The sequence below is a fragment of the Bacillus rossius genome, chromosome 3 (assembly GCF_032445375.1).
Source record: "Bacillus rossius redtenbacheri isolate Brsri chromosome 3, Brsri_v3, whole genome shotgun sequence".
Lineage (NCBI taxonomy): Eukaryota > Metazoa > Arthropoda > Insecta > Phasmatodea > Bacillidae > Bacillus > Bacillus rossius.
Window position 1 is genome coordinate 43,768,666 of NC_086332.1, and position 273,696 is coordinate 44,042,361.

Sequence of the window (273,696 nt, forward strand, 5' to 3'; positions counted from 1 at the left end):
ACGTCCACTCCGCACACTCTGTGCGCGACGTGTAAACGATAGTGCAAAACCGTGTACGTTATTTGCAAACCTCCCCAATCCAGTTACGGATCAGCATCCTATGCTGTGTAGGGCCAGTGATACAGCAGGCATTAGGGACCCCTAACATCACGACCACCGCCGCCGTTCCTAGTGGGCCACGCAGGGGCCTTCGAACCTCACGACCCAACTCGTGGCTAACCACCGCGTTAGCCTGGCGCCCTTCCGGACATGTCTTTTCGCAAGAAAACAGCCTTCCTGCTAGGAACCCCGCCGAGTCTCGAACACGAGAACCCAGGCGACGGCAAGCATTGTAGTCAGTGGAAGGGGGCATTGATAAATAAAAAAAAAAAGGATTTTTGACCGTGAAAACTGAAGCCCCTCTGTGGCTTGCTCCATAAATCCATTCCACCCTGTAATCGACTGTTTGTGGAGCGACTTCCCATACAATCATATTAGGTCAGGAGCCGAGGTCAAAAACTCACCATCAATTTCATATGTTCCTTGCAAATCGTCAACCATGATTGCTGCCAATCCACAGTTTTTTTTAAACATTGCTCTTTTTGATTTGTACTTCACTGCTGGAGGTCCCATTTTGAGCAGAAACATAGTTCTGTATACGTGGGATGTTTTTGTCTTGCATTACTGCTCTCAAGGGGATCACACACATAATGCCTCCCATCTAATGAAATGTGTTAGCACCATCCAGCGTGTTAACTTTCACATCCACATTGTCATAGATGAATTGGTTAAAAGCTCCTTTTCCTTTTGGTGGTGAGGATTGATCTCGTAAGATCGCCGAAGTTTCAAGCTGCACAGTTGCTGAATAAGAACAGGAGAACCCCAGCACAGCGCACATATTTACCAGATGTTTGGATCCATATTTTCGGTAAATGTAGGTACCAATTCCAATCAAAAGGGAGAAACAAAAGATCGAGGTCGTACAGCAGCTATCAGAGCATGACAAAATGACACACACTTCTTCTTCCATTCTTCCAGGAAGACACGCTTGTTTTTGAGAACAACAGTCTCAAAAAATAGCTGTACTGACTCAGGGATGACAGAATCAACATTTTTGAAGAAATCGTCCGAGGGGGGATACTGTCTGGTGTCATACACTTGTGTGAGGATATCTTCCACGATGATTTCTGCTGCTGCCTTCACAACTCTCAACCGCTCTTTCTGCACATTGCTTTATTGTTCGATGTACCAATGATCATATAAAATCTTATGGACGGTGTTTTTGAAGCAGACGAATGTCTCTTTGTTGGAGCCCATTTCCACTATGACTATGTCATTGCCATAACACTTTTGGAGGTGAGTTTTCGCTGATCTGACATCAGGGATACAATCACCCTTAATTCGCTGCAGAAGGTGTGATAAAGAAAATTGGCATTCATCACTGTTTTCCAATAGGTAATCGTACACACACTCCATCGCTTCTTCAGTGTTATTGGCTGGACGATACCCTCTATTATTCCCAGTAGCAGGTGGTAATCTAAACAGGCTCCTGTAGCACAATCTGTGGTACATCCCATCTGCAGCAACCAGGTCGTCAATTGCGAGGAGGCGCTCCTCAATGGCCCTTCCCCAATTGTCACCTCGGCATTTAGCTGCATCTAAACAGTTTGCCTCATGCCCAGATTCTCAACTGTTTGTATCACTTTCCTTCTTATCATTTGCAGTTTGCTTTGTTTCGGAAGAAATACTTCAGTAATAGCATCACCACACAAAAAGCAAATCCCTCTCAAGGTAGCAGCCAGTTTACTTGATAATCTAGTCGATGAAGTCTTCGGTACAGAAGCAGAATCCCCTCCTCGATGAATTCAGACTTCAACGTTACACACAGCTGTATATCTTTTCCTGCATGCATCATGAACACTGACTTGGTTGCAAATTTGGAGGAAATTTTTATTTTCTGTGAGACCATGTTTTTGACTCACTTCAATTATTGTTCGAATCCCTTGTTCTTTGATGATCACAACAGGGCCTGTGTCGAGGCCCTCACGACACACGAAGCACACGTCCGGAGGGATATACATACCGCAACACACTGAGGTCTGTCCTGGAAGGGCCGGGTGCGGGTATGGTGTTCAAGGGAGGGGACAACGAAAACACTCGGGTTTATCTCCTCTCTCTGTCACCTGTCTGTCTTTCGCACACCCGTACGAACGATTAGGACTCCTAAAATAGCCTTCCTTTTACAAGATTAGCAGATCTTCACGATCCAAGAAGAATGTTATTGCCATGGGGACCTTCATCTGTCTGAAACTCTTCCCAATTGTTCCTGAAACAAAAAAAAAATATGTAAAATTAGTCTACACATTAGGTCTCAAATAAATATTTTTAACAATAACTAAAATAAATAAATTTTAAATACTTAATAAATAAAACCATAAAAATACGTGAGAACAGTTTTATATGTATTTCCCCCCGAAAAACCACATATGACATTTTTTGGTAAACTGTCGTTTTTGAGAGAACTGCTGAGCCTACAGGTACCATCTTGGTCTCAAATGAAAGATAATTAAATTTACTACAAATTCGATTGGTATAATCTATGAGGGGGGATGCGTATTTTAGAAGATATTTCACAAAAAAAGTGACCATTTTGAAACAATTTCACCTTTTTGGAAAAAATGGCCTCTTTTCGAAGAACTGTATCTTAGGAACCAACGGCTGTAGAGAGCTTGCTCTTGTCTCAAATTGTAGAAAATTTAGTCTACTTTAAAACTTTGTGGAATGGCTATACCGATCAGACCCTTCCTTCAATGAGATATTGTGAAAAAACTGAAAAAAGACCGAAAATTTCATGGTTTTTTGGGTACACTGCCACTCGCACTGCACTTTGGAAATTGAAAATCTGGTTTTTTAATTTTTTGTTTTAGGTCCTAACAACATATAAAGAATTCAGAATTACCTGACCTTTTGCAAGCACAGATGTACATCTTGACTGGACTAAAACATCTCTTGAGAACCCAGTATCAAGTTGCAGCTAGTAGCAAGTATACAGTAGGGCAGCGACAACAAGTTCAGCGTAATATCTCACTGAAAACAGTCTTGGCTACACTATTAAAGCGCTAAACAAATAATTTAGTCGTCATATTTATACTAAGGGTAATATTACATAACTTTACACAAACTGATGCCGTCCTCTCTACCTCCTTTGATTTGTACATGAATTTTATATGGTTCGTGATCTCAGGGAGGGTTCGGCCTGTGGCCAGAGGTAGGGGTTAACGCAGTAGGGCCCCCGAGCTGTTATGGCCACTTGGGACCCCTGAAGAAGAACACAAAGTTACTGGTTGATGCCTGATTTATTTATTACGGCACAGCCCTATACATAGTGCTGCCCGTTCTGGCCGTAACGGTTGTCCCGAATCGAATAGTCACACGCGCAACCCACATCCTCAGTGGCGGCTCACGATTTTACTGCGCGTGAAGGACGTACTCTTGCACACGATGCAGCGGTTACAAAATAAGCTCTAACATGACAAATTATACCTTGACGAATAAAACACTTCACTATTACACAATACGTATTACACTGGGCTAATGAAACGTAGGCCCGTATCTCCGGCGACTCTACGTGACTCTTAGACGTGTCCCAGAGACTGGATTGTTAGTAAGTTTGGTGGCACGATACCGTGCGGCGGTTACAAATAAACTCTAACATGACTTAATAAACCCTGACGACAAAAAACACTTCACTACTACATATTACGTATTACACTGGGCTAATGACACGTAGGCCCGAAACTGTGGTGACTCTACGTGACTATTAGACGTGTCCCAAAGACTGACTCGTTAATAAGTTTGGTGGCACGTGTCTCCTACTGGCTGCCCCGTGCGGGCTGAAACTAATTAGCCGGTAAGCTAGGTTGTTGCGTGAAGTGCCGACGTAATAACTCGTAGACTTCCCACAGTACTTACGTAATATGCTGAACACTCATCTTGGAGCACTGATTTATTTAAGGGAAATACCTCATGGTAAATTGAGGCCGACTACGGAACTGTACGTAAAAAATTAAGAAAAGATTATAACTATTGAAGCTACATGTCGGTGAAAGCAAGAGTTGATGGTTCCGCATTGCGCGAAGGCTGCCGGCCTATCCGAGCTCCTAAAGGACCCTGACTCTTTCACCGCGCGCGCCCCTCCTCACCCCCGCCAGCCCTCCTGTGGAAATGTTTGATTTTCGCGTGAAACTGAACCGGCCAGGTTCGGGACAAGGCGTATAGTGAAACATAATTTTGAAAGGACTGAAATATTAAATGATGAAAATAATGTCTAATAAAAACCTGTGGAAAAATATACATAATTGCATTTGTTGTAGTTTGGCGGAGGGATATGCCACACCTGGCTGGATCCTTCCGCCGACGTAGCACTCGTTGCTTGGCGTTCGCCTCGGTTCCCGAACTACACTTTGTTGCGCGCACGAGCGCGTTCTGTGCACACGCCTTTGCGAGACATTGACGAGGCATAGCGGTCTATGCTACATAGAGGAGCATTGGCGGTCGGCGTCAAAACCTTTAACTTGAAAATATAATTTTACACAATTGGCTGTAATCGTAGGCACCTAGTATTCAACGTCTTTCCCCCCATCATTCCTTCTCTCTGTCAACCAAAGACGCCTTTGAAAATCCTACACATGAACATTAGCGGTCAAGTCAATGTTAAATTTAAACTATACAATTTTATTATGGTATGCCATAATGAGATTTAACAGAACAGTGTGTGTGATGTTTGTATGAAAGACGACAGCAATATTTTGTTTTCATACTTTTTTGTGTACGGTATATGCCTGAATAAATTAGAACTTCTCGTACCAGAAAGTACCCGAATGTACCATATGTGTATACTCGAATTGTGTGTGCTATGGCTGTGGCTGGCAAAAATGCCAACGATAAAAATCTGTCTGATCAGTGGTCTGATACGAGACACAATACTTTCACAATACCTTTATGTGTGTCCTTTTCTCCAAGAAAACACAAAGAAAATTATTATTTAGTTTTACTTCGTTAGCATCAGAGACAAGCTAGATAATACTATATTCAGACTCTCCGAATGCCGAGCTTAGAGGTATTAATACAACGGGTAATTTCTAAATGGCATAATAGCTGTCACCAACGACGAACGACGTCTGTCACTCCTATATGGGATTCACCAAATAGTCACTACTGCGATAGTTGGTTTCACCACGAATTTTGTAATTCAGTGATTCAAAAATTTAATACAGTAATAACATAGTCTTTACTAAGAAATTCTCTTTATCATTATGCTTGATTATACGATTTAATTTTTAATAGGATGAACTTATTTATTTTATATTTTTGAAAGGGAATTTTTGATTTATTTGTTGGCTGTCCTGTGTGTAGATCGTGGTGGCGCCTTCTGTTTAGGAATATCTAGCGAGCTAGGTTTTGATTGTTTCTTTTGTGTAAAGGAATGGATCACTTCATTATCTGCTGAAGGTTAAGGCCTAAAAGCAAGTATTACAATAGCTTTAGTTATTTTGTAATAAATCATTGTAAAGCTTTATGTACGTTAGATTATCTTTAGTTAGTAAGAGGTTGTGCCAACTAAGTATTCACGTTTTTATTTTTGAGTATTTTTTTATATTGTAGTTTATTTTAATTTTTAAGATTCAGTAATTATTAATCTTTGATTATAAATGTTCTTTGTGGTTATCTACCCACATTTAACCACGTGCTTTCGTAACTTCATCGGTAGGTTATTTTTATTTCGGAGACCGAATATCTTTTATGCAGTGTAATTAGGCTTGATTTCAGCCCCCACGTTATTGTATTAACTGTATTGGAATTAGAATTTACTGTTTTCCGCTCCACATTGATGGGTCGTCTGTAATTAAATTTATATTAATTTTTTTGTTTTGTTTTTGAATGGGTGGTATCTAGTATCAGGTCAACGTGAAGGAATATCATACGGGATTATAAATTTACCACATTTAAATTCATCATAGTTTATTAAGTAATATTATAGAAAATAAGAAAAAAAAATAACTTTGATAACTCAAAATTTTATACAAATTTTCGGTAAATATTTACAATCGCGGTAGATGCCAAAAAAAATGCTAAAAATCTGAAAATACTTTTATTCTGTGCCCTTTCACTTCCTCTTTTCAAAACAACCGGCGGAGGTAAGAAATTCCAAATACTTTAGGAGATATCGAATTTTTTAATTTCATCATATGTAGAGTCGCGGTATATGCCAAAAAAAAATGCTAAACATCTGAAAATACCTTTATTATATGCTCTTCAACTTCCTCTTTTCATTAAAAGCGGCGGAGATTAGAAATTCCAAATACTTTAGGAGATATCAAATTTTTAAATTTCAGCACAAAACCAGCGCATTCCTGTGGCGTGCGTGCACAATTGTTTCTTGTTTACGTACGGGTATCTATTTTTTTATTGGATAATGATGTCACGTGATTGTTCGTGATAGGCCAGAATTCAAATGAACTAATACGTGATTATTTAGTTCAATTATTGTTTAAAACGGTGTTTAATTACCGCCTCCAACTTACGTGAGTTTTTTACGTTTCTAATTTTAAAGTCTTATTTGTTATTTTGATATTGTTGCGCAAGTAATAAGTAACAAAAAAAATTTACGTGAGTTGTTACTGTACATCCTTTGTTACGGGTTTGTTAGGTAAGGTCAGTTACATTATAAATAATTTAAAACTAAAGAATAATTAAAATTAATTCACATTATTTTTAATATCACCTTAGTTTTAAAGTATTTATAATGTAACTGACCTGACCTAATCGACCATTTTAGTTTACTGTTCACCCTCTGTCCGGGTTTGTTTGGTCAGGTCAGTTACATTATAAATATTTTAAAACTAAACATCCATTAAAATTAATTCACAAAATAATTTTTAATGTCGGCTAAGTTTGAAAGTATTAATAATGTAACTGACCGGACCTAATCAACCATTTTATTAATTACGCATTCACGATTCATGTATTCACGAACACACGGCAAAATAACAAAAATGGCGCCGCTCGAATGGTTCCACAGGTCTTGTATTGCAAAATTAAAAAATTCGATATCTCCTAAAGTATTTGGAATTTCTTATCTCCGCCGCTTTTAATAAAAAGAGGAAGTTGAAGAGCATATGATAAAGGTATTTTAGGATTTTTTACATTTTTTTTGGCATCTACCGCGACTCTACATATGATGAACTTAAAAAATTCGATATCTCCTAAAGTATTTGGAATTTCTTATCTCCGCCGGTTGATTTGAAAAGAGGAAGTGAAAGAGCATAGAATAAAAGTATTTTCGGATTTTTAGCATTTTTTTTGGCATCTACCGCGATTGTAAATATTTACCAAATTTTCCTAGCACGCGACGACCCATTGATACCAATATCTAATTCCAGTAATTTTCAGGGTTAAATTGAATTGCATGAGCCTCTAGCTAATAAATAAGTTTTAAGTAAGAAAATCCGGTAAATATGTAGAGTAACGGTATATGCGAAAAAAAATGCTAAAAATCCGAAAATACTTCTATTATATGCTCTTTCACTTCCTCTTTTCGGTAAATATTTACAATCGCGGTAGATGCCAAAAAAAATGCTAAAAAACCGAAAATACTTTTATTCTATGCTCTTTCACTTCCTCTTTTCAAATCAACCGGCGGAGATAAGAAATTCCAAATACGTTAGGAGATATCGAATTTTTTAATTTCATGATATGTAGAGTTGCGGTAGATGCCAAAAAAAAATGCTAAAAATCCGAAAATACTTTTATTCTATGCTCTTTCACTTCTTATTTTCAAATCAACCGGCGGAGATAAGAAATTCCAAATACTTTAGGAGATATCGAATTTTTTAATTTAGCAATACAACGCCCGTTTAACCCTTCGAACGTCGCCATTTTTTATTTTGACGTGTGTTAGTGAATGCGTAATAAATAAAATGGTCGATTAGGTCAGGTCAGTTACATTATAAATACTTTCAAACTAAGCGAACATTAAAAATAATGTGAATTTAATTTAATGGTTCTTTAGTTTTAAATTATTTATAATGTAACTGACCTGACCTAACAAAACCCGGACAAATGATGAATATCAACAACTCACGTAATTTTTTTTTTACTTATTACTTGCGCAACAATATCAAAAAAAAAAAAACTTTAAAATTAGAAACGTTAAAAACTCACCTAAGTTGGAGGCGGGTACATTTCCTTTGTCACTATAAGGAAATGATGTAGTCGTTCACGGCAGAAGTTGACCGATTAATTAAACATCGTATTGAACAATAAATGAATAAATAATCACGTATTGGTTCATTTGAATACTGACCAATCACGGAATAAATAATCACATATTGGTTCATTTGAATACTGGCCAATCACGGAACAGTCACGTGACAAAATTGTCCAATAAGAAACATGATACTCGTAAACAAGAAACCTTATTATCTATGACAAGAAACAATGGTCATCGCAGCATACTACGCAGGTATTGTGATGAAAATTAAAAAATTCGATATCTCCTAAAGTATTTGGAATTTCTTACCTCCGCCGGTTGTTTTGAAAAGTGGAAGTGAAAGAGCACAGAATAAAAGTATTTTCAGATTTTTAGCATTTTTTTTTGGCATCTACCGCGACTCTACATATAATGAAATTAAAAAATTCGATATCTCCTAAAGTATTTGGAATTTCTTACCTCCGCCGGTTGTTTTGAAAAGAGGAAGTGAAAGGGCACAGAATAAAAGTATTTTCAGATTTTTAGCATTTTTTTTGGCATCTACCGCGATTGTAAATATTTACCCTCTTTTCTAAACACCTGGTGGAGATAATAAATTCCAAATACTTTAGGAGATATAATATTTATAATGTAACTGACCTGACCAAACAAACCGGTGACAAAGGATGAACAGTAGGAACTAAAATGGTTGATTAGGTCAGGTCAGTAACATTAAAAATACTTTCAAACTAAGCGGGCATTAAAAATAATTTGAATTCATTTCAATGGTTGTTTATTTTAAAGTATTTATAATGTAACTGACCTGACCAGACAAACCGGGAGAAAGGATGAACAGTAGGAACTCACGTAATTTTTTTTTTTTACTTATTACTTGCGCAACAAATCCAAATAAAAAATAAAACATTAAAATTTGAAACGTTAAAAACTCACCTAAGTTAGAGGCGGGTACAATTCCTTTGCCATTAGTAGAAAATGATGTAGTCGTTCACCTACGTCGTGAAAAAAAAAAATCATACACGTTAACAAGAAACAATGATGGCCGCATGAATGCAAGGTATTGTGATGAAAATTTAAAAATTCATTATCTTAAGTATTTAGAATTTCTTATCTCCGCCAGGTTTAATGAAAAGAGGAAGTTAAAGAGCATACAATAAAAGTATTTTCGAAATTTTTAAATTTTTTTTAACAAATATCGCCGAACTATGAAAATTAAAAAATTCGACATCACCTAAAGTATTTGGAATTTCTTATCTCCGCCAATTGTTTTGAAAAGAGGAAGTGAAAGAGCATATAATAAAAGTATTTTCGGTTTTTTAGCTTTTTTTTTCCCGCATATACAGCTACTCTACACATTTACCAATAATCCAGCTTAGTTCAGGGGAGGGCAGTTTCACCAATGTTTCTACTTTCTTCCTCCTTTGCAGTGTGTACCACCCCAGCTCTTTCATCATCACAGATGGCCTATGTGTCTCCCCCATTTCCCCTTTCCTTTTCCTACACATACTCATCGCCCATCTAGCCGCTCTGGGTTGTACCCTTTCCGGAATTATTTTCCTTCCCTAGATATTGATCCCAGCTTGCTGCAGCATATTCCATCGGCCTCACTAACGTGGAATATGCCTTATCTTTGTTGGTACTTGTTGTATAGTGTGGTATTTTATTAATAATAAAAATAGTTTAGTACATAATCTAACAGTGTTTTTTGTGGTTGCAACTATGAAGACAGGTTAATTTCCAATTCAATAATTTAAATTTTTGCCAGTGCAATATCATGGGTGCTGCATTGCTAGAGTCCCTTCCTTATAAACGGCTTGCCTCGATGACAGGGACTTTAAAATCGGATACTATTGCGTAGCGACAGGTATTGATAGTGATTCAATAAGAGATAATCAAACAAAGTAAATTAATTTTTCTGATCTGTGCACATTGGTACAAACTTCATTTGGAGATAGTCATTCCTTGAATTCCAGACATTTACAAGAATAAGTAATTATTTTTATTTGAATTAAGTTTTGGTTAAATCTGCTTAATTTCATAATTTAACTTGTAATTAGGTGCTTCATGGTGTATTAACTTATATTTTGGTGTTGTAAATTGTATTATGTTTTTCGGTTTTAATGCAATTACCATTACATAATCTTGTCCCTAGTAATAATAAGGCATATACTGAATTAATGTTATGTGTTGATTCTTCTTTCTGTGTCTTATTAAAGATGCAGTTGTTGGCATTGCTTCGATTTTAGTTTTCTGGTCAGCGATAACTGGTTCAATGCCCTAAACTACTATAAGCAATCTTGAAATCTTGTTTTTAATCTTTTTGTGTTATCTATGCTGAAGAAACCAAGTTTGCCTACTGTATTGTATTTTTTTTTTTTTTTGTAGATTAGAGATGGCACAAAGGTACGGGGAGCCAGGGTGAGTACTTGTACCTTGTAGTTTTATGTAGTTTAATATGCTTAAGAGGTATTATTCATTTACTCATTGCATTTCTCAGTGTGTACCCCTTACCTTGAGAGTACACTTTGAGAATTGGTTACAGGTTTTTTGAATTTCTTAATCTATACACATTATGTAACTGTTAGAAGATATTTTATGGTACTTATAGTTTTTTTTAACAATGGAAGTGAAATTCCTCAAATATATTCATATTTGAAGGATTATAATAAACATAAATGATTGAGTCACTTAGTTAGCATGCTGATTATCATGCATGTTCAGGGTGTCCACTGTACGGGAAAATACGGGAAGTACTGGGTATTTTTTAAATACGGGAATGTACGGGAAAGTCATTGTTTTGTACTGGAATGTCATGAGGGAAGGTAAAATGATCAAGAAAAGTTGGTGCATTTGCAACTCAAATTAAAGGTAATACGAATTTGCACGGAACATGAATTACGCCACGCTGCGAACCGAAATTCAATGAATGAAAATGTCAAACTGTTGGCTTGCCTTGCCAGTGTGTGTTGTGAGCATGGAGGTAAGAAGTTAGGGAGTAGTTTGGCTTGGATGCTGAAGTCATTTTGCTTTTTGGGACACGCCCACTAATGCGACCAAAACAAACTGCGAATACAAGTTTGAAATGGTGTTTTTAATGAAATAAAACAATGTTGTGTTGTGCTTATGGTTGTACAAATAGGCTAGCGAAAAAGCAGTCTGGAATCACATTTCACAAGTAAGTTTATAATTAGATCGTGTTATCTGCATGAAACCATAATATATTTTCTATTGATTTTTGTTGTCCAAATTATATGAATTTACGTAATGTCTTATTTGTTAATAAATATTAGTTTTTACTTCAGTAGGTACGTCTTGTTTTGTAGTTGATTTCGCATAATTTCACCCGATTTTAAATTTGCAACACATTTCTTAATACATGTGCTACCAGCTTGCTTGTACCAAAGCCCAGTACGTAATGTACCAATTTTATCGTCAACGATTATAAGACTTAACTTAAAAGAAATGGTGAGGAAATTGATGAGGAGAAGTGATTTAATCTGTAAAAAATTTCATTTTTTGTTTTATGCAGTGTGGTTTAGTATCATTTTGTTCTAAAATTCCCTCGGCATAACGTTTCCGTAATTAAAGTAATAACAATCAATTTCGAAAATTTTTCTTTCGAAGTTAAACCCAGCTGATTTTGACTTCACCATGGCTAGTCGCGTGTACATGGTAGAGATGCAAAACCAAAATTAAACACTTGATTAGGTGTTGAGTAGATTATTGCAGGGTTCATACTAATTACTTCGTAAGCAAACATTTAAATTTATTCTCACACATAAAAAAAAGGATAAATAATAATACACGTAATACTGACAAGTGGCATTTTAGACATAAAAATTACAATCCTTACGTGATGCCACACCTAAGCTTACACACCGTCCCAACCCAACTTCTTCTTCCACCAATAATAAATTAAAGTTTTACTTACAATAATTCTCGCCGTGTAGTAGAAATTTACCAAAACTGTAGAGCACGCGGTGCCTCCGGGTACCCGGGGTGTAAACTTGGCATAGGTGACACATGTAGCTCAGTCAAATGGCAGCGGTGTTCGCACTTCGGGGTGAGTTCCATTAACACTTGCGACTCACGAGAAGTTTAAGATCGCTTACGGTAAATACGTTGCTGTTCCTTCCAAATTATATATAAAAAAAATTAACTAGCTGATGCAGGCCGCGACAACGATGGCACCGCGTAGCACTTTCCATGATTACCAGTTAACAACGACCGTGTGGGTCGCGTCCCTACTCCCGTGCACGGAGCTACACCGACACCCCATATTCATGGCTCTCCGCTCCCGTTCAGGAACTACCAGCTGTTCCGTCGTCTGTCAACGCCCGCAAGCCACTGTCTCCCCTAGAGTCCAAACAGTCTCTCCCCTGCATGTGTCACACACCTGTGACGTCATCCACCTCCCTCCGCTAATTGCCCTCTTTCATACGTGGACAAGTCCATTCAACAGAGGTAAATGGCCGCACGGAAAACCAAAGTCTTTGATTAATTTTAACCGAGACCTTTGAAGACGTAAATAGAAATAAATATGAAAGCATTAACTAAAAAAATTATGTTAACATTAAAATTACACATAATTAAACATTAAGCATAATAACATGAGACACCAAAAGTGACATTGTACACCATCCTGCATCTTCTGTGGAGATATGTTTGTAAACAAAAAATGTTTTTACATATTTTCTGGATTTTTGGCGTGTTATTTGGTTAAGTTGTGGCTGGTAATTAATCAATGAGCTGTGATAACTTTGTCAAGTATATAAATATTGTTTGCTGGCTTTACGGGAAACTCCAAGTTATCTTGCAGATGAGAGAAGAGAAAAATAGTGTCAAGTGTAGTGTTACGACCTCGGTCATTGCGACTCTTTGTTTTGAAGTCTCGTTCGCTGCTTATGTAGTGATATTTCTCTATTTTTAAATTGTATGAATATTCACTTGATGTGATAAGGGTCGGAGTTATTATTTTATTACTTGTTTTATTTTTTGTAATAAATCTGTGCGTCATGTTCTGTGCGCAACACGTAAAAATAAAGTAAAATTCTAAATGGGATCAAGAGTTTTCGTGGCTATTGCTTGATGCTAATGATGTGTACAAAGCTAAATGCAAACTATGTGCCAGAAATTTCGCTGTGGATTCTATGGGAAGGAGTGAGATTGTTTCGCATAACAATGGGAAGGAATGAAAATTCAGCTCTCTACACCACCTCTAAAATATTCATTTTCAACTGCATGTCTATCAACTGATTCATTATCAATTGCATCAGCTTCGTCAGTTGTATCTGTTTCATCAAATCAAGGAAGTTGTAAGGAAGATGGCTTGGGACAAGAGAAGTCGATTGGTGAGTTGTCAGGTCGTTTGCTTGTTGCGGGAACTTCACATGCAAATGAAGGTGTTGGTATCAAAAGAATGTTGACAAAAGACAGTGTAACCAGGGCAGAAGTGTATTGGTGTCTATCAACAGTACTGAACCATTCTTCCCTGCAAACAGCAGAAAAAAACTACCCTGTTTAAGAAAATGTTCCCGATGTGCAAAATAGCCAACAGCATGCAACTACACAGGACTAAAATTGCATATTCGGTTGTTTATGGTCTAGCACCGTACTTCACAAATGAATTAGAAAGTCTGCTGAAATATTGTAACAAAATTACTGTAGGCTTTGACGAATCACTCAACAAAGTAGCTCATTGTCAGCAAATGGATGTGGCTGTGCGGTTCTGGGATGTTGATGCTACTTGACAAGTTCTTTGTTCCAATGTTGCAGAAGTAATGAAAGTTTCATCTTTTTTCTTTCTTCTATTTTAGTATATCGGATTTGGTTACGGTAATTTTTATAACTTGATAAACACATGCTCATGATAATAGGTAACCTAGAACTGGTTGAACTAACTATGCCTGTTAACTTGACAATATTGACAACTTATATTTTGAGTAAGAAATACATAATCCTACACAGTAGTTTAATGTAAATGGATTTACATAGTGAAGGTATGCATAGTGTCACAAGTTTGAGATCTCTCGTATGTTCACTCAAAGCTGAGTATCAAGGGAAAAAAAAGGAGTTTATATTAAAGAAATTCCAAGAAATTTAGAAAATTTTGAGGAATTTGAAAAACAAGATAACTTGCAAAGATAAAGTTCGAGGTCAATTTTAGGTGTTGCACAATTTCATGGCTCCAGTGCCTGACACCAGCTTAAAGACCTGTGGAATAAGTCTACAACTCTAGAAGGCAAAGTGCCATTGATGAGATGCAGATTAAAGGGATTGTTGGCTTATCCACTCACCTACCATACAACTACTATACAATTCACTAGTTATGACATATTTTTTAGCATAATACATCTATATAATCTTGCAAAATTGATTTAGAATAGAAAAAAAATGGTTTGGTCAGGGAAACTCAGGGAAGTTGTCTAGAGTAAGAGTAGAGGAACGGTGGTTGCTATTCAACAAATAAAGTTAATTATTTTCAGCTTTATTTGATGACAGTTATAGCCAGGCAACTTAGTAATTGACCTTGTACGGTTCTGTTCCGGGCAGCTCCTCCCTCCCTAACTTCCACCCCTCCTACCCCTCCGAATCATCTGCAGGTAGGGGAGGCCCACTCCTCCCTCAAGGACAACTTACACGAACACACTTCACTCGCTTCGCGATGAGGCTGAAAGGTATTCGCACTAACAAAATATTTGTTGCGTTTGACGCAGCATTATGGGGGTCATTTGGTTGACGCAATAATGAAATCTACATCCGATATCGGTAATCGAGGGGGAAAAGACTCCTGAAACGTATTTTGGAAACCCTCAAAATTACAAAAACTACATATTCATTCCCACTTCTATATCTAGATGAACATATTGATCAGATGCATGGGCACATCTATAGAAGCATGCACTTAACTTTTCTAAATATATCCCATTAGTGAAATGTCACTGTCACCGATGAAAGTCTCATAGGGCATTGGAACCTCTGAGAAACAACTGCATGTCTATTTAGGGCATTGGACATAAAAACTATACATTACATGCACCTGGCAATCGTAAAGTGTCAATTAAATGTAAACAAAATTGACAACCAAGTTGAGTCAAAACGTTTGCTGTCATGTATTAGTACACCATTCCCCTTAATAAGTAATATTAATATTTCAAGCCAATAGAACATTAATTCGCATAGGCTATGCAACCTGCATAGTTATCACATACAGCTGCAAAAGAACCATTAGAAAGATTAATTAATAATTTGAATAACCAAAGGAAATATTATACTTACCTAGTCAGTCGAATTCCGAGTTGAAGCTATGTGCAGTATCTGTTCCACTTGAATTTTCATCAGATGATGATTGAAGGGTTACAATAATTTTGTCGATTTCAATGTCCATGATTCAATCACTTCTGAAATATTCAGCTTCAATACCTTTAACATGTTTGCAGCACTTTTTCCACTGTTCGACGGAGTACGAAGCAAACAATTTCTCACATAGTTTTCTTTTTCGTCCAACGAGTTACCTATTTCCTCAGAGACCTTCCTCTTGATGTCCCCCCACACTAGCTCGATCGGATTTAGATCCGGGTGGTAGGGGGGCAATCGAATCATGTCATGGCCATATTTGTTTATGATTTCGTCTACCTTGAATATTTTAGGGGAAGGATGCTGTTTCACCAAACACAACAAATCTGCTTTGTTCATGTCAGGAGAAAACTGGATGCTATTTTCCCTAAGCCAATCTTGAATGTCATGTTTAAGAGTAGCTAATAAAGGTTTTCTATTAGTTTGAACATTGTGGTAACTAGCATTGTCTAAAACAATGACACTGCGTTGGCAAATTTGGTAGTAACTTTTGTTCTAGCCACAACGAAAAATTTGCATAGTTCATATCATCGTGATAGTCACCGGATTTTTGTTTTTATTTAAAAATCAATAACACATTCTGGACAAAGCCTTGTTTGCCACCAGCATGCACAATTATCAATCATTGCCTTTTACCGATAGATTCTGTGACCCCCAGTTCAGTGCTGGATTGCCAGCAAGAACTTACACTGTAAGTAGCGTGTAGATATGTTTCATCAATATATACTATATTTCGCCCTGCATTTCGGTACGCACGAATGTCTTGTAAATATTTTCCTCTCCATGCGGTAATTTAAGGTTTCTCTATCAAAAGTTTTCTTCTAGACTGACATTTTTCCCATCGAAAAATGAGACGTTTCAACAGTTTGCGCAAGTATTCTTTGCTGCAGTTCACAATACCATCATCTTGTAAGGACTTTGTCAAATTCTTTAATGTCGGCACTGTTTTTCTAACGGTATAAAATTCATGAATTTTCCTACGAATCGCACATTCGGAAAAGTCATCAACTTCAATTCTTTTCTTTCGGTCTTTGTTCTTACCCGTGGGTGTGGAAAATGATAAACTACTTTTACTTTTAATTTTACCTTCCGCAATGATACTTTTAATGTTTGATTGCGAAACACCTGTCGCCGCACTTGCTGATTCTGTGACGTAATTTAATTTATATAAACGTTTCTGTTCTTTTAAATGTGTTACAACATTGTAAACGATTTTCCTTGCTTGTCCACGTAATGGTGTATCGGCTGAAATGCGTGACTTAATTCCTGAAGTTGAAGCCATAACACAAACCGTATGGTGTAAACCGACCTGCGAAGCACTATCTCGGGAGCGGCGTATCCAGGAAGCACAACCGTCAACTGATCCCCACCACTCCACTCCGCTAGAGAATCACGTGACCGCCGCCTGACACTGGGGTCTGCGCAGGTCGAAAACAAAGTTGCCGGATTATAATGTTCTGTACACAAAGATAAATATTGGCTATCTGGCTTTTTGGGTTAGCCATTCTATATTTTATAACTTAACTGTTAGCTAGTTTAGCTATTTTGAACTACCAGAACATCCAGATATCCTATCTAGGTGTGTATACTTTTTGCTTTAAAATTTGTCATGCTTTGTCACTGAAAAGTGTTTTTTTCTGTCCTAACTCTAGAAGATATACGTATTATATTTAAGTAAACATCTTATAATCATGTATTTATTCAATTTTAAGTAGAGATGCCTTAATTTGTTATCATTATCTTAATGGTAGTTTTAATTTTGTTTGTATTTTTTCAAATTAAGTATTTGTTTTTTTTTTTAGGTTCTCCGATGGAGTCAAGCTTTATGTTAAGTTCCTACCTTTGGAATGTAACGAAGTAAGTACCTGTGTAACGAGTGATGTGAAATGGTATTCCAGTAAACTGTATAATTTCAATTGGCATATTTCAGGCTGCACAAATTAATCTCTCTTCTGTGGTGTTGCTCTGTATGACTTATATTGATTTAAACTATTTTATGGACATAATGCCTTGCAGTGGCATATTTCATTAAAAATGTTTTCAATCAACCTTCCCAGTTGCAAGAATCATTCAAAGAACATATGGCTTATTGTATGAACCATGAAATGAAGTTCAAGTAGTTACTGACCTAGTGTATATTCAGATTAACCTTCTGATTTACTTTGCATGGAATAATGTCTGATTCAAACTCTTATTCTTTATTACCAGATAATGTGTTTAATAAAGTAATGATTTTCCTAAATATTATTATTAATTTAAATTGCTTTTGAATGTGTGTTTAATGTTATTTACTTAATCATGTGTAATTTTTTTGTGTGAAAGCGAAGGGTTGGTACCAGTAATTCATTGACAAGTTCACAGGGGGGGGGGGGGGGGGGGGAGGATATGGGGGTGATGCATCCCTCCTCCCCCGAAATTCTAAAAAGTCTTGTCCTTCCCACCAACAAATGGAAAGGATTCCAAAGCAAACATCGGGGAAAATGGTAATATCCTCTTCCCTCCCAAAATTAAATTATGAGTACGCTTGGTAGAAAGGCACTACCATATAAAAGGACGAACCAACCCAGCTGAGGCATACTCAGTATGTGATGTTGCCCATGTGGGAAACGAGACTTGTTTGACCCCTTGTAACACTAATGCAGAAAAGACTGACCCACTGTATATCTGGTACGTTGTTATAGAACCTGTGGGCTTGTAAGGCATTCCTCACGCCTTGCTTCGTACTCACTTTCCCATGTGGTAACGTAAAAAAACAATGTCGCAGAAAAACATTTTTATTGACATGGTGTGTTCTACACATTCATACCAATAAATAACAACACAGCTGATAAAGGGTCTATATGTTCGAACAAGAACTGTTGTATTGGTTTCGAAGAATTGCGTGCAGACAAAAAATAATTAAATTAAACATTTCACCCCTCAAGGTAGGCCTTGAGGATAAGATGATATTTTACATTAAGATTTAAATTGTGAGAATGAATGATTTCAGTGATCAGCAAAGTTGATTGTAGGTTGTAGGCAGTGGACTACCTCTGCTGGCCTTATCAGGAGACTGGGGTTTAGGCAGTGTCCTACCTCAGGTGGCCTTCTCAGGAGACTAGGGTGTTGGCAGTTTCCTACCTTGGGGAGCGTTCAAGTATTACGTATCACAATTTTTGAAGATTTTTGACCCTCCATCCCTCCCATGTAACGCGCAGTAACATTTTTCTGAACCCCCTCGCCCTCCTTAAACGTTATGTAACACCCAAGTGACTATTTTTACCTAAAAGTCATAATGTTGCGCAAAGTACCGGAAAGTCGCTAAAATACCTTTGTTATTGTTTTATTTGTGTTTTTGGTAATAATAAATAAAACAAGCAATTTCTAACTCGAAATACAAGCGTATATTGTTTATTTTATTTATTTGTAGTTATTTAATAACAAAAAATGACGTACAATATAATCAAGGGATTCCCCGTAAAACATAAACGAAAAGGGTTGCAAACTTGGGAAATTTTAACTGCCTAGTTTTTTATTTAAATAAAAAAAAATTACGTAACACGTTCGAACCCCCACCCTGCCCTTGTTACACATCGTAACATTTTACAAGACCCCCTCCCCCCAAATTGCGTTACGTAATACTTGAATGCCCCCTTGGGTGGCCTTCTCAGGAGACTGGGGTGTAGGCAGTGGTCTTCTCAGGAGACTGGTGTATTCAGTGTCCTACCTTAGGTGGCTGTCTCAGGAGACTGTGATGAGGGATGTATTGAATAGTGCTAGGACAGCATTGACTTGTGCTACATGATGACCTTTGGTGCCATTTTAATTTAGTTCTTGAGGTAATAAAAAGTAATTTACATTTTTTAAATTATGTTAGTTGACATGATACAGTAACAAACTCTTAATTAATAAAATAAACAATATTACATTAAATAAAATATACCAGCCTTGGGTGCCCACGGCTACCCTGTAGTAATTTTGTGTCTGTTTGTTATTGTAATGAATCTATAAAAAACTTTTTAATGTGATTTTGAGTGTCTGTTGGAAACAAACATCACTCTAGGAACCAACTTAAGAATTGAATTAGATTTAATCAGGGATGGGCCAAAAATCCGTAAATACCATACGATTCGGTTTTTCAAATTTTAATATTTTAGGAAATGGACTCAGAAGAATTTTGGAGGACCTGTAGTATATTCAAAGATTTTAAACAGACAATTCATTGGTCCCCAAAATATTGTTTACATTTAAAGGGTGTTACTGGCCTTGTGTAGTTAAAGAAAAACTGTATATAAATTTATTTATAAAAGTTTCTGGAAGCTGCCTTATGGGCTACACAGTAACAACGGTATAATCAGAGGACACAAGGGAGAAACATTTAAAATTTAATTAGTTCTCACAATAGGAACTAGGAAAGTGGATCATAATCGAAGTAAAAAAACATCTTGGTTGCTTATCTACTTACTACCTGTTTTATTGTTAATTAAGATTTGTTATATTTAGTTGATTTAAGACTTTAGTTCTAATAGGTGCTGGAGTTTATATTCACAATATTCCACGGAGGACTGTTCTCTGGCTCAGAATAACTAGAAGATTATGGCATTCATCAATTTACGAGTGACCGGTGTAAATTTTGAAGATAAAATTTTGAAAAGTTTTGAAAGATTGACCTGGTTCTTGCATCCCACTGGAACCAAAAAAAGTGTCAAGTGGTCAATAATCCAAATAAACAGAAAAGTTAGGGCAAAAGATTAAATGGGGAGGCAAATATAGCCAAAAGGACATTGAATTTTCCACTTACCAGTCTGGGCTTGGAGTGAAGTGAGTCACTCCGTCAGGAGAGGCGGCGCGTGTGGTCGTGGCGAACCGTCGTGAGACATCGTAAGCACTAGCTACTTGGCTGAACTAAAGTGACTAGCCATGTAGATAAAGAAAAATTAGGGAAAACTCCCAAACTTAAGAGATTACATCTCTTAATTTAGTTGCGGCCGAAAATGTCAAAGTCGCGGGCGATGAAGCTCCGGCGTGAGATGTGATCGCGGTGACTGCAGCAGGACGAATCTTTCTATCTCCCAGGTGACATGTGGTTAAATTTGGGGCGAGAGGCCCAGAGTCCTAGGGAGAGGGAGAAATGGCCTCTGGCTGGAATAATCCCGTGAAGTACTTGCTCCGCCCACCAAGAAAAAAAAATATGAAGAAGGCTAACTGCCTAACTTAAAAGGGGCCTCAGGGGTGCAAAGCAGAGCACTCTGTCGGGGACAACCGGAACTGACTCGGTGTTGGTACGCCAGAGTGCCGCGAGGGGAGACTAGCGAAAACTAGGTCTATATGGAGCCCACTGGTGCGAGCTCTGTCGGGGTGGAATGAACAGAGTTTGTTGTGGTAGCGGCCGGCAGAGGTCTCGCTCCAACGCCTAACTAAAGGTAAGTTAGTTTGCTTTGCCACCCGGAGATGGCGCAAGCTGTCCGTTCGCTGGCCAGTGGTCTGTTCTAGAAGCCAAAAGGTTGTTGATCTGGGTGAAAGTTCCTGGAATGGATGGAGGGATGGGGAGAGGTGTTTTTTTGTGGGAAATATCTTGTGTCGGGTGCCGATACGTGCCTGACAGCACTGAAATATTAGGAAGAGGGTGTGTCTAGTCGTTGCCTATGTAAGCTGGGCTCTTGGAACTGGCCTGCTGTGGGCAGCAGTAGAGATGCATCCTCCTGTCACGGAGTTGGACACTGTTACTGGTCGAGTTCGTGACTCGAGGCGGGGAGAAAAGTGAGGCGAATTACTAGTATAGGCGAAATTACATCTGGGTGTAGGTTGAAGCGTTGGGAAAGTGTCACGGGACTCTTTTAGGAAAGATTTGATCAGTATGCACGAAGGTCTAACAAAGTTTATGTTGGGAATTTGGATGAAAAAAATTTGTGCCAAATGCTTCAAATTTACAGCACAAGGGCTAAATGTTTAAACACCAACTAATGTTATTCAAGGGAACATTGCAATGGCTTGTCTGTCCCCCTTAGGCAGACTGTTCAAAACTGACTTGGGGTGTTTGAAAACTTATTGGGGAGCTGCAGTGAGCTCCCACGAGTGGCTGAGTCCCTGGACTATGTATATGGTTAAACCCAATGTTTGAATTTTTGTGTTTACTTACTTTATTATTATTATTATTATTATTATTATTATTATTATTATTATTATTATTTCCAGGATGATTTGTATGAGTTGTTCAGTCAATATGGAGAGGTTTCATCTGCTAAAATTCCACAGAAATCTTACACGATGGGCGGAAAATACTTGTATGGATATGTGACTTATTCATCCAAAAGGTAAATATTAATAATGTACTATATCACCTGTTATTGATAGTGTTTTTATATTTATTTGCATATCGAAATTTTAAAGGTATTTTTGTGAAATTGTTATATTTAATAGTTTTTGTTTAGTTGTACTATGCATACATATTTATGGTAACTTTTCTTTATTTAAAATTTTGCTATGATGAATATGTAATGCTTGTAACTTTCATATAAAGTTAACTGTTCCATGTTCTATAATGCACTCTAGAAACATTACGAGATTTAAATAGAACACCGGTCCACTGCATTCAGTCATTTAGATGTACAGATTATTGGCTTAAGTAATAACTCTTAGCATTGCCAATTATAATAGCAATAGCAAGGAATCACATTTTTTTCAAGTTTTTCACATTTGTTTGGTATTTATTTGGTCCAGTTTTACTTCACCCAAGTGACTGTTACCTCTTGAATCTTTGGCATTGGAACTTAGTTTATTATTCAAATCTGGCATAAATTAAATGTTTTTAATGTTGGTACAGTTGCACGTGGGAAAAACAGGCCTGGAAATGATAGCCCAATTAAATACAGTTTTTTTGTTACCTAATATGTAGTACTATTTATTAAGTTATAATAATTGGCTTGTCCACAAATTAATCACTCTTGCATTAAGTCCACAATCTATTCTTCCCACTGGAGCTGGACTCGAAAGTGGCTCTCTACTGCTCGTCTCGTACCGGGCACATGTCTCAACACACTGCCTGCACTACTCACACTTCCGCCGCACATACAACACCCGGATGCTTCATTCCCCGAAACACCTATCTTCGCACACAAAGTCCAAAGCCTGTCGCTCGTCATCTAATTTCGCTTACCAAGGGATCACTTGTCCTCTTCACTTCACTGCCTCAGCAGGTCGCTCCCTTAATCCACCGGTATAACCACCAGTCTCAAGCACACACTTCCGGTGTGTCGCCACCAACCCCTCTCATTCCCACCCTGCTCTCCGCTGGTCAGCCTCCATCTTAAATGCCTACCATTTTCCGACCTGGAAAGGTCTTTTAGCCCTCCAAAGTGTTGTGTCCTCAGAATTCCTGACTTAACACTGCAAGCTCTGAGAACAATGGCATAATAGTTATGTCACCACTCACCACTAGGGTTCTTGAGGCCGGAAAAAAACCAGGAAAAATTGGGGAAAAAACACCGAAAACATGGTTTTTTTCATCAGTACACAAATTTTATGGAAAAATTGGAAAAAATTAAAATTTACATAAATAAATAGATAGATATAAAAACCCTTTACTTTCACATTGATGAAAATGATTTATAGCAACATGGTTACATAGTGCTCAGCATTTTTTCTTAATATATCATAAGTACACTTTTAAAGACTGAATATATAAATGAACATGTACATACAATTCCTGGAGTAGGCACTCAAGACAGTAGGTAGGTTAGGCCCTACGCATTATATCACCTGTGGCTGTAACTCTAGATCCAATTCTGATGACCCTGAGTCTGACTCTGAAATGTTTGATTCCTCCTCCTGACTTTGTCCATCTGCAACATGTTCTGGTTGACAGGCACATGACGAATGACAATGTACATTAGGACAAGACCTCCGCCTAGGAGTATTTTCTTTAAATTGTAAGTTACTTCTGATATACACTAGCTTCTGTACCTTATCTGCAGTCAGGCGATTTCTAGTTTTAGAATGAATTGCAGCAAACTGAGACCAATTTCGTTCACAGGCTGCAGATGAAGGTGGTAAGGACAATAATCGTGCTGCCATGTGAGAGAGGTTGTGTAGTGCATAAACCCTGCCACCATATGACTGGTGTAACATGTTTTTCTGTGCTCCATATAGCATCTCTTGACCAAAATCCTGTTGATGTCCTGAATTCAGCAAGATTTGATAATGAAGTTACATCTAGTCCAACATTCGGTGTTAGTTTGGTGATGAAATCTATGGCGGACAGCACTTCACCATCTAGCATAACTCCTTTGTATCTTGGATCGAGCAAGTTTGCAGCACAGTGTATAGGCTTCAGAATGAAATCTTTGCGTTTTTGCAGTACTTTCACAACTTTGGCTTCTTTGCTTTTCGTCAAGGGTGATGCTTACATAACTCAGAGATGAAATGTGGAACATCAGACAGAAGTGCACTGTCTGATTCAGACTTTGTTAGAGCTGTCACAATTGGTTTTAGGAGGGACAAACTTGTTGTAATTTGTTTCCAAAATATATCATTATCAATTAAAAATATTTAAAATACAAATGTATACTGTAATGTCTGTAATGTACATACATCTTTTAATTTCCAAACAGAAAGTAAACAATCTTGCTGCTGTAGGCCCAACACTTACAACACTGTCTCAACTCTCACAAGTGATTATCTTATAAAGAAGTTTGGCCAACTGCCAACAAACAAAACTCAAAACTACTAAATTTCCTTTAATATAAACATAATAGCCTACTTAAATATTTATAACAATAAAAGTAGATTCAATAATTAATAATATTTAGTAAGTTATATTTGAATTTATAATTTTTTCCAATTTTTCCAATTTTTCGGAAAAATTGGTTTTTTTTCTTAGTTTTTTATCTGTTTTTTTTTTTCCTGAATTAAATTTTTCCGGAAATTTTAGAACCCTAGTCACCATACAGATGGGGCTCTGGGAAAGTGCTGAACCTCGAGAGAAAGGGAGAGAGGTGCCACTCCAGATCTGATTAGTACATAGAGACGGGCACTACCTGACAGGGAGGTAGGCCTTTCCTGGACTCCCTGCTGAACTAGCCGTCACACCAGGCTGTCAGGCTTGCCTCATTGTCTCGCTTCTAGTATCCTCGTAAATGTAACATATTCTGGCAATCCTTACGACTAAAATAAATATAAAATATGCATACACACACTTTTAGAATGTTCACCTAGAGTCTGTTGGGTCATAACATCTCGAGGCTGACGATGATACCGATACCACTCTGGCATTCGCTCCCCCAGCACGCGCCCAGGGAGTGCTGAAGAATCACAAATGTACACTTTGGAGCAAGGGAAGTGCTGGTAGGAAAAGTGACAGTTATTGTTCACTGTGGCTGCCCAGTGTAGGGCAGGAGGGTGGGGAAACCAACTATCCATGCACTCAGGGCAAAACAGGCTGCCCCATGGTACGTAACAGTAGGTTTTTTACTATAATGCAAAATAAGCTTCCTATTTTTTTTTTATCCTTGAAAGAATTTGCGACTTGCATCTGATTGTACTTTTGTTTCAGTGATGCAATGGACGCAATCCTAGAATTGAATGATACGCCACCCTATTACTTGACAGTTGAAGTGTCCAGGTGTGAATCTGCTGAACTGTTAAGAGAACATATCCAGACAATACCCAGGTAAGACAGTTTTCCTAAAAATTGTCAACATTATAGTTATTTGAATAGGCAAATAATATGTTTTTAAAATTAATATAAAATATATTGCCTCAGGAAAACTGCAGGCAAAATTTTTTTTTCTCATTAGCACTTACACTGATGGTTTAAGTTAATGAACTTTGAAGTTTTAGTTGGAGTACTCAGAAATGGAAATATTTAAGTTTTATTCTTATAGAAATTGGAAATAAAAATACATATTTAAAATGAATTTGTTCATTAGCAACTGAAATTTAAATTGTTTATGAAAGATAACTACAAACTTCTCATTAAAGAAAGTAATTATTAAGTAACATGATTTCAGTTCTTTAAATCCAGTTCTTTCTTTTTGTCCTACAACGAATTTAGTATTCTTTAAACGTGAACTTTGTGTTTGGTAACACTTAACACTGCTTTTCTTCAGTTTTAGCAGTCAATGCAGTATTAACGCTTTGGAAAGCAAACAAAAATTCAGCCTAAGTTTTTTTTAATATATTATTAATACTTAATATGAGTATTAAAATGCTATTTTCAATTTTTTTCCAGAATTCTTGGACAGTTAATGAGTAGGTAAGTTTAAAAATGTATATAACAAATTGATTTGCTTATGGAACTAGCTGAAAGACTTTACATCCTAATTCTTTTGCTGTTTCTAGCAGTTTCTATTATTTCAGATCCTAAAACTTAGTGTACACCAGTTTTTACTAATAAGTAAAATTATGAACAAAAATTATATATTGTTAAGTTTTACCGCGGGAGTTCGTAAAGGATAGCCCAATTAAAGATTTTTATCAAACACACAGTTTTATTTATTACCACTACTTGTCACTTACAATTAATCTTCTAAGATGGCAAATAATTAACTACACTTAAAGAAATGTCTATTCCCCAGTCACTCGTTCCACACACCTCGCTGGGCCGAACCTCTGGTGCAACTCTCGCCGCAGCACCCCTCGTGGGTCTCCGCCGCGGGACTCCGTCGCCACACTCCGCCGCCGCCAAGACTCACTTCCTCTTCACCGAGATCCCACTCTACTCCTCGCTCGCAACTTTGTTCGGGACTCCGCCGCACCCGCGACTCTATCGCCCAGAAACTCCGCCGCGTGAAAACTCCCGACCCCACAACTCACTCACTCCCTGCCCTGGAACCTTCGTCCAAGGACTTCACCACTCTGCCGCACCCGCGGCACTATCGCCCGGATCTCCGCTGCGGGTGAACTCACTCAGTCTCCGACTGACTGACTCGAATGTCGGCCCAACCTCCTTATATAGCCCTTGGGTTCCCGTCCAGAACAATCGGGAATGTCTCCGAGATATAGCGCCACCTTCGCCGTCGAAAATCCCAGAAACGGGCCGTGAATCCTGTCGAAGGACGGGGCGGCTGCTCAAAGAACACCGATAAACGCAACAAGCATCGGGTTCCCACAAAACACGCCGATAAACATGTCTGAGTCCTTTTATGCCGCAGTGCTGCCTCTTTTACGTAACTCGATCTGAGGCAGGTGCGCGCTGCGACGGTCAGGATGTCACGAGATAGTATGACACGAGATACCAGGGAGAGGATGCGGGTGGAAGGGGGCGCAGACAGGCCGAACGAGTGCGGCGACGCCAAGCACTGCAGCCAAGCGCGATCGTTACATTATATATATAACATACATACATACACACAGATACATACACATACATACACACATTGGCGTAGCTGTGTTCATAAAGTTGGGGGGGACAAATATTGATTTTGATGTCAGGTAAACTCATTCCCCTGTTACGCTTTTTAAGCAGTTTTTGTATCCAACCATTGGATACATCGATGTTAAAATTATTAGTGTTTCTTTAAGATAAATTTTGATGAGTGAAGAAATTACAAATAAAGTTGGGCAGAATAATATTATAAAATAAAAATATCACGGTCTAGAAAGTTGGGGGGGGGGGGGACAGTCCCCGCCACCCAAAAAGTTCAGGGGGACACGTCCCCCCTGTCCACCCCAGTTCCTACGCCGCTGCATACACATAGATACACATACATACACATACATACACATAGATACACAAACATACATACACACACACACATACACATACATACATACATACATACATAAGTATAAGTCTTCATTTCAAGAGAAAAAGTATATAGTCTATTGTGAAAAATTTATTTTCAGTTATGTTTGAAAATTGTTTAAGCAATTTGTGCCATATAGCTGCAGTTTTCATTTTTAACATTAAAACATTAAATTTTTAAGGTAAAAGCTAGGAAAAAAAAATACTAGTGCCTTAGAAGATTAAACTGTATTGCCTTTCATCAGAGAAAGTTCTAATAATCACATTGACACAGGAAACACATTGTAAATTTAACGTCATTGGGGGGGGGGGGGGGGGGGGGGTAGGGGGAAATCATCACCTTTGTCTAATTTAAATTAATACCATTTAAACATTTCTGAAAGACAATTATGTTTCGTCAGAAAAATTGGAGTAAAGAAAGAAAAAGGCTTTTTTTTCTTATTGTCAATAGTAGCACAATAATATACATTTTATCAATGGTAAAAATCTTTATGATGTTAATTTTTTATATTTTGTGAAATCGTCTTAACCATTTAGTAATGTGAAATCACTTATATCATTGTAATTTTTTTTTTTTAAATATGTGTATACGTACTTATATCCAGGTGTGCATTTTTACTCAGTAAATGGAGGAAAAATATGCTTAAATAATTTAAGAGCTTTGGTGGAATTTGACAAGTTTTGATACAAAGTGTTATTAATAATGACTAAATGTGTACCATCTCATAATCAGGTTTAGCAGCTTGTTCAGCATCAAGGAAAACTAGGTATTATTGGAGGATGTTGAATCTATGGAAAGAATATTGGAATTATCAATTACATATCGCGGGTGCGCGGGAAAAAGGGGATAAGTCAAAATTACTTAAATTAAGATATTAAACATTTAAAGTTCTTCCAAGTATGCAAGATCATTAAATAATCATTTGGGGTTTTTGATTGAATTTACTATTTGATTAGAATTGTAAGGAAACGTACAACATACATGAACTGTACAATATTAATTCTAACATTTCTAATGTATCATTAATGTAGCTAATGTGTGAACACACTCGACATATCCCTTTTGGGGCAGTTGATAATTTGACTTACCCCTTTTTGAGTTAAAGTACATTGAGTATTCACTGTATAATAATAATTATTTATCTAAGAAATTTAACCATATAATCATTATTTAGAATACCACATATAATATTCTATCATCGCACGACAGTTTCCACATCTACCTGTTGTATAAAAAAAGCACACAATAAAAATTGATAATGAATGGACATTAACTGTCAAAATGTTAATACAAGTGTCAGTGAGGTAATTCTCTCCTTCATATTTGCACAATCTCACACATCATGATCCTCCTCAATTGAATCCGGAAAGATATCGGGGTTGTTGTTCGTTTTTAACGATTGATAGAAATGATGAAAAGCTGGATTGATAAAGGGCAACAGGTCAAGAAGGTCTTTCTTCTTTGCAGCTGAAATACTCTGTGGCCCATCATATCGCTTGTGTGGTGTCAGGTTAGGTCTTGCTTTCCCTCTTCGTACTAAAGAAACTTCTCGAAATGTGGCATCCTCATCCAAAGTAGTCTTGAAAAAAAGTCTTGTTATGTTCTTCTCATAATGAAGCCACTTAACTTGACGCCAATTCATTTTATTTCCTTCGGTATCTTCTTTTCGCAGCTGGAGTGTAGTTTTCAACAGTCCAGCATAGTCGAGAAACTCTTCCAAAGTGAGCTCTGAAACAATCATTGGCTTTTTATTTCCACACTGACGAATGAGTTGAGCCCAATCATGTGGATGCTGAATGGGAATGGCAAATTTGGCCCTTTTTTTCTCGATGATACTGTGGTCAGTGTCACTTTCCATGTGGGTATGTCCTGGAGTGAGAAATTTGTGGTCAATGGTCTTTAATGTTGTGGAGTTCTGCAAGGCCACCAAACACATTGCAGACATATGACTGTTCTTGTTCTGACCCCCACATGTATCAGAGTACATGGTTATGTGAGTGATGCATGGATCCAAACTGAGAAGATATTTGTAGAGACAAGAACTTACTTCATTGGCACCTCTTCCCGCAATCGATTCATCCCATACAAAACAGTGAGCTTGGTGTTCATCGCAATCATGGACAGTGAAATTAAAGGTCCACAACTGACGCTTATAGAATGCAATGGAAGTGCTCACTAAGGGTGTCGGAAGACATTGCTGCATATCAAACGTTATTGTTTTCAGTGTAGGATTACCTTTTGATATTTGCTTATCTCTGTCTTTGGCATTGTAAGCTACATTAGCTTCAATGTGATGTTCTTCAAGTTCTTGCTTGAGGATAGTTTTGTCTTCTGAACATTGTATTAATGTGTTCAGTCGATCACACTTCTGACAAGTATCTTTATTTGGCCTCTTTATCGACAGATTTAAATTGTGAAACTGTGATTCGTAGTACTTTCTGTTGACTTGTTTGTCTGGATTTTTTTTCTTGTAGTCTTCATAAAGTGCAGCCAAGGTCCAGTGTTGCGGCAGATATTTTTTCCTAGAATCCCGTCGTGTGTAATGGCTCTCATAACTTGGTATGGATAGCAGATGATTGGTAACCACTTGTTTCACTTCTTCAGTTATTTTATTTTTGGGACTTTGCTTTCCACGACAATCCTCTGCAGGTAATCCGGGTTGGTCCGCACCTTTCTTATTTACCACAATTTCCACAAACTTGTTTGTTTCTCCCAATGTTTTAAGGAAACATCCTTTGCACACTGTAACATTAGTGCCATCCACTATTAAATGGTACTGAATTGTAATTTGTCAATAATGAGATTTGTCTGCATCTTTAGATCTTGGTCTTGATGTCTTCTTTGGACATATTTGTAGTAAACTTGCAACATAGGTCACTCTTTTTTCATAATTACCTAAGCCCCAGTAACATCCAAAAATTGACTTTCGCTGATCTTCCGTCATACGTTCATTGCATTTCATTCTGCACTGGTTTAGTGGCATCATTCTTCTTGGATGTATTATTTTTCCTTTAGCGGTTACATATTCTTCTCCCTTATTTCTTTTCGTTTTCCGTTCTTCCTTTTCTTGTCTAGTAGATTTAAATTTACGTTTTTTCCCTCTATGTTGGCGTAAACGTTTATTTGAACAACTTGGCGATTCTTCTGTTGTACTGTCTAATGTGTCAGCACAGTCTTTCCATTGTTCAGAAATTAAGGTTAGGTTTCCTTTCTCTTGTGGCAGTTCAGTCATATGCTGATACACTTTTGTACATCCCGTTGGCTTTATAGAGTTTGGTTTGTTTTTTTTCACTGCTGTCAGTCCTATGCTCACTGTTACATCTCTTTTTATATTGATCTTTATGCTTTGAACATAGAGTATAAACCTTGGATGAACACTCGATTGAGGAATCTGAAGATGACCCAGGCTGAAAATCTGGGTCGTGATCACTGTCATCAGAATCATTAACATATGCTTCAATAAGTTCACGACATGCTGGAGGGACAGTAGATTCATTTGGCTTAGAAGACAGAGCAACATCTTTGCAGGTTCTGTAAATATGAATGTAATACACTCATTACATTCTGTATTTGCATAGGCAATACACATGTTTACATTATAAGAATCACATACATTATTATTGAAAAATAAGTACAAATTAGATATGTTCAAATGCTCCATCAACTTATATTTATATAGAATGGCATGTTCTATTATATAGAACGACTTTGTTACTACCATTATCAAATTGTTTATTTTTTAACATTATTCCCTGCATTTTAATTTTAAAAGTAAGGTTAAAATTTTAGCTTTGATGTACAAACATTATTGTATCTCCAGCAGAACGAACTATACAGTACCGATTGTTTGTATATATATTTATACATAACCTAAAAACGTGTTTGTGTCTGTAGATAATAAACTATACAGCACATATTATCATTAAAACAGCAAAATTATTGCATTGATATGTATCCATTGATCACTTTATTCATAAATGTACTTCTGTGACATTTGTGTCAGGTTTAAATCAAATACAACATGCACAAGACTACAGATTAAAATTAAGGGCTGATATTACGCATGATTCTTACCTTTATTTACACTTTCTAATACTAACGACACGAGCTTCTTCCCTCTGGAGTTCATTTTGCCACGCCTTCAAGAATATTAATACTTTACTCTCATTTTATTACATGTTTCACTGTCTCAATATCGTGGTGTTGAATCTAAATAACCTAACAACAATAGCAGCCTGTTTAAGATGTGCCAACATGTCACCGAACTATAAGATTTCCCTGTCTAGAACTGAAAAACCCATTAATATTATTCTTGCTAAATTCCCAGAATTTCCAACAATAAAAACAGAGCAAAGTGAGAAAAATTTTATTGGTGAAAACTACCTGACAAAAAGGAAGCATGAAACAGTCAGAATAATAAGCACCTAATAGTGGTCATGTGCTGTATCAGATTTTTGTGATATATCATTTTATTCACCAAAAATATTTTGCGATAAAATAAGGACTTATTAAGGTTAATGACATATCCCCTTTTTCACACACTTTACATATCACCGAAGATCTGGTGTTTAAAAGGGGTTAAGTCATTGTGAATGACTTATCCCCTTTTTCACGCACGAAAACTGTCAGTTTGTGATGTAACTCCAAAAGTTCAGTGCCATAAAATAGTACCCAAGGGTGCTATACTTAACCCATTTGGACCATTTTGTAGAGTTTTTTCTTCTTTATTTCATGCCGTAAAAAACCCATTTTTGCCAATATTTGACTTATCCCCTTATTCCCGCGCACCCGCAATATGTTAGTTCGAGGAATTAAAATGAAATGATTAGAGGCTGTTCATGTATTACTAACCCATTAACTGAGTATTTGGGTTCATTCTGTGTTGTAATGCTGGTGTAGTTTTAGCAAAATTGTCTTCTGTGGTATTCAAGGCTGAATTTCATATGTGATGGTGCCTCTATCTTATTTCAGTTTTCAAGATATTTTTTACTGTGTAAACTGTTTTGTTATGTCGTTTAAAAATCTTTTGTATGTTGTGACCATGGCAGTGTTAAAGAACTGCACAAAAATATTTGTGTTTAGTTTTATTTAGTTTAGGGCTGGGCTGATACCACTTTTCACTGATTCCACCGATAGCAATTCTTATGGGCCGATACTGCCGATACTCGATGCCGATACTAACCAAAGAAATGTTTATGTTATGATAGGATATTTTATTTATAAAGTATATTTTTAATTTCATATTATAATGACAGTACCATCAAACGGTCAAAACACTTACTAACATGTATCTTACAATAATAATAAAACACACACAAATAGTACTTTTTTTTCAGACATACGCCATTGCTAAGAACTTTTTCTGTTGAAGAAAAACTAATAAATAAAATAAATAAATAAAAATAAAAATACTCAAAAAAAGATACAAAAAACACACAAAATTAAGCAAACAATTGCTGTTGTCAACAAAGATATGAACACCACAAAATATTCCGAAACAGGAATATGGTCAGCAAACAAAGAAAAAACAAAGAAAAATGTACTAAGAGAACGAAAAAATCCCCACAAATGATGACAACACAAAAATATTGAAACCCAAAATAATTCAGCACAACAGTTGAAGCGAGACAAAAAACATGACAAAACGAAAAAACAAACAAATACAATAGTTTTACCTAAACAGAAACAAGCGACGTTTCGGGAACTGCTATCTGCTCCCGTCCTCAGGCAGAGACGCACATGGTACGGAAACACAGGTGCGCACCTGTGTTTCCGTACCATGTGCGTCTCTGCCTGAGGACGGGAGCAGATAGCAGTTCCCGAAACGTCGCTTGTTTCTGTTTAGGTAAAACTATTGTATTTGTTTGTTTTTTCGTTTTGTCATGTTTTTTGTCTCGCTTCAACTGTTGTGCTGAATTATTTTGGGTTTCAATATTTTTGTGTTGTCATCATTTGTGGGGATTTTTTCGTTCTCTTAGTACATTTTTCTTTGTTTTTTCTTTGTTTGCTGACCATATTCCTGTTTCGGAATATTTTGTGGTGTTCATATCTTTGTTGACAACAGCAATTGTTTGCTTAATTTTGTGTGTTTTTTGTATCTTTTTTTGAGTATTTTTATTTTTATTTATTTATTTTATTTATTAGTTTTTCTTCAACAGAAAAAGTTCTTAGCAATGGCGTATGTCCAAAAACTTACATCAAGTCATGCACTCCCATTGCACAAATCTTTTAAAGATAACACTTTTTTTTCAGCCCACATGTTTAAGCATTGCCCCACCTCGTGATATTTTTACATGGCAGAAAGCGCATGTAGCCTTGGTATCTTTATTTGATTGAAGAGTGAAGTATTTCCAAACTTCACTTCTCTTCCCAGCCATATCATCACTCTCAGAAAAATCCTTAAAATATTACTTTAGGTTTAGATTTTAACAATTCAAGCTAACGTAAGTACTAAATTGTAAATGAACACTACATAACACCAGCAAAGCCATAGATATATAAATAACATGGAGATGGGGCAAGCTACTCGGATGTTCTTCAGCAACTGTTTCTATGATCGCGAGTGCTGTAAACAAGATCACGAGTGCAATTTACTTTATCGCGAGCACTGGTAAAACTGTAGCGCTGTGGGAAGAAAACTTAGGGTAATAGTGCATAAAATACAAAAATAGGCAATTATTTTAAAAATTAGTTTTGACTTAAAAAAAAACAGTTGCATGAAATACTATTCCTTAGTGATTTTTTTCTAACAAAAACAATATAACACAGTTTAAGAACTTGGACTGAGGTATCGGCGCGAAGTATCTGCAAATATTTTACAGATGCTGCCAATGCCGATACTCTGAATATCGACCGATACTTAGGAATCGGAATCGGCATCGGCCCAGCCCTTATTTAGTTACATTATACAGGTTTTGGTTTGTGAAAAAATTAAGACTTGGATAAATGAAGGATATTCTGGGTTTTGCTGGACATCCAGTTTAAAATTAATGAAAAATATAATGAAATCTGTAAACAAAATTTAATGTAACACTAGTATATTCCCTAAATTTTGCATGATATCTAGGTACTTTACCTTGCTTTCATCCCTGTTTTAATCTTTAATCTTTTGTTGTCTATCTTATTCTTCCTACTTATGTTATTTCTATGTGCATGCTTTTTTTTTTTTAGAATGTTTCCAGATGAAACATTTTTCTTGGAATTGGCATGCATGGACAGTATCATGTTCAGAGTTTTTTTTATAGTGGTCTACAGTACGTGGAACATACGGCTCCGGTCCCCCGCAGACATTCAACCATGGCCCACAATTACAAGTTAACTTCAACTCTAGATGGCAGACGGACAATACGTGGTCTTCCCAGGTATGTCCCAGTTGATTGTTTTTCAAGAAATAAGTATTTGTAGTAAAACAAGAGTAGTTACGACCCCAATTATTACAACCAATTTTATGTTGTGACCCCATTTATTACAAAAATTTTCTATTACGACCACTTTTGGAGAAACTGTAAATAATTATTGTTAAAATGTCAAACTTTAAAGGAAATCTGCTGAAAATTTGTTTTAAGCACGTTGTGCTGTGTTTCTTTTGGCCAGAGCTGTACCACATGTGGCACCCTCCACCTACTTGATCCTCCCTATCCTCCTAGCTCGGACAATGGTTCTGGGGTGGTAGCCATGCTTTCCGCCCGGCCATCTGACTTCGAAGTTAAAATGTAACTTTCTTTCTTTTTTGAAGTTATACTTTGTTAGTTGTGTTATGAAAAAATGATGGCTTGCGCACCATGCAATGAAATTTTCGAAAGATTAAAAAAAAAAAACTACATACAATAAAAAATTATTTACGATATGTACTTATACTGTAGTGATAGAAATTGTGTTTATAAACTTTTTCAAGTGTATTTATAAAAGTGAGGTTTTGTTTCCATTGGATGTGTAACAATTGTCAGGTTGCATGTAAGCTGCTTCCATTGTCGCTGGCAGAGAGTGTCTGTGGAAGGTGTAGTAGTCTCCTGGCCGTTTTCATGGGGTATCATGATGGGTCGTAACAGTGGGACTTTATTTATAAAACTGAGGCTGAATTTGTCACATGAAGAATATCTATGCAGAAACTTGGTAGCATAATCAAAGGGAGTGTAGTGCTTTCATTTTCCTCGTGTCATGACTGCAAGTTTGCCTAAGAGTGAGGTGTGTTATGTTGTGGTACTGTTGCACACAAATAGATTTTTTTTACCCTCAACAGAGTTTTCAGTCAAGGTTTGGAATATTAAAATATTCTATTGTTTGTGTAGGAAAATGTTGGTTACATACTGGCTTTCATAAAAGAGTACTCATTCATGGCACAAAAAATATCTTAAAAATTTGGTGGAATAAAAATCTCAGAAATGCTTCCTTTTGACTGGACTCCTGAAGAAAAAAACCTTTGACCCTTGTTCAGCAAGTTAGGATAATATTTTCTTCTGGTATTGAAAAGTTTTTTATTGCATGTTTTTTTGTTTGCATTTTAAACACCCAAAAAATATATTTATTTCACTAGTGAATTTGATAGTTGCTAAGATGTATAAATTGACATCAGGGGCGATGTAACACCATATAACTTACAGTACATATCACACACCGAGAATAATAGGGCCACATCTCAAAAAAACATTCTACTTAAAGATATAAAATATATATACTAGATATAAGATATAAAGATGTAAGATATAAAAAAAGGTTGATTAGTTTTATGGAAACAGTACCAACATTATGCACTTCCTAATGGCTGAGGATAAGAATGAACTTTCAATTATTCACTCTCCTGTAATATTCCTGTAAAACTTAGTTTTTTTGAGATGTGGCCCTATTATTCTCGGTGTACGATATTAGCTTATTTGCATCATTGATATATGAGAACACAAATTGTGAGTCTCAAACTGAGCAACTTAATTTGAAAGTTAATTTGCTGCAGATATGCTCATAACTTTGCGAAACTAGGAATGTATGAAATACATTTACGTGGCTACTAGGGGTCTGAGAGTATTAAAAAAATATTAATATTTATGAATAATTTTATATCTGGTTCAACATGTCAGATTGAATATATTGTTAATTAATCGTTAACCAGTAGATACAAGTGGTACTCGATGACAAAAATTAAACTGAAATAAAAAGTAACATGTATGAAGCTAGGATGATTTATTGAGAAATTTAGATTTGTTTCCTGCTACAATACACGCACACACACACACACACACACAAACACCCCCCCCCCACCCCACCCCATCCCACCCCACCGCCCTCCCGTGTTTTCTTGTATAATCGTCGCACATTTTATTCTAAAATCAAGTTTGAAAAGTAGGGGTGCGATGATTGTGCGGTAAAAATTTTTTTGTTAGGTAAAGTTATTCATAAAAACAAAACCCGTTCATGGAAAGTACGTTTATTTAAAAAAAGGTGGAGTATACAAGAGCACGCCAATCAATCTATATTAATAATTCCTTAAACAAAAATCTTTCTTCAACTTTAAATAGAAAAACCAAAACTCTAACGCGAACGCAAGCCACTTGAATCTGACGTGAACTAACCTGTCGTAGTACACACTTGCCACGAAAGAATGCGGGCTATCAAATGTAGTTAACTCGGCACCTGACAGAAAGCGCGTGTTGCATCCAATCGGCGAGATATCGATATTCGACTACGTGCGCGCGCTCTATAGGGGAAGCAACATAACCAAACATGAATGATGCGCTGGCTACATTTTTATAAGCGGCACGCCGCGTTAACGCAGCAAATCAGATAAAGGAAATACAGTTTAAAAACATCTTTAAAAGAAAATTTACACGTCAAACAACTTCGTATTTTTCCGTTAATTTATTAAGTAAGTGGTAATGACCGAATAAATATTAGATTTCTACTTTAAAAACATTGTTTTATACGGAAAAGGTACCTACACAAAGCGCTTGGCATCTACTAGCGGGACCAAAAACATCATGCAACGTTTACACGAGAAGTTTTTTTATCCCAATTTTGACAGCCTAAAATATGGTTGCGACGATTACGCACGCGCGATCATTATGCGATAAAACACAGTATGTGTATATATATATATATATATATATATACACACACACACACACACACACACACCATATTTTTATTATGATCAATATTATTAATAATACTCTATTTTTATGTATATAATTGGATCGATCAACAAAATGTTAAAACTTAAAATTTTACTATTTTAAGAAACTGCATTCCCGAGATTTTTTCTTTTATTTTACACATTCCTATTAGTGTTCCATAGGATATTTCTCGCATTTTCATTTTACTGTTTTTATTTTAACAATTTTTCTTGCACTTCTGTAATTTGTGAAAAAAAGTTTTGCTGTATGTTAAACTTTGCTGAAAAACATTTGATATTCGTAAAACTTTTGATATTTGATTCAAATAAAAATAGCTGTATTCACAGAAGCCTAGAGGTCAAAAGAAATAACCAACATGCATAAATATTTCGGGTGTAAAATACAAATAAGAACATTGTAATAATTGAAGCTTCTTACACTTACTGCAAGATGCCTTGATGTTAATCACAACTTTTAAAATTGGTTTTACTCCCTGCGTACAGAATTTATTCCCATCAAATGTAGCAAGTACTCTAGACAGTTGTCAAAAAAGTTTCTAACGGTTGCAAGGCAAGTGAAGTTGCAAACCTTTTATAATGAATTTGTTTTGTAGTAAAGGGGTTCAGTTCCTTTGGTAGATATCACATGTAAGAAAAAATAAAATTCTGTTTCATATGGTAGGTATGTTTCATAATTTACTCTTTATCCTCTTAATCCTCCTATACAAAATGTGAAAATAGGTCTTCATATTTTTATAAAATTTGTACGATACCTGGTAACAATTTTGAAGTTGAAAGTTATCTCCTTGCTGTGTGACCAACTGTAAATAATTATTGTTGCGTTCTCATGGGGTTCTTGGCGCCTACCCTCGTTGCAGTAAATACCAGGACCGCTACTGCTGGATGGTCTGCCCAGACTGATAGTCCAGCTAGCACGTCACTGCCCTGGGTTACTGTATGGAGAGTAATTATAAAAAGGAAATTTAGTGGTGTTACGTGAATAGTGGAAATTTGCATATAAATGAAATAATAATAATTGAAAAACATATGATTTTAATGGTTCTTAAATATTGGTGTGAAGTTACGTTTAAAATGAGGTTAATTGAGAAACAACCAAGGTGTCAAATCTAGGTGTCGGAAATTAGATGCAAATGACGTCACTAGAACACGTCGAATATACTGCCGGGTCTAGCTATACGTTGTCGGAGGCTTGAGGCTCTCTTCACAGGACCTCCAGGTGGTCTGCTGCTACACTGGAACTCTGGATGCTGTAATTCTGTAATTAGCGAACTACAGAGGTGCTGAGGTCGCCGGGTATCAGCTGAAGACTCGACATCCCTCTCGTCCTGGAAAGTCTAGTTGAATTCTGAATTGGTCTCACCAATCTTCGTGGTCGAATCTCAGCTGGCGCTGCCCTCAGATGTCTGGAACCACTACGAGACGAAAACGGGACCGACGCGGAAGTTGGCACTCGTAGTCGCCGATACTCCCTATCTAGGATTTATTTAATCCAGATACAATTCTCTCTACTCGTAGAGAGGAGAATTCTAAGCAGGACACGATCGCGGATGACGCGAAATCTTCTATTTCTCGGGCGGCAACCAAGGCTTTGGTTCGCCCCAGCCCGAGAAACGTCTTCTTTCCGCCAGATGGCGATGGCGTCTCCCTTCTTCTTCCTAATATCTATTTACTGACCGTCCCTAGCAACCAAGGAGCTATCGATATCAGCAAACAGAATAAGTTGCATAGTGAAATAAAAACGTGGATGTTGGAGTGTAAAAGAATCGAAGTAAGACCAAATGAGTAAAGTTTCCAAGGAATAATTCTTAGAAGACCCTGAAGTTGAAAGTGTGTCGTCTATGGTAATAAGATGTGTCATATTTGTTATGCCTTGGTTGTCCTCTTTACAATCAAAACAATTAAATACATAATATTCCCTCGTGGAATATACAATTAATATTACAATCATAATAAAAATAATAATATATAACTGTAAACAGTTGTACTGGTTACAAAGTGTTCATTATTTTTTTTTTTTGTTGCAGTGTGGAGCAAAGACGATCACTGCCATTTAGTAAAGGATGTGGTAGAGAGGTAAATGTATGCGTTAGTTTATGTAACTATAAATTTAGTCTCTTTCTGAATGTAAATGTGTGATTCAGTTACACGAAGGCTAGCTAATGGCTTTATTGATATACTAGAGAAAAAAATGGTTTTGAAGTGGTTGGAAGTAGAATTAAAAAATTTGAGAAGTGGGGTTTTTGTTTTAATGTTTAGACAAGCATAATTTCACACCATTATCTCCTAAAAAAACGTTAACGTTTGTTGGAAGACTTTGATAAAATAATGTTAACAGGTTAATATGTACTTAGACCAGTCAATTTAAGGCATGTAAATAATATATTATAATAAATGGTTTTAAACAGTTGTTTTGATGAACAATGTTTGGTTCTTCCCACAGTCATAGCGGGAATTAAAAATCATATGTAACATGAATGCCATAATTTGTAAATTTTATATAGTAGTGTGCACTGCAGGTTACTCTCTTATGGGGAGAAGCTAACATCTGTTAAGAGGAAAACTATGCGAGTGATAAAACCTTACATGCAATCAATTTCAATGGCTAGGATGGCAAATAGATGTTTGCTTAGTTCGTAACTTCAAAAATAGTTCTGCAATGCAATTATAACTTCTCCTGTGCAATTTTTTTGTGCACAAGCATAAATTTTTAACAAACACAATTTGGATGTGCCTTTATTAATGCTTGTATGGTAGTTGCGATGGCTTGTGAATAAGCCAGGCAAGTAATCTTGACTATGAAAATATGAAAGTGAGCTCAATTTCCAAGATGAGAAACTTACTTCAGACAAATTATTCGTATCTGCTCCACTGTATTTGTGTGTAATTTCCCAATTTATTGAGATTTCAGAAAAGGTTAAAAACACGTTTAAATCATATGTTAACCTAGCCAACAATTTAAAGTAATAATCATTAATCAAAGTTTTTTACAATATACAATATACATTCATGGCACTAAAATATTTGAGTGTTATAATCCAAATTAACTATAACCTCAAATTTTTAAACAAGCTAACCAACAGTTATGTATTAACAAAAACCAAATAAGTGCTTTAGTTTCATTAAATAGCATTATTCTGTTAAAAATATTTAAAGTTCAGAGGTTATGCAATTCCACGATGTTAATGTAAACACCAAAATACATTATTTTTTGTGAATGTCGGTATGTTTTTGTATTGTCATTATACTTTAAAGCACTGTAATTAAATTATAATATATTCACTGTACCAGATGAGAAACCATGATGAATTGGAAATTTTTTAATAAATTGTATATTCCCTTACTAATTGAACAAATCCTTATTGAAAAAACATAATTTATTTATGAAAACCTTTCTTTTATTGAATAAACTCCTTTAAACAGAACCATAATCTATTGACACAAAATGCAGTGCAATGTCACAATGTGCAAATGCTGATTACTGATTAGTTGATAACCAGATTTATTAGTTCTACTTATGTACAGGATGTCAATAAAAGAATGTCCCAGTTTCAATGTTATATTATATAAGTTTAATTTAGACTACTTATTTACAACAAATCATACATCAAATTGAAGGTAAACTTACCTAGTTTTTCTCACAAATGTTCAATATGTGCACCGTTAGTTATACTGCACACGTCCAACCTAAAGTCCAATTCTTCCCACACTTTGGTTAACACGTCCGGGGTAATGGAGTAGCCTCTTCAATTATGTGTCAACTCCGGAAAATCTTTAAGTAGTTATTTTATTAAGCCCCAAAGGTAAAAATCGCAAGGCGTTATGTCAGATGAACATGGAGCCAGTGAAAAAGAGTTCTGTCGTTTTGACCATCATGGTCAATCCAACAGTAAGGGACTTTGACGTTCAATCACTTTCATACAAAGAGATTCCGATGGGGAGGTGCTCCATCCTGTTGTTAAATAAAGTTTACAGTTTCACCCTCTTGAGTCATTCCATATCAAATCAACCAATGAAAAATTAATTTAGAAACTTCATGTTTCAGATTTATATGATTTTTTGTATTTTTATAATAAGAACTTAATATATTATATCTTTTTTTTTTTTAAATTTTTATCTTGAGTAGTTTTTTCGTATTAAATTTTTGAAAAATGCCAAATAGCCAATTTTAGCAATATTTTGTATCACACAAATACCTGTATATTTCCAACGAATGGTGCTTCAAGGCTGTTAGACAGCTCATTTTAAATGTCATTGAATGGGCTTCGATTTGATGTGTAACTTGACCAACTTCAGAAAAACAATTGTTTTCATTGTTTTCATAATTTTTAATATTGAATATCTAAAAAAAAACACCATTTTTGATATTTAAAAAAAAGTATGTTATTTATACATATATTGGTTAGATTTGTGCCAAATTTCAAGGTGATGAATCAATGGGATCATGAGTAAATAAAAATGAGAAGTTTAGTAGATGCTTAAGGCATGGTAGATAAATAAATGCCATTGGATTCTGAATCCGTGTAAGGATACATATAAAGAACTATATAAATTAAATACACATACTAGTATAATTAATAATATGTACACACTTTTAAATAACAAAATGCTTTAAGATAAGACTTAAAAGATGAGTTAACTATTTTCATAATAAACATTAAATATCGAATTTAGGTACAGGATCCGCTTGAAGACGACGATGTTCCTGCTCCTGGACAGAAACAAAAGTTCCCATGCTTCAAGTGTGGCAATCTCACTTTCCGCAAGTGTGTGTGCGGTGGAGCTTACTACTGTAAGGATGAGTGCAGGTTGAGTGATTGGCCGGAACACAAGCCAGTTTGCCTTAAAAAATTGTGAGTACGGTGTGTTCGTATTTAACATTATTTTATAAGTCGCAACTTGATATACCTTGTCATTTTCATAAGTGTTTATTGTTTCACTGTCTAGGGCCTCATTACATAATAGTCATAGAATTATTATTAAAGAATGAAGTTTGAGATGACGGGGATGTAACCAGAAATTTGTTTAGAAAGGTTTGGTTGTGGTAAGGATTAGTGTGCAGCCCTTAATGTATATATACTTAACATGAAAAAAGTATTTTAAGCAATAGTTCTTAAGATAAAAAGAAGGGTATTTTTTTAGGAGAGCCTGAGTACTCAAAATGTCTAGTTTTAAGTACAGTCAAACCTCCATCTATCGAACTCGCATGTATCGATTGTCCGTGTTTATCGTATACTTTCTACGGTCCCGGCAAAATTGCCATACAACTAAGGTTAAAAAAGTCCGCTTGTACCGATGTTCGAATTATCGTTTTGTCTGCATTCATCGTACAAAATATGTGGTCCCGTCACTATAAATTATAATAGATGATCGTTTAACCTTAGATTTTGCAGAAATAACCATTTCTTATAAAGAAACCGTCATAAAAACAGTAACGATAGTATACAATGGTAAATATCACCTTGAATCTGCAGCCAAGTAATGGAGCACGTAAATATGAAGAAAAGACAAATGAACAACTTACGAAGAAATATGGATGATGTACCATAACTACAGTACAAACCCAATTGTTATCCTAAGATAATTACCATAAAAGGAACTAAAGATTCTTTGTCTATACCATAATTACTACAGAAGCACGATAGCTACCACATTTGCACTACAGTTACCGTAACAACCGAGATGTCTATTTACCGTGACGGTGATGTATTTATTTATGACATATTAAAATTAAAGAACATTATTGAAAAAAGGGATGTTAAATTTAAATATGTACGTTTGGCACATGTTGCGAAGAAATAATGCGATCTGAAAGAATGCAGTACTACTACGAAAACTGAAAAGGGTACTCGTGGATTTTTAGGTTATGGCAGTCTCTCTCGTTTTTCAGTAATATCGGCCGAAAATTAACAAGCGTATCGGAAGTCGGCAGAAATGCTGATTCAATTAAATATTGGCAAAATCGGCTTCTTCAGTACAGCTCTACATTTGATGACATGAGTAAACATATTTCAGACTTCAGGATATTGAAAATGACTAATTTCCATGTAGATTTATTGTGTTTATGTTTTTTTTTTGCAAGTGTAAATTGAATTAAGTAAAATACCTCCATTTTTATTTATTTTTCAACTGATTTAACTTTAAAGACAAGTAACTGATATATTTCTGACACTAATTTTGAGGTTGAAATATTTTTTAAAAATTCTTAGGTTGAAGTCCACATCTATTGAATGTCCGCATCTACTGAATTTTTTTGTTGGTCCCCTGAAAAACGATAGATAGAGGTTTGACTGTACTCAACTGGAGCCTAATTTTAAAGCTTGAAAAATTCTGTTAGTTTACTGTTTGGTCCAGGAAAATAATAAAATGCTATTGAAACATCACTAATACAAACCAGGAGTATTCTAGAATTATATACATACCAAGGAATTGTGAAATTTGTACAATTCAGTACAGCAGGAAATGTGATTGGTTGATGCAGAACTGGTTACAAAGGTATTTGTTACTATTAAGGTACATCAACATGTGACACTCTTATTTTCCTGCAGTTTCATTATTATTAACAATTTTGTTTAAATTTGCTAGCAATGGTTGCTGATTGTACATAATTGCATACTCTATTTATGATTTTCGTTTTTGTATGGACGTATTTGTGGTCATTAGCACGTCATCATCATAATTTTGTTTATGTTAACCTGTACTACAAGCACTAAAAATATAATTTCTGTGCAAGTGCTTTACACAAAATATTGTAGAATTTGTTGCAGTAACAGCTGTTTCTTAAAATGGGCTTCGAGTATCTTTTTCCACATAATTATTATTTCTACTGGGGCATCATTGAAAAGAAATAAACAAACAAAATAAATGTTTATTTTACTGTTATTTAGCTGAAAATAATAATGGCACAAATGAACAATTGATGAATAAACACGGACGAAGCACCATAGTTATCCAACACAATAGTTACCATAACAACAACTGCAGTTATACAGAAGCACATTGACTACTACAGTTGCACCATAGTTACCATAAATAAATTGCAAATTAAATGTTACGGCCTTGCTACTTCGCCCACAGAGCATAAGCACAATAATATTGTACAAACACCCTGAATATTCTTGTATAGGCCGTATAATGAATAGGGCAATAACAAACTTTAATATTTAAAATAGCAGTAAAATGATAGTGTTGGAAAATTACTTTCATTATGATGTTACAAATTAACATCCTAAATTTAAAGTCTTCCAACTGCAGTGCAACTGGACAAACATATTTTAGTATCTTATGCTTTATAATATAATCAGAAAAAGATAATTCTATATATTTTTTTATTAGTACGTACTAATTGCATAAAAAGGTTTTGAAGAAAAAATCAAATAGCTAAATTACATGAAAATGTACAGTTGTATAATTCTTTCGTAAATCTAAATATTGTAGTTATGGTCTGTAGTTTATGCAGTTAGCACTATGATAGTGAGTGAATAACAATGTACTTTTGTGCCTTTATTTCCTGTTGTTGAACTTAAAGGAAAATGACTAAAAAAAAGTTATGCTGACTACTCGATGTTAAAATATGCTAGTTTTGCACCCCTAGTGCTTTTTGGCTATGATGTTTGCCAGTTAGACGAGCCTAATTGAAAATAACACTTGTTTAAAAATTTTGTTCATTGGTATCAATAAATCTTTTATATTTCTATTTTTAATAATTTTTAAAATGTTTGAGTGTTGACAATATTTACGGATTTGCGTTTTGAACCAAATTTTTAATTTATAATGTAACAATGCTCATTTCCTTTCTCATAGGTTATCTATTTTAGTTTGAAATTGTGGTCTTATTTTTGATAGTAAATAAATTTGCTAGCTTTTAATAAACTATTAGTTTTGGGCCGCTTCCTAAAATATACAGATTCTGATTCCATTTTCGATTCTTAAATTAAAGTGTCGATTCTTCGAATCCAATTTCCTTAATTTTTATCTGACAATGTTCAACAGAGTAATAGACTGAGAAAAAAAGGTTGTTTATGATTTTAAAAATGTAATTGCATTGTGTTTCATTTTCTGTGCAGAAATTAACATTATATACAGCTTGTGTAATGTTAAAAAGCATGTTCATTACCACCAAGTTACGCTACCTTGAATTTCTAGCACAATTTGGCCTTTTAACCTTGCATATAGTTAGACGAAACACGTGTTCAAACACTGCCAATAATCAAAGATGTCTTATGACGTAAATTGTAAATAATATTATAACTTAACCAATTTTAGATACCTTACATTATCAACTCAATTAAGTTATTGTAAAAAAAGAGGGTTTGTACGGTTAGGTTAAGAATTTTATTTTCAAGCACAACTAAATAATGATCCAAATAAAATGACAATATAACCTTGTTTTTACATATTTCAAGGGACCAGGGCGAAAAAAAATAAAAAGAGGGAAATGTAAAAATAAAACTTTATTATCTCATTATGATGGAAACAAATATGCACCACACTAAAATAAAATGTCAGAGATGCTTACTTTTTAATATATTAACTAGAACTTAATTATCTCACTTGGTGAAAAGAATAAATCCATCCAGTCTTGCAGTTCTTAACAACCGTAAAGAGAAATTTTTTTTCTGTTCTTGAGTAAGAATGATCTGTGCATGTTTAAGCATCTCAAAATTTCCGCATTTTATGGTGAGATTTTCTTACACAAAATATTTAAACTCTTCAAATAATCGCGCGTTAACATTAATTCATTTCAGAAATTTATCGGAAAAAATTCTGTTAAATTAACACAACTACTTTCAAAATATTGTTTATGGTTAGTAATAAAAATTTACGAACGTTTCAGCAGCAATGTTTGGAAATTCAGAATTGCCAACTGCCTTTCCAAAATATTTCTAATGTAAAACGAGCATCGCTAAACACGCACAAGAAAGCCGATTTACAGCAATTTGGTTATGTTGCTTTTAAACTTATTTTAATACGGTCGTAGTAATCCACTGTAAATTTTGGTAAAATTGCTTTAAAAATTATTTTATTTATAATTCTTTAAAGTTTAAAGAGCAGAGATGTGAAATATCTTATTTTTCACGTTCACGTCATCAAATATTTGGTTCATGGCCGTATTGTTTACCATGGCAGGTAGCACAAACAAAAAATTAGATTGTTTACAATGGCAAACGTATCTGCCATGATCAAATAGTTAATGTTTAGTAAATAGAATTTACATGATTTTCTTTAAGCATTGATGGTTTTGTCTAATTAGTTTTGAAGATTTACTATTAAATGCAGTGCTGCTGCTACGTAATTTCCGAAAAATGCTTTCGCTTAAAGCGGGAAAGTAGATACTGCATTTGTACTGTAGGGAAAATGGCGGTGCAAGTAAATAAATACGTTAATCACCGAAATTCGTAAGTCTCAGTTCCGTAAAAAAGATTTTATAATGTTGTTTAAAAATTATAATTGCATACATTTTAATATTTTCTTACGTTGCGTAGGAGATGTATTTTGCAAACTTACAAAAACAATGCAGGAATCGGTCATGGTCGATTCCAAAACCATTGTATTCTGAATCCCGTGATTATAGTGGGATCGGTGGAACCGAAGGATTCCGGAATCGGAATCGACCCATCACCATAAACTATACTTGTTAGGTAGGTTAAGATGGATGTGTCTTGACTGTTAGTTAAGTTGTGGGGACTGTTTGTTGTGTGTTCTCCTTGCCTCCATAAAATGCAAAAGGCAGTGGCAAGCAACCGTAAAATCACCCTATATGAAAATATCAGGTCTTCGTGGGGTCACCATGCTTGGAATTGAGAAATAATAACTTTGTTTTTAATAGTATGTAATTTCCTTGTGAGTAACAGTCTTTGCAGTTGTACTGTTAGTTTTAATTAATAGAGACAAGTTTTTATGGTTTTATTTTTAGTCCTTTTTCATTTTTTAAAACAGAGGATTTTGGTGTTATTTATGTGCTCCATTTTTTCAATAAAATAATCTATAATGATTAATTCAGAACAATAAAAATAAATTTGTGAGTTTTTGTGTTTTAAAAGTGATTCAATAAGAGATGCACAATAAAACAAATTGACTAAATGTTGGTGATCCATGTACACTACTACATTTTTTTAATCCAGATATAAAGGCATTCTATCAATTTAAAACATTTTAAGATTAGATAAATTTTTTATAATTTTCATTAAATTTAGGTTAAATGCTACTAATTACATGATAGAACTTGCATTTTGGTGCTAAATGGTGTTTTGACATGCTTTACAGTGTTATTTTGGTTATATTGCAATACACATAATATTGTCCCTATTAATTAAATACAATTTTTAATTTAGATAATAAAAAAATTAATTAATTAGAAGTTATTGTTTGTTCCAAGTGATATGATTATAGTTATGTAGTTATTTGACTGTTTCTGATTCAGGGAGAGCCAGCCTGAGTTTCAGGCAGAAACAGCAAGTTGTTCTCTGACCAGTCCCGAGAAGGGTTCGGCAAGAAGCCAGCTGGGCTTCAGGAAGGGACAGATTGAGAATGGCATACAGTCACAGCAGAATGTAAATCTTAGCCCCAGGCAGTCAAGATTCCCTGCTTTGGATGATTTTGCTAGCACACAAACAACTAGGAGCAGCAGGCTTTCAAATGTCCCTGCAAGAAACGACTTGGACAGCGTGCAGGATTATAAGTTTTCGGATATGAAAGAAAGCTCAGCTAACCAATACCCAAATGATGGTAGTATGAGTAATGAGCATGGTGATTTCACTAACAAACAGAATCGAAGTAGGAAAAATAATTGGGATAATAACGAAATGAGGATTGACAGCCATCCAAGCGGAGGCCAGAATCGGAGGGGAATGGATGGTGGGGACAATTGGAAGGAGGCTGATGTGAAAAACAATCATATTTTGGGGCAAAACCTAAAGTATATTCAAGGTGATTCTGACCGTAGTAATGATAATTTATTCAAACGTGGTGGTGGTAAAAAAAATGTTAGCCAACGTGATGTTGATATTGGAAGAAATTCAAACCAGGATGATAGTGGAAGAAATGTAAACCAGTACAGTGGGGTTAAAAGTAATTTTAGTCAACTTAATGATGATAGAAAGAGAATTGTCGGTCAAGATAATGGTGACAATAGGATAAATTATGGTCAGGGTGATGGTGACAATCGAAGAGATTTCTGTCAGGGCAGTGGTGACAGAAAAAATTTCAATCAGGGCAGTGGTGACAGGAGAAATTTGAGCCAGGGCAGTGGTGACAATAGAAGAAATTTCTGTCACCGTGATGGTGTTAAAAAGAATTTCAGTCAAGATGGTGAAAATAGGCGAAATTTTGGTCAGCATGATGGTGATAAGAACAAATTTGGTGATAGGAGTAATGCACGAAATGATAGTTCGGGCAGGAGAACATTTGGTTCTCGTGACAACAAGCCATTCTCCGGTGGAATGAATGAAAAGAAAGGTAATGTTTGGAATGGAAAACATTCAGAAGGTGCTGCCCATACAAACTTGGAAGAAAATGATGAATCATGGGATGAACCGATAGAGGTAAGCCATGTAATGTTTATTATTAATAAGTAGGGACCCCAAAAAATGGTGAACTGTGAAATTCGCGAAAAATGACCAAATTCAGCCATTTTTAAAATTATGGGAAATTCCAAAATTTTTGTGGAAGCATGAATTTTGGCGTGAAATACAGCTTTTTCACTAGTTGAACACCACCATTTTCAAAATTCTTGTTGACCGTCATAGATTTTTTAAACAAGAAACAAATTTCAATAATTAAGTATTTTGATCTCTCGAACATAGTAATTATTTCTACTACAGCGCCAATTGATATTAAATGATTATGGATGCCTCAAATACGATGCTTTGCTCTTTATGCTGTGCGTACAACACAAAATATTGCATCTTGTGTATTGATATCTTGGGTTGTGTAGCAGGATGGTCTTGTGTACAAAAGAAACTACTATGCATTTTATATTTATACTTTGTCACGTTAACTTTGTTTGCCGGGAAACTTCTGAACATATGTGAAAAATAATGTGAGAATAACCTATGTTCTCATTTGTGTGCACTCTTTATTCTATAAAATTTTTTGGAGTGTTGATAGATTTTTTCTCAAAAATAATGGTTGAATTTATTCTCTGTTCAAAATATGTAATACTTCTGTAAATTGAGTTTGACGTCGAACTAAGTGCCTACGTAGCTCCCTACAGGCCGTTATGACGAGGCAACGCCCCTCCTGCCTGCCAGTTATGCGTGTGTGGTGCAGTGTAGCTAAGGCGGGAGAGGGGGGGGGGTGTAGGGGCCAGTTAGGCGCAGTGGTACCAACAAGTACGACAGTACTTCCCCGCGACGAGGGTGATGTGTTTTCTTTTTCAGCAGACAATTTATGTATCGCAGAAGAGAGACTGAATTTGTATATATTTTTTTACTTTTATTTGAAGGGTCTTGTTCTGATTGTGCACTGGGTGACTTAGGTTCCGCCCCGCCTGCGACACGTCACGAGCTCCGTGGGAGACGGTGAGGGGAGGGGGAGACGTGTCAGGAGGGGTAGCGCCGCGCGCGGGTGGCGCCAGTCGCGAGCGAGTCACGGGCCCGGTCGGTCATGGGAGTGGAGAGGTCGTGGTTTATTTCCCAGCGCGGGTAAGCATAGTCATTCAGCGTCGCTGGTCAGGACGAGGATAGGCCTTTTTCTAGACGCGCGGAACTACGTAGCATCGCCAGTAAAATCTCGGCTGTCATAATTAATTTTGTATACAAATATAGGTTGTGAGAAATTGCGATCGGCCCTCGTGGCGTGGGCGTCCTAACAGACAGTCACGAGTCAGACGCGAGAGACACGCCTCGCAACCCACAGAGATTTGCAGCATATCCTGAACATCGTGTAGCCAGTAGACTTCGTGTCAGAGCCAGTAGCGCATTGATTTGCAGTGCGGCACTGATCGGCATGGCACAGCTCACGGAGCCGGGCTTCCCCCTAAGACATGCACAGGCGGGGACGGGGTCAGCCCCATGTATCAGGGTCGGTGTGTCAATAAACCAGCAGTCGCCCATTGAACTTGGACATTGTGATTACGAGCACCAGTTTAGCTTCCCCCAGAGGCCATGAGGCCTGAACCCCCCTCTACCTCGAGCAGTCGGGCAGCTGCACCTTTCCTGGGGAATAGCCTGGACGACGACAAGTTGATATATTTTTTTTTTACTTTGCTTGTGCTCGGTGCACACATAATTATACAGTTTTTCCATAATTTTCCTTTAAATAACTAGAGTAATTTTTTTCTTTGTCTAGTGACTTTCATATACAGAATAGCTGCTGAAGTTTTGAGAGGGTCTATTTCAATTGTTAAGTGTAAGCAACAGGTTAAAATGGTCTTATTAATGTATGTGTTAGTTCTTTCACTGACCATATTTCAGATCTGGGAGCACATTTGCTAACTGGTTGGCCCCAGAGGCTGAGGTTTGATCACACATCTCCCACTGAGGTGAATGTGGTTATAATTCCTGGTGGTGTCAAATTGCTAGTTTGTCTCTAGAGAGAAACATGGTGGACATTTCCACAAACTGAGGGTTTTCTTGGGGTACTCCCATTTCCCTTTCAAATGCATATCATCGTTGCTAACTCTCACAATTTTGCTTGTCATCTGTCTCCAATGACTTGAATGTAAAGGATGCATTTAAAATTAATTTATGCATTCAATTTAATCTGTATACCAAATAGCCAAGCTGGTTGTAAATTCATTTAATCTTTTTTAATCATTTTGTAATATGTGAAAATAAGTTTTTTGGCACAAATTTTTTAAGGATTTAACTCTGTAGAAAATACCTAAATAGTTTTAAAAAATATGTCAGATCGATTTAAATGTTTACCTAACAGAAAATTGGCTTGTAATTATTTTTTTTTTTTTGCACAGGGACTATTTACTACAAATAAGAGCAGTGACAGTCCCCCAGTTGTGCTAGTCTAGCCTGAGTGTCTAGGAGGTTCACAAGCACACTTTCTCATAGAAAAGAGAGGGAGGGATAGAAAGGCCACTCTCTGAATAACGGCTAGAACGCTATTTGCAGCGCTGTTGTGGCTGTGCACAATACTAACCATATAAACATTGGTGGAAGAATGACCTAAGTAGCTATTTATGCTAAAACCACCTATGTCACAAGCTAGCATTTTCGTACACGTGGCGGCATATTTTACTTAATACGTAATTTTATACTCAAATTAACAATGTACCTCAATGAAAATATGGCCACTAAATAATTGAATAAATAAACGCCAGATATTTTCCAGTTTTCCACCTACGAAGCAATAAGCAAGTAGCACGCTAATAACCTAAAGTCCTAAACAAAAATACGAAAGAAAAATTGCCGCCATTACAAATTAGCCTTGGCAACGAATCGTAAACAAACATTGAGCAGTGAGCACACAAGCGCTCTTACGGCCGTGCACAAAAATAAAACCAGGGTGGCCACCAAACCGGGAAAACGGGAAAAACCGGGAATATGTCGGGAATTTGAAAGGGCCCGGGTAAAACCGGGAAACTGTCTGGAATTTTATTTATTTCCTGGGCAAATGCTGCGGTGTAAATGCGCACAACTTATATAAGACGTACATCGCGGCGTCTGATAATCACGCGGCAAATCTGTACAGTGTCATGTTGGCAGCGACTGTAGTGTTCCCAGGCGTGTCATGTTTCTTCTTTCCTCATAGACGCAATACGTCACTAAGAGGCGGAGGGGAAGGGGGAATTTGAACCGCACTACGGCGTGCAACACGGGGTGTTGTTATAATTTGTTCTGTTCAGTACAAGTCTTCGAGCGGTTTTAGTCTTACGCTGTGCAGTTTGTTAGGAAGCTATTGCGGCAATGTCTACTAGGTATTCCTGTCGTTATGAGTCTTGAGGTTCCATGGGCTACTGAGGATGCGAAAGACAGAACTTGTGCGAGATACAAGATATGCAATAAAAGTTTCAAGATCGATACGATGGGTAGGGGAGCATTTACAAGCCATGCCAAATCTAAGAATTACAATAGAGTTATAAATAACCAATCAAGAAACCTGCAAGTTACAGAATTTTGTTTCCACTCAACCTGCTCAGGATGAAGCCCACGCTTCCTGTAACAAAGTTTTATTAGTACAGTAGAACCTCGATGATACGTTCCCGTTTCATACATTTTCCCGTGTCATACGCCGATTAATATCGGTCCCGCCGAAAGTACTATATTTACAATGGTTTACTTTCCCGGAACATACACTTATAAAACCATTAATTTCCCGTTTCATACGTTTTTACGAAGCGGAAAAGTCCTAAAATTCGCAAATTTTTTTTATATTCCTCCTTATAAACTCCGTTTTAATGCTTTTATTTTGAAAAACGATCATTGTTTACATTTGCAAACTTAAGAAAATAACTTTATTGCACCATAGATATGGATAGTATCAGGAAGACTGTGCACTTCGCTAGTAGCATCTATGGCCAGCACCAAGCGAGACTAGTGGTGCAAACAAGAAATGATCATGAAAATGGTGCACGTGCTTTACCAAGGCACGGATCTCATATTTTGTGCAGTCATTTATCTTTGAACTGAATATACCCGTTTGTTATTGTTTTTTTACGATTGGATTGTTTTGTATTTTACGTTTCTCAAGTTAAAATTTTATTGAAAATTGTTCTGTTGCATAAAGTTGTTTGTAAAATGTAATAAACAAGCAAAAATTTCTGATTTTTTTTTACAATAACCTAATTTTTTTAATTTCTAATTTAGGCTTGGTGACTTTTCCCCCCTCCAAGAAAGGACTTCATAACATTTTTTAAGGCCACTGTTTCTCATGTCAGCTTTACTTGATTATGGACTGTATTTTACATTTCTGGTGGTTTTATTATATGTATAATATAATGATGAATTCATATCTTTCATTAATGTAATGCAATTATTTACACATATGTATTTATGTTTAATCTGGCATTGTGCTGGTATGCTAGATTGGAAAAAAAATTCATTATTGCCATTCCCTTTTCATACACTTTCCCGCATCATACACCATTTTTGTGCCCTCCGTTGAAAAGTGTATGACAGGGGTTCTACTGTACTTTAATTTATACTAGTAGCTTCCAACGGTTTAGCGGTGTTATAAACTACGACGTCTTGTAATCCATCGCTTATCAATAAACTGTCAAATATGTCCAGTAACTAACGACACTGCACGTTTTTTTATGAATATTCGCAGCGTGTTGAGGCCGGCTGATAAACCTTCCGCATTAACTTACCTTTAACGTCGGTAATGCTATGTTCACTTAAAATTTGTAAAATAATAATACTAAACATATAATTATTATGTACACCAGAACCCCGATCTCACGAACACCGGATTTAACGAAGCAGTGATTTTACGAGTACATTCTCGGGAACCGTAAAAAAATTGGAAATTTTGACCAAAATGTGAAAAACAGAAAAAAAATATTTAAAAAAAAAAAAACGCAATGAAAGATCATATGTACCGAATAAAAGCATGTTGGACCTCCTGCGGTCACCAGCAAAGCATAAACACGACCCAATGCGTGGTGCAACTGCTACATCGCTTCGTTATTGCTCGCGCGAGAGGCGGGACGTGGTATGTTAGCAGAATGGAAGGGGGATATGCGGGGGATGACAAGACAGCAGCCAGTGTGTTTCCTGCGTGGGGAATAAGTGGCGTAGCTCCTTTTTTTATGCTGTGTGAAGCGACCTTTTTCTATCAACTCACGGGAAAAGATAATTGCTTGAGCTGTCAAAATAAACATTGCTGCGACAGTTAAAACAAGACGCGGGCGAGCATCCGGTAGGTCGATGTGTATATCTACTCGAAAAACATATCTCAATTCATGACACTAATAATATTCCTTATAACTTACACGTATAGCCTGATGTTTTCAGCCTGATCCATGCAAGTTCTTTAGCCACGTTTTGAATGAAAACAACCACCAACCGGCCGGTGTTGTGCCCTGTTTAATACGCACAAAATATACCAAATATATTTGGTTAAAAAAAAAAAACCGAAAAGAACCTCAGGGAACTTAAGGCAAAAAAAGTCAAAATAATGAGTGATGCCTTAAAACAGACCGCTCTCATAGACGAAGAAATTTTAAACACAAAAAAGGTTAAAGTTATGTGGCAAATATATATTTAGTAAACTGCCACCTGTTTTTTTAGTTGGGTATGTATCACATTTTGTGCATTTTTGTTTTATATTTAGTACTATACAGTTCCGTGTTTTAAAATGTGTGCTTTGTATCATGTATTACATAAATAAAAACATGTCATTTTGTATATATATTGCAAAACCTGGAAAATCTTGAAAATACCTGGAAAAACCTGGAAAAAACCTGGAATTTTTTATCACAAATATAGTGGCCACCCTGTAAAACGTTGTTCAAGCATCTCTAATGAGTGCACATCCCGTGCACTTACTTGAATGAAGTGTAGCTATAAGTTAATTATGAAATAAAATTGCAAAGAGATTATAATTCAATCATCCTTTTCAACTCCAGAGTAATCATAGTTATGTTTTGTAAATAAAATATATAAATTTAGTCAGAAGATTTTCATGGTTTAAAATTGTTCCTTGTCCCTCAGAAAAAGGTTGAAGATGGACAGTGTGTTCCTCACAAAAAGATTGTTGATGCACAAAGTTTCCCTCAGGAAAAGGTTGAGGGTATACAACTTGTCTCTGTGGAAAAACTTCAGAAGATACATGTGACAGCTACTCTTGATAGCAAAATACCACCATTGGGTGCATTTACAAGTAAAGATTTGCCAGCAGAAGTAGCTCAGGTAAGATATTAGCAGTATAGATGGTGGTGGTTGACTCTTAGTTAAAATTTTTTTTTTGTAAGAAAACATTATTGGAGGCTACACAAGATACAGGTATTTGTTTTTTCAGAACTCTAGATTGTATGACTCTTTGTTTCCTGGCAAAAGAGTCATTATTGGAATTTGGACTGATCCTATCCATCCCCACTTCAACAACCCAAAAAAAAAAAAAAAAAAAAAAAAAAAAAAAAAAAAAAAAAAAAAAAAAAATATATATATATATATATTTCTTTTTATTTATAGTTCATGTTCACCTTTGTTCAGAAAGTTTTATGAGATTGATTTATTTTATTAAATAAAACAGTTTGAAAAAAAAAATCACAAAGCTGAACTCTTAATTTATGATAGAGAAAAAAGAAAGACGCTACACCTGATCAGAGAAAGTTTGCAAACAAGCATTGTGAAAACTTGTGTGAATAGGACTTGCTAAGAGAGGGAACAGGTAAGACTTTGGTAGGGATAAATATATGGATGGTTCTCATATATTGTTACTATTTACAGGATATTAAATATTTTTTTTAAATTCAATTAAAAAAAAATTTCAGTTCCTACTAACTCAAACTAAAAATTCTTATGTACTTTTAATTTTTGATATTGTCTGCATAATTTTTCTTGCAATGGTTGCAACACTCAAGCTCAATGCAATTACGGTCGACAAAACAGATGCAAGTAAAGGCTACCTCGAAAGAATGCATTGACATCGACCGGGGCTACGCCCCCTAGAGCCTGATATGTTACCACCCTCCTACCCCTCTTTCTTCTGCCGTCCATTCGAATCTCCCGCGGCCGACGTATGCGTTAGTGCGAGTGTGAACGCCCTGCAAGAGGCAGAATCAAGCCAGTGCCTCGTTCCCTCCTAATTTATATTTAATTATCATTATTGTATTTCTTTAATTAGGTATCCCTAGCGTTGTGTATGTAAGTATCAGGGCATAATACTTTATTTAATTTGTTTTCCTTTCTGCAGAAATGCTAAAGTGCCGCTACAGACTCACTTGCCGAAGGCCCTCCAGTTACTGTAACTTTATTTAATGATTACGTGGTTGCGGTTCATGAACCGCCAGGGTGAAATGTTAAAGGGTGTTTGTTGACTTAATTGGTTTTATTAAATATGCCACGGCGCTATACGGTTCAGAATAACGGTATTATCCATCTTGGCGCGCAACGCCATTGTCCTGCCACCCCGGCGGCCATCGCTCGTCCCAGTCTCTTCACATCTCCACCCGAGGTAGGACGTGCTCTGCACTCAGAGGACTTCAACTTCGCTATGCTGACCGGTAATTCTGTTCTGTGTAATTCTACGTAATAGTTTTCACTAGCCTCGGAGCCTACCTCGGGGGTCGGCTGTTTCATTAATTACCTTGTAATATGTAAGGAGTTCAGAAATCACCACGAACGTAACGTCCAACCACGTGGTGGCCGGACAGCCTGTAAACCGATTGTGTCGCATGGCTTTTAAACAGTGTTACCATATTTTAAGTTATTTCTGTAAACCGCTCTAGTGGGAATTGTACTGTGTAGTCTACAATAACTCACAGTGTTATAAAACTTGTCTTTTTTCGTTTAACCATGTGTGCACTCCAGGTTGGCGTGTGGGATGCCATAAGAGCCCACTACGTTAATACATAGTGTGCCTGTCGCTGAGAGCGGGTCCAGGTCAATTATTCTGTAGGCAGTGTACAGGGGTCGAGTCATGTCCCCACACGGGCGACATCACACCCAGAGTTGAGTCTCATCCGGGTCCGTGCCCCCTAGACACGGTGGCACCCTTCTTATTTAACATTTCTGTAACGCCCCGGCGACCCCCGGCGACATCAGCATGTAGATGAATTTTGCAATACATGCTTGTGTACTCACTCACGTTGTATGGAGAAGCATTCTTTCAAGTCACTTGTAGCACAGATGATCATCTTCCCACGTAACTTTTACTGATGCTACTTAAAAATCATCCATGTGTGTTGAAACATCTGTATTGATGAATTGGGGTCAGAGTGAAATTTTGGTATTTATTTACATTTTGTTTCAAATAGTTTTATAATTTGTAGTCTTAAGATCTAAAGTTTATTTTTATGACTTGGTAGATGATTATTTGTATTATAAAAAATAAAGTTGCTACTCTCTTAGCATGCAAAGGATATCAGCTTGTAAAAAGGCAATTCTTTTCTGTATTCCTGTTTACGAATTACTTTAGACATACAAAATACTAGAGTGTAGTATTATAAGTTTTTTTGAAGGAAAACATGTAGCTGTGTGCACACAGGCTAGTATTTTTTTGTTAATTACTTTTGAGAAGCAAGAGACTGTGGTCATTGTGATAGACATGTTAGCATCTAAATAAAGGAAAAGAAAAATTAATCAATATTAAAGTGAATAAAGTTATGTAGGGCCTTTATGTTTCACTATGCAAAGAATATCAATATAATAAATTTTTAAGAACCTGTATTACCGATGTGTTTCGATGAAAATATTATTTATACTGTTATACATCTGACAAAATTACACAATTACAACCTACCTACCACTTTGTCTATTTGTACACTGGAGTGGACAATTTATATTTCAATGATACGTGGAGTCTTTCAAACCTTGAATGTGTGGGTTAAGTAAGGTGTACTTTCATTCTAGTGGACATCATACTTTATGGCCATGAAATAAATAAATTTTATTTTACTTTTATTAATTACTATTGATAATTATGTATGAATATTATAATTATAACATAATATTAATACCACAAAAAAATCCAAAAATTAGGTTACAATAAAAAATTTAAATTAAATATAGCTAAGGAATCGACAGTTTGACGGAAAGGGTTAAAATAAATAGAACATGTAGACCTTTTGTTTAAAGATTTTTTCAAAAGTCAAAGAAGCAATCTTACTCAAGTTGTTAGCATTTTGATTTGCACGTGTGATCTATATTAATAGAACACAGTGTTGTGACCTATAATTGTGAAATATGGTACATTTAGAACATTTTAAAATTTCAGCTCTTAAATAATTTAAATTGGGTTAAGGTTAAAATGTAGTTATCTTGATTTTCAACTTTTTTTGGTTACTTGATAATTGGGATCTTGTACAAAAGTACGTTTGAGTGAGACCATGCTAACATTGTTATTGCTTACGACAGTATGGCCTCAATTCTAATATGGGCTAACAATGAAATAAAAAACCCACACTCTCGGGAACTCGGCCCAGCCCGAGCAGGGATTGCCACTGTTCTGGACCCCCTCGTCACCCGGCTCTACCACAATAGTCAAGGGATCAAAAGTATCGCAGCAGAGACTCCCCCTAAACCCCGCAGATTGGCCGCATTCCACAGGGCCGGGGCGGGCTGTGCTCTCTAAAACTGCTGGCTGCACCTGCCTGTAACTCCTACAGCCGAAACCAGGGGCCTCGGCCAGTACGTCCCTAAGCCACACATGCCATAGGTAAATCAGGCGCTGCACCTCAATACCGCAGCTGCCACACCTGCCACAGCTACCCAAGGTTAGGCAAGGCGTGCCTAATAAGCGTAAATAGCCTATTCGCATCCTTGCAGGTCCACAGGCCGGAGGAACTGGCTTAGTGTCTAGTCACCAACCTGGCTGAGCCTATGCAGACCAGATAAAGGCCCAGGGAGCCACCAGACGGGCAGGAGCAGGGGCAGGGGCAGAAGCAGGAGCAGGAGCATTAGGGCGGGGCGAGACTCCCCCTCCCCCTCTCCTCTCCCCCTCCCCCCTTCCCCCTGATAAAAGCTCACCAAGTCACATATGACCCAAAGACACAGCAAAATGGCCACACTGGCACCACGATGCACCCACACAAATTACCAAAAGTACTGCCCACGAGAGAGGCCGCTGATACGACCTCCGATGGGTTGAAACTGCCCAGAGGGCCCGTACTGATAACGCCTGTGGTCCTGGCACACCACAAAAAGGAATCCCAGGGGCACCCAGTCTCCTTGTACACATCTCCACCAAATATGAACAGTCGCACTATCACACACAGATGTGATGGGTGGCATCCTGCGGCCTGGGTACTCTTCTCGAGTCGCTCAGTTCGCTGCCGGTGCAAACCAGACGGACAGAGCGACTCTCACAGGCTACGATGATATCTCAGTTGGCAACGCACATGTTGTTCACTGTGATGTCAGCATAAGCAACTGATCTGAGCCACTGACTAATCTCCGTACATCTAGATACAAAGGGTTTAAATAGCTAACCTAAGGTACAAGGTTTATCATAGGTCATAAGCAGCAGTAAGAAAGGATATATCACACCTTTCATGTATGAGCAATTCAAGTGTCTTCTGCCTTTAGACTTGTGAAGCTAGATTACATCAGATAGTAGTTTATATGGGTAGACCAATTCATATTGCCTGATTACTAATATTTAAAAATATATATATTTTTTAATATAAGTGCAAAAACTTCACAAACATGTTTGTATTTCTTTTGTCCTATTAGGTTTTGATTGTAATGGCTGAAGGACCACAGACATTTTTTGTCCAGCGGTTGTCTAATGGTGAATCACTGAAATTGATTTGTGAAGAAGTGGTGAAAAGTCCGTCCTTACCTCTTGCAAAGCCTGAGATAGGCATGCTGTGTGCTGCTATGTTTGAAGGGGAATGGTGAGTGATGACATCTATCAAACAGTAGGACTACTGCACCTGGTGCTGTCTATTTGTTCAACGAAGGGTCATTAATCTGGCATTGTGTGGTTTGTTACATTCTGTAATCTGACACCAATCAAGAATTTTTCACGTGGATTCTGGCCATCGACCTTACCATTAGGTTGCATTTATGCCCTGCTGACATTTTTAGTTCGTTCAGTTATCATTATTGTCTGTTTTTATTTCACCATAGTTTTTTCCTGTTTCTTAGTACAGTAGAGTCTCGCTAATCCGGACGCCGCCAATCCGGTTAATCCGGACAGATCTAAAAAAAAAAATACATATGATGAAAAAGAATGTTGTGACAAAGGAAAATAAGAAAATACATTTCTAAGAGAGGGTTCTCTTGCCCTCAGTTGCTGGGAGTCTTACAGCTAGTTTTCCGCTCATCGTCTGTTTTCCAAGAATGACTCGTTCTATACCTGCGAGTGGTTTTATTTTGTTCCCTTTAGTCGATGGTTACTCGTGCTGGTTATAGGTGCTCGTGACAGTTATTTTTATTCAGTACGAGTGTTGTATTGTGTGCACTTAAGAGCAACGTTATGGCTCCTAAACGTAAGAAAGTGACTAACAATGGAGCAGAAACACCAAGCCTTATTTCGTATTGATGCGGGTGAATCATTAACTAGAATCGCGCAAGATTTGGTAGTGGGAAAACAAACTTGTTCTGATTGGAAAAAAATCGGAAAGAAATTGAAGATTTTTGTGCCAAAATGGTGAGTAAGGACAGTCTGGGTAACATAGCACGTTAAAAAAAAAAAAATAATACTTTAGATGAGGCTTTGTACATTTGGTTTTGCCAACGTGAACAAGGCGTTCCGCTGTCTTAAGTACTTTATAGTAAAATACAGTTGATTTTTAAGCATAAAGATTTTTCTTTAGCCTATAAAACTTTTTTTTGATACATTTTATAGTTGATTAAGGTTAATCCGGACTTTCGGTGATCCGGACAGGGTTGGTCTGGATTAGCGAGACTCTACTGTAGATAGCATTTCATGGTACATTTCTGTAGTGATATCTTAAATACACTTTTTTTTTCTTTTCTTTTTTACAGAATTCAATTCCATTTTTTTTGTGTGTGTGTGTGTGTGTGTGTGTGGACTTAGGATATCAACCGAGGACTTGCGCATGATATTTCAGCGTGGATCCGAGGACCTTTGGCAATCCGAGGACCTCCCCCAGGTCCTCGGATTAAAAGACCTCGGATTCACGCTGTTCTGTCAACCTAGTGTGTGAAAACATGATTTTTAAATTTTTTTTTGAGGTCCTCGGATAGACCGTAGAGAATCAAGTATGTAGTGTGTGTGTGTTACCACCACGTCGCGCTAGTATCGTTGTCACTTACACTCCTTTACACACGGTGTGTATCCCATGTTTCTCAACGCTCCAAACGAGGACATTTCGCTCGAGTTTACACACATCTAATACACATCTCCGTAGTGTCTAACGCTGGTTGCGAGGACGTGGTGGACGTCTCTCATTTCACACATTACGAAGCCACAGACGCATGATCCGAGGACCTTAACTGGGTGCCATTTCAGGCGTATACATGTAAGCTGTGCTACATGAACAATTAATTCTTTATTACGCGTTACTTTACAGCCTTTATCTTACATTCAAATCATAAACTTCTTAGTAGGAATATGTATTATTAGAAATAGGATCTATGTATTTTTAATTTTATTTGGAAGTCATAATTACCCTAAGCCTTTGAACATGAACATTAAAACATAAAAATAATATTTTTAAAAAAACCGAACGGACCTAAAAAAACACAACAAAATACTATAGGTACTAGAAATCGAAAAATAAATAATTACAATTATAATATTTTATTAAAATTATAGGTAATATGTTTGGATACGAATTTTCACATTGTAATTGTATAAACAATAAAATTATATAAACAATACAATAAATTTCAATGTGACAGTTCTTGTCCAAACATAATTATTACCTATAATTTTAATAAAATATTATAATTGGTAGGTGCTACCTACTAATCGGTTTAAAGTCGGTGCCAAACCAAATATTTATATATATGTATATATATGTATATTTATATATGTATATATATATAAATATATATATATATATGTACCCATGTGAAATGCGGACCTATAACTTCAAACACACAAAGGCATTTACACTGTAATCAGAAGACCTTGCATTTTCTGGTGTTAAACGAAGAACTTGCAAGTATAGTGTGTTAGATGATATAAATGTACCCATATGAAAAGAGGACCTATGGCTTCAAACACACGTTGGTATTTAAACTGCAATCAGAAGACCTTGCATATTCTGGTGTTAAACGAGGACTTGTAGGCACAGTGTGTTAATATGATATAAATATACCCATATGAAGTGCGGACCTATGGCTTCAAACACACGTTGGTATTTACACTGCAATCGGAGGACCTTGCATATTCTGGTGTTAAACGAGGACTTGTAGGCACAGTGTGTTAATATGATATAAATATACCCATATGAAGTGCGGACCTATAGCTTCACACACACGTTGGTATTTACACTGCTATCAGAGGGCCTTGCATTTTCTGGTGGTAAACGAGGACTTGTACGTTGTACGAACAGTGATTTTATATGTTATACATATGTATATATATATATATGTATGTGTGTGTACGTATATATACACCCAAATGGTGTGTGGACGTTTTAAGCTTGTTCAATTTAGCCTACTGGATGCGGTTAAACATAAAAGTTGCAACCATTTGAATACAAGAGCTGAAATTTGCGTTTTCCTGGAATGTATAAAACGCTGTTTTACAAACGAATTTTGCCTTCTTAGTTGTTATTTCAGATTCGTGTAGTGCAGTCCATACACGAATATTTTCGGACATTCACTGCAACCGTCTATACACGTTTACTTTATCGCCGATGTCAGTAAGTAAAAAGTCAGGGGCATCAAATAAAGTCTATTTTTATGCTTCTGAACGCTTTGACTTAACCAATGTTTTTTAATACTTCTGGCAATTTGCTTCCTCCCCCCCTCCACCATCATACTGCTCATCCCTAGAAAATAAATAAAAATAATTTACGTAACCTACGTTGTTTCATTAAACAAATATATTTTTTGGGAAAAAAGTTTATTATTGACCACTATATTTCTTAAGATTAATTTACCGCCCCGAAAATATTTTACTGTGTGTTTCATTACGTTCATGGGAATTTGATTATAAACATGTATTTTTACGAGAAAACGTACAACACTACTTGCAATAGTTTTATAATGATGACAAATTATAATTTTTATGAAACTTGCAAATGGTATTTCAGTGAATATTGTTGCTATCGTTTCTCACAGTGATGTTCAAACGCAGTCTGTTTTATCACGGCTCGGGAACACCGTAAGGATCACAAAGTATTCTTCCGCCTTAGCGTTGTGTCACAAGTGGCCATACGTAGCGAAAACACAATATGGCCGCCTTTGAGATAATAAATGTATATGTAAGGATAAATAAACAGTTATTCAGTTATTCTTGAGAAATTCTCACTTTCACGCCTTGGTAAAATAAACAGAATAACTTTGACATAGACAACGCTGTGTAGTTCTGCAAAATTACACCTATAGATACTTGTGTTTGCGTATCATAATAATATGAACTCAAATATATAACTAAGTAACTTCCATGAACGTTTGTAGGACTTGAACTAAACACATTTTTGCCGTCCTCTTTACGTATTTTATAGCAAAAGACCATTCGGGAGATGGTTTGTGACGTACTTGACGTAAGTTAGATGAGATCAGTTTTTAAAACGTTCCCATTTTATGTTCCCGGCATCAAGTGGTGAAGTGATTGATATCAACAATTGTATTAACTTTGGTTTTAACAGAACAGCACGTGTATTAAAGTAGGTTATTTATTTTGAGATATGTAGTATTTAATCACATAAAGTAACTCTTTAAAGGAGATAATAATTAATGGCTTTATGGTTATTTCAACTGTCAATAATGACACCGCATGGCTAACATCATCACTGCTTTCAGCCTGTGGCTGGGTCCAGAAAACATGGATGCCAATCCTAAAATATAATGTTTAACAGCTCCCGCACTAGACGGCCAAGTTGCCGTGGCCAGTTCGCCGCGACCTGAGAGTGCGTGGCAACTACTGAGAGAGCACACACTTGTCCGCGGCGGCCAGGCTCAGGCGTGTCGCTACGACTTGAAGGTGGATGCAGACCATGTCATTTGTGTGATTAGTCGCCTAGTGTGCGGGAGCTGTAAGGATGAATGACGAGAATATAAAAACAAATAACTTACCCGTGCGAATAAAACATTTTATCTTGATCAGACATCGAATGGTAATATAATAATGGGGTAGTATGTAAATGCAAGTATTTATTAATGCAAAGTATTGAAAATATAGTACCAACAGATTTTGGCCGTATCGAATATTTATTTTTACACTTCTTACAGTTAAAATCTTCTTCAATAACAATGTTAGAAGTTATAATGTGATAATCGTTTACTTTTTGGCTGTATGTGCCTGACACAAACATAAAAAGGCCTACCATTGAATATACGAACTCGTGAAAAAACCATGTGGTAAAGAGGTTCTGGTAAATATAAACCTGCCCTTTAAAGCGTCTGACCTTGTGCTTTATTAATGGTTATTGTTATGCCTACTTTTCTTGGGAATTATTTCCTCATCATTTGTAAATACATTCCTCATCATTTGGAAATACAAAGTTGTATAATAAATTGTGAGTATAATGCGGAGTCTATGAGCAAAGTTGCTGTGTAAATGCAAATCATTCATTTTGATGAAGTACAATGGGAGATTTAGCGTAACGGCAAAGAAACACCCATGAGAAATAATATATAGCCTAACAGCAGACAGAATATCAGTGTTATTGGGGTTTAGATAAATATAAAGTAACATTGCAAACTCTATATAAATAAGTAATGAAAAAATTAAATAAGTTATGTTACAAATTAAGTTATAAAAGTATGTGGAACTTACTTCGGTTAATTCGCTTCAACAGCTGTCATGCATGTAAGATTATTTATATAGCTATGGCAATCTCAAAAATGGCGTAGACTTGTGACCAAAATAAGGCTTTTATAAACATGTTTTTATAATAATTTAATTCAAAACATTAATTTTTGTAAATTGTCTGTATACGTTATTAAATCATTAATTTTGAAGTTGTAAGGAAGGTATGGCGAACTGACCAAAAACATCTTTGAGAAAATATCTATCTATCTATCTATCTATCTTATCTATCTACCTATCTATCTATATATATAATCTGGGCGACTAGATCTTTTCATTATGGAGACCTGGATTTCCTGAAATAATAGTGTATTGTTATTTTTAGTCGAATTTTTTTAAAATAAAATAATGGCTTGTGAAACCCTAGAAAAAAATACAATCTATGAAATAAACATAACTGTAAAATTATTGAAATCATAAAAGAAAAAGCAATATAATTACTAAATATTTTAACAAAATAATAATTTTAAATTATTTTCACATTAATTTAAAAATTGAAAACGAAAATAGTTATGAATTTCTTTCTTTTATTTGGTTATTGTAGAGGTTTAACTTGACTGATTTTTATAACTTTACAATCAATTTTTTTTTCCATATAATTTTATTTTAAAGCCCATTTTTTATGAAGAAAGTTAAAAATTTTAAAACTAAATATTGTCTTTTTTTACTTTCTCTGTACTTCAGGTCACCATAATGAAAATATTTAGACGACATAACAAACCCCGTTGTATTCTTTGAGGTCGCTCAAATTCTATTTTTGTATTTATATTTTCGTGAGTCATGCACTTTGCTACTTTTCCTATCCTCTTAAGAAGATTTCGAAGTCGCATGGTTGAATCATTCGAATCCAGACCGGCTGCCGGACAGGTATCCATATGCAAAATAAATCTTCGCACCGTTATCACCATTGTGATTAAAAAAACTGAGAGTTTCAAGAGCTTTGTAGAGGAATGGCGTAAATATTTATTTTATATTTAAAAATGAAGAATTTCCAAATAGTATAGGTTCCAGACTAGTCATTTAATCAACTTAACAGTCAAAACACAGAATAAACACAGCAAGCACATTTCTAATGGAGACATAGAGGGCCCGAGGCTCCAGCACGCGTCTGGGCGCAGTCTCAGCAGGAGAGGAGGCGTAGGCAGGCTGCGTTGCTAACTCCTTCCTGTAATGTTACCAACCCTTTCGCAAGGTCATCCTCTCACGTCTTCTTCTAACGCGTTGCGCGCGTGGTGCAAAACTAAGACTTTCCGAATAACATGCATGTTTGAGAAATGTGTTTCACTTACACATTTAAATTTTCTGCTGTAGTTCTTAGGAATGTATTTTAAAATTATTATTTACCTCTCTTTAAGTTATTTTATTAATAATAATTGTTTAGAAACAAATTTTAATTCATAACATGATAATGGAATGTTGTCTATAAATTACTTATTTGTTATTATAATCGCTCTTGTTTATAGCCAGCAAAGGCACACGAAATATACCAATCGTAAATAATGTAAGAAACTTATCTACTTAAAAGCCATTAAAAAATTTAAACCACTAAACCTATTTGTTGTTGAAATTTATGTTTTTAACTTCTCACTAGATAATGTTGTGGTACACGGACGTGAACGAAAGAAAATATTTATTACATGTGTTGATATTATCTATAATAGGTAATATTTTCCTAAGCCATATTAATTATTTTTATTTTTTATTTGTAATGTATGACTGTTATTATATTCTTCTTTATATGTAGGAAGCTGAGATACCATGGAGAAAATCTCATTTAGTAACCAACCTATGTAAGTGTTTTATTGTTGGAGACTATTGCTGGTGTATTCAAGGAAATTTTGCTTCGTTGACATAAGTACGTCTATTAATAGAGAAAGGATTTAAGATCATGGATATATGTGCCGTTAGTGGAATGAAGAAGAACTTATGCTATCCAGTATGAGTAAGAATTCAAAAAAACTTCGGCTGAAGGTTTATCACGAAAAAATAACCCATAAATGTACAACTGATGGTTATTAGTGCTTTCCAAATATGATATACGCCTTTAAGTTGGAGATGAACAAATCGTTTATTGCAAATAATAGATCAAGTATTAAGGATAAATGCGTTTATTGTCTGCATAAAGTTTAATTTCAAAAATTCTGCAGTCATAACAAAACTCGTCGCTGTCAACAGGACGTATTCATAAAGGTATCTTCATAACTAAATGCTGGTCTCTTATTACAGATGCCAGGTTAATTTATGTTACAAATTTCTGTAGAGATTTTTGTCATTTTTAATTTAAAGTAGAATCCCGGCGGACTCGCAGAAAAACTAATCTAATTTCTCCGACTAAGCACCTGGGGATTGGTCATTAAATGTAAAGATCAAGGCTTGCTGCGTCCTACAGCGCAAATCAAGTGCACAGCCGAAGAGTTCGTGGCGCTTCTGCCGCGTGCCGTATCTAATTGCTGTTGGTTCGGCCGGTCGCACAGTCAGGAGCGAAGTAAAACCACGGCTAGACTATGTGTGCCTATCTTGCTACTGGGTAGGTAGCTGGTGACAGCTTACAAACCCCTCCACTCCCCTCCCCCAACCAACACAATAAACTTATATTTCAGAAAAACAACAGGACCCGTCTTAACTCCACTACCTGTGATCTTGAAGCCAAGCCGAGCCCGACCTGCGTATGTTGATGACTTCATTTTTACGACATTTCTCTACTATAAATGCTATTTCTGTAGATTTTATCTTTAGAACTCTCTTGCATTTGTAGTTCTCCTACAACAAAATGAATGTAGACAGTTGCGAAACTGCTAATAATTAACACTTACGCAACATTTTACGCCCGTTATATTACACTTTATAAATATCAGTTACACATATCTGTGACAGAACAACACACGCAAAATAAATATTATATTCAATTAGTAGTACTACCATTCAATGGTACTACCTATTAACCAATACTTATTGAGAGAAAATGAAAAATAAGCAAGGGGTGGGGGATGGGGAAGAATTAATATAGCGTGTAAGCCTGAGCCTGGCGATAGTGGGCTTTGAATCACTTGTGTGACTTGTGTGCCGACTCGGTGCTGTGAGGAGTGAAGTCTCTCTTGGGGGATCGGTTCGAGCATCGCAAGCCAGAACATCACCAGTGACTTGTGCAATCTGTGGTGTGTTCACCATGGCAGAGCTGCCAACCATTACGGATTTTCCGTAATTATTACGGATTTTAACCCCGAATTACGGAATTACGGAACATCGATGGTTTATTACGGAAACGAGGGTTTGTGCTGCATGGTAACGGAGAAAATTCCGTTTCTGCTGTGCTTGTTTCGTGAACGCAGTTTGAATACATCGCTTGGTTGCACAAATAACGGAACTAGTAAGAGTGCGCATGTACGATGTACTGTCGAAATAAGTAAATTAATTCTCGTGTTTTCAAATAATAATGGGATGGTATTACGTCCGTTGTACGATACAACTAGTACATATTCTCGGACTTATCGTTTGAAGGCTACTTAAATCACGATAATTTTTGTACGGTACTTTGGCTAACCTGTGTTGTGTTAATTTATTTCTTGAAAGCCATTTTTTCCATATTAGTGTTTTTGTCGTGTCTACAGACGTGGATTTTTTTTATGTTTTTCGATAGTGATGTGTTCTTCAGTGCCGGTTTTAGAAATGAAGCGTGTGACAGAATAATATGTATCTGGAAAAAAAAAACACGCAAGTCTTCGGAACTTTCGACTTAAATATTCAAAAGAATGGCCATGCTTGTCGTTTTCAAATGTTTGGAACGCCACGGTTTTGTAATGTATGCACGTGTGACTTTTCGATTGTATATGGTGGAAGGGATGACTGTAGACGGCATATTGAATCAAAGAAACATGCAGAACATTTTAAAGCCGTGACGAGCAATAAATCTATATCTTCGTTTTTTCGCTACATCTGAAGAAACGAAAGTAACGAACGCAGTTACTGTTTACAAGTCCTTGTGTTTGTCTTGCTGTTTGTTTACATGACATTTCTTATTCAACCAGGATAAAAAAAAAGCAAATAAAAAGACAGTTGCTTTAAAGTTTAACTTTGAATACTTTGAATTGAAGATTCAAAATATCCAGTAAAATTATTAATATTTCTTACATATTCAGATGATTGTATTGTTCTAATAGATTTTTTTTATTCATTAATATGCATTGTATTCATATTTTTCTTTTTCTATTGCATATTATTGTCCTTGTTTTATCTTGAGAGTGTGTTATAATGCCCCAGGAAAAATTTATCGTGCATGATTTACGCGTACTTTTTTCATATACCTAATTGCCATTACTGATGGGTGTGATTTGAGGTTGGCAGCTCTGCCATGGAATGCAGTTGTTTTGATCCGCGGGAGGAAAAGAAGGGTGGGGATGAGAGCGACAGATTGTTTTTCTGGAAGTCCCTCGTGAAAGCCGCGTAGTGCTTGCTGTATGTAATAAATAGCGACAAAAGTTTTATTATCTTTTTAAAATATATTTTCCTCAAGGGGTGATCAAACACGAGAGAGCCCCAAGTAAACCCACCGAGCGTCGGCTACATTCACCACATTTCTTAGTTAGGAAAATTAATAATTTTTATCCAGTCCGTGCTTCATCAAACCAAATTTTTTTTAAATACTAAAACCTGTGAAATGAAATGCAAGTACACGGGTTGGACGAATGTTAACTTTAATTTTATACTAGGTCTATAATGTACACGGACGCAAATGAATAAGTTTGCTGTTAGTCTGTAATACATTGTGAGTGGGAATCGCAAACACATATTTTACCCCGTTGAAGGAAAGCCCTAGATCCGTCCTGGGCATGGGTTGGATTCCTCGTCAATAGAGTGGGATTTTGTATTATGCCTCTGTTTAAATAGGTTGGGATGAATTATGGATTATAGCTATTAATTTGTAAGGGATTGTGTGTAATCTTTGAAGCACAAAAATCAAACTTTCTTTTTCAAGTTTTTCACATAAATTTCACGACGTTATGTGACAGTGTCACATGAAAACGCTCTTATCTTTGTGTTAATATTTATGAAAGTTTGCAAGTCATCTAAAAATATAATATAAGTTACATTTTAAGAATTTTTCATTATTTAAAATTTTTTTAGCGACTCTGATTTTTATGAACTTCGTAAGTAACTGTCACCAAAACTACGTAGCACACGCGTTATATGTAGGTATTTAGTTAAATTTGTAAATAAAATAAATATTATTTACGAGTTTTTATTTTACGTAACAATATAAAATAAATAAACAAATGAAAATTGTAAACTATTCATACTGTGCAGTTTAAATTGGTTGAAATAAAATGAACAAAATATTCTTGGTGTTATAAATTACTTCCAAAATCTGTTACAATAAATTGAAAGGATTCCAATACTATTCATGTTACTGTGGACGAAGTGTGCGTATGTGTGTTATGTATGTAGTGTTATGAAGTGTGTTATGTTTTGTATGTACAGACGGTTGGAAAAAGCTAAATTATTAGTCATGCAATAGACCTTTTGTAATATTTGAAGTTTAAGAATATACTTAACAAAATTATGAAACATGTATTCTATGAAAAGGCTCCATTGCTTAGCATATTATTATTTTTTCCATGTTACAATGGTAGTGTTATTCTGCAGCTGTCACTAAAATAGTTTTATTTTTATATGATAATTTAGTCCTAGTTTCAAATCTAAGTAAACTATCTGATGATAATTTATTTATTATTTAGACTTATTATGTTATTGTTACTGGAAAATTGTTGGATATGTTTATTATTAGATTATTTTTAAACATGACTTGGTTAAAACGTCAAACAGAATTTTTCACAGCGTGTGAATTTTACAACCAGTAACAAGTTGACTTTTATCTAAACAAATGTTTTTCATGTACAATCTTCAGGTCATAGAAAATAGGAATGAGATAAGCTCATAATAATAAAACAACACTTATTTATTTTAAAGCAGACGGAAAGCTAGTTTTGTTAAGTTAACTATCGACTGACTTCAGTCAAAAATGAAACTAAGGCCGGCTACATTTTTATCTCACGCGTAGGTATAAATTTTGTGTGACCTATTGCTCAAAGGGGCTGAAATTATTTGTAATGAATTGTTTCAAACCCATTGTCTATACATTTAAAAAATCAAGTATTGTATAAAATATATTTTTATAAAAATGTTGAACTTTTTAACTGGCAAATATTTTTTTCTAAAGATAGCTATGAACTGTATTATCGAGCGAGCCTGCTTTTCAGTCTAAATGCCATGTATTTAATTATTAGATGCAAGCTTGGTTATGTAGCTGTGGCAGTAGGCCCTAATATATACTTAGCACTGGAAATTAGAACTTCTATGGCAATAAAGGTTAATGAAAATTTTAAATAAATACTATCCTTGCATTTACTGTAAACTAAAGAAGCTTATCTAATATGAGTAGTATCATTAAAAATGATTATTAATTTCAAAATTTTATTCTCAATGATAACTAAGAAATAATATCATATACCTGAAACTGATTTGAAACTTCACGTTTAAAGTGTTTAAGAAGGCGTTGGTGATGCTTAGGTATTTAACCATTTTTGTCAAAAAAATAATTTATATCGGCATGAAGGTTGGAAAATCTAAAGCGAAAGGTTTTAAGTTTTTTTAAAATAATTCGTTAAATAAAGGTAGAACAAAAAAAGTGTCCTGGAGCACAAGTCAGAATCGCAGAAAGTCTCCATCTAACACCGTGTGGGCCGCGCTAAGGGCGTTAGGGCCATAACTGCCCCGGCGCAGCGGAGTAACGGGAACATGGTTGGAAGTCGTGACGTCACGGGGAAGCCCAGGGGGTCGTCACAAGATAGGTCTCACGATGTGCTTATTTAACACTAACGATTCGTCTGTACTAATATCAAAATGCCATTCACATTCAGAGTTAAATTATATATATATTACACCCAAGAAAATAAAGTTTACTATTCAAGCTTTAAGGAAACCATTTAACAAATGGTTTTAAATAAAAAAAAGTAAATCAACAAATGTTACACGGTCAGGGTGAAGTCCTTGTATTTTTTTTAATCGAGCTCAAGAAAATATCGTTTTATTTGGCAAACGTCTGGCTTATGAATTAAATAAAAAATAAACAGGATGCATAGATGTTAAATAATGGGAATTGCATCAAATATAAATGAGCAGCGTTACCTCGACAAAAGTTTGTATTTCAATACAGACATGTATATTAATATTTTTGTGCCCATGTGTATATTAATGTAACAAACGAGTGTTTGAAGGCACTAATTTTAAATTCCTATTTGCATTTTTACGATATTTATAACAACTTCTGTCAATAATGTATTTCAATATATGGGAATTTATGTAAATTAATAAAGTTATTTTAGAACCCAAAGATGTTAATGGAGTGTGAATCAAGTATTTTATAATCTAAACACATTTAATCTGTAATAAAACATTAAACAAAGACTTAACTTTTTTGACATGAATATCAAGACAAGGAAATACAACGTAAGACTTTTTTATTTAAACGTATATGTGTATTAAAATACCAAATCCTGTACTGGATGAATTCCGAATAAAACCTAGAATTTAATATATTTTGGGTCAAAATTAAATCATTTGGTTTTATGCTGTGTTAGTAGCGTCAGAATCATTTATAGCCGATAGTAGCAGAAGGAGGAGGTGGGGGGGGGACAGAAATCATGTTTATTCTAAGGGTGAAATCTCTGTCTACTTTTATATTCCTTGGGCTGGTTTTTAGCAACATGCGGTCAGACAACACGTGCCTTCCTGCTAAATTACTGTTGTTTTGGAAATCTTTGAGTTTTTATAGAAGCTTTAGTAAAATAATTATTTTACCGTTAGCAGCTGCTCTCTTGAGAGATTTTGTGTTTTCAATTGCTATCGTGTCAACAAGAGAGCGCTTTACAGTTCTCTCGTTGGATGAAACAAAAGGTGATGCTAGAATGTGTTACAATCAAAAGGAAGACAAAGCAAGTAATAGGCACAATTACAAACTCCGGATTTGAAAATTTAAAGAGAATGGAAAAATCTGGGTTTCAAGTCTGCTGTTGTGTTAGGGTATGATGACATCAAAGATAGTGGAAAAACCGTAAAAATTTATCCACAGTAACCTTAACACTTTAGCAGACAAACATCGTGTGATTAGAAAAAAGTGTACCTAAAACATACATAATGTTTTTGAAAATATATATATTTACACCAATTTAGATATTCGTGGCGGAGTGAAAGAGTGTGTTGGGTCATGGCTTAGTAACTTAAACCAATCACGTTTTGTAAGTTGAAATCTATCTTAATTCAATATTTATTTGTTTCCAACTTACACAGATTTAATTTTTATTCTAACATTTACACAGATTTAATTTTTATTCTAACATTTACAGACTAAACATATTTTTTAAGTAAAACCTAATTATTTAATAGTCACCCTCGGGACCGGTCCTATGACGGATAATTTAATAGACGGACAATATAAATTCAATTTCAAACGTGAACAGTTACATTTAAATATAAGTAAATAAGTAGTATGAGATTTTAAATTATTTGGGGAAAAAAGTAAGCCATTTTTAATTAGATAACATATATAGTAGTTTTATTTACCAATTTAGTATAACATAGTTTAATGTGCAATGTTGTACAATGTGTACATATGTACGGACTTTGGAGAATTTCTTTAAGTTAAATTGTTTACATCCTAATAAAAAGAAGTCATTTTCTTCTGTTTATTTGCAGCTCGAGCTTTATTCAAGCAATGTTCTGTTTTTTTTTTTACGGAAACAGCATGAATAACGCTTCATAAAAAATCGCATACAAGTAGTGACGGATAACAGAGATAGTTAGTTAAAGTAGTTTTACTTATTTAGAATTGTTAAATTTTAACCTTGCCTTGCTTTATAAACATACCTACATAAATATTTTTAGTGATATAATTTTCGTACTTAATATTCAATTAATATTTTAAAAACATACATTATTAAATATTATTTGTTATTTTTAAATGTACTAAAAATAAGGGCCGAGTTGGCATCCATTTGGTTAGGATTCCACTCTAATAATTATGTTGCAATTCCTGCTGTCATCAACACTATAATAAGATAACCGTGCAACGAAAGTATTATTTAAGGGAATTTTCTTGATAATGTATAGCCTGCTAATTTAAATTATGCACGTCTTTTTACGTATAAATATTTTGTATAATTATTTTTTTGTAATATCAATAAATTATTAGATATAACTTTATGCGAAGATATGGGAATTGGTTTTGCACAAGTTCTCGTAGTCAATATCATGTAAGTAACGATAATAAAAACTGGATAGGGTAGATTTTTTTTTATGAAAATTAGTTCTCACAAAGTGAATTTGTGTCATCGAAACCAAACTTGCGCCCATATGCAAATGCAAGTTATTGCGTTCTTACATATGTACATTATATTATCTACTTAAGTCTTTAACATGCAGTTTTAAAACGATAATCGCAAAAGGTAGGTATCACAATTAAATTTTAATGCACTTTTACAGACAACCGTTAAGTCATTTCTGTAGACATATATCAAAAATATAATAAAATATCATCTCTAGTTACCTGTACTATGAAAAATACCCTATTCCAGTTCTACTATCAGTTTTTCTTTCATTCGATGCCATTTTCTGTGACTATAAATAAATGCTGGTTTTAAGAATTGACCATTCTGTCGGGAAAATAGAATTTGAGTTGTGAATTAACACTTTTACAAGTTGGGGTTTTCGAGGTAGTTTGTTTTATATTTGTTGAGCTTTACTCAGAGTCATCCATTTCGGTACCTGAGTAAGTAAATAAATACAAAAGTGTTTGAAAAAACATTTTTGATTTTAATGCGTAGATGTGCGTTTCTTTATGAATCTATAAATACGAACAAACATATTATTTATTTATCGCTATCATGTTTTCACGCGTCGTATGTCATGTTCATTCCAACTCTTCATTATAGATGTATTAAAACAAGGGGGACAAAATTAATTATCATTGCGAGTAAACAGTATTTTAGTAACAGTTAATCTTTTTTCCCTTTCTAATTTCTCTTACTTTACAAGCTCACATACAAGATATCTCTTCTGTTGTTGGTGTGTGTATTGATACCAGTTTCAGGCAACGTTGGAAAAATGCAAGTGAGCTATCCCACACACAGCTACTGCGCTAATTTGGCAACGTTGCACTTGGTTAAGAATGGGTTGAGAGTACCTCATTACCTCCCTCCCTGCCTGCCAGCCTGCCTCCCTCCCACTCTCCCAACCTCCCACCCTCCTTCACCCCTTCCAACGTCCTACTCCAACGCTTGAAATGTTTACGCTGTTTCAACACTTTGATTGGACATAAACACGTTTCAAGGAAACTAAATATATATTGTCTCACCTGATATACATTTTTCCTGACTAGCCACGAAAAATGCTACTTTCATTAAGGGTTCTTGGAAGTAAGAACTTAAAATTTGTTTGTGGTAGGCAGTTTTCACTGATAAACTGAGCGCTTCATGTAAATATTTTTACAGAAATGACATCACAAAATACGTAATTTACCTATATTTACATCATAGGTATTTCAGTATTTAGGATCGGCACTTTTTTTTTTTTTCACTTTTCCGGTGCCGAAAGTTTGCCCGATTTGTACCTTATCTTTTGTTGTAATGCAATATGATAAAATATTTTTTTATCTGTATATAAATAAATAACATTTATACACAATGTTCCACTCACTTCTCCCCAACCCACACAATGTGACAAGCCACCTGAACTAATGCCCCTTTGCCCAACCTCCTTAAATATATCCGGCTATGATATGCAAAACATTTAAACTAACGTTCTCCAACCCCATCTTCATTACTTATTTAAAACAGCGGCATGCTAATCAAATAAGAAAACATAAGGGCATACATGGTGATAATCACATAGTTTTTATAAAACTTTATTATTGTTTTTAACACTTTCAAGTTTATATTCTTTATATGTTTCGAATATTTCATTTGTACATTTCACTCCCATAGAATTATACAACTTTCATGAAGTACTATAAGAACATAAAAACCATTATCGGAATGTATCTCGTCCTTAAAAGTTTTCGATCAAAGCAGAAACAAAAGTTATTCGAAGAATAACCTTAGCCTAAACTTACTGTACAGGTGCATTAAAGATGTATAAATACAAAAATTTTCTACTGTATAATCAGTTTCGTAAGTGTTCTCTATATTTAAACATATGAACATACATTTTTCTTTTCAAGACTGAACAGTGTCCAGTTGGTATTGAAGAAATTGACGTATCTATCTATCAATCTCTAGTTTCATCTACATGATAACAGATCTTTTAAAGTGTTGTCTGTGATTTGTTAGTATTTTGTAGGAGAATAGATTATTCTATGGAGTAAATTTAAAAATCGCAGACCATAATTTTTTTCATTTAGGAGATTCAAATGGAAAATGCACAAAAAACCATAACATTCTCAATTAAAAAAATAAAGGTTCAACCTTTTGAAGCAAGAGAAATTTCTAAATTAATAAAATTATGGCGACAAAAATACAATTTGGTATGTGATTATTATAAAAATTTCACATGTAAAAATTTAATTTATGTATGCTAATGACGAGGACTTTGTTTATAAGTACATTTTATTCCAATATTTATTTGGTATTTTTAGAAATTGGTACATTAGGAATCTAGGCATTTCAAAATAGAAAGGTTAGGGGAATGTATGAGTTTTTGTGGTAAGTTGGCGCACATTGGAAGGCCAAGTTTGGAAATAAATATCTGTTCACTGAGATGATTAGGACCAGGTAACGTTTTATGATTTTTCTCTACTTCGCATTGAAAGAAAAAAAACTGTCGAAAAACTGAAGTGTGAAAAAATATAATAGGCTTCCTGCCGCATCTGACCTTTAGAATTTGGTTCAATATTTCAATTTAATACTTTTTAATTTTTTTGTGATACTTGTTTATCTAATTTATGTTTACGTGACGTCATACATGTGTTCAAATAGCCCCTTGAGAAGCTGTTAGTTTTCGAAATTTTCGGACGCACAATTAAAGTAGGAGGTACTGGGTCATCGGTCCCTCCCAATATTTGAAGCTGGATCCGCCACTGAGTGACGAATAAGTTGTCAGCACTGGAGAGAAGACACACGTGTTGAGCTGATTTTGTGTAGAGTCGCACGTTTCCACGAACTGCAAGTTGCGATGGAGCATGTTGACGAGCGGGCAGGGTGGAGTGAGGATGGAGGGGTGGAGGGGGACGGGAGACGGGAGTGGCGCCAGAAACACAAAAACACCACCACCCTGGAAACTGTGTAAAGGTCCTTAGATTGAGTGGTACAATACACAGTCCTCGGTTAAGTATTTAGTTTAAACCGGTGTGTAAATTTAACCAAATGGTCGTCTTATTAAACATATAATAGTATATCAAACTGTGTAAAGGTCCTTATATTGAGTGGTACAATACACAGTCCTTGGTTTAGTATTGAGTTTAAACTGATGTGCAAATATAACCATGCAGTCCTCTTATTAAACATGGAACAGCATATAAACTTTGTAAAAGTCCTTATATTGAGTGATAAACGACAAAATACTCGGTAAAATACTGAGTTTTTACTGGTGTGTAAATATAACCACGCGGTCCTCTTATTAAACATGGAACAGTATATCAAACTGTGTAAAGGTCCTTAGATTGAGTGGTACAATACACAGTCCTTGGTTTAGTATTGAGTTTAAACTGATGTGCAAATATAACCATGCGGTCCTCTTATTAAACATGGAACAGCATATAAACTTTGTAAAGGTCCTTATATTGAGTGATAAAAGACAAAATACTCGGTAAAATACTGAGTTTTTACTGGTGTGTAAATATAACCACGCGGTCCTCTTATTAATCATGGAACAGTATATCAAACTGTGTAAAGGTCCTTAGATTGAGTGGTACAATACACAGTCCTCGGTTAAGTATTGAGTTTAAACTGGTGTGTAAATGACCATGTGGTCCTCTTATTAAACATGGAACAGTATATAAAACTGTGTAACAGACCTTAGGTTGAGTGGTACAGTACACAGTCCTCGTTTAAGTATTGAGCTTAAACTGATGTGTAAATGACCACGCGGTACTCTTATTTAACATGAAATAGTATATATCAAACTGTGTAAAAGTCCTTAGATTGATTGGTGCAGTACAAAGTCTTCGGTTAAGAATTGATTTTAAGCTGGTGTGTAAATATAACCATGCGGTCTAAATATTAAACATGAAACAATATTCTAAACTATTTAATGTCCATTGTTTTTCGTAGAATATAGTTCTTATTTAAAGTTCGTAATTCAGTTTTTTCGTGAAACTAATAACATTCGTTTGGACAAGAATTTCGTAAAGTTTTATTCTCTTACCAAAAACTAATTATACTTTAATTTTTTTAATTTTTATAAAATGTAACTGAATACATTTTTGTAATTGTATCACACTTATTATTGGTTGCACTGTTGTTTAAACATTTCGTTGAGAATTTATTTGTTGGTTTTTAAATATTTTATATGTTGAGATTTCTATGTTAATATGTATGAAAATTAAATTTTTCCTTTAATACGATAAGTAGGATATAGTTCTGACTTCTTATTCTTAAATCACTAGTTTTATCTAGTTTATTATTTAGGTTGGTTGAAACCTTCGTTCAATACAAGCAGAATTGATGTCTTCAAATAAAACATTAATTATTTTTTTATATCAGGAATTGGAACATATAGAACTGAAAAACGGGGTTCTACGGGTTCTCTTACAAATATTGAATTGTAATTCATAGTTCAAAATCTCAATTAATAGAAAAATTAATCATCATAACAATTTTTTCGTGAATAACATTTAAATAAATGAAGTTTTTGGAGCGAAATTTATGTTTTAATTCAGTTAAAAAATATTTTTTTTTTTGTATGTATACACAAATTCTGATAAGTGGTTTTATCAAAAAAAAACTTTTACGGAAATTATAACATTTAGGTATTTAGTAACGATGAAGCGAAGTCAAATGTAAATGGAGCAGCAGCGGGATTATAGAGGGAAGAAAACGGAAGAACCCCGAGAATCGACTCCGTATCACCTTAGCAATGACCACTGGTTCGACTACACGACTACCAGGAACCCTGTCTTGTTGAAACATTTATACTGATTTTGCTAGTCCTGCAGTTAACTGTAAAACTTAACAGTCCTCGGATAAAGCGCCAGACACACTTTGTGTGAAGGTCCTCAGTCTGACAGGTCCTCTGATATGCTTGCTAAAGTAATAGTCCTCGGAAGCTACGTTAGTGTTTGTGTATTCCCGTCCTCTATTTAAGGGTAAAAAATGGGGTCCTCGAATAGGGGCCTAAACACGTATAGGTGTGTGTGTGTGTGTGTGTGTGTGTGTGTATTAAAGATTTCTGTTAACGATATTGGTGTCTGATTATCAGTTCAGTTGCTACTGCGACATGATCTAGGTACCCAACGTGCTGGATTAAAGATCTTTCAGTGTATTGGTCGTAAAACGTATAGTAGAATCCCTCTCAACTGGCCTATGTTTTAACTGTTCTGTTCTTTAACCGCTTCCACTTTAACTGGCCATCACAAATTTAAGATAATTATTCGCAGACCAGTTGTGACGTGTGTCTAGCTTTTTTTGAATGTTTCTTGCAGTCATTGCTGTTTGCACTGTATGTCTTAGAGAAATCTCAAAAATGGACAATAAAAGATGAATATGTAATCACTCAACCAATTAAGCTGATGTCTAAAAGTTAAATGCATAGACAGCACAGATGAACATAGTGGGATGGTGACAGGATAGTTGCAATAAGAACAATAAAGAGACAACAAACCATTTTCGATGACACAGAGAGAGACACTCAAGCTGCTAGCCTATTCAGTTCAGTTGAGCTGCTTGTTTACTTTGTTAGTGACCATTTAAAAGGTGGCCATTTAATATGCAGTCCACTGTACAACTTAAAGGCAAAATAGCCATCTTAATGTCATGTCAGTTTGTCTATATTATCTATTTGACCAATCAATATTAATTATTGTATTGTAATACGTTATGCATTGTAATATTGTAATGCTTTAATATGCAAGATTATTATGTAGTTGTTGTGCTAACTCATCCAATAAATTTTTATTTTGTATACTATATCTAATATCTAATTTTAAATTGTTAAAAATGTGGATGTTCTTGAACATGTGCATTCTGTTATCTTTGTTAAACTTAGCATAGTTTGTTATTGTTGTGCATGCCTTGTTTGTTGCTGTAATAGTAATTGCAGTGAAATCTTAGGAGTACGAATTGCACGTGATGTTGACGACTGATTGCTTATGAGACTGACTTAAGAGACTTGTACTATTATTACTGTAGTGTATCTTAGTGCCATAGGATGGTAGTGAAAGATGAATTTAATAATGGTGCACTGAAGTAGTTAGGTATTTGGCCAGACTATCACTCCTCTAAGTCTTGATGGTGGTTAGGGATTAAAAAATGATGTGTCCACAAACTAAGAAAATTGAGCGAAAATATACTGAAAGTTCAAATCTTTAAAATTATTGAAATATAAAGTCTTAATTGGGCAAAAATGTTGATGAAGAAACCCCTCCAATTCACATTGCACATACTTAATCCAATATCTAGCCCCACAACCTGTGATGAGGTCTTTATTTTATGTTAATTTGGCACAAAGTGATAACACGGCCCACATGTTGAGGTCATTTCCCATTTCTGCTGTTTTTCCCAATTAAATTTTCCAAAATTTAAATTTGTTGGCTGTGCCTGTTCCGACACACAAAATAAAATATTATTAGCTAGATGCAGCTCGCCATAAATCTGCTCTTGGCAACATGTCTAGTGCTCTGTGATGCTACAAAAAGTGTTGGCGACAGGGCGCCTCACTCAGTGAGGCCCACCATCTCACCCACTCCAAACCTATTATCCAGTTGCCAGCATGCCACTGCACTTGCCTGATGTCGAACAGCCAATCAGAAATGAACATTGCTTCTGCTCCCCCTCAGTGATTTACCTCCGTTGATGCTGTTTCAAGCCTATTAAAAGATGGGACTCTGCAAAGTAAATCAGTGCTGTTCCTTGCTATTTTAACAATGTTATTCTAAATGGAATTTTAATGTGATAATAGGATAGTCTCTGGGGTAATAGGTAACGTCACATTTAGGTGTTTTTGTTTTATTTTAAAAGAAATATAATCAAAGAATATGTCAGTAATAATACCTAACATTTTTTAAAGGTTGTCATTATCAGTACTGCACTAATATTAAAGTTTAAATATTATATGAATACATAAGTAAATTAATTGAGTTATTTTGTTTCGTCCTGTTAATGACTAATATTGACTTATTTCCTTTCACCCAGAGACTGGCTAATTGTGTTAGGAATATTGCTTCTCGCACTCAAAAAAAAAAATTATACAAATCTTTGATTTCTTGCAATGAGGAATTTTTTTTTTGGACATAAACATTTCTGGTTGCAATGTATGTCATAGAGAAACTTCAAAAATGGCAAAAGGATAAATATGAAGTCACCTATTGTATTGAAGATAAAGGTTAAATAGGAAATAAAATATCCTCTAAAGAATATGGGTTGAGGCCTAAAGCAATTTATTTATTGTTACTAAAATAAATATAAATGTAGAAAGGAGTTTTCCGATACAAATCAACAGAGTAGGCCCCATGGCCAAAAGTAGAAAATACACTTTACACTGTAACGATGAACAGCATCTCAGATTGGCAGAAGGGATTGTGTGTCTGTCCCATTACAATACGTGTAGTGGTGGTGAGGGATAACTTGTCCATTTTCTCCCAAGCTTGCAAATACAGTAATAAAATGTATAGGCATAGATTATTTGGGCAATTTTTTTTAAACACAAATTATAAAACTAGGTAACTTTACAGTTTACTGTGACTACCATTACTGAGCAAGTTGTGATACGAATGTTTTTAACAATTGGGTTATTACAACAACTCTTAATAATATTTTTTTGAAGATAATTATGAATTTGTAATATTTTCCAGGTACCGTGCATGTGTATTGAGTGTGACCCCTCAGCTGACTGTTAAGTATGTTGACTACGGCAATGTCGACATTTGTGATCCGTCAGAACTCCACCAGCTCCCGGCATCAATTGTGGACTTGCCTCCTGTGGTGAGTTGTTACTGTGTATTGGTTTTGTGAGATCTATGCTTCCTCTACCGAAGTAATTTTTGTACAATTTTAATTGCTGTAAATCATTAAAAGTGAACTTAATGTAATTTGTTTGTTTTTGTAATTTATATATCAAACTATAATTTATTGGTTCAATATAAAGGTAATAGTAGCTCTTTTTTTTAATTATACATTTAATTGCTTGTAAGGTTTTGAAAAATCCTGTAACTTTTGCAAAAGTAGTTGGGGATATGAATAAAGAAAATTAGTGTTTAGTATTAGAGTTAAATAGATTAAGTTTTATGGAACTTGGTGACACAGTGGTAAGACACTGGACTTTTATTCTGCAGGACTCGGGTTCAAATCCTGGTCGGGCTTTCTTCATTTCAGGTTATCACTGTCTCCTAAAATCACTTCAGACAAATACTGGATAGGTTCCTTGCCATACACAACGGCCGATTCCTTTCCTGGAATACCAGGTCTGTGTTGTGTTTTTGCAGTCTCTTATGACTTCGTTGTTCTTGGGATCTTAAATATGATCTAAAATATGACTTTAAACTGAAAAATAATTGGTCGCAATTGGTAAAACTAGGAGGTTTTGAAAATGTAATTTAATGATATAGCTTGAAAGAATGCACTGAAATATGGCTGCTTTTTTCTTAAAGTAAAGTTAAAAAAAAAATTACCAGTAAAATGTAATGAAAAATTATGTTAGTTTTGTAATAATTGAATTCAGTGGACACCCTCTTCATCTGTCACCTTTTAATTGACCGCCATGATCTTGAGATGACTCCCTGACCTGTTGCGGGGTCTTTCAAGCCGCTGCCTAGTCCATTGAATTCAGTTGATGTGCTGATATACTGTAGTGTTGACCGGTTAAGAGGGAGTCCACTGTAATATGATTATTTAAGTTAATTTGTAATAATTATGCTCCAGGGAAGTTCAGAGCATGAATGATAAATAAGATTTCAATCGTAAGGGCTGAGTAGTTCATTATTATATCAGCAGATCTGTTCTAACTTTTAAATAGCCTATCAAACAAATTATCAAAAATCCTGTAACACAGGAAAAAAAAAAAACCAGCTACATTGAGCTTGTAACAAGATGTATTTTTTTTTTACACTTTTTTATGTTTTATTTTACAGGCAGAGAAAATAGAAGTGGTTGATGCATCTCCTGGGCAGTGTTTAAAATTGTCAGAAGGGGCTGTAATTTCAATAAAGCCAATAGAAAAAGTAAGTGGTGTAAAAGGTTTGAGTAGCAAAATTTGGTACAGTGAAAAGTCTTTTTTAATCAGCACATTTATTTGGGACCATGGCATGCCGGATTGTCGAACGTCATTATTGTTTGAACGGTATTAAAAAATATAATTAAGATGCAGTAAAATTGTTTATAAAATAAGTTGTTGTAAGCTGTGCTATAAAAAGATAATACCCTATACAGATGAGCTTTCATTTTCTTCAAAAAAAATCGTTATGGAAATGTATCAGTGATAGATAAAATGTTACTTAATAGAAAACAGGTAACACTGTACTGAAATGAAAACCAACAGTAAAAAACTTTTTATCAGCACATTTACATGATTTAATGGGGAAGGTCAACTGCTCTAATTCACCAGAAAAAGTTTAAAATGTAGCTCGAAATTGGTTCCTGATTGCAGAATGTGTTGGATTATAAACCTTTAACTGGATCACTTTGAATATAAGCTGTTATTGCATTATTACGAAACAAAATTAAATAAAAATAGCTTTATAAGAGATTTATACTTATTCATAATTTGCCCCTTAACTTTATGTAACAGTAATTCTAAAAAAAATAAAATAAAACTAAGATTAACCTGTGGTTGCTTGACATTCCTTAAGTTTCCTGATGAATAGGGGTCACTGGCATAAAATTATTTTGGGGTTTCCTTTTAAGAATGATCCAGGCAAATGAGAAAAGCTATTGGCCCTGACTTACTGAAAGTTCCTTGGTGGTGTCAGGGGAAACAGGTGAATAATCTCGAATGTGCATTCTGAGCGAGGGATCCCATGTAGGTAGCTGTTGGGTGCTCTCGTGGATCTGGGATACCCTACGGCTCTGCTGTGGTAGTCTTCTGGTCGCCTCCTGTAGGCTAGGGGTGGCTGATTATATATGGGTGCGGGGAAGAAGGTTGAGGTTAGGTGAGGGATATCCACAGTCGGTCTTCGCTCTGCTGCAGTGCTGTTTAGAACTTTCTCGTGGAACCATGGGTCCTTGTCTGGGGAGTTCCCCTCTGCAGGGGTGAGCCTCAGGAATGTTGGAGGCTGACTGCCGATGAAGGTTCCATAGTGGGCCAAGTTAGTGTCTTGCCCCTGTTTCAGTGTGTGAATGGCATTGGTATACAAATACTCACTCGGACTGTCGCCTCGTGAGACTGGTGCAGGTGTAGATGTCTTACAGGATAGGTTTTCCAGTCATCTTTTGGTCCCATGTACACTTAAGAGTTAGTTAATTCACAGGATGCACAGGTGTGAGGTGACAGCATTCCCTTACACACGGGTCTGGAACCAACACATTTCCCCTACTTATGATTGCTGCCAGGTCCTAGGTCTGACTGTATTCTCTCGTTTCTACTCGAAACTCTCCACTGACTCGGCTGCGGGAGCTGGGAGGGCACGGTTAGCTATCTCTTCTGAAATGTGGTATCTTTCAAACACCAACTGACTCCGGTCTGATATGTTATTTCTGTGGGGTAGCAGATGACGTAGGAAAGGGTAGGTTTCTTGGAAGCTCTGGCCGCTTCTGGGAATTCCTGGCCACTGATGCCATGCGCACTCAGCTTGCTTGTTGGGAGAAGGGTTGGCCGGTGGTTGCAGCCGGTTGGGTGGTCTATGACTCTTAGGGCCTCGGCACTATTGACCAGGGCAACTGGTTTTGCAGGAATGGTTGCCCTGATGAGAGTGACGCAATGACGGTGCTGGCTAGCTCGTGCTCATATTCAAGAAGACATGGGCGGATGGCATGTTGTCCAAAAACATGTTGTGTTAATCTTCTGATTCCGTACTTTCCACCTATAAATTTTTTCTTGATCCATGAAATATTTTTCCTCTTAGACCTAAAAATTTAAAAAACTTTTTGTTCTTTTCAGGCAAAAAATGGCATTCTGAAAGTTACGATCATTGATGGGAAGAGTGCCACAATGACCAAAATTGATGCTAAAACTGAATCCTCACAAGGAAATGCCATTGCACAGGAAGTAAGTATTTTTTATTTCATTCTGAAAATTAAAAATATTATTTGTGTAAGTAGCAATAATCATATTATTTGAGAAAGTATATTATTTTTGAATTCCATCACGTTGTCTACTAAAATGCATTTTACATTTGTTCCTGTTCGAATTGTAACTCGTCAGTGGGTTTATTGCCCACGAAATCAGTTTGAAAACCCAGTATCATAAAAAAAATGTTTGGTTGCCATTGCAGATTGTAGTTTATGCCAATAACGTAAGTAATACAGATAATTACACGAATTTCTTTTAGGTTTATTTTTGCTTAGCTGCAAATATGTGTGTATTTAATATGTTTATTTTAATTTGCTTTGTGAACTTGTCCAGTTGGTCACAAGTTAATGTGTTTACATTGTTGTTTGATTTTAATTTTTTTCATTTATTAATTTTTACCTGACTTATTTTTGGCTACTGATGATGTAATTTGTTCAGATGGTGTACAAACATGAGCTATGGCAAGTTAAATTGAAGCTATGGAGTGTAAAGGACCAAATGTTTTTATGTCTGCGCGTATGCTTCCGTGCCGTACCATTGTCGCCTGTCCGCAAACCCGGCCGGGAACCTAGTCTAGCCAATGGCAAGGAATTCACTCAAAACAGAAGCAACGTTTGCCCATTCAGCTGCCGGTAACTGTATGTGCTTGATCACTCATAATGCATCGTGTTCAAGTATTTTAGACAAAACTAGAAGTATTACGGCACGCAGATTGTCATGAAGGTCACACTTATGTTGGTCACACTTTAATTTTAAGCAAGTCATCTGCGCATAATCGTACGAAATAAGGTCTCTTGCCAAAAGTTTATATAAGTCTGATGCTGTTGGTTGTACTAACGGGAATATATTTGACATTAGATACCGGAACAGAAATGAACAGGTGATTCACGTGGAAAAGGTTGTTAAATGAATGTTGCAATTAAAAAAAAAAAATATTTGGCCTGACAGGATTGGTGCGAACCAGGTGGTTCTACGCGAATAAGCACTTTAATTTTTGAAAAATTAAAATGTAATCATCCGGACAGTAATATCGGTTTCACTGTCAGTAAAGGATGGTTTGGAAAGATACGCGACGTGTGTTGAAGGTCACACCTGGGTGGGCAAGTCAGCCAGCCGACTGACGAGAAAGTACATAAGCACGTATCTCCCATTACGCGGTGTCGTATTTGTCATAAAATGTGCGATGGGATGCATATAAAGATAATAGTGTGACATATTTATAGTTAAGTGTTATTCAACGCATTTATTTCACGTAGAGTATGTTTTCTTACACAATTTTGGAACACATTAAATAAATTAGCTATGCTACCTATTTATGGGAACTAATGCTTCAGAATACGCGATTTCGAATAACACAAGCATTTTTAGGAACGAATTAGTCATGCTAAGTGAGGGATAGGTGTACTGTTGAGCCTGTATAGAATTTAATATGGTAATTTTATAAAAAAAATTACAGCATTTAATGAAAAAATAACACACCTTTAGCTAATCCATATCTCTACACATTTCTTATATATCCATTTTGTTTTTTCAATAGGTTTGTGCACGTAGGGTTCCAAACATATAGTGATTCTGCAACATTTGTTCCAGTTTTAGTTAGAAATTAAAGTGCCATTAAGACAGTCACATAATGCAGAAATATACTTCTCACGCCTAGATTTCCTATTTTCTGATTATTTTCAATCATTAATGGTTTTTGCAGCAACCTCAGATCATAACTGCAAACCCTTAATACCATTGCAAATCAATTTTCTCACTCACACACACACTCTCTCTCTCTTTCTCTCTCTCTCTTTCTCTCTCTCTCTTTCTCTCTCTCTCTCTCTCTCTCTCTTTTTTTTTCTCTTTCAAACCATGTGAAAGAAGCAGGTATAGCAGGTTAACAAATCTTGGAGCTTGATGAAACATTTTTTTTCAAATCTTATAAAATTGTGCCCTGTTTATTTTTGGGTAACTATGCATGGTTTCTACAGGACTAGAAAACTGGGAAAAGTCAGGGAATTTTGAATTCCAAGCTTGTAGCAACCATTTTTAGAACTAAGCCAAAAGGACATGAAACATCTGTAAGTACAGTAGAACTCCAATTATTCGAACTCCGTCTATCCGAATTGCTGATTATCCTAATCGCTTTTAGGATTCCAGATAAGATGGAAACGTAGGAACGTGGGAACGTAGGAACTTTATTGGGATGATGAGTCACAGTCTCATAGTTCTATTATTGGCTGTCGTACATTGCCAGGTGGCCGGCCTGGCCCATCTTTCACTGTTAATTTTGATGAGTCAGTCAATACATGTCATTTACCTGCTACTGTGACTGTACTCTTTCGCGCCGGTGCGTTGTTTTGTTTATGAATGTGTTTTGTCGTTCACAATGGCTTCTAAAAGAAAATGTGTTTTGTTATTGTTAGCGTATAAACTAAAAATGATAGAGCAATCACGTTAAGGAGTTACGGGTAAACAGTTGGCTGAGATGTACGGTGTTGGACAATAAATGATTTCAGACAATAAAAGGAGTAAACCTACACTTTTAAACTTTGTGTCAGTGCTTGAAAACTAAGATGGAAGTTCAAGAAAATCAATCAAGGCAGCAACCAACAAACATTTAGAAATTTGCGCTTCTCAAGTGGTTTTTACAGCAACATTCTTTGGGAAACCCAATTTCAGGCCCAATTCTTTGTGAAAAACCTAAGATCTTAGCTGAGAAGCTTGGTTTTTCATCCTTTAAGGCAAGTAACGGCTGGCTAAGAAATTTCAAGTCTTGGCACGGTATCCGTGAATTAGATTTAAGTAGCGAGAAGTTATCAGCAAACTCCAAAGCTGCAGAAGATTTTATTGAAAAATTTAAAGTTGTAGCAGACTTCTACAGTCCTGAGTTTTTGTACAACGCTGATGAAACAGGTCTTATTTGGAAAGGTCTGCCTAAAACCACTTTATCTACTAAAAAGGTGTGTAGTGCTCCAGGACAGTAAAGACCATGTTACGGTGCTCAACTGTGCGAACTTTACAGGAAGCCATAAAATACCCCTTCTTTTGATAGGGTAGTCAGAAAGCCCAAAGGCATTTAAAAATGTGAAAAAGCTTCCCCTCTGTTATAAAAAAACCAACCCAAGGTTTGGATGACTCAACATTGTTTACCGAGTGGTACGACAAATTTTCATTTCTGAAGTGAAAAAACACCAAAAATTTCCTTGGAAAAGAAGGTATGTAGTAAAGTGCTTTTGATTGTTGAAAATGCACGAACTCATCCCACCACAGAATTGTTGGAAAAAGGGAATGGCCAGTTTAAAGCAATTTTTTTTACCGTCAAAACGTCACAAGCTTGTTGCAACCAATGGACCGGTCTGTTATCGAAACCATGAAACGCCATTACAGAAGGCAACTTTTAAGGAAACTTTTGTTAGAGGGCGAAGACGAAGAGGGTGTGTGAGAAAACCACAAAAAAATAAATTTGAAAGATTGTGCTTACATGGTGGCGGAAGCTTGGAGCTTGGTTAAGCAAGTCATATTAAGACGTGCGTGGAACAAGTTGAAAGGCATAGAAGCTCAAGAAAAGGGAAGGGAAGGGACAGGAGAAGATGAGGATGACATGTCACTTGAGGGATTCAGAAAATTTCTTTTGAAAATTCCTGGATGTTCAGATGTTAGTGCTGAAGATATAGGAGAATGGATGGTGTGTGATTCGTCAGACCCTGGGTTTCAAATTCTAAATGATGATGAACTTGTTGAAAGTGTGAGAGAAGAAAGTGTCTAGGAAGAAGATGACCTTAACGTCGAAGTTGAAGCAGACCATCAGCTATTGAATCATTTGCCGGCCTTGAAACTGCGTTGCAGTGGATGGAGCGTCAGCCCGATTGTGACCACATGCAACTTCTCACTGTCAAGCGGATGCGCGACTTGGCTGCCCGAAAACGGATGAAGACACTCAAACAGCTTACTTTGACTGAGCTGTTCAACAAGCAATGACTATTTTACGGTACAGTACGTACATGCATATTGTATGTATATACATACATACGTACTATGTAATTTACAGCACTTGTAAGTATTTACATATGTATGTAATGTACATAGTATGCTTAACACGTAAATGTATTTCATTTTAATCTAATTAATTAAAAGCTCTTCTTTAAAAAAATAGTTTTTTCCTCCCGTTTTAACATAGTACAACATACATACGACAATAATTAATTAAAATTACCCTTTTTTTTTTCTGTAAAAATCCACATTTCCGAATTTTTGACTATCCGAATGGCATCCGGTCCCAATTTATTCGAATAATTTGAGTTCTACTGTATAAGCATACATGAAATAAGTTTTGATTATAATTGTATATATATGTACTTTATGTATATATATGTGTGTGTGTGTGTGTGTATATATATATATATATATATATATATATATATATATATACATACATACATAAATTGGTGCTTTGCATAGTCCTCTGTTCTTAAGCTTTTTTTTTTTCAGGTCCAGCTGACAACTGATCCTTTACCAACTGAAGAAACATCACATCCCACAGCATCAGTAGCATCGATTCCAGCATCACCACACATAACTAACTCGATTGTCTCTCCTTCGCAAGAAGAAACTCTTCCCCAAGTTGCTTCTCTACAACAAGCAGAAAGTGTCTTATCTACTACTATTAATTCGACTAAAGATGAGTTTATGAAGGTATGGTTCAGTTAAAGATTACTCCAACAATTTATACCGTATAAATCAGAGTAGAAGTAGATGTTTATATTAACTAAAACCACTCACAAAAGCAGGGGTTGGCCTGAAATAGTGTCCCAAGGAAAGTTCAAGTGACTTAAAAAAAAGCATAAAATTGTAAATACACTTGACTGTCATTAAAACAGCATTACAATAATTTCTTACATTGTGTTACCACATGTCTTAATAACTTTTATGTAATATATTACAGTAATTGAAGGGGGGGGGGGGGGGGAAGAGTTAAAACACAGTATTTGGGTGCGGGATATAACCAACCTGTAAAGATAATATGGAAAGGTGTGTGTTCCATTGCCCTGCAAGTCTGAAAAATTAAAAACAATGCCTGCAAGTTTTCGTCTATGTTGGCTAAAGAAATGCATCCTGTGGATTTTTATTTCTCATGTTAGTGTGTTTGTTCAAACTCCGAAGTATATTTCTTATTTCGTTAACCTATATTGTATAGTAGACATGCTGCACAAAATTGAATTTTACGTTTTTTTTTTTTTTTTTTCGCAATTTACAATCATCTACGTGTTACTTGTGATGTGTCAAGAAAAATGTTATACATGTCTACACCTCAGTTTCCAAAACAAGGAAGAAAATACCTCTAACAGTAATTATAAACTCTAAATTGTACACTATGGTCAAATGAACACCAGCTTTGCAACAGAATACCAATTGAGGTTGCAAGAATAATTGGCGGTAGCGAAGGATGTAGAAAAAGGTTTAAAATCACACAGAAATTATATTTTTTACATCACTCGATGCCTATTAAAACTATTTTCATCATAATTAAATACCGTACTAGACACAGGTAGTGGTAAAACATTTTGAAGAATTAGGAAAAATTGCTGGAAAAGTGTTAGAAGGAGAAAAATAAATTGTATGTTTAAATTTTACAAGATTATAATGACTTAGCTGATTTAAAATGCAAGAAAGTCCATAATTACAGTAAAGCCAACTTGAGAGAATCCCAAATCTAACAAAATATCTTGCTGTATTTTTTCCTGTTTATTAGTCTAAATTCATAAGTACCTTAAAAATGTTTTAACAGGTTTTTACTCGGCTGTGTTGTTCCTTGGGGTGGGGGGGGGGGGGAGGGGAATTGACAAGTAGTTTCCCACCTGAGGGAGGGTATGGATAGGTAGGTTCTGCATGGATGGAATGAGGCTGACACTCATAGGAGCCGGCTGCCCTAACCAAGGGTCAGATCTGTCATCTGTCATTCCGTCCGGCCTTGAGTGTTAGGATATGGAGTAGCGATGGAATGAATTGGGGAAATCATTACTACCCCCAGAAAACCCACCGGCCACAAATAACCACATTTCCTACCTGCGAAAATCCGGGTTTAACCCCGCCAGAAATCCAACCCCAGTCGCCTCAGTGGGAGGCGGTCACTGTGGCTCTTTAGGGATTTACTGTATTGTTAATCATTATTTTTTACTCAAGTTACCTTTCCTTTATGCAATGAATTCTCCCCCACCCCTTTCCTTGTTTCCAGGCCAAGATAACTGTTTTCAACGATAAGACTGACTACTGGGTCACATGGGAAAGCGATTGTGAAAAATTGGACAGCATAATTATGAAGACACATGAAAATGTCACATCTGTGCCACTAGCTAGTCCCAAAGAAGGGCAAGTATGTTGTGCAAAATATGATGGTATATGGTGAGTAGACTCCATTTGCTATTTGTTTGTAAACATCAGTTGCTTTTGGAAGTTTTTGGCAATAAGAAGTTACAAATTGTAAGAATTTAGATGATCCGAATTGCTGTGAGCATTATGCATTTCTTTTGAGTATTAAGGTGGAAGGTAAAAATAGAAAGGTACATATTGAAGCTTTTTCAAGAAATTGAATACCGAACAAAAATATTATATAATTATTCTAATCATATACTGTTTCATAATTAACTACTTTTACAGTACAGTCAAACCTCTATCTATCGAACTCGCATGTATCGATTGTCCGTGTTTATCGTATACTTTCTACGGTCCCGGCAATATTGCCATACAACTAAGGTTAAAAAAGTCCGCTTGTACCGATGTTGGAATTATCGTTTTGTCCGCATTGATCGTACAAAATATGTGGTCCCGTCACTATAAATTATAATAGATGATCGTTTAACCATAAAGATTTTGCAGAAATAACAATTTCTTAGAAAGAAACCGCCATAAAAACAGTAACGATAGTATACAGTAGTAAAAATCACCTTAAATCTGCAGCCAAGTAATGGAGCACGTAAATATGAAGAAAAGACAAATGAACAACACCTTACGAAGAAATATGGATGATGTACCATAACTAGAGTACAAACCCAATTGTTATCCTAAGATAATTACCATAAAAAGAACTAAAGATTCTTTGTCGATACCATAATTACTACAGAAGCACGATAGCTACCACATTTGCACTACAGTTACCGTAACAACCGAGAAGTATATTTACCGTGACGGTAATGTATTTATTTATGACATTAAAATTAAAGAACATTATTGAAAAAAAGGATGTTAAATTTTTATATGTACGTTTGGCACATGTTACGAAGAAATAATGCGATCTGAAAGAATGCAGTACTACTACGAAAAGTGAAAAGGATACTCGTGGATTTTTAGGTTATGGCAGTCTCTCGTTTTTCAGTAATATCGGCCGAAAATTAACAAGCGTATCGGAAGTCGGCAGAAATGCCGATTCAACTAAATATTGGCAAAATCGGCTTCTTCAGTACAGCTCTGCATTTGATGACATGAGTAAACATATTTCAGACTTCAGGATATTGAAAAAGACTTTAATTGCCATGTAGATTTATTGTGTGTATGTTTTTTTTTGGAAGTGTAAATTGAATTAAGTAAAAAATACTTTCATTTGTATTTATTTTTCAACTGATTTAACTTTAAAGACAAGTAACTGATATATTTCTGACACTAATTTTGAGGTTGGAATATTATTTTTTTAAAAATTCTTAGAGTGAAGTCCACATCTATTGAATGTCCGCATCTACTGAATTTTTTTGTTGGTCCCCTGAAAAACGATAGATAGAGGTTTGACTGTATATGGATGCATAACCTTTGTCAGAACAGTTCTTCGTACAAGTTTCTAAATTTAATATATAAATTTTAAGTCTGAATGTACAAATGGTGTTCTCTATTCTAGTTTATGATTGATGTTAGTCTTGCTTATGTTTTTTCATTATTTGAGCTGAAAGATAATTCAATTTTTTTTACATATGAATTCTACAGCTTATTGGCTATTAAGTATTTGTTTGGACTTGGGTAGCCAGCCATTTATCATGAAACATTATTTGGGCTACTTTGATTTTATAAAATGAAATCTTCTTGTGATTATTTTTTGTGAAGTTCTAGTCATTTAACAATATGTTACACTCCAAAGACCCCCGGACTAGCTCAGATATTTCATGTTTTGGTCTTTGAAGGATAACTTACAGGATACACTTGCATGCTCAGATGCTGAAAAAGTGAGGTTATGTTTCCCTCAGAATATTAGTTATGTTGAATTTCAATGATGTGTCTCGTACACAGAAATGTTTTTCACTGTTTATTTATTTATTCCTTACGAATTCACAAGACATTTGCCGCAATCTTGGGACCACAACATTTACAAGTTGAAACAGTATTTGCCTTAATCACAACGAATAAGCTTCATTAATTTGAATCACACACTGACTGGCCGATAATTGAATATTAAAAACAGTTCGAAGTTAAGTCCGTCAGTTGCACTAAACTTTTCGGTACAATGCCGAAGGACAATGTCCTTGGAAACAATGACAAAATTGTACTAAGTCATGTTTTGGGCGATTACCGACAACTGTAGTCACTAAATTCTAATTTATGTCCAAAGAAACAAAAATAAGGTTGATTATAAACCGGTGACGCCCGGACCAAAGCCGTGAAATTGACTCCTAAAATCTTCATAATATCATAATGTTTTGAGCCACCTACTCAACTACCCACTTCCTCAGCCGCTGTGCAGTAGATGACAAAAAAACCAAAACGACACACTGGTCTCAGGAGAGACCAAGGATTGCCCCATGACGTAACTTTTGGTCAATCACAGCACAGTATCAAACAGTCCCTCCAACACCAGCCAATCACAGAAAAAATTACAATACATGAAAAAAAAAAAAAAAAACTGTACACACATAACCTGAGACTTCCCTTGATCTGTCTCTTTTCAAATCCACTTCAAAATCGGGGACTCCCAAAATATTCTCTCACGCTAGTTGCTCTGTCTCTGCCTTACACTGGATGCATCATCAAATTATCATTTATCACCTCGGCGTCACTGTGTCGATGCACGCCTTTCTTTCTTATTCTAACTGCCACGCAACTGGCTCACATGATTGCATCATCCCACAGACAAAATTACAAAAGAAAAATATGTTACAGAGCATTTGCACATATAAACAAAATATTTAAAGCTTAAAAACCATTTAAAAACACATAAAAAGGTAATTATTTAGGTAGAATTCAGTAAATTTACAGTTACATGGCTGTTTCATAATCAAGCAAATAGGCTTAAACAATACACAAATATTAGAAACGGTAATTAATTGAGATTTTACATTCATAAATCTTAAGCAAACATAAATATTAACCTGGAAAACAATAATAAAGGGTAAAATATTATCATCAAAGTTAATTGAAAATATCAATTGTAAGTTTCGATGATTTACCACATGTATCACAGTTAGGTTATGATGCCTGAAAATTATTTAAACAACTTTCATATTATTGTATTAACTATTAAAACATTTTATTCATAAAAACGTAAAGAAAAATTGGGGAAGGCACTGTCCTGCAATGCTACAAATTTACCTGAAGATGCTAATAATTGTAATTTGGTTAGTTACTGTTTCATTAAATTTAAAATATAGCTGTGAGGTAATGGATATTTCACTTTAGAAAAAGTTTTGAATGGGAATTAATAAATTATTATATGAATTGGGATGAGAACGTGAAAATAATTTAGTGAAATAAAAACTAAAAATACTTATCAGTTCTGTAGAATCAAGATATTTCCTAATTTCTGTCCTTGAAAACGTTAAAAAAATGTGTTTTAGTTAGGCCATTAATATGTGTGTTCCATACTAAAAAAACAAACACAAATAATGCTATTGTGATGGGCAAAATGCCAAACAAATGAAAAACAAATGGAAGAATAAACTAGGACCGCTTCCCTTGTAAATTGCAGCACAACATGCAGTAGACATGTCAAGATGCCATGCTTGCTTTGTCCATAACTTGACTGTAGCTTCCACTTCAGAGAAATACCAACAGTAAAATGTGTACCAAGTTACCAACATCCTGAAACACAAATAAGGCAGGAGATTTAAACTTACACTAAACATTAACGTAAATTGGTTGTTGTCACAGTGCAACCCGATCACCTAGTGTGGTGTGTTCTGATAGCACAGATATTAGTTATATATTCGAACTGTTAAGATGTGTTATATTCCATTATATATTAGTCTTCCCTAAATTTACGTTGCCATATGTAGTGGTAAATGTAATTATCACAAATTTTTCCCCAATTTATTATTATTTCCCAGCACAGCCCTAATTCATATTTAAAGTCAGCTTCTCACACTACTGTAATTTGAGTCTTTCATCCAATTATATTTGCAATATTAACTGTTGTGCTTTACTACACATCCATCGTTAATCATGAACTGACACTTTCTGCTTTGGCTTCTTAACACCTCAGTTTTCACCTTTGGAAATGTTGTCTTTGCCAAATGGAAAATGTTGCTGCCTAAGTGATGTTCTCAATCTTGTTAAAATTCTTTTTGTCACACTTTGCTAGTGTCAAAATGAAATTTTTTTGCCGGTCTGCTAAATAAGATTTATGTCTGTTGGCTCAGATATGATTGATCATTGATGATTGATCATGGGTGAATAATAATGGATTATTGATGATTATTATGGATGATCATGGGTTATTGATCATGCAGCATCTAAATTAAAATGAGAAAAATTCACTCTGGTTTCCTAATTGGAAATCTAAATATTGGGTTACCACATTCTGGAAAGTCATGGAAGTTGGAATTGGTGAAGGAATTAAATTGGAATACTGGAAAAGTCATGGAAATTACCCTGTGATAGTAATTTGAAAAGAAAATGTCAGGCTATAGTTTGCCATCACAGATTGAAAGTATTTTTTTCCTATGATTTTTTTTGGCAGCTATACCTCATGTACAAACAATAAAATGGTTTATGCAAGGCTTTGTGTGAACTAGGCCAGCCATGAGGGTTGTGGAAGTTGGAATTTTTTTATTTATTTCAAAAAATTGTAACAAAAAAAAACTTAAATAATAATTAATTTAAAATAAAACCAATTTAAGCAAAATTTGAAATTTTGGTTATAGTCAAGGAAATATTTTTACATGTTAGGCATTCAATATATTATATTAATCAAATCTCAATTTTCTTGTTAATAAATCATTATACTGTAAATAACCTGATGTAATTTTTCATTTAATAAAAACTGAGATAATTTATTTTCATTTTTACACATTTATTATTACTCTTGTTTGGAGTTCCCAGAATAACGCTTTTAGCAAAGAGTCAATAGCGATATTCTATATATTTTATATTTTGTGGTCAATGCAATTGTATGGAAATTCAGTCAGGTTATTCTTCAAAATATGTGAGAATTATTTTTCAACTTCATACAATAGTGTTATTGGAGCACAATTTTTTTTTAATTTTTTTAGTTTTTTCTTGTTTCATGACAAATAATTATTTTTCCTTAGGTTTAGAGCCAAAATTACAAAAACTGAACCAGAGGTTGAAGTCCACTATTTTGACTATGGAAATTCTGAAATATGTCCTATAAATGATTTACGAGAACTGCCGGAAGCTGTAAAGGATTTCCCACCAATGGTACTGTGATATTATGATTATTATTATTGGTATTTTTATTTCATTTTATAAAGATGTTTTGGTGATAAGTTACAATTTTATTGTGTGTATGTTAAGTTTTTATTATCTTTATCTATTTAATGTTTTTCTTTATATAATCTTTTGGTAAAAGTGTTACAGTAACATCACATAAAAATGAAGAAATTTTTAATGAAATGTGCATTCCAAGCAAATTTGACCTCCTAATAGAAGTTACATAATAATGCAATTTGATTAGTAACATGTAAACACGATAAGTCATGGAAATTCTAAGTGATAATTTGAGGGTAAAATGTCATGCTCTAGTATGCCATCATTCAGACGTAAAAGCTTTTTTTTTTCTCCGGTGGTCTTTTTGTTGTATAGTTATACTTTATACACAATATTAAGTTGCAACACCCTGGACAAGAGCTTAGAATTATACGCATATAAGCTCACCGGACAAAAAGTTAGTCACACCCGAAGAAATCATTACAAGCATCATTTAATACTGTGTAACTCCACCTCTAAACTTGATAGCCGCCTGAATTTGGTTAGGAAGTGAGTCCACAAGGTTGTGTAGGTACATCGCATCCAGGTTAAGCCACTCGCTGAGGATTTGATCAGGCAGTTCCACCAAATTGCGGGGTTGCTGGTGCCAGCATTTTACCCGCTGTTCCAACATATCCCAGAAATTTTCAATGCGGCTTAAGTCAAGAGATTTTGCAGGCCATACGAGATGTAATAGGGTGTGGGAGTGTTTATAAAACCAGTCTCATATACGTCCAGCCCAATAAACTTTGCCGTTGTCATCTTGAAAAATCGGGGTATACTCATCATGCGGATGTTGATGAAAGCAGGGTGTCTACTGACCCTGGAAAACCTGGAAAACCTGGAAAAATCAGGGAATATTGTAATCAGGGAATAATCAGGGAAAAATCAGGGAATTTTTTCAAAACTCAGGGAATTTTTGTTTGGTAGGTTGTAGTTGGCAATACTTTTTTGTTTATTGATCAGCTTGCATTGACGTAGCATCAAGTGTATCCCCTCCCATTTTTATTTTTGAATGGCAAATAACGAACAGTTCCCACGTCCATTTTCTTTTATTTACCATCGGATTCGGAAGTTATGTTAAATCACGTGATACAAACTTGTTGAAGCTGGTCTTTCATCCTGCTGACGTATGTGCTGCGGCATGTGCTTCCTGCGCTCGGATTACACCGACAGATGCATTTAATTTTAAGTAATTATGGATGCCCCCAACGTAAACTGGGCATTTTTGTTAGCTTTGAAAATACATTTCACAGACACTTTTGGTGAAGATTCACCATCGTTGCTAGAAATTGGTAGCTGTGGGCTTCATACGGTCCATGGTGCTTTCAAAACTGGAATTTCTGCTACACAATGGAACGTTGTTAGTTTTTTGAGGCACAGTTACTTTTTGTTTAAGCATTTACCTGCAAGGAGGGCAGATTACCTACGCTACATTAGAATAACTAGATCAGAGCTTTTTCCAAGAAATTTTGTGCAATCAGATGGTTAGAAAATACTGCAGTTGCTGAGCGTGCCATGAAAATGTTACCCCACCTAAAGAAATTTGTTAGTGAAGTTTTTATTTCATCTGTCTTTCAATGTAGTGAAAAGTGCTCTTGAAGATAATCTTCTAGAAGTAAAATTTACATTTTTCCACTCTTTGGCATCAGAGCTGGAATTGTTTCTTACAATGTTCCAAAGAAATTTGTTAGTGAAGTTTCTATTTCATCTGTCTTTCAATGTAGTGAAAAGTGCTCTTGAAGATAATCATCTAGAAGTAAAATTTACATTCTTCCACTCTTTGGCATCAGAGCTGGAATTGTTTCTTACAATGTTCCAAAGTGAAGCACCCATGGCACCTTTTCTGTATGATACACTGGTAGACATTTTATTAGCTTTGGCAGGAAAGTTTGTGAAACCAGAGGTACTGAAGAGCTTTAGGGAAAAATGGAATGTATCTCGATTGGATGTAGATAACCAGGAAAATCTATTGACTGCTAACAATATCAAGTTGGGTTATGCAGTATGCCATGCCATCAAGAAAGAGAAAGTACCAGAAAAGTCTGTCCTGTTACTGAAAAAATGATGTTAGGACTTGTCCAAAAGTTATGGTAAAAAAACTTCAAGACAAAAGTCCACTAAAGTACAAACTTACCAAAGGAATTTCCTGCTTATGTCCGTCTATGGCTTTAAATTTGGGTGTGAGGAAACAGCGTGTGAAGTACAGTTTAGAATTTTGTCTTCGAAACAGGTGGCTATCAGGACAAGAAGCTGATAACATTGAGTGATCATATCAGTTGGTATGTTCCTCGCAATATTCTGAAGCACTGTTCTCGTCTTTTTCTCGATCACTTGTGGATGCTCATTCTTAAGGCACATACAGTAGTTGCCAAAACAGGCCTTCTAAAGTTTGTGAGGATGATGATGGAAATGCATCATTGGAAAGAGGATTTTCAGTGAGTTCTAATCTGCTGACTGAAAACTTGCAGGAAGAAACACTGATTGCACAAAGACAAGTGTATGACTTTGTTCATTGTTATGGAGATGTAGAGCATGTTGATATCAAGTCCATGTTACAGTATGTAAGAAATGCTAGTTGTAGGCGTAAGAAAGTCCTGCAAACAAAACAAAAAGAAAAGGAAGCTACAGACAGAAGAAGGCAGAAAAAAGAAGAGTTGAAGAGTAGATCAAGGCATTGCAGTTTAAGAAGGCTCGAGTGTTGGATTTGGCTTGTTCTGAAGCAAGTGCTATAGACGCAAAAGTTGAGTCACTGCGAAATTGACGGGAGCTTCCTTTTACTAATGTTTTTTGCAAAAGTAAGTGTGTGAAATATTTGTAGCAGCATGTTTTATTTGCCATCAATTGAGTCACTTTGGCCACATCTAGAAGAAGGTAATATTTTTACTAATTTAAGTAAGTTGATATACTTTGAAACCCATCAATGTATTGTTATGCAGTTTTTTCAGTTTCGTGGAATGTCGTAATTGTGTTAAAGAAAACCTGGAAAAATTCAGTTTTAGACCTGGAAAACCTGGAAAAATCAGGGAATTTCATTTACTAGATCTGGTAGACACCCTGTGAAAGGCAACACCTGATCATCCATTGTGTTAAATAAACATGCTGGTTCTTGTTAGTTGTCACCGCGTTAAGTGGGCCCAATCCATGATACAAGAAACACCCCCAAAACTTCACAGACCCACCTTCGGCTTGAACCTGGCCTTGCACACATCTAGAAAGAAAGCTGAATTTGGCCTTCGGTGCACTCGATGACGTGCATAATTGGAATACTGGGAAAAACCTGATTCGTCAGACCACTTTATGTTTTGCCATTTTGCTACTGTCCACGTTCGATGATTTCTAGCCCAATGAAGATGCACAGTTTTATGTGCGTGTATGAACAATGGCCTCTTGGAGGGTGACAAACTCTAAAAGTTCATTGCTTGCAGTTCCCGTTGCAATGTTCTCTCGTTAACAGGTTTGGATGGATCTTCATTCACTGACTGCAGCAATTCCTGTCTGGTTTGGAAGCGATTTTGATTCACAGCCACGAAACGCATCTCCGGTTCCTCTCAGGATCTTTTTCTGACCACTTCGTATTTCGTGGCCACGTGTAGTACACCACTGCTGGTAGACATGTTGAACAATCTGCTGTAAAACTCCAAATAATTCAGCAACTTCATGCACTGTATGGCCATGGGCATGGCCAAACAAGATTGCCCCTTTTTGCCGCTCTCACATCCTTACATTTACACTGTCTGCTTGAAACATCAATTTATCACTGATCACTACTGCCTTATGCTCACGAAGAGGCAAGGCGCATGCGATTGAGCACGGGATGCCATCTGTACTAGCTTAACGATCCATCTGTGCATGTGCATTAAGGTGACTAATTTTTGTTCGGTAAGTTTATTATGAAAATTATCTAGTTAATGAAATATATAATTTTTGTTTAGGAAATTGCTCTATTTTTTGATTTTAAATAAATATGTTATAACATGACAGTTAAATAAAATATTTTTTCTTGTATAATTGTTTTTTCTTAGTTTAAACTATCAAAACTGATTGTAAATTTTTTTTGTAAAAATTTCAAGTAAACAGCAAAATTCATACAAATTTATGTGTACATTATACAACCATCAAAAAGCTTGAGATGAATAGATTCATTATTCCCCCTTCAGAAATGAAATAATTCATATTAATTTGCACTTATGTTTTAGGCTTTCAGAGTAAAGTTAGCTGATGGAACACCACCAGAATACCATGACATGTTTCCTGATTCGGTGCTGAGCATTAAGATTGTTGGACAGGTATGTAAATTATTTCATTAGCAAGCAGTTTTAGTGTTATCCTGCAATAACTGGTCAAATGCTACTTTTTTGGTTTATAATTTTTTATAAATATTTTTGGGTGTTATATATAAATAAATTGTTTTTTTTTTATTTGTCAGTTAAACAAGCATCCTGTGTGAAAACCATTTATAATTGTCTTTATTTTTAAAATATTAAATTTAAAGAAAATGTAAACAAGTTGTCAAAATGCTAAACAAAAGTTTTTCATTTAACTGTAAAATAAACTTATAATTAAAAAAAAACTAGCAAACCCGCTTTTATCGTTGAATCAACTTGAAAAAAAAAATTAATTTTATGTCCATCAACCAAATAATGCACCAGAACTCTGTATAACTTAAAGAATTGGGTGGTCTGTTCTTTCATTTTCGTTATGACTATATCCTAAAATTAGTGATAGAAAATTTAAGACAAATAATATCCAGCAACGCATTACTATTCTTAAGTTCATTATTGTTATTAAGTTCATAGTCATTTTTGTAATGATTATATTCTAAATTTTTTGAAATGACTGTATCATAACTTTTTTGTATTGACTATATCTTAAAATTAGTGATAGACAATCTATAACAAATTGCATATTTATTACTGATAGAAAATTAAAGACAAATGATATCAAGCACCCTGCGCTTTTAGTTATACAGAGTTGGGGTGGATTATTTAGTTGTTGGACAAAAAATTTAATTTAAATTTAATTTTGTAATTTTTATTTTAATCAATTATAAAATCAGGGCTTTTTTTTTAGTTTTTTATTCTGATTAATCTCAAAATTAAATAATAATATTGAATATGAGAAATTGAAACACATTAAAAATACTAAATATGTGTGATTAAAATTTTTATTTTTTACATTAACTTAAAATTAGTCATTAATGTTCACTACCACAGAACTGTAGACATTCATTAATTAATAAAAATTAAGAGAAAGGTTTAAGCTTGCCAGTTAAAAATTACTATGAAATTAAATAATTTTTTTTAATGGTTTTCAAAAACTAATTAAAAGAAAGACTGATTTAAATATGTGAATTCTGGGTTAAATGAAAGCTTTTGACCATCTTTCAAGTATATGACTACATACTAAACACGACAGGGTTGTTCTTTATATTACATACATGTTAAATGAGCATGGGGTTTTCTTAAAATCAGCCTTCTCGGCAGGTTACAGGATCGTTAAAGATCTTGGGGCTTAAACCCTTCTTCCGGAACATTTTCTACCTTGTAAATTATGTCCTCTTCTTCGGTGTGTAAAGCACCAAGTTGTGGTAGCCCTTCTGTTACTATATTTCTATTATTATTGCCTCTTCTTATTCTTAACTTCCTTTTGTGTGTTGCTCCTACACTGCTACCACCTCGATAATTCTATTCAACATAAAAAAAAATGATTTTTCTAGGGTTGTTAAATTTAAATACCAGGTGACAAAATACTTCCAACAACATAACACATATAAACAAAACCCATCAAATTACATCCTTACATACAATCTTCTCATACATAAAATATTAATTAATTATGTTGAACCAAAACCTAACTCAAAACAGTACTTGTAATAAAAATAAACTATTAAAGTAGCTATAAGATAGTCAGCTTTAAAATTGGATGAGTTTAATGTTTTCATACTGGAATATAATCATGACTGCTAACTTTCATGGTACTCAACAGTTTGAACGAAAAATCATTTAACAGTTTAGATTTCCCAAAACTAGCTTCACTCGGTCACACTGAAATTCTCACCCCTACCTCTGGGTTTTGTCTACAAAGTTTAATTTTGTTTGTTGTAGAGTTCAACATATCAGTTTAATCTGTGTCAAATGGTAATACGTTACGATGCTCGGAAAAATTAAGGTATTTCAGGCTTACCTTTAATCTTTTACAGAATCTAGTCTGAGGCCTTACAAATCCTTTTTGTAAATGGCCAAACCAAGCCAAAATCAAACCTGATTAATACAAATTATCTTTCCACTGGTAGCAAAACATCACACGATTTTCCTCAATTATAAATCTTGATGAATTAAGGCCATTTCCTGATGTTAAAACCCATTTTAGTAGACATCAATCCTCGCTCAGGTCATACTTAAACAATGGCTTCCAAAGACTCTTTTCCTTCTATCGCTTTCCTGAACTCCATACAAAATTCATTTATCTAATTGTTACAAAATTTAAACATTCAGTTTTAGCCTAAATCAAACTTATTACAATATGGCCGAAAATACATTAAAGGATATTCAATATACGATGAAAATTACGTTAATACATAACCAAAATATTGCAAACTGACTAATTTTAAAAATAAAAATTATGTAAATACCTGCCTTATACATTAACATTCAAAACAAAAAATATTTGTAAACATGTGCACAGAAAGAAAATTAAATTAACATATAGCCAACATGAACAAAAATAAACTTCAGAGTCCAATGAGTAATAAATAATTGTCAATGGATGTAACACAAGAATAAAAATCTGAAACACTCATAACTATGTATAGAAATTAAATATTGTTTTGAGGCAAGACTCTGTATGTGGTTACGCGTACAACCTTAACCCGATATATTGGATCGGAAACACTCCAAATCAAAAAAGAATACCTTTTTAAAATTTTCAATATTTAGGATTATTAACCCCTCCTCCCTCCGAGGGGTGAAAGTCAAACCCCGGGCACATTTTACACCATATACCGACCTCTGAAACATTATAAATCAAAAAAGAATATCATTCCTCTCCTCTCTCCCCTCTAGGGACACAGTCGATCCCAATGCACCATGCCCTGACCTCAAGGATACACAAAAAGCATGGTTATTACTCATAGCTCAAAATTAGTGTTGTTTTTTTTTTACCCTTAAGGTCTTAAGTTATTAAAATACAGTAGAACCCCGATTATCCGCGACTCGATCATCCGATTCGCGGATTAACCGCGATTTATGTCCATAAAGTTCAATTTTTTAGTTACATATAACCAATGATTCAAAATGTATGTAAATGTTAAAATACTTTGCAAAATGTATGTTGCTCAAAGTACTTTGACTCAGTTGCGTTTATATACACAGAAAGTTTTAAAAAAAATACTAGTACATACATACATACGTATGTACATAATATTTTTGTGTTCCATGTTACGTGAATAGATTATACACTGGTGCGCGATTCCACGTCCGCATGACCGGACTGTACACTCCCGCGCGCAGCACGGCGCCGTGCCACAGAGATTACCCGGCGCATGGAGACAGTCAATTCCATTAGTGTACGTTGTTGAAGCGTGAAGGTGGTGATAATTTTATGTATTGTAACAGTGATCTGCATTCCGACGGATTATACCGTTGTGTTGTGCGGAAGTGTTGAGCGCAACATTTCATCATGACATGAAATGAACAGAAAAGAAAGCGAGTGGTACTGTCCATCGACAGCAAAACAAAAACTATAGAAAGATTTCAGAGTGGAGGAACGATTGCAAACTTGCGACTGAGTTTGATGTCGGTATCACAACAGTGCGCGACATCATAAAAAATCGCGAAAAAATCCTTCAGTTTGCTTCACAGGCTGACACTTCAAGTGGATTAAATAAACGCAAGACGATGAAAGAATCCACATTTAGCAGCTTGGACGCTTGTTTGTTTGAATGGTTTCAACAGAAAAAGTCGGAGGGTGTACGATTAAGTGGCGTAATTTTATCACAGCAGACGCAAATTTTTTTAAAAAACTAGGCTTGACAGAAGAACCATTTTCCTGTTATATTACTTCGTTATTTTATGAGCACCGACTGTACGGAAGTGTGTGTGTTGCAACTAGTGCTTGGCACGCAAGATAAATTCAGCCTATCACTTGCTGACGCGGCGCAGTGATACGACGGTGTTTGTTTATTTCAAAACTCAGCTAAGAGTGAACGGAGAATAGATATAACGACCCCTCACGGTTCCCGAGATTAGGGTCGTTATAGAGAGGTGGTCGTTATAAGATTTCCGACCCATCTGCAACACTAAGTCATAATAGGTCGTTTTTGCACTAAGTACACGTTCAGCAAGCTAAAAATAAAAAATCTAACATTTAAAATTCATATAAATAAAGGGGGATAAAAACACCGTGAATTATACGAGACAGAGACACCGTTTCAAAACCATGAAATCAAGTCTCAATGCACTGGTATGAAAAATCTTATCTCGAAAAGAATTTTGAAGGCAGTCGTTCTGTAAAACAATAACCAGCCCGATGGTGTTACTGACAACAGAGCAATGAGCTAAGTGTGGCAGCGTCGCTTACGGGCGATGAAAAGAATGCGTGACCTTGGCAGCTATCAGCTGTCTTGGGCCCTCGGACTGGCGGGCGGCTAGTCACACACCTCGGTGCAACGACGACTCGCGTGCCCACGTCTCCGCACACGAAAGACTTAAAAACCACTGCTGCCCAGCACTAAGCAGTCCGCTTCTATGTCAACAACGCACACGCACACAAAGCATGTGTATATATGTAATCTCCGAATGTCCACAGATGGCTGTCTGTGGGCTAATGACCTTTGAGGCAAGCATGACTCGGTTAACCGCGATTTTCGATTATCCGACTCACTCGTCCCCTTCATTAACACGGATAATCGGGGTTCTACTGTATTGTATTGTCAAAGGTTTTTATGTATGCAAAGTTTCAACACGTTTGGACGTCGAAAAGTGAGTAAAAATTGAATGGAAGGATTCTATTACATAGTACATTCATACATATATACAGGTCAAGCTAATATAAGTGTGGTGAAAATTACATAGGTATGCAGAAGAGAAAATAATGGTTTTTTTATAGTCATTTTCTCATGTCTTTTCAATACTGCATTGTTTTCGCCATTTTTTGGAACTTAATTCACAAATCTTTGCAGTTGGTGTATTGCGAGTAGCACTATGGTGGAACAAACATGGAACTCAACATTTACCGCACAGTATGCAGAAACTATACAGACTTAGAAAATTTTCAAATTCTTAACTTTTATGAGCACTAAAACTATGCAGACACTATCTATGTAAACACTATCTGAGATGTGCTTTATGTTGCATGCAAATGTAGATTGTAAAGAAACAATGTCTTAGTAATTTTTTTGCACAAAAACATAAATATTATAACAAACATATTTATTTTTATATGTGTGCAAATGTAAGGACTGGAAAATAACCACATGCAATTGGGTTTTACTATCAAGCAGAGGTTTGACAGATTGATTGTAGAAGTGAGCTCGCAAAAATGTATCACTAAAAATAGGTTTTAATGAATTGTGTGACTTTTTTATGATAGAAAATTTAGACTAGTTTTAAATCAAATAATATTCCAAAAGTATAGATATACACAATAATAATTATAAATTTTAATAAAAAAATGTTTGTCAAATGGCCTGTCTTGCTACTCCAGACAGAAATTAAGTAGTTTACAATGAAACCTGTTAATATTTTACCATATAGAGGCATGTTGGTGTATAATATTAAGACAAAATAGCAAAGAGATTTCTGCTTTTGACCAGCAGAAGACAAAATGCACATTGTTGAGCATCATTTCAAATATTGTATTTAGATTATCCTATTATATGTTAGTGAAATGTTTCATATGTGCTATACAGTATGCATGTAGTAGTTGCTTAAGAAAAATCATTTTACCTGAAAATTACCATTAATAGCATATTAATATATATTTTTATATATTTTTTAATTATTTTGGTCTGTTGTGTAGTAGTAATGTTTTTTTATTATTTTGTTTTAAAAAATGTAGTTTTAACTTTGTGCTTGTTGCATGAAAAAAATTTTGAGTTGATAAATGCATTTGTACAACCAGTGGCGTAGCCAGGATTTGTGTATGGGGGGTGTTAAGAAGCATGCCCCCCCCCCCCCCCCCCGGGAAAATTTGGATTTTAAGGTGTAAAATAGAGCTATTTTAGCAGTTTTCGGTACTTAATTTTAAATATTGTAATGGTAAATTTTTTTTATTAATTTTAATATGAAATTTGTTTGGGTGATGAATAACAAATTAATTAAAGATTTGGTGCCAAGGGGGGGGGGGGGGGGTTTGAACCCCTAAAACTCCCCCCCCCCCCCCCCCCATCCCCGTAGGCTACGCCCCTGTGTACAATGGTAGGTGTTTCCAACATCAGCTCATTTTTCAGGATGACAATGGAGTAAAGAGGGTGCAAGTGGAAGGTGTGAAGTACGCTGACATCTTACCTATTTCTCAGTCTGCCCTTATCAAGTCTGTTCCAAGTAATCGGGTAAGTGTGAGAGTCTTGCAACATTACATTACGGAGCCTGTTTGATTGGAGGCTGCTTGAATCGGGTTTGGAAAAATAAACAGGATTTTTATAAAATCAAATAACTTTTTTTTGTTGTTGTTTAAACCTGGTGTTTTTGATTACAAAAGTTATTTTGTTTTTCACCATGTTCAAATGAAAGTTATACAATATCCTGCTTTCTGCCACACTTCTTGAACCAGAAAAGTTATAACATCAAGGAACTGAAGTCCAGTAAATCTGCACATTGACTGGGTCTTAACCACAGAAAGGGTATTACATATTTCCCCACAGGAGGAGGATTATCCATAGAACTGGTTTTTCTCACATAATAAGGTTTTACAGTTTGGTCAGGGATTTCCTACAGAATAGGAATTAACTATTTAATATTTTTAATTTTAGAGGAGTGTTTAACTGGGCATGATTTACTAATTCAGTTTATTTATATAAGATCTTGATTAGTATTAACATAATTTGTTTTTCCTGTGAATCACAAGAAACATTAATGACTTTTGTTGTTATTAGAGTGATATTAGAAATTTTATATTAAAAATTTGAAGGTATTCTATTATATTCCTTTTTTTTTTTATTAAAACCACTTGGTTTAAACCTTGTTTTAAACCATTGTGGTTTAAATTAGCCAACGCTGGCTTGAATTGGCTCTTTAATTTAAAATTAATTGTCAAAATATGATGCATGACATGCTCTGAAAGTTATTTGTAGATCTCAGTTAATTCATTATTTCCCCTCTTTCTCTTCCTTTCTACATCCTCTTCTTCGAGGCTGTGTTACCAGCCACCCATCTCCATTAGCACCCGGTTGGTGCTGCTGGTGTCCCCTGGCTCCATGTCGCTGTTGTGACTTAAGTGAGTCTTTGTTTATGTGTGACTTCCCTTCCTTTCCCCCTCTGCTCAACATGAGAGATCCTTGTGGTAAATGATTGTAGAACTTTGCTAATTTGTAAGTAGGTAGTTTCATTACATTACATAGGTAGGTTCATTACATTTTTGTTTCAGGTATCTTCACCACAACAAAATATGGCAAGTAATCTTTCAAAGCCAAGTACAATGTCCACAGATTGTGAACCAACTGCAAATCCAGCTGCTAGTGAAGATGTGAATAAATTAAATGTTCTTTCTAAGGTCTATGATGTAAGTTGGTTGGAATAATATTTAGTTCTTTAATAATTTTGTGTTAATACCTTTATACGGTTTTTTATATGCTTTGGTTCCGTTTTTTATATGCTTTGGTTCCGTTTTTTATATGCTTTGGTTCCGTTTTTATATGCTTTGACGCTGTTTTTTGTAATCTAAATTATTGGAATGTGTCCGAGAACATTTGTTAGCATTATGTATAGAACTAAATCCTTGTGAATGATATGAAAGTATTGTTTTATAGTATACCTAAATATATTTATTACTTTGATTTAAGAATGACCCAAATTCACACTACAATTGTTTGTGTCACAAACAAGAATATCGCAGTTAAGGTTTTCGAAAGTCACTTCCTTTTATCCTTCAAATGACTCACCATGTTATTCTAGATTTTTTTTTTGGTCAATTTAACACACCTTCACTCATGTTGTTGTGATGCACTCTGCACTCCTAGGACTTCAACTTCGCTACACTAACCCGGTAATTCTGTTCTGTGTAATTCTTCTTAATCCTTTTTGCTAGTCTTGTAGCCTACCTCGGAGGTCGGCTGTTTCATTAATTACCTTGTAATCCGTAAGGTGTTCAGAAATCACCACTAATGTAACGTCCAACCACGTGGTGGCCAGGCAGCCCGTAAACCGATTGCGTCGCATGACTTAAACAGTGTTACCCTATTTTAAGTTCTTTCTGTAATGCGCTCAAGTGGGAATTGTATCGTGTAGTCTACAATAAATAACAGCTTTATAAAACTTGTCTTTTTTCGTTCAACCACGTGTGCATTCGAGGATGGTGTGTGGGACGCCATAAGAGCTCATTACGTTAATGCAGAGGGTGCCCGTCGCTGAGAGCGGGTCCAGGTCAATTCTTTAGGCAGTGTACAGGGGTCGAGTCATGTCCCCACACGGGCGACATCACACCCAGAGTTAAGTCTCATCCAGGTCCGTGCCCCCTAGACATGGTGGCACCCTTATTTAACGTCTCTTAATGTTCCAACCACCCCCGGCGACATCAGCATGGAGATAAATTTTGTAATACATGCTTGTGTACTTGCTTACCTTGGAGAATCATTCTTTCATGTCACTTGTAGCACAGATGATCATCTTCCCACGTAACTTTTACTGATGCTACTTACAAATAATCCATGTGTGTTGAAACATCTGTATTGATGAATTGGGGTCAGAGTGAAATTTTGGTATTTATTTACATTTATCTTCAAATAGTTTTATAATCTGTAGTCTTAAGATCTAAAGCATTATTTTTATGACTTGGTAGATGATTATTTTTATTATAAAAAATAAAGTTGCTACTCTTAGCATGCAAAGGATATCAGCTTGTAAAAAGGCAATTTTTTTCATTGTATTCCTGTTTAAGAATTACTTTAGACATACAAACTACTAGTGTAACATTATAAGTTTTTTTTTTAAGTAGGTGTACTTTCATTCTAGTGGCCATCATCATACTTTATGCCCATGAAATAAATAAATTTTGTTTTACTTTTATTAATTCCTATAAAATAATTATGTAAAATATTATAATTATAACAAGGTTATTACCACAAAAATAATTCCAAAAATTAGGTTACGATAAAAAATTAAAATAAATGGAACATATTGATCTTTTGTTTATATATTTTTATCAAAAGTCAAAGAAGCAATCTTACTCAAGTAGTTAGCATTTTATTTGCACGTGTCATCTATAATAATAGAACAGTGTTGTGACCTATAATTGTGAAATATGTTACATTTAGAACATTTTAAAATTTCAGCTCTTAAATAATTTTAATTGGGTTAATGTTAAAATGTAGTTATCTTGATTTTCAACTTTTTTCGGTTACTTGATAATTGGAATCTTGTATAAAGGTACAGTTTGAGATTATGTTAACAATGACATATTGCTTATGACAATATGGCCTCAGGTCTAATATGGGCTAACAATGAATTACAAAACCCACACTCTCGGGAATTCGGCCCAGCCCGAGCAGGGATTGCCACTGTTCTGGACCCCCTCGTCACCCGGCTCTACCACATTAGTCTTAGGGATCAAATGTGTCGCGGCAGAGGCTCTCCAGTAACGCCGCAGATTGGCCGTGTGCCACATGGGCCAGGGCGGGTTGTGCTCTCTAAAACTGCTGGCTGCACCTGCCTGTAACTCCTACAGCCGAAACTAGGAGCCTCGGCCAGTACGTCCCTAAGCCACACATGCCATAGGTGGATCAGGCGCTGCACCTCAATACTGCAGCTGCCACACCTGCTCCCGGCTACCCAAGGTTAGGCAAGGCGTGCCTAATGACCGTAAATAGCCTACGCACATCCTTGCAGGTCCACAGGCCGTAGGGACTGGCTGAGTGTCCAGCCACCAACATGGCTGAGCATATGCAGACCAGATATAGTAGATAAAGGCCCAGGGAGCCACCAGGAGCTGGCACTCCCAAATGAATGCATGCTGCAGGGGCAGTGGGGTGGGTTGAGCCTGCCCTACCCCTCCCCCCTGTGCCCTCCCGAGAAAAGCTCACCAAGTCACATATGACCCAATGACCCAGCAAAGCAGCCACACTGCCACCACGATGCACCCACACATATTGCCAAAAGTACTGCCCAAGAGAAAGGCAGCCGAGATGACCTCCGATGTGCCGAAACGTCCCGGGGGCCCATACAGATTCGTGCTGTTGTCCTGGCACACCACATGAAGCATCCTGGGGGCACCCAGTCTCCTCGTACACACCTCTGCCAAATATGAAGTGTCTCAGTATCACACATAGGGGTGATGGGTGGCATCCCGCGGCCTGGTACTCTTCTCGAGTCGCTCAGTTCACTGCCGGTACAAGCCAGGTGGGCTGAGCAGCTCTCACAGGCTACGATGATGTCGATGACTGTGATGTCAGCATAAGCAACTGATCTAAGCCACTGACTAATCTCCGTACATCTAGAGGCAAGGGGTTAAATTGCTGACATAGGTACAGGGTTTATCATAGGTCATAAGCAGCAGTAGCTAGTAGTTTATATGAGAAGACCAATTCATATTGCCTGATTACTAATATTTAAAAATATATATATATATATATATTTTAATATAAGTGCAAAAATTCACAAACATGTTTGTATTTCTTTTGTTGTATAGGTGTTGATTGTATTGGCTGAAGGACCACGGACATTTTTTGTCCAGCGGTTGTCTAATGGTGAATCACTGAAATTTATTTGTGAAGAAGTGGTGAAAAGTCCGTCCTTACCTCTTGCAAAACCAGAGATAGGCATGCTGTGTGCTGCAATGTTTGAAGGGGAATGGTGAGTGACATCTATCAAACAGTAGGACTACTGCACCTGGTGCTATCTATTTGTTCAAGGAAGGGTCATTAATCTGGCATTGTGTTGTTTGTTATATTCTGTAATCTGACACCAATCAAGGTGCTGACATCTAGAATTTTTCACGTGGATTCTGGCCATCAACCTTACCATTAGGTTGCATTTATGCCCTGCTGAAATTTTTAGTTCGCTCAGTTATCATTACTGTCTGTTTTTATTTCACCGTAGTTTTTTCCTGTTTCCTAGTACAGTATGTAGAGTCTCGCTAATCCGGACCCCACTAGTCCGGATATCCGGTTGATCCGGACAGATCTAAAAAAAAAATATGATGAAAAAGAATGTTATAACAAAGGAAAATAAGAAAATACATTTCTGAGAGGGGTCTCTTGCCCTCAGTTGCTGCTGGGAGTCTTTCCGCTCATCGTTTGTTTTCCAAGAAGTGACTCACTCTATACCTGTGAATTGTTTTATTTTGTTCCCTTTAGTCGATGGTTACTCGTGCTGGTGTAAGGTGCTCGTGACAGTTATTTTTATTCAGTACGAGTGTTGTATTGTGTGCACTTAAGAGCAACGCAGTGGCTCCTAAATGTAAGAAAGTGACTGTAACAATGGAGCAGAAGCACGAAGCCTTATTTCATATTGATGCGGGTGAATCATTAACTAGAATCGCGCAAGATTTAGTATTGGGAAAACAAACTGTTTCTAATTGGAAAAAAAATCTGAAAGAAATTGAAGATTTTTGTGCCAAAATGGTGAGTAAGGACAGTCTTGGTAACAAAGCACATTAAAAAAAAAAAATTAAACCTTAGATGAGGCTTTGTACATTTGGTTTTGTCAACAACGTGAACAAGGTGTTCTGCTGTTTTAAGCACTTTATAATAAAACACAGTTGATTTTTAAGCATAAAGATTTTTCTTTAGCCTATAAAACTTGCTTTATATACATTTTTAAGTTGATTATGGTTAATCGGGACTTTTGGTGATTCGGACGGTACGGTCCGGACAACTCCGGATTAGCGAGACACTACTGTAGATAGCATTTCATGATACATTTCTCATTTCTGTAGTTATATCTTGAATACAAACACTTGTCTGTATTTTTCTTTCTACAGAATTCAATTCCATTGTTGTGTGTGTGTGTGTGTGTGTGTATTAAAGATTTCTGTTAATGATATTGGTGTCTGATTATCAGTTCAGTTGCTACTGCGACATGATCATGGTACCGAACGTGCTGGATTAAAGATCTTTCACTGTATTGATCGTAAAAAGTATAGTAGACTCCCTCTCGACTGGCCTATGTTTTAACTGTTCTGTTCTTTAACCGCTTCCACTTTAACTGGCCGCCACAAATTTAAGATGATATTGCAGAACAGTTGCAACGTGTGTCTACCTTTTTTTGAATGATTCTTGCAGTCATTGCTGGTTGCACTGTATGTCTTAGAGAAATCTCAATAATGGACAAAAAAATAATATTCAATCACTCAACCAGTTAAGCTGATATCTAAAAGTTAAATGCATAGACAGCACAGATGAACATAGTGGGATGGTGACAGGATAGTTGCAACAAGAACAATAAAGAGACAACAAACCATTTTCGACGAGACAGAGAGAGAGACTCAAGCTGCTAGCCTATTCAGTTCAGTTGAGCTGCTTGTTTACTTTGTTGGTGACCATTTAAAAGGTGGCCATTTAAGATGGAGTCCACTGTACAACGTAAAGGCAAAATAGCCATCTTAATGTCATGTCAGTTTGTCTATATTATCTATTTGACCAATCAATATTAATTATTGTATTGTAATACGTTATGCATTGTAATATTGTAATGCTTTAATATGCAAGATTATTATGTAGTTGTTGTGCTAACTCATCCAATAAATTTTTATTTTGTATGCTATATCTAATGTCTAATTTTAAATTGCAATAAATTTTTTTTTTTAGCAAAATGTGGATGTTCCTTAAAGAACATGTGCATTCTGTTATCTTTGTTACACTTAGCATAGTTTGTTATTGTTGTGCATGCCTTGTTTGTTGCTGTAATAGTAATTGCAGTGAAATCTTAGGAGTACGAATTGCACGTGATGTTGACGACTGATTGCTTATGAGACTGACTTAAGAGACTTATGAGACTTGTACTATTATTAATAGTGCTGAGCCGATACTGTTTTGTACCGATACCGATACAAACTGATAGTGATGGGTCGAGACTCGAAAAATCGAGAGAGTCGAGTCGAGCCGGCGAAACTAAACTCGACTCGAAAACCGAGTTGATTAAGATCGTGTCCTCGAGTCTCGTCAAAGTTTAGTTTTTGGCTCGACCATAATGCACATTTTCCAATCGTGAAGGTACTTATCTGAAACCATGGACTTTAAAATAAAATAAAATGTATTATTTAGGCCTACCTAGTGGAAAACCTCTGATCCAACACTGAAAACCTTGAAAATAAGGTCGGAATATTATTTATTTTCGATCGTGTATAACCGCAAACAGTGCATCCCATCATTCAATATGCACTTAATATTTCTAATTCCAACAAAATACCTTTATTTAACTATAACGGAATTAAAAAATGTTCTCTAGATTCAGTCATGAACAAGACCGCGAACATCGTTAATATTTGGGCAGCTTTGGAAGTAAATAATATTTACTACTAAACACTAGATAGCCACCATTTTAACTCTGGGCCAATGGCCTACGTAAGTCATCTTACAGCCAGGGAATGTTGCCACTTTGACAAATCGATATCAACAATAATTGAAATCTCCAACCAGTTTTCCATGGCCGAACGGAAAATTGAGGCTGTTGATGTTTATGTTTAAACTTGAAAGTAATGTTTGCGTCGCCGGCGTCGTATTAATCATAAACGGTTTAGTATTAGTGGAATGGATATGTTTGTACGGCTTGGGACGTTACAAAGTGACCAACAGAAATCAAGAGCAGAGATTTGGGAATTTTTTGAAAAAATTGATCATCAGACAGCTAGATTCAAGTGCTGCAAAAAAATTTACAACACTCCGTCATCAACAACTTCAAGTCTGATTCGTCACTTGGATGTGCATTTTTACTTAAGTGTCAGTATGAAGATAAAAAAAAAAGACAAAAAATCAAAATGTGTAGTGCAACCTTCAATAATTATATTATATTGAGAAATATTTAACTTATATTTATTTCGCTCATCATTCTGCCACTTGAACCTCGATAAATTTCCATGAGTTTGGCTCGAGTTCAACTCGAAGACAAATTTCTATGAGTTCGACTCGAGCTCGACTCGAAGATAAATTTCTTTGTTTAACTCGAACTCGACTCGATGCTGAAATAGGGTGACTCGACCCATCACTACAAACTGATATCCCCTGCTGATACACCCGATATGCCGATACCGATACATACTTCAGAAAGCACATACTGTATAATGTTTTTAAGATATTTATTGATAGTACAATAACAAACACATACAAAATCTTACAGTTTGCTTTCAAATCAAAGCGAAAATGACTTAGGCCTAGTAAAATAAACACACAGTTTTTAGGAAGCAATAGGGAAATTAAATAATATATAATAATATTCAACTAGTTTACTACAACTTTTATGTTTGTACACAGAGCACCTCTCAGATGCCACACTACCAAGCTAATGTGGTTTTTAGGTAGCAGCTCTATAAATATTTTGAATTTTTGTTCAAAAAACCAACTTTCGCAACTTTTGAGGGCTCATGGAGCTCCTTTTGTTTGTGCACAGAGCACCAGCTGTACTAAACAGTCTCTCTGATGCCACACTACCACAAGGTGTTGACAAATATTTCTGAGTAAGTTTTTTGAGTGATTGGTGAGGAGATGTTTTCCAGTACATAAGTGTTGGCTTGTATTAATGACACAGATTGCTTCCTCAAGGTACCTAGTAAGTTCTTGTGTAGGTGATAAAGATGTACTAGCTCCAACACTACTACTACTACTGGAAATTAGATTTGTGTACAAATAATGTATGGAATGACAAGTGTCACTGGAACTTGTAGCGCTATTGTAAAGGGCAGGTGAATGAAGTTCTGGGGTCTGTAACAAACTCAGCTGTTCAAGAGTGGACTTTGCAGAAGTTACATCTTCGTCACTGGAAAAAAACAAATTGTTTGAAGTATGGATCAAGCAGAGTACTTAAACTATAATGAACATTTTTTTCCATATATGCATAGTGAGTATTTAGGTTGCGAATCATGTTACTGTAGGCAGACTACGACTTATTTCCTGGCTTTCAAGTAGACAGAAGTTTCATCAAACCATTAACAAGGGGGCTAACTTCTGAAATACTAATGGTTTAGGTGGACATGAAGAAAAATTTCAGCAATTTCACAATTTCTCCTACCAATTCCTAGTCAGCATTTGTTAGTTCCACGTTCAAATTGAGATCTGGACCAAGATATGATTTGACACGTCTCTGCTCCAAAAACCTCTCCAACATAATATAGGTACTGTTCCATCTGGTTGGTTCATCGTGTTTCAGTTTGTGGCATGGCATTTTGTTAGCTTCTTGGAATTCAGTCAAACGTTTGTTCACTGAAATAGAGTGCCTGAAATGCCCTACCACACGCCGAACTTTGCTACATGCATCAGAGACATTTTTATGGTTCAGTAACGACTCCTTGATGACAAGTTGTAAAGTATGAGCAGCACAACCAACACACGGAATTTGTAATAATTTGCAAGCCCGAACCATGTTAGCAGCATTATCTCTTACAATAAGATGCACCTTACCCTTTATAACCCAGTCATCTAGATACTGTGTGATAAAATCACACACACACACACACACACACACACACACACTTACTCCCTCTCTCTCTCTCTCTCAAAATCAGGAGAAATGAAATGACAAGACAGTGACAGAAAGTCATCATTTGCCATTGATGACACCATATGTCAGTTGTACAGCTGTTATGGTCTGCAGCCTCCAAAATGTCTTTTCCTTTCCGGGAAACCACATCATACAGCTCAGGAATTACGCTGCGAGAAAAGTTTGTCCTGTGTGGTATTTTGTACCTCGCCTCGAGGTATCTCATCAGATAGTTGAAACCTGAAATAAAAAAACATAGGGATTTTAATCACATATTATTCTGTAACTTAAGTCTATAAACAGCAATTTTTAAAGTATAGCCTACATTAGGACTAACATAACACATCATCCCTGCAAGTTAAGACACAGAGTTACTAAGTTTAAACGTGTTAGGCCTAAATTAAAATGTTTCTTACCTTCTGCCTCCACAATACAAAAAGGCAAAAAGTCTGTGCAAATCATATTTGACCTCAGTGATGTTATTTCTGTTGCCCTTTTGTGAATAGGAGGATAAGGTACGTTCCCTTTAAACATTTCCAAAATATCTTCTTGTTTACTGCTGTCTTTTCGACATAATATATCTTCTGAGTTAACAAATTTAATGATTATACCATTTAAGCCTACATTGTTGCCTACGATGGCCTACGATGTTGCGGCAGTTTCAACAAACGATGTCGCAGCAGTTTCAGACGATGACTGCAATGTAGACGCCTGTGTAACATCTAACTTTAGTAATTTATTATTTACAGATGGATGCGATCTTTCCATGTGACGCTTCAAATTAGTAGTAGTGTAAGATCGCGTGTCCTTTCCACCACGAGAAACAAAGCAGTGACAGTTATTGCACTAAGTCTTTTGGTCATTGCTTTTACTAACAGAAAAGAAACTCCATGCGTCACTCTTGCGATTCATTTCTGTAATATTATATTTTGTTGATGAAAGCAGCACCCTGTAAAATACAAATAAACGGAAAAGAAAATAATGCTGTTTGACGAAATCACTGAAATAGTAAACATGCAAAGGTATCGCTAACAACAATCGTGACGTAGTAGCGATCTTACTTCGAGACAATCGCAAACGTCATTCTCGCATGCGAAATGACGACTGCGGAGCCATCAATCGTTGTTGTTACTTTCGCGCGTTTTGCAATATCGTTGAACAAGTGACGGTTTAATGTTTAGGCCTAGGTTAGAAAATACTTGGCGGCGCTTTATGTTAAAAAATGTGGTTTTCTGTGAATAAAATATATTGTTTTAAATCCTGTGCTTTTTTATATGGACAGCAGATTGTGTTGGCATTTTAATAAATGTTTATCCTAAATTAAGAAGCACAATATCGTAAGGTATGGAATTTATAGTTTTTTTTACGGACGTATTAAGAAACGTTTTCCTGTGTAAATAAATACAAATTTTGTGACTATTGGCAAAAAAAATATCTGTCCAGACGATTCTGATACGTTAATACCGTCCGAAATTTAGTATCAGTTATCGGAATCTGCTCAGTTCTAATTATTAATGTAGTGTATCTTAGTGGCATAAAATGGTAGTGAATGATGATTCTAATGATGGTGCACTAAAGTAGTTAGATATTTGGCCAGAGTATCACTTCATTAAGTCTTGATGGTGGTTAGGGATTAAAAAATTATGTGTCCACAAACAAAGAAAATTGAGCGAAAATATACTGAATGCTCAAATCTTTAAAATTATCGAAATATAAAGTCTTAATTGGACAAAAATGTTAATGAAGAAACCCTTCAAATTCTTATTCTTATTGCACATACTTAATCCAATATCTGGCTCCACAACCTATGATGTTATTATTTTACGTTAATTTGGCACAAAGAGATAACACGGCCCACGTGTTGAGGTCATTTCCCATTTCTGCTGTTTTTCCAGATGAATTTTTCCAAAATTAAAATTTTGTTGGCTGTGCCTGTTCCCGACATACAAAATAAAATATTATTAGCTAGATGCAGCTCGCCATAAATCTTCTCTTGGCAACATGTCTAGTGCTCTGTGATGCTACAAAAAAAGTGTTGGCGATAGCGCGCCTCACTCAGTGAGGCCCACCATCGCATCCACTCCAAACCTTTTATCCAATTGCCAGCATGCCACTTCACTTGCCTGACTCAACCAGCCAATCAAAAATGAACATTGCTTCTGCTCCCCCTCAGTGATTTTACTCTGCTGTTGCTGTTTCAAGCCTACGGAAAACATTAAAAAATTAAAAGATATGGGACTCTGCAAAGTAAATTTGCTATTTTAACAATGATATTCTAAATGGAATTTTAAAGTGATAATAGGATAGTCTCTGGGGTAAAAGGTAACATCACATTTACGTGTTTTTGTTTTATCTTAAAAAAAAATTAAAGAATATGTCATTAATAATACCTATAATTTTTTAAACTGTGTCATTATCAGTACTGCAAAAATATTCAGCTTTAAATATTTTATCAATACATAAGTAAATTAATTGAATTATTTTGTTTCTCCTGTTATGTGAGTAATATTGACTTATTTATTTTCACCCAGAGACTGGCCAATTGTGTTATTAAATTTTGCCTCTCGCATTCAAAAAAATATATATACAATTATTTGAATTCTTGCAATGGGAATTTTTTTTTGACATAAACATTTCTGGTTGCAATGTATGACATAGAGAAACTTCAAAAATGGACAAAAGGATGAATATGAAATCACACATTGTATTGAAGATATAAAGATTAATTAGGAATAAAATATCATATAAATGAATTGGGTTGAGGCCTTAGGCAATCTATTTATTATTATTATTATTATTACTACTACTACTACTAATAATAATAATAATAAAAAAATATAAATGTAGAAAGGAGTTTTCCGATACAAATCAACAGAGTAGGCCCCATGGCCAAACGTAGTAAATACACTTTACACTGTAACAATGAACAGCGTCTCAGATTGGCAGAAGGGATTGTGTGTCTGTCCCATTACAATGCATATAGTGGTGGTGAGGGATAACTTGTCCATTTTCTCCCAAACTTGCAAATAGTAATACAAGATATAGTCATAGATTATTTAGGGAATTTTTTTTTAACATGAGGTATTATCTAGGTAAATTTACAGTTAATATTTTTACTGTGACTACCATTATTGAGCAAGTTTTGATTCAAATGTTTTTAACAATTTGGTTACTACAACTGTTTACAATATTTTTTTTGAAGATAATTATGAGAATGTGTAATATTTTCCAGGTACCGTGCATGTGTTTTGAGTGTTACCCCTCAGCTGACTGTTCAGTATGTTGACTACGGCAATGTCGACATTTGTGATCCGTCAGAACTCCACCAGCTCCCGACATCAATTGTGGACTTGCCTCCTGTGGTGAGTCGTTACTGTGTATTGGTTTTGTGAGATCTATGCTTCCTCTACCGAAGTACTGTTTGTACAATTTTAATTGCTGTAAATCATTAAAAGTAAATTTAATGTAATTTGTTTGTTTTTGTAATTTATATATCAAACTATAATTTATTGGTTCAATATAAAGGTAATAGTAGCTCTTTTTTTTTAAATTATACATTTACTTGCTTGTAAGGTTTTGAAAAATCCTGTGACTTTTGAAAAAGTAGTTGGGCATGTGAATGAAGAAAATTAGTATTTAATATTAGAGTTAAATAGATTAGGTTTTATGGAACTTGGTGACACTGTGGTAAAACACTGGACTTTCATTCTGCAGAACTCGGGTTCAAATCCCGGTCGGGCTTTCTTCATTTCAGGTTATCACTGTCTCCTAAAATCACTTCAGACAAATGCTGGACAGGTTCCTTTCCAAACACAATGGCCGATTCCTTTCCTGGAATACCAGGTCTGTGTTGTGTTTTTGCAGTCTCTTATGACTTCGTTGTTCATGGGATCTTAAATATGATCTAAAATATGACTTTCAAACTGAAAAATAATGGGTCAAAATTGGTAAAACTAGGAGGTTTTGAAAATGTAATTTAATGATATTATTTGAAACAATGCACTTAACTATGGTTGCTTTTTGCTTAAAGTAAAGTTGAAAAAAAATTTTACCAGTGAAGTGTAATAAAATACTATATTAGTTTTGTAATAATGGAATTAGGGGACACCCTCTTCATCGGCCACCTTTTAATCGACCGCCATGAGCTTGATATGATGACTCCCTGACCTGTTGCGGGGTCTTTCAAGCCGCTGTCTAGTCCATTCAGTTCAGTTGATGTGCTGATATACTGTGCTGTTGACCGGTTAAGAGGGTGTCCACTGTAATATGATTAATTAATTTATGATTATTTAAGTTAATTTGTAATAATTATGCTCCAGGGAAGTTCAGAAAACTTACTTTGTTTATGCATGAATGGTAAATAAGATTTCAATCGTAAGGTGTGAGAAGTTCATTATTTTATCAGCAGATCTGTTTTAATTTTTAAATAGCCTATTTACCAAATTTACAATAATCCTTTAAAACCGCAAAAAAAAACCTTGTGCTTTTAACAAAATGTATTTTTTTAAAACTTTTTTATGTTTTATTTTACAGGCAGAGAAAATAGAAGTGGTTGATGCATCTCCTGGGCAGTGTTTAAAATTGTCAGAAGGGGCTGTAATTTCAATAAAGCCAATAGAAAAAGTAAGTGGTGGAAAAGGTTTGAGTAGGGAAATTTGGTACAGTGAAAAGTCTTTTTTAATCAGCACATTTATTTGGGACCATGGCATGCTGGATTGTCGAACGACATTATTGTTTTAATGGTATTAAAAAACATAATTAAAATGCAGTAAAATTGTATATAAAATAAGTTGTAGTAAGCTGAGCTATAAAAGATAAAATACAGATGAGCTTTGATCTTCTTCAAAAAAACTCGTTATGAAAATGTATCAGTGATATATGAAATGTTACTTAACAGAAAACAGGTAACACTGTACTGAAATGAAAACCGACAGTAAAATACTTTGAGCAGCACATTTACATGATTTAATGGGGAAGGTCAACTGCTCTAATTCACCAGAAAAAGTTTGAAGCTGTAGCTCGAAATTGGTTCCTGATTGCAGAATGTGTTAGATTATAAACCTTTCACTGGATCACTTTGAATATAAGCTGTTATTGCATTATTATGAAACAAAATTAAATAATAATAGCTTTATAATAGATATATACTTATTCATAATTTGCCCCTTAACTTTATGTAACAGTAATTCTAAAAAAAAAAAAACTAAGATTAACCTGTGGTTGCTTGACATTCCTTAAGTTTCCTGATGAATAGGGGTCACTGGCGTAAAATTAAATTGGGGTTTCCTTTTAAGAATGATCCAGGCAAATGAGAAAAGCTATTGGCCCTGACTTACTGAATGTTCCTTGGTGGTGTCAGGGGAAATAGGTGAATAATCTCGAATGTGCATTCTGAGCGAGGGATCCCATGTAGGTAGCTGTTGGGTGCTCTCGTGGATCTGGGATACCCTACGGCTTTGCTGTGGTAGTCTTCTGGTCGCCTCCTGTAGGCTAGGGGTGGCTGACTATATATGGGTGCGGGGAAGAAGGTTGAGGTTAGGCGAGGGATATCCACAGTCTGTCTTCGCTCTGCTGCAGTGCTGTTTCGGACTTTCTCGTGGAACCATGGGTCCTTTTCTGGGGAATTCCCCTCTGGAGGGGTGAGCCTCACGAATGTTGGAGGTTGAATGCTGATGAAGGTTCCAGAGTGGGCCAAGTTTGTATCTTGCCCCTGTTTCAGTGTGTGAATGGCATTTTTATGCGAATACTCACTCGCCCTGTCGGCTCGTGAGACTGGTGCAGGTGCAGATGTCTTACAGGGTAGGGTTTCCAGTCATCTTTCCGGTCCCATGTACACTTAAGAGTTAGTTTATTCATAGGATGCACAGGTGTAAGATGACAGCATTCCCTTACACACGGGTCTGGAAACAACACATATCCCCTACTAATGTCTTGCTGCTAGGTCCTAGGTCTGACTGTATTCTCTCGTTTCTACTCAAAACTCTCCACTGACTCGGCTGCGGGAGCTGGGAAGGCACAGTGAGCTATCTCTGCTGAAATGTGGTATCTTTCAAACACCAACTGACTCCGGTCTGATATGTTATTTCTGTGGGGTAGCAGATGACGTAGGAAAGGGTAGGTTTCTTGGAAGCTCTGGCCGCTTTTGGGAATTCCTGGCCACTGATGCCATGCGCACTCAGTTTTCTTGTTGGGAGAAGGGTTGGCCGGTGGTTGCAACCGGTTGGGTGGTCTAGGGGTCCCTCTTCGGCCCTCGGCACTGTTGCCCAGGGCAACCAGTTTTGTAGGAATGGTTGCCCTGATGAGAGTGACGCAATGACGGTGCTGGCTATATCGCGCTCATATTCAAGAAGACAGTGGCGGATGGTATGTTGACCAAAAACGTGTTGTGTTAATCTTCTGATTCCGTACTTTCCACCTATAAATTTTTTCTTGAACCATGAAGTATTTTTCCTTTTAGACCTAAAAATTTATAAACTTTTTGTTCTTTTCAGGCAAAAAATGGCATTCTGAAAGTTACTATAATTGATGGAAAGTGTGCCACAATAACCAAAATTGATGGCAAAACTGAATCCTCACAAGGAAGTGCCATTGCAGAGGAAGTAAGTATTTTTTATTTCATTCTGAAAATTTAAAATATTATTTGTATAAGTAGAAATAATCATATTATTTGGAAAAAAATATTATATTTTAATTCCATCACTTTGTCTACTAAAATGCATTGTAAATTTGTTCATGGTCTAAGTGTAACTCGTCCGTGGGTTTATTGCCCACGAGATCAGTTTGAAAATCCAGTATCAAAAAAAATGTTGGTTGCCATTGCTGATAATAGTTTATGCCAATAATATAAGTAATGTGGATACTTACAGGGATTTCTTTAATTTTTATTTTTGCTTTGTGAACTTGCCCAGATCGTTACAGTTAGTGTGTTTACGTTGTGTGAGTTTTAGTTTTTCAAATTTTATAAATTTCTTATTTAACTTTAATTTTCGTCTACTGTTGGTGGAATTCCTTCAGATATTTTTTTAATTTATTCTGTATTAACTCAGTTTTAGATATACCACTCGTATTAGCATGATAGTGTCCTATCTGTTTGCTGTTTGGTTTAGCTTAGAGTTAAAAATGATTATTACGAGAGGAGGGTGAGTTGAGTAATGGCGTTCTTCCAGACTGGTCCACTAAGTGCAAGCGGGCATTCCCACACATAGTGGAAAAGTTTACAGTGAATGAGATGACTGGGGTCAGCTACAATTTTGCTGAGTTCGCTGTGATATTTCTCAGTTTGAGTATAGGGAGGTCGGCATATGCTTGGGATCTTGCATGTTTGGGCCAATATCGTTAGATACATGATATGTCTGCTTATTCTCCTCAGCAAGTGGAAGTGGATAGCATAGCTTCATTTGCCTTTGCTACAAGTCTTTAATTTTAAACAATCATTTTTGAACATCCTACATAATTTTTAATCAGTTGTCTATGTTTGGGAATTTTGTTATGGTTACAAACATTGTGTGGTCGGTTTCTCAATATGGCGGATAGGTAATGGTCGTATCGCACGTGGTCCTCCTGAAATTTTGTTTTTGGAAAGTGAATGTGTGTAATTTAGAGTATTCTTTAATCAACATACGGGGAAACAATATCTCAGCTTGAGTATGCAAAGCTTTAATCTCTGCCACTATTACAGTTGCAAAAACTAAGTATTTTATTTGAGATTTTCAGTTATCTTTTAGAGATGAGTTACTACATTTAAAATAAAAAATGTTAATTAAAAAATTTTACTGGTTGTGTATTAAACGTATATGATAGGAAACAAATTGTTGCTCTGTTGCTGAGCATGGCGTTATTTCAGCAGACCCGGCCCATAGTTGCAACTTCTCTCCAGGCTGAAAGTCTATGTGCGGTCCCCGTGTCACCATCAGAGGTGAACGCTGCATCTGTTGCCCCATCGTCATGTACTGAGGGAGTTCCACCTGTTGCCTCGGCCATGCAGGCAGAACGCACTTCACCTACTGCGATCAAGGTGAGACTCATGGTGCTCTGTTTGGTTGGTCTGCAGTGCAGTATTGTTACAATTCCTTGAAGTTAACACTCCTCTCACATGTTCAGTTAGCACATTGCGCAGTATGCTGCAGTAAGTGCTGGCATCTTCCAGGTACAGCACCATTTCAGGTTTTGCACATCTTCAGTGGTAGAGTTTCAAGATTCATTGAGTCTCATGCCAGTTTAATGCATGAAATTGTCCCAAAAAAAAATTTGGTAGAAAGTTTTTGTATCCTAATCTCAAATTCCCGTTTTTAATTCCAATTGAAATAAGCATAAAAAAGTAGAACCCTGTAACATAAGAAGGAAAATTTTTAAGCAGAAAACAACAATTTAGCAGTGTCAAAATTGCTGATGAGTTTAAGCTATGTTTGAATTTATTTAAACAAAGCCAACAATTTTCTTTTAACTTCATGAAGCTTTCTATTTTCTTTGTCTTTACATACACACTGCCACATTTCTGTAAAATTGTTTCACAAGTAACGATAGCATTATAGTGGAAATTTTTATGTCCTTTGCCATTTGTACATTTAATTTCTGTTGATTTCTATCTACGAATGAAATAAATTCAACTCTTTAAACAACATAAAAAGCTTTTTTTTTGTGCCATTGTGGAACAGTTAATAAACTAAAATATTGTAGAACTAAGTACAGTAGAAAACCGGTACAACATACCTCACTATAACGTATTTTTCACTTTATAAAATCATATATTTTCAATGCAAATTTTTTTTTCAAAACAAACGTTTGCGCACACTACCATAGATTAACATACTTAATATGCGACGTGAACAACACAACACCATTTGATACATCAAAACACTGAAGTTTGAGAGGAAAGTGTATTAATTCAGAGGAAAGTGTCACGCTAATGTATTGTTGAAGTCTGTGCCATGATTGTTATTGTTTTTAATTTATTTTCATGTTAAGTTTTTTTTAGACACCTCATTGTATTTGTGCTACAAAAATGAGTGATATTTTGGACATAACAAGAAACTAAAGCAATTCATGCTTAAGGGAAAAGTGTAAATGCTCGGAAAACTGGATAAAAGGAAAAAGCAGGTTGCAGTTGCGAAGACAACGGCATTGCAGCGATGAACATATGTCAAATTTTCAAAAATCAGGCAAAAATTAAAAAAAACAAAAAGTATGAAGAATCTTTTAGTTGTGACTGCAAAAGACTTGGTTCCGATCACCAAGGTCTGGAAGATGCTTTGATTAAATGGTTGGTGAGAAGTATGATCAAAAATTGTTCCAGTAACTGGCCCAATGTTACAAGCTAAAGCAAAACAATTTGCATTGCTTATGGACTTCGAAGATTTCCAAGCCAGTTCAGGGTAGTTGCACCGCTTCTGGGAAAGACATGGTATATCATAGAAGGTTGTGGGGAGGATATAAATGCAGACACATAGGCAGCAAACCAGTGGAAGGAAGAAAAGCTGGAGCGTATTTTTTAGTCGTACTCTTTAGACAATATTTTCAATGCTGATGAAACTGCCTTTTTTTTTACATGCTTCTGCCTAACAGGACAATGACATATGAAGGTGAAAAATGCATTGGAGTAAAAAAAGCAAAGGTAAGGTTGTCTGTTGTTTTGTTGCATTGCCACAGGAACAAAAAGTTTGAGGCCATTAATTTTGTAAACACAGACTCCCAGGTGCTTCAAGGAGTTTCTTGTCTTCCTGTGGATTATGCTAGTAACACACATTAATGGATGACGAGAGAACTCTTCTCAAATTGGCTGGTGAAAACCAATAAGGATATGAAAATAGAAGGAAGAAAAATTCTTTTGTTAATAAACAACTGCGCAGTACACAGTGTTTATGTTTGACTGGAAAACATCAAACTGTAGTTTCTGCCACCGAATTGCACATCTCAGTTGCAGCTCCTTGATCAAGGCATTATTGAGAATGCCAAGGTACATTTTCGAAAATGCCTTGTTCAGAGGTTGCTCATCAACATGAGGTAGAAAGTGCCCACCAAAATCAATGTTCGTCAGACAATTGAAATGATCACAGGTGGGTGGTGAAATGTTCAACAAGAAACTATTGCCAACTGCTGGAGAAAGTATTGGCATTGTAAACTGTAACGCTGACAAGCTCACTGCAACTTCATCATACCAGGATGTATGCCACATTTTAGCACAAACATGCGAAAGCAATGACATTGACCCTGAAGTATGGCAAGAAGTGTCAGCCTCCATGCAGTTTGATGCTGTTTCATTCACAGGCTGTGTGTATGTGGATAATGAAATAGAAACAACACCAGTGTTGACTGATGGCAACATCATAGTCTTCAAAATCTGAATCATCCGATGATTCTGACTGTGAGGAGCCGCCTGTGATAGGTGACGGAAGCTATTTGGAGCTTAGAAAAACAACAAATTCATCTCTAAACACGAAAAGGTTTCAGAAGAGATCAGGAAATCTTTCTACAACAGAAAATTTTGTTCAACGGAGCAATATTCAAACTCAAAAACAAACTGAAATAACAGATTAAAAAAAAATAAACTTAAGTTATGCAGAATCACCAATATTTAAACTGATACCAGGTGTTCGCTAAATATCTTGTAATAGTGCTTTTGTTTTTATTTATTTTATGATTTTTCTTATTGTAATGGTAATATGTATGTATTTTTTCAGTATTAAGTACAAAAACTTGAAGTCCTTGTAAGTATTTAGTAATGAGGTGCTACTGTCTGTACATCTGAAAACACATCAGAATGGCAAAGAATGAAAGGATTTGTTATTTGGTTTTCCAGGATGGTGTGAACAGTCATACAGCTGAAAACATAATACGGGGTAATTATAAAGTCTGTGAAACATTTCATAAAATCAGTACAGCGAAATGGAAAATAATAACCGTAACAAATTATATACTGCGTGAATGAACAACTCTCAAAGTTATTTTTGAATGTAGCGCCAAAAAGCTATTTTAAAAACAACCGACAGGGGCGCTAGTGCATGTAGTTGCTGAAAATGGCTGCGAACCAGGCAGAGAAAGTCTTTTGTGTGCTTGAATACGCCCGTAGCGAATCCGTGGTGAGTGTCCAAAGAGCTTTTCGTGGCAAGTTTAACAAAACACCACCAGTTTACAATAGCATAATGAAGTGGTACAAGAAATTACCACAATGTGGTACGAGATTATCTGAATGAGACATTGCCACATCGCTGAATGGGCCGTGGGACGGCCGCTGACTAAGTGCTACTCCCGTGGCCACCACGATCACTGGACTTGACACCTTGCAATTTTTTCTTGTGGGGATACATTAAGGATAGTGTTTATGTTCCACCTCTACCACAGAACCTTGACGAATTGAGACACCCGCATCGTAGCAGCTGCTCTTACCATCACTCCTGATATTCTGGGTCGGGTATAGGCAGAATTGGACTATCAATTAGATGTGTGTCGTGTGACGCAAGGTGGACACATAGAACATTTATAACTAGTGAAAAAAAACTGAGAGTTTTTCTTTCACGTGGTATATAATTTGTTACATAATTCTTAGCCATTTCACTGTACCGATTTTTTGAAATGATTCACGGACTTTATAATTACCCTGTATAGAATACACAGAGGTTTCCATTTTTTTTTTATTTCTTGAATCGTATAAAACAAACATTACAGAAATGCATAATTTGTGAAATATTATACATAGGAATTAAATACATTGTACTTATGGAGAAAATGTTGTGATTGAAAATATAACGTTATAATCAGGAAAACATCATAGGCAGAATCATTACAACAGGGTTCTACTGTACTGTCAACAAATACTTGTAAAAAGATTTTACAGGTATACCTTTGTATACTTCGTCTAGTATGAATCATGGAATCAGCTAGTTACTACCTATTTAAGGTGTTGTCAACGTCTTGGTCATTAGAGACTGAGATGAGAGTAGAGAATTAATGGAATGAATGAGTTGGGAAAATAACAGAACTGAGAAAACCCACATACTCACAGCAGCATCTGCCACTTTCCTACTTATGCAATATCTGGATTTAACCCTGCTGGGAATCAAAGCAGGATCACTTTGTGGGGATGCTGGTGATTGGACACCACTGTGGCCCTCGAGAATAAGAATATTTGTAATGAAATGTATGAAAGTGCAAAATTTATGGGAGGAAAGGGGATTCTGCTGAATTAATTTTTAAGATTGAATATGTACTTGAAAATAGAGATTTTTTTTAAAATTAAATTAGTATGTTCCATGCTATACATTGTAGTACTAATATTTTCTCTTTTATCACCAGGTGGCAGTAGTGATGAAAGAAAAATCAAATGCATATTTTGTGCAGCGTGTTGCAAACAATGATACGTTAAGAATGATTTGTGAAGAAGTGGTCAAAAGTCCATCATTGCCACTGATAGAACCTGAAGTGGGAAAGCTGTGTGCTTCCATGTTTGAAGGCGAATGGTGAGTAATACAGAGGACCTCACTATGTAAAATATTGACGTATGCAAGGCTAGAGGTCTCTTGTGACATAGGTTTATGATAAATAATTATAAACATCTTTGAAATAATAGAAATTGTGGAAGACATACCAGTTTGTAATAAACTTTTTAGGTCAGAAATCACCAGAGGTCAACCACAGACACGCACTTATATTTAAATTCTATACAGGCTCAACAGTACACTTATCCCTCACTTAGCATGACTAATTTGTTCCTAAAAATACTCGTGTTATTCGAAATCGCGTATTCTGAAGCATTAGTTCCCATAAATAGCATAGCTAATTTATTTAATGTGTTCCAAAATTGTGTAGGAATATAAACTTTACGTAAATTAAATGCGTTGAATAACACTTAACTATAAATATGTCACACCATTTATCTTTATATGCCGCCCATCGCACATTGTATGACAAATATGACACCGCGTAATGGGAGATACGTGCTTATGTACTTTCTCGTCAGTCGGCTGGCTGACTTGCCCGCCCAGGTGTGACCTTCAACACACGTCGCGTATCTTTCCAAACCATCCTTTACTGACAGTGAAACCGATATTACTGTCCGGATGATTACATTTTAATTTTTCAAAAATTAAAGTGCTTATTCGCATAGAACCACCTGGTTCGCACCAATCCTGTCAGGCCAAATATTTTTTTTTTTTAATTGCAACATTCATTTAACAACCTTTTCCACGTTAATCACCTGTTAATTTGTTCCGGTATCTAATGTCTAATATATTCCCGTTAGTACAACCAACAGCATCAGACTTATATAAACTTTTGGCAAGAGTCCTTATTTCGTACGATTATGCGCACAGATGACTTGCTTAAAATTAAAGTGTGACCAACATAAGTGTGGCCTTCCTGAAAATCTGCGTGCCGTAATACTTCTAGTTTTGTCTAAAATACTTGAACACGATGCATTATGAGTGATCAAGCACATACAGTTACCGGCAGCTGAATGGGCAAACGTTCCTTCTGTTTTGAGTGAATTCCCTGGTATTGGCTAGACTAGGTTCACGGCCGGGTTTTTAGGCCAGGCGACAACGGTATGGCACGGAAGCACACGGACGTTAAAACATTTGGTCCTTCACACTCCATAGCCACAATTTAACTTGCCATAGCTGATGTTTGTACACCAGCCGATAGCGTAGACAGACCTACGCGCGCATCTCTTCCCCCCTTGTTTGGCTAACTGTATCCCACGGTGTTGTTTACAGAAGTTGAAACAGACTTCGTGGCATCGTGCTAGACTTTTTTTTGTTTCCTGTCGAGATTTTGTGCTAACTGAAATTTACAGACTTGCCATTCAAGACTGGGGCAGTAAAATTCACATCGTGCTAAATGAATCCGTGCAATCTGAAGGCGTGCTCAATGAGGTATAGGTGTACTGTCTATATAGCATGGATCGTTATCACTAACAGGTTTTTAAAAGGAAAAAGTTAGTGTTTCTTTTCATCTTAATTATTATTGTTAGCTTTTCTTTTGTTTTTGGATAAGAAACACTTAGAAACCATTATAAGATTAATAGATATAACAAGGCAAATGGGAAAATGTTTCCGAACATAAAATGAATACATTTTTGAGTTTGTTTAAGTTATAAAGATAGCATGAACTTCAAATATTTTAGCAATTGATATTTAGTTGTTTGTTTATTTATTTATTTATTTATTTATTTATTTATTTATTTATTTAATATTTGTTGCATGCCCACCTACAGCTTATGGCCTTGGGTGTTAGGCACAATACAAACAACACAGATACATGCAGACAGAATAAAACAATACAAAATACAAGACAACAAAATAAAAACAATACACACAACATGCAACATTTAACAATTAGTAAATAATTTCTTTACAATTTTATAATGTAGAAAATAAGAAAATTAAGTTAGGTATAGTTGTATTTTTTTTTTAAATTTTATTTTGCTATCTAATACAGGAAAGAACCTTGCATATTTATTGTAATTTTTAGTGATTCTGAATTATAGATCATTTGTTTTACTTAACGTACAAATTAAAGATTGCTTAAAACTATTGAAAGTAGGTATTCTTATTCCAGTATTGTGAAGAAAATAATTACAATTAATTGTATTTTTGTAACAATTTTGTACAAATAATGCATCTAATATTTCTCTTCTAAATACCTAATAAGGAACCAAGATGGGAGTGTAAATCTACATTTAGATAAATGTTACTTTTTAGGTTTATAATTTTGATCAGTTTGAATTGTATTTTATCCAATTTGTTACTATGTGATTTATTAATGTTATTCCAAATCACAGAACCATATTCAAATTTAGATCTCACCAAATATATATAAAGACTAAGTGTTGAATCTAAATTAGATGCATTAAATGTGATTTATTTAATCAATGCTAATAATTTATTAGCATTTGATCTAAGTGTTTCAATATGATTGTGAAAGAATAATTTTGAATCTAGCAAGATACCTAAGTCTCTGACACAATTTGATTTGGCAATAGTATGATTGTCTAGTTTATATTCAAATACAATAGGATGATATTTTCTTGAAAATTTTATAGTGGTGGTTTTACCGTAGTTAAGTTCAACGAGATTAGTCTTACACCATGCAACAACAGAAGAGATGTCGTGTTGAAGTAAGTTAGTCATGTAATGAAGTATTTTTTCTATATATTTTTAGGTCATCTGCAAATATCAGACCAACAGAATAATTTAGTGCTTTGGTTATATCATCAATAAAAATTTGGAAAAGAAGGGGGGAAAGGGTACCACCACTTTGAGGTACTCCAGAGTTTGCCATATGAAAATCAGATTTAGTTTTATTAATAGAAACAAAGTAATTCCTATCTTTCAAATAGCTGCCAAACCATTTGATATATTTGTCACTCAATCCCATAATGGATAATTTGCTGAGTAATATCTGATGGTTTACTGTTTCAAAAGCCTTTGCTAAATCAAAATAGCAAGCATCCACTTGGCCTCGGGTTATCACTTCAGAATAAATTGTATTTATGAAAGTTATCAGATTTGTAGTAGTAGATTTGCCAATTCTGAAACTATGCTGACAGTCCGATAGTTTATTTTTGAGATTGAAATCAAGGTCCTTAAATATTATTTTGTCAAAAACTAAAGCAAATCCATTTAAAAGAGAAATAGGCCTATAATTCGTGACATTAAATTTGCTACCTTTTTTATGTATAGGAATGACCTAGGCAGTTTTCCATATATTGGGGTAGATGCTGTTTTTAATACTGCTATTGAAGATAAACTGAAGGATAGGAACAAGAACCAGAGAGCATCCTTTTATTATGAAATTAGGAATACCATCTGGACCTGTTGACATAGTAGATTTCAAAGATTTGATTCCCCAAAGTACAAGACTCTCAGTAATAGTGGACATAGGAATGGAGCAAGCAGTATTATCAGATATTAAAGGAGTGCTGTTATTGGCTGGAGTTACATATACGCTAGAAAAATAGTTCGCAAAACTGTTTGCAATACAAAATGTGTCGTTAGTAACAGTATCATTGACCTTGATAGAGAATGGCTGATCGTATCCTTCTTTCATGATTTTTATTTAACAACAATTTTTTTTTTTTGGATTTTCTTTGATTTTGTTGTTTAGAGTTTGTAACCAAAAATTTTTGTCTCTTGAAATGAGATATTTAGCCTCTTTACGTTTCTGTGAAAATAGAGAATAGTAATAAGGATTCATGTTTAAAGGTTTGTAGGTCTGAAATTGGTTGCTCTAGCACAGGCATTATCTTGTTAAGAAGGCAATATGGAGCAGGCTTACATTCCTTTTTGTCTCATCTGTCATGCGCCTGCTGTGAAGATGGTCATTTGGGGATGCCGAAACAATGTACTTCAGAGGCCGTTAGTGAAGCACCTGGGAGCAGGAAGATCTCCGGATAGACTGGGGCCGGAAGACAGGGCCGGAAGTAGCCATCTGGGCAGCAAAATCAAGCAGTGTTAAAAATTAATAGAACAAAGACACAATCTAGTAGGGTTGACATTTTATGGGAGGGCCAATTCAGGTAGTAGAGTCCCACTTACCGCTTGATGGTGGGAAGGAATATCTCTTAGCTAAATCCATGCAGAAATGACTTAAGTTATGTCCAAAAAAGCATAGGCCAAGAGACACTACATTATCACACGAAACGAAGGAAGAGACTTTAGGAATAAAATTCCCAAATTAACGTGACTACATTCATTAGTTAAGGATCCGATACAGGACTTGATCCAGAAGTTAGAAGAGTCTCCAGTAGTAATCCCAATACAACTGCTGTAAGGTTGGTTTAGTACTGAGCATAATTAATGTCCCCCCCCCCAGGGTATAAAAGGATGAAAAGGGGGGGGGGGGGGTGGAATAGAGGTATCTTTGAAGCTGTCTCAGGAGGGAGTGCTCTGATTGGCAAACATTAGACTGGAGAAGGGAGTCCAATAGGATGGCCTAGAGGTAAAATGCTGGGGGTACTGAGAGGAGAAAGTTCTTGGCTAGTGGCACTGCCTGAAGGGTGCACTGAGCAACTACAGAGTACTTTAATTTAGTTTCTAAGGTGTCGGAGAGGTGTCCCGCAGGGCAGCGTGACGTGCGCTGGCATAGGGTTTGGGGGGGGGGGGGAAGGGGGGTTTCTGGTGACAAAATGGCAGGTGACTCTTGGGCCCGGGGGAAGATGAAGGAAATCATGCCGATGTGATGGAAAGAAAAGGTTAGGTTGGTGGGAAGGGGGAGAAAATTCCAGAGTAGCTGGGAACCATGCTTATGCAGGCTGGATGCACTACGCTGTGCGTGCCTGGCACGACGAAAGATGCAGCGATGGCAGTCTGGAGAAATCCAAAACGCTGCTAACATGGCGCTACCAGCCGCATAGCGCAGTAGCACTAGCAGCCAGCGAACCGACTGTCTAATGCTTAAATAATAAGGGTCACATTGGATTTAAAAATTAAATGTAAACCTCTGAACACTGATCAGAAGTACAAATAAATAAAAACATGAGATGGTGCCGAGAAAATCGCTAATTTTCGTCACACTCTCTTTTCAACACACAATATTTGCTTGTGGCAATGTTGTTTCAGCATGCAATGTTGCAAGTTATCAGAATAAAGTTCTGAATCTAGCATTTAGGATTCCATATTCTAAGTGTGTATTTTTTAAATACTTTGCAGGCGGCCCTTCAAATTATTTGATTCCAAGCCAAACCATAAATTGTGTTAAATGCAATACGTATTATGAATTTTGGTTTTGTTTGAATTGTCTTAAGTCCAGTACACGTAGGCATCTATGTTGATCCAAAAGCAAACATAATAGAAATAGAAAGTTGAAACTAATTCTCATTTTTGCAAGAATGCAAGAAAGACTTAGATAGTGAGGTATTATTTAAATGAAAATTTCTCAAATGAACTATATCTTTAGAAAGATTTGACATTTAAGTTTGAGTGGTTTTAAATTTAGTCAGATAGTGATATACCTCTAGACAATGCTATATGTGTTTACTATCAATGAAAAAAAATTACAATTTTTTTTCATTCTATATATATTTTTTACATAATTTCGTGATTGCAAAATGTTATGTTGACCAGGTACCGTGCAAAGATACTGATGTTGGATCCTAACCTGGCTGTTCAATATATTGACTATGGAAATGTTGATATTTGTGATCCTACAACATTGCACGAGTTATCACCGTCAATTCTAAGCTTACCACCAATGGTAAGTTATTTTTATAATTACATTGTGTAATGATTTCATGAGATGAAAATTTTTTCTTAGAATTTCTGTCTTAATAATTTCCAGTACATTTAATGAATGTTCTAAGTGAAACTTTTTAGGTACTTCATATCACTTGAACAGGTTTGTTAAATTTATTAGTGTTTGGTGTTTATTATTATTATTATTATTATTATTATTATTATTATTATTATTATTATTATTATTATTATTATTAGATATTACAAGCACTCTGATGATATTCATGGTTAATATCAAAAACTAAACTGTTTTAGTACTCCAATAATTTATTTATATGTAGGCCTGTGTGGATATAAGGCAAGCTCCTTAAGCCGAGGCCACCCAGAAAGCTATGCTATGTTCACGATAGTCGCTATGTTTGCCGCACCATATGGCCAGACAGATCAGTCTAGTTCGCAACGTTCGAGAGACGCATCCCGGGATTCAAGTTATAATTCTGACAATAATATTCTGCTGGCTCTCTCAGTAATAAATAAAAAAAAAGTAATAATTAAGGTAACATAGAGACAAAAAGAATTTGATAAATTTCATAATTTGATGAAACTGTTGCTTGTGGAGACGAAACCAAATTTATGGATTGTTTCAGTAAATACAACTCAGTTTGATAGCATTCCTTTGAAATCAAATCCCAAGCATTGTTCTGTGTATCCTGACTTATATATTCTTCCATCAATTTATTCCACAAACATGGATGGATATTTATGTAATTTTTTAATCAACTTTGCCGTCGACATGACTATTAAAAGTACATTACTGAGAAAAAATGAACTTCATAAAAAGCAAACACAGAAGTACGGTATAGTTCCGCGCTAACACATGTTTTTGCTTATCTACGCATGCGTAAAGTCAGCAAAGTTTAGAAAAATAGCCGAGAACCAGTCACCAGCGACATTACCAGGATCACCAACAAAGCGAACATAGCATCGTATGGCCAGTGACACCTAATGCAGCTGGCTCTATTTTGCTCGCATAGCATACATAGAGAACATGGCGGGCATAGCGCCCTGTGTGGCTGTAGCTTTAAGCCTCTGTGTGATGTAAAACCCTTAAACACACAGTAACCAATTTTTATAAGCAAGCATCCAACAAATAGGCATTTTATGCTACCGCTTGCATTTCTTTCTGAGAGAATACCTTGAGAAACCTGATGCCACACAATGTCTGCGAATCCAGAACTACTACACTCTACTGGTTCCTGTCAAAGAATTTGATAAATTTGTATTCCTTGGATGTTAATAAATTGTCCTTTTTTGTTTACAGGCAGAAAAGATTGAGTTTGTGGATGAAATACCTGTATTGTCAGATGATGCGATTATTTCCATAATACGAACAGGAGAAGTAAGTACTAAGTAGCAATTAGATATTTACTTGGAATGCTTGTACATACTTCAACTAAATAGAAGTGTTGGCTGATGGGTCGAAACATAATTTTATTCTATCCAATTCTCTAATTAATTTCTGAAGAATGCCTCGAATCCAAAACCACGTGTCAAAGAAACAGTAATGAATAAAAACACAGAAATTATATTTTGAAGAATCTAACATAGTAATTTACCTAATCCTTAAAATGACAGGAGCTACTTAAAATTATGATAACTTTTTTTATTTAATGTTCCAATTCTAAGTGCAAGCACTCTGTGTGGTAGCTGGTGGCAGGTACAAACGTTTTTTTAAAAACTTCTGAAGATGTAAATAACATAAGTCCTTGTCAACTACATATGTACTAGTTTTAATTTCTAAATTTACTTTCCTTAAGGCTCATACTCACATGCCTTGTTTCTTATTATTTTTTTTGCAATCATTGAGTATTTATATTGAAGGCTTATTTCTAAAAATTTTACTCTGTTACATTTGTAGTTCTGCCACAAATATATTTTCAACATACAGTGTAAACTCTTTATAACGTCACTCAATTTAACGACTAACTCCTTAAAATGTCGAAATTGCTTCAGTTTGGTTGGTTTACCTTGTTTTCTAGACAATAATACACTCTATATAGCGTCATGCTCACTCTATTTAACGACAACAATACAGCATTATAAATCATTAAGTAGTACTTTCTATGTTGCAGAAGTTAAGAACTGCAGCTGTGTACGTTCTTTTGTTTGCTGTTTTGTTGTTGTATTATCTAGCATATGTTTACTTTGAATGACGTACCGGAGATTCTAAGAAATCTTGTCTTTTGTTTTTGTATGATGAACTTGCACATGTTTACCTCGACACTAGACTTTAGTCAAGTTGTTACACGTTATCATTATAGCAGTAGCTTACAGACTTTTGAACTGTAAACATGGTGAGTAAACAAAAATCTTTGTGTATTGATGAAAAAGTTTTATTAATACGCTAAATATAGGCAGGAAAAAGATCAGTGATGTTGGAAGACACTTTGGATTTAGCCGTTGTACCGTGTCTAAAATATGGAAAAACAAAGAAAAAATTCTGCAAGCAGAGGAGGATGGAAAATCTGCAAAGAAATTAAAGAAACCTCAATACGAAGATCTGGATCAAGCAATGCTATTATGATTTTATAGACAACGCCGGAATAATATGCCTGTCTCTGGGCCGATCGTGAAAGCTAAGGCGGAAAAGTTTGCCGAAGAACTAGGATTAACTGCTTTCAAAGCATCAGAAGGATGGCTCAGGAAATTCAAAGAACGTCACCATATCAACTATGGTAAAATTAATGGAGAAGCACAAAGTGTTGATACGAATGTAACTCACGAGTGTGGCGCAAATTGAAAATATAGAATAGTAAAATGATATATTTTATTTCTCTCCATTTAACAACCACTCTCTATAACGCCGAAAAATGCTCATTCCGTTAAGTGTTGTTATGTAGAGTTTACACTGCATATTATTCACTTAGTGTAATATCATGGGTGTAAAAAGGTGGACGAATCTGTAGTTATCGTGACTTGCACCTTTTTACACCTATGATATTACACTAAGTGAATATCTGTTGTAAATGTTTGTGGCAGAATAATAAATAAAAAGAATGTATTGAGTTAAAAATTTAAAAAATAGCCCTTAAAAAATTAATTACGAAACATAAATTAAAAAATCAACATCCGTACGAGTTAAGAGCTTGAAATATTTTTCCTAAATAATTATCCTCAAACATCAAATCTTTCTGATGGTAATGATTTGATGGTATTTGAGGATTGTATTCGTATTTCGCTAGTCAAATCCCAATTTTCTCGGATATAAATCTCAAATTCGAATCGCTAAGTACCTCGATCTGAATCTAGGTCATGAGACTCAAAAATGAATTAATATTAATGAAATATAAAATGTTAACTGTGACGTCGTCCAGGGCTACGCCCCTCCTAAGCCCGATGTGACCCGTCCACGGCAGCACCCCTCTCCCCCCACCAGCACCCTCTATTTCAAACGTCCCGCCGACGGCGAGCGTGTGTAGGTGAGTGTGTGTGTTGCGGCCATACAAGAGGCCAGTAATTAGAGTCGGTGCGGCTTCCCCGTAAATCCTAATTATTAAATAAGAATTGTCAACCTTTATTTTATCTTTTAATTCCCAAGGGTCGTATGTTTGCAGGTCCATTTTTCTAAACAGACGTTACAGCGCCACAAGCGACCGCTAAGAGAACTACCAAATTAACTTTTCATTATTGTAATTCTTTTATTTAGCTTTGTTAATTAGGTGGAAGGAGCAGAGGCAGTAACTTAATTAATACTGGTTTACTAAATGTTTATTCATATTTCATTGTAAGTAAAAACGTAAATTGAACAGCTAACGGTAACGGGAGCGGAAGGAGGCGCCATGACATCCCCTAGCCAGGTAGTCTAATCTTGGAACCGCCCGGAGTAGGACGCGTGCTGTACCTCGTCGCCTTCAATACTTGGTAAGAACTGATCATTTAGCATCCGGCCGTGTAATAATTTTTCTGAATCGCTTTTAACCGCTTCGAGGCCTACTCCGGGTGGAAGACTCTTTAACGTAAATATTTTTTCCGCTCAGACGGACTTTTGAATTCGACTGCGTTGCGAATCGTAGGTCAGGCCACGAGGTGACCTGGCCCTCCTCTAAGCTGATTCATGCCGTTGGCTTTTTAACCGCTTAATAAGTAAATATGTAAGAGGAAGGAGTGAATAAAACTCGGGCGCATTGAAGTCTCCATCTTTTCATTCTAACCACGTGTGTCCTTAAGGAGTGTATGGCGTGTGGGACGCCTAGAGCCCACTTGGGATAATTGTTTCATGGTGATAGCGTACACGACGCTGAGAGCGGGTGTTAGGGCCACCGTAGGTGAATAGGGTTGCGTGTCTCGCCCCACACGGGCGACGTCACGACCAGGAGAAAGAGTCTCGCCGGGTCCACGTGCCCACGAACCACGTGGTGGCGCCCACAACATAACATCTTTATAATTCAGCAACCCAGTGCGATAGCAACTGTTATGCTGAAACATCCAACCATTTAAATATTCCTTTCACAACCTCATTTTCGGAACTAATGTACATGTATATCATAATTTTATTTTCATAATTACTTATTAAAAATACAATACCAGGGGGGGGGGGGAGGAAGATATGAATAAAACTCTAATAGGTCTAATAACCTTCAGAGTTATTAGTGTTAGATTTTAAAATTGACTTTATTCTCTCCATTTTTTGTTATTTTATTTTCTTCAGATCTTAAATCTTTTTTATGCTAGATTTGATGGAGTCGAGGGTTCTAATGATTGGACCAACCCATAACTACTAAATATTCCTTTCTCTTACAAAATACCTAAAATGTTTGAGATTGAATTGCTGGCCAACTTCATAGTTCAGATGGGGAAAAAAGGAGAAAAAAATTTATTTGATTATGAAATGAAAGGTAAGTTTATTCAGCAAGAGCATTAATTGTGATGCACAATAAAAAAGTGAGTCTTTCAGTACCTACTTGCTAGTGATGTAGAAACATCTAATCTCAGTAACGAGTAAATTCAATGTGTTCTCATGTTGCAAATAAACTTAAAATATGAAGTTCGGACACACAATTTAAGTTATAATTGTTTTTAAAAAATGCTGAGAGAGATAAATATACAAAAAGTATTAATTTTAGGAGAAAATAGTATAAATTTTTCCCCTTTTTAAAACCTAACTATAATTCTATTTAACAAGATGGTAATATAACTAGCTGAACAACAGGCGTACCGAACGAGTCGCATGTAAATGCCTCAACGCCGAACCTGTGACATTTTCCCGTAGACCGGAATTATTGCCTGTTTTTCTGAGGTTATACTTCTTTAGGTGTGTTGAGGGTGAAATTTTATAGTGAGCCAGAAATGCAATGAAATAAGTGAGCATTAACAATGTTAATTTAACATGTGGGAACTCCAGTACACATGCATGTAGAAACTGCTATAGCCACGAGTTGAAGTTGTCAAGATAGCAGACAGTCGTGTAGAAACATGCACCCTTTAATATTAACTTTAGTAAATATTGGCTATGCTTAGCATATTGGTGTGCTAAAGTAAACTTTGTATTGAAACAATCCTGAAATGAAATACATTTCATTAACTTCAGTAGTCATAATTTGATAAAATAATAACAACTTTAAAAATACCTATTACTTATTAGCCAGGAATATTGTATTGGAACAAACATGTTGTCAGAGAAACTTAAATGTTTTGTTGGTCTCTAAAGCATTATGAACGTGGTGCTCTCTTTAAAATATTTTTCAAACTAAAAGTTCCAGTCCAATTGATACATAAACAAAATTAATCTGAAATACTTTAAAACATACACTAGAGTCCCGTTATAGCGAGGTGTCACGGTTCCGGGTTTGATCCTCGCTATAACCGAATTGGACAGATTTTGGCCCCCAAAAAATAAAAATTAACCAAAAATAGTATAAACATTGGGTTTAAACCTGTATTATTGGAAGATAACAGGTTATATTAACGAAATCTTAATTTCTGTGAGCAGATGTGTGAATTCTCTTTAAAACGATACCCCACAAGTACAGATGCGATCACCGATTGCGTCAAAATAACCAGAATACCCTAACACGCCACATAAGTATATAGCATCTCAGCCCGCAATCGACTACTCGACTTGGCCCGCGACCGACGCAGCATTGTCCTGCTATCTGTTGTCTATGCGGGCTGTCTGCTGGCGGCCATGTAGGTTCGGGATGTAGCTAACAGGCGGCGCTAGTGTAGCGCGACGATTTAATTCCTTACAAAAAAGTAGAGGTGTAAAAGTAACGAAAAAAACCGTACCCGTATGTATTCGTTACTATAACAATTAGTACTCGTTACTATTGTATCGTTACGTTACTCGTTACTTCTGATACCGCATAACATGCTATGTTATGTTGCAGCAACGAATCAAGTCGTATTGCGTACGCGTACAGTATGACGTCGCGTAAATAATAATAGAATATAAACAATTAACAATATTTGATAATTAACCAAGAAACAATTAAATCTCATTAGAGCGGTTTTATTATATTATCTCGTTTAAGATAAAAACAAAAAACCGTGAAAATACGCGATAATAAAAAACCAAAACATACATATTTGTAATTTGTAAAAAATACTTTCTTATAAACAGAAAAAAACTTGGACGACGAATTTCTAAATTATACTTTACTTAATAAACAAACATCGTTCTTTGCAACGTAGATTCATTGAATATGCGCGCGCATACGTAAAACATACGAAAAATGCGAGTAACGAAATCTAGCCGTGTGTAACGTTTTGTTACTCGTTTGCTACAGCTCTAGACGTAGTCAGAAACGAAACAAAGGGACTGCACTCTGTGTGGCCTAGCGGTTGCATTACACACGCACATATCCCCAGCACGTTCAGCATTTGTTATACTGAGTTCACAGGAATAGAATAATATTAATGAACAGACAACTAACGGAAGTTTGATAAAAGAAAGGACGGGATTCTATTTTTAAAGCCACGCACTTAGGTGGCGACTGCGAGGCTGAAGAATGTGACAGGTGTCAACGGCAAGATGTCTAGTGGCGAGCGAGAGGGGTGGATATAAAGCAGACAAACAACCAAAGCGCGCTTGACGCGATCACGCCGTAAATTCCTCAAAAAGACCTCGTTATAGCCGTGTTCTCGCTATTTCCGTGCTCGCTATGAGATTCTAGTGTATTATAAAAGTATATGCATTTATATTTGTTTTGGTTTAAATGACAAATCAGTCATTAAATGCTTCCTACAAACATACCTAAACCTTATTGACATGATTCAACATTTAAGACTTAACAGTAAAAATTTCATCAAGAAATTTATCATTCAACATGGCATTGAATATATGTAAGCTAACAATTTCTTGTGTGCCTACAGTATGACGAATGCTGTGTTCTCTTTACATTTCAATGTTAACTAAGAATTTTTCAAGTTATCATTTCTTTTTATGACTGTATATTATAACATAAAGTATTTAAGGATGATTGTACTATTACAAAGTTTAGTTTGGCACACCAATATGCTTAGTACATCCCCCCCCCCCCCCTTTTTTTTGTTCCCGAAAGTTAATTTTAACAGAGGTTATAAACGTCGCCATCTTTTCAAGATTTCTAAGAATTCACAGCAGCACTATGTTCAAGGATACATTTCCGTTTCAATCTACTTCCGTACCATTCACGAAATTACTCCTACCAAATGCTGTATATCGTGAGCGAAGATGTTGACTCCTCAAGACATTGTAAAAAAAAGGTGGAAAATTTTGTTTTAGTCCAGTTGTGAGTAGTTAGGAGGCAAGAAATTTAATAATGGTAAAAATAAGTAAAAGTGCATTAGTGGTTGATTACTGTTATCTGTGTATAATTTACATTTTAATTAGAAAAGAAATGATTTTGGAAAACAGCTATGGGTTTCAAATGAAGGTTAAGATTTTATCAACTCTTTTTTTAACAGTAACATTTTCAACATCATTGTCACAGTTGGGCTCGGACTGGCCTGAGGGCCGACTGGCAAACCAGTGTTTGCCTCCTCCTTGGTGACAAAAAACATTTGCACTGTTAAAAATAAATTTCTACATATTTAAGGCAAAGGAACTGCAATCTCATGCAAAATGAAATTAGACATTTTTGTAAGAAATGCTTAGTGTTGGTAATCAACATTGCTGCGACATCATGGTCTTGGATTATTCAGCTTAATGCAAAGTACTTGCCTGTTGTTACCATGTATTCTTTATAGTATGTATGTCCAAAAAAATTTTTATGTTAAAGATTGATTTCTTTAAAAAAATTTTAATTGTAGTTTGAAATGATGATTGTTGTCTTCTTTTCAGACTGAGAAAGGTGTTATGAAAGTGAGGCTTGATGGTGGGAAGAAAGCAGCTGTGTCAATAGTTGCCACTGCAGATGAGTCTTTGCAAGGCAATGCTGCTGCTAAAGATGTACGTTGCATATTGGTTCCTTAAATCACTTGCATAAACTCACACTTCCTGATTCAGTTATGTTATACAACTTCCTTGAGAGTAAATATGGTGGTTTTTATCGATAAATTAGTTATTAAAAGATGCTATAGTATATACCTTAAAAATTTGTGATTGTATTTAACTCTAAAATAACACATTTTCTGATGCTTTAGAATTAAAACATGGTTTTCTTTTTTAAAAAAATTAATTTTTATGCAAATTCTGACACGTTGAAAATTTAATAAGGTTTCTAATAATTTTTTTGTATCCAACCATTTTCATTTTATTGGCAAACCTCCATATGCTCTGCTGTGCTGATTATTTACTTCTTCCGCTGCTAGCTACAGGAACACGCTCTGCCCTTAAACTGTGTCCCTTATACGTACCACTTTGGGTTCCTGAACAGGTACAGGTGTGAAAGATGACATGCTAACATTTTGGAATGGGAGAGAGAGTGTGCTAATGGACTTTCTTGCAGAGTCCCTCCTACTTTCTTCCTTGCTTCTTTCCATTTTTCTGAGGGAAAGGATTTTACCCCTATTATTTTCACTCCAAGGTATCCTTGACTATCACTACATTCTTTATATATATTTTTTATACAGTTTATTTCTGAATGGTAGCTTTTCTTCTGCAGTGCAAAACTCAATTTTTATTTTATTCTATCTCCAGCTTCCTGATTTAAAAGAAGCCGTGTACAGGGTTTGTACGCCTCCTTAACATCCTTAAAAATTCCTTAATTTTTCTTAAATTTATTAAGGGCCCTTAAAAGTCCTTAAATTTCACCAACAATCCTTAAAAACTCATTAATAAAGACTGATAACTTTCAAGTAATGCATAAATGTGGGTGTTTTAATATTCTTTTTTTTTTCGACTTGCAGCATACAATGTCTTGTGCATGCCCAGCACAATTGGCAAATTTCGGGCCACGTGATTTGATTTTATATACAAAAATATTTTGAATTTGTTTTTCATAGTTTGTTATCTTACCTTTAAACTAAAAAAAAGTTTGTTTCATTGTCATACTTTGAAATTTAAATATTATTAGTGATCATATTAAATAGTTGGGGTATAAAATTCAGATACTCTTCTTGGGTTAGATGTGTTGCAGATATAATTCTGGATGAATTGAACCAACCAACTAAATTATTTTTTTGTGTACAATATGTATAACATTGTTATTTTCTTTGGGTATATTCTATATTAGTGATATTACAAATTGTTTTCTATCTTTTGATAGTGATGAAGGCAATGAAGTAAAGGGGCCCTTAAAAACTCCTTAATATTGGATATTTTAAGTGAATATGAACCAGGGTGTAAATTGCTCATACTGAAGAAAGTGGCTCCAGAAAAGCTAAAGTAAATGCTAAACCAAAAAGTAGCCAGTGTTGAAGTGTTGTCTTTTAATGACTAAATTGAACAATTTCAGTTAGAATTTTTATTAAATGCAGTAAGATAAGACATTTATGTTCTTTATGAAATAGGATTTTGTGATGTTTTTTGTAAGCAATAGGTATTGATTAAAATATTTTAAAGATTTTTAGTTTTCAAACAAAAGTTTACATAGAATAATATAATTTTGTTTTTTTGTTGGGAATTTTATAAAAAAAATTAACAGCATTTAATAAAAAAAAATAACCTCACCTTTTGCAGATCCATTACTCTACACATTGCTTATATATCCATTTTTTTTTTCATTAGGTTTGTGCACGTAGGGTTCCAAACATATTGTGATTCTGCAACATTTGTTTCAGTTTTAGTTGGAAATTAAAGTGCCATTAAGACAGTCACATAATGCAGAAATATACTTCTCACGCCTAGATTTCCTATTTTCTGATCATTTTCAATCATTAATGGGTTTTACAGCAACCTCAGATGATCATAACTGCAAACCCTTAATACCATTGCAACAACTTTCTCACACACACAAAACACACACACACTTTCAAACCATGTGAAAGATGTGCATCTTCCCTTAAGGTATAGCAGGTTAACAAATTTTGGAGCGTGATGAAAAATGTGCAATGAATTGTTACTATGGGCTTTTGTCGAGTTTTGAAAATCTTTTTCAACTCTTACTTTACGAAAAATTGTGCCCTGTTTATTTTTGGGTAACTATGCATAGTTTCTACAGGACTAGAAAAGTGGGAAAAGTCAGGGAATTTGGAATTCCAAGCTTGTAGCAACCATGTTTAGCCAAAAAACATGAAACTTCTGTAAGTACAGTAGAACTTCAATTATCCAAACTCCGTCTTGTCATTTGTTTATGACTGGACTAGGATAATTACGTGCTGGTGCGTCTACAGTCCGAGCACGCACCCTGGTTTCAGCGGACATAATTTCCGTTTTTAAATCTGTCAAAATCAATGGTTTCCCCACTACGCAATATGTTTTCAAGTCTGAACTCAAGTTATCAACTATCATTTCAACCAACTCCTTTTTTGGGTAAGGATTACCTAGAACCTTTACATACCTACAAATATCTGTGACGCAGGCTAGGCCACACTCATCATGACATTGAGGTCTACACAGAAAGTGATTATACAGTTTTTCCCATATTTTAGTGTCCGTACAAAAATTTATCAAAATACGTTTCATTTCATCCCAGGTACAATTACTTTCTTGCCCTTTCAAAAACATTTCACGTAATTTAATCGGGGCTTGGCAAACTAATAACCCATACAAAGTCCTAAGAGATACTATATTCAAAGTAATAATATCCTCCACATTACACAATAATATAATTATCTCTTCGGGACCACACTTTTTTAATTCAGGCAGCTGTCCTAGGATTTTGTTTAAGACGTGTTTCGTACAACTACTGTCAACTACGTTACGTGTTTCAACTACCAGCGGGTTTACGTCAGTAACTTCGTCGGTGGGATCTGTTGCGCAACACTTACGCGCTATCCGTCTTAGCTCTTCCAGTGTCACTGTGTCCGGGTTCATGTCCACCACCTTCAAGTCTGTCAGTAGTTGTAGCAGTATCGATGTTATCTTAGCAATGGCGTATGTCCAAAAACTTACATCAAGTTAGCAGTATCGATTTGGACATGTCTTGTATCCAACTGCTCCCTGTGAATGACATGATCACAGAGTAATACACAACACTAAATATACAAAAAACCCAAAACAATTTTAAAGTAACTCCGATCAATGCAAGTTCGAGATTGCGTCTGGTAACCAACATACTAGAAAATGCACCTAAGCACACACTCTAACTGTATCCGCAACAGAGTGGCGCACTAACTTTGTTCGCGGGTATCACTAGAGGAATAGGAAATCCTAACAAGGCAGGAAAGGACGGATGCGAGTGTGTCAGAATTAGGTGCCCAGTAGAATTCCAGGGTGTCTACTGACCCTGGAAAACCTGGAAAACCTGGAAAAATCAGGGATTATTGTAATCAGGGAATAATCAGGGAAAAATCAGGGAATTTTTTCAAAAATCAGGGAATTTTTGTTTGGTAGATTGTAGTTGGCAATACTTTTTTGTTTATTGATCAGCTTGCATTGACGTAGCATCAAGTGTATCCCCTCCCATTTTTATTTTTGAATGGCAAATAACTAACAGTTCCCACATCCATTTTCTTTTATTTACCATCGGATTCGGAAGTGGCGTTAAATCACGTGATACAAACTGGTTCAAGCTGGTCTGTTATCCTGCTGATGTACGTGCTGCGGCATGTGCTTCCCGCGTTCGGATTACACCGGCAGGTGCATTTAATTTTAAGTAATTATGGATGCCCCCAACGTAAACTGGGCATTTTTGTTAGCTTTGAAAATACATATCACAGACACTTTTGGTGAAGATTCGCCATCGTTGCTAGAAATTGGTAGCTGTGGGCTTCATACGGTCCATGGTGCTTTGAAAACTGGAATTTCTGCTACACAATGGGATGTTGTAAGTTTTTTGAGGCACAGTTACTTTTTGTTTAAGCATGTACCTGCAAGGAGGGCAGATTACATTAGAATAACTAGATCAGAGCTTTTTCCCAAGAAATTTTGTGCAATCAGATGGTTAGAAAATACTGCAGTTGCTGAGCGTGCCATGAAAACGTTACCCCACCTAAATAAATTTGTTAGTGAAGTTTCTATTTCATCTGTCTTTCAATGTAGGTAGTGGAAAGTGCTCTTGAAGATAATCTTCTAGAAGTAAAATTTACATTTTTCCACTCTTTGGCATTAGAGCTGGAATTGTTTCTTACAATGTTCCAAAGAAATTTGTTAGTGAAGATTCTATTTCATCTGTCTTTCAAAGTAGTGAAAAGTGCTCTTGAAGATAATCTTCTAGAAGTAAAATTTACATTCTTCCACTCTTTGGCATCAGAGCTGGAATTGTTTCTTACAATGTTCCAACGTAAAGCACCCATGGAACCTTTTCTGTATGATTCACTGGTAGACATTTTATTAGCTTTGGCAGGAAAGTTTGTGAAACCAGAGGTACTGAAGAGCTTTAGGGAAAAATGGAATGTATCTCGATTGGATGTAGATAACCAGGAAAATCTATTTACTGCTAACAATATCAAGTTGGGTTATGCAGTACGCCATGCCATCAAGAATGAAAAAGTACCAGAAAAGTCTGTCCTGTTACTGAAAAATGATGTTAGGACTTGTCCAAAGGTTATGGTAAAAAAACTTCAAGACAAAAGTCCCCTGAAGTACAAACTTACCAAAGGAATTTCCTGCTTATGTCCGTCTATGGCTTTAAATTTGGGTGTGAAGTACAGCTTAGAATGTTGTCTTCGAAACAGGTGGCTATCAGGACAAGAAGCTGATAACATTGAGTAATCATATCAGTTGGTATGTTCCTCGCAAGATTCTGAAGCACTGTTCTCGTCTTTTTCTCGTGAAGATGGGCGCCTTGATCACTTGTGGATGCTCATTCTTAAGGCACATACAGTAGTTGCCAAAACAGACCTTCTAAAGTTTGTGAGGATGATGATGGAAATGCATCATTAGAAAGAGGATTTTCAGTGAATTATAATATGCTGACTGAAAACTTGCAGGAAGAAACACTGATTGCACAAAGACATGTGTATGACTTTGTTCAATGTTCTGGGTGTGTAGAACATGTTGATATCATCAAGTCCATGTTACAGTATGTAAGAAATGCTAGTTGTAGGTGTAAGGAAGCCCTGCAAACAAAACAAAAAAAAAGGAAGCTACAGACAAGAAGAAGGCAGAAAAAAGAAGAGTTGAAGAGGAGATCAAGGCATTGCAGTTTAAGAAGGCTCGAGTGTTGGATTTGGCTTGTTCTGAAGCAAGTGCTATAGACGCAAAAGTTGAGTCACTGCGAAATTGACGGGAGCTTACTTTGACTAATGTTTTTTGTGTGTGAAATATTTGTAGCAGCATGTTTTATTTGCCATCAATTGAGTCACTTTGGCCACGTCTAGAAGAAGGTAATATTTTTACTAATTTAAGTAAGTTGAAATACTTTGAAACCCATCAATGTATTGTTATGCAGTTTTTTTCAGTTTCGTGGAATGTCGTAATTGTGTAAGAAAACCTGGAAAAATTCAGTTTTAGACCTGGAAAACCTGGAAAAATCAGGGAATTTCATTTACTAGATCTGGTAGACACCCTGAATTCGTAAAAACAACATTTTATTAACAGCAAGGTTCTAACAAACAAATAGCTCATCTCCTTCTCGAACTGACATTGATCGTTGGTAAGTGGCACTCCTGAGTGGTGGGATTTGAATACTTGTTACTGGACGGCTATAACACAAAACACACAAAAATTAACAATCTTATAATTGATCAAAGCAACACCCTTAATCACAAGTCACCTGCCTCGGCTGAACCTACTGCTTATACATCATTAATCACAAAAGTGGTTTGCCTTAAATTTACTGAAACAATTGAACAAATAAAAATATTGCTGACTATGTACATGACTGATTGATATCCGCCGAAGTTCGCTTATAAAGTTTTATTTTCTACAAACTGTCTCATCGTCACCCAAATCACACGTATTCCCCGTGGTTATTCTTATCCCCTGTGTTCATACAACCTGTCTTGTTAGCACGGTGGTATGTTTGCCGGTGTTCGTTTTGTAGGGAGTTCTCTGTCGATGTCTGTATTTGCGTTTACGTGTTGTGTTCTGTTAATGTTTTTGAAGCCCCCACTCGCTCGCCCTCCCGGAAGTTGCCTTTCCACTTGCCTATTACGACTAACTAGAGACTGAATTCCGTTTCCAACTGCTTTCAGAGTTTTATGCTTCCAAAGCGACACTATCTTCCTTTACTTGTCTATCAAAGTTTATGCCATGTAAAGGTCTCACCAAAATGAAGTCCGCCGGGGTCTCTAGGAGGCAGCGATTACACAATGTTGACAGGATAGGGCTGCGAGCGGTGTCCGAGCAGCACGGCGGCCTACCTCGGTGAAGTCCCTGTTGATCTGCTTTCTGTTGACTCGAAGCAGTGCCCTTTTATACTCGCTGGTCTTCTTCCTAGGATAGAACCGAATAGTCTCGTAGGTTTGGGGGAACGATGGCCGACTTCCTTTTCCGGCGAATCGGCGCACAACCGATGACGCCCGACCGCTTCCGAAGAAGCCCGACCACCAGCCGCAGCGTCCAAAGCCCCCGCGCTCAGTGTTGTGCGGGCGGCATCCACAGGCTTGTTAGGGGCACTGTCGATTCTGAGTGTGTACGACGGTACACACGTTACAGTCCATCCAAATTGCTGATTATCCGTATCACTTTCAGGATTCCAGATAAGATGGAAATGTAGGAACTTTATTGGGATGATGAGTCACCGTCTCATAGTTCTATTATTAGCTGTCGTACATTGCCAGGTGGCCGGCCTGGCCCATCTTTCACTGTTCATTTTGATGAGTCAGTCAGTATGTCATTTACCTGCTACTGTGACTGTACTCTTTCGCGCCGGTGCGTTGTTTTGTTTATAAATGTGTTTCGTAGTTCACCATGGCTTCTAAAAGAAAACGTGTTGTGTTATAGTTAGAAGATAAACTAAAAAGGATAGAGCAAACAGGTAAAGGAGTTACAGGTAAACAGTTGGCTGAGATGTACGGTGTTGGACAATAAACGATTTCAGACATTAAAAGAAGTAAACCTACACTTTTAAACTCCGTGTCAGTGCTTGAAAACGAAGATGGAAGTTCTTCAAGAAAATCAGTTGTACGCGTAGCCACGTACAGAGTCTTGCCTCAAACCAATATTTAATTTATATAATTATGTATGTTTCAGATTTTATTAGTGTGTTACCTCCATGGACAATTATTTGATTACTCTTTGGACTCTAAAGTTTAATTTTGTTCATGTTGGCTATATGTGTATTTAATTTTCCATCTGTGCACAATGTTTACTAATATTTTATTTGAAGGTTAATGTGAAGGGCAAGTATTTTCATAATTTTTATATTTAAATTTATTCAGATTGCTATAATTTGGTTAGGTATTAACGTATTGTTCATCAGATACCAATGTATGAGTCAAGTTAATTACTCCCAGCCATATTGTTTATTTAGGCCAACAATCAATGTTTAAATTTTATAACAATTAGAGAGTTGAATTTCGTATGAGTGCAGGGAAGGATATAGAAGAAAAGAGTGGAAAAAAATATGGCTAGATGGTATTTTGAGTTCCACGAAAATGTGTTGTAACTTCAGAAAATGGTCGTAATATATCAAGAGTGGCAATTGATTATGATCCTATGAAGTTTGGCCACAAATTGAATTATCAATTGTTGTAATCAGGTTTGATTTATCTGAGTTTTGACCATTCTCAGTATTTGCCATGTCTCAGGCTTGAGTTGTCAAGAAGGATATAGGTAAGCTTGAACGATCTGATTATTTTGAATGTTTAAAAAAAAAAAAAAAAAAAACTCTTCTTTGACACCGATCAAATTGATATAATTGAAAGATTTACAAGTTAAATTTTGTCGACAAGCTCAGAGGTATAGATGAGAGTTTCGTGTGTTAACGATTGAAGCTAGTTTTGGGAAAATAATATTGATCATATGATCTCATCCAGACTGTATCATAGCTATCTTAATATTTTGTTTTGTTACCAGATATAACTTTTCGAGTAAGGTTTTTTTTTTCGTTTTGTCTAACATAAATGAGGTAATATCCTATGTAAGAGAATGATGAAAGTAATTAATTTTATGGTTCCAATGATATATGTTAATTCATTAGAAGTTATTTTGTCATATTATATTTGCCCACCATACCTATGTTGAATCTTATTGAATAATGATCGATAAAGTTGATGGAAACATTACAATCAGGCTAGATCACAGTTATATATATGTAAAAGTATAATAAAAAAATTTTGTTCCGTTTCAATATTATTTGTTTTCATGAATAATAATAGGAACATGGCGCCCATTTAAGCAGAGTAAAGTATAGTTACAGTAGTGATCACCACAACTTGGTGACGTACACCTTGAAGAAGAAAGGAGGCTGAGTCGACCGAAGTGGCTACCACACGGGTGACCCGAGCGTACACCAGAGAGAAAGGGAGAAAGGCTGTGGTGGCGACTAGTACAGGAGTGTACACATCAACTACACAGTAATGGCAGAAACCAATAAAGATTTAGAAAATGCAGTTTTCAAGTGGTTTTTGCAGCAATGTTCTGTGGGAAACCCAATTTCAGGCCCAATTCTTTGTGAAAAAGCAAAGATCTTAGCTGAGAAGCTTGGTTTTTCATCCTTTAAAGCAAGTAACGGCTGGCTAAGAAATTTCAAGTCTTGGCACGGTATCCGTGAATTAGATTTAAGTGGCGAGAAGTTATCAGCAAACTCCAAAGCTGTAGAAGATTTTATTGAAAAATTTTAAGTTGTAGCAGACTCCTACAGCCCTATGTTTTTGTACAACGCCGATGAAACAGGTCTTGTTTGGAAAGCTCTGCCTAAAACCACTTTAGCATAGTGTAGTACTCCAGGACTTAAAGTTAGTAAAGACCGTGTTACGGTGCTCAACTGTGCAAACTCTACAGGAAGCCATAAAATACCCCTTCTGTTGATAGGGAAGTCAAAAAGCCCAAGAGCATTTAAAAATGTGTAAAAGCTTCCCCTCTGTTATAAAAACCAACCCAAGGCTTGGATGACTGCAACATTGTTTACCGAGTGGTATGGCGAAGTTTCATTCCTGAAGTGAAAAAACACAAAAAAATTTCCTTGGAAAAGAAGGTATGAAGTAAACTGCTTTTGATTGTTGATAATGCACCAACTCATCCCACCACAGAATTGTTGGAAAGAGGGAATGGCCAGTTTAAAGCAATTTTTTACCGCCAAACATCACAAGCTTGTTGCAACCAATGGACCAGTCTGTTATCAAAACCATGAATCGCCATTACAGAAGGCAACTTTTAAGGAAACTTTTGTTAGAGGGCGAAGATGAAGAGAGTTTGTGAGAAAACCACAAAAAAATAAATTTGAAAGTTTGTGCTTACATGGTGGCGGAAGCTTGGAGCTTTGTGAAGCAAGTCTCATTAAGACGTGCGTGGAACAAGTTGAAAGGCATAGAAGCTCAAGAAAAGGGAAGGGAAGGGACAGGAGAAGATGAGGATGACATTTCACTTGAGGAATTCAGAAAATTTCTTTTGAAAATCCCTGGATGTTCAGACGTTAGTGCTGAAGATATAGGAGAGTGGATGGTGTGTGATTCGTCAGACCCTGGGTTTCAAATTCTAAATGATGATGAACTTGTTGAAAGTGTGAGAGAAGAAAGTGTCGAGGAAGAAGACGACCTTAACGTCGCGGTAGAAGCAGACCATGAGCTATTGAATCATTTGCCGGCCTTGAAACTGCGTTGCAGTAGATGGAGCGTCAGCCCGATTGTGACCACATGCAACTTCTCACTGTCAAGCGGATGCGCGACTTGGCTACCCGAAAACGGATGAAGACACTCAAACAGCTTACTTTGACTGAGCTGTTCAACAAGCAATGACTATTTTACGGTACAGTACATACATGCATATTGTATGTATGTACATACATACATACTATATAATGTGCAGCACTTGTAAGTAGGTACGTATGTATGTAATGTACATAGTATGCTTAACACGTAAATATATTTCATTTTAATCTAATTAATTAAAAGCTCTTTTTCTTTAAAAAATAGTTTTTTCTCCTGTTTTAACATAGTACAACATACATACAAATATTATTAATTTAAATTACCCTTATTACACTTCACTTAATAAAATAAAAAGTATTTCTTTTTCGTTTGAGGGTTTTTTGTTTTTTTTTGTCCGAAAGACTAAACAACTGAATCCAATCACTTTGAATATTTTTCTCACGCGTTCAGCTCATCCATCCAATTGTTGATAATTGCTTTTTGCTCGGGCTATGAAAATTAAGCAGAAAATAAACAAATGTAGATTACGTCCTTCAGTAAAAAGTTACTTGAAGTACACAACTAGTGAGGCCCCAAACCTGGCCGCACATGGCGAAACACAGTGGCCACGAGCCAAAATGCCGACGAAGATGGTCACAATTTCTAATTAAATGGCAGAATGAAAATAAAAATGTTAGGTTAACTTAAAACTCGGCATGGCTCTGACCACCAATGTTAAATTTTCTATTTCATATTTATTCTCCTACATATTTGGCGAGAAGCCACCGAACGCGCCCTCCTGGTGCAGAGATCGACAGACGACTGACTAGATCATGGCACTGGTTCCTCCATGCAGAAAGGGCAATCACATGACCTCACCGACCAATCACATACACTCTTCATTCACACTACAAATCACAAGCCAATAGGAACACAGAACATATACACTGAAAACCATTTTCATACATAGAAACAGGGGATTCACTTTCTCCTTCTCTCTCCAACACAGTGGGAGAGTAGTTCTCCTCCAGTTCCCACGCAGTGACGAGATATCGTTACAGTCTCTCTCTTACTGGGGAATTACTGTTTCTTTCTCACTTGCACTTACAAGCCTCTAATGCCTCTATTTCTACACATCACCACAGACACAGTCCCTTGTTCTAGAATCATTATACAATATCTGCATTCTATTAAAAACATAATATATAATTATAATACAATATTCAAATTTAAATAAATAATAGAAAAAATTCATTATGTACACATAATATTAGGTAAATATAACTAGCAAAACAAGTTGAAAGGATGACAGAAGAAACATGATAATTAAATTATTATAAATTGAGAATCAAATATACTGGCAACCTAACCCGTTCTTACTAACAATTTTATTAGTAGAACTGGCATTTATACTGCAATGCTACACCATTTTTTTCCGGACAAAGTCCAAGTATTCAAATTTTTGAATATCCGAATGGCGTCCGGTCCCAATTGATTCTGATAATTGGAGTTCTACTGTAGAAGCATATGTGCAGTTTGTTCTGATTATAATTGTTTATATATATAAATTGTTGCTCTGCATAGTGCTCTGTTCTTAAACTTTTATTATTTTTTCAGGCTCAGCTGACAACTGATCCTTTACCGACTGAAGAAACATCACATCCCACAGCATCAGTACCATCGATTCCAGCATCACCACACATAACTAACTCGATTGGCTCTCCTTCGCAAGAAGAAACTCTTCCTCAAGTTGCTTCTCTACAACAAGCAGAAAGTGTCTTATCTACTACTATTAATTCGACTAAAGATGAGTTTATGAAGGTATGGATCAGTTAAAGATTACTCCAACAATTTATACAGTATAAATCCGAGTAGAAGTAGAGGTTTATATTAACTAAAACCACTCACGAAAGCAGGGTCGGCCTGAAATTGTGTCCCAAGGAAAATTCAAGTGACTTAAAAAAAAGCTAAAAATTGTAAATACACTTGACTGTCATTAAAATAGCATTACAATAATTTCTTACGTTGTGTTACCACATGCCTTAATAACTTTTATGTAATATATTACAGTAATTATTGGGGGGGGGGGGGGGGTGTTTAACACAATATTTGGGTGCAGGATTTAACCAACCTGTAAAGAAAAAAATGGACAGGGGTGTGTTCCATTGCCCTACAAGTCTGAAAAATTAAAAACAATGCCTGCAAGTTTTCGTCTGTTGGCTAAAGAAATGCATCCTGTGGATTTTTATTTCTCATGTTGGTGTGTTTGTTCAAACTCCGAAGTATATTTCTTATTTCCTTTCTCTATATTGTATAGTAGACATGCTGCACAAAATTGAATATTACGTTGTTTTTTTTCTTCGTAATTTACAATCATCTACGTGTTATTTGTGATGTGTCAAGAAAATGTTTTACATATCTACATCTCTATTTCCACAACAAGGAAGAATACACCTCTAACAGTAATTATTATAAACTCAAAAGTTGTACACTATGTCAAATGATCACCAACTTTGCAACAATATACCAATAGAGGTTGCAAGAAGAATTAGCATGGCGAAGGATGTAGAAAAAGAGTTAAAATAGCACAGAAATTATATTTTTTAACATCACTCAATGCCTATTAAAACTATTTTCATCATAAATAAATACCGTACTTGACACAGGTAGTGGTAAAATAGGTTCACAAACACTCAAAATATGGTAAGTAATGAAAGTTCGTGGGCAGATTTTTAGTAAACCTTTTGAAGAATTATGAAAAATTGCTGGAAAAGTGTTAGGAGAAAAAAAAATTTGTATGTTAAAATTTTACAAGATTATAAGGACTTAGCTGATTTAAAATGCAAGAAAGTCTATAATTACAGTAAAGCCACCTTAAGAGAATCCAAAATCTAAAAAAAAAAAAATCTTGCAGCATTTTTTCCTATTTATAAGTCTAATTTTGTAAGTGTACCTTGAATAAATGTTTAACAGGTTTTCACTGGGATGGTTTTGGGGGGGGGGGGGGGGGGGATTATTGACAAGTAGTTTCCCACCTGAGGGAGGGTATGGATAGGTAGGTTCTGCATGGATGGAATGAGGCTGACACTCATAGGAGCCGGCTGCCCTAACCAAGGGTCAGATCTGTCATCTGTCATTCCATCCGGCCTGGAGTGTTAGGATATGGAGTAGCGATGGAATGAATTGGGGAAAACAGTAGTACCCCCAGAAAACCCACCGGCTACATATGACCACATTTCCTACCTGCGAAAATCTGGGTTTGACCCCGCCAGGAATCCAACCCCAATCGCCTCAGTGGGAGGCGGTCACTGTGGCTCTTTAGGGATTTACTGAAATGTTAATTTTTTTTTACTGCAGTTACCTTTCCTTCATGCAATGAATTCTCCCCCACCCCTTCCCTTGTTTCCAGGCCAAGATAACTGTTCTCAACGATAAGACTGATTACTGGGTCACATGGGAAAGCGATTGTGAAAAATTGGACAACATAATTCTGAAGACACATGAAAATGTAACGTCCGTGCCACTAGCAAGTCCCAAAGAAGGCCAAGTATGTTGTGCAAAATATGATGGTATATGGTGAGTAGACTCCAGCTGCTATTTGTTTGTAAACATCAGTTGCTTTTGGAAGTTTTTGGCAATAAGAAGTTACAAATTGTAAGAATTTAGATGATCCTATTTGCTGTGAACATTATGCATTTCTTTTGTGTATTAAGGTGGAAGGTAAAAATAAAAAGGTACATATTGAAGCTTTTTTAATAAATTGAATACCATACAAAAATATAATATAGTTATTCTTATCATATACTATTTCATAATTAACTACTTTTACAGAATAATAATGCATAACCTTTTTCAGAAGCCTCAGAACAGTTCCTTGTACAAGTTTCTAAATTTAATATATAAATTTTAAGACTGAATGCACAAATGGTGTTCTCTATTCTAGTTTATGATTGATGTTAGTCTTGCTTATGTTTTTACATTATTTGAGCTGAAAAATTATACAAATTTTATTCCGTATTAATTCTACAGCTTATTGGCTGTTAAGTATTCGTTTGGACTTTGGTAGCCAGCCATTTATCATGAAACATTATTTGGGCTACTTTGATTTTATAAAATGAAATCTTCTTGTGATTATTTTTTGTGAAGTTCTAGTCATTTACAATTTACCTGAAGATGCTAATAATTGTAATTTGGTTAGTTACTGTTTCGTTAAAATTAAAATATAGCTGTGAGGTAATGGATATTTCACTTTAAAAAAGTTTTGTATGGGAATTAATAAATTATTATATGAATTGGGATGAGAACATGAAAATAATTTAGTGAAATAAAAATTAAAAATGCTTATCAGTTCTGTATAACAAGATATTTCCTAACATCTGTCCTTGACAACGTTAAGGGGGCGGTTCAGAGACTAAAAATCGCTACACTTCCAAATCGTGTTAATTTTGGTAAAATATGAATAAAACCTTCGAAATCAACTACCCGACTACTCTGCCTGGTCGGTATAAGTACCTGCGTAGCTGGGAGCAACGGTCATTCGAGTCAGGCTCTTCAAACGGGGAGGTTGTGTTTCTCCTCCCTCCTGGCCGGCTTTAGACATGCGAAGACGGTTGGCCACCCCCCTTCCCAGAGGAAGGTGTGGGTTTCACCCGCGCATGCGCAGGACAGGGCTGAGAGCCGCAGTGTTGCCAGTTCTACTCCACCCGACCAGGGCCATGAGTCATGACCTCCGCGGCTGATCCAGGCTGACAGTCCGCCGCGCAGGCGAGCGAAGTTCGACGGCCCGCCGGGAAATACCTTCGCGCGCACACTATATATTAACACATTACCGTGTTGTACATAATAGTCTATGTTAACTATGGTTCAAGATAAAACTATAATACACATTAAAAATATTTTTTTAAATATTTTCACTAACATTTCAAACATAAATTATAATTTCATAATTTAAAATTTTCTTGCGGTTACTCAATTTATAAAGACCTAAAGTTATGAGACGTAATTTTTACCTGATACTTAAAGAGTCAAGTAAATAGGAATAATAATGGCAGAACCAATTTATAAATAGTGATTAGCACAAATGTAAAATAAGATCTTCACTGAGTAACTTAAATCCAATTATTTATATAGTAAATTATCTAATTAGAGGTGTAACTATTAAATATCATAGCAGACATTTTACACTAATTAATACTTAATTCATTGAAAATTTTAATTATCTTAATCAAAATCCACAAAGAAAGATGGATGTGAAATATCTAATTTCTTTATTATTTACATATTTTAACATCTTATAACATGTATTGTTTTGTGTTCAAATTCTGCACCATCAATCAAGTAATTTAAAGATACATTGATTACATTTCATAAATCCCTTATAACCAGTAGCGGAAACAGAAATTTATTTCAAGAGATGATCTGAAAAAATTAATAAAATAATAAGAATATTTGTTTTTTAAAAAACTTGCATACGTGAAGAAAAAGAAGTTAGGACAGTTACATTATCATTCTCAACGTGCATCACTGCCCTTGTGGTTTGCGATCCCAAGTGCTGTAACAGCACACACCTGAGTCGCCCAAAATAACATACTGCCTTCGCTGAGATATCGCCTATTTTTCTTCATTATTCCAAAGAATCTAATAGCTCCCTATTCCCCCCTGCGTCAACCACTGTTTATAACCTTACAGAGTAGGCATACACATAGCTGCCAACCTTTCATGCCAGTCATCAGTAATCACTCGGAGGCATATCCAGGATTCGGTGTGGTGAGTTTCCGGGGGGGGGGGGGGGGGGGGGTGTTTAGTCACTCCATCCCCAACACCCTTGTTAATAATAACACTACAGAACATACATCAAACTACATTTTTCAGCATAGGCCCACTAATAACAGCATTTTGAAATGAATAAATGCACTCTTCACATAAAACGTCGATGTTGTAATTGTCATACACTTTACACTAACATTAATCTCTTGAAGTCAGATGTTGTTTCGTTGCATGTTTTGCAGCGTGCAACTGTTTTTGGGAAAAATGTTTTTTGAAGCACACTTCCCCATCTGATGCAGTCTTTACTTTTTGAATTAAAAGTGCAGAAAGAGACTCTGTTGACAATGACGGCCTAAATTCAGTATGATTTTTTCGCACAGAACTAAAAATTCGCTCTGTGGAGGCATTGCTATGAGGGACACACAATAATGCAAACATTACTTTACTTAGGGCACTGTATTTAATTTGACCACTTTCATTTTTCAACTGACTTATTTTCCACCAACTTTCATCAGACCTTGAACAATTTACAATGTCGTCTGTGAAATTTTCGAATTGATAGGCTGCAAACTCTTCTTCGAGCCTGTCACGCTGACTTTCTTCTATAATTTTTGGAAATCTATGGACGAAATACTCTACAGAAGTAAATGAAACATCTTGCCTAACAGAAATGTCAGCTACCTCTGCATGTTTTAAGAATACGTCAGTAAGAGGAAACTTTTTCAAAATGTAAATACAAGCTGCAACATAAAACTCCCTCACAGAAGAATAGAAATTTCTAACATCTATATCTTTTACAGACTTTTCCTGTAAGTATGCCCTAGTTTTCGCACCAATAACCAGCTCCGAATCAGACTTTTGATTTTTAACCTTCTGAAATTCAACCTCTGTGATTGAAGTGGCTCCAAGTTTCAGAGCAGATGGTTTGATAAACCTCATAAGTAAGTCTGTCAGAAGACCAACAAACTTTCTTCTCAAGATGTGTATGACAGGGGCTTCCTGCTGTAAATACACATTAACAGAATTAAAAACTGGGAGAACGGACTCCAAAAAATAACAGTACAGCTTTGTGACAGGATCCTGCATTAATGACCTCAACATTGAATGCTGTTTATTTGTTGAATCCACTTTCGGAAGAGGACCATGACAGAACAACATTTGTAAGGCTTCCCACTGCTCTACAACCCGAGTAATACAATCAAGCAAAGAAAGCCAACGTGTACTTGCATACTTCAAAATTTTGTGACTTTTCATCCCACAAATTTCCTGGTACACCTTCAAAGTATTCTTCCTCTTAGAGCTTTTTTCTAAGTAATAAAATAGTTGCACTAAGAAGTTTTCAACATTTACGAACAGATGTGAGGATGCCTTCTGAGCTGCCAAATGTACTAAATGGCATGAACAGCACTGCATTACAACTGCAGGGTGGTGTTCTTTTACAAAGGATATTACTCCTTTTGTTTCACCTGTCATTGTGTTTGCATTATCTGAAGAAAATGCAATGCAGTTTTCCCATGGAATTCTGAGAGAAGAGAGCTCTTTATTGATAACTGAAAAAATTCCTAACCCGGTGTTGTCACTAGTTTCCAAAACCGACAAAAGTACAACAGATACCTGACCTCGAGCTTGATTGAAAAACGAAACAACCAAAGGGTACAGCTTCACAGAATTAGAATCAGTACTTCCATCAGTTGCCAACGAGAATGGCACCTGCTGCAAAATAGAAACTATTTCTCTTTTTGATTCACTTGCCATGTGCTGAACCAATGCATTCGTCTTGGTTCTAGCACAACCATATTTATGCGCAATCTTTGAATCAGGAAACATAGCCCTAAATAAATTACCTGCGTGGTCGGAGACCGATAATGGGATATTATGCTCAATTAGAAATGAAGTGAACAACAACTCTGCATTCGTAACATCCGTATCACCACTGTTTACAAAAAAAGACGAAATTGATTTATTGTCTGATTTCACTTTCGCATAATCTCGGTGTTTCTTGCATTCAAAATGTCTTCGGCAGTCATCTCTACCTCCGTGGGCAACCGAAAAATCACTATTACAGACGTTGCAGAATACATGATTCTCAGACACAGATGAACGTGAAAAACAAGGCCATTCACTTGCATAAATGTCCCGGTATTTTTGTAATACAGGTGTTCTTTTGCTAGTACTTTCACTCCGCACAGCAGCACGCTTCATCGTATTTTCAATGCCACTCTGAAACGGTAAAATAAATGACGCTGCCACTCTTAAACGGTAAAATAGGTGACGCGTCGCCCACGCAATCCAAACATAACGGCCATGTTTACAGTTAAAACGAAAAGGACGCCGAGACTGCTTGAAAAAATCGCCGCAACAGCGCTCCTATTGCAAGATATCGACAGCGATAGCTATCGTACTCACAGCGTCAGCGATATAGTTCTATAGTAAACAAATATCACGTAAACGGCTTTTTGTGGTTTTTGTAAAAAAATCCGTAATACTTTCTTACCAACCCGTAATTCAGTAATATATGTCACTACACCGTAATAATTACGGACAATCCGTAATGGTTGGCAGCTATGCATACACGTGAATCCAGTGGCGACCGATGAACGAGCAGGTGAGGAGTGCTGCACATTCTCGGATCAAACCCAATTAACAAATAATCATTTCTATTATTGCAATTATACTTTATTGAAAACAAGCGAAAACCTTCTGGCGAGTAACATTGATTGTATAATTTCTGCCAGCCTTGAAATAGTCAAAATAAAATTTTGTTATAATTTCGCTATTTTTTTTAATATTGCGGTCATACAGCCTTAAATTTTAAGGTAGATTTTGAAGAAAATACTGTTTATTGCAGCAGTTACTATTTTGCAACTTCCAGAAAATATTTAATTATTTTTAGTGATACATATATATGTATATATATATTGTTACGATCGCGCTTGGCTGCAGTGCATGGCATCGCCGCACTCGTTCGGCCTGTCTGCGCCCCCTTCCACCCGCATCCTCTCCCTGGTATCTCGTGTCATACTATCTCGCTACATCCTGACCGTCGCAGCGCGCACCTGCCTCAGATCGGGTTACTTAAAAGAGGCCGCACTGCGGAATAAAATGACTCAGATGCCTTTATCGGCGTTCTTAGAGCAGCCACCGCGTCCTTCGAGGACTCACGATGCGTTTCTGGGCATTTCGACGGCGAAGGTCGCGCGATATCTCGGAGACATGCCCGATTGTTCTGGATGGGAACCCAAGGGCTATTTAAGGAGGTTGGGCCGACCTTCGAGTCAGTCAGTCGGTGACTGAGTGAGTTCTCCCGCGGCGGAGTTTCCGGGCGATAGTGCCGCAGGTGCGGCAGAGTGGCGAAGTCCTTGGACGAAGGTTCCAGGGCAGGGAGTGAGTAAGTTCAGTGGAGTGGGGAGTTCTCCCGCGGCGGAGTTTCCGGGCGATAGAGTCGCGGGCGCGGCGGAGTCCCGAGTGAAGTTGCGAGCGAGGGCGTCGAGTGGGATCTCGGCGAAGGGTGTGACGGCGGCGGCGGAGTGCGGCGACGGAGTCCTGCGGCGGAGACCCACGAGGGGTGCTGCGGTCGGAGTTGCGCCGGAAGTGCGGCCCAGCGAGGTGTGTGAAGCGAGTGACTGGGGAATTGACATTTCTTTAAGTGTAGTTAATTATTTGCCATCTTAGAAGATTAATTGTAAGTGACAAGTAGTGGTAATAAATAAAACTGTGTGTGTGAAATAAAATCTATTAATTGGGCTATCCTTTACGAACCCGCAGGGAAATCGTAACAATATATATATATATATATATATATATATATATATATATATATATATATATATATATATATATAGTTATGTGGACACAATAACCATCGTAAGTTTGTATCTTTACTTACAGATATATAATTATGCAAAATTTTGTCTGGAACAGGTTTTGATACGACCAACCCTTATTGCGAGGGGTGACCAAAATAGGAGTTGAAGGACAGAACTATTTATAACTCCCTTAGTAAGCACAATATCAAATCCGTTCAAAGTTACTGTAAACTTTCTAATAACTATCTAAAACTTTTACTTGAAACTATTTTTGATAAGACCAAAACGTACTGCAAGGAATGACCAAAATGGTTTAAATGTATTCATGCCCTTTAGTTCCAAAATGCAGAAATACAAATAAAATTCGAATTAAATCTGATCTTCTAGGCCAAGCGGAAAGGAATATTTATGAGAATGGTTTATATTTTCACTAAAAAATCAGTACCTGTTCTCCTGATCGCCAAGATGTTTAAAAATGAAGAATGTCGTAGATTCTCCGACATTGATGTTACATGTTCACACGTGCGATTTTTCCAAGGTCACGAAACGAGTTTTTACTATGTAGACGTACAGTAATTGCTGTCTTCATACTCACTATTTTATATATATAAACTACATTACGGATGCACAAACAAATATTTGTGTTTTTATTTGGTGCTTGTATTTCTCTTTATATGTGGATTTTATGGTGAAACTACAAAAATGTATAATTTTTGTGTATTTTGCAGTGAAATGTAAAATTTATTTCCATAAGCTTTGTAAATAAGTGATTAAAGCATCAACCACAGGACACTAAAAAATATAAAACACGTTAAAATTAAACATATTTATATATAGAACATCATGAAGGTGAAACATAATTTTAAATTCTTTGCCAAATTGAAGCAGCTAATAAATTTTATGTTATAAGCAGTACCTAACAAGGTTTATGATTTGGAAGCTTGAATTTATAACTTATTATTTTACTATGTACAGTTTGTAGCTAAAATTTACTGTAACCAGTCGACCAGTTTACAGTTATTATTTTATTATTTTATTAATATTTTTAGTTATTAATATTTTGTGGGTATGTAAGGAGTAAGATGTGCAAATAGGCAAGGTAGCAAAAGCAACAATCACACATACTTTCATATTCAACCTGATTATTCTTTACTATGGATTATATAAGGGCCTTCTTATAATTATTCTTTGGATTTTATTCCTTTTTACACTAATTACAAGAGAAATATATTCCAGTTTAATTTCCCTACTGTTGAACATTGTGTTTCTCTTAGCACACACTTCCTTGTAGTTGCTACAACCAGGACAAGGAAGCTTCGGAATAGAAGGTTTGCGAGTCTAACTTTCTTTATTCTATTGTCTAGCCGTCGTCATTCAAGTATGTTGTCGACTTTACACGTGGTGTTCTGCCAATCCCTTGGTATCCACGTGGAAGACAAGAAGATTAGAGGCTACCACTTTGATTAGTTGGCCTATTCTTCAATAATTACTCTCGATATATTTTCTGACCGTTTCTCGTCAGAACTAAGGAGTTCTACGACCGTGTATGAGATACCAGGTCAATGCTTCGGTGCTTCGGTTGACGACGCATTTCTTCATTCAGATGCCAGACTTCATTACCTTGGTGATAATTTTTTCAACTATACAGACTTTACAGGCTCCATTAGATCGCTGATATATTCTACCAGTCCAGCATCTACAACGGTAGTTGTATTACTTCTTTTCAGCATTGACGGTGATCCCGTTCCAGAAACGACTACCTGGGGGTCCTGAATTCTACAAGATACATAATCTCTACCCTTTTCCTGAGCACATCTCGGCATTATCCAAAGTGTGAAACAATTTTTATGTGTATATTCCAGAAGTCTTATCCTTAAAAATGAACTCTAGACTGGATATCTGAAAATAAGTTACACTTAATTTATCATTTGAAAACCTGAATAATGAAGCCATTAAAATACCCAATAAGTGTTACACAATTTTTAACACTCAGCGATACTACGAGTATATAAAAAGTTAGGTTATGAAATAAACATTTAAAAAGTTACCTATATAAACATTTAACTGCTTATTTTTACATGAAAAGCAACATATTGAAATTTAAAATATTTATACCTTCTCAACTTCCACTTCTTTATGAATTCCGTTTCTTTATGAATGTGTTCTTACTCATCGCTGGGACATCCAGAACTCCTAACACATTTTCAAACTGTGCAAAATCAATCCCGGAGGTAAGTGCAGCCCATAACACTGCACTGTTCATATCACAGTATCCACTATCTTCATTGTGTATCGTATATTCACGATGACACATGCCGCATTCAAGTAACCACTTACAGAGGAGGCCATTTCGAATTTCTTTTTTTCATTTGGATTGTTCCTGTTGTGCACTGTCATGCGTGCCCCTGTCCTATTTGCACGACTTTCGGGAACACATAGCTTGGGTTGACAATTCTGTTTCTAAGCAGCGAATTCCATCTACATGTTTCTTTTTCTTTACTGCGTTCTGCACATAAAAGTGGAAAATATTCTTAACTTTCCTAATTTGCTGACTGATGCTTCTTCTGGAAATAGATAATTTGTAATCAAATAAGGTTGAACAAAAGTGCAAAACAAGATAAGGCCATTAGAAACCATTTTTTTAAAGATTTATAATGATATTTGTATACCTAAAATAGAGCATATAACTATTGTAAAAATCATTCACGGTTTTGCCTGAAAGAGTTATTTTTTGCTATACAAATTTTTTGGGGAAAGAAATGTAAATGATTTTTTAATTAGTAATACTTACTTTTTTATTGTAACAAATAACCCCGAAATATTTTACCACAACAGTATTTGCTCCCTTTTCCTCCCTAAAACTCTGGAATTGGTTCATTCCAGCATTACAATTCATACACTTACAGATTTCATGCCGGCCGGTTATGTACATTTACTAAATATGAACGAATCCGTTACTGTCTATAGCTAGATAATGACTTTTAGATTATTTCAGGCCTGCTTCCAGCACATAATATTTATGGATATACATATTGAGAAAAATTAATGTATGAAACATCTGTCTTACGTTGGTATTGATAAATTGACAAGAAAGTTTATTTACCACGAATATGAAAGGTGCATTTGACGGTATTCGAGGTAAATCCTTGCAGTTTCAGTTCCGTATTGTGTTTTTTAATCAATACTGTCAAACTTAAATTTCTATATGTCATTAATAACACTACCGAATCGAAAAAACCACTAACGCTGTAAGGAACACTAAAAAATAAGTAGGAAACATGTCTTCTTTCTTTGGTAATTTTATAAGTATCAATAATAAATGGTTTTTACTGTGTTACATTTAAAAAATAAATAAATACATATTTTCAATCACAAAAATTGCCAATTCAACTGTAAGGCTAATAGGCATATAATCCTGAAATAATATATTCATATGAAGCTTATGTCTGAAATTTTTCGTTTGGCTCACACATGCCGATGTATTAAGCTACTTATCGTTTGTTACAAGTAATTTTTGAATAATTTGAATAAGTTATATTTTTTACAGACGTTCAACAACTACATGAAAAACAATATTAGTGACAACCTTGTTTGCATTGGAAATACTAACTTCGGAATCACAATAATATCCGAAACATTGAGTAATTATTGTACCGGAAAATTACCTTTTTCTACCACTACACGAAAAAAAAAATTCATAATTAACATCACGTCGAAAATGTGCTTCTTAAATTTGTATTTCTTTAGTAACATATTTTCCAGGTTGAGTGAGATTGTATCCCTAATATGAGGGGTAAAAAAATATTTTCTTAACTAATTAATAAACGTGATAACAAATTGTGACCGAAACGAAATTCGAAACCACAACCTATTAATCGCGCAGTCTCCGCACGCGCTGCGAAAACATCGCTGTCAGAGACGTGTATGCAGAAAACACATTGAAAGAGAGAGGAGGGAGCGTTGGCAACTCGCGCATGTGCAGATAGGTACCACTGATAGTACAGAGCTAGATGCTTCTTTTGAACTAACTCTTATCGTATCCACTAACCCTTACTCAGGCTAGTCACTAGTGGAGACATAAGGACTGGGAATTAATATTTGCAATGATTACGTCTAAACTTCCATATAATACTTCATAAAAACATGCCTATTTACCAGAGATGTCTATGGGGACTAAAGAGCGAATGGAGGATGTAATGCAACCATAGCAAAACTAATTATTTGGCAACAGCATGCCACAAAACACAATAGTCCCTGGCGTATTTGCGTGCGTTGTCACGTGTGTAAAGAACACTCGTGTGCGCCTGAAAATTTCTGAGCCCTTGACATTCACGATATACGTTTCATCAGAATTACACATCTGAATAGATTTCGGTAAGAAGTTTAGGTCCTACGTACATTGAGAAAAAAAAAATTGTGTGAATAAGCAATAAAGTACAAATCAAAACTGACACCCAGTTCGACATGTCATGATATCAATAATTTTTTTTTCAAATATGTTAAAAATACCAATATAATTTAAATAATGTATTATTTACTGTACATTTCCCTTTGATAAGTTTACTTAATTGTCTTGCACCAGGCTCTTGTTTTCTTGTTCAAGACGTTTCCTTTTTCGCCAAGACCGTGCTACTGCTTTCGCATGCTTATTTCTTTTTCTCGTATGGTAGGTTTTTATGTTACCCATTACATATATTTACACGCAATACAACACGAGAACCAACAACTAAACGCCACTGGTACTATACATGTAGGCGGGCCTGCGAGTAGCGACGTGACTTGGCAACTCCGCGTTGCGCGCGGTTTCCCCGAGCTGCGTGAGATGCTCACCGCGCACTCTCTTGACGGGGATTGCAACTGCGTATTTTACTTGGCGCGCTGCTCTCCAGTACTTTATGATTTACGCGAGAACTGTAACGCTTTTGGTTATTACCAAGATGTTAAATTGTAGAAAAAACTCGTTGTAACGAACTGTGTATTATATTGTGTAAAATTTTTTATAATATTGTACAAAAAAAGCTTGTTTAGTAACCCGTAGTAAAACTATCCAAAAGAAAAAAAATTCATTAAAAATTATTAGGTTGGATAACAGTGCTAGTATTAACTAATTGCACAAAGGTAAGTATACATAATCGTTTAAAACTTTTATTTGAGTCACCACGCAATAATTGCACTCCACATCCATAAATTACTGTCACTTCGTGGACCTAATGCAGTCATGTTTATTAAATTTTTTTCTACGATTTGGGAGAGTGTATCACATAAATATGATACATCTTAAAAATCTACGAAGTTTTTTCTTTCAGCATATGAATTTTATTTCTTATTAAATTAATTAACATTCTTATTATTTTCAAAAGAAAAACACCATTATTGTTGCCAATTTGTGAACCGCCCCCTTAAAAAAATATGTTTTAGTTAGGCCTTTAATATGTGTGTTCCGTACTAATAAAACAAACACAAATAATGCTATTGTGATGGGCAAAAAGCCAAACAAATGAAAAACAAATGGAAGAATAAACTAGGACCGCTTCCCTTGTAAATTGCAGCACAACATGCAGTAGACATGTCAAGATGCCATGCTTGTTTTGTCCATAACTTGACTGCAGCTTCCGCTTGAGAGAAATACCAACAGTAAAATGTGTACCAAGTTACCAACATCCTGATACACAAATAAGGCAGGAGATTTAAACTTGCACTAAACATTAACGTAAATTGGTTGTTGTTGCAGTGGAACCCGATCAGCTAGTGTGATGTGTTCTGATAGCACAGATATTAGTTATATATTCAAACTGTTAAAGTCAGCTTCTCACACTACTGTAAATTGAGTCTTTCATCCAATTATATTTGCAATATTAACTGTTGTGCTTTACTACAGATCCATCGTTAATCATGAACTGACGCTTTCTGCTTTGGCTTCTTAAAACACCTCTGTTCTCGCCTTTGGAAATGTTGTCTTTGCCAGATGGAAAATGTTGCTGCCTAAGTGATGTTCTCAATCTTGTTAAAATTCTTTTTATCACACTTTGCTAGTGTCAAAATGAAATTTTTTTGCCTGTCTGCTAAATAAGATTTGTGTCTGTTGGCTCAGATATGATTGATCATGGGTGAATAATAATGGATTATTGATGATTATTATGGATGATCATGGATTATTGATCATGCAGCATCTAAATGAAAATGAGAAAAATTCACTCTGGTTTCCTAATCTGAAATCTAAATATTGGGTTACCACATTCTGGAAAGTCATGGAAGTTGGATTTGGTGAAAGAATTAAATTTGAATACTGGAAAAGTCATGGAAATTCGCCTGTGATAGTAATTTGAAAAGAAAATGTCAGGCTATAGTTTGCCATCACCTAGACTGAAAGAATTTTTTTCCTATGATTTTTTTTTGGCAGTCATACCTCATGTACAAACAATAAAATGGTTTATGCAAGGCTGGGTTTGAACTAGGCCAGCCATGAGGGTTGTGGAAATTGGAATTTCTTTGTTTATTTCAGTATATTGTAACAAAAAAAAAACTTAAAAAAATAATTAGTTAAAAATAAAACCATTTTTAAGCAAAATTTGAAATTTTGGTTATAGTCAAGGAAATATTTTTACGTGTTAGGCATTCAGTATATTATATTAATCATATCTCAATTTCTGATGTAATTTTTCAATTAAAAAATACTGCAAGATAATTTATCTTCATGTTAACACTCACGATTTTTTATTACACTTGTTTGGACTTCCCAGAATGACGCTTTTAGCAAAGAGTCAATATTCTCTATATTTTATATTTTGTGGTCAGTGCAATTGTATGGCAATTCATTCAGGTTTTTCTTAAACATTGTGAAAATTTATTTTTCAACTTGATACAATAGTGTTATTAGAGCACAATTTTTTTTTTAATTTTTTTAGTTTTTTCTGTTCTCATGACAAATAATTATTTTTCCTTAGGTTTAGAGCCAAAATTACAAAAACTGAACCAGAGGTGGAAGTCCACTATTTTGACTATGGAAATTCTGAAATATGTCCTATAAATGATTTACGAGAACTGCCGGAAGCTGTAAAGGATTTCCCACCAATGGTACTGTGATATTATGTTTATTTTTATTATTGGTATTATTATTTCATTTTATAAAGTTGGTTTGGTGATAAGTTACAATTTTATTGTGTGTATGTTAAGTTTTTATTATCTTTATCTATTTAATTTGTTTCTTGATATAATCATTTGGTAAAAGTGTTACAGTAACATCACTTAAAAATGAAGAAATTTTAAAATGAAATGTGCATGCCAAGCAAATTTGACCTCTTCATAGAAGTTACATAATAATGCAATTTGATTAGTAACATGTAAACACGTTAAATCATGGAAATTCTCAGTGATAATTTGAGGGTAAAATGTCATGCTCTAGTCTGCCATTACTCAGACATTAAATATTTTTTTTCCGGATGGTATTTTGGTTGTATAGTTATACTTCATACACAATATAAAATTGCATCTGCACATTTATATTTGAAGTAAAAAAGTGTAGAGAGATCTAAGCTAGCCGTGGAGATTATCTGGGCTGGATTTTCTTTCTTTCTTTCGTTCAGGAAACTGGTGAAAAAATTTGAAATTGTGTCAGGAAAAAATCAGAGAGGTTTTATTAAAGATTAGGGTGTTTACCCTGGACAATAGCTTAGAATTATACGCATATAAGCTCACCAGACAAAAAGTTAGTCACACCCGAAGAAATCATTACAAGCTTCATTTAATACTGTGTAACTCCACCTCTGGACTTGATAGCCGCCTGAATTTGGTTAGGAAGTGAGTCCACAAGGTTGTGTAGGTACATCGCATCCAGGTTAAGCCACTCGCTGAGGATTTGATCAGGCAGTTCCACCAAATTGCGGGGCTGCTGGTGCCAGCATTTTACCCGCTGTTCCAACATATCCCAGAAATGTTCAATGGGGCTTAAGTAGTGATGGGATTTTCGATACTTCGATACTTCGATACTTCGATACCTCGATACCTTCGATACTTGACGGTATCGTAAAGTATCGAGTATCGAAACTGTAAATTCGATACATTTTTTCGATACCGGAATGCTTGTTCATTTGTATTGAATTAAGTTTTGAGTCGCCATCGTAAAAAATACAACTACAGTAGAACCTCGATGATACGTTCCCGTTTCATACATTTTCCCGTGTCATACGCCAATTAATTTTGATTCCGCCGAAAGTACCATATTTACAATTTTTACTTTCCCGGAACATACACTTATAAAATCATTAATTTCCCGTTTCATACGTTTTTACGAAGCGGAAAAGTCCTAAAATTCACAATTTGTTTTGTTACATATTCCTCCTTATAAACTACGTTTTAATGCTTTTATTTTGAAAAATGTTCATTGTTTACCTTTGCAAACGTAAGAAAATAACTTTATCACACCATAGATATGGATAGTATCAGGAAGACTGTGCACTTCGTTAGTAGCATCTATGGCCAACACCAAGCGAGACTAGTGACGCAAACTAGCAAGATAATGGTGCACAAGCTTTACCAAGGCACGGATCTCATATTTTGTGTATTCATTAATCTTTGAACAGAATATACCCGTTTGTTATTGTTTTCTTACGATCGGATTGTTTTGTATTTTACGTTTCTCAAGTTAAAATTTCATTGAAAATTGTTCTGTTGCATAAAGTTGTTTTTAAAATGAAACAAACAAGCAAAAATTTCTGATTTTTTTTAATTTCTAATTTAGGCTTGGTGACTTTCCCCCCTTCCAAGAAAGGACTTCTTAACATTTTGTAAGGCCACTGTTTCTCGTGTCAGCTTTACTTGATTATGGACTGTATTTTACATTTCTGGTGGTTTTATTATATTTATATATAATGATGAAATCATATCTTTCATTAATATAATGCAATTATTTACACATTAATTATTTAATTTTAATCTGACATTGTGCTGGTATGCTAGATTGAATTTATATAGTTTAAAACTAATTTATGTTATTTGAAATAATTGTTACTTAATGGGAAAATATTTTCCCCTCGAGTATCGAAAGTATCGAACTGCAAAAACAATACAGAATCAAGTATCAAAAGTGTGGTATCGTCCCACCTCTAGGCTTAAGTCAAGAGATTTTGCAAGCCAATCGAGATGTAATAGGGTGAGGGATTGTTCATAAAACCAGTCGCATATACGTCCAGCCCAATGAACTTTGCCGTTGTCATCTTGAAAAACCGGGGTATACTCATCTTGCGGGTGTTGATGAACGGCAACACCCCATCATCCCGTGTGTTAAATAAACATGCTGGTTCATGTTAGTTGTCACCGCGTTGGGTGGGCCCAATCCATGATACATAACACCCCCAAAACTTCACAGACCCACCTCTGGCTTGAACCTGGGCTTGCAAACATCCAGAAAGAAATGCTTAATTTGGCCTTCGGTGCACTCGATGACGTGCAAAATTGGAATACAGGCAAAAACGTCATTCCTCAGACCACTTTATGTTCCGCCATTTAGCTACTGTCCACGTTCGATGATTTCTAGCCAAATGAAGACCCGCAGTTTTATGTGCGTTTATGAACAATGGCCTCTTGGAGGGTGACAAACTCTAAAAGTTCATTGCTTGCAGTTCCCGTTGCAATGTTCTCTCGTTAACAGGTTTGGATGGATCTTCATTCACTGACTGCAGCAATTCCTGTCTGGTTTGGAAGAGATTTTGATTCACAGCCACGAATCGCATCTCCGGTCCCTCTCAGGATCTTTTTATGACCACTTCGTATTTTGTGGCCACGTGTAGTACACCACTGCTTGTAGACATGTTGAACAATCCGCTGTGAAACTCCAAATAATTGAGCAACTTCATGCACTGTATGTCCATGGGCATGGTCAAACAAGATTGCCCCTTTTTGCCACTCTCACATCCTTACATTTACACTGTTTGTTTGAAACATCAATTTATCACTGATCACTGCTGTCTTATGCTCACGAAGATGCTAGGCGCATGCGATTGAGCACGGGATGCCATCTGTACTAGCTTAACGATCCAACTGTGAATGTGCATTGAGGTGACTAATTTTTGTCTGGTAAGTTTATTATGAAAATAATCTAGTTAATGAAATATATAATTTTTGTTTAGGAAATTGCTCTAGTTTTTGATTTTAAATAAATATGTTCTAACATGACAGTTAAATAAAATAGTTTTTCTTGTTAATTGTTTTTTCTTAGTTGAAACTATCAAAACTAATGGTAAAAATTTTTTGTAAAAATTTTAAGTAAATAGCAAAATTCTTACAAATTTATGTGTACATTATACAACAATCAAAAAGCTTGAGATGAATAGATTCATTATTCCCCCCTTCGGAAATGAAATAATTCATATTATTTTGCACTTATGTTTTAGGCTTTCAGAGTAAAGTTAGCTGATGGAACACCACCAGAATACCATGACATGCTTCCTGATTCGGTGCTGAGCATTAAGATTGTTGGACAGGTATGTAAATTATTTCATTAGCAAGCAGTTTTAGTGTTATCCTGCAATAACTGGTCAAATGCTACTTTTTTTGTTTATAATTTTTTATAAATATTTTTGGGTATTATGTATAAATACAAAAATTATTTTATTTGCCAGTTAAACAAGCATCCTGTGTGAAAACCATTTACAATTGTCTTTATTTTTAAAATATTAAATTTAAAGAAAATTTAAACAAGTTGTCAAAATGCTAAACAAAAGTTTTTCATTTAACTGTAAAATAAACTTGTAATTAAATAAAAACTAGAAAACCTGCTTTTATTGTAGATCAAAAAAAAATTAATTGTATGTCCATCAACCAGATAATGCACCACAACTCTGTATAACTAAAAGCATTGGGTGGTCTCTTTCATTTTCATAATGACTATATCCTAAAATTAGTGATAGAGAATTTAAGACAAATAATATCCAGCACCCCATTACTATTCTTAAGTTCATTATTGTTTTTAAGTTCATAGTCATTTTTGTAATGATTATATTCTAATATTTTCGAAATGACTATATCATAAGATTTTTGTATTGACTATACCTTAAAATTAGTGATAGAAAATGTATAACAATTTGCATATTTATTACTGATAGAAAATTTAAGACAAATGATATCAAGCACCCCATGCTTTTAGTTATACAGAGTTGTGGTGGATTATTTAGTCGTTGGACAAAAAATTTAATTTAAATTTAATTTTTTAATTTTATTCATTGATAAAATCAGGTTTTTTTAAGTTTTTTATTCTTATTAATCTCAAAATTAAATAAAAAAACTCGCCTCGATTAATTTTAATGGATTCAAAATGCTTAGTCCAAAAAATATATATATATTTTGAGCTTCAACAGCAGCATGTTATGGGGCCGGACAGCATTGTAACAGTGTTTTACTATTTACGGAAAAAAAATACAGTAAAACTCGCTTACGAGGTCCCACATGGTAGGTTTTTCCGTATAAAGCGTTTAAATTGTCCGGGGTCTCATCATTTACGCCATTAAATGAGTGATATAAAGTCCCATTTAAAAATTTTCTGAAAGTTCCTGTCTAAAAAATAGTAATGGTGTATGTAAATATGAAGAAAAGACATGAACAACAACTACGAAGAAATATGGATGATGTACCATAACTACAGTACAAACCCAATAGTTATCTTTAGATAATTACCATAAAAAGAACTAAACATTCTTTGTAGATACCATAATTACTACAGAAGCATGATAGCTACCACATTTGCACTATAGTTACCGTAACAACCGAATGTGTATTTACCGTGATGGTAATGTACTTATTTATGACATATTAAAATTAAAGAACATTATTGAAAAAAAAGGATGTTAAATTTTGATATGTACGGTTGGCACATGTTGCTAAGATATAATGCGATCTGAAAGAATGCAGTACTACTACAAAAAGTGAAAAGGGTACTCTCGGATTTTTAGGTTATGACAGTCTCTTTCGTATTTCAGTAATATTGCCGAAAATTAACAAGCGTATCGGAAGTCGGCGGAAATGCTGATTCAACTAAATATTGGCAAAATCGGCTTCTTCAGTACAGCTCTACATTTGATGACATGAGTAAACATATTTCAGACTACAGGATATTGAAAAAGACTTTATAATTTCCATGTAGGTTTATTGTGTGTGTGTGTTTTTTTTTTTGCAAGTGTAAATTGAATTAAGTAAAATGCTTCTATTTTTATTACTTTCAATTGATTAAACTTTAATGACAAGTGACAGATATTTGACACTAATTTTGAGGTTAAGCAATTTTACTAAAGCATTCCAGCCACACAGGTTACCAGCGAGAGATGCTTCTCTTCTGCTGGAAACACCATCTCTAATCGTAGAGCTAATTTAACTCCTGAACGTGCAGAACAAATTATTTTTCTGCATGATAGATTAAAGAACAGAATTTAATACTCTATGACAATCTCTCTCAGAATTTTGGTGCTGAAAAGTGGAAATGTTGAAACAATGTGAATGTACTTTTCAAACATGATTTTTGGTGCTAAGTTTGTTGAAGCTCAGTAAGGACTCCAGAAAAATTGACAAGGATGAAATTATTCCGAAGATATGTTAAATTTACACAAACATATACTTGTAAACTGTACTTATGTTAGTTGGATGATATCAGTTACTAATGAACCAATGGAAACAGGTAAGATTCAATGGCAAAAAATTTTTTTTCCCTAGCAGTGCAAAATGTAAATGCTCTCTGTAAATAGTTACCCAAAATTAATAAGCCCACTTCATTTTAATACTTTTTTCAAATATTATACTAAGTTTAAGGTAAAAATAATTTCCCAAAAGTGTAACTGTACCACAAAAGCTCGAGCTCGAGCTCGCTCGAAGCTTGAGAACTTTCAAGTAGGCTCGCTCGAGCTCGGCTCAAAGTAATATTCTTAGGCTCGCAGACCTCTAAAAAAAAGCCTATATTTTTTAGCTTTTTGTGAAAGGAATAAGTAGCTTTAACATGTAGGTCTCATAATTCTTATTTTTGTAAAATCATTTGTTTCAATGTATGTATATACAGCCTACCATAAATCTTATGTCAAAGTGTTTTATTTTGTATGTAAACTGTAGCAGTGTAGCCTATATAAATCTGTGAATGTTGTATATGAAAGTAACAAATAACATTTAAAGAAGTTCTTACATTCAAGTTAATTATTGTTTCTACAATTGCCAACTGGAAATTGTATGTAATAAAATAATATTGTCAACTCTTGTTTGTGAAACTATTTATCCTTCAGTAATATGAGTATATAAACTTAATGCAAATTATTATGATAGTAAAACTTAAAAATGAAAGAAAAGATTCGAAATTGCAATCGAATTTCAAAAAGTTGGTAGGGATTCGACTCAGAATCGAATGGAACTGAAAATGGAGGATTCGCACAGCCCTAAAATTAAGACAATGGTTTAAGCTTGCCAGTTAAAAATTACTATGAAATTAAGTAAAAAAAAATTTATGGTTTTCAAAAACTAATTAAAAGAAAGAATGATTTAAATATGTGAATTCTAGGATAAATGAAAGCTTTTGACCGTCTTTCAAGTATATGACTACATACTAAACACGGCAGGGTTGTTCTTTATATTACATACACATTAAATGAGCATGGGGTTTACCTAAAATCAGGCTCCAAGACATGTTACAGGAGCGTTAAAGATCTTGGGGCTTAAACCCTTCCCCCGAAACATTTTCTACTATAACCCGACCTATTGGATCGGAAACACTCCAAATCAAAAAAGAATACCTTTTTTAAATTTTCCATAATTAGGATTATTAACCCCTCCTCCCTCCGAGGGGTGAAAGTCAAACCCCGGGCACATTTTACACCATAAACTGACCTCTGAAACATTATAAATCAAAAAAGAATATCATTCCTCTCCTCTCTCCCCTCTAGGGACACAGTCAATCCCAATGCACCATGCCCTGACCTCAAGGATACACAAAAAGCATGGTTATTACTCATAGCTCAAAATTAGTGTTGTTTTTTTTTTTTACCCTTAAGGTCTTAAGTTATTAAAATATTGTATTGTCAAAGGTTTTTATTTATGCAAAAATCAACAAGTGAGTAAAAATTGAATGAAAGGATTCTATTACATAGTACATTCATACATATATACAGATCAAGCTAATAAAAGTGTGGTAAAAATTACATAGGTATGCAGAAGAGAAAACAGTTTTTTTATAGTCATTTTCTCATGTCTTTTCAATACTGCATTGTTTCCGCCATTTTTTTTTGGAACTTAATTAGCAAATCTTTGCAGTTGGTGTATTGCAAGTAGCACTATGGTGGAACAAACATGGAACTCAACATTTACCGCACATTATGCAGAAACTATGCAGACACTATATATGTAAACACTATCTCAGATGTGCCTTATGTTGCATGCAAATGTAGATTGTAAAGAAACAATTTCTTAGTATTTTTTTTGCACAAAAACATAAATGTTATAACAAACGTATGTATTTTTATATGTGTGCAATTGTAAGTACTGGAAAATAACCAAATGCAATTGGGTTTTACTATCAAGCAGAGGAATAGGTTTTAATGAATTGTGAGACTTTTTTATGATAAAAAAATTAAGACTAGTTTTAAATGAAATAATATTCCAAAAGTATAGATATACACAATGATAATTATAAATTTTAATAAAAAAATGATTTTCTAATGGCCGGTCTTGCTACTCCAGACAGAAATTAAGTAGTTCACAATGAAACCTATATTAACAAACTGTTAATATTTTACCAAATAGAGGCATGTTGGTGTATAATATTAAGACAAAATAGCAAAGAGATTTCTGCTTTCGACCAGCAGAAGACAAAAATGCACATTGTTGAGCAACATTTCAAATATTGTATTTAGATTATCCTATTATTTTATGTTAGTGAAATGTTTTATATGTGCTATACAGTATGCATGTAGTAGTTGCTTAAGAAAAATCATTTTAACTGAAAATTACCATTAATAGCATATAAATATAATTTTATATATTTTTTTAATTATTTGGGTCTGTTATATGAGTAGAAGTAATGTTTTTTTTAATTATTTTATTTTAAAAATGGAGTTTTAACTTTGTGCATGTTACATGAAAAAAAATTTTTGGTTGTACAAGGGGAGGTGTTTCCAACATCAGCTCATTTTTCAGGATGACAATGGAGTAAAGAGGGTGCAAGTGGAAGGTGTGAAGTACGCTGACATCTTACCTATGTCTCAGTCTGCCCTTATCAAGTCTGTTCCAAGTAATCAGGTAAGTGTGAGAGTTTTGCAACATTACATTACGGTGTCTGTTTGATTGGAGGCTGCTTGAATAGGTGTTGGAAAAATACAGGATTTTTATAAAATCAAATAACTTTGTTGTTGTTTAAACCTGGTGTTTTTGATTACAATAGTTATTTTGTTTCTCACCATGTTCAAATGAAAGTTATACAATATCCTGCTTTCTGCCACACTTCTTGAACCAGAAAAGTTATAACATCAAGGAACTGAAGTCCAGTAAATCTGCACATTGACTGGGACTTAACCCCAGAAAGGGTATTTCCCCACAGGAGGAGGGTTATCCATAGAACGGGTTTTTCTCAAATAATAAGGATTTACAGTTTGGTCAGGGATTTCCTACAGAGTAGGAATTAACTATTTAATATTTTTAATTTTAGAGTATTTAACTGGGCATTATTTACAACATTTTTGTTTCAGGTATCTTCTTCACCGCAAGAAAATATGGCAAGTAATCCTTCAAAGCCAAGTACAAAGTCCACAGATTGTAGACCAACTGCAAATCCAGCTGCTAGTGAAGACGTGAATAAATTAAATTTTCCTTCTAAGTTCTATGATGTAAGTTGGTTGGAAAAATATTTAGTGCTTTAACAATTTTGTGTTAATACCTTGATATGGTTTTTTATATGCTTTTGTTCCGTTTTTTATATGCTTTGACACTGTTTTTTGTAATCTAAATTATTGGAATGTGTCCGAGAACATTTTTTTAGCATTATGTATAGAACTAAATCCTTGTGAATGATATGAAAGTAAAGTATAGTTTTATAGTATACCTAAATATATTTATTACTTTGATTTAAGAATGACCCAAATATACTATACAATTTTTTGTGTCACAAACCAGAATATCGCAGTTAAGGTTTTCAAAAGTGACTTCCTTTTATCCTTCAAATGACTCACCATGTTGTTCTAGAAAGTAAAAACTAACCTCCTAGTCTTTTGTTTTTGTAAAATTATTTAACACACACAATATTTCTGATAGGGCACAGTGAGTATAAAATAATCTCTTCTCTGTCAATTACAGCAATCAAGGCCTAGATTCTTATTTGATAGTGAGCAAAACTAAATCACTTTTTTAAAAAAAATGCATTTACAGTATTTACACATTCATAACCCTCATAAAATGTACCCAATTTTTTTGGGCTACTTGTGGATAATCGAGGTTACACTGCTTCTGTGCCTAAGACAGAGTTGCCTTGTGTCTTACATGAAGGTGCAAATTTATCTCCAGATTTTCTGTCTTGTTCATTATTTAACCAATTTTTTTTGTCAAATTAACACACCTTGACTCATTTTGCTGTGATGCACTCATTATAAGTCGTACTCTTGAGTCAATGAGACTTTTTTATTAATAAAATGTTAACATTTCAAAAAAATATGTGTGTTTCCATGATACGATATACCAAAAGTTACAGCATAAATTTTATATCCAAAAGAGTTGAAATCCAGGCCGCTACTCTCAACGTATTCCAAAGTTGTGCACAGTAAATCTAAAATTGTAATTTTAAGCTAGTGTTGGGCACCAAAAGTTTAATAGGTTGGCTAGCTACAGGAAAAACTTGGAAATTTCTGGATTTTCAGCAACAGTGAAAAATTGGGATATTCCTTAATTAGTCAGGGAATATTTTTAATGACTAGGCTAATCAAAAGTTAGCTATAGCAGAGACCTTTTTTGATGTTTACTGATTCCATTTACAAAAACATCCTTTCTCGCCCCTCCCAAACTGTATCTTAAGTATCATAAAAAGTTTTCCTCCATTTCTTTTTGACCGTAAGTATATAGGTATATCAGCACTTTGACCACGCACATTTACTTCATTGATATCGACAGTAGTGTGATAAATGGTGACTAAATAATATCGGTGGTCAGGGATTTCTTTTTCCAAACCTGGAAAACTCTGATTATTAATCTTCACAGGTTTGGTAGTTACCCTGTTTAATATCATAACAGCCAGGCTCGTTCAGGTAGAAAAAAAAAGTGGAAATTTGAAAATTGTCATTGTTGAAATTCTGGAGCATGGCACTGTGCACACAAACACTTGTAAATAGCTACTTGTTTTCTCTATTCATAAAGCTTGTCGACAAACTGACAAAAATGTCTGGCACTGTTATAGTTGTGGAATGAATATACTGTCCATCAGCACTTATCTCTTCAGGCACTAGACTAGTAGAGCATCTTTCAGCAAACTGTAATGGTAGGAAAAGATCTGTGAAACATCTAGCTCCCCAATAATTTTTTTTTATTTATTTGTTTTTATTTTCTCATTTTTACAGTTTTTCAGAATGGTGTCTTTGGAATTCAAAAATTGTTTCTGCTTCATATTTGTTGCTGTCTTTTCTATAATTTTCACTTCAATTTCATCTACTTTTCAGGGTAATTTTTTTGTTTTGAATTTTGTTTTGGACTTTTAATTTTTCTGCACTTTATAATAGAGCTTAAGTGAAGTAAATATAAGACAGACTTAAGAAAGATAAACATAAGATGAGCATTTTTTAAAAATTTTAGTGTTATTTTGAAACGTGCTTTATTTATTTAAACTATGATTCTAACTAACAACTACTTTTTTACAGTAAAATGTTTTAAAAACTGATTATTTTGATAGTTTCATCTACAGTTTTTTAAAGGTCCCAAAAATGGCTCGTGTACATCTGTAGATGATAATTATGATTATGATGATCAGGATGATGATCTGATGATCATGATGATATCACTTGTGAAAATCTAAGTGTAAAGATCCCTTTCTATTTTTACGTAATACTGTCCAGTACATTTGAATACATTGTCTACTATCGTATTTAAGTGCTGCATATTAACTAGTAGAACGTATTCAGATAAGTGCATAATTCAGTAGGTGAAACACATTTTTTTACACCATTTAAGGAACCAGGAACTACACACAATGTATAGGCTCTTAATTTGACTGAATCTGTTTGAATGCATTATTTCAGTAGAAAACTAGTTTTCAAACACAAAATTTTTGAACATTTTTCCTTCACTCGGCTCTTAAGGGGCCCGCCTCGTCAGGGGTGTATGTGTGTTAGTGAGGCGGGATGATAAGCGCGACGCTCGATGGTATTTCTAGCACGCTATAGCCTCTAAGCTCAAGGCTCTGAACTGGTGCGCAGTCTTCTTGTCGTCAATTGATAACTATGAAGTTTGTGCGGTGACCGTATTTTTATATTACGGGGATATGAAGATAAAGGTGTAATGCAAGTCCCTTAAGTGCTTTCAAGAATCTGTACCACTTGTTTTACACCTAAAAATTACTCGGAAAACATGTGTTTTAGCCATTTTAACTCTTCTAGAAATACAGTTTAAAAACATGATCCAAAATTAAAAGTACTTTTCGGGCCTCAGCGAACTCTTAAATGCTTTTCGTAAACATACCCCACTCGGATATCTTGAGTAGTTTTGAAATCGCGCTGTTTTTCCTGAAGCTCTGCACACCGTGTGTGTGACCAGGTAGGCGGGCCCCTTAAATGCCACAGTCCATTGTCTGTTGTCTGCTTCTTATGCTGAAACTTGGAGCTCAGGCTACCTTCGTGTATTCCGATTGTACCCGAAGCCTTGCGGCCGGACTGGGGAGCCAGACCAGCGCTGATCTTCCCTTGCGCCAACAATAAATTTGTGTGCAGTATGAATAAATCTGTTACTGGCTGGTGAGTTGTAAAACATTGATTTTTAACAACTTATCACGGAAAAAAATCTTGCTACTATCTACAAACATAGAACAGATTGTTGAAAAATAGTGAAAAATGTAAACTCGTCCCTCAGCAAGTCTAGACCATGCGGGTTACACACTGCAATGTAACTGATGGCTGGCTTTGCTTCCTTGAGCCATCCAAGCAGTGGGAGGGGAATTTAGGGGGTGGATTATGGAGTGGTAAAATGAGGGCAGTAGTAGGAGAAAGGGAGATGACTGTAGACAGGACATTTGATTGTGTGTTAGAAAAGTTGCGCTTTAAAACTTAGTGTAGGAGGATATTTGAAGTTGAAAATTCTTTAATTTTTAAAACCAGCTCCTGATGTGACTTATATGTTTACTAATGCTCAATTGAAAAGGGATTTCGATAGACGTTAAAAAAGAAAAAGAAAAAAATTTCGGCTCTCTTGAATACCTTTTTAGGAACAAAAAAAATTTGAGGGGTTTGTTTAAATGTGTTAACTAATGAGAAGAGGACGTAGATAAATATTGTGATTAGTTGATTATTAAAATATTATTTAATGTGTCCTTGTGTAATGTTGACATTGTGTGTGTATATATATAGATATATATGTACATGTGTGTGTGTATGTATATATATATAATATATATGTGTGTGTATATATATATACACATACATACACACATACGTATGTGTGTATATGTATGTATATCAGGGTGTCTACCAACCCTGGAAAAATCAGGGAATCTTGGTTTGGTAGGTTGTAGTTGGCAATACGTTTTTTGTTTATTGATCAGCTTGCATTGACGTAGCATCAAGTGTTTCCACTCCCATTTTTATTTTTGAATGGCAAATAACGAACAGTTCCCACCTCCATTTTCTTTTATTTACCATCGGATTCGGAAGTGGTATCAAATCACGTGATACAAACTGGTTCAAGCTGGTTCCCACCTCCATTTTCTTTTATTTGCCATCGGATTCGGAAGAGGCATGAAATCACGTGATACAAATTGGTTCAAGCTAGTCTGTTATCATGCTGACGTGACGTGCTGCAGCATGTGTTTCCCACGTTCGGATTATACCGACAGGTGCATTTAATTTTAAGTATCTATGGATACCCCCAACGTAAATTGGGCATTTTTTTTAGCTTTGAAAATACGTATCACAGACACTTTTGGTGAGGATTCGCCATCATTGCTAGAAATTGGTAGCTGTGGGCTTCATACGGTCCATGCTGCTTTCAAAACTGGAATTTCTGCTACACAATGGGATGTTGTAAGTTTTTTGAGGCACAGTTACTTTTTGTTTAAGCATGTACCTGCAAGGAGGGCAGAATACATTAGAATAACTGGATCAGAGCTTTTTCCCAAGAAATTTTGTGCAATCAGATGGTTAGAAAATACTGCAGTTGCTGAGCGTGCCATGAAAACGTTACCCCACCTAAAGAAATTTGTTAGTGAAGTTTCTATTTCATCTGTCTCTTTCAATGTAGTGAAAAGTGCTCTTGAAGATAATCTTCTAGAAATAAAATTGACATTCTTCCACTCTTTGGCATCAGAGCTGGAATTGTTTCTTACAATGTTCTAAAGTGAAGCACCCATGGCACCTTTTCTCTATGATTCACTGGTAGACATTTTATTAGGTTTGGCAGGAAAGTTTGTGAAACCAGAGGTATTGAAGAGCTTTAGGGTGAATGGCAATGTATCTCGATTGGATGTAGATAACCAGGAAAATCTATTGACTGCTAACAATATCAAGTTGTGTTATGCAGTACGCCAGTACCAGAAAAGTCTGTCCTGTTACTGAAAAATGATGATGTTAGGACTTTTCCAAAGGTTATGGTAAAAAAAAAAACATCAAGACAAAAGTCCCCTGAAGTACAAACTTACCAAGGGAATTTCCTGCTTATGTCTGTGGCTTTAAATTCGGGTGTAAGGAAACAGCGTGTGAAGTACAGTTTAGAATGTTGTCTTTGAAACAGGTGGCTATCAGGACAAGAAGCTGATAACATTGAGTGATCATATCAGTTGGTATGTTCCTCGCAAGATTCTGAAGCACTGTTCTCGTCTTTTTCTCGAGAAGACGGGCGCCTTCATCACTTGTGGATGCTTATTCTTAAGGCACATTACATACAGTAGCTGCCAAAACAGGCCTTCTAAAGTTTGTAAGGATGATTTTGGTACTTTTCCATGGAAATGCATCATTGGAAAGAGGATTTTCAGTGAATTCTAATCTGCTGACTGAAAACTTGCAGGAAGAAACACTGATTGCACAAAGACAACGTTCTGGAGGTGTAGAGCATGTTGAAATCACCAAGTCCATGTTACAGTATGTAAGAAATGCTAGTTGTAGCCGTCAGGAAGCCCTACAAACAAAACAAAAAGGAAAGGAAGCTACAGACAAGAAGAAGGCAGAAAAAGGAGAGTTGAAGAGGAGATCAAGACATTGCAGTTGAAGAAGGCTCGAGTGTTAGATTTGGCTCGTTCTGAAGCAAGTGCAAAAGACGCAGAAGTTCAGTCACTGCGAAATTGATGGGATCTTCTAAAAAGTTTATCTCTTTATCTCCCTTGGATTTGTTTTTCTGTTACAAATATAGTCAACAGATGTTTATTAGTGTAATATCATGGGTGTTATCTCATCTGTACGGGCCATTTCATGTCTAAAAGTTGCTCTAAAAACACACGTTAAGCATTTTTCATTCCTCTAAAAATACAGTTTAAAAAAGAAATACGTAAACTAAACTTCTCATTTGCCCTCAGCAAATTCTTAAATGCTTTTCGTAAACAGACACCACTGTGATATTATCTAGAGCAGTTTTAAAGTTGTGTGGTTTCTTCTAAACCTCTGGATGCTGTGTGTGTGTGTGCCGAGGTAGGTGAGGCCCTTAGTAGTGTGCATTTTTGTTGGTTTCAGGTGCAGATATCCATGACTTTGGGCGGTAATGACTACTGGGTGCAGCGAGCTGGTATGGATAAGGAGTTGCAAGTAGTCATGGTGGAAGTAAACGAGCATGCTTCCAAGGGCATTAAAACCACGCCTGAAGTTGGCAAGTTATGTGCGGCCCAATTCCAGTGTTTCTGGTATGTTTCTTTTCATATTTGATGCTTTTTATAGAATTTTAAAAAAAGTTGCAGATTTAATTTTAAATAATTAGCAATTTTACATTTTTGTTGACGACTAGCTACTGCCCAGCATGCATTGCTATGAGACATATTTTTTTTTGTATTTTTTTTAATCAGATACACATAAAAGCATCTATTTTCATATACAGACTTCTGAGGACTGTGGTTCTGTATTTCTATAAGTTTGTTTGAAATATGACTAATGGTTGTAATTTTTTTTGTATTTTGCAGGTACCGAGCTAGAATAACAAAGATAGCACCTGAATTAGAAGTACATTTCATTGATTTTGGAAATACGGAAATTTGTACCAGTGACATTCTTGAATTGCCATCATCGGTTAAAAACTTTACTCCATTGGTAATAATTTTGTGTTAAATATATATTTGATTCAGTTTAAAAGTTGTTCTAGTTAGTTTTAATACTTTAGCATAAGCTGATTTTTTTTTTTATCATTTAACACTTAACAGTTTTAATTAGTGTTTTATAGTAGTCAAATAACAAAAAAAAGTTTGAACAACTTTTATTGATTTGTTATTTAAAAAATCAATGTTGGAAATTTATTCTAAACCTCAAGTGTGAGTATTAGGCTTTTTAGTGCGTAGCTAATATCAAATCAAACCGAATTGCGAATATTTTTTTCTCTGCACTGTTTTATGACACTTTTATAAAATACTGGAATGAAGTAAAAAAAAAATTAAGATTTGTAATGATGATAGAACCAACCAATGGGCTTTACGGTTGACACCAATCAATAGAAAAGATAAAATAACCAAGCATTAAATTAATTTTGTACAGTCTTAAAAGCAGAATGGAATGCCACCTTTTCATTTTTTTTAAGCAACCTGCTTTATTCACATAATTAAAATATAACAAAAAATAATTATTTTCATACCATAAGAAATATGTGAAAACAAAGATTTTGCCCATTTCAAAAATCACAATACTTAAGACATTTTCAAATGTCACATTAATTACTAAAAAATATCATATAATCTGTTGTAAAATTGGTATTAACATTTGTAATTAACAAAAAGCTAGTCCATTATTAAAATAAATACTAAAATATTAAAAATACCTAATTAAACACTTGTAACGAGTATCACATTATTATGTTGGCTCCATACATTTGATACTAGCTATTGTTACTCTAAAAGAAAGAAATTTATATCCTAGTAATTGGTTTTTGAATTTTCCTTGCTGAGTTAAAAATCTATGTCTTACCATGTATATTATGCTTGTGTGAACATTCTGAGTTTTGCATATCAAAACGAATATCAATCGGTTACGTATACGGCTGTGCAGGATCTCGAAAGTCTGGAAAAAAATTCGGGATCACAAAACATTTTCTCTTAGGGTGGTGGAAAAAATTTCCACAGGATATTCGTAATGTTTTTTTTTTTGCTACAGCTGGTCAGTAATTCGGAACCATTACTAACACCCAGTAAAAGTATTTTATGGAGAAGAGAGTCCGGCAGGTCGTTAAAAATAAACTAGAACTGACAGCATACTGATAAGGCTAAATATGTGTATCAGAACACTGGACAGGTGTTGGTTTGACAGTTTCCAGATCAGAGGGTAGAAACATGGCATGCCAGCCTCTTTTACCAAACACAGAAAAAGAGAGGAACATTCTAAGCAGCTACTGTGATCCAACACTTTAATTTTTAAAACAAGCCAAAAAATATAATCCATATGTTAATATAAACATTTATTTTCACATAGTGAAAAAATGAAAACAAACAAGTTTTAAATTTTTTTTAGGCCTACATCATATAGATTAGAACTGCTCACTGTACATTCTTTTTAACCTCACCCTCTTGAAGTTTCTTTACTCATACTGCAATTTCCTTACATTTTCACTTTGCAAATGTTTTTTCCTTTTTTTTTTGGCATATTCTATTTTGATTACCATGAAAAACATTATTTCTATTTTCCTTTCAAAATTTATATATTTTAACATAATTTTACCTGTAGAAATTGTAGCTGACTTAACCTAACCAACCTTTCACTTTAGTATTATTTATCTATTTTCCAGAAGCCACTACTCTGCACAGTTACTTTTTCTTTTAATATTATTATTCGAGAATAATTTGATATTTGTATTAGTATTCAATTCTAACAATAAAAAATTGATATTAGCACAGGCCTAATGTGCATATATCCTAAATTGGTGCTACTCTCAAATGTTTAGAAACATAAAATGTATATTCTATGATGTATACTTTAGGAATTTATACAGTGATTTAAATGTCAAATGGACCTTCAAAAAACTATGAAAATTGCTGGAAAATGTAAAAATTATCATGTAAATGGGTTTCCTCGTATTAAAGTAGCTGATAATACCTGCCAAACAAATTAAAAAGCAAAATTTCAAAATTAAAAAATTTGGGTTATAACTGAGAAGCAGCAATTCTTAGGTATCCTGTGTTTTAAAGCTTCATAACAAATGCAAAGCTTCACATCAGTTGTGAAGCTTTGCATCACATTTGAAACTTAAATTAAATTAATAGCATATTTACTGTGGAATCAAATTGAATATTAAAAATAGCTTCTATTTGAATCACTCAGTCGAAGCTTTGCACTGGCCTAGTACAGGCCAAAATTTATTATTTACTATTAAAATAGCATTTTATAAATTTTTAATATTTTACTGTGTTACATAGCTACTTGTACATAGTAATAGACTATGCAAGTTATTAATCCACTAGTACGTAATACCTGATATAATTACTTTTTTCCCTAGGCACTGAGGATACAATTAGCTGATGGAACTCCGGCCAAGTTCAGCAATCTGCCAGTAGATTCTGTAATCTCTATAAGGCCTGTTCTGAAGGTATGTTATAATTTAGAGGTATGCTATTTGGTGGTTGGAAATATTTTTAGCTGTAAATTTCAGAGTAATATTTCAAAACTGACAGAATAATGATAGGTATTTACAAATAGATATTAAATTAATAATCCCTCCATTTGGAAGTCTGATTATTTGTTAAGATCAGGACACAACTTTTAACTAATCAGAAAGGGAGAAATACAGCTCCATTGATAGCTTGGGAAAAATGTTAAGTTTAGCCATAAGACCATAACTCTAGACAGGGCTGCCACCACTTTGAAAACAATATCCTTGATTGAAATGTGAAATATCCTGTAATATCCTTGTTTTGAATATAAAATATCCTGTAAAATCCTGTACATTAAAAAATACAAAAAAATATTTTTATGAAAATTACTCGATCATAATGTTCGTAACTATACTTAAATCAAAACAATTCAATTTTTAACACTTTATACAAGTATTTACACACACACACGCACACACACACACACACACACACACACACACACACACACACACACACACACACACACACGCGCGCGCGCGCGTATTCTACACTTCACCACTGGCAGTATTTAAGTATCACTTTTTCAGATATTTTGCCCTATTCCTCAATTCTTCTGTTGACTGGAATTCTGCCATATTCTTCCTAGAAGATATATGCAACAAAGCATTTAGCATTGGCGATTCAAGACATGACCTGTGCGCTGTCTTAATGAGGTTGAGCTTACTAAATATCCTTTCCACCCCTGCATTGCTATGTGGAAGAATAAGCATTGCCTTTGCAAGTTTACAAAGCAGTGGAAAACATGTTTTCCCATAATTTCATACTGTGACACTTTATGCCATTCACATCATTAACTAACTACTTTTTCATGTTCTGTGCTCTTTTCCGCATCTCGTCAGAGGGCTTGAAAGCCAGACCTGCAGATGTTCTCATTCTGCAATGCAACAGCGCATTTAACATGGTGATCATTGATGATCTGTGAACAGTTTTAACTATCTTGAGATTGCTGAAAACCCTTTCCACAGCAGATTTTCTCCAGTTGCAGCACCACTCAAAGCCAACACTTTGTACAGATGAGTTTCAACAATCTCAGATGGAAAGAACTTTGCTAACACTACAACCTGCCTAGTGACTGTCAGTTGATTCATCAATCATCAGTGTGAAAAATTGTGTCTTCATTGCATAGGTAACATAATCTGCAGCTGATGTACCCAAAGATTGAATAATTATCTGGCTAGTTTTAGTGGGAGAACAATGAAAGTTTCTTGCGATTTCACTATCTGGAAACATTTGTGGGACAAGTTTCGTGAAATTATCACTGAGTTTCACAGATAAATTTTTTTCACAAACGAAGTTCGCCCATAAGCCATAACAGTTCCGCATCAATTATTTTGTTTGGTTTGGTTACAAAACTCGTCAAAGAACAACTCTGATCAGCAGCTCGTTGGTTTTTCGCATGAACTTGCGTCTTCAAGCCGCCCTTTGTCACGTTCAGTTCCGAGTTGCAAGTCGAACAAACGGCGGAAAATTCCGTTTTGCCACGCCTCAACCATTTCAATTCTTGCTCCCATTCTTTACGATAATGCTGTTTATAAAGTGACCTGTCCGGCGAAGCCTTTCGTTTTTTATCCATCACAATCAGCTATGACCAAAACTACTACTTAAATCACGTAAAACGTTTGTAAACAAATGCCGCACCTAAAACATTGTAACGGCAAAAAATAACAGTGTTTACTGACGCCATGACACTTCTTAGCGTTTAACTCAACAAACAAAAAACATTTCCCCTGAAACCATAGATACTGTACTTCATGAAACGATATCTGGGAGTATATGTTTTTGGTTTGTGGTTATACGATTGGAAGTTCCATGGCGCTACACCTAATGTGAGTGTTTGCTTTACTGTTGAATGCTTGTATGGTTTGACAACTTCAAATAGGTATTTGAATGTAAATATTTACACGAACGAAATTCAAATATGAAAATATCAGTGAAGCGTCGTAAATATCCGTGAATGTCGCCGTTTATCCGTTAGTCCGTTTTAAGCTTCAAATATCCGTGAAAACGGATAAAATCCGTAAAAACGGCAGGCCTGCTCTAGAGCACTCACTTAACTTGGGTACCATCATAATTTATTTAGGTGACTTATAAATACTCAAGCGCAAGATAAAACTACTAATTCTTTGACGTGATTAAAGACTGCCTGACCAGGTACTTAATTTTCCAATTTCCACATCCATTACAGGGTATTTAGTTTCAAAGATTTAAAAATAATTGAACACTGGTTTGTAAAAATAAAAATCCATTTTAAACCAAATTCTGAATCTTACAAATCAGACTGTACATTACAGGAATAACATTCAAAATTAGGGGACCATTTCAAAAAGACCTTCATAAATCTTTACAGAAAAAAATTTAGAGAGTTTAAAGATATTTATTTTTTTAATACATGATTACGCTTTCCTTTGCATAATTTTAAAACAACAAGAAGTTACACCTCTTAGAGAGAGGCTTAAGACTTACTTGTTACATGGTGACCAGCAACTTTTATTTCCAGATGTTCTCCCTATGACTTCCACCTTTTCATGCCGAACAAGTCTTACCTACTTTAATTTAAACTCAGCTATCTTGAAATAGTGAATAACGTGTACATTTTCAACTCGTCAATCTTCAACAGCACGACAATATCTTTTAGCGAACTCGTTAACACGGACCGTTCCGCCTTAGGGAGCCAACTCCACGACTTGAAATTCTACATACCTAATTACTTTAACGAAAACTCAATACTATGGGCCGATCGGCCCTAGTGACCCTAAACAACACAAACTTTTAATTTTACAATATCGTTACTGAACTCCTGCATCTGCGAACTCATTAAGACCTCGTCCGCCTTATTGAACCTAACACAGATTTACGTAATGAGAACAACTTGACAAGGCAAACTAGTTAGTTCCTTCAGGGACCTTTCCACTGAGTAAGCCTTGAACAAATGCAATCACTCGTGTAAAAACACGTCCAGAATGTTTTAATGGCCCAAGCTAGCTGAGTGGGTCACACTTCGCCAGCACACGCGGGGCAGTGCACCCTAGTTGTGTCCCAGAGTGTCCTGGAAATGTCAGCAGGTGATCACACCAGATGTGCAGCTGAGCCATCACCTGACATCGGAAAGGCGTGTATCCGTGCTCACCGCCATGCTCCCATTACCAGGTTGCGCCACAGCACTATTGAGGCACCCACACAGTGTCTGAACCATGGAATACATCAAATTAAAATTTGGCAGCATTGAAAAATTTTAGACAGTGACAATACATATTACCAAATCTTTTTGACTGAATTTTTTTTTATATATATACATATAACAAGCCAATTGTGCAAAGGGAAAATAGATTGTGTTAATGCTTGAATGCTTACCTTAGAGGAGTTTTCACAAGCAACGTAGCAAAGAACCTACCTACCTACGTGAACTGAGCAGTGTCAAGGTTATGGCCTTTTCATTCTTGTCAAGAATATTCTATAAATTGTATGAGATCTTTGTACATTGTTTCTAGAAGTGTCCAGAATGATCAAAACAAAATGCATATGTGTTTTTCGGTATTTAGTGTTTCGATATTTTTTTGTTTTTGTTGTCTTCACTGCTTACATACCCTCATATGTTGGCTAATTACGGATGTTTTTCCTGCTGTTGGTACGGACAGGGTTATGTGTCTAAATATTTGTAGTGAGAACCTTGTATTTTGCCTGTATTATGTCGTGCCCACCGAAAAAGTCAGTGACTGGGCATGTTACAAATTTATAATAAAAAAATAATAAAAATAAAATATTCATCTACCTGCACCTGTAAGTCAAGCCAAAGGGAATTATAACATAGGTATGTATATTTATGTATTTTTTATTTGTTCACAGACTACTGAGAACATTACAGTTGTGCGTGTGGAGGGTGTGGACTATGGAGAGGGGCTGGAAGAAAATGTCCATAAGGTATTTTTTGTGTTGATACAGTATATTTTACTTAGGGTTATGATAAGTCATGGTTAAATTGTCATTTCAGTATTTGGTTTTTAATGTAGAAGTGACATATCGCTAAAGTACTGTCTTCATTGAGCTTTAAACCAAAGTTTTTTAGGTCTGGTTTGTTTCCCGTTGGAGTCCAACACTGTGTTTTTTGCAGGTGGGAACTGTGGTGGATGTTGCAGTTAGCTGGTGGGTTTTATTGGGGTACTCCTGTTTCCCTCACCATTGCATTACGTATCTGCTCAGTTTCATTGCTTCACCCCGTCTTCAAATTACGCGAATTCATTTAGCGCTATGTTAATTCTACAGCAGCAGTCTTGAATAGCATGTCTTAAATTTCAGTTTGCACGAAATTGCCACAGGCAAAAAGTCTGGCATGATGCCACGAAGTCCGTTTCAACTCGATAAACAACAGATGTGCCGTGGCATACAGTTAGCTATACGAGGGGAGAAGATATGTGCGCACAGGTCTGACAATGCTATCGGCTGTAGTACAGTAGAGCACCCCTCAACCGGAATCATTCGGGAGAGGTCTATTCCGGTTATGGGAAAATTCCGGGTAAGGGGAGTTGCGGTAGGGCCGGCCTCCGGGCCAGTTGAAAGACCTTCATTCAAGCAAGCTGGCAGGCACGTGTTTCTTATCTCTGTGGGTGGGTGCGTGCGTGAGCTAAGAGGACGGTGAAGAGGGTTTGGGGGAGGTAGGACTACAGCTGCAGTGTTGTGTTACTTCTGTGTTGACGTGCTAGTGATTCTTCCTGGAGAGTGTATAGTCACTGCCACGCACAGTTTACATTTCACATACACAAGAATAACACTTCAAGCATCTCGTTTAAAAACACAGAGATAGAGAAATACAGGTAAATGTAGACTGTTTAACCATATATTAACGTATAAATATGTACATAATACATATTTGTACACTAAATTATTGTCTACAAACTGAAAGCATCACACGTTGGAAGTAAATGTTACTGGCTATCACGTGTGTCAGCGTGTGTAATGGGAGTCGGTGTACATTCTCGGGCCGGCCGGAATTTTCCGTTTACTTGACATAGTGAAACAATAAAACTACTAATAGCATAAACATCTTTCTAGTAATTCACGTCCGACGCGAAAACCAGCGGTGTATTTACGCAATGCGTGGGAAAGACTGGCTATAATTAGCTCTCTGACAGACGTGCGTGCGCCTACAAGACATGTACAGTCAGGCAAAAAGCAAAAAAACCTCGTTCCAGTGAGGAAATGTTTTGGAGATGTTTTGTAATGTTTTAATTTTTTTTGGAAAATAGTTCCGGATATCGGGAGTTCCGTTTGTCGGAATTACGGTTGAGGGGTGCTCTACTGTATAAGCATCAGCTATGTCAAGTTCAGTTGCAGCTATTGAGTGTAAAAGACCATCTGCGCATATGACACCGAACCGTACCGTACCGTTATTACCTGGTCACAGACTGGGCCGTGATAACTTCAGTCTAGCCAGTAGCAGAGAACTCGCACGCTCATCTGCCCATTTGTCTGCTGGTAACTCTATGTGCGCAAGCACTTGCAGTTGGAAGCATAGCGGAATCATGGCTTCCATGTGAGAGCATAATGCATCATGTTCACGTATTTGAGACAAAATTAGAAGTATTACGGCGTGCAGAATGTCTTGAAGGCCACACTTGTGTTGATCACTAGCTCTAAGCGAGTCAACTGTGCACACAATCATACAAAATGACTCATCAAACATTTATATAAGTCTGATGCTGTTGGTTGTACTAGCGGGAATATATTGGACATTAGATACTGAAACAGAAATGAACTGATGATTCACATGGAAATGGTTTTTAAATGAATGATTCGATGAAAAAAATAATCACGGGCCTGACAGGTTTAGTGTGAACCAAGCGATGATAGGCGAACAAGCACTTAATTTTTGAAAAATTAAAATGTAAATAGGTATCGGTTTCACCGTCAGTAAAGAATGGTTTGGAAAGTTCGTGGAAAGGTATGCGACTTGAGTTGGTCATGCCCGGGCGGGCAAGTTAGGCAGTCGACTGACGTATCTGCATTTACACGGTGTCGTATTTGTTATACAAAGTATTTGATGGTGAGCTTATAAAGAAAATTGTGTGACATTTATCGTTGAGTGTTATTCTACTCATTTATATTACGTAAGGAATATTTCCTACACATTATAGAACACATCAAGTAAATTAGCCTTTCTTTTTATGGAGACTAGTGCTTCAGAATACATGTTTTCGAATAACATGAACATTTTTAGGAATGCATTTAGTCGTGCTAAGTGAGGGATTGGGTAGTGTTAATTTGATTTGGTGTACCCAGTGTTTATATTTGTGTAAAATTTGTTTTGTCTACAGGAAGTTGCCAGCACAGTAGAAACTCCTCTCGGGAAGAAGCAAGATCCAGGCAGCAGCAACCCTGAGCAAGTGTTCACTCCCAAGTAGATATTGTAGCTCGGTAGCAACTGTAGCCCGCCTTCAAGTACAGGCAGGATAATAGTACAAGACACATCGCTGTTGCCATGGTGTATCATGGTTGCAGTTTGTGTACCATCACATGTGAACTAAATCCCTTAATTTGTTTTCCTCATGAGCTATTTTTAGGCTTGAAACTAAAGTATCTATGTAGAACGAAGGGGTTTTTTTTCTTTTAATTTTACAGTTTCATTTTTTGAATAATGTTTTTGATTTTTTTTTCTCTGTATTAAGTACAGCAGTTTGCAAATTTACGTAAGCTGTGAAAATTTTTCAATGATAAATGTTTGTTTTTGGTCCCTTCAGTTGTATTGATGACTGTTATTTAATTGATGACTGCTGTGTCTTTGACATGTTGAAAGTAAGAACAGGTAAAAAATAAATAACAGCATTTGTCCTTGTTAGATTTCTTGTTATAATCTAAGATTTTAAAACACTTTAGAAATAGTTTCTATTCATTTTCCAAGTTTTATGAAGGTTTACATGAAATGAAAATTTTTGACTGCTGAACAGCTACATCACTTTTGTACATTGGTTTGTAGTTCATAAAATTGTACAAGCACAGAGTTTAAGTTGTTTTGATGGAAAAATTATTTTCTGAAATAGGTTCTGAATAGAAATGATGAAACATTGGGAAAATTTCATATCACCAAAGAAATAAATACTTAGCTCTGAAACTAATTGGCAAAATTTTTAGTATGTGTATCAGTCATAAAACAAGTAAACTTCACAGAACTGTGGAATGTGACCAGTAGTTTCTGTTGTTAATACTACACATTTTATTTGTTGAATCTTCATGATGTATACTGTATATTCATTAATGTAAGAATTTTTTATGTTTTATAATAAAGATTTGACATTTTGAACTGGTAGTTCATTATTTGGCTACTGTCCCATTTTCTATTTGAGAAGAATTATCTTTTTCTAAAACATTTCTATAATAAAAATTATTAATCTAAAATCATAGTTTTCAAATTGCTTGAAATGTGAAGTAACACAAAAACTTCAATTTAAAATATATATATTAAACTAATGCATTGCAGTGAGAGAATATTTGGAAAAAAAATGGGAGATTATTTGAAGGTGAAGGAGGAATATTAAAGCTGCCAAAAAGATTTTCACTTGAAATGGGATCAAGTGCTTAAATGTTAACCATAAACAGTTGAGATTTGGTTAACATTATTTATCATGGATTACTTTACAGCATATATTTGTTATGTTTACTGATACAATGAGCAATCATTTTTGCACCTGTGAAATAAGTTTTCAAATTTAGTGTGATTTTGTATTTTCTCTTCTCTAGCTGAATTTGTAACTTTTTTTATAAACATTATTGCTCTAATAGTGGCACTTAAGGTATGACCATTTATACACACAGTTTGAATTTAAAATGCCTACTATCTTTTCAAGTTTGTTGAATACATTTTGTATAGTTTAACATTGGAGAACTATATTTATACCATTAAAAGTTATTCCTTGAAAAAAAAAATTTTTCTTCATGTCCTTTGAAACTCGCGTTTAAATGTAGGTTAGATAACCATTCTATTCTGTAGTCAAAAATTTTCATTTCATTTAAAATTATATTAGAATTTTTAAAAAATAAGATAAATTTTTTTATATTTTTATTTCTCATGAAGTGCAATTTTCGACAGGCAAGTGAAGTGCAATTTTGTTATGGTTTACTTCCCTAAAATTCATCATAAAATGAAGGATTGTTTACATTGGTGCTTATTTATTTATTTAAAGGTGTGATGGTCATCCCGAACACAGGGTTATTAGCGAGGACGATACTCTTGTGACACCACATGTTTCTGGAATGTTGGGGAAGTAAGGGCATGATGTATAGTTAGGTACAAGATTATATGGTGAATTGCGATAAAACGGAAATAACACCGAAAAGCATGTCAAAACACCACATAACACCGAAATTTAAGTTAATCCATTATATAGCACTGAAATTCATGTTATATTCAGAACTAAGTATTTCTTAAATAAAAAAGTAATCTTTTTCAATGTTTGAAATCAAGGAATTTTTTATTCTGGACAAAAAATTTTACCAAAGTGCATGGATCAGAAAATTTGTTTTATTATATATCTCTTAGTGAATCTCTTTTAAAACACAAATGCTCACCAATTTATTTTTATTCTGAATTTATCTGTTTTAGACCAATTTATTACAGATTTTTTTATTGTAAAAATGCAGTGTATACATTTTACCACTGTTTTGGTGGAGTAAGTACATCAAAACAGCTTTTATAGAAATAAAAACAATAACACCAAAATCCTCTTGTTTTAAAAATGAAATTGGCCTGAAAATAAAACCATAAAATCTTGCCTCTACTGTTGCCACCCACCACGTCCGGCTAGCTCAAATTTGATGATGAGTGGAACATACAGGTTAGAAACAGGTCACGAAGAAATTACTGCTCAATGTTCGATGGATTACCTGTTTCTTTTATTCATGATAAAATCGCACTATATTCCTTACAATAGAGCACACAACAAAAATTTTAACGGTACCTCCGTAAAGGAGAAAAAACACTTATTTCTTAATACATCTACATTATATTGCCCAGATCAGTTCCGGGCAGCGACTGCTGGACAAAACACTTTGTCGCCTCGCTGTGAGCTTTGCCTACGACTACGGTCAAAAATTTCTAATTTATTTAAATATCCGAAGAAAAAAAAAAGAAGGATTTTAGGCGCCGCTTGGACCGTAGCCGCTAAGTAGTAGTTCAATATAACATTAATAAATGATGCGAACCATCGTCCGACCTCGACCTCTCGGCACAGTGCTCAGACAATGACTAACTATACAGCCTTCCTTCCTTTCCTTCGTGCGGGCATTGTCCTGGGCTCGCTGACGTAATTTTCAGCCAATCACGGCGCATAGCAACAGAAGCTCCCACGAAATGCTTTCTTCTGTTCCCACGACGCAGCGATTATGTATCTTTCTCGCACTCCCGTGACCGTAAACGCCTAGCATGTGAAACAAAGCCTCGGTTGTGGAAATAACGAAGGAAAATCATGTCAGCACGCCTTCCCACACAAAGAAGCCAGCAAAAAAATTACTTCAAAAATAAAATTATGAATTAAAAAAAAAAATCCAGAGAATTACGTTTACAATAACTTAAATTTATAACAAAAGATTATTACTGGATTGCATGAGGAAGGCTGTAATCTGGGTTGTTACACTACCTATGTGTGAGCAGCCATCCCAAGTTCTGCCATATAAAACGTAAATTGAAATCATTGGATTAGGAACCTACAGAACAAGAATCTGTTGTGCTGAGGCAGCCCTCCTCGTAACTGCATCTCTTAAGCCACATTAGACTGCTGTTAATAACTGCCTCCTGAACCTCCACTTAGTTGATAAACTACATGCTTTACCTGTGAACTGCGTCACTAACCACTTTAGTCTGCTCTTTGCGAATTTACATAGGTGAGCAAGTGAGACAGATGAGGCTGGATGAGACTTTGGAATGCCATGAATTGGAGGGTGAGTCAGTTCGCTGTGGCTGCTAGTTTAGGCACCCCTCCCCCTCGGCTGGCAATCACCTCTGCTACCGGTTGTGCGACAATTCCGACCATAGACAATTCCAGAAATGGGAAAATTCGCGACAATTCTGGCCACTGACTCGCAAAGTTTTACCATTTGTATACAGTCAGTGACAATTGCGGACATGTACACCTGTTGTTGGTTTTTTGACGAACTACAACCCTCTCCCCTCCCCCTCCCGCACTCTTTCCCTCCCGCATTCTTCCCCTCCTGCGCTCTTCCCCTCCCGCACTCTTCCTCTCCCGCACACCAAGCGTGAAGACTGTTTATCAATCAGTCAGTCTACGGTGCTGTTCCTTTGTTGACGCACCACAACGTTGTGATGAAAGTTATTGAAACTGTAAAGGGAAGCCAGCAGTGCTTTATGGTGGAAATGCTTACCGAAAGAAGCGTGTCAATGCTGACGGTGCTGTGACGTGGGTTTGCTTGCAAGAAAGGACTAAAAACTGCAAGGGAAGATTAGTTAGTAGAAATATGGAAGTTTTAAATGTGTCAGATGACGAATGTATTCCAGAAATTACTAAACTTGACGTGATGAAATCTGTCTTTAGAGCAGAGAAAAGAGTACGAGAAAAGTGTGTTACCGTGGCAAAAGTGTACTCTGACGAATTGGGCACTTAACACAATAAAGGATATGAATTTGTGACTGAATTACCACATGCGTTGTCAGTTAAGTGGACTCTTTACCGACATAAATACCAGGCACATGGGTCATTAGCAGAACCTACTGAATGCCAGGATGTTGTGTTATCAGAATAATGTTTAAAGATGAGCGATGACAGTAACTTCCTTTTAACAGATAGCGGGAGAGAAGACAGAATCATTGCTTTAGCTGGGGACAAGGGGAGAGAGTGCCTCAGAACTCAACGCCACTTTTTCATGGCTGGTACATTTCGGAGCTGCAGCAAACAGTTCACACAGATTTATACTATTCATGTAGATATAGGAAAGAATGAAATAGAAACAAATGCATTTCCTGTTCTTTTTGCTTTGCTTCCCAACAAGAAGAAAGAAACTTACATTCGTCTTTTTCGTTTGGTGATGGAGAGAATTCCAGAGTGGAATCCTCGGACAATAAACGTGGATTTCGAGTCAGTGGCCATATCGGCACTCAAAGAAGTGTTTCCTTCTGTTGATATCAATGGTTGTTTCTTCCACATGAAGAATTACCTGTGGAGGAAGGTACAAAGCGTAGGTTTAACGAATGAATATAAAGAAAACGAAGTGAGACTCAGCATCCGGATGTGTGCAGCAGCTCTGGCTTTCCTGAAACCTGAAGATGTATGTGAAGGGTGGCTCATAATCCATGGAGAAGTACCCTCAAACTCAAAACTAGAAGAGTTCTTTGATTACTTCATTGACCAGTGGCTTGAAAATGACATCATACCTGTGCAGCTATGGTCCTGTTATAAGCGAAGGCATCGAACCAATAATGCAGTAGAGGGTTGGAACAGTAAAATAAATGTGTGTCTTGGTAAACCCCACCCGAAGATACAAAACTTTATATCTTGCCTGAAAAAAGAAGCGGAAAATGCCAACATTATGTACATGAGGATGGAGCTTAATATAGAAGGGAAAAAAAGAAAAAAGTTGTACAAGAATATCGACGAAAAAATTCGGATGAGCCAAGAAAAGTACGAAAACACTGAAGACTTGAAGAAACATCTCAGAACCATAGCCTATGTACAAAATTTAGATTAAAATTTCAACACTGACTATGCGTATTCATGTTAATTTTAAATACGTAATAATAAAAAACAAAAAAAACCAAAGAATAAAAATTAATAGAACGTTGATTTTAAATAATAGCAATAAAAACAAAAAACCAATGACAAATTTAAAAAAAAGTAGATTTTAAACATTCCAAAGTATGTTTGACAAACACACACACCCCCAATTTCTTTATTTCCTGATGTTCGGTGAGGTGATGATTTAGCAGTCCTGGTCCGGAATTGTCACTGGACGTATGTTTGTCATTGAGATTGTTTATCTGTTTGTCCTGACACCCTGCTACCAGACCACAGTAGTATATCACCATATTCTTTGCTTTCTGAGGATGACTTTTAAACTACAGCCATAAAACTTTTTGATGTGACGTCTAATACTAATAAATCTATGAATGCCTGCTGCACGCACGAAAAAGTGTCCCGTTACACACATTGTCCCGTTACGCTTATTGACGTGACGTCTAATAAATCAATGAATGCCGGCTACACACACGAAAAAGTGTCCCGTTTCGCACACTGTCACGTTACGATGTGTCCCATTACGCTCATTGTACGCTTATGCCGCATCTATCTCTCTTCCACGTGATAATTCAATAAAAATGATTCAATTTTATTCATAAATGTATGCAATTATTTCATCAATGTTTTTTTTTATGACGTCACGCTAAACTATCGTCCATAAACCGACTTTTCAAAGCCAATTATTTTTTCATATATTGCTCTTTGCTAACCTGAACCTCCTAGCATTGCGACCGAGTCCGTGGCGTAATTCTGTTTTCATGCATTTCAATGTAACATTTTCATTGCTCTTTGCTAACCCGTTCCTCCTAGCATTGCTGCAGAGTCCATGGCGCAAATATATTATTTTTGACTGCATCTTGGTGTTGGGTAAGCCATTTTCCTTCACATCATCGGTGAGTTAAGTATCTTTAAATGTATGATTCTGTGTGTAAGCTGATTTGTATATGTAATTATGTGTGTGAATGATGTATTTTACCATTAACTCCCCATATACATGAACATTATCTTTCCATGTTGGTATCACCTTTATATGCAATGAAATATGAAATCCATATTTTCTTTTTGACGTGACGTCTAATGAATCGATGAACGCCCGCTGCACGCACGAAAGTGTCCCGTTACGCACATTGTTCCGTTACGCTGTGTCCCATTACGCTAATTGTACGCTTGCGCCACATCTATCTCTCTTCCACTCAATTGGAACAACCATCGATTTGACTTTTTCGAGGCACATTAAACTTGAAACACTCCCATTCGTTTCCTACTTTTCCTATCATCGTCCTATCCTTAGCAGAATAACACAGATTGGAAGAAGTTAAATAGAAAACATGTATAAAAGTTATGGTTAAAATAATCTCTTCGTTAAAGTAATAAACTTATTTGAATTAATGAGTGCAAATAAAAGTAAATTTATCAATTAAATTGTAGATTTCATTTCACTCCTTTGTATCCATACAAAATAGTGATAATTCAATAAAATTGGTTGTCTGTAAAGTCGGTTTACGGACGATAGTTTAACGTGACGTCATAACAAAACATTGATGAAATGATTGATCCAGAAGAAAAGGAAATATATTCGGCCTGAGACTGAGCCGTAATAGGCTTCTGCAACCGAACCATTTAGGCATTAAAAATATTATATTCTTTGAGGAAGAGATTTTTTTTCTTAATTTGAATCATTTTTATTGAATTATCACTATTTTGTATGGATACAAAGGAGTGAAATGAAATGTACAATTTAATTAATAAATTTACTTTTATTTGCATTCATTATTCAAATATATTTATTACTTTTGAAATGTTAGTTGCGCCGTATTTATTTTTACAAGTACAAAAAAAATTTCGCACCTGCCGGGATTCGAACCGACAACCTTACAATTAGAAGATAGCGTCGCTGATCGCTCACCCACGAGGCCATATTCGATAATTAATAGTTTCAGATGTTATATATACATTTATAAAAATTTTGTTCACGGTAGGGGAATAATATTATTTCGTTTTTATAACTCGATTTTATAACAAATACACATCCCAAATACACCAAACTTATTTATAATGTGTTACAATATTTTTTAAAACATTGATCAAAAGATCCCGGTTGTAATTTGATTTATTATGTGTAACTGTAAAACTCCTTTGTTGGTTCAAAACGTATTTGAATATTCAACATTACTTTTAAATAATCGTACCAATTATGCTGAAAATCGGTGGACGATCGTTAAATTACATAATATTAATAATTCAAACGACGAAAATATGATTGAAAAGTCAAATCGATGGTTGTTCCAATCGAGTGGAAGAGAGATGCCGCGCATGCGTACAATGAGCATGAAGAGAGATGCCACGCATGCGTACAATGAGCAAACAGGACACATCCGTAGTGGGACACTTTTTCGTGCGTGCAGCCGGCGTTCGTCGATTTATTAGACATTGTCACGTCAAAAAATAAAAATGATTCAATTTTATTCATAAAAGTATGCAATCATTTCATCAATGTTTTGTTATGACGTCACATTAAACTATCGTCCATAAATCGACTACAGACAACCAATTTTTTTTTTTCCTAATTGCCACTTGCTGTTTCGAAGTGAGGCCATGCAAATCACTCTACTGACGAAAGAGGCATGAATAAAGCTGTAGTAAATATGGCATAGATTAACGTATTTAAATAATTTTTGTGTTTTTGAATTGTGATTTTTTTTTTTTCCCATAAAGTATTTTTTATTATTTTGGTATGTAACCTGTGTTAAGTAATTCAATTTTTGGTGTGTAACATCTTATCTCTCTCTGTACACGGCATTTGATGGGAGTAATTTCGTGAATGCGACAGAAGTCACAGAATGGAAATGTGTAACAACCACAGTGCTGCATCTGTGGTGGATGGTGTGAACCAAAATTCAATAAGAGAAATTGAAAGACTTTTATAGTATTAACTGGTAAGTGAATTTTAACAACAGGGGTGGTAATTTAATAAAATTTTTGGTTGAAAATCAGGTTCAAAGCTGAAGTTTAGTATCTTTAAAAGTCTTTCACTTTCATCAAAGCAGTTTCATTATACATATAGTTAAATTTTTCGCTCTGCAAATCAATGATTCTATAGTTGAAGTGGCTGCTCAGGCAGCAATTTTGCATCCAGAAATGTAGTTGAAAACACAATTTGTGTACATCTGTCATGCTTGGCATTAATTTTAAGAATTCTACATTAAATTTTGTATCAGAGTTTTCTATTATAATTGTATTTGCAAAATGAGCACACATGAATTTTCTCTTTACCGAGATTAGATGGTGCACATCTCTGGTGAGTGCTAAGACACTCTTGGGGATAGCTTGCTTGCTGCTTAACAATTTTTGAGATTATGCTTTATCTTTAGCAGCCAGCAAAAACATCCATCCATTCAGGAATTTCCTGCTTGCTGCCAGATGATCCTAGCTTACTGCCACCTCCGACACCTTTCTTTCCACGTTGATTCTCTCCCAGTCTGCAATAAAAAGTTTTTTAGTAGCCAATGCTTAACTAATCAAACTATTGAATTACATATTCACAATTTATTTACATTTTAACATGTTAAAAATGATCGTTCATCATACAAACATTTTGACTGTTCATTTAGTAGGAAGTTAACACATTTTTCGTCAAACATATTAAGATTCTGAAACAACTTAAATCGCTACTGATCCAACCTAAACTAGGAATTTACAGAACCTAAGTTTCCTGAAACCTACTCTCTAAAATTCTATCATAACAATGCAAAAGACATATCAAATATCAAAAAGTTCCACAGTTTAGAAGAGAGCACTAAATACCAAGTAGCTTTATACATGAATATATGCAGAAGGGGTCATTTTTCAAATTGTTGCATAGGTAGTCTTTGGTATCTTTAACAATAGCAATCACCATGTTGAACATCATCACAGGCCAAAGTGAAGTTAGGTGAGTGACCCCAAATATCATTGGGCTTATTGCTTAAGTAAGAGAATCATAGAGGCTGAAGAACGAGCTGGAGAGTTTGGAAGGGAGATGGAAAAATGGAGGGTTGGGTGGAGGGAATGAACAATCCAGAGATATAAAATAATAACTCCAAAGAAACGTCAAATAAGAAAGTCACATTTATTCATTATTTGTAGTTTCTACTTGGGATGATAATTTAAAATAATTTGAATCATTCAATTTGCCTCTCTGAACTTTGGTTTGCGCTATCCGCCACAACCATGTTACTCATTCCCGTTACATGCGACTGCCATGCTACTCACAAAATTACTCTTACCAAATGCTGTAAACCCAGAGCTAAGATGTTTACACTTTAGTAATATGATTTTACATTAAATTAATTTAATAAAAAGTAAATGATGAAAAAAATAATTCTAATTAATTATAGAATAAAATGGATAACTGTATAACTACTTTGAAACTTATAACTGCTGAATGTTTGGTTGATTACCATAAATTGTTAGTTTTACGAATTTCTGAGAACTTAGCTTCAACCCGTCTTTTTCGCTTGGCGACACTGGAAGGCCTATCCTTATATAAACACATGAAGTCGTACGAACCATTTGCATGATGCAGTGCATGTTTGCTGGCCGATGGGGTGACATCTCATTGGTGGTCGCAGTCATCTGATCAGGGAGGGGGTGATGTCTACCATCCAGACTTAACAAATTTTGTTCCAATATTTTATCAGAAATTATGAATAATATTCAACTATCAAACTAAAAACTTTGATTACCTGTCAGCATGAATGAAAATCTGTAGGATTCCCTGTTGGGGGCGCATGGGATACAATATACCATTCCCATTTCAAGGATATGATTTTGCAAACTCAAACGCCCCCCCCCCCCCTCCCTCAAAGAGGGGCTTTTTCATTTCAGGGGGGCCTGGGGCCCCCTGTTCCCCTGCCTCCTCCCCCCCTCCAGGAATTCTATGCCCATGCCTGTCAGTATAAGTCCAATTGTTCGTGAGATGTACTGTACATACTGCACTTCAAGAATAAGCTATGCAGTAACCTTTTCCTTTGTGAAACATGTGTACTGTAAATTCTAAGGCATTAGATGTCCAACAATGGTAGGTAATTTTCAAATGTGACACTGGAAACCAAAAATTTACACAAGGAAACTTTTGGTCTTACAAACTAAACGGGGGAGGAGAATACAAATATTTGTTGTATGTGGACCAATACAATTATTAATTATTCAAGTACACACTTTTATGAATTTTTTATTTTTTTTATTTCTGTCACTAGAAAATATTAGTTCTGTGTTGGACAATATAATCTAGTTTCTAAAGGTTCATACACCTGTTGCAATTTAAATTATTCACAGGCAATGCCGGTACAAGCACTTACGAACAGTACCATACCAGAAATTTTAAATACACTACTTAACAAATTGCTGTGAACAAAAGGGCTAAAAAGAAAAGAACCTTATAAATCTCTTACCATTTGAAGTAAGATTCCATATTTACTGGTAGAAAATTTTTTTTTTCTCCTCTCAAAATTTAGATAAATTAAAATAATCAGGGCACAAACTGTTTGGTTTACTTAGGTATATAATCTTAAGGGGGGAAAAAATTATCTAAAGAGAGAGAAAGAATGTACAGTTTAATGTTGAGGAAAATGGACATGCACGTGGTTTGTAGTTGTGACAGCGAACTTGGTTGAACCTGTGCAGCCTTGTTGAGAGGTGAGTGATGTAACCACTCTTAACACCATGTCCCCCGATTTTTCCTGAATCATTTACTGTCAGTAGAGATGAGATTATACGGTAAATTGTGCCAAAACTGAAATAACAGAAAAGTATGTCAAAACACCTCTTAACACAGAAAAGCAAGTTAATGCACCACGTGGTACCGTTATGTGAATTATGTCATGGAATCAAGTAGCATTTAACCAAAAATTAATTAAAATAATAAAAAATTGTACCAAAGTGGATGAATCAAAAAATTAATTTTATTAATTTTACTGTGCATCTTTTATTGAATCACTTTTAAATCACAAATGCTCTCTTCTTCATTTTTATTCTTAGACCTATTAATTACAAATTATTTTATCATAAAAAATGCAGCATATAGATTTTGCCACTATTTTGTGGGGTAAGTATTACAAAACAGCTTTAATAAAAATAAAACTAATGAAACTGGTAATTGCTGTTTTAAAAATTAAATTGGACTAAAAATAAAACCATAAAATCTTCTGTCTATCAGTGGTTGCAATAGTTGACCAGACACCGCCACCCCAGTCTAGTTTTATGTTGCATCTTCTGTGCCTTACCACGTTCTCTGCCTCGTCTCTTGTGCAGTTGAGGAGCTCACCTCATCAGCCAGTCATCTTAAGGTTATGTTTACCTCTGGATTGCTTCTGTATATGAAGTCAACTGACCACACATCCTACTCCATACAATCAGAAGCTAAAGAAAACTTTAGCTGAGACTGTAAAAATCAGTAGTGCTCCCAAATATGAAAATTTTGTATCAATTTTATTCAGCCACTTGAATACATGAAAGTGGGTTTTACAAGTCTTACATGTGAATTTCTTTACTTTATTAATGTAACATTATTTTATTAAAATTTTTTACGTGTTCTGAGTAAAATACAGCAAGATATTTTTTTAGAAATGTGCCATTATGGCCTGACATGCAGCATCTGAAAAGACACAGAAAGATATTTTTAGTTTTTAAGGGTGACGTGAGAAATGTGGACAAGTATATATTTTACAAGTTCACTTCAAGATTAAGCAAAAAAAAAAAAAAAACGATGGCAGCTTGATATAACTGCTCATGGCTGACAGTGTAGTGTTTTTCTGTTCATAAAATAAGGAGACTTTCAGTAATGAAACTGAACATTTTAACTTTTAAACAGAAACACCAGTTCTAGTTACAGTAGTGTTCTAGAAGTGCACAAATAAATTTATTACTTATAGTAAAGTTGGTTTGTCTCAGAAAAATGTTCTGTGCAGTTTGAAAGCTGGAAACCTTAATTATAACATTTTAGTTCATACTGCATTCTACTGATAAACAAATAATTAGAGATAGCATGTGTGTGACTGTAAATGGTATTCCGTGCAAGACAATATTGAGTAGAATGGTACTTTCAACAGGTCTGGTGCTAATTGGTTGTATGGAAATTTTACTTCGGGCAAGTGGAATGTTTTTATTCACAAATAACATAGTTCAGTTACAATTGAATGAGTATTGCCTATTTATTTGAAAACATTGATGTATCTTCTCTAACATTTATAATTTTTTATCATTTAGTTTTCAGAATACCTGTCTTAAGTTCCTAACAACTGAGGGTAACATTGGAGGAGCACTTCACTTCATCAAGAAATATTCAGGCAGTTACTACACAGTTACGGCTGTCTCAGATGCTAGCAGAAGTGTTTATGACCAATTGATTGAGCTTCGAAAATCGGGCATAGAGTTTCCAGCTGACAAGTCTTTCAGGTATGTATTTGCTATGATTTTTGTTTGCTTTGACAATGTTAATAATTTCCCTTTAATCAAACTTTGTTTTTTGTAGTTCAGAATAAAAGTTTATACAAAATAATGTAATATCTTTGTTTAAGTTACAAGCTTAACATGGTATCTCTGCTGTAGTGCTGGAGCTTGCTATCATCCCCGAGAGATTTAAGGGGTTTTGTAGTCTGCCATTCGAATATTGACTAGATATCATCATTTGAATTGAGGTAGCTGCAGTCACATTCACTTCAATGTTTTTCACTAATGTTCCCTCCTCATAATGATTAAATTTTATAAAGATGTATTTACATAGCAATTTTGTCATGAGATAGGTAAGTTTGTATTACCATTGTAACTGAATCAACTAAATAGTGAACTATTAATCACATAATTAAATCTTAAATTTCTGGTTGGAAAGGGTTGAAATGCAGAACATATATCCGTTTGTACATACTGGGTATTAATTAATGTTAAAAGTTTTTTTTATACAATTCTGTACTCAAAATGTTACAATGTTAAAACAATGTCAGTAGTCACTACTTAATATTTTATTTAACTTCATGGTGATGTATTTTGTAAATATAAGCTCTATCAGCATTGTGGTATTAAGCATTTCTTCATTCCTTGTCCTCTTTTTTTTTCCTCAGTTACTAAGTTAATCCATTCTCTTGAATGCCTTAAAATACATCCAGTAGTGTGTCATTTTCATCAAACCTTACCTCAAACTTCTGCCCCCACCATTGTTTCAACCACACACAGTTAAGTATCCAATATACGTTAATACATACGTAGTATTACATTGTTTTACCATTTCTTATGAAGGAAACACAAATAATAGCTAAGTAATTTTTAGTTATTTTTCTTTGAACTACGAATGGTATTAATGAACATTAAAATACTAGTTACTAGCCTAGTCTGTTGTAATGTTGGTCTATAAGCAATTTCTGGTAAGGCTATTAAACTTAACACTTGAATAGTGTACAAATTGAAAACAATTTGTAACACATTTCTAGTTTTTTCATGACAGTTCTATAGTATTATCTGATTCTCTCTCAAGTCGAAGAGAATTACTTGACTCTATTTTCAATAAAAACTGTTATACTAACAAATTGAACTGTAAATATATACTTGACAACACAGGTTTAAGAGTACCTCCTTTTAATAGTCGTTTTAACTTCCACTTTATGTACAGTTAACAGAAATAATGATGTTATCTTTAGGCTAATAACCAACTTTAATAAATTTGATAAAGACTTTAATTATTTTCCTTAGTTCTTAATAATCATGTGTGTTTTAGTTATGTGTTGTCTACTCTAAATTGTAACTTTTGAATTTTGTTTTATTGTCTTTGTTATGTGTTTTGTTTTTATATTGTATTATATTGTATTGTTTTGTGTTTTTCCATATGTTTATTATTGTGAGTGTATTTGTGTCTATTTGTGTGCCTACCATTAAAGGCTTTGTCCTGTTAGTTGGCATGTTACAATTACAAATAAATAAATCAAAATTAATCACTTAAATGTTTTTTCTTAAGGACAAATTGTAGAGTTTTCATGACTGTGAGTGAGAAGTGAAGGTTGTTTGTGCCCCCAGGCCAGTTGCCGGGGATGTGGTGCTGGCACGGTCACCCTCGCAGGGCGGTCTGTGCCGCGCCCGCGTGGCGTCCGAGAGCAGCGGCACGTACAAGGTTGTGCTCGTGGACGTCGGCATCATCGAAAGTGTCACCGAGGTCAGGGAGCTGCCCCCTCACTTGGCGGCCCTGCCGAGGTTCGCGGTCAAGTGTGTGGTCACCAGCTACTACGTCAACGAGGAAGAGTTCCTCGGAAAGTGTGCTAAGGTGCGTTGAACACATCCTAACACCAGAATACACCGTGTAGCACCAAAAAGCAAGTTACATATATCATGGAATTAAGTAGCATTTTAATAAAACTTAATTCAAATCATAAAAAAATGTAATATTTAAAAATATTTGAAATTCAAGGAATGTCATTATTTCCATACATAAAATTGTACCCACTTGCATGGATCAGAAAAATTTATTTAATTTGTTTTATTGTTTATTGAATCAATTCAAACTATAAATGCTATCTAATTTGGTTTTATTTTTCTGAACGTACTTGTTTTAGACCAATTTATTAAAAATTATTTTACTAAAAAATTGCAGTGTATAAATTTTATCCCTAATTTGGTGGAGTAAGTATTACAAAACAGCTTTTATAAAAATAAGAACAATAACAGTGAAATTCTCTGTTTTAAAAATTTAATTGGACCAAAAATAAAACCATAAAATCTTGTCTCTACGTATTAGTGATTTTAGTGAATTGTCGAATGTCAGTATAGTTTAAACAGTTATAACATAGCAGAATTAATATGCAGTTCAATGGTATTTAAAACAAGTTGTAATAAGCTTATCTATAGAAATTAAAAATACAGATGAGTGTTACTGTTCAAACATGTTTATGATATTATGTTGTGTCCGTTATTAAGATATCTTCTTCAAAAAATCAATACAGAAATTTAACCTGCTAGAAAACAGGAAATACTGTGCTGAAATGAAAACGGACAGTAATAATGTGTCTCCATGCTTCGTAACCAGTTTAGGATTTCCCTACCAGACTACGTAGTTGACATACGGAGAAGGCAGGTACTGTGCACTATGTAATAGTGCTGAAACCACAATAATTGTTTGCCTTCTCGAGTTCGTTGCATAGTGGAGCAGATGCATTTAGTGTAAAGTATTCAACCCAAAACATTTATTTTATTTGTATACTATAAATGCACTTTAATCACTTTTTATTTTATATGTTTAATGTTTGTATTTGATAGAAATATTGCCATGAAAACATTTTCTCTATAGTCTATAAATATATATAAATAAAATACCTAATGCTCGTACACTTATAGCTGAATGCAATTTTTTTAAATTGATGCACAGTGAAATCTCATCACAAATTACCTGAAAAAAATTCCTCAATTTTGGTACTGTAATGAAAGTATCTTATACTAGACTGTTATTAAAAGTTAAGTGTCATTCAAAGCTTTGAAATCAAAACCTGAGATGCACTTTGCAATGAAATGCCACTGTTTATGTATGATTTGAGTATTAATCAACCCAACTCTTTTGGTCTTTTTTTTTATGTTTCAGAGTGAAGATGCTTTTATTTTTCAAGTGAGGTCTGTGAGCAGCAGTCATGTGACGTGCTTGGTTCTGTCGATAACCAACTCGCCCCTTTGCTCGGTGGATCTGAGCGCTTGGGAACCGAGCTCGGAGGAGATTGGCGTGACACGTGTCGTGCTGCGGGATGGTGACCCTGTCAGGGTGTCGTTCTACAACGGGCCAGAAGATGTGCATGTCTCGTCGCTCGTGCCGGAACATGTGCAGTTGTTCGCAACCTTCTCGGAGACCTTGCACGCGTATTGCATCCAAGGTATGTACTAGTTGTTTCAGTTCCCGAATCGTAGAGTTCTGTACGTTTCAATCTGGAATATCGTAAATACTTCTGATAGTACGTAGTAAAATAATTAATTCTAAACATCTTCCCAATCCATCTTTGACTTTTTCTTTCTGATCGTAAACCTCTTAGATGCTCTCTTTATTCGAAAATGTTATAATCACGTCAAATGCAATTATATATTTGATGATACTGGTTTAAAGATCCCTCATTTTAATAGTCGATTGCAATCTTCCTTGTGTACCCTCCATAAAATCATTGACTTCATTTATAGATTATTCACAAACTTTAATAAACAAAAAATGCAATTTAGTTAAGTAACTTATTAATTCTGCTTTATTATTTTACATTTCTCTGTTTTTGATGTATCCTGAAGTTACTTCCCTGTAAATGTTTAGTTTTTCTGGGTACTTTTTTTATGTATGTAGTTAATTAATGTGTCCATCTATGTGTTTTGTCTCTTTTGTGTTGTCCTTTTGTACATGTTTTGTCTTTGTATATTTGTTGTGCCTGCTCCTTGAGTCTCGTACTGGTGGTAGGCATTTTACAAATTAAATAAATTATGTTTAAAATTAATGAATTAAAATTTTTCACCTTATACTATTTATACATATTCACAGTTATGTAAAAATATTTAGCTCTTGGTTTTTTTTAAATTCCATCTCACCTTGGTTATTTTATTGAGATTTTTATTGAACTATACAAACCAGCACCATTTTTGGCATTCAACTTCTGTTTGCAAGATTGTGCATCAAGTAAATATAGGTAATTATAAGCTGTTTGCAAACACATAGCACATAGGTATAGTACATGAGAAAAAAATAATTGCATTAAAGAAACATGTATTTTAACATAACATTTAGCTTTATGTATATTGGGTTTATTAAATATAATAGATTTGATGTAATGAATACTAGCTAATAACACTTCTCAAGGAGCCAGAAATGAAGGAAATTTAAGAAGAGAAAAGTTTGTGTTTTGCCAAGCTTACTTGGCACCATAGGTATACTTGGTGTAAATAGCAAGGAAATGGTGAAACTGGAAGTGAGTGATTATATTTATCTGCTATTTTGTGGTAAAACATAATTTATTAAGTTTTGTTTGTTTTCTTAGGGGGTTGCATTTTGAAATTGAAAGACAGCTCATTTTCACAACTCGCGTGTGTCACGTGTGTTTTTTTTTTTTTTTTCTAGCTGGATTCTTGCAACAGCCGCCACGAGTGGGTGATGTGCTGGCGTGCAAGTTTGTCGAGGACAACAGGTTCTACAGATGCGAAGTGCGATCTGTCACCGGCTCATTTTGTGACATTTACTACCTTGACTATGGAAACTCAGAGTATGGAGTCATGTTTAACAAGCTCAAGTACATTTCTGAGGATTTGAAAAAGGTTCGTAACAAAATAGACTAACTTTTTTGCTTTACTATGTTTCTTGATTTTGGAATAGTGAATTTCTTGCAGTCTGATTACTTCTAAGTGCAGCTACTCAAGATGTCTTCAGTAAAAACTAGTGTACAGCTCTATTCCATGCAGGTACAAGCGTACAAGTCTACAAGTACAAAAGGCTTGTACGTACAAGTTCCTTGCTAATAGTGTCTCATGAAAAATCTATATAGTTGTAGAGATTTAATGTAATAATGCTACAATGTATGGAAAATGAAAGCAAAAGAATTGGTAGCTTAGATATACCTACCTATTAGGCTGTGTCTAAACTTCTACTATACTGCCTTTGCCTCTCATTTACAGTTATATGCCATTTCTTTGTTGTGGGATACTGCATGTATTGCTACTATTAATAATTATTTTATTTTGACCTTTTGTTATATTAAAATCTATCACTGAAATAATATTTCAGTAAAAGGATGGACATAGGTATGTACTCATGATTATGAAACAGGAATCTTTCTTAGAAGTTGAAGTTGAAGTTATTAGAAGTTGTTATAGTTGCAGACCATGTACAGAGTTAAAAACTTCTCAGGAAACTTCTTTCAATGTTAAACTTTTGGCTAGCGTGACCTAAAATTCTGCTCAGATCACTGATTGCCTGCAGGTATTTTTTTTTGAAACAAATTTCCTCTCCTGTTTTTAAGATGTTTGAGCTCTTTCTCTTGTATGTTTTGCCAGATGCAAGAGAAATGTGTTATTGCTGTGGACAATGTGTAAAAGTTACTCTTCTTCTATTCCAGTTTGCATGCCCATGCCTACATGTAAGCCTGAAAGGTGTTGGCAGCTGCAAAATGACTTTTGAACTGGTGAACTTTATCAAGAAACTTGTGGATGAAAAAGTTGTTTTACGAATGGTAAGTTGAAGTACATACAGTGAAACCTGTGTACGAATGTTCCTGCATTTCACATGTCCACAGTTTGCATTGTCATCAATTTTACCAGCTACTTGTACTTACATGTGTTTTCAACCTGCTTGTAACATATAAATTGAAAACCAATTACCACATAAAATATTTGAGATATATCACTGTTTGCTTGTTTGATGTGGTTTCCTTGTAGTATTTAACTTGTCATACATGTATGTAACTGCAACTGAGCATTCCCAATTCCCAGCTTAGTCAACTTCAGCTTAGTACTAAAGGATTTATTTCCATGGTTTATTTTTGTAGGTTTTCTGTTTATTTTAGTTGTGGTTTCAGTTGGTTTTAAAATATTGACATTAGAAATATGCTAACTCATGTGTGTATAACATTTAATTTCTTTATAATAAAAATTGTTGTTTTAATGTTTTGTATGTACGAACATAAATCATTAAGTAACTGTATTCACAATAAAAGCAACAAAAAAAAAGAACACGAAGCTCTTGTTACAAGCTTTTATTTAACTTCACATGTTTGTTTGTTTGTCTGTCTGTTTAGTTCAGTTCAAATCTTGCAAGTTAAATTCAAACCACTACCACGTGAACTAGAGAGCCGAAATTTTAAATACTTCTTCAGTTCTGATGACAGTAAATTTGTTTCATACACAAAGATTCCGCCATTTTGAATTTTGGCCGCCGTCTTGAAAATCTGTTATCCAAAAAATATTGGGAAAACTTTATAAATTCATAAAAAATTTAGTTCATTTAATTTTAATAGAACTTTTATAAAAACCTGATTCCGCAATTTGAATTATGTCCGCCATCTTTAAATTCAGTAATTATTATCAAAATAATTGGAAAAAAATTGTAATGATTTATTTTTTACCTCAAGCATTGGGAAATTACCAACCCCCTACCTGTGATACTGTGTGTCACTCTAAATTACTGTTCCCAAGATGCTGGTTTACTGGTTTATTTATTCTAAATATTTCACTGATCATTTTCATGAAAACCATTCTCGTAAATTGTGTATAAGCCTGGGCTCAATTTATATGGATTTTTTTTGTTATTTTTCAGGAAAAACATCCTGATGGTGTGGTCTTATGTACGGAGACTGGTGTCTCCATCAATGAGAGAATTGTTGGAATTTTGAACAATGCGAACCCCACTGTTGTGCCGGCTGTTGCAAGTCCACCAATCAGCTGCAGTGGGAGTAACTTGCAGGCAAATGCAACCAATAACAGCGCTGTGGCAGAACCTTGCACATCGCTTCAGTCTGCTGTCCAGAACCATTCATCCTCCAAGGCTGACTCCAACAAAAGTCGTAAGTAAAATAATGATGAAACAGAGGTTGTTAATTCTTAAGTTTCTGTTTCAATCTGCAGCACAGAATTTAAGAGAAATTAATGGGAATAATTAACTGTCAAATAATCCACGTGTTATGGTTTTATGCTCACCTAAACCATAATTTTTTCCGAACAGTCCAGGTGAACGCAATACATAATGTAGTGCTTATAATGCTAATTCTTTATTCCTGTTTTTTTATTAATTGCATTAGAAAATTAATTCTGTATTCCAAGAAAACATTGTGACAAATAATTAAGATATCTTCATCCACAGATTATTAAATTAATTTATCTGATATTTTTATGTTACTAGGTATATGTATAGTATTTTAATTTTATATAGATAATATGGGTGATTTTTAAGACATAGGTTGTTTGTAATCCTGGGCACTCGTGTTCTAGCACTGACCAAATATTTAAATGTAGTTTGTCAAATATTATTTATAGTTTGTCGCCCTCCTGGTTTCAAATGCATGGATGATGGGACCGGTGAGTAGCCTTTTTTTATACTGTCCCATCACAAGACAGCTGGGGGCGGAAGGCTGTGACCGGTCCCTTAAAAGAAGCATCTGCGGCCAGGTGCTTGGGCTCCAGAACAGGCTAGGTGGCGGCGCAGACCAGGCAGAATGTTTCCGCACGGGTCACTGGCCGGATGCACCTCCTGTGGTCGCTTGGACGGCGTCGGTGGGAGAGGTGTGACAGGAGCCAGCACCTGAGTTAGTCCCCTTCAGCAGGGCTCCCGAGTTCTTCTTACGCAGGGTCAGCAGGAGCCAGGAACTGGTGTGACTTCTCGCGTAAACTCCCTCCGATGGGAGGAGGCTTCTTTGGTGGCAAGATGACTCGATGACGTGAACAGTGGTATGGTTGGAGGCCAGGGTGCCTCTGATCCTGCCCTCTGAACTTGTGCCACGGCTCGGTTGTGGGTTTCCCTCCTTAGCCAGCCAAGCCAATAGGGCTTCCTGCCGCTTCACTCCCTCCCTATTTCAATAGGATATGAGGCCAGACAGAGTAGGATAAAGGACAAGGGGTTTCGAAGCCTTGCCAACCAGGCCCAGATGGTGCGGTGCACTGGGAAGGAAAGAAAGTTATTTCTGACAGATTGACCCATCCTCAGTTCTGACTGTTTTCTCAACGTACCAATTTTGCAGGGTTCTTTCAGTCCTACTCAAGCATTCGGGTCGTGATCCACAGTGGGCTATTTTTCGGGCGGACCAATGTAATGGGGTAATCCAGCCACGGAGAACCCACCTCTCTTCTATGTCGGCGAGGGTCGAACCCAGGTCACCAAGCTGTGTTTCCTGTTCCATCCCTCAGGGTCGGTGGGGTGCAGACAAAGGATCCTGATGGTAGAAAGATAGCTGACAGTAGAGAGAAAGATTTCCTTATGAACTAAGGTAGGTTTGAAGTTATGTATTGCAGTATGATAAACTACACCTGCCCACTGGCTGGTTCTAGAAGTACCCTGAAGCATCCAAACTGCCCTCGCTGTCAACCGTAGCAACGTCGGCATCTGGAGGCAATGTGTGGAGGCGGCTGCTAGCGGAGGCAGCGTGGGCAACAAGAGTGCAACAAGAGTGCATGAGGCTAAATAGGGCTCCCAGCCCTAAGACAACTTCTGGTGGAAATTATTATTAATTTTTTTTTGCAAGCTCCCAAATCTTGCTACGCCAGCCTGAGCCCCTTCACAGTTCTGTGAAGGGGCTCTCTGGCATTCATGTTAGTAGCTAAATTCGGTTGGAGTATGGATGCGTTTCAGGGCAAGCCCTATAGGCTCTCGGTCACGAGTATATTGTTAAGAGTTTGCATGCATTGATGCTGCTAGCAGGTCTGTTTGGCACCATGGCTGCAATTAAGACCGAGGGCATGCACCAAAATTTATAAAGTCTATTTGAAAAGCATAGATAAGCCAGTAGAATAGAGCAAGTTAATGGGAAAAGCCTTGTGATAGAACGTGCAGGGATTAAAACTGCAATAAGTTGCAATAAATTACAGGTCAGGACAGGGATAAAGTAGGAAGTTGTTAGTTTTGTGCGAAAAGCATGTTGATGGCGGCGATATGAACAAAGCTGGTTTGTCCAGTCACAAGGCTGTTGCGAATATTCCTGCCCGTTGGCACGACAATATTCGCAGCAGCAGGAAGGGGCGGACAGTCCAAGCCAGTAGACTGGACTGCAGGCTCAGGCGTTTCAGGCAGCCTGTCATTGCTCCAATGTCATTTTCATTCTTACCCTCAACAAAAGATTCCTTTCAAGCTGGGGCGAACCCTGGAGAAAACCTACCCCTTCGCCGAAAATCTTGCAAGGCCGTTTAAGGTGTGCCGCTTGTAGCTGCCACCTCTTACTGCAGTGGCCTCGACCGAAGCTGTCTGCTGCCTTCCATTTGGAGTTTCAATGCTGTTCAGTTTGTTGTGCATGCAGCATTTCACAGTCAGCAAGCTCCAGGCTGCAGTTCGCTACACTTAGCATCTTTGTGCACGTCAAGATCCCCTGCGAGCCTCCACCAACGGACTGCTTCCTGCTGCATGCCGACCTTCATCCGGGCTGCCTTTCACTTTGATTGCAGTAGGTCCACGAATAGCTATTCAATATATTCACAGTTACCCCAACAAGCTGGGATCCCGTATCTGCTACCCACGGGACACACTCAGTCGCAGATGGTCAGTGCTGTACAGTCGCCCAAGATGCTTACGCCACCCTGCAAGACTGCCAGCCTTCTGCATCTCAGTACGTGGGAACATTCTGGCTGACAGCCCGCTGGAACGATGCTCACACCAGAGTCCGCTGGTGGCTACTTGGTCACGGCCTTGTATACTGTCCTGGCCAGAGGGGGCATGCGTAGGGCAAGCACGAAGGAGGGATCGGGATGAAGGCCTTTGGCGTAGGTCGACACATCTCGGCTTGGCTCACCACTGTTTCCGAGGTTCTGGTTCTGCTTGCCAGCTCCCAGGCCCCGGCAAGGTCCTGTGCATAGGTAGGGCGGGACAGAGAGGGAACCGATGTCAGTGCCTTTTGATTGATGTGTGGGCATGCGACACTTTAACCATTATCATAGCTTTTACGTGATTATTTCCACCGCTGAGAGAATTCCCTAGCACAATTATTGACTTGTTACATGCCTCTGTACTCCGCAAAGTCTGTATGCTTCCAATTCGTCTGATTAAAGAGAAATTGTTTTTTGGTGTTGTACTGTAATGTTGGTCATAGTGTGTTACTTTTAGTATTTTTCAAAACTTTATCTGCCTCATAAATTAGATATCATACTACACATTGTAGCATTGCAGTATACAAGCCTTTTCTACTAATGAAAGTGTTACTAAGAATGGGTTAGGTTGCCAGTATATTTGATTCTGAATTTATAATAATTTAATGATCATGTTTCTTCTGTCATCCTTTTAACTTTGTTTTGCTACTTATATTTACCTAATATTATGTGTAATGAGTTTTTCTATTATTTATTTAAATTTGAATATTGTATTATAATTATATAGTACGTTTTTATTAGAATTCAGATGTCGCATAATGATTCTAGAACAAGGGACTGTGTCTGGGGTGAAGTGTAGAAAGAGAGAGGCATAAGAGGCCTGTAAGTGCGAGTGAGAACGAAACAGTGATTCCCCAGTAAGAGAGAGACTGTAACGATATCTCGTCACTGCGTGGGAACTGGAGGAGAACTACTCTGCCACGGTGTTGGAGAGAGAAGGAGAAAGTGAATCCCCTGTTTCTATGTGTGAAAATGGTTTTCAGTGTATATGTTCTGTGTTCCTATTGGCTTGTGATTTGTAGTGTGAATGAAGCGTGTGTGTGATTGTTCGGCGAGGTCATGTGACTGCCCTCCCTGCCACACAGTGCCATTATCTCACCAGTCGTCTGCGATCGCTGCACAACGAGGGTGCGTTCGGTGGCTTCTCACAAATTATGTAATAATTGTGGAATAGAAAATTTAACGTCCGTAGCTCAAGCCAGGCCGAAGATAGTAATTTAATAATTGGTTGTTTTTGGAACTCTTTGGACATTTTAAATTAGAAATTGCGGCTACCGACGTCGGCGTTTTGACTCATGGCGAAATTCACTTTCGCTGGGTGCGGCCACGTTTGAGGCCGTACTGATTTTATGTACTTACAGTAAGATGTTACTGAAGGACTTAACCTACGTTAATTTTCGGTAATCCTCGTCGTCCGAGCTGCGATAATTTCTCGACAGGCCGATGTACGAATTGAATGAGTGAAAAAAATATTGAAAGTGATTAGATGCGGTTGTTTTGTCGTTAGGACAATAAAACTCCCAAATAAAAAAGAAAGAATATCTTTTTATTTCATTAAACAAACCGTTATAACATATTGTGCCAGTATACGTCTATTATAAGCAAATGATTCAATTGTGATAAAATATTTTTAAGCATTGCTGAATCCACTTAATTATATTTATGAACATTTGAAAATCACTTAGTTTACATTTTTAAAACATCAGTTCATACTTGCAGAGTATGTGTGTTTTATGACCTGTTTTCTCTCTCTCTCTCTCTGTCTCTGTCTCTCTCTGTCTCTGTCTCTCTCCGTCTCTCTCTTTGTCTCTCTCTCTCTCTGTCTCTCCCTCTCTCTGTCTCTCTCTGTCTCTCTCTCTTTCTCTAACTCTCTCTGTCTCCCTCTCTGTCTCTCTCCCTCTCTCTCTCTCTCTCTCTCTCTCTCTATATATATATATATATATATATATATATATATATATATATAATATATATATTATATATATACTCATTCTTATTCATATTTTTAACCCTCAATATTAGCCTACCTATGTCCTTCTCTTTAGTATTTAATTTAAGTGAAATTATTTTTTTTTTTCCCCTTTAGGTATCATGTCATCTGCACTGAAGCACAGGAAATTTCCTCTTGGTGAACTAAAATTACAAATCTTCAGCATCCTGAAAGACCTGAGCTTAATGGCCTGCCCCTTTGACACAAGTGCTGTAGAGGCAACAGACAACCTGACATTTACCTTAAATGATTACTGCTCCAAACTGCCCGCAGAACCGTATCATCCACTGGTGGACGAAGTGTGCATTGCCAAGTTTCATGCAGGTCAGTAGAGATTATTTCCTTGCAGGGAAGTGATAAGTGTTTAGGTATTCAATTGCATCATTAATCTCCAGCTAAAATAACTAATTTGATTTGTGAAGTAGTTTTATGGTGTGGTCACAAGGTCTGGATTCTTTAATGATATTTAGAATTTTGTTATTTGCCGAGGACTTTTCTTGACACAAATTTATTTTAGTCTTAGCCTACATTATCTGCTGTAAACAAATGAAGTTTTGATGTATGCTATTAATGTTAAAACAAAACTGGGATTAAAAAAGTAGTTGTTTAAATAAGATTATAAAGCATGCTGTAATAATGCTGTAATACGTGTGTCGAGTTTTGAGTGAAAATAATGTGTATATATACTGGCTGTCTTAACTGCATGAACAACATTGTCGTTCTTACCTCCAGTGGAGTTGTTTGATAATGATGGCTTGTATTTTCACTCTGCTTCGTCTGCCGCTAGTGCTCCCTTTGGGTGTCTGTGGGTTTGGCTTGTGGGTGTGTTAGCATCGCCACTGGAGCTGGCACCCAGTTGTTGCTGGGTCCAGGATGTGATCGTGTTGAGATGCTGATTGCGGAAGACAACCGAACGACCAGGAAAAGAGAATCAGTGTGTGTCGCTAGTTGCAGCAGCATAGGTGACGCAGTGCGTTGGTTGCAGATGGCCAGTGGTATAGAGCTGTGTGCCTGTCAGCTGCTCCTGGTGCTAGTACGAGGAAGTTGATGTTTGTGGACTACGGGAATGTTGAGGATGTTGAAGTTACAGACATTCGCAAGATGGACCCCCAGTTTATAAAACTGCCAGTGCTTGTAGAGAAATGCAACATTAAAGGTAATTTACTCATTTTATTTGAATAATGCGAGTTTTAGCTGATTAACATTGCAGGTATTATACATATTACCGTAAGGACAAGATTTTATGGTTTGGTTTTTAGGCCAGTTTTGTTTTTAAAACAGGATATTTCGGATTTATTGTTTTTATTTTTTATGGACTCTCTTTATTCATAAATGTAGCATATTATTAAACAAATATAACACAAAAATGTTTAATAATACTTAATCCACCAAATCACTTTATTATGACAAACATATATTTACTATATAATAATTTGTAATAAGCAGTTCTAACTACTTGTAACAATAAAAATAAATCTGCTACTAATTTTGAGTTTGAAAAAGTTACCATTTTCATAATATAAAAATTAGTTAACTAATAAAAAAATTAATAATAACTAAATTAAAATAATATAAATTTTTAAAAGTTTAAAATGGACTTAAAAGTATAAAATAATTTATCATAGCCCTGTAATGATTTATAACCCCAAAGAGATTGTCCTAAAATTTTGTGATTGTTGATTTCTAACACTTATGAATTAACTTGTAAGATTTCAAACAAAAAAAAACGTGAGGCACATGCAATTGATAATAGTAAGAAGTGTAGGGAGTAGCTATCATTGAGAAAACTCACACAACAGTAGATATAATTTGCAGTGCAATAAAATTGTTAGTGAATTGTGCACCCCATGTTTTTTCATTCTCTGTATTGACTGGGCATTTAACATTCGACGTCAGCTGGTTTTGGCTTGTTCTCAGTGTTTTTATATTAATTGTAGTTTTCCATTTTAAGGTTTTATCCAAGACCACCAGCAATGGTGTTATGTCCAAGAAATTGTTTTAAATCAATCTTCCCCTTGGCAAGTCAGTGTTAGCATATTTTAATCACAACTTGAGTTTGCCAGCCTCTTGTGAATTTTCAATCATTGTTTTTCTCCCAGGTGTTGGTGAAAGAAACAAGCTTGTGGAAAAGATAGTAAAGGAAAAAATTTTGACTAGTAAGCTCTATGACATCAAGATTACTAAACATTTGCCTACTCATTATGAGGTAGAAATTGGGCTGGTTACAGCAGCATTACAAGCTGAAGGTATTTATGTTGAAGGTAACTATGCGACACACTAAAAGCATGTTATTTTTTTACTTTGCACTTTAACTCAGTGATGTAAATTTTTTTGCTAATGAAACCCTAGAAACAATATTTTGTTGCTTTATTGTTTGACAAGACAGTTTATTTTAGACTTACCCTCTTTTATCGCATAATTGTCGCACCTATATTTTTGGCCGTCAAAATTGGGATAAAAAAACTTCTCCCGTAAACATTGAATGATGTTTTTGGTCCCACTATTAAATGCCGAGCGTTTTGTGTAGGTATCTTTTCCGTATAAAACGATGTATTTTAAAGTAGAAATGTAATATTTATTCGGAAATTATCACTTACTTATTTAATTAATCGAAATACGAAGTCATCTGACGTGTAAATATTTTTTTAAAGAGGTTTTTGAACGTTATTATCTTTATCTGATCGTCTGCATCGCCGCGGTGTACCGGTGTAGATATCTCTTCCGTATAAAACAATGTATTTTAAAGTAGAAATCTAATATTTATTCGGACATTGCCACTTACTTATTTAATTAACGGAAATACGAAGTTGTCTGACGTGTAAATTTTCTTTTAAAGACTTTTTAAATGTTATTTCCTTTATTTGATTGTCTGTGTCGCCGCGGTGTACCGCTTATGAACATGTAGCCAACGCTATTCTCCGTTCACTCTTAGCTGAGTTTTGAAATAAACAAATACTGTCGTATCACTGCGCCGCGTCAGCAAGTGATTGGCTGAATTCAACTTGCGCGCCAAGCACTAGTTACAACACACACACTTCAGTACAGTCGGTGCTATTAAAATAACTGAGAAGTAATATAACAGGAAAATGGTGCCGTTACCGTTCAGGACACAAAAGCAGACAATGTTTAATCAATAAAATAGCACCGTAACGTAAGACTACAATATGATAGTGTCACGATTTGGTACTCACCTAATCACTATCTGGCAGTGGTGCTATCCCTTCCAGACTTGAATCAGACCTACCACCACTATCTTCGTCACTACTGTCGTCACTGTCACCGAGAGGAACTATAACACTGTCAACGACAATATCACTGATACGTCCAATTCCCACATTCTTTCCTCTTCATTATGTGACAAATACAGTCGTTCCACTTCTCTGGAGTAATCTGAGACAAAGCTGTGGCTACCAAATCACGTACCTCGCTTAGCTTGAATGTTTTGTTATTACATGACACGTAATCTTTAATCTGACTCCACACGAGTTTGATTGGATTCAAGTTGCAATGATCCGGTAGTAGCCTAAGTACAGTGTGCCCCGCTTTCTTGGCGATGTTGTCAATCACATATGCAGTAAAAGATGAACGTACTGTATGAACTAAATTCAGCAACTCCACTTTCATAGACATTGCACTGAAAGATAAATTTTTTGACTGTAACCACTCGATAATATTTTGTTTTCTCCACGAATGATTTGGCACACGATCACACTTTACACTGTGATAGGACGCATTGTCTATAACAACAACATTGTTCTGTTCTAATTTTGGCAATGTTTTTTCAAACCAATCCCGGAAAACATCACCATTCATCTTTTCATGATAACCGCCGGATTTCTTTGACTGAAAATTAACTCACCCTTTTCCACAAAACCACTTTCGCTACCAATATGAAGCAATATAAGGCGCTTCCCCTTACCTGTTATATTTTTTAGTCCTGTAGACAGTCCTGAGAGAAAAGCTTCTCTCTTCTTCTTAACTGTAGAATCTTTCCAAGACTTGTTTGTAGCCCTTCATTAACCCACGTTTCATCTAAATAGTATATTTTGCATCCTTGTTGTTGGTAACCATGGATATTGCTTAAATAATTTCTTTGCCATAGTGAAATGTCGTCCCTATCAATTATGACATTTTTTTTGCTTCTCTTTACGTACTGAAAACAGATAAGTTTTAACTGTTTATAAAATGTTGTTCGTCTGAAATTAGGAAGTTCAGGGTCGTCGTTAACACACCGTAGCACTTTGTTCAGCATAGTTGGTTCATTTGCGAAGAAGAAACTATGCACTTTACGCCTAATAGCCGTCTTCACAAAAACATCACAAGTTTTGATAACAGGATACTCACGTTTCCTTTTCTTCCTGGGAGTTGTTAATGTCCTAGTGTCTTGTAATTCTTTCCTTGCACGAAGCACACTGCTCTTCAAAACACCGATAAATTCCGCAGTTAAACTCACGATATAGGCATGTGCGAGAAAGACTTTTTTGAATTCGAGACGAGATCGAGAAAGCAATTTAAAAATTCTCGAGAATCGAGTCGAGATCGAGAAATCTGTACTTTAGTTAACAGGATAATATGATCCAAAAAAGTAAAACTCAATAATCTGACAAACATACATAATTATTCAATAATTTTATCAAGTATCCACAAAAGACGATGAATGAAACATTAGTTTACAAAGAAAGAACACTCTAGTGGCTAGCCTAATTTAAGGTCTAAAGCGGCTATTTAAAAACACCAGCTTTTCAACATTTTCAGCCAACAAATTTTCACGCCTAATGCTCACAGTGTTTCCAGCAGTACTAAATAGTCGTTCGCTTTCAACTTGTGTAGCTGGTATTGCCAGATACCTTCTTGCTACTTTAGCCAGAGCTGGAAAGCGTATCTTGTTGTTTTTCCACCAGGTAAGTGGGTCACCGTTCCTTGGAATTACATCTTCACGTAAATATATTTTTAGTTCTTCCTCCAGACTTGATGATTTAGTCCTAACTGATGATTGTGATGTCTTCTTCAACACTTCAAAACTTGACCACAGTGAGCAAGTCTCTTCAGCTTCACTCACCTGCTCCAGTTCTGGTTCAGGACGATAATCATTTTCAGGTTGCTGATGTGAAGTGATGTATTTCGTGCACAACAACTTTTCATGGTCTTGCAATATCACAGTCTTGAATCTAGGGTCAAGCGCCATTGAAAGAAGATCATCTTTCACACAAGAATATGAAGGAAATCTTGATTTTAAACCTCTTTGCAGTGATTTAGCAAATGCAGTACCAGATTTGCATTGGTCTGTTTGGACATAGTTTGTAAGCATTGTTTCAATTCCATATATCAATGGGATTTTTGATGACAGTGTTGGGAACTTTGAGTAACATAACTCGGTTGTGGCCTCATCTATTGGTTGCAAAATATGTGCAATGCTAGCAGCTAGTTTCCACTCACTAGAGGTGAAGTTCTCCACTGCCATGCTCTCTCCTAAATCAGCAGAAATGGGCACCTGCTGCTCAACAAGACGTGACAGCATGGTGTATTCACTATTCCATCTAGTTGGCACCATTGGCAGTAGCTCGTGAACAGGTTTGTTTAGCTTCACTTGAAGTGCATGCAGCCTCTCACGAGCAACATTACTGTGTCAATAATGGCCAACAATAGCTCGTCCTTTTGCCAAAAGTGCTGTAATATCATGTTCATTTTTTGCATCATGCAGTGCCAACTGTAGTGTATGTGCAAAACACTGAACATGATGAAATAAGGTTTTCCTTATGGCACATTTAAGGTTTTTTGCATTGTCTGTTATGACATAAACTGGGACTTGATCAGTTGGCAAATTCCATTCTTCCATTGCCCCTACAAGCTTTGCATGTACTGCATCTGCAGTATGTGAGCCTGGAAAGTGGTAATTGCCAAGAATATGGAATTTTAATTTGAACTCTTCTGTTAGGTAATGGCCTGTAAGCGAAATGTAGCTTTCATGTCTCCTAGATGACCATGTATCGGTAGTGAAAGAAAGCGACTCCAGACCATTGATGGCATCTGTACTAATTTCATCAGCCAGTTTGGTTCTTTCCTCTTGATACAACTGTGGTATAACCGTCCTTGAAAATGTTGTTCGCGAAGGAATCTCGTAGCTAGGTTCTAATTCGTTGATTAGACCTCTGAAGCCATGGTCATCCACCATGCTGTAAGGTTGAAAATCACAAGCCATCATGATTGCAATTTTTTTGTCTATTTGATTTTTCCTCACATCGCTGATGCAAAGCTTCTGTTTTTTTGCAACACACTCAAACATTGAAAGTTGTCGACTAGAAGTCTTCTTTTCTTCAGCAGTTATTTTGTTGAATTCTTTTTCAGCGGCTGGATGTTGTTTCAAGTGCCGCAAAAGTCCACTTGTCGAGCATGAAGGCGTTTTAATAATGTTTTTACACAATTTACATTCGCCACCTTCTTTCTTTTTTAAATAAAAGTTCCATATTGTGGCCATTTTCCGTTCTTTTTTATCCACAACACTAACACTTTCCTCCATCGCACTCAACTTTACTTGTTTTCGGTTTGCAATTACAACTTTACCTTTACACTCACGTAACAGTTTATTTGCCTACTGTCGTATGTAAACATACGTTATTGACTCCATAGGCTGCTATACAGTTTCCTTGAGCCATGGACAATACTTGATCATGAAAGTCTGAACATTCACCACTATCGATATGTCACTATCGATACGGACCGCAATTTAAACATCATGTTGCTTGTTATATACTGCTGGCCGTGTGTATAACCTAAGGCCATAAAACAAAATGCAATCGCGGAAGAATTCTGCAGTCATGTTTATATTTTATTTTTTACCGTACCGTTTTACGTTGATACTTGATATTGATACCGAAAATGATTTATTTTTAACTTTAATGTTGGTTTTATTAACGGAAAATAAATATTTTCTTCTGTAGTTTAATGTGATAACCACAGCACAATTCATTGTTTACGTTTACCGTTTCATGTAGTGACTTATGAACGGAAGTTGTTCGTTTTTAACTTTTTAATAATTTATCGTGTATACTATCGTAACAAGTATATTTTATTTTATTCGATCTACGTTACGTTGAAGATATGTTAATTATTTCAACACGCAACGCAAAATGCTGCCTCAATATATTATATTACCTAACCTATTTCTTGTTTACAAAATTCTCGAAAATTCCGAGGCAAAAAAATTATCTCGAGACGAGATCGAGAAAATTTCTGTCTCGACTCGTTCTCGATGATGCCGAGACTCGCACATCACTATCGCGATATCGTTCACACAACAATCCGGATATTTGTCTGAAATGTTTTAAAATCATTCAAAACAATAGTTTTCTGTGCACTTTTCAAAGGCTTTCCCGTTCTGTGCTTTACAAAACTCGGTCCGGCGTCAGCCATAACAAACCGTGCGCGCGTGAATCCGAAATACAACTGTTGCGCCGGGCATCAACTGTACATTGTACACACGGCGTCTGCTAACATAATTGTAAGTAAATAATTGCTGACCCATTAAACTGTATTGGATATTAATGGTGAAACGCTATAATGCTATATAACAACAATTGTTATAAAAATGGCAGTGTAAAAATACTTACGAATGGTACGTAACCAAGGGACTATTTCTTGCGCACGAATAATGTGCGCGGCGGCCGGGAGCCAATGAAAATCTTTGTTTACAAGAGGCTTTATTTATTCCAAAACTCAGGTAAGAGTGAACGGAGAATAGTTGGCATCATTCGTGTTTGGTTATGTTGCTTCCTGTATAGAGCGCGCGCACGTAGTTGAATATCGATATCTTGCCGATTGCATGCAACGTGCGCTCTCTGTCGAGAGTCCAGTTAACTACATTTGATGGCCCGCTTTCTTTCGTGGTAAATGTGTACTACGGCAATAGTTAGGGAAGCCTTCATTTCACAGACGAGAGAGCCACACCAGAAGTTCCCCGAAGTTCATGCTAGGAAACTGTTTACATGATTTCACAGTATCTTTAATGTAGCTATCCTAACCAAATCAACCGTCCACAATGTTTTAAAGTATTTATAATGTAGCTAACCTAACCTAATTGACCATTAGTTATCATGAGTTACAATGAACCAAAAAAAAAAACCCGAAGATGCACGATCGGGCGTTTGGCTCTCTCGTCTGTGAAAAGACGGCTAGTTACACGTTGGTTCACGTCACAGATTCAAGTGGGTTGCATTCGTGTTACAGTTTTTTTTTTTTTTCTATTTAAAGTTGAAGAAAGGTGTTTTTTTAATGAATTATTAATATAAATTGTTTGGCATGCTCTTGTATACTCCATCTTTTTTTTTAAATAAACTTACTTTCCATGAACGGGTTTTGTTTTTATGAATAACTTTACCTTTTTTTTCCCCCATATAATCGTCGCACCCCTACTTTTCAAACTTATTTTTAGAACAAAATGTGCGACAATTATGCAAGAAAACACAGTAGTATGTATTTGACTTGAAGTTACATGAAGGAAATTGCAGAAGAAATATCTCTGTTGTGTGCAAGTGATTGATTTTTAGTTTGTTACGGAAGCCAGCCTGGGGAATCAAAAGATTCTTGAAGGCAAGCCATACTTCCTAAAACAAATTGTGTCACTTGATTGCACTATACTAACTACGCTTTTGTTGCAGAGAGCACATAGTTTCTATTGTTCAATCACTGCCCGTGCGTGGTGGCTAATTATGCTTTCTCTTCTCACCACTTTCATCACCATCTGTGGTTTGCAGTGTTTTGTCATGGGGCAAGGTTTAGAACTTGTCATCGTCTGATAAAGGCAGGCAATCCAGACTGCATATGTAAGGCTGATATTTTCCTCCATCGCCACTCTCACAATGCTCTTGGGCTGTCTCTGTGGCTGCACCAGTTTTCATAACATGCTTCCTGAATAGTGTACTGTATTTAGAGAACCCATTTAGCTCTTCCAGCATTAGGTTCGTAGATGTCAATATCTCTCTAAATGAAAACATGAAAACAACTTACGTGTGTTTTTTATTTCCAGGAATTTGATTCTACATGCTTCTGAAGAACTGCATTGTCATCTTATACAGAAACATCTTGTAACTTTTTTTTATTTTAGGTCCAGATTAGGGGCTGGAAAAATTCACAAATTGCAATAGATGCAATTTTATTTGGCAAATTTCCACCTTTGATATTTTTTTTGCAAGTTTGTTTTTAAATTTTTTCCCCTCTCATTTTTAAGATATATACTATCTTTAGCAAAAATATATTTAAATTTTGTTCATTTGTTAAACACACCTTCATTAATTTATTATAAAACTGCTTTAATTTTAATAAAATCCTTTTCAAAATCATGTTTCAAAATGCATCTTTGCAGACTTTTGATGGAACAACCCTGTTTTTTTTACACATTTTAAAACCTCATGCACTTCTCAGTTAAATAAATAAATTTTTACTATCTATTGTACGTACTTTGTGGATTGTCTGCCACATACAGGTATATATAATTCAATTTCTTTACATAAATTTGTCACTTTTAGACTTATCTGTTTGTCATTATCACTTTTTCCATGTTGCAATTGTTCAGTAATGATTTTCTATTCAATTTTTTTTCTGAATTGCAATTTATGTGCTTCCGTGTAACAGTGATACATGCTTTTATAAACTGGGATCACATATTCAAGGAATTTCATTGTTTTTACTATGGTATTTTCCCACACTGTTCGGCAGTGTAGAATGCTTGATGATATATAATGCCTGTTAGCGTATTTCAATACCAATTTTGAAGTAAAAAAAAGCAATTCAATTTTTGTCCATTTTTTCCCCCCCAATACAAACCAAATATAAGTGTTATTCTTAAGTATTTTTATGCTTATATATTTACTTAAACCATCTAGAACATTAATATTAAGTTTAAAATGTGTTTCATGAAACTGCTAATGACAATATTAGATGCTAATTTTTCCAGCCTCTACTCATAATTTCTTTCATGAAATATTTGTACAGTACATTCTAACTTCTACGCGAACTTTGTCAACAGCTAGGCTGAACTTGATGCTTTAACTTAGAGCCATAATATCCAAAGCAGCAAAAAACAAAAAACAAAAAAGTGTTGGGCATATGTTTGAAGTTTATTATTTTAGTATTCAAAGACTTACTGTATATGTTATATAGTAGTGTCCAAAAAATATGTTTTAGCATTAGATTATAGTGTACACCAGCCCCTCGAAGTAACGCTCTAATTCGTTCCAGGAAAATAGAGCGCTAATCAAATACGTTTTTGCCATAAGAGTGCATGTTATTCATAATAATTGGTTCTCCAGCCACTGAAATCCGTTTGTTTACTATTCCTTATATGACATTTATTTCGTTTAAATATACGTATTTACATACTGTTAACACATCTAAATACAATTTAAGAAAAATATAAATGTATAAATTGCACTTAAAGTTCAAATAACCTAAAATAATACTATATTTAAATAACAGGCGGCATAATGAACTGTACATAGCCTACTAACCTCATATTTCCTTACGAAGCATGTGTATATGTCACATTTTTAGTTAAAAATAATAGTATTTTTAACATATAAGCTCTGTTTTAATGTTTAAGAATATAGAAGAATAAATTTTACGTTTACTATTAACAAAATGCTATCTTAAAACAATAGCGTAAATAAGGGTATAAAAGGACTAGGAGTCAGTGCAGTCTGTCATGCAAGATGTGAACTAGCCTCTAAAGCTTCTGGCATTTCCCACTAGAGCTGCTACTGAGTTGCAAGACGGCGTAGTATGTATAAACATTAGCTAAACACACACGTAGGCGTCGGAAAATGTATTTACGAAATATTATTTACTGTGCAATTTTAATTAGGCTTTAAAAATATGTGATGGAAGCGAATAACTATGACATAAAAAAGTAATATCTTTTTTTGATTCGTCATAATGATTATGTTACACAAGTGCTGTCTTATTTTTAATTTGTTGCATTTTGTTTGTTACATTGTGCACGTATGAAAATAAAATTAATTATGTGGACGAGAAAGAGCGCTACTTCGAATATATGACCGCACTACTTCAAATCATGCCCTAATTAATTGGCGTCGTTACTTCAAAACAGCGCTAATCGAACAGCGTTACTTCGAGGGGCTGGTGTACTTAAATACTTTCAGCATTTTAATGGGAAAATTATGTATAAATAATTAAAATATAAATAGTTCTTGGTTGTGAAGATTATGAAACAGTTTTTACTTTAAATTATTGTTTCTAATAATTTTAAAAGTCATTTATGTGCAGTCATTGACTCATTTTGGTGGATTTCAGTTACATATGTTGAGAGTGAAGGTGTGAATTTAATATGTTATTAAAAAGCGGTAGAAGTGTTCTTTGTCTACTCAGCAATACAATGGACATGAGCAAGTGATTAAGTTGTGGTTTTTTTTTTTTTTTTGACATTGCTCAAAGCAGGAATATCTGTAGTGGATGAAATCTTTCTGTTACCCATAGAGACAGCAAACTTTCACGTATGGCATGCAGCGGGCCTGCGTTAGATGGTATGCCTGGCGGTTTTCTCGAGAGTATTCAACTCTCTGTGTAGCTTCAGGCGTTGGAAGAATGCAGAGTGATCCTGTTAAGTTGAACAAGTTGCAAGCAGTGGCTTCTCTCCAGTGTCGTGAACACGTACTGTCTGGCTCGGTAGCATGTTCAACTCCAATCAAAACTTGATCATTCAGCAGGAATGATGGAAGTTTTCCAGCGTTGTCAAAGCGCTGGTGATTCAGTCAATGTTCCTCCCCAATGTGGCTCAGCAGAGAGTTTTGCTCCAGTCAAAACTTGATCATTTTGCAGGAACAAAGGAAGCTTTCCAGCTTTGTCAAAACGCTGGTGATTTAGTCAATGTTTCTCCCCAATGTGGCTCAGCAGAGAGTTTTGCTCCAGTCAAAACTTGATTATGTATTCAGAATGCCCCACTCGTATGAGTTTTGGCCAGTGTTGTTAAGGACATAGTGTTACACCACAACAGATTTTGTGTGTTAGTTGGGAATTTTAAGTTGGGCACAAAGGAATGAACTGTAAACAAGGTGTAATTTTTATTTACCTTTTTGATATTCAAAGTTTTTAAAAATTAATTTTTCACTTTATAGTTGCTACACAAAATTTGAGTGGAAAGTTTTCTAACAAAGTTATCAGTGAAACATTTACATAGTGTTTCAATACGTTGTCATTATTGACTGAAGTATTTAATCCAAGCAAGATAAAGCCTTTTTCTGTCAGGCAGTGTTGCTACACACTTGTGGTGTTATTTTTATTTTTTATTTTTTTAAATTGAAATCATTATTGGTTCTTTTTGTGGGTAAAGCATTAAAAATTTATTGTTGATTTCATTTGAGAAGCTTACAATTTTAAAAATTTGTGACCAATTATTTTTTTAAATTGCAACTTGTCCCAAAGAGCTGAAAGCTCATGCTGGGGGACTATACATACAATGTACAATGTATATACAACAACAACAACAACAACAACATACACATGTATCCGTATGGTTATCAATATCAAAATAGCCTATACACATACATTATTACGTTTTACCACACATGTAAAATACTAATAACAGTAATATCTATGATTATTACAAACATTTTCAGGGTTTCATAAAATTTAAAGTAATATTTAGCGGTAATAGTCATAAGAAGTTACAATAGAAATAACACATATCATACTCAAAAATATTAATTATTAATAGAACCCTTTCTCTGTCTTTTTTTATATTTTATTATTATTAAACTAATTAATTCTTAAGTTTTTGTTTTTTATCTTAATCATTAGTCACTATTGCCGTTAATGTTTACAGCAAGTAGATGATCTCTTTTTTTTTTTTAAACTGAGGCATATGATGTTTTTTTTATTGAAGCTTTTAGATACTTCATTATAAATCTTAACTAGGTTGTTTCTGACACTATTAGTACCAAAAGATGATGTATTACATTGCACTATATGTAATTTACTCTCTCCTCTCATTTGATAGTTATGTACCTCCGAATTCAGCGTGAACAGTGTATTTAATGACGTAAGACCATTAAAATGTTTATATAGGATAATAATAGATGAGTATTTTCGGAGGTCTTTTAGCTGCAGTATGTCAGTTTCGCTATAAAGTTTGATTGTTGGAGTAAGGTAGTCATACCCATACAAAATCCTAATAGCTCTATTTTGCAATACTTCCAACTCATGCAGATTTATTTTGTTGCACCACCCCCAGATTACTAACATGTATCTAAGTTGTGATTATATGAGGGAGCTATAAATAGCTTTCAGTAACTTTGGAGATATCTTGCCTCTTAACCTGTGCATTATTCCAATAATTGGTGTTATTTTGCCCTTATTTTTACTAATATGTTTCTCCCATGTGAGTTTGGAATCAATGACCAGTCCAAGAAATGTTGATGATACTTGTTCAAGTATGCAGTCATTATAAGTTATATTTATGTTATTTTTTATATCTTTGTTACTTACTTCATTAAAAATCATATAGTTTGTTATGTTAGTATTCACTGTTAACTTGTTTTCCTGCAAAATATTCAGATTATATTGTATAATTTGTTTTATATCTACATCAGGCTCTGCAGTATAAAAGATACTTGTATCATCTGCAAATATGGACATTTTTCCCTTCACTGGAAGTTTCCCGATATCATTAATAAACATAATAAAAATAATTGGTCCTAGTACTGATCCCTGAGGTACCCCAATTTTAATTGGTTTGGCCTTACTAAGATGATTATTGCAGTCAACATATTGTTCTCTGTTTTCCAGATAAGTTTGAAGCCACATAAGTGCTTTATTGGTTATACCGGCAAGTTGGAATTTCTTTATAAGCAATTCAAGATCCACAGTGTCAAAGGCCTTTTTCAAGTCTAGAAACAGTCCTGCTGCCTGTTTTTTTTGTCTATGGCTTTTTGTAAGTTAATGATGTCAACTAATTTTTTTTTATTTTTTTTTTTTAAAGAAAACCTTATTGATGAGTATAGAAATATTTATTTTTGTTAAGGAATGCGATAAGTCTGTTCTTGACAATTTTTTCAATTATTTTACTAACTGGTGATAGTATAGAAATGGGTCTATAATTGCCAGGGTCACTTTTACTTCCCACCTTGTAAATGGGTACTACACACGCCAATTAGAATTTTGTTGGTACTATACCAGTGGAGAATGAAAGGTTGATAATATTTTTACATTTTTTGATAAGTATATTATGTACCTACTTATCCCATCACAATCTGGTGTGTCTTTTGGCTTAAGCTCATTTATAATTTTATTTACTTCCGCATCATTAGTTGACATTATTTCATGTAAATCTAAATCAGAGTTCTGGTTTGTAATAGTTGTTGGTTCAGTGGGCCTACTTTGTATTTTTATGGTTTTTATAGCTGAGGCAATATCAACTGCTACATTAACAAAGTAGTCATTGAAAACCTCAGCTGTATCTTTATTAGTTAGAATTGTATTGTTAATAGCAAGATTTATTTCCTGGTTCTTAATACTTTTATAATTAGATATTATTTTATCTATCTCCCTCCATTTATTTTATAGCTTCTTTCTTCAATTTTTTTTTGGTGTAATATTCTGATTTTAATTTACATTTTAGACTTTTTACTTTATTACAATACACTTTATAGAGAAATGTGGTTTGATTATTAACATAAATCCTTTTAGTTTTTGCCCAGAGCCTTTCTTTGCAAATAATTAGGTGCTGTAACTCTTTTGTCATCCAGGGATACATTAGTCCCTTTGTTGATTTACTACTATGTGTACTTTTTACTATATTCTTATATTCATTAATATGATTCACTAATTTATTATATTGGTCATCAGGATCATTTCCCCTGAGGATAATTGGATTTTCCATAAGTATATTAAGCTTATTATAGTTAATTTTGCAGGTCCTACTCTTAATCAAGTGCTTTGATTTTGCTTTATAGGTTGGTATTTCCCTTGTAAAATCTACTAATATTAATTTGTGATCTGATAATGAGCTATCAATAATTGCCATATTATATAACATTTCATGATTATTGCAGTAAATGGGATCTATGAGGGAGGTTGTGTAATTTGTTGGTAATGTTTCGTTACATAAATAGTACAGTGCCTAACAAAAGTTTAAGACCACCTTTAACTTTGGTTTTTTTTTGTTACTGAGAACAAAATAATTCTAGTATTAATACAATAATTGCTTAAATGGTATATATAAATGTAAGTTAACTATTTGAATATATATTTATTATTTTCGAAACGATCAACAGCTAATATTTTGGCTTTTACCCGTTACATGCAATAAGAGTTGAAATTGAAAAATCATTTGGTAAAAAAAATTAAAAATTAAATCCCACACTTGAAATATTACCTATAATCCAACATTTAAAAGATTATTTATAGTATTTATACAGATTTTGAGGGAACATTAGTAAAATATATGGAGTTAACATAAAATTGGCTAAGGGAATTAAAATTCTCATATCATTTGCTACAACTTAAAATTAAATTTTAATTGTCACTGAGGTATTACTGTATCGTCTATTTAATAATCAACAGGACCTCCCTTGTTTTTTAAGCACATTCGGACACGTTTAATACGCATGCTCTGGACCAATTTCTTGCACTCCTGAGGTGTAATTTCGTTCCAAACCTCTGATATCTTCTCTCGAAGTTCATGGATACTCCTTGGCTTGCGAGCAGCAACCCGAAGACCTATGACATTCCATAAATTTTTTATTGTGTTTAAATCCGGACTTCTAGCAGGCCAGTCCAACAGTGAAATCCCTTTTTCTTCAAACCATTCTATTGTTGCTGCAGATTTGTGACATGGAGCATTACATATCTTGTTGGAAAATGAAATACCCACCGTGAAGCTTTTGGGCAGATGGAATCATATTCTCCTGCATAGTTTCTATGTATTTTTGCGAATCCATTGTCCCATCAATGAATCTTAATATTCCAATACCTTCTGATGACATGCAACCCCAGATCATGACTGAACCACGTCCTCCCTGGACAGCTGGTTCAGTATTTTTTACTTTCTTTCCGCATACCGTGCACATATTTAAGTTGCTATCCGCCATTGTGTGCACTGTAATTTTGCACGTACCTTTAAAAAATATTTCTGTTTATTGGCTTATTTCGTGCCTAAATATCAAATTAAGTTTTTCACTTATGATGTTGATAATGTTCAATTGAATGTTAGAATGTTCTGTGCATTTTTCTTTATATTTTGTATGAGCATGTTTTTGTGTTACATGTATGTTTAGAAATAATGTTAAATTGAGGTTTAACTGTAATTGGTAAAATTACTTTCATGAAAAATGTAGAAGAGTAATTGATCATGTTTTATGAAATTAGAGTATGTGTATTTCCTGATGTTATTTAAAGAAAAGTTATTTTCTGGTACTTAAGTTAGTTATTGTTATACCTTTTTTTTGTAAGAAATAAGATATTCATTTAATTGGGTATATTTTGTTATGGATAGAATAATCTGACCATTTATTTTCAGTTTTTTTAAAATGTCATATTAATCATTGGTGGTCTAATGCACTAGAAGTTGGTAAATTCAAAAGAATAGTGTTCATATTTTGTACTCTATGATAAAAATAATAAGTAAATAATTTTTTCTGTACCAAAAACAATCTTGCAGTATAGATAAATTTAAGTATCTATAAAAGATAATGTAAAATCATTTTACAAACTGATAAAAAGTTGCAGCATCTTCTTAGACTGATTATTGTACTTGGGGGCCCTGACTACATAAAGCTAGTGGTAGGGACAAGATTTTATGGTGGATAGCAATAAAACTTCGATAACACCGAAAACCATGTCCATACACCCTATAACACCAAAATATAAGTTATGACATCTTATAGCACCAAATACATCTAAAATCATTAAATTACTCATCACTTTAACCATGTTTAACTTAAATAGTAAAAAATGTTTTCTTTAATATATTAAATTCAAAGAATGTCAATAAATTAGCATGCAGTTTATACCAAAATATGTCAACAGAAAGAAAGGGATATATATATATATATATATATACACACATACACACACACATACATACATACATATACATATACACAGGATGTATTAAAATTCATGTTACAATGCTTGAGGGTAGAAAGCTCTTATTATTTGCAACCATTTTTGCCAATAAACATGTTGCCGGAAACGCGTAGTTAAGCCCCTGTAGCCCCAGAAAGAGTCAGCGTAGGCAACCCGTTGTAGAGTGTTATGTTGTGGATGTGCGGGCGTTCGAGTAGAGAAATAACCTTTTTAATCGCGGCACAGATTTTAATTTCACTCTGAAATCAATCACAGCTTCGGCTTTGTTTCACAACATTGAAATTGTTGCATACGTTTTAACAACGTGACAGCCTAAAGCAACGGCTCAAAAACACGCCCACCTTGAGTGACACAGAGGTGGCAACGGCGAATCAAGTTTTCACGGATACTCTGGAGCATGTGTGGAGTCGACCTTATGATTTTGAATGCTTCAATGATACAATGTGTAAGCTCTTCTACTGTTTCTACTGGCGTAGCGTAGATAAGCCCTTTTACGTAACCCCACTGAAAGAAATCTAACGAGGTTAGGTCCAGTGACCTTGGCGGCCATGCGACAGGGCCCGCTCGTCCAATCCATCGGTTTGGAAATGTTTGGTTTAAATACTCTTGCACTTGCAGGGAAAAATGAGGTGGTGCCCCGTCATGTTGGTACCACATCACATGTCGGACATGCAATGGAACCTCTTCAAGAAGACCTGGTAGTTCGTTCTGAAGGAAGTGGAGGTATCCGGCCCCGGTAGTCGTGGCGGAAGAAAAAAAGGCCCGATGAGTACGCCTTCAACAATACCGGCCCACACGTTAACTGAAAAACGTTCCTGGAGAGCTGTAACACACGTTGCATGCAGATTGACATCATTCCAAACATGACTGTTCTGCAAATTAAGAATAGCATCTTGAGTGAACTTGGCTTCATCGCTGAATAAAACCGCTAACTCGGGGTTCCTCAATACTCTTCGAATGTACCAACGAGAAAAGGTCATGCGAAGAGGATAGTCCGCCGGACCCGTTGCACTTTTTGAAGGTGGTACGGGTACAAGAGTTGCTCATGAAGAACTTGCCAAACAGCCATTATGTCAGCGTCCATATCGGAACCTTCTGCCCTTGTGATTGTATCCGGACTCTCCTCAAATCTCTGAAGTACATCTTCTTCAAAATTGGGAGTACGAACCCTTCGTGGAGCACCAGCATTTGGTCTTGTGACGGCACATGTACCAGTATCACGCATTCGCTGAGTAAGTCTTGCAAACATGGTGTGAGCTGGAATCCTACGACCCGGATATCGTTCTTCATACAGACGACGGGCGGCTCGTCCATTTTGTCTAGCTCCCCCGTAAACAAGCAGCATGTCCGTGTACTCACTAAACGTGTACTCCATTGAGCTCCACTAAAACGTCGCCCTTTTCAGAACCACAATGAAAGAAATGACACCACGAGTTTGCTTGTATGACAGAACAGTCAACAACAGACCACCAGTGATTTCAAAACACACTACGACACTGCGATGTCACGCTGCGCAGTGCTATGACACGGCACGAACAGTAGAAAAGCGGTGAGGGCGCCACCAATGGAAGTAAAAAGGGGCAGGGGTCAGCATTTGACATCGTACAGTCCTCTCGAGCACTGCCCGGCATCATAAACACGTAATTCACCACAGCATCATCTGTCTCGCACAAAGCCCAACGGGTTGCCTACACTGACTATTTCTGGAGCTACAGGGGCTTAACTACGCATTTCCGGCAACATGTTTATTGGCAAAAATGGTTGATAATAATAAGAGATTTCTACCCTCAAGCATTGTAACATGAATTTTGATACACCCTCTCTCTCTCTCTCTCTCTGTGTGTGTGTATGTATATGTGTGTGTGTGTGTGTGTGTGTGTATATATATATATATATATATATATATATATATATATATATATATATATATATATATATATATATATATATATATATATATATAATTTTACTGATTTGGTTGTTGGTACATCCTGATGTTGGCACATTGTTCAAACATATAAATGCTTGCCCTTTTTATTCTGTGCTCCGAATAATTCTGTCCTAGACATGCATATTGCAAATTATTTATTGTAAAATGTATCATATATCACAATCAGAATTACACTATTTTGATGAATTAAGTATTATGTACCACATATGTCATATTTATTTAATGATAAACTATTTTATAAAAACAATAACACCAAAATCTTTTATTTTGAAAAAAAATTGGCCTTAAAAATACATAAAATCTGGTCTCTAGTTATTGGATATTGTGACTCCCCAAACAGCTGTTAGCCACTAGTCAACATAGTAACCCTGAAATACGGTTGGTTATAAGCGCGCACACTGATATTGGTGTTACATTATCTGAGCTATGTACATAAAACATTGGAGTACAGTATTCTATACCCAGTGTAAATAATGTTCATAAAAAGAACACATAACATGAGAAAATGATAAATCAGTAGTTCCATATAGATCCAAATCTTTTTCTTTGGGTGTACAAAGTTTTTTTAAGTTAATGCAGTCTTCTCAAAATAAGATAACTTCACATGCCATATGTATTTTACTGAATATTTCTCATTTTATAAAACTGGTTGAGCAGAGTTCATTGTTGTGGCTTCACGTAACTTAGTGTGGCAGTCGCACATTGAAAATTACAATAGCGCTGCAGATTGAAAACACACTATCAACATTTTTAATCCTATTATTTTAATAATTTGGATGTTCACATTCACTTGTGCTCTTCAACACCAGCCGCTGCTAGTCTTATGAATAGAAGGAATTCATTTATTTGGCATCATCATTGTTTTATTTTTAGTTCAGTTTAATGACATGAATATTAATTGTAAGGGTAATTTTTTGTTGCATTTTAGTGTATATTTTGAAAGTGAAAATAATGCCTATGTGTTGTGAAACAGCTTCCATTAAATATTATTTGTTATGGAATTTAGATTGTGTAAAATATTATTTGTAAATAAAATATTGTTTGAAAGTGCATGATGTTATATGTAACACAAAAATAAAAATATTAAAAAAGTGTTTACATAATACAGGTTTTTGCAATAATTGTCATTGTCCAATTTGGCATTTATTAGGTTAATCTCCATTATCGTAAAAATAATAAAATATATAAATATATATCTATACTATTTGCTACAAGTGACTTGGATTTATTCACACTGAATTCAAGCTTTCTCTAAAGGGACCAAATCAAATTAAAATGATAGCTTATATGCAGCACAAAATGAAATGTAAGTGCTCTGTTCTTAAGTCATACATTGAGTTTTGATGTAAAATGTGCAAGTTAGTGTCCATGGGAAGTTAATTAACCTCGCACTGTATTTATTGATTAACCATGCTTTTGACTTATTAAATATTAAAGTGACGTCGTCCGACCGAAGGCCACCCTAAAGCCCGACCTGCAACCGCCAGTATCCAACCCCGCTAACGGAACGCGCCCCTAGCCATGGCCCACCCGAGTCAGGCGAGCGCCGCGGTACTTAGGTATTTCAACGCCCTTCATTAATTGGCAAGACAAACCAAGCCAGGTATACAGTAAATTCACCAAACATTAACGAACCCGCCACATTGAATTAGTAACATCATGCAACACAAGTGCGACGTAGGAGTGCCCGGGTCACTCACGTGTAGCTTTCTACTAAAACAGCTGTGAGTGCAACCCTTGTGGCCTTCAGCCTAAATTCAGTAGTGAAATATGTGACGTAACTCAAACCGCCCCAAATTAGCATTATCATTCGCCACTGGAGTAGTTATCAAGAAACAGACCGTCTCCAGCTTGACTCTAATATTCAAACTTATTTTAAACAAACTCATTAAATGTCATTTCTAAAACATATATAGATATTAAATTAATCATTATGTTTTATTATGTGAATTTAGAGCCACTTAAATTTAGTTAATTATATAGATTTTTACGAATAACGGAACTTTGGAAACTCTGACGCGACAGGGAGCTCACCCCTCCCCTCGCGTCAGGGCCAGACGCCAGTACAGCGCGACTCGCGGACCGGGACGGACGCACGTCCCACGGGGAGCCATCATCTTTCGCATTCATCGAACTTCAATCTGGTAATTATAGTCACAATCGAAACCTTTTCTTAAATACTCCCCGTGTGCGCCCGGTCCTTTTCCGCTATAGGGCCTAACCCAGCAGCGTCAATTTAACACGCCCCACACAACGCATTACGTGGGGCCGTGCAATATACGGCACGGGCCGACTCCCGCCACCACAGAACTTTACTTAATTGCTTAGTGCACAGGCACTAGCTACATCAAAGCGTAGACGTGTTCTTAATTTAATAGCGAGCCACGGTCCGCACAGGTGGGCCCGCGCGTCGCAGCTTACCAATTACGGGATTAGCCGACTCTAATCGAACACTCTCCCTCAGCTGTAACTGGCGTGAGGGCATAATGTCAGTGACGGCGCGTCAGAGCGCATAGTGTGTAATGGACAGTGTATTTTGTATTAGGGAATTCGTGTGACTGTAAGTGCCGTGTAGTTTACCAACGTAATTAAAGCCCACTCCGCACCCTCTGTGCGAGACGTGTGAACGACTGCAAAATCGTGTACATTATTTCTAAAACCTCACCAATCCTATGCTGTGTAGGGCCAGTGGGGCAACAAGCATTAGGGATCCCTAGCTTCATCACCACCGCCGCAGTTCCTGGTGGGCCACGCAGGGGCCTTCGAACCTCACGACCCACCTCGTGGCTAACCACCGCGTTAGCCTGGCGCCCTCCCAGACACGTTTCCCCGCAACAGAACAGCCTTCCCGCTAGGAACACCGCCGAGTCTCGAACACGAGAACCCGGGCGACGGCAAAAGTTCCATGAAAATAATTAAACATCTTAGGGATGCAACATTGCTCTTAAAAACATCGATATCACGAACATCGATGTTCAAACATAAAAGCATCGATGTCAAAAAACATCGTTCTGACAACCGATACATCAATGTTTTTAAATATCAGGAAAAACATGCCAAAATGATTTAAATAATAGTATGTACCCAAAAACCATACCTACTACAGGTTCCTGACCACAATATCCACAACCCATTTACAGTCGTGTCTCATGCATAACAAAAACATGTATTAAAAGCAATTGAAAAAAATAGGGAAAGAACATGAAGTATATGTGCAGGTTTAAAATGTAACATTAATTAACAAGCTATGAAATTGTCCATAAAGTCTCGCTACTTTTTCCCTATATTTTTCAAAATTTAAAAGAAAATTCTTATGTAAACAAATTTTTTAACGGTATTTATTTTTTCCAGATTATTTTACACATCTTAAAGTACGGTACTGGAAAAAATTGATACTGAAATAACCAAATAGTTCAGTATTTACAATGTTTTTGATACCTACTTTAAAATGTAGGTTTTTATAGTAAGTATAGACAGTTAAAAAAATTGTATCTTAAAAACTGAATATCGTAACGTAATTTTTTTTATATATTCAATAAATATTCATGAAATGATAGCAAAAATATAAAAAACTAGGGTAATTTTAATGATGAACGATGTTGATGTTTTTGGACTTTTTCGTCAATGCATCGGCGATGTATCACTCTTCCAAACATCGATGCCTGGCGTAGGGGATCCTGCGCCCCTGGTCAAGTCCTCGTTGAGTCTGGGATTGGGGGCTGGTGGCGGATTCGGGGTTGTAGTGACCACTCGTAGGTCGTCCCGGTGTACTTTGGCCGGACGGCCGCTCGGAGTACGGACGGCGTAGGTGGAGGGCCCTGTTTTCCAGAGGATCTGCCGCGGCGGTGACCACTTGGGGGCCAGCCTGCCGCAGAAATTCCTGGCCCCTGCCGAGAGGTGGTGCTGACGAACGTAAACCCACTGCCCTGGGATGAGGGGGGCTGGTGCGTGTGTGGTTGGAGGTGTCTTGTGCGTGAGGAATTGAGCCTGGTTTGCTCGCGCCTGCTCTCGCATGGCCTCGATTTGTGGCCGTAGCTCATTCCCCCACAAATCCTCCGTGGCTGTGTTTGCTACGTGGCATTCCCCCGGGAGTGCCAGGTTCTGCCCCTGCACTAGCTCCGCGGGGGAGTGTCCGGTGACGGCGTTTGTGCACAGCCGCAGGCAGTACAAGATTTTGGGCAGGTGGACGTCCCACTTAGTGTGGTCATCCCCCAGACGCAGCCGGAGTTGGGCATTTATTTCTTGATTTCTCCTCTCCGTGGGGTTTGCGCGGGGGTGGTACGTGGGCGTGGTGTGGTGGGTGATGCCCCAGTTATGGCAGTCGGCTCGCCACCGACTGCCCATAAACTGGCTCCCGTTGTCTGTTATGAGGACCTTCGGGAATCTGTAGCGCGAGTAGACCTCGCCTTCGAGCAAGCTGGTGATTGTCCTGGCCTGGACATTGGACACCGGAAACGCTTCCACCCAGCGCGTAAAGAGGTCGGTGACGACCACGAGGAAGTACTTCCCCATGGGTGTCCACGGGTAGGGCTCCATTACGTCCAGGGCCAGGGTATGGAAGGGCTCGTGTGGTCTGCGGTGTTGTTGCTGCTCGACTCCGTCGGCCCTCCGGGCCTTGCGATGCTGGCACAACTGGCATGCCCTCACGTAATCGCGTGCATCACGAGCTATGCCTGGCCAGTGGAAAGTGTGGCATAGCGCCTCCTGCGTCTGTTCCACCCCCGGGTGCCCGGCCAAGTTGTGGTCGTGGAAGAAATGCAGCATGGCCGGACGGGCGGTGGCGGGCACGTGGGTCCGCCAGGTCGCCTGGGGCGCGTGTCTGCAACTCCCCCTCCAGACACCGCTGGAAGATACGGTGCCCCGCCCTGCATGCGGCCACATCGGCACGCACCGCCGCGTCGGCCCGAGGCGCGCGACGCACGACCTGGACGGGACTGGCCAGGATGTCGGGCCTGTCGATTTCCGGTCTCGTGGCGGGTTGGGTGGGGTACAGGGTGGCGGTTCTCTCCCTTCGAGGTGTTCTGGGGGGTTCCCCAGTGGTGGCAACAACCCCTCCCAAGTGCCCTCGTCTTCGAATTCGGTGCCCAGGTCGGGGTGACGTGATAGCTCGTCTGCCAGCTGGTTTTCCCGACCCGGCACGTGTTCTACGTAAAAGTCGAACGTCTATAGGTTGAGTGCCCATAGGGTGAATTTGGATTTGCGCCCCTGTACCGAGTCCAGCCACTTGAGGCATTGGCTGTCTGTCCTGAGGGTGAATGGCCTGCCCTCCAGGTGGTGTCGGTACCTCCCCACAGCCCACACGACCACCAAACACTCTTGCTCATTTACGTGGTAGCGGCATGCCCCCGGCCCAAACTTGGCACTGGCGTACTCCACGACGCGCCGCTCCCCGTCGGGACCCAGCTGGTACAAAACCGCGCCCATGCCCTTCTGGCTGGCGTCAGTCTGGAGATAGATGTGCTCTGCAGGTTGCAGGCGGGCAAGGGTGTGGCACTCCCTGAATAGGCGCTTGACGGTGTCTAGGGCATGGTCGGCCTCAGGGGTCCACCTGAACCGGAACTTTGGCGTCAGGAGGTCTGTCATTGGAGCAGTGACGATAGCTAAATTGGGGATGAAGCTCCGGAGCCAATTGAGCAGCCCCAACAATTGTAGCTGCTTCCGGGTACATGGGGGAGGTTTGGCCTCGATCAGATTGAGCTGGGCTGGCAGGGGGCGGCACCCGTCTGCGCTCACCATGTGCCCCAGGTAGGCTAGCTCCACCGCGCCGACATGGCACTTGTGGGGTGCACAGGTCAGTCCATGGCGGGCCAAATGTTCGATGACCATCGCAAGGTGGTGCGCATGTTCCTCCCACGTCCGCGACCAGATGATGACATCGTCCAGGTAGTCCGCGGCAAACTTGCCCACGAACCCATCCAGGACGCGCACCACCATGGCTTGGAAGGTCGCGGGGGTGTCCATCAGCCCGAACGGCATAGCACGGTGAAGGCCGTATTCGGCCTGTCCACGGGGCAGACGGGTTCCTGCCAATACCCCGATTTGAGATTCAGGGACGTGAAGATACTGGCGTCCCCCAACCCGGCTAGGGCGTCTGTGATGATGAGTGGGAGCGAGGGTGCGGGGATGGTGACTGCATTGACGGGCTTGAAGTTCACGCAAAACTGCAGTGAGCCATCCTTTTTCTTGGCCATTACCACCAAGCAATTGTAGGGCGACTCACTCGGCTCAATGACTCTGTCCCGCAGCATCTCCGCGATTTGGACTTGTATCCCCTCTTGCTCCCTGGGGCCAAAGCCGAATGGCTTGACAAAGCGGGGCTCATGGGGCCGTTGCTGGTTCAAAACTTCATTGAACAGGACCGTGAACTCTGGAGGAACCTCGTTACGTAGGTCGGCTAGAGTGATGGCAGGGGTCAGTGGGGGTGCCCCTCTCTGACTGATGCTGTATAGTGTCCTTCACCCCTGATGACCGACATGTAGCCTGCTCTCACCTACATCAATGGCGGCGTCCTTCTGGACGAGCCACGACAGGTCCAGGATCAGGTCGTCCCTCAACTCCGGCATCATCAGGGCTGTTGTCTGACTGCACATGTCCTTGATGGTGATCCCAGTCGTGAGCGCACAAACTCCTCGGGTGGCCAGCTGGACTCCTTCCTCTCCCTGCTCCAGGTCCGCCTCGGGCACCAGGTGGGCCACGACGTAAGTGTGGCTCGCAGCGATGTCCACCAGGGCGTGGGCTGGAAGGCCGTTGAGCAGGACAGGCACCTGCATCATGATTCCCGCATCGTCACCCGCTCGCCCCAGCCGCGATGGTGTGCCAACGACCCGGTGCGGGGTGCTGAAGGGTGGTCGTGGCACCACCGCCTGTTCTGAAAGGTGACGATGGTGTGCGGTCAGGCCCTGCAGGTGGTGTCGGGGGTGCCGGTGGCGTGGCATCGCACGCCGATGAGCCGGTGCAGGGCGTTGATGGGTGGTGCGTGGCACAGCCACCTGGTCTGATGTGTGACAATGACGTGCGGGCTGGCCTTGCGGGTGGTGCGAAGGCCGTAATCCAGGAGCAGTAGCCCCCCGGTACCCTACTCACTAATTGGCGTTTCCCGGCGGCGTCACAACCGGCCGCGGTTCTGCCACAGCACAGCCCGGGTGGGACACACCTCATGCCAGTGGTATGCCTCCTCTCTGCAGTACCGGCATCAAGGAGTCTTGTCCCAGTGTTCTTCCGCGCGTGGGTTGGGGCGCTCGACTCGCTGGTTGGCGGTGTTGGCCGGACTCGCAGTGGGTTGGGTCGTGGCCCCACGGTCTCGCGCCTCGCCCCCAACCCCCCCCCCCCCCCACCACCCCCCCCCGACGGGTGGTGCCAGGAGGGGGAGAAGGATTCACGTAGGGCACCAATGCCAAAGCCTCCTTTGGTGCAGCCGTTCGTATTGGAGACGTCCCCTGCCGTCGGGCCACAGTGTCCCGTGAGCGCGGTGACAGGTGCAGGTCCCTCTCGATCTCCTTCTCCAGCTGCACAAAGTCTTCGAGCTCCCTGTCGACAGCTCCCCTCAGATGCGGGCTAGCTCCCGCTTCATCAGCTCCACCGCTTTGTACAGCGCCGCATTGGTCTGTCCGCCCGCATCCAGACGCCGGTGCAGCCACACTTTGGACCTGATGAATGCCTCTACATCCTCCTCCACTCTTTGAGGCTCGCAGAATAATGCGCGCTGGCATTGGGCGCGTGCACGGTCGGCGTTGAAACAGGCTTCAAGGCGCGGCGCGAAGTCTCCCCACTCCACGTCATACTCGCCGGTCATTGTCCACCAGTCCAGTGCGGGCCCCCTGAGTTGCTCAGTGACGCGCTTCGTCCACTCTTCCTTCGGGACGCCGTGCCTGGCCAGGCGGTCCTGGCACGCCCGGGTGAACTTTTCCGGGTCCTCGTATGTGTGCCCTGAGAACTCCGGCAGCTTGAGTCTGATGTTGTCCCGCCGTACCTCACTCACCACCGTCACTGGCGCGGGCGCGTTCACTCTGTCCTCGAAGGCTGCGAACATGAATAAGCCATCACGGAAGTTCAGGAATTCGCGTGCCTCCATGCACGTGCGGTGTCTCGTGGTGCCACACTGGTGGCAGTAGGCCACTTCATCCGCCTGGTGGTGGCACCCCACAGTTTGGCAACGGCATGCCGACGTGGCTCCACCCTCCTACTTGACCTGGACCGGCTTCTCCCGCTCACCGGACTGGCGTGTTGCGTGCGTTGACGCCGCCGTCAGTGCTCCCTCTGAGAGCACAGGCCGTTATGTGTCCTCAACACCCGATCAGTGCCGCGCCTCGAACGCGCCCGCGCGCGCAACATAGTGCAGTGCCCCGAACGGCGTGACGTCAGTCACGGCCCCCTACGTGTGCAAAGCGCCCGGCCGGGTGTGGCACTGCGCAAGGGTATTATTTATTCATGCATTTGATAAGATAAACAGAAACTAATAAGTCTAAAACCATTAATAATTAATGTTAATTTAATAATCATTTTATAAAGGGTTATCATTCACAAAACTGGCCGAAGTCATCTTCCCGCGCTCCGCAGTTTTCCCGCGGAATTTCCCCCCTCCCTGGCCCCGGCGGCCAGGGTGGTTAGTCAGTCGCCATCCAGCACTCGCCCGGGCCGGCAGCCCACGCACGGGGAGCTCTCAACTTTCGCGCCAACATCACCAGTCACTGCAATAGGTAATTATAGTCAAACCGTTTAACTCAGCTCCCCGGTCGGCCCGAATCGGCCGTTCGCGATTTCGCACGGTCCTTTAATATAATGTGTAGCCCGCCATCGGGCTTTTTCGTGTGATACGTAATCAGTTAGGTGACCCCTCGTGGCACCTGCGCCTCACGCCAGTGAAATCCCCTCTCGGGGAATAGTTCTTCGCCCACGCGGGGCGGCACTGCGCCAAACGCGTACCTAAGTGTAAGGACGAGTCATTAACTGGGACGTGCCACGGTCGTGTGTGTGATATCCTGCCGGATACCACCGCGCCCGTACCCAGCATAACGTGGCCCCAGCCACCACGCGGAGTAGCCGCCTTTGTATACCCATCTGTGCGGGGCTAACCACAGTGATTATAGTGTAGGGTGTTACTTTAAGTAATTTTGCGGGACCTATCGCCCACGCTTTCCACGTTGCGTCCACGGACTTTCACATAGGCCGGAACAGGTCCATCGTGCACCTGAGCACCCCACTCGCAAGTCGCCGGGAACAACCCCCTTCAACGTACTTGCCACCGGGTTACCGTGTGGCCGTAATAAGTCCGCCAATAGAGGGTGGCGTGCGCGGAGCTTAGGTCGACGATGAAGCGGCCAGTTACGTGAGCGTGTAACGTGTAAATTGTGCGACGGAATAAAACAGCTAACAGTACGTGTGTGTTTTATTAATAAGGCGTCCTGGGAGGCCATAACAGCCCGGGGGGCCCTTTGTCGACGCGTCCCTGCCTGCAGCCACGAGGCCAGGAACCCCGCCCTTGAGACCCAAAATTAATTAAACAGTTTAGATTCACGTAAAATTTAGATCAGGCAACGGGGACGGCGTCAGCGTGTTGGCTAGCGCGGTCCCCTCTGTTCCGCCTGTCAATGGACCCGTGTCCACCAAATTGTCCATGTCAATCATTACGTCACTTCTTTGCATCGCGATGCGACAGGCCGACCCAGGCGACGGGTCATGACGCCGCTGCCATGCGCGCGCAGGTAGGGGGTTCGCCTCTTCTCACTACAAAATTGGTGTTCGTGCTCGCTCACTTCCTGACTCGCGGGAGCCTGTGGTGGCGTGGCTGCATGATGTGTCTGTTGACAGCTGACGCAGTGATGGGGTGCGGAGGGGGGGTTGGCTGGTCTCGGCCCGGTTAATCTCGCTGGCGCGGCGCCACTCCGTCGCGCGGCGTTGCCATGTCGCAACCTGTTGCGTCTGATCCTACATGAGCCCTTTTTCTGCTAATTTAAACTTTTGTTTTGTTTGTGAAGTAGTCCGTTTGAAAGTTTGGCCTCACAAGTTGGGCGACAATTTGACGCTGTCCCCGCTGCCCGTTTTACAATTAAATTAATTTAAGTTATGAAAACTAGGATTTTGACACGAGGGCGGGGTTCTTTGCCTCGTGGCTGCAGGCAGGGACACATCGACAAGGACTCCCCAGGCTGATTAGGCCACCCAGGACACCGTACGATTAAAATAACATGTAAATAGAACTTGATTTATTAACACGTCACACGGTACATTATGTCACTTGATACAGAACACCGTCACGTAACTGGCCATATCATCGTCTACCTTCTCATCTCTGCACACACAGCCCTCGAATGGCGGTATTGATTCGCAGTTTGCAGAATTCCCTAGAAATACCCCACCGAGGGTTGCAGGCTACCCTAAGAGCCGTAGTAGAGGCGATGAAGGTGCATGGCGCATCTGGAGGTTGCGGCTAATGATACTCGGGACGGTGAAACAAAGGATAACTCCAATTAATTAATAAATAAATGACTTAGTTGAACCACTGGGATTATCCGCACATGATTGGCTGAGGGCTGAAAACTAATACTAACATCGCTACCGGAGAAAGAGAGAAAGAGTCTGAACTGGAATTGTCCCGTTGGCCGGAAGGATCTGATACAGGAACACTATACTTAGATTAAATTAATATATAGTTATCGAGAGTCCATCCTCGTGGTGGCGTGGGGCCATGTAATGCTGGGCGCAGGCGCGGCGGTACCGGGGCACGGAAACTCACTCGTGACCGTGGCAAATCCCAGGAACTGATTCGTTAGTAAGTCACTGTTGGCATTTGGCGCAATGCCGCCCTGCGTGGACAAAGTCCAAATCTCCTGACAGAGGAATTATGGAGTGAAGCACTGGCACATCGGCGTGCTGCCCAAAACAATAAGATTTACGTATTACGCGAAACGAGTCGTGGCTGAGTTACACATTATTAATAAAAATCACACGACACATCGTACAGTAGATTTAGGGCCGACCGTGGAGCGGGTGAAAAAAGATTCCAAGAAATTACCTATGGAAGATACATGCTGGTTTTGGCGAGACAGTTGAAGGCTCCACGTGCGCGGAGCTGCCGGCCCTGGTGAGTGCAAGATCGCGACTGACGACTCTCCCTGGCAGCCCAGCCAGGGAGGGCTCGAATTTCCGCGGAAAGTTGCAGAGCACGGGAAGATGGTGACGGCCAGTTTTGTGACACAAAAGCATATCAATTAACATGTACCGTTAACTGGGGATACTTGGGACAGTTTTAATCTTCAACAAAGCATATACTTTAAATTTGAGGCACCATCCACAAAACACAATGGTTTTTAGTGCAGTAGGGCTCAATTATATTGATTAAATCATAAATATATTCACTATTGTCATTAATTAATACTAAAAAGCCTAATTTAACTGGTGTCCCAAGTTACCAGCTAGACAGGGTTACTTGGGACAATTTGAAATACTCATTTATAAACATTGTTTTGCCATGCACTATCCCAAATTACATGGTATATACAATAACTTGGGACACATGAATGTTTAATGTAATATTTATTATTCAAAAATACACGTAAATCTTTTTTATTTTCACCATAATTGCAAAATATTGCAGTAGGTAATAAAAATTTAAACAAGAAATCACTCTTACAATGAAATACAAAATTTACACTCAAACTTTCAAATCTTACAGTCCTATTTAACAAATTTTAAACAGAAAATAAATATTTCTTACTTTTTATAGTAGATGGGACTACTAAATTTCGAACAATTTGGGAAAGCTTAACACTTGCGATGTCATCCTCATTTTCTTCTTTTGGTTACTCTCCCGTGAGTTTCAGTACTTTCCTTGGATGAGAACATTCAGGTTGATTCTGTACTGATAACCTTTCTTGCTTGCTATATCTTCTTTCTTTTTTGATTTACTCTCTTCATGCTGTTTCAAACATTCTGATGTTACGCTTGAACCTGGAGCAATGTTTAATTTTTCTCTTTGTTTATGTTTTGTGGTCTCAGTTGTCCTTTTTTTCTTTTAGAAACTCTTGAAGTGATTATGACCATGAGTTTTCATTAGTCTTTTTTGGAAGACCCATTAACACTTGCTGCGCATCAACTGGATACATGCCACTTGCCTGGAATCCACTTATCAGATTTTGTGCACTTTGACATCGTCCGACCGAAGGCCACCCTAAAGCCCGACCTGCAACCGCCAGTATTCAACCCCGCTAACGGAACGCGCCCCTAGCCATGGCCCACCCGAGTCAGGCGAGCCACCAGCAGCCAAGGTAGAACCCGGCCCCATAATAAACTGACTGACATTACAGCCGACCACGTTGCTAAAACACACACAGAATATAAACAATATTACGTATAAATTAAAAGTTGATTAACGAAAGTACGACGTAGGAGTGCCCGGGCCCTCTCATGTGTAAATGTGTCGATACGTGTGTGAGTGTCCCCCTGGCGGCCTTCTGCCTAGATTAGTTAATTAACCCATGTGACATAAATATTAACCCCTTGAGTTTCGTTATTACCCCCCACCAGAGCAGTCCGGCGAGAGACGAACAGTCTCTGGTGTGACGTATAATTTAAAGGACATAATTCGTAAACATACTAACTCTAAATTGTAGAAGGGATGAGTAATGTTATTTTAGCCTTAATAATTAATGTAGGAATTTAGCGCCCTTAAAATCTCTTATTAACGTGTTACATTAGAAAATAACGTAATGAGGTCAACCCTGGCGCGAGGGGCACCGAGCCTCGGCCGGACGCCATGACATCACACCAGTACAGCGCGACTCGTGGACCGGGGCGGACGCACGTCCCACGGAGAGACATCATCCATTGTCTGCATTGAACTCACTTCTGGTAATTAGAGTCACTTCCTCGAAACCTCTTTTTACTAATCTCTCCGTGCGTACCCGGTCCAATATTCGGTCCAGGACTTAATCCGGCCGCATAACTTTTAAAAACCCCTGCACCACACTTGGTCTGCGGGGTAGTTTCAGTATACGGCACGGGCCGCCTCCCGAATCACAGAACTTGAACTAAAACCAGTTGCCCCGGTGCTGACACCACCCCGTAGGGGAACTTAGATGAATTTAGCTGCGGTCCGCGCTCCACTACAGTGGACGCGAACACCGCCTCGAGACATTGATATACGGGATTGGCCGCCTCCAATCGCCCTTACCCCTCTTTTGGGTAACCAGGCTCAGAACCGCCTAGTGCCACGCTAATACGTAATATTTAGTAATTTTGTGTGACGCCTTGAACCTGGAACGTTTTTTACTAAACTTGTGCGACGCGCCACCACGTAACATTCAGTAAACTTGTGCAACGCACAATCACGTAACATTTTTGTAAACTTGTGCCATGTCTTATTACATAACTTTTCAGACTAACTTTGTGTAATTGTGTAACTTCTGTATTGTGTGACCCTCTGTACGACGTGGTGTGTAATCAACGGTATTACACCAAACCCACAGTCGCATGAATAAACGACGCACGTCATTTGTTGCACTACTTCAGCGCCTAATCAATTAACCATACGACTCCCAACCACCTCCAAGTAGGGAATTCCTCATATCCCACGCAACACCGCCGACGGTCCTAGTGGACCACGCAGGGCAACCGACCCCACGACCCACCTATCAACTAGAAACAGAGCTAGTCTGGCGCCCACCCGGAAACACTACATCGACAACAGCCATTCCCGCTAGTAGCCGCACCGGGACTCGAGCCCGAGACCCCGGACGACGGCCAAGTGACTGTAACGTGTATGTTTCCATCTTACCGGGTCTACTTACTTTTCGGGACTTTAATATTTTGCCACAGGTACAATTGCAAATAACCTAGAACATTCGTTAGTATGTGCTGTTTTCCATGTTAACGTAAATGACTGCATAAGCTTGACGCCGTCCCCGCTACCTCTGAGTATTTAGACGTGATTTTGTTCAGTTCGTGATCTCAGGGAAGGTTCGGCCTTGTGGCTAGAGGTAGGGGTCAACGCAGTAGGGCCCCCCGAGCTGTTGAGGCCACTCGGGACGCCTGAATAATAACACAAAACCTCTTCAGATAGTTGGTGAATTTAATACAGCACAGCCCAATACATGGTGCTGCCCGTTCTGGCCGTAACGGTTTGCCCGACGCGACTAGTCACACGCGCAGCTCACTTCCTCAGTGGCGGCTCACGATTCTTATGCGCGTGAGGGGCAGACTCGTATACGTGACGCGAAAGTTACAAAAGACACTCTGACATGGCACACAATATTTTGAAGCACAATACACTACACTAATACCTAGCTCTGGATAAACTGGGCTAGCAACACGTAGGCCCGTGTCTCCGGCGACTCTACGTGGTGACTAGGTGTGTCCCAGGGACTGAATCGTTATTAAGTTGGATGGCACGTGTCGCCTGCTGGCTGCCCCGTGTGGGCCAAAACTAAGTAGCCTGTAGGCTAGGTTGGGCGTGAAGCGCCGACGTAAAAACACATACTCTCCCCACAGTACTTACGTATGACGTAAACACTCATCTCGGAGCACTGATTGAATTAAGTTAAGTACCTCATGGTAAATTTAGGCCGACCGCGGAACTGTACAAAATGTTGAAAAGAAATTACACTATGGAAAACTACATGTCGGTGAATGCAAAGGTTGAAGGTTCCGCGTTGCGCGCAGGCTGCCGGCCTGGTTGAGCTCTCGAAGGACACTAGCGGTGTCGCCGCGCGCGACCCCCCTCCCCCGCCAGCCCTCCCGCGGAAACGTGTGAATTTCGCGGGAAACTGAACCGGCCAGGTTCGGGACAAATCGCACATTGAAACATGATTTTGCAAAGACTTAATTATTAATTAATAAAAAATAATGTTTAATAAAATCCTGTGGAAAAACATAATTATAACAATTTGTTGTAGTGCGGCGGAAGGATATGCCACACCCGGCCGGATCCTTGCGCCGGTGTAGCACTCGTTGTATGGCGTTCGCCTCGTCGCACGAACTGCACTTTGCTGCGCGCACGGGCGCGTTCGGTGCACACGCTTTTGCGAGACGTTGATGAGGCATAGCGGTCTATGCGACAGAGGAGCATTGGCGGTCGGCGTCAAATGCCCCCCCTTCTCTGAGACCGCTATGTGCATCAACGCCTCGCTTCACACGCTGAGCACTTCACTGACGTTCGCCGCACTGCGAGCCCTACACTACGCGGCGGAGTGGTGGTGTGTTGTGATGTAAACATTCTGCCCTGAATACCTCTCCCACTCAATGAATGATAAGGGGTTACGCCCTGACCCGTGTCCTTTCCCCCCCTGGGACTGGGCAGCGACGTGCGCCTCTTCTAGCTCAATATGGTGACAAGTGGGTGGGGGGGTCAGTGTGGTCGGGGTGTGGCAGGGTGGTGGAATGGATGACGTGGGCGGGGGGAATGATAGGGGTCCGGCCACGAGCGTTGGCACACCTGGATCGCCCCTTACGGGCCGCGCCCGGGTGGAGTAGCTCGACGGGGACCTGGACCACTCGTAATCCGCCAGGTAGGCCGGGGGTCGGCGGGCCCTCTGTGGTCGTGTGGTGGGGACTGTGCTGGTAGGGGTCTCCACTGTGCAGAGTGTGGTAGGTCCCCTCGTGTCCGGTTGGGTGGTCGGGCAGCTCGCCTCCACGGCGGGGACAGGAGCGAACTCTACCGGCTCGCTGTCGTCCGCGCAGTACGTCCTGACCGGGGCCCGACGTCTGCGGGTGGGGCGCCTATCCCTACTGTCCGGCTCCTCCTCCCCCTCCTCGGGCTCGTCCACGGATACCCGGAACGTGGCGTCCGCCAGGCTGAGGTCCAGCGGCCACAGTGGCTCGACGTCCTCCTCCTCACAGACCTCCTCCCCCTCCTCGTCAGGAAACCAGACCAACGGATTCCCCACCTCCTCGGGGACGTGCGGAACTGTGGCCAGCGGCACCGGGGACCTGCTCGGGGTGTCCCGGAGGTCGGGTTGGTTGCACTCATGTGCCTGATCAGGGCTACCCACGTCTGTGTCGCCCGTGTGCATGTCCCCCCGGGTGGTGGGTTCAGGTGCTGCTCCTTCCCGCGGCGTATCTGTGGCTTCCTGGAGTGTGGGGGATGGTGAAGAGGGGGTCGTTGGGCCAACTCTGACCCCGTGCGCGACTACGCGCAGGTCGTCCCGGTGCACTTTAGCGGGCCGTCCCCTTGGCGTCCGGACCGCATAGGATGAGGGGCCCGTCCTCCACAGGACCTCCCGCGGCTCCGACCATCGAGGCGCCAACCCCGCACAAAAGTTACGCGCCCCGGACGACAAGTGGTGCTGCCTGACATATACCAGCTGACCTGGCTGGATGGGGGGTGGGGGGTGACTAGTCATGGGCGTGTGGGCCGCCAGGAATTGGGCCTGCCGTTGTCTGGCGTGCTCCCTCCCCTCCTCATGATTGGGGCGCGCCACCGTGCCCATGGCAACATCGGCCACCCTGCTTTCCCCGGGCAAAGCCAAGTTCTTCCCGTACAGAAGCTCTGCAGGGGAATGACCGGTGACAGCGTTGGTGCGGCGCCGGAGGCAATACAACAGCTTCGGCAGGTGGACGTCCCATTTGGAGTGGTCGTCCCCCAACCTCAGCCGCAGCTGCGCCTTGACCTCCTGGTTCCGCCTCTCAGTGGGGTTGGCCTGGGGATGGTAAATGGGGGTGGTGTGGTGGTCGAGACCCCAACGGCGACAGTCAGCTCTCCAGCGCCTCCCGCTGAACTGACAGCCGTTGTCCGTCAACAGCACGCGCGCGAAACCATACCGCGGGAATATCTCGTGGTCCAGCAGGGCGGCTATGGTTCCGGCGCGCACGTTGGACACCGGGAAGGCCTCGACCCACCGGGTGAAAATGTCTGTGATGACGACCAAGAACCTCCTTCCCCGGGTGGTCCGCGGGTAGGGCCCCATTATGTCCAGGGCCAGGGTGTGAAACGGGTCGCGGGGCCGTCGGGGGCGCTGCTGCTCCACCCCGTCAGACCGCCTCGTCTTCCTCTGCTGGCACTGCTGGCAGCGCCGCACCAGGTCCCGTACGTCCCGCGTCACCCCCGGCCAATGGAAGGTCTTACGGATGTCTAACTGGGTTTGGTGCGCACCTGGGTGTCCCGCCAGCTCGTGCGTGTGGTGGAAGCCCATGACCTGCTCGCGGGCACCGAGCGGCACATGAAGGCGCCAGGCGTCCATGTCCCCTGGTACCCGGGTCTCCAACACCCCGTCCACGCACCTGTGGTAGGGGTGAACCTGCTCCCCACATGACCGCACCTCGGCCTGTTTCACGAATTCCACTAATCCGCTCAGGGTCTCCACAGGCAAGACGGCGCGATAATCGGGGGCCCTTGGGATGTGGAATAAAGTTGCGGGCGCCTCCCCTGGAGTGACCGGCGGCGCGACTCCCCCTGGCGGCAACAGCCCCTCCCAGTCCTGGTCATCCTGAAACGTGTTGTGTGGGTCGGGATGGCGCGACAACTCGTCGGCGAACTGGTTGTCCCGTCCAGGGACGTGCTCGACCGCGAAGTCGAAGTTCTGGAGCATCAACGCCCACCTCGTGAACTTCGACTTGCGGCCCTGGGCGGAGTCCAGCCAGCGGAGACACTGGCTGTCCGTCCGCAGTGTGAACCGGCGGCCCTCCAGGTGGTGGCGGTAGCGGCGCATAGCCCAAACGACGGCCATGCACTCCTGCTCATTCACATGGTACCGCCGTTCGGGCTGGCCGAACTTGGCGCTGGCGTACTCCACCACCCGGCGCACGCCTTTGTCCCCCACCTGGTATAGGACGGCCCCCATCCCCTCCTGACTGGCGTCTGTCTGAAGGAACAGGGGAAGGTCAGGCTGCAGACGGGCGAGCTGGTGGCACTCGCGGAACTGCCGTTTCACCGCATCCAGGGCGGCGTCCGCTTCGCTGGTCCACTGAAACCGGAGCTTGGGTGACAGCAAGTCCGTCATCGGGGCGGTGACGCTGGCAAAATGCGGAATGAACGAGCGCAGCCAGTTGAGAAGGCCCATCAACTTCTGCAGCTGCTTGCGGGTTCGAGGGGCGGGTTTGGACTCAATAAGGTTCAGGTGCTTTGGCAGAGGGCGGCAACCCTCCGCGTCCACCATGTGCCCTAGGTACTCCAGTTCAGCCGCGCCCACGTGGCATTTCTGGGGGGCACACGTGAGGCCGTGTCTGGCCAGCCGCTCAAGGACCAGGCCGAGGTGCCGGGCGTGGTCCTCCCACGACCGTGACCAGATGATGACGTCATCCAGGTACGCGGCGGCGAACTCGCCCGCGTACCCGTCTAACACACGCACCATCATGGCCTGGAAGGTCGCGGGGGCATCCATCAGCCCGAACGGCATGGCACAGAACTGGAAACGCCGGCCGTCAGGGGCAGTGAACGCGGTCTTCGGGCGGTCCTCTGGACGTACCGGCACCTGCCAGTACCCGGACTTGAGGTCCAGGGACGTGAAGATGCGGGCGTCGCCCAGCCCCGCCAAAGCGTCTGTTATGTTGATGAGCGGTGGTGGGGCGGGTATGGTTACTGAATTGACTGGTTTGAAATTCACACAAAAACGCATGGAGCCATCTTTCTTGTTCGCCATGACAATCTGGCAGTTGTATGGCGACTCACTGGGTTCGATGACTCCATCGCGTAACATTTCCGTGATCTGGGTCTGGATGACGTGCCTTTCAGTGGGTCCGAACCCGTATGGTTTTACGAACTGGGGTTGGTGAGGTCGGGTGGGGATGGTGTGTTCCGTGGTTGTGGTACGGCGGAGCATATCTGTGGCCGCAAACACCTGTGGCTGTTGAGACCAGACATTGTTTATGAGCTCTACATGGGCAGCGGGCACACCGTTCCTCAAGTCCGCGAGCGTGATGGGTGTCCCCTGCTCGGCGGGTGGCCGATAGCCCAGGCTGTAAACTGTGCGCCGCTCGTGGTGGCCAACGTGCAACCTCCCCTCCCTGATTTCCACAGTGGCGTCCTCCTGCGCCAGCCAAGGCAGACCTAGGATCAGCATCTCCCGTAGTCCCTCTACTACTAGTGCTGTTGTGTGACTAACATGGTCCCTGATGGAGAGGGTGATGTTCGAGCGGCCAACAATACGCGCTGTCGCCCCCTGCGTCGCTAACTGTACCTCCTCCACATCTGAGACAATGTCCCGTACGCTCGAGCATTGAGCCGACACATACGTGTGGCTGGCGGCCGTGTCGACAAGAGCATGCACCGGCTGTCCATCCATCCTGACGGGAATCCGGAGTAAATGCCCCGCCCCAGGTCCCAACTGCCCTAATTGGAACGACTCACCACACTGCTCCCGGGGCGCTGCCGCTGCCGTCAGGCGGTCCGCAGGTGCTGCCGGTGTCGCCGGGGTCACCTGGTGTCCGGTACTGCTCGCCGACGACCCGGTGCAGGCCGCTGACGAGTCGGGTGCGCCGCGCCCGTCCGTCCTGACGGGGCGTGCCGGTGTATCAGCGGACACCGCAGGTTCTGCCGGTGTCGCCGGGGCCACCTGGTGTCCGGTGCGGCTCGCCGACGACCCGGTGCAGGCCGCTGACGAGTCGGGTGCGCCGCGCCCGTCCGTCCTGACGGGGCGTGCCGGTGTGTCAGCGGACACCGCAGGTGCTGCCGGTGTCGCCGGGGCCACCTGGTGTCCGGTGCGGCTCGCCGACGACCCGGTGCAGGCCGCTGACGAGTCGGGTGCGCCGCGCCCGTCCGTCCTGACGGGGCGTGCCGGTGTGTCAGCGGACACCGCAGGTGCTGCCGGTGTCGCCGGGGCCACCTGGTGTCCGGTGCGGCTCGCCGACGACCCGGTGCAGGCCGCTGACGAGTCGGGTGCGCCGCGCCCGTCCGTCCTGACGGGGCGTGCCTGTGTGTCAGCGGACACCGCAGGTGCTGCCGGTGTCGCCGGGGCCACCTGGTGTCCGGTGCGGCTCGCCGACGACCCGGTGCAGGCCGCTGACGAGTCGGGTGCGCCGCGCCCGTCCGTCCTAACGGGGCGTGCCGGTGTGTCAGCGGACACCGCAGGTGCTGCCGGTGTCGCCGGGGCCACCTGGTGTCCGGTGCGGCTCGCCGACGACCCGGTGCAGGCCGCTGACGAGTCGGGTGCGCCGCGCCCGTCCGTCCTGACGGGGCGTGCCGGTGTGTCAGCGGACACCGCAGGTGCTGCCGGTGTCGCCGGGGCCACCTGGTGTCCGGTGCGGCTCGCCGACGACCCGGTGCAGGCCGCTGACGAGTCGGGTGCGCCGCGCCCGTCCGTCCTGACGGGGCGTGCCGGTGTGTCAGCGGACACCGCAGGTGCTGCCGGTGTCGCCGGGGCCACCTGGTGTCCGGTGCGGCTCGCCGACGACCCGGTGCAGGCCGCTGACGAGTCGGGTGCGCCGCGCCCGTCCGTCCTGACGGGGCGTGCCGGTGTGTCAGCGGACACCGCAGGTGCTGCCGGTGTCGCCGGGGCCACCTGGTGTCCGGTGCGGCTCGCCGACGACCTGGTGCAGGCCGCTGACGAGTCGGGTGCGCCGCGCCCGTCCGTCCTGACGGGGCGTGCCGGTGTGTCAGCGGACACCGCAGGTGCTGCCGGTGTCGCCGGGGCCACCTGGTGTCCGGTGCGGCTCGCCGACGACCCGGTGCAGGCCGCTGACGAGTCGGGTGCGCCGCGCCCGTCCGTCCTGACGGGGCGTGCCGGTGTGTCCGCGGACACCGCAGGTGCTGCCGGTGTCGCCGGGGCCACCTGGTGTCCGGTGCGGCTCGCCGACGACCCGGTGCAGGCCGCTGACGAGTCGAGTGCACCGCGCCCGTCCGTCCTGACGGGGCGCGCCGGGGTGACAGTGGAGGCCGGGCTAGGGTTCCAGGGACAGTGGCCAGCCATGGCACTACCCCCTAGCGGGCGTTTCCCGACGTAAGGCCGCCCGCCCCACGGGCTTGCCAGACAGCTGCCCGCGTGGGACAGACGTCGTGCCAGTGGTACCGCTCCTCACGGCAGTACTTGCAGCGCGGAGCCCCCTGGTTTGGTGCCCCGGTGTTCTCCCTGGGTGCGGTACGTCGGGACGGCTGCTCCCCCTGTTGCCTCGGCACTGGCTCCACATACGGTACCAGAGCCCTGGAGACCTCGGGGGCCGCCAACATCGGTGGCGACGCACCTGGCCGTCGGGTGGGCGGCTCGCGGCTGCGACGGACAGCTTGCACGTGCTGGACGACTACCCCTAGCATGCTGCTGTCGTCCTCCCCTTCCGCCAGCCGTCGGTGGAGCCGCGCCTTAGACCTGATGAAGGCCTCCGCGCTCTCCCCCGCCTCCTGAGGCCGGCAGAACAGTGACTGTTGACACCGGGCCCGGGCACGGGCGTCGTTGAAACGCTCCTCCAGTCCGTTGGCGAAGTCACCCCACTCCATGCCGTATTCTCCGGCTGTGGTCCACCAGTCAAGGGCACACCCCCTCAGCTGATCGCACGCCTTCTCCGTCCACTCATCTGTAGGCACCGCGTATCGTGCCAGCCTGTCTCGGCATGTCCGCAGGAACTTTGCGGGGTCCTCGTGCTCCTGCCCTCCGAACTCCGGCAGCTTGAGGGTGCCGCCGGGGCGCGGTGCGACAGGGGCCGCCGGCGTCGCTGACGGTCTGTCCAGCGCGAGCTCGCACGCGCGGCACATGAATAGCCCATTCCGGAAGTTAAGGAACTCCCGGGCCTCGGTGCACGAGCGGTGCCTCACGGTGCCGCACTGGTGGCAGAACGCCACCTCATCGGGCCTCCGATGACATCCCCTCGCGCCGCACTGAATTGTAGACGTCGGCCCTGATTTTCTGTCGTCAAAGTCTGTTTTGTGCTTCCTATCTGTGTCGCAGGTACAGGTGGTGAAAACCCCTGCCGCGGCATGATTTATTGGCAACCCTGGCAGAAGGCATGCGTGGCATACCCCTTCCATGTCTATCTTTACCGCTCCGTCACGGCTCATGTTCGTGCTCCTGTTCGGCGCGTAGCAGCTGCGCAGCTGCGCCACCTGATCCGTGTGCGAGGCGCGCGGACTTCCGCTCCCACAGCCGTTATCTCGCCTGACGCGTAACTTGATGCGCGTCTGGCGTGTAACTTGACGCGCGCCTATCGCCAGGTGCCCGCTCCTTTGGCTGTCTGCGCGTCGCGTCCGTTTCCGCGCGATTCCCGACTTCCTACGCGAGCCCTTACTGGTACACTAATTTGAAGTATAAAATTTGAAAAATTTGAGAAAAAATTTGAAAAATTTGAAACAAAATTTGGAAATTAATTTTTAGAAAATTAAAGCCACACTAGTCGGGCGCCAATTTGACGCCGTCCCCGCTACCTCTGAGTATTTAGACGTGATTTTGTTCAGTTCGTGATCTCAGGGAAGGTTCGGCCTTGTGGCTAGAGGTAGGGGTCAACGCAGTAGGGCCCCCCGAGCTGTTGAGGCCACTCGGGACGCCTGAATAATAACACAAAACCTCTTCAGATAGTTGGTGAATTTAATACAGCACAGCCCAATACATGGTGCTGCCCGTTCTGGCCGTAACTGTTTGCCCGACGCGACTAGTCACACGCGCAGCTCACTTCCTCAGTGGCGGCTCACGATTCTTATGCGCGTGAGGGGCAGACTCGTATACGTGACGCGAAAGTTACAAAAGACACTCTGACATGGCACACGATATTTTGAAGCACAATACACTACACTAATACCTAGCTCTGGATAAACTGGGCTAGCAACACGTAGGCCCGTGTCTCCGGCGACTCTACGTGGTGACTAGGTGTGTCCCAGGGACTGAATCGTTATTAAGTTGGATGGCACGTGTCGCCTGCTGGCTGCCCCGTGCGGGCCAAAACTAAGTAGCCTGTAGGCTAGGTTGGGCGTGAAGCGCCGACGTAAAAACACATACTCTCCCCACAGTACTTACGTATGACGTAAACACTCATCTCGGAGCACTGATTGAATTAAGTTAAGTACCTCATGGTAAATTTAGGCCGACCGCGGAACTGTACAAAAGGTTGAAAAGAAATTACACTATGGAAAACTACATGTCGGTGAATGCAAAGGTTGAAGGTTCCGCGTTGCGCGCAGGCTGCCGGCCTGGTTGAGCTCTCGAAGGACACTAGCGGTGTCGCCGCGCGCGACCCCCCTCCCCCGCCAGCCCTCCCGCGGAAACGTGTGAATTTCGCGGGAAACTGAACCGGCCAGGTTCGGGACAAATCGCACATTGAAACATGATTTTGCAAAGACTTAATTATTAATTAATAAAAAATAATGTTTAATAAAATCCTGTGGAAAAACATAATTATAACAATTTGTTGTAGTGCGGCGGAAGGATATGCCACACCCGGCCGGATCCTTGCGCCGGTGTAGCACTCGTTGTATGGCGTTCGCCTCGTCGCACGAACTGCACTTTGCTGCGCGCACGGGCGCGTTCGGTGCACACGCTTTTGCGAGACGTTGATGAGGCATAGCGGTCTATGCGACAGAGGAGCATTGGCGGTCGGCGTCAAGCTGTTGCAGCACAGTAGCCGCGACTATCCGCCGCATCTTTCACGTTGATAATCAGCCACTGTATAATTCCGTACATACCACTTTGCAACCTATCTTGGTCGCGCACACCGTCTACGCATAGAGACTCGCGTGCCGCAGCGGTCAGACAACAGACGCGGCCAGTACTTGGACCAGTGAGTGTAACGGTTCTGAATAAAGTGCAGTGTCGTGTTAATCAGTTTACCATTTATTTATAAGGTGTCCTGGGTGGCCTGAACTGCCCGGGTAGATTTCGAACCGCAACGCACTCCTGCCTGCAGCCACGAGGCCGAACCCCCGTTAAATTCCCTGAGATCACTTTCCAAATTAATAATTACTTAAAAAACTTAGACAGGCAGCGGGAGTGGCATGAAGGTATGGTCAAAAAAATGGTGCAGAAGTAAAAAACTGGTTATTATAAGATTGGGTTAACTTGGGACACTGTCCCAAGTTACCCCACCTCACACATAAACTGAAAAATGTTACAAATATCTATTTATATAATATAAATACGCAGAAATATTATAAGGCTATGGTAAAAAAACAAAGAGGTTAAAAAATTATGATTATTGAAACCCTGTAACTTAAATACCTACAGATTTACAAGCAATGTTAATTTGATGTTATTTTAAGTAAAAAAGGTCATATCTTAAATATAATAATGCAAACAATAGAACTTACTTTATCAACAGCCAATATTTTTAGGCTGGTAATTATAGTCACATCTTGAGCATTGTCTTGAGGCTGTCTTGACGAAAACTGTCTTTTTTCTCAAGGCAGCGATTTCAATCTCCATGTTTCATAGTCCGCGAACAAGATGAGCTTCAAGAAGACCGCATGCTCAAGCAATAGCTTGTTTGCCGTACTTACGGATTGACGAAGCACTTTCTTGAGACAGCCGAAAAGACACGAGTATACACGAACTTTGCCGTTTGAACTGTTTTCGTTAAATATTCTGGTACTATTCACACCAAGCACTGAAACCCCAGAATTTGAGGCTATTTATAGTAACAATATTTAGTGAGTATATATCACTACATTCGAAGTGCGTTTGTACGTTGATGTGAGGAATTCGTTTATTGTTTTAATACTCTTGAATCACACATGGAAAAATTGATGTTTTGCGACCACAAATATGCACACTTTCTAGTACATCTCAAATTGTGTCATTTAAAAAAATGAAATTAAGAACTTTATAGACTTTTGTATTTCCTGTGCCCTCTCAGAAATAAGAAATATGGGACTATCCTAAGATTGTCTTCATCAAGATTGTCTTGTTTGCGATCACTTGAGATCATCTCAAGCAACCTCTATGGCACACAAATGTTAAATAAGAATGCATATAAGAATTTCTTAACGAAGGAATTACTCAAGACGTGAAATAAATACCACCCTTAATCCATCAGAGGCATGCTTGTACAACATGTATACACTATTAACATATTAACAACTAAAGAAAATAATAGCGTAAACATAACAAAACTAAATAAACCTAAAATGTCCCAATTTAACCTCACTGTCTTAAGTATCCCCTTTGACGGAAATAATTATTCATGAATATTTAGTACATTAAAAGTTTTAGTTATTTCTCCTAATGAAATTTGTATGTGCACTATGTTCGTATTGCGCATTGCCACACCCGGCCGGGCGCTCGCACAACACAGCCGGCTGTGACTATAGTTTCACGTCGCTCGGTGCACTGACCTTCCCTACTCTACTTGGCACGCGGGGCGTGTTCGTTACACTGGAGCTAATTCGGGTGTTGAGGACACATAACGGCATGTGCTCTCAGAGGGAGCACCGATGGTGGCGTCAACGTTAACTGTACCGTGTGCAACCATGTATAATTTCGTTATGTGTGAGTACTGTTTACCCCCGATCGTTATCCTATCCCAGCGAGTGTCCATAGAGTGTCTGGGCTAGTTAAGGATGTACCTATGTACTTGCAACATGTAGGCCATTGAGGGTCAGGCTAAGGTGCAAAGGACCATTATCCAGTGTAGGTGATGTCCCTCGTTAAGCCACAGGCTGAACAGTCCATGACCACCTTCCTGTGGGAGAGTGTTCTTACTGAGAGAGCTAGCGCCGGGCAACAACATCCAACAACGAGGTTACCGAGAGACATCCATCAGGTCTTAGCACTTTGCGGCAGACTGGCTTGCATCAATTACAATTTCAACAATTTGACGTTGTACCGACCATGGCCGTTAAGCCCGTGCTCTGCACCGCCAGGACCGTATCCCGTTTTCGGAGCGCGCCCCTTGCCCAGCCAGATTGAGTTAGGCGAGCGCCTCGGGCGTGACCCCAATAGACGTAATGAAATTTAAAGGTACGGAACCCCGGAGGCTCGAACCCATAATTCAATTAAGGGAAAAGCCATTAGTACGAAATTATTAATTACCCAACATGTAATAAGTGCATCGTAGCCACTCCGGGCGAGTACACCAGGCACGGAGCAGACAACAAACCTCATTAACAGTCACCGCGGCCACTGGCCTTAATTAAAATGCCCGTGACTATGATCAAGTCAAAATAGGAGAAATCCCTCTAAAACAATTCGCAGTGGGACAATATGTTAGTAAATTTACAGTCGCTAACTTGATATCACAATTTAAATAATTAAATACATTAAAACCATTGTTAATCCTTAAGCACCCAATTACCAGGTGCTACATTTTAATTGGGCACCTGGAACATGTTTTAACTGGTAATAGAGTAAATTAAATTAATATAAGTTTTTTGACGCCGACTCACAAAGAAGAGAATGTTTTCTCTTCCTTGCGAGGCGGCCATGTTCGGCAGTCTCCAACCACTCCGCGCTGGGAACAGACGTGTGTCCGTGGGCAGCATTCAAGTTTCTTTCATTGGTTATTTTTATTCTGTACTAAATCTTTAAATTTAAAACCTTTTGTTAATTCACCGCTGCCCACGTCGACTTGGCACGTATTTTGCGGAGCCAGGCCTATCCCGACCGTCTTCAGTGTGATACTGCGCTACGTATCGTATCACAGAACGTACGGTACTGGCCGACTCCAGCGAAAGTGTTTTTACTTAAGGACGCTGTGCATATGCCTGCCGGCTGCACACACGTAAGTGTTTCGCCGAATTTAGGAGCCCGCTCATAGAGCCCCCCTGCACCCGTTAACTTTCGGCGCTGGCCGTCTCCAGCGAGCATCGACCCACGCCCCGCGAGACTGCCGTGGTAACCATTAGTGTCGCGTAGTGTTATGTTTTTTTTTTGTGTTAATTGTGTAACGGCTAGATGTCGCCAAGTGTTGGTGAGAGTGTTTTGTAGCGGGACTAAATTAAAGGTAATTCTCACCAACTCGTGTACACTAATTTTCGATAGTCTCGCGTCCTCCACACGGCCGAGCGGCCTTCACAGTCAAGGGAGAGACATTCAGGGTAGATTCAAGCCGTGTACCTGGCGGGGCACGCGGGGGCAGAGTACCCACGACCCCACACCAACGGCCTAGCAACCCGCTAACCTGGCGCCCCTCCGGACAACAAGAGCATCGCGAAGCCTGTAGCGCCCGTCAGGTACCCCCTGGACCTTTCACAGAGGTCGGGTGACGGCAAATTTAATTTCAATTTGTCAAACAATTATATTTATTCTTAGTTAAATTATTAAAGCTTAATTTGTTTATTCTGGGCATATATCTAATTGGCTGATTTTGTCCAACATACAGTATACCGTAGTATTTTAAAACCCATTCTATATACAAAACATTTTATGTAAATTCAAGTTAGCCAATTTGTCAAACAAAATTGGCTGCGCTAGTGAAATTCATTATCACAACCCTACAACATTGACAAATCATGTTGAAGCCAACCGCCGGTCCTCCCTCTGGTCCGCAAAGGTCGTTATTCCACAACAACACTTGCCCCTAAGTGCATCGAACACGCCCGAGCGTGGTGACCGCGGAGTGTGTGAAAGTGCGCCGCGACGAACACCAAAGCGACGTCAGGGCCCGGCCGGGTGTGGCAATGAGCCTAATTAATTGTATAATTATTTTGTCAAATTAAAACAACTAAATTAATAACAATTTAAAAGAGGATTCATGTAAGGGAAATTATGTCTAATTGTTTTATAAGCATATATTGTGTAACTTGTCTTTAAGTCCAAAACTGGCCGGGTCGGTTTTCCCGCGTGCTACGTGGTTAGGCGCGAGGCCGCAGGGCGGTCTCGCGCTCAGTTACCGTCGGGAGCTCGAAGGGGTCGGGCGCTCCGCGAACGTCGGGCCATCAACTTTCGCGCTTCATCTCCATATCAGCAATAGTGTAAGTCTTTTAAAATCCTTTAACTTGCTCGGCGCCGACCCCACCTCAGTCACACGATATTTCGTGCGACTCGTAACTTATTAATTTTTATCCCGACAGGGAATTTTCTCATGTTCTACGTAATATCATGTCCAGTTTAAGGATAGCGTATAGTGTTACGCAGTTTTCGGCTTCATAGCCAGTTAATTGTTATTACCGTAGGCTCTTTGTAACGAGTGTTGAATGCTACTGACTAACTTTCACCTTGTCGTCGAGCGGGCTGATCCCCTTATTGGTTGTGTAGGTTCTTGGGCTAGCTCAGTTGGGGGTGGGTTTCGGGCCGCGTGGCAGTTAAGAGGATCTAGCCTGCTAATAATGAAACTACATAGGGTTTCGTGGCACTCACTCTTTTTATTGGCCACTATTTGCACTGGCACGGGGCTATCGCAGTTCCCGCCTACGACCGTTCTTAGGTGAGGCCTGACTACACGAGAATTTCCCCTTACACGGCCGCCTATGGGAAGTAGTAGGCGCCGGCGTCGCGGCGCTAACCGATGGCGTTTGTCCCAAACCGGCAGGGCTTTGATTTCCTGTCCTATAGCGAATTCAGGCAAGCACTACCTGCGGACACAGTTTCTGAAATGTCCCATTAAAATGGCGAGGTCTCGTCCATGACACAATGGTACTATTTTATCCTAGGCAATGCATGACTATACAAGCGAATAAAGATATATATATATATATACATACAAGAGGAAAGGAAAAAATTATGAAACACTAATAAAAAGAAAACTAAACTATTTACAATAAGGCGACCCCTTGGCAATAGTTTACATACTAATCTCCATAGTTTCGAACTGCCTGACACGACTCGAAGACTGTTGCTGATCTATTCCCCGCGTCACTGACGTTAAGCCCGGAGGCCTCTATGCTCACCCGTTTCACTCGTCTTGGCGAGAGCTCGCGGCCGACACGTCTCTCCTCCGCGGTTCTCCAGACGCGACTGCCTCCTCTGCTCGCGCCGACCCCCTCCCCGCGCGCGTCTCGTGCAGCATCTGACGTCCTCGTGGACGGGAACCCGCGACTTGTTCACCCCGTGCATATTAAAATACATGTTATTTACCCTTCTAATTTAAATTATACATGATGGATGATATTATAGTTTTTACAATAAAAATTATGTCCTGCTGAAAGAAAAGAAAATATACATAAAAAAAACTACGTCGGAGGGACACTGATTTATTGAAGGTGGCACCACTGGCTCCCGCACACGCCCGCGCACAGAAGAAGGCGGTGACGCGCCATAACGGCCTGTAGGAGCTAGGGTGGCCTCTGGGTCGACGTCAAATGCCCCCCCCTCCCACAAGGCCATTATGCGCGTCAACGTCTCTTAATCGCATCTGCCGTTGCACTCGTTGATCGTAGAAACGAGAGGGTAGGAAGTGTCTTGGCCTCTGGTGTGTATCGTGTGCGGGTGTCTCGCGAAGGGTGGCAGTAAACTCATGACACTGAGTCGGGATCCTGTGTTAGTGTGGTGGCTTGCCTTTGGTAGGTTATTGCACTGAAATTCCCGTAAGTAGGTGGGTACCCGCCGTATCCTCCTAGGTCGGGAGTTTTCCCCAGATTCGCTTCTGGAAATTGAGGGGCTGAGCGAACAGTTGGGGTCTAATGTCCTGCCCTTTCCCCCCATCCTCGTGGTTGGGATGGCAGACCACCCCGAAGATCCTGGTTCACCTGTCAGGACCCCCATCAGTTCTTCCTCCATCCCCTCTGTGTCCCCCCGTTCTGTATCTGAGTCTGGTTCGGTGACGGTCATAATGAACGACGAGTCCGCCAGACTCGTATTGAGGGGCCAGAGAGGGGTGTCTGGGTCTTTCCCCTCCTCGTCCTCCCCGTCCGTGTCCGGTTCCGTGATGAACTGGATCACGTTTGTGTCGGCGGTCGTTTCGTCTGGTTCCCCAAATGTCCTGGCTGGTTCCATTACGCTCTCTTCTGCCCCTCCTGTCTCCGTTCCTTTCATGGCTGCCCCTGTGTCGGCTGCCGGTCGCGTCTCTGTCACGTCTCCTTGTTCTTTCTGTCCCGCCATGTCCTCGTCCCACCTTCCGTCCATGTCACGGCTGGCTTGGTTTGCGTCGGTGACTGGTGTAGAGGCAGACCCCTCTCCCCTGTCCGTGTCCCTTGGAGCTTGTCTCTCCCCCGCGGCTAGGCGCAGTTGGTCTCTGTGAATTTTTGCGGGCCTCCCGCTTGGTGTACGTATTAAGTACGATGTGGCCCCCGCCTGTCGCAGAACGGTCCTGGGGCCCGCCCATTTCGGGGCTAGACCTGCACAAAAGTTCTTTGCCCTTGACGACAGAGGATGCTGTCGGACGTACACTTGGTCCCCGGGGTTCAGAGTAGGGGGGGGTCTAGTGGACTGTGGTGTCGTCTGCTGTAGATAGGCCTCCTGTCTCCGCCTAGCCCTCTCCTGCATTCTGGTCAGCTCGGTATTGAGACATTCGCCCCATCCGGCTTCTGTGGCTGCCGCCTCTACCCGGCATTCTCCTGGCAGCGCCAGGTTCCGCCCCATGACCAGCTCTGCCGGCGAGTAACCCGTGGCGGCACTCGTACGACGCCTCAGACAGTATAAGAGGTTCGGCAAATGGGTATCCCATTTTGAATGGTCCTCTCCCAACCGGAGACGGAGCTGAGCCTTTATCTCTTGGTTCCGTCTCTCGGTTGGGTTGGCCCTCGGGTGATACGTCGGCGTCGTGTGGTGGCTCACCCCCCACCTTCTGCAGGCCTGTTTCCAGCGGGCTCCCGTGAACTGACATCCGTTGTCCGATAGGAGCACCGCTGGGTACCCGAAGCGAGGGGCTACCTCTCCGTCGATCAGCGCTATCAACGTTCCCGACCGGACGTTGGAGACCGGATAGGCCTCGACCCATCTGGTAAACAGGTCTGTTAGTACTACAAGGAAGCGCTTGCCTTTGCTGCTGCGGGGATAGGGCCCCATGATATCTAGAGCTAGTGTGTGGAATGGGTGTTGCGGGCGGCGAGGTCGCTGTTGCTCCTCGCCGTCTGTCCTCCGGGCCTTGCGCTGCTGGCAAGTGTGGCAGCGTCGGACGTATTCCCGGACATCGTGTCCCATGCCGGGCCAGTGGAAGGAGACCCTGATTGCCTCCGCGGTTTGTTCGGCCCCGGGGTGGCCTGCTAGCTGGTGGTCATGGAAATAACCCAGTATGGCCGCGCGGGCCCCCTTCGGGGCGTGAGTTCGCCAAGCATCCCCACCTCCCGGCACCCGCGTCTGCAGGACCCCGTCCACGCAGCGCTGATCCGGTACCACCTGGTTCCCGCACGCCTCCACGGCGGCCTTCGAGACGTCGTCCCCCCGCTGAACCCGCTGCACGGCGCTAATCAGCTGGGAGAGAGTGTCCACTGCCTCGGGTTCAGTGACTGGTTCCTCCTGTGTTACCGCGTACAATGCCGCGGGCCCCATCTGGTCTCCCGTGACGGGTGCGCGCCCTGACGGAGGAAGCAGATCGTCCCACGTGCCCTCGTCCTCAAAGATGTCCTCTGGGTTAGGATGTCGTGACAATTCATCGGCAAGTTGGTTAGTCCTCCCTGGCACGTGTTCCACTGTGAATGCAAAGTTTTGGAGGGTCACAGCCCACCGGGTAAATTTACTCTTCCTCCCTTGCATCGAGTTCAACCATTTTAAACACTGATTGTCCGTCCTAAGAGTAAACTCCCGCCCTTCCAGATGGTGTTGGTACCGCTTGACAGCCCACACCACTGCCAAGCACTCCTGTTCATTCACATCGTAGTTCCGGGCGGCCGGCCCGAATTTGGCACTGGAATACTCCATCACGCGTCGCTCGCCATTGGGTCCGACCTGGTACAACACGGCCCCCATACCTACTTGACTCGCGTCCGTTTGTAGGTACAGGGGTTCGCCCGGCACCAGCCGTGCGAGGGTGTGACTGTCCTTGAACAAGCGCTTGACAGTAGCCAGGGCGCGGTCGGCCTCCGCGGTCCACCTGTATTTTGTTTTGGGGGATAGCAAGTCCGTCATGGGGGCCGTCACCGCTGCGAAGTCCGGTATGAAGGACCGCAGCCAGTTCAGGAGCCCCATGAGTCTTTGCAGCTGTTTTCTCGTCTGTGGAGCCGCCTTGGACGCGATCAGGTCCAGGTGCTCCGGGAGAGGGCGGCACCCCTTCTCACTGACGACATGCCCCAGGAATCTGATCTCCGTTGCCCCGATATGGCACTTGTGCGGGGCGCAGGTCAGCCCGTGTCTGGCCAGCCGTTCGAGGACCAATGCCAGGTGATGCGCATGGTCCTCCCACGTCCGTGACCAGACGATCACGTCGTCCAGATAGGCCGTGACGAAGTCGCCCACGAACCCATCCAGGACGCGGACCATCATGGCCTGGAATGTCGAGGGGGCGTCCATCAGCCCGAACGGCATGGCTCGGAACTGAAACCTGCGTCCGTCCGGGGCCGTAAACGCGGTCTTAGGACGGTCTTCCTGCCTGACGGGGACTTGCCAATACCCGGACCTTAGATCAAGTGACGTAAATATACGGGCGTCCCCCAAGCCTGCCAACGCGTCTGCAATGTTTATCAGTGGTGGTGGGGCGGGTATGGTGACAGAGTTCACGGGTTTGAAGTTCACACAGAACCTCAAGGTCCCGTCCTTCTTCTTAGCCATGACGATTTGGCTATTGTACGGAGATTCACTAGCTTCTATTACTCCGTTCTGGAGCATTTCGGTTATCTGTTCCTGCACTACCTGACGGTCTTTGAGTCCAAACTCCCGCGGCTTTACGTATATGGGACTGTGTGGCTTTGTAGGGATGGCATGTTCCGTCACCGTTGTCCGCCGCAGCATGTCTGTGGCCGCGAACACTAACGGTTGCTGCGACAACACGCCCTCGAACAACCCTGTGTAATTTGGTGGCATGTCATGAGTGAGGTCTGCCAGCTGGATCTGTGGTGAGGGAGGAACAGGGCCCGCCCGGCCCACGCCGTACAGCGTTCGGCGCCCCTGACGGCCCACGTGCAACTTACTGTCCTTGATGTCAATGGCGGCGTCCTCCTGGACCAGCCAAGGCAGGCCCAGGATCAACTCCTCCCGCAGTCCACGCATCACCAGGGCGCTAGTCCGACTGAATAAGTCACGAACACCGATGGTTACCTGTGCGCGTCCAGACGTGGACGCGCTTGTCCCCTCCGTTGCCAGTTGCACCTCGTCCTCGTGTGGCTCCAAGTCCTCGTCCGGCACCAGGTGGGCGGAGACAAAAGAGTGGGTCGCCGCCGTGTCCACCAACGCGTGGACGGGACGGCCGTTCAGGAGCACTGGCACCCGGAGCAGCGCCGCCTGGTCCGTGCCCAGCTGTCCCAGCTGTGCTGGAGGAGCCCCCTGCTCCTCTGGTGGTGACCTGTCCCCTGCTGTTGGACTGCTACTGGCTCCCCCGTCTGCTGTGGCGTCCATGCTGCGGTTCCCGTGGTCCCTCGTGTCTCTTCCGAGCTGCCCAGTGGGGCTGTCACTTTTGGCGGGCGACGTCCCTGTGTTCCTCTCGTCCCTGTGGCTGGTGTCATGGCGGGCGTCGTTGGGCTGACTCGTTCTCGGGCTCGGTGAGGTCTTTTCTGTCATGTTGTCCGGGTTCGTATCTAGGAGGCAGTGGCCGACTCTGTCCCTGCCCCCTATTGTCCGTTTCCCGGATGGCGTCCTTCCCTTTCCATCTTCCTCCACAACTCCGCCTTGGTTGGACACTCCGCGTGCCAGTGATACTCCGGGCTGCGGCAATACTGACACCTGGGTGGACGGTTGTCACTCGTCCGCTGATTCGTACTCCGCTCCTCTGACCGTGTTCTGGTCTCCCGTGTGGGTCCCCCTGTCGTCCTCTGCCCTTGTGGTGTGGCCCCGCCCCTGTATCGGACCAATGTCATTGCGTCCTCGGGTGTCACAGTCTCTTGTGACATCACTGGTGTCATCCTAGGCTCCCGTCGTGACTCTCTTGCCCAGAGTTCCCTCCTACTTGCTGCCAAGTCCATTTCAGTCTCCCGGGCCAGCTCCACGAACTCGGATACCTCTAGGTCCACGGCCCGTCGCAGAAAAGGGCGTAGCGACGGCAACAACTGTTCGCATATTACGGGCATGACCTCGCTCACTGTTCTCTCCGGCCCCACTCGCCGGTGCAACCGCACCTTCCTATAGATAAATGATTCGGCGCTCTCCCCTGCGGCCTGTGGTACACTGTAAAGTTGTCGCTGACACTCGGCTCGTGCCAGTGGTCCGTTGAACCGCCTCTCTAGTGCTCGCTCGAATTCTCCCCACTCGGATAGATAGTCCCCCGTGTCCGTCCACCATTTCGCCGCCCGGCCCCGTAACTGGCCACACACTCTCGTCACCCAGTCCCTTCGTGGCACTCCCCTAAGCCTGTCCACACACGCGGCTACAAACGCACTCGGATCTTCGTGCGGTTCTCCCGCAAACTCCGGTAATGGGCTAGCCACCTCGACCACTCGCATCACTATACTCGGATGACCATGACCTATGGGCTCTCTAACGCCCTCGTCGCGGTGACCCGGTAAATGACTCCCCGATTGTCTGTCATTACTCTCCCCGCTACTCTTCACGTCCGCTAGTCCCCATGGGCATTCGCACGAAAGGTCCTGTCCGTGTCTCCCCCTGAACGGAAGTCCACACCCCACACACGTGTCCATCACCCTCGCCTTTGTCTCATCCGGTCCCTCCATTTTTCCGGTCGTCACCCGGCTTCACTTGGTTATCCGATCCTTCTCGGCTCGGTCGGCGAACTCGCCTCTCGGCGCGCGATAAGCCGCAGCGCGATACCGCGCGAATTCGAGCCCGGCGTGGGTCGCGCCGCCTTATCTCTCTCCCGCGTGAACCTGATCCCGGCGTGGATGCGTCTCCTTATCTCTTTCCCGCGCCGCTCCTTCCGCCTGCTTCCGCCGCTCCGCCGCGCCAGGCAGCTCCCGCGCCGTTCGCGTGACGCAACTCGCGCTACGTCGCACGCTACTCCAGTCCATATAATGTCCGTGATGTCCTTTCCGCCCACTTTGTCCGTGTTCTTGGCAACCCGCACTTTGCCAAATTACGCCCTTTGAGACAAAATTTCGAAAGTTTGAAAGTTTTTAAAAAAAATTGAAAGTTTTGAAAATTTGAAAGTTTGAGAATGCGTTGCCACCTAGTTGGGGGCCACTTGTCGTCGAGCGGGCTGATCCCCTTATTGGTTGTGTAGGTTCTTGGGCTAGCTCAGTTGGGGGTGGGTTTCGGGCCGCGTGGCAGTTAAGAGGATCTAGCCTGCTAATAATGAAACTACATAGGGTTTCGTGGCACTCACTCTTTTTATTGGCCACTATTTGCACTGGCACGGGGCTATCGCAGTTCCCGCCTACGACCGTTCTTAGGTGAGGCCTGACTACACGAGAATTTCCCCTTACACGGCCGCCTATGGGAAGTAGTAGGCGCCGGCGTCGCGGCGCTAACCGATGGCGTTTGTCCCAAACCGGCAGGGCTTTGATTTCCTGTCCTATAGCGAATTCAGGCAAGCACTACCTGCGGACACAGTTTCTGAAATGTCCCATTAAAATGGCGAGGTCTCGTCCATGACACAATGGTACTATTTTATCCTAGGCAATGCATGACTATACAAGCGAATAAAGATATATATATATATATACATACAAGAGGAAAGGAAAAAATTATGAAACACTAATAAAAAGAAAACTAAACTATTTACAATAAGGCGACCCCTTGGCAATAGTTTACATACTAATCTCCATAGTTTCGAACTGCCTGACACGACTCGAAGACTGTTGCTGATCTATTCCCCGCGTCACTGACGTTAAGCCCGGAGGCCTCTATGCTCACCCGTTTCACTCGTCTTGGCGAGAGCTCGCGGCCGACACGTCTCTCCTCCGCGGTTCTCCAGACGCGACTGCCTCCTCTGCTCGCGCCGACCCCCTCCCCGCGCGCGTCTCGTGCAGCATCTGACGTCCTCGTGGACGGGAACCCGCGACTTGTT

At 38.0% G+C, this 273,696-nt stretch overlaps 1 protein-coding gene across 7 annotated transcripts; it reads left to right on the forward strand.

Moving 5' to 3' along the window:
* The first annotated feature begins 5,383 nt into the window (after window positions 1–5,383).
* LOC134530599 (tudor domain-containing 6-like) lies at window positions 5,384–235,311 on the forward strand. 7 transcript variants are annotated; one of them, XM_063365575.1, is made up of 51 exons: window positions 5,401–5,504; window positions 10,634–10,666; window positions 17,407–17,461; window positions 21,779–21,897; window positions 25,134–25,250; window positions 25,812–25,835; window positions 34,572–34,688; window positions 39,475–39,523; window positions 42,122–42,300; window positions 47,871–48,990; window positions 55,057–55,254; window positions 59,740–59,903; window positions 82,017–82,146; window positions 83,292–83,381; window positions 85,256–85,363; window positions 89,861–90,064; window positions 91,605–91,771; window positions 96,874–97,003; window positions 101,251–101,340; window positions 107,502–107,603; window positions 108,638–108,772; window positions 111,893–112,056; window positions 120,128–120,257; window positions 121,429–121,518; window positions 123,387–123,494; window positions 124,739–124,909; window positions 129,184–129,347; window positions 134,952–135,081; window positions 136,381–136,458; window positions 143,380–143,487; window positions 154,932–155,135; window positions 156,724–156,890; window positions 169,831–169,960; window positions 173,275–173,364; window positions 178,043–178,144; window positions 178,591–178,728; window positions 184,750–184,916; window positions 185,190–185,316; window positions 187,703–187,792; window positions 191,703–191,777; window positions 194,168–194,232; window positions 206,837–207,025; window positions 208,634–208,877; window positions 210,186–210,468; window positions 211,686–211,879; window positions 212,677–212,790; window positions 213,873–214,119; window positions 218,988–219,215; window positions 219,877–220,047; window positions 220,991–221,152; window positions 227,914–235,311. In XM_063365575.1, the coding sequence occupies exons 2-51, from the start codon at window positions 10,641–10,643 to the stop codon at window positions 227,919–227,921; spliced, it is 7,662 nt and encodes a 2,553-aa protein (XP_063221645.1). In that variant the 5' UTR covers window positions 5,401–5,504; window positions 10,634–10,640; the 3' UTR covers window positions 227,922–235,311. The 7 variants fall into 7 exon arrangements, with proteins under 7 accessions (XP_063221650.1, XP_063221645.1, XP_063221648.1 ...); XM_063365578.1 differs by having other exon boundaries at window positions 220,991–221,137; XM_063365577.1 differs by having other exon boundaries at window positions 124,742–124,909.
* Window positions 235,312–273,696: the final 38,385 nt, after the last annotated feature.

Excerpts from the sequence above, each read along its gene's own strand:
- LOC134530599 (XM_063365575.1), top strand. The coding sequence starts at position 10,641 with ATGGCACAAAGGTACGGGGAGCCAGG. Across the intron at positions 42,301-47,870 it reads CCAGTTTGCCTTAAAAAATT|GGAGAGCCAGCCTGAGTTTC; the intron begins GTGAGTACGGTG and ends TTTCTGATTCAG. Across the intron at positions 194,233-206,836 it reads CCAGGCAGCAGCAACCCTGA|TTTTCAGAATACCTGTCTTA; the intron begins GCAAGTGTTCAC and ends TTTATCATTTAG.